General features: G+C 35.7%; 1 protein-coding gene, 1 long non-coding RNA gene and 1 pseudogene across 2 annotated transcripts; all 3 read right to left on the bottom strand.

Moving 5' to 3' along the window:
- Positions 1 to 12,180: 12,180 nt before the first annotated feature.
- Col5a2 (collagen type V alpha 2 chain) lies at positions 12,181 to 148,271 on the bottom strand. The gene is made up of 54 exons (XM_048345108.1): positions 147,720 to 148,271; positions 81,044 to 81,265; positions 79,430 to 79,443; positions 74,667 to 74,699; positions 73,665 to 73,697; positions 71,625 to 71,678; positions 67,994 to 68,104; positions 66,051 to 66,128; positions 64,457 to 64,501; positions 63,521 to 63,574; positions 63,068 to 63,121; positions 61,132 to 61,185; positions 58,245 to 58,298; positions 56,948 to 57,001; positions 55,958 to 56,002; positions 55,289 to 55,342; positions 53,746 to 53,790; positions 50,520 to 50,573; positions 48,275 to 48,373; positions 47,945 to 47,989; positions 47,754 to 47,852; positions 46,761 to 46,814; positions 46,421 to 46,528; positions 45,246 to 45,299; positions 44,058 to 44,156; positions 43,685 to 43,738; positions 42,448 to 42,546; positions 42,271 to 42,324; positions 42,125 to 42,178; positions 41,151 to 41,204; positions 40,197 to 40,250; positions 36,798 to 36,842; positions 36,425 to 36,523; positions 34,983 to 35,090; positions 34,106 to 34,159; positions 32,423 to 32,476; positions 32,157 to 32,210; positions 31,673 to 31,726; positions 31,194 to 31,301; positions 31,015 to 31,068; positions 30,455 to 30,508; positions 29,649 to 29,810; positions 28,791 to 28,898; positions 27,789 to 27,896; positions 26,679 to 26,732; positions 24,676 to 24,783; positions 23,851 to 23,904; positions 22,199 to 22,306; positions 21,775 to 21,828; positions 20,746 to 20,853; positions 18,080 to 18,371; positions 16,461 to 16,648; positions 14,604 to 14,843; positions 12,181 to 13,881 (listed from the first exon to the last, which is right to left on the bottom strand). Exons 1-54 carry the CDS (start codon positions 147,814 to 147,816, stop codon positions 13,735 to 13,737), a joined length of 4,497 nt encoding a protein of 1,498 aa, XP_048201065.1. The 5' UTR covers positions 147,817 to 148,271; the 3' UTR covers positions 12,181 to 13,734.
- On the bottom strand, positions 85,955 to 95,231 carry LOC125350478. Its single transcript, XR_007210751.1, has 3 exons — positions 95,104 to 95,231; positions 93,670 to 93,671; positions 85,955 to 85,980 (listed from the first exon to the last, which is right to left on the bottom strand). It is a non-coding gene; the product is annotated as an uncharacterized LOC125350478 (long non-coding RNA).
- A 5,594-nt stretch (positions 148,272 to 153,865) lies between the features above and the next one.
- LOC125350938 lies at positions 153,866 to 154,052 on the bottom strand (annotated as a pseudogene).
- Positions 154,053 to 254,172: the final 100,120 nt, after the last annotated feature.

The following is a 254,172-nucleotide window of genomic DNA, read 5'->3' as shown; positions in this document are numbered from 1 at the left end:
TAAATCTACCTAATCTTTTAAAAAGATAAAAATGCTGGCAACTCTTAAAATGAATAGAGATAGCAGAAGTTTATCTGTGGAAAGAAAGCCCAAAGCTTATATTATTATCTAAAAGGCCCAGAAACATCTCCTTTTTTTTTTTTTTTTGGCCAGTCCTGGGGCTTGGACTCAGGGCCTGAGCACTGTCCCTGGCTTCTTTTTGCTCAAGGCTAGCACTCTGCCACTTCTGGCACCCCTTCTGGCCATTTTCTATATATGTGGTGCTGGGGAATTGAACCCAGGGCCTCATGTATATGAGGCAAGCACTCTTGCCACTAGGCCATATCCCCAGCCCAACATCTCCATATTTTAAAACAATAGAAAGCACCCTTTTTGGTCACCCAAAACCATTGTCAAATGGTTGGCAGTTGCTAGAGGACATGACCAAATGTATTCTCCCACCTCAAAAGTAAAAGGGCAACAAGTAACAGATCCAATTTTTGAATTCTTTACTCCTACTTCCTTCAAGGAAACCAGGAAGTGTTGTTCTCTCCCTATTGCTCTATGCTTTAGCCCTGTTACACTAAGGCTTTCGAAAAATAAATACCTCCCCCCCCAAACTCTACCTAGTTTATTTCTATTGTCCTAAAAAGCAATATGCCTTCAAGAAATAGGCAATTCTCCTCCTACTTCATACCACAGTTTATTGTCTCTATATTTATAACTACAGTTAGATCTCAGAATGTCTCAGGGGGTAGTAGTTCACAGGCCAAACTCAAAAGAAAGCCTTCAAATGAAAAAAAAAAAGAATAATAATTTATTTTATTATTGTCTAAAATCTGGGAAATATGTGAGGAATTATAAAATACTAAACAATGGTGAATTAACTAAGAAAAATATCAGCATATGAATATAACAGAAATTTTTTATAAACACATTTGACTAATTAAACTTAAGTCTCAAGGGGTATGTATACTAAAGGAATTTGTGTCATTATAACCTTCCTAGCTGTTGAAGAAGATAGAAATTGATAATAGAAATGCTAAGACCAGAAACTATGAAACCATTATAGGAAGGGGTAAGGGAAACACTAGTGCTCCTTGGCACAGCTAAAAGCTGTCTAAGTAAAGATCCAGAAATACAACATATCAAAGAAGACTGGATAAATGGGACTGCAGCAAACTTCAAAGTTTCTGCAAGGCAAAGGACATATCCAAAAATCTAAATAGAAAGCCCATAGAATGGGAGAAGAATTTTGCCAGGTATACATCAGACAGGGGCCTAATATCCAGACTATACTTAGAGAACAAAAATTAAAGCCTCAAAGATTAAGCTTCAAAGAAGTAACAATCCAATTAACAAATGAGCTAATGATTTAAAGAGATAATTCACAGAAGTAAAAATGGCTAGTGGACACATGAAGAAATGCCAACATCTCTGACTGTAAAAGAAATGCAAATCAAAACACTGGGATTGCGCCTCACTCCAATTAGAATGGCCACTGTCATGCAAACAACAACAAATACTGGCTGGAGTGTAACTAAAAAGGAACTAAGTTCTACTGTTTCCACTGTTGGTGGAAATGTAGCTTGTTTAATCACTCTGGAGAGCAGTGTGGTGGTTCTCCTTTAAAAAACTAAATACAGAACCACGCTATGACCCAGAAATCCCACTCATGGACATTTATCCAATAGAAGACAAGGCTGAACTAAAGCTAAAAGCACAACCATGTTCATTGCAGTACTATTCACCACAACCAAGATGTGGAATCAGACCAGATGCTCCTGCATGAATGAATGAATCAAGAAAATGGGGGGATATATACACAATGAAATTTCACTCTTCCATAAGAAAAAGAATGATATTGCACCATTTGTAGAAAATGGAAAGATTTGTAAAAAATTATATTAAATGAAGTAAGCCAGACCCAGAGAAACAAAGGTTTCAAGGATTCCCTCATTTGTGCTAGATTGAATGTACCTAATAAATTTGTAGTAAACATATTGAATGGTATGTAAGTGGTTACAAATGAATTAACTGAAATGTAATAGATTATATAGAGAGCTCAAGCAGTATTATTATTATTATTATTATTATTATTATTATTATTATTATTTTCCTTTTGCCAGTCCTGGGCCTTGGACTCAGGCCTGAGCACTGTCCCTGGCTTCTTTTTGCTCAAAGCTAGCACTCTGCCACTTGAGCCACAGTGCCACTTCTGGCCATTTTCTATATATATGGTGCTAGGGAATCGAACCCAGGGTTTCATGTATAAGAGGCAAGCACTCTTGCCATTAGGCCATATTCCCAGCCCTCAAGCAGTATAATTTCTTTGAAAGACTAAATCAAAGCCAAACAAAATCAGCATCAAGTAATGGGGATATTCAAGTGGGCTTCATCATGAAGCTGGGAAGGGGATACAGATTGCAATTAAGAAGTTATTGTATATACCACAAAACTAAGAAAAGTAAGGGAGGGGTATGTCAAGGCAGGATGAGAATTTTGAAAGGGGTGACTTGACCAAACTGCATTGTATTCATAAACTGCTTTGTTAAATGGCACCTGCTTTGTACAACTACTTAAAGATAATAAAAATAATGTTAAGAAGATAAAAAGAAATGCTGTCGGACTTATATATGATAATCACATATTAAAGTGGTGTTTTTGCAAAAATCATTTCACTTTAATGAAATAAAGTTTATTTCATTAGAGTGCTATAATTTGTATTCTAAATGTCATAAAAGTCTACAGTGTTGAAGATTTGGTGCACAGTGAAACAATATTGAAAGGTGATGCCACTGGACAGTGATCCATCATTAAGGCTTTGACTTCCTAAAAAGATTGAGCCATTTGTGGATCTGTAACTTAATGAGATCTTGGAACTTGGCAGGAACTTGAGCATTTGGATGAGATGGGTCTTTACAAATGGAGTTAAACACAGAGTCTCTTGATTGCTAGGAAAGTGCTCTATCAAGCATCCTTTGAGCTCCTTTAGCTTTAGATTTTTTTTAATAGTCTCACAATTTTTGTGGACTAGCCTCAGACTGCAATCCATGTAAGGTTCACCTCCAGTAGCTGAGACAAATGGTGTGTCTAGGCTCTGGACTGTTATTCTGATCCTTTCTGCTCCTTGTTCATGAATCAAAAGAGTTTGCTTTCAACCCATCCCGCAGCCATATTTCTGCCCATCACAGGTCTATAAGACAATGCTTATGGATTGAAAACTCTGAAGCCAAAATAAATTTTTCTTCCTAGAAGTAGATAATTTCAGGTAATTTGTTACAGCCATAGAAATCTTATTCACAATTTTGGGGATGACCTTTCTATGATCATTATTTATATTTAAAAAAATATAGAAAAGTATCAAGAGGAAAATGTTATCATCTATTTGTTATATCAGTGGATATATTTCCTCCAAACCTCAGATGCCTTATCTGACATAATTGAGGCAGGTTTTATATACTGTTTATTTCTTTACATATGATATTCTTTTTAAATTTATTTATTTCTTTATTGTCAAAGTGATGTACAGAGGAGTTATAGTTTCATACATAAGGCAGTGCATATATTTCTTAACCAATTTGTGTCCGCCTTCCTCATTTTTCCCCTGCCTTCCCCCTACCTATTTGTCTCCCCACCCATGAGTTGTACAGTTAGTTTGCAGCATATAGTTTTGTAAGTATTGCTATATATGGTATTCTTATCCATAAAATTATTTGACTTTAGCATAACTAGGAAAAGTCTAGAAAAGAGCTTATTTCAAAAGAGCAACAGATTAGAAGTTAAAAATTACATCAAAGGGACCTTACTTTTATCAAGTTTATATTAATATCATACTTGTCTGGTTTCTGTCTTAAAGGAATGTTCCTGTTTTTATAACTGTGTCAGAAACTATGAGAAGTATTTTTCTTCTAGACATTTTTCTCCTTTGAATCATAACTCACTAAGATAAATAACGAGGCAATATTCTATATAACCAGGCATACATGAAAATTTTTAAAGATTTTCATGTCCTCAATTCTGCCACACTAAATGATTTCAGAAACCTTATGAAGAATCACTTGAGTCAACATCATAAAAACTATAAAAAACTGTTAGCCATGGCCAATGTTTTCAAAACAAATTCTTCTCTGATGATGCTTTCACTCACTTTTCTTCACATCTCTTAAAACTTTCTTCAAAAACATGTTTCTTTTTAGAGCTAGTGTGTTCTTTCACTAAAATGCACTGACATTTGGCCACATTTGACATGCTACTTATTAAAAAGAGTCAGGCTGTCCTTTATGGTCCATAAATTTCTTTTAAAGAGAATTGCTATATTTTCCACCAATTTAGCAATTATGTGAAAGAAATGGTACACTTTTTAAATCTTGAAAATGAGAGATTTCACATTGAATAAAAAGTTTTTTTAAATATAATCTCAGCTTGGTTTTACTTAGGTTGAATGCCATGGAAACAGACCCTAAAATGATATTTATGTTCATGCAGAGGATTCATTAGGGAATCATCCCAAGAGATGCATCTGCAAAGAAATGAGAAAGACAAGTTTGGACAGAGAAAGTGTGAATGCAATTGACTCTAAAGTTTCAGATGCATTGTAACTGAGATCACCAGTTGGAATTGTCTTGTTCACAGCAAGAGGAATGAGTCTTTGTATCACTATCTTTCTGTGATCTAAAATCTGGAAGTTAGAGAGATAGCTTTATTCAGGCTTCATTTTAATGAGTGAGCACAACTCTCAGGGAGACAGGCTGTCAATACTCAATAAGAAATATTCCAAGTAGCTAGCAGATTAGTGCTTCGACATTGGGGAGGAAATAGGGATGGACAATGCACCATATTGTCTATTATGTCTATTATTTGTCTATTATATGTCTATTATATGTCTATTATTGTCTATTATTTGCTCCAGATATACCACAACCTGGTAAACACTCTGGAGAAATGTAGCACGTGATTGATCCTCCATATAAATGTGTTATCTAGGAGAGATAGATTGAGATCACATGGCATGGTATAAAAGCATTCAAGATGATTAAATACTAAATCTGCTGGAATAATCTTAAAACATTAATATTAGGTCAGAAAAAAATGAAGGGGCCAGTGATAATTATATTGATTGGGACTTCTTTAAAAAGACTTGGAAACCTAATGAACCTAATACTGTAATCATGTTACAGAAATTATGTAATGTTTGTCTTTTAGAGATTTACGCTATTAGAAATAGACAAGGAAAGAACAATATCAACTTGGATGCTCATGAAGTAGGTGGGAGATAAGGCAGACTAGTAATGAAATGTTTTCAGTTAGAAGGAGAAAGGAGGACCTCAGTAAATACTGTAAACAAAGTGGTACAGGGTTAAATTTGGTATTTTAAACTATCCCTGTTTAAGATGGGGTATGGATTTCCCAAGGTGGTATTGTGAAAGATAAGGCTGAATTTATAGTCTAGAACAGAAAAGTTAAGAGTAACAAAGTGATGCTTCTTTTTTTTCCCTTTATGTGGAGCCACACAAAGTTTTGTTTCATTATCTTCTGTTTTATAGTACTGAGAATTGAACTCAAGGCATTGTGTCTATGATGCAAGTGATAACCCACAGAGATAAAGGTTTTAAGTATCATTTGAGACCTGTTTCTTGGGAAGAGTACAAGAAAGGGAAATGTAGAGAGCCATAAGCAGATGTATAACCAGCGGTAAGATATGCTTCAGTCTGTTCACCTGTTGTCAGTAGAACACCACTACAGATTGCAGAGGTTGTTAAAAATTCTTCTATTGGCTCCTGTCTCAAGTTCATACTAGAAGGGATTCATCTGGTGATGGTCTTATTGATGACAGAATCTTGAGGTGTCACAAGGTATTGTGTCAACAGACAGGAGGCAATTCAGAGATGGTAAATCTGGCTTTTTAGAGCAGTTCCAATTTTGACATGAAAGTTACTTCATTAACCCATTGGTCACATAGTTTGAATAACTCATTCATGAGGACAGATCCCTGTTCCCCTCTTAGAGGCTTCATATATAGTCCCATCTCTCAGTATCTCCTAACGGGGATTCAACATGTATTTCAAAGAGACAAAGTGAACTCAGAACCCAGCAAACACTCACTGAAGAAGAACTGTACACAGAACTGCAGCTTAGAGAAAGGAAGACAATAATTTTAACAATATTCAAGTGCATTTCCACAAGAAAGTTTAGAAAGAGTTGCTGGGAAATGAGATGAAAGAGGGAAAATGGGGACAGCTGCAAAGGACAGGCAAAAGTCAGGCAAGAGATCCTTATCCTTGGTAAGAACCAAGTGGAAAGTTACACAACACTAGCCTAGCCTTTCTCACAGTTTGCTACGTGGCAGTTCAACACAATGATTCATTTGGAAGGGTGGTTGAACATGATAAAATGTGTGACTGATTGCAGAGTACTGGGTCAGAGGTGACTCAGTAGATTTGGAAGCTATTCTTGTACAGATGGCCGATGAAATCATCTGGCTCTGAAAAATAAACCCTTAGGGAGAAAATCTTTTCCCAAAAGGGGAAAAGAATAGAGAGCATGGTGTATACACAGTAAGAAAGAGGATGCAGACAAACGTTTACCAAGAGTTTAAGATCATGAGGCCTTTAATAGTTTAAGAAAAGGAGGATTTTAAGATCTGAAAAAGGCCCTGAAGAAGAGAAGAATCTGAACAGAAGGAGGACATCATTGTTGCTATTGCTATCTGGCCCAAATCATTGTCTTGAGTTTTGTCATCAGTTGAGCTAACAAAATGACAGTTTGGAAAAGTGAAGGCAATCCCTGTCTAAAGAACTTATAATGCAGAACATTATGCAAGGAAACATGGCAGATGGCTCAGGGAGGGGTTTGGATTTCAGAATCCTCATGAATCTTTACGGTTCAAATTTTGACTGCAGATGTTTTCAATTTATGTTGCATTTTTCTCATTATACTAGCAATTGTCTATATTCTGTATCTCCAGCTGCCTTTCATTATAACATCTACCTCATAAAGAATTCAACTGCTGGGAAAATAGTTCACATGATCATTGCAATTCTATTTTTCTCTACATATTACAATTTGAATCTCTATTTTTATTTCACATATGTATAAACCAATTCCTTGCAGTGTTGTTGACATTATACCATAATTATTTTATGCATATGTGTTCACTATGCATCCCATAAGTTGTGATAAGGCATATTCGTGGATAATAATAAATATAATCTTTAGGGCTTTTTAAACTATATGATAGTTACATGATAAGGCATTAGGGTGATTTAAGCATCACTTGATATTTTATGTTATCAAGGTAAATCTAATAGAAAATCATAAGCACAAATTATATAGTATTTTGCTAAATTAATATAGCTTTGTATCTATGGTTCATAAAGAGTCTCACCAATGTTCTTGCCTACTTTAATTTCAGCCAGAATTTACATCATCCACTGTATTTCCTCCTGCTGGCTTTTTTGATTCAATTATGAAACTATGAAATTGAGAAAGTGTGTTACACATCAGAGGACTTCAGGCTTTAATTTCCAAAGTTCACATAGGTTTAGCAATGGAGGTTTTAGGATTTTGTAACCTAAAGATAACATTTCTACTCTTTATAAAGCTTTCCTCAATTTCCCTAAACACCACCATCCCAGTGATCTCTTCTTGACTCAGTGTTCTCCATTTACAGCCTTCATAAGGATTCCATTCACATCCAAAGCCAATGAAACTTCTCTAACTAATCTTTGTCTTCAGTCTCAATCAGATGAAGTTTTCTTTCGAAGTATCACTGCTAAACCTTTTTAATATCCAGCAACAAACTGTGCCTTGCTTAAAACAATTGAATATGTTGTACTAAAAGTTCTATTGATATTTTTTGGTGGCTCAGATTTTCTTCCACGGGATTGGCTTGCATGCATGATTTTCAACACCCTAGGCCCATTCACAAAACAAATAAAATATTCACCAATGTCAGCCATAAACATCTTTCTCTCGTTTTTTGAGACCCCCCTCTAGAAAGTATAGCTCCACTTTCAGCTAAAAACCAATTTCCTAAGAACATCTTTAGAATTATTTTCTACCTTGTTACTTCACACACCACTGCCTTTATGATAGTATTTTCTACTTCTTCAGCTGTATATCATACTAAACTCCTAGTCTAGGCTTACCAAGTAAGCAAGTCTTATAATACCCTTACACTTTTTGTTCTTGTTATGTGTGGCATAATTCCTTCATTGGAAACATATTTTCTTCACTGTCATTATGCCTCAAGATTGCTTAAGGAAACGTATTTTCTTAGTAGCTCATTGTCTTCTCTCCATATCCAAACCACTTTATAGCTCTATGTTCTATGTGCGCCTTCTCCAACTCCTCCCATTAATAGCTGTTAACATCATATTTTTATACAGTCTAGGTGGTATGTTAAATGGTTTTACCCACTAAATTGTAGAAACCATATAGAAAGTATCATCTAGCCAACAAATCATACTGTATTCCAAAGCAAAGAAAACCACAAAACATCAATATCTGGCATGAAATCTATATGGAAAATATGTACCTGTAACGGCTAGGCTACAGTCTAAATCAATTTGCCACTATTGTGAAATTGTTTCTGTCATGTTATTACTCTTTCTTTTTAACTTATATTAGGTTTTTCATAAATAATGATGTTACTTGAAATCAGGTAAAGTTGATTGCCTTAGGGGAAACCCTGATGACTTGTTAACTTATTCTTCCCACCTCTCCATGTCTTCTGAATTCTTATAACTATGAATAGACCAATTAGAGAAAATGACATTGTGCTTTCCACAATTAAATGGGATGAGAAAAAAATACATTTTCCTACATCTAGAATCAAGGGTACTTATATGATCAAATGTTAATATTTATCAGATAATGTTCAACAGAATTTAGTGTTTTATGTCTATTCCATTTTTATATCTTATGATATTAAATGTTTTCCACAGGTTTGACATCATAGTTACTATGACTAATTAATTACCTATAAAGGGCTTTGTATATTTGGGGAAGTTTTACAGTAACTTTTTTTGTTTTTCCAAATAAATTGCATTCAGGCTTTCCTAATGGCAATTATTTTTCCAGTTTGAAGATGTTGTATGCATACTTATTGAGAGTTCACTTAAAACGCCTTTTGAAAGCTAAAATCTTTTAGTAATTTATTAGTACATATTTGTCTTTATTTTCATTTCAAGATAAACTGACCATAACTTTTATGCTAATATATTTGGAGCTTTAAAAATGGAAAAATTCAATCCATTTGGAAACTTTTGATGAAAGATTAATATGACATATCCTTTCAAATGAATAATGTTTATCAGTATACTATAATAGCAAAGTATAATTCTGGACTGGAATCAAATCAGAGGGAGACATAGATTCATTTCCATAGATTCTTTTTCCTCCAGGATCAGAGGGATTTTAAAAATTACTTTTTAGTATCTAGTAGAGTCAATGTCTCACTGCAGTCACCATTTCTATTTCAGAGAAAGACTCCTTAACACTTTTCTTCTAATGAGTTTTGAAATGATTTTCTCAGATTTCATGTGAATAAGATTTTAAAGGGTTTAAGATGGGAACATTCATATCTATTAATTTAAGAAAACAAATTCCTTTCTGAAAATTGAGCTTCTATTTAAATAATAAGGCAAGTTTATCATTAATTTTACTTTACATGTCTTACTATAGAATCAACTTATTCAAATTTCTTTTATGTTGCTATTATTTTGGGGTAAAAATATTTCTTTTATTGTATTTTGTCTGAGGTTGCTAATAGAAACTATTAACAGTATAACAGTAATAATAATATATGCTCTGCATTAGGGCAAAACCCAAGTATGAATACATGCACTCTAAGTGTACTTTATTTAGATGTGTGTATATATACAGTATAGTATATATAAACAGAATATGTATGGTTTACATTGTTTACATAAAATATGTCATATACAATTAAATATATAATATATATTATAATTATATAATCAATTTATAATCTAAATTATATATGATATAGATTACATATGTATATACAATCTATATTATATATTGTATATATGCCTTCACATTCAATGAATGTATGTTGTATTGTAAAGATGACTAGTTTTAGGTCCTGTGTAAACAGTTCTTGCCTTAAAAGAATACAAGAAATATGAAGTACACTTACCAATACAATAGTAACAATCATACAGAATGATAACTTGTGCTATGAAGTAAAACCACAGAATGATGAGCAAATTCATCTGAAGAAAACTTAGCTAGGTTGCAGTAAGGAGGAAAGGGCTAGGAAGGATCTGGTAAGGATGTGGTGCTGAGCTGAGCTCTGAAAGATGAGAACAAGTGGACTGGGTAAAGAAAATATGTGTAAAAATGGCCTTTGAGAGTACTAAGAATAGAGTGCTTTTGAAGAATGGAAGCTTGAAAAATGTTTGAAAAAGCTATCATAAAAACATCCAGGTGAGAAAATAATTCTATGCTTTAAGATAGTTGTTATGGAAGTGGAAATAAGGGCTTAATATGAGTTACTTTGTAAGTTGCTAAATATTTCTTACAAAAAACTGGGGAGGAGGACTGAAAATCTTTAGCAGTGCCCTGACTCTGGCAATAATGAGAGAGGAAACACTAACAAGAGTAACTGGTTTCCAGCTATATAAATACAGTGGTGATGAGGCTATTGTTTACTGAGCTAGAGAACCCAGAAATTTCATTTAGATAGAAGTATCATGAATTTGTTTCAGAGGTATACATATTTCTAAAACCCAAACATCGTTAGAGGTTTAAAAGTTAAATGTTTCTCCAGCTTCAAGAGGAAGTTGGGGGTGGTCGCATGCATGTGAAGCTGTTGCTACAAAGTGATGGCCATTAGTAAAGGCAGGTGATGACAGTGTATTGAGTTTCAAAGTGAAGAGAATAATGTCGACCCTTAGGAATACCAACCCTTATAGACTGGTGAATGTGTTAACAAAGGGGATAGAAAGTTACTTTTGAAGGACCCAACCATTTTGGCAAGAAGAAAAATTTTTAAACCTTACCTTATTGGCATTCCCCATTCTCCTCTAAGTTTTTGGCTTATTTCTTACTGAATAATGGCTCTGTTTGCCACTATTGGACATGGAACTAAAGTAACAGTTAAGGGTTATTCTTAGTGACTCCTGAAATCTTCAAAATTTCAGAGATTAAAGCATGTCATGTGACACTCTTATTCACCGTGGGATGAAGAGTTGGACTGTGATAGTTCTGTTCATTGTTTTATCCACATCTTTGCAGGGCTTTCTGAAATAAACATTTTTGAGAGCACAGAACCATTTTTTTTCGTTTACAAGCAGTATCTTTTATAATTTCCTGGAATTTACTTTTAAGTTTGTAACAGATATTGAGCCTGACCTGTAATGCATCTTTATTTGCACTTTCTTTGCTATTGTTTCTTTGACTTCATGTATGTAACTATGGTCCTTTTTTGTGTGTTTTAATTAATAATAAATTATCACCTCTATTCTCCCTAATTGTAGACTAATTCACTTTCAATCATGTTGGGTTTGACATACTTTGGGGACACAGAAAAACAAATTCACTGGTTTGATGAGATCCATAGATGTGGCATGGAGGCTTGATATCTGAAGACTTTGGAATGGTGTAATCTTTGATGTAATGCATTTCAATGTTACATATTAAAAGTAACAATTGATATTTCTATATATCAAAATTATTAGCATTTTTACTTTAGAATCACACATATTTTGGCTTACCTATCTGAAAATATAATAAAACTCACAAATATCTTCAGCTACATAAAGAGTTAAATTCAAGATGTAGAACTTAAGTAATCAAGTTGGAACAAATAATGTTATAAAATGAACATTGGAAGTAAACTGAAAATATTTAGGCTAAACTCATATGTGATATGTTTAAGACATACTTTATTAACAGTTTATTCAATCATAGAAAATCCACGTCTTTTACTTTTTATCAATAATGCTACTCTGATATTTTAAAGGCTTGGATAGGACAATCTTGTCTTATTGTCCTTGTGAGTAATCCCATTGAATAATATTCATTTGTAAGCCACTATGTACATGATGTAAGGTATTTGCTCCTTGTCTGAAAAATATGTTGAACAAAATCTACCAAAGCAAATTACCTTTCTGTATTGGTAATTGAATAGACCCTAATAAGTTCAAAGGAATTCCACAAAACAAAAGCAACTGACATGAGAAAAGCGTGAATTTAATTTTATGCTTTGCTGAGATACATGACCAAAATTGTGTGCATGGCTTGTCCTTGGAGGTGGCTCCAGCTGTTTATTTTTAAATAAAAAAAAACCAATGGAGCCCACAAATGCAAGTCAGAATAAAAAGTCTCTTGAGACATGAGGGGCCCTACAAGGTCTTGTTTAAGAACATGCAGTTTTACAAGGCATTGCAGATACAGTATGACAGGAGGGCAGTGGAAAGGCACTGGAACAATGTACTTTCCTTCAGAAATGGGAAATCTAACAGCTAAGTTTTCACAAAATGGTATGGATGAACAATCTTTATTTTTATAGACTTTTATAGAGAAATTTTTAGCACCATCATTAAAGGTAAAATAAAAATACTTGTTAGCCCTGCCTATCTCCAGTCTTGGAATAATTACAGAAGCATAGCACCTTTCAATATCTAAAATATAAACAAGAATAGAAAGTCCATCCCAGCTTCCAGAGATGAGGTAGCTCATGCTAAGAAATGTTGGGTCATTTTTCCTATAAAAGTTCCAAGGCCAAAGAGACTAATTCCAATAATCACATTTGATTAGTCAGCTCGACAATGTTTCTCTGGATCTTTTCTTCATTATAGGCTTCAATATAATGATTCTGTACAGATGGAAGTCTCAACTTGGGTTCTAGACCTTTGCTTATAAAGATGACTGTGTCAATTAATTTGTATTCAATATCCTCTTATATAAGAAAATAAAAACGTCTAAAATGGTGTTTTGTGTAACTTCTATCCATTTTGATAGGCTATCAAAAGGGATAAAAGAATATTAAATTTGGATGAAAAATAAATTTGAACATATCAGCCCTTAATAAAATTTCAGAATATGAAGAAATTTCACTGTTTCTAAAGTTACATTTGTCTATATATTATTTTTGAATGAGTTAAAATGTGTACCAATTTAAGATAATGACAAACTGACATTTTTACAGATTTTTTGAAGAATTTCTGTAATAGAAATGTAGTATAAAGACATGTATGTGGGTTTTTATCACAAGATTAAATTACATCGAGTTAATTTTTCATTGATAATTTGGGTATGAGAGGACACAAAAGGGCCCTGCTTGCTATTTTCTTCAAGCTACAGCCAAGCAACATTAACGTGTGTCATGGTTTTTGTATACCCCACTCATTAAGCTACCTGCCAGGAAGGAGAATTTCCTCATAAATACTAAGATATCTTTCATTGCATTGAAATAAATTGAAGAAAAGAGACATTTATTTAATCAGTTTACTTTTCTTTTCAGGTTGTCATTGTCATTGATCAGCTTAAACCTAAACTGCTGTATTGAAAAATACTTTAAGTCAATTAAAACTTGAGGATTGCAAGTAAAATAAATATTCTGAAGGAAAAGGAGGCCAGGCACTTCAGACCATATGTACAATGCTGATGAGGGGTCAGCCATTACTTCAAGAGTCTCAGGATCAACTTCTAATGGTCAGTTTTTGTAAAAGGTGATGGTCGTCATTGATTGTGGTGCTCATTGTTGGTGTTTCTGGGCTTGTGTTACATGAAACAAACTGGCCCAATTTCAACTCCAAATTCCTGGTCTGTGCTGCCAATATCCACGGGGGCAAGATCTATAATGGGCAAACGTGCCACATTTTGTGTTCTGTATTCAAAGACCGTCTTGCCCACATTTCCATTTCGCTTCTGGAATTAAATATTGCAATTGGTTAATAGTATATACAACTTTTCCCCTCAAAATTTTCCATTTTAGACTGAAACTTCCCCCAGATAACTTGTAGAATGTAAAAGCAAATTATTTTACAACACTAAATATCAGACCACTCACTGGTCATGTAAATTGAGGAGCTAGCTTACATGGCAGACCTTTCTGCTTTGAGTAAATTCATGTCTTTTTCTTTTGTGGTTTCCACCAAATCAGTAACAAAATAAATTATAAGAAGCTTCTTTTGGTTATTCACAAAAGAATCTGTAACTCATCATTCAACATACATATATGCATATGTATATACACACAAATGTATGCATGTATATACACATATGTATATATACATGTATGCATATATATCATATTTGTGGGAAAAGGTAGAAATCAGTGACTGGTCACACACTTTAGAATCACAGTTTTGTATATTTGGAACTGAGATACTGCAGAAGAACCAAACAGAGTTGAGGAATATGTGAATGAAATCCTAGGAGTCCAGTTCTTCCTTTACTGTTTTGTATTAATACTTCTTACATTTTGTGTGCTAATAGACATTCAAGTTCACCCTAAAAACCAGCTATGAAAAATGCAGATGTGCTTTTATAAAGGGTGAAATTGCCCATACTTCAACTGCCATGAGAGTAATTTTAATAGAAGTGAATTTTTTCTTCAACTGGATCAATGTAGTTCAAATAGTACTTACAGAGCAAGTATCATGAAGAACTGTATATCTAAATCTAATGTTCCCTTCTCCTTTGATTTCCAAGTCATTTGACCCTTTAAGGACTACAGCTTTCTTGAGGCTTTTGGTTTGATCATCCATGTATCCTATACTGTTTTTGCAGATGTAAGTAATGTTCTGGGAGGCTTCTTTTGATAAAAGGCGCAAGAAGGTCATCTGAGTAATTGCTGTGTTCAGTGACTGATAGTCTCCATAAGTAAACTAAAAAACAAACAAAACAACAAAGTGTTAATACAATCTGAAAGGTTTCACATTCCTCACTGTTATGTGACACATAAATTGAATTTAGCCAAATCAATTATTGAGAGTATGACTTTGTTGTTATAGAATAAACTATTCTTACTATACATATAACACATATAAAAATATCTGAAATGTCAATAATTTTCACAAGTAAGAGCCTCTCCTTACTCCCTCAAATGAGTTGTTAAAACCAATAACAGTGATCATTTTTACATAGAAAAACTAAATGATTTAAAACACTGCTTCAATCATGTATTATTTCATATCTCATTTACCACCAATCTGAGTTAGAATTAGAAATTAATGGTTATGATAAAATATTGTGACATAACTGTTATATACTCATAAAAATATGAATTAAATTTCTGGTTAGCTCAAGCAAATTATCAATAATTTCCTATAAACTTTTTCATTTTCAACTCTAAGCTTTGTTTTCAACATTCTCAACTGAATTTTCCACACAAAATAATCATTCTAATTAAATTTTGTTTCCAGTACTTATAGTTGAGTTTTCATATTCTTTGCTCATTAACTAATAGCAGATCCTTTCATGTCTTGTAAAGGCACATATGGTTTCACATAATCTTGTATCTAAGCATGGGTTCTGGTGAAAGGTGAGGAGCAGAGGTAATAAGAACTTTTTAGAGTTAGGCTGCTACCACCAGTTTGATATGAAATACCCATATCGGACTATAAAAGATCAAGGACTGATGAGATTCTGAATACTTCCCCATGATAGAACTCAAAACAACATGAACACTATTCATGTAATTATAAAGTAAGTTTCAATAATGCTACAAAATTTACAGAAGTTTTCAATTTTTGACATGTCATCTAATTCATCACTTACCATGTACTATGCATTATTATGAACACACTGACATAGAGATAGCAAAACTGAAACTCTTGAAAATTGTCGAATTTATAAGGCCCAACGTCAGTAAAAGATTCAACTAACAGTTTTCCAGGCTTCCTGATGACTGCCTTTCAATTCTGTTAAGACCCCTACAGTCATATTACACACACACACACACACACACACACACACACACACACACATACACACACACACAAACACAGAAACTATTTTAATAATTTTCTGTATTCATCAATGGGAAAAATCACAATTCAAAATTGGTGATAGTTAGCCAGGCACCATTGACTCATGCCTATAATCCTAGCTACTCAGGAGGCTGAGATCTCAACATTGTGGTTCTAAGCTAGCCCCAGTAGGAAATTAATGAAACTCTTATCTTCAATAAACTACTCAAAAAAGCCAGAAGCAGCACTGTGGCTCAAATGGTAGAGCACTCACTTTGAGCAAAAGAAGCTCAGGGACAGTGCATAGGCCCTGATTTCAAGCCTCAGGACAGGCAAAAAAAAATGGTGATAATCTCATAGTAAAACTTAATTTATGTAATGTTTCTGTGATTCTAATTAATAAAAATATATCACTTAAACAGAATGAAATACACTTCATCAAAAAGAACAGCATAGCTTTCTTTAACATGCTAAAAGTATACAAAAACTAATATAAAGTACAGAATACAATTGTGAGTAAGCATATTAAATTACCTGAGATCCTCTGTTCATATCAAGACCATACCAAACAGGTTTATTGTCAGGAGATTTGCTTGCCCACCAGGTTTTACGTGGGATACTGGATGGGTTTGCTGAGATACAGGTTTCTCCTGTGTCCATGTTGCAGTAAACTTTGATTGCATCTTCAGCAGAACCCTGGTTAGGATCAATCCAGTATTCACCTATTGTCCAAAATCAAAGTAATGAATAAATTAAGATTACCTTAAACATTAGTAGTCTCCAAAATGAAAATGAGATGTTATTATTATATTTTATCTTACACTATTATAATGGATTTGATTGATACGATATTATATTATAATAAAAATCAGTTATGAACTCACTGATTCAGGGCATATTTTAAAGAGCATCTGATACCCTTAAAGGAAAAAGTAACTGTTAAGAATGGAGGGCCTTTCTATATATTAGATGCTGTTGCAAGACATTTTGCCAAACCATATACTTAAGCTTTCAAACATCAATGTGAAGAAAATGTTATTATCCCAGGAAACAAATAGTATCATCAAGACATTGGTTTTGTCAAAATAAATATGTTCCCATTAAATTTATAAAGCCAACATTAAAAAAATTATTATCATAATAATAAGGCATTATCAAAATTATAAAGTAACTATATGAATTGAACTACAACAAGAAGCTGTGAATCATCTCTAAAGTTAATCTTTTCATATACATGAGATTTTCGAAGCAAGCTATGCCAAGGCATTGCTTGGTATGTGACATACAGTCAAATAAACAAATGTATTTGTTCATATTTGTATGTATATGCTTGTATGCAAATATAGGCAAATATATCAATATTAAATTTTAAATAAAATGAGAATATTGGAAGGCATAGAGACGAGACTAAAACTGTCTTTTCTTCCACAATAACATTTGTTGTCAACGTCATTTCCAAGTTAACTGACACTCCTAAGCATATCACAGTTCTTTCCTATGGTGTAGCATTCCTCTTTTCTAGTTCTCATTAATTATACAAAATGGCCATATTAGGCAAACTGTAAGTACCAATCATGGAACTGTGGTGGAATCACTATTCCTTCCCAAGTGCCTTAGAATCTCATGATAATATCATCCTGCCAGCAAAGAAGCAAATCCTAGATATTTAGACTATATTAAAGGAATTCCATGTCCAAATAAATACAGGTAGTACATATACTTGATTTGGCTCTCAGTAATACAATAGATGTTAACTTGTTAAAACAGAATTCATAAAGATATATATATATACACACACAGATATAATATATACCTATAGTATATTTAGCCATGCTTCAGCAATTCTTTTCAAAGTATATATCAACAGAGAGAGCTGTTACTCTACAGAAATTACCACTATTTTAGAACTTGTAGGTACAGATAAAATTACACAATTAATAGAATGTATCATCCATGCAGAACATGTCATCTGGCTCCATATTTTTTCATGTTAATTGACTCTTTCCACTACTAAATTATAAGCTCTGTGGAAAATTTACTCTTTCTTGTGTCTACAATTAACTATAAAGCCAATAAAATATTTTGGAACACATTTAAAAATAACACAAATAGAAACAATGTAACTTATTCCAGGTCTGTCCAAGGCTACTCACCACTCTGCTTTGTGGAATGGCAAAGCTTTAAATCATCACAAGTCCGTGCTGGGTGCTTCTTGGAGCCATCAGGGCTTCGCATGGTCTCAATCTGACTACTGAGTGACTTCAGGGTGGCATGGACACCTGGATCAGTTTTGTTTGTGTCATCAGGAGCTGCCTGGTCTTCAGTAAACTCTGGAAGTGGATCTGGCATGTTCTCATCATAGTGGCCCATAATGTCACCAAGAGCAGCTGTAAGGTGGCCAGGGGGGCCGGGAGGGCCAGGTGGACCAGGCTCACCAGGAGGACCCTAATTGCAAAGAAATTGAAAAGGCAGTGAATACATTGCTTTATGCAATTGGTTCCTACACTTCTGATATTTGTATATATACAATGGGACGTGACAAATGGAATACAATCAGGATACTGGGGATATTTTTGTAAGAAGATGAAGCTGGCCTATTAAGGCATAGAATTCTAAAGATGGGAAGTGATCCCTGTTCTTCAGGCAATGCATCTGCAAGTCAGCATCTGATTTTTTGTTGTTGTTGATCCTCTTGTATATCCCCTTCCTGTGGTTGTCCCCACGCTATCACTGTATCTTATCTGAATACCCTGGATACTAGAACTAGGGAAGGAAAAGGAAATATCAAAATCAAGAGACAAAGGATAAAATGACAAACGACTCCAAAAGCAATACTTGCAAAACCATTGGGTGTAAACCAACTGAACAACTCATGGGGGAGAGAGAAAGGGGGAGGGGGAGGGGGGAATGAGGGAGGAGGTAACAAATTGTACAGGAAATATACCCACTGCCTTATGTATGAAACTATAACCCCTCTGTATATCACTTTAGCAATTAATAAATAATTATTCAGAAAAAAAGAGTAAAGCACAAAATATTTGTTTTGTGGTCTAAACTGAAAATTCAATATATTTTATGTTAAGGATATGCAGATATATATGTTAATGTCAAAACTATTTGGAGCAGGGTACCATTAAAGTGTTCTAAAAGTAATTATGGATACAAGCTGAACAAGGACTGTAGTGGTGATATGGGTGCTGCTTCTGAACAATACCAAGATAACATCCACAAGAAAATCTCACTTTGGATCTCTAATTCCTAATCAAGGGGAAACAACACAGTCATTTTATTACTCATGATGAACATAAAAATTCTCCATATTAAACAGAATTGAAGGAAGTTCCTTTTAACCCTTTTATTGACTTAAAAAAAGAACTCTCCTGCCAAATGAGAGCTTCTGGAATGAAAGGGAGAAACCAGAAAAAATGTTGCAGAAATGATCAAAATGGTCATACACACAAATGGCCTCTGTGTCTCACAAGAAACCAGCAACAAGCTGGTTGGTGGTGGCTCACACCTGTAATCCTAGCTACTCCAGAGGCTGAGATCTGAGGATCGAAGGTTCAAAGCCAGCCTGAGCAGGAAAGTCCATAAGACTCTAATCTCCAATAAACTACCCTGAAAAAGCCAGAACAGGTGTTGTGGCTCAAGTGGTAGAGCTCTAGCCTTGAGCACATACAAGCTCAGGAACTGCCAGGTCCTGAATACAAGTCCTAGGACTGGAGTGGGCAGTGGCAGGAAGAACCCAGAAACTTGGAAGAACTACATAACAATCTGAAAAAAATGGAGACTCCACATCTCATGAAGCAAGCACAGCCCTGGGATTCAGGAGCTGCAGTGCTAACATTGGCTTGCCTACTTTTTTTCATGGCTACAGATAAGTTGCTTAACTTTTCATGTTAATGATTTCTTATTCTTAAAGGGATATTTTATGTTCAGCTATCTCCTCCTCCTCCTTCTTCTTCCTCCCCTCCCCCCTCTTTCATCATGAGGAATTTATACATTCTTTTACACTAATCTCAAAGGAAACGATTTTTTTAATGCCATTTCTAATGACATTTTTCAAATGCCAGTGAGACATAAAGAGAGACAGAAAAATAAGCTTTCTGTTTTGTTCACACAAAAATAAGTTAGAAGCCTTTTTTAACAACAGGAAACATAAGCTTATTTGACTTCCATAGTAAAGAATAAGGATTTAGTATGATGGAGTTTCTACTGAGGAGCAACAACAAAATAGAAGGTAAATCAGTCCTGAGAGGACACAGAAGCCCATACACAAATGTACACCAAGTGCTTTCTCAGGGGAAAAAACTGGGAGATGTATGCTAGAAGTCAGAGAAGGTACAGACTAATGCAGTTGTTAGCTTTAATACTATTAGAAGTTTTAACTGAAATCTTCTGTGAATACTTACAACAGAGAAAACTTCAATCTCATGTACTTCATTTTTTTCTAGCATTTATGAAGCAATAAGCATCACAGCTATTTAAACATCATCACTGAATGCAAAGCAACATTTGCATAATTATAATTTTAAATATAATCCTAATTTATCATTTGCTCTTCTTGATATAATAAATTAAGGTTTGGGTATCTTTTGTTTCTATTTTATAGACTCTCCTTTACAACTCAACTCTCAATAAATCTTCCTATAGTTATGTTTGAAATAGTTACCTACACAGACTAACTGTGTGACTCTTAGGCTTGTTTCAGAGTCCCCTGAGTGTCTTGTATATCAGGCAACACAGACAGTATTTATTGGTGGGAAGCCAATCCACTGGCATCAATACAATTTCTTACATGCAAACCCTGTGACTTTACCTCTGGTCCTGCTTCTCCTACACTGCCCCGCACACCCGGTGGTCCAATGGGTCCCAGTGGTCCAGGGTTCCCTTCTTTGCCTGAGGGACCAACTGGACCTGGAGGACCCTGAAAGAAAATAAGATTGCATTTTAGGTACTGTGTAGAAAAATTCTGCAATGACTCTCTTCATCAAAAAACTATTTGCATTGTATAGATTTAGTGATTACAATGATATCCTAGATTTCTCAATAACTAATAATGGTCATATAGTAATTCAAAGCATTCACAAATTCATCAAACATGAATCATTCTTCAATCGTGCATGGTAAAAGATCAAGACTTCAAGCACTTACATCATGAACTATAACCACATAATAATAATTGTCTCTACTATTCTCAATGTTATATATGGAATATTATAGTTATAGCAGTATTATTTTACACTAATTCTTATGATTTGTTATAGAATTGTTCCTGTAGTCTAAATGATTACATGTGCCAATTATCGTTTGGCTCTAAATGACTTAGAAGAGGTAGAATAAACATAAGTGAAGCATTTCTAAATACTTGAGGGCTGGGAATATGGCCTAGTGGCAAGAGTGCTTGCCTCTAAATACTTGAAATATGGTTCCATCTTAGGATTTTTCTCCCATACACATTACTTCTGAGAAAATATTATATTTTTAAAGGGAAAAATAAACCCACATCTGAAATCTTTATGAATAGATCCAATTATGTCAACTCAAAGAAGAAAATTTCAAAGAAAATTTAAATTATCGCAAAGTGATTAATTGAATGTCAAATATATATAAGTATTAGGTGGAAGACTTTAATGTGGGCCCATATTATAACATTTAATATGCCATATTTAGGATATTTCTCCTTAAAACTAATTGCTCTCTGGTTTCTCTCACGTATTTGCTGCCACCTCAGAGACTATATATAAATTCCATGTTCAATACGATGCAAATGATATTGAAGAATTTGTATTGTGTTATCAAAGGAACTATTATTTACTTCTGAAACTGATTTATTTTGATTACTTACTCTAGGGCCAAAAGGGCCAGGGATCCCAGCACTGCCTTGCTCACCATTGGGACCCTATATAAAATAAAAGTTTTAAACATTACTAAAATATTAATATCTTGCATTCTTGTGTCAGTTTTTCTAAATATATTTTATTGATTCAACATCATGAACTATTAAGTCATCAATCCTCCATGTCTCCATGTGTTCACCAATGTTAAACATCACTATAGGAACATAAAACTTTTTGCTTAAGTTCTCCCCCTCAAAATATATTCCATATATACAGGCAACTATATTGTGTAACTGGGTATTTATAAAGATAAGGTTGAAATTAAAAGGAGATACAAAAGCATCCATCTACTTAATGTACTGATAAGTGTGTTCCAATAGACCTGAGTGTTTTCCCATGCAAGGAATAACAGCATGTAAAGAAATAACTTACAGGGGGTCCTGGAAGACCCTGAAGACCAGTGAAGCCTCTGTGGCCCTTCTGACCTCGGTCACCCCGATCTCCATTATCTCCTTTGTCCCCTCGAGGTCCTTGTGGTCCCTAAAAATAGAGCAATGGCATAGATAGCAGAGTTCAAGTCACTGAACTTTTAGAGTTGTATTTATTGCAATTTACTTTATTTTACATGGGTGAACATATTTTACTTTGTTTTACACAAATGAACACAATTACTTACTAAATAGCATTAGGTCCAAAAGCTGTGTCTATTTTTTTCATGGAGCAGTAGGTGGTCAGTGAAAAAAGGAGCACATAATATTGCTTTCCTAAAGATTCAGTTTTTGAATATTTATCCAATGTTCATACTAAAATGTGATACTTTTAAGTTTGAGCTAACCTATCATCAGTTAAAAACCTATCACATATTGCTATCATAAATAGACTTTATGGATGAAATCAAGTATAGTCTTAAGTTTTCTTGAAGAAGGAAATGTTTGTGAAATCTATAGAAGTAAATGAACTGATGGAAGGTGACAGCTGGGAAAGGGGAAATTTTTGAGCATATAAAACTGAAATGTCAGTAAACCTCTCTCATTTTTTAAAAAGCAACCCTGTGGGGCCATCATCAGACCTTTGATATCTATATTCCAAACGAGAGCCCATTCCTGAGAAAATACAGAAATAGTCATAATGATGATTGTTATTTTGTTCTACAAGCTGCACCTATAGAAGAGGTGAAAAATCATCTGATAGATCTCAAGTGTTTTTTCATTGTTCCTGATATTGTTTTGTTCTGCTTACTTTTCTTTTTTTTAGCTCCTAGGAAACAAAAACAGCTGCATCGATTCATTAAGTTTCCCTACAACACCAGTTTGTCTCACATTGAAATGGATGGCATTATCAAATCAACTGGCTCTTAGGTCCAAGTTTTCCCCTACTAATTTAAGTTTTATTTTGCTTATTTGTTTTTGATTTGGATTTCTATATTGTCAGATAGTACAGAGCCTTTTTATAATAAAAAACAAAACCAGATTTCATTCACTGTGCAGCAATGTAAAATTAAATACCAAAATTAGTCTGAATCTTTTCAATGGAATAATGTAACAGGGCTTCATTGACATAAATTTAAAGATATAGTTGTTCTTCCTGAATAAGGACATTGATAAATAAGTGTGAGAACTATGATTTACTAATTTGTACATAGGATAGAAACAAAATAGAAAAACATCTGTATAATGATAACTGACCTGAAAGTGATTATAAACATCAAAAAGATCAAAACATAGAGAGGAAAGTCTAACAGAAAATGAAACATAATGTTTGAATAATTCCTTTCAAATTACAAACAGTTCAAATTCATTTTTTATAAGATTTTTATCATAAGTCAGAGAAAAATAGTTATTCCTATTTTGTACTTGGCTTTTTCTTATATTAACACTTAAAATCTGTAATACATTATAACTTGCATAACTTACATATCACAACATGATCTTTGCTTCTATCTCCCTATAACTTAGTACCCATTGATCATTCTTTCCCTGTGCCTCTTATTTTTGACTCCTCAGAAAATACTTTTTCTGTGAGAGTACATTTTAAAAAGAAAACATATTTATCCAAGAAATAAAAAAAAAGAAAACAGTACTTACAGGTAAACCACGTTTCCCAGCTCGGCCAGGTGGTCCTATAGGACCTCGAGAACCCTAGAAAAAATACACACAGATTAGTTTTTTAAAATAGTTATGCATATATTATATAGACACAGGACATTAAAGAATGTGCTTTCAGTGTAATAGTTGTGTGACTTCTGAAATCTGATGAGTGTCCACATGTAAGAATGTGCTAACTCCAAAAATTCTTCCTCTAAAATAATATATAAAGATCACTGGAGTTGACCATGAAAAGGTGTTACTTGCTTAATTTGATTCATTTTTATTACATTTCCTGTAAATTAAATCATCTTTAGTTTTTCAAAATTAAATGCTCTTAAGATGGTAGATTCAAGGGAGACCTCAACTAGTGTAATTCTTCAGAGAGGCAAAATCAAAGTTCAGAAAAATAAAACACCAGGAAGCAGCTACAGGAGCGGGATGGACTGGGCTCAAGGGGGAATGGATAGGCACAGAGGAGAACAGGGGAGAATGCAGACAAGAATCCAATGCAAATCCTACAAAAAACAGTGAGGGAAGGATGAGTAGGGGAGCGATAGATGAGAATGTTGAAAGGGTGACATTGACCAACATGCACTATATTCAAAAACTGCTTTGTTAAATGACAACTCCTTTATACAACTATACAATTAAAAGAAAGAATAAAACTAAACTGGGATGGAAATTTGTAATTACCTGTTTATTATTCTTTGCATGAGTTCATGACCGAGTGCATATGAATGACTGTTTGCAAGCATTTGTTTAACTTACGGTGCAGTATATTTTTGTCCACCATTGTCAGTGTGCAATCAAGCCCCTCCTTACCGGCTCTCCTCTCTGTCCTGCATCTCCTGGTGAACCAACAGGGCCAGGAGTTCCTGGGGCTCCCTGAGAACCGGGCAGACCTGCAGGTCCAGGATCTCCACGGTCACCCTGAAACAGAAGTAAGCTTAAAAATTATTCTTTTTAACAGTTATTCTACCATGAAAATACTCTATATATTAATTCTCTAACCACATTATGAAAAATACCTGTTAAACATTTAACTTATTATTTCACCTAAGAATTTTCCATATACATATTCAGTAATAAATCCAACTGATCATATCCCTTCAGTGGTTCCCATCCCCCCTCCCTTCATTCCACCTTTTGCTCCCACAGTCAAGATTATTAGAGTATAGAAGACCAGCCATTCTCAATCTGGACTGTCTGTAAATTTGTAATACATAAAGTCTTTCCACAAAAAGAGTGAGCAAAAGAAAAAGTTGAAGGAAATACACCTTCCAGATTTTTAATCTGTTTTTTTCAGAAAACTGTTTATATTTCCAGCATCTTTTCCCTCTTTTTCTTTAATAATTGCCCCTTTCACATTTTATGAAAGAAGAACTGACACTGTACCATCTGCTACTTAACTATAGAATGTCTGAAAGAATAAATAGGTCTAGGCACTAAATCAAGTGTTGTTTCTAGAATACAGAGTACACTTGCAATTAAGCTAAGAGAAATTTACGAAGAAATTTGTTTCTTATTTTATCCAGATTATCCCTAGAACAAGGCTCCAAATATTTTCTTCTTAAGAAGTCAGAGGTGAGATAATTGTGATATAAACATGTATAACTATAATTATTTTACTTGAAATGGAGCTATATTTCATTTTCTTGCAGGAATTCACTACTATCTGACTAATTAATTTGGCAATAAGGATAAATTTTGGTAGCTAGGTTAAATAACAAGTACACAATAAATTAAAGAAGCTAAACTGGCAACTCCAAGGTTTGGGAAAAAATACATTTAAAGCCCCCACACATTCACAAATTATCAGGAACTACCTCCATTGTAACTATTTAACTTTGTGATTTAAAACAAACGAGACAGTAAATTAAAAACAGTGCCAGGGACCACATACACTTCCAAAATTATTTCACAGGGTACCTCAAGCAAAACTTTTGATTGTGTAGCTAGTTTCTTAGCAGATCAACTCTCCAAATTAAAAGTTTTTAGCTACAAGTCCTTTTGCTAATTAGGAGCCTTCAATACATTAGAGCCACTCCATCTTAATAGACTTCAGAGTGGCATAGTGTGTAGTGGAAGACAACTGTGCAAAAAGACTGATCTAAAAGGACTGTTAAAAGGACTGAACAGCCAGAGTTGAAAGAATTTTCAGTTCAGCATATGTCTAATTTTAAACACACCAGGAATGCATGGTGTTTAGAAAGCACATGGCTATAAATCATTCACTTTAGTGGGTGGGTAGAGAAATCCATGTCTTATAGTTCTATTTGAACTTTCATACTTTTATGAATAACTTTGCAACTTAGAGAATTCCATATGTAAATATCCTCATACAGAGCTTTTATGTTGTACCAGAAAAGAACACAATTTGCTTCCTGATTTTTCTTACAAGTGTTGTTATAATTTGCCACTTTCTTTAAACACTGTTGATTTAAAATATTTTTAAAACTCATGACTTTACAAAGTTTTGTTATGGGTTGGACATGATGGTTCACACCTGTAACCCTAGCGATTCAGGAGGTGCGCACAGAAGGACTAGTTGAAAGCCAACCAAAACAAAAAAGGCAAAGTTCTCAGAAAATTGGGGATGTGGCTCAAGTGGCAAAGTTCTGCTGTAGGATCTGAGTTCAGTTCCCGGTAAGACACAGAGAAACACACAGTAAGGGGAGGGAAGGGGAGCATTATTAACAGAAGGAAAAACAGAACTGCATTGGAACTATGAGAAGAAAGGTTAGAATTTTTTTTTAATACTAAAATTTTAATGATTTCAGATCTAGGTAGGTCAATATTTCTATAACCAGCGGCATTGCCCTTACACGTTCTCCAACAGCTCCATCCCGTCCTGGTGTCCCATCATTTCCAGCTGGACCCTAGGTAAAAACAGTATTGAAAAATGAATTAAAACTAGGTAAATTTAATAAAAACTCTCATCCCAATTGTCAGGAAAGTAACTACATGCTTTACACTTCTCTTTTTTAAACTTAACACATGGAAATCTCAGCAAAAGAAAGACGTCTCTCATGGTCCTATTATTTTCAACTTCTTATAGAATTAATATATCCTAGCAATCATTTCTGGTTCATATTTTCAAACAAATCCTTAAATACCTTGAAATAAACAGAGCACAATTATGTTATTGCCATTTTGTATTTTGCCTGGCTTTTCAATGAATGGTTACTTTTACATAGTGAGTTTCTCCATTGAATATTCTTACAGTTTTAGAATCAAATAACTGTGTTTGGCTGTACTAAATTATTTTCAGAATGTATGGCCTCCTTTTCTTACTTTAGTTTGATTGATTTTTAACAATGCTTTTATTATTTAATAAATTAGCCCTGAAAACTACTGATTAATTCTTTCAGGAGAGTGTGACTGTGAATCACTCCTTAAAGTACTTCACAGAGGGTATTCACACCTTTAACTTCTCAAATTGCCTGTCAAACACTGATTTCTGCCCAAAAGTGTCTAAAAGAAGATGACATCCATAAAGCTGCTTTATAGTGACACTTAGAAAAAAATGTCCTCTACTTGCTGTTCCCTTTTTACAATCTGTAATAGTCACATTAATCCTATCACCATAAAACTTGGTAATTTTGATAAATATTCCATTGCAAAATGAAATAATAACAAAGGAGATAAATGGGCATGTCCTTCTACCTTCAGAACAATTTGGAAAATGCTAAGTCACCAAGTCACTAATTCTAGACTAGATGAAGGTCAGTTGAAGGACAAATGGCATCAATCAGCCAAATTTCTGGGAAAGTAGAGTATGTCAAATAGCAATATCAAAAAATTCCTTAAGGTCATATATACAACAAATTCTTGAAATTCTAAGTCATTTCTACATGCAAAACAAAACAAAACAACAATATCTATCCTCTTGACACTCAGGTAACAAGTAGAGCTATTTTTGATTAAATACTCACTTCTGGCCCAGGTTCTCCTACAGGACCATTTGACCCAGGGGGTCCTACAGGCCCTGGTGGACCTTTGTCTCCTGTTGCACCAGTTGGTCCTACTTTTCCTGGTGTGCCCTGAAAGTGAAATATTAACAAGTCAACCACTTCTAAGCAAAGTTCAGAGTGCTTGCTCACCAAAAGGCTACCTTTATCCTTTATCAATAATTGTCTACTATCCTACAGAACTCTTGCATTCTGAATTTTTTATTACTTTTCTTGTGGCATATCAGAATAAATGAAAGAAGTTCTGTACCATTGAGAAGTGCAGCCCTTATTACTCTGTTGTTGCTCTTTCTCACTTAACTCCTCATTTGATGGCTTCAGAATTCTACCTAGGGTTCTCCCAGCACTCTCTCTCTTTCTCTCTCTCTCTCCTCTCCATTCAATACAGAATATCATTATTTTCTTCCCTCAAGCATTGTAAACACTTCACTGGTAAAACTTAGTCTCTTAAAAACCAATATTATATCAAGTTATAAAATTTTCACCTATACTCCAAAGAATATAACATTCTTAGACACCCTCAGGAAAAAAGAGATTATCTCCAGAACCCTTCTTTAGAGTTCACCCCATATTCACCTCTAATATTACTTTAGCTCAACCACTACTTCCCTTTGATGGTTTGCTGTGAAAGAGAAGTGTTTATTTTAAAAGATGCCACCTGATGACCCTCATTTCTGGCTTGATGAATCTTTTTTTAAATCCTTGAAGAAAGATTTTAAACTCATCAAAAATCAAAATCCTTATGTGTCTGCTTCTTTAGCCTGAGGGTTAAACAACTCTGTTTTTCTAAGACTTTGCAAGGTGGTTGAGCTTTTGTTATTTAAGATCAAATGTTTTTTAAGATACTCAGAATTTATATCAGATCTTAACAGTTTAATCTATTAAGTAAAAAAAAAAAAATCAAGTCTCTCAGAGCAAATTGTGCCGCACATGTAAGGTGGAGTATTGACCAGTATAGCTACTTACCGCTGGGCCAGGCAGGCCAGGCATGCCTCGTTCTCCACGCTGCCCAGGCATGCCCACAATCCCTCTTTGCCCAGTAGTTCCAGCTGGACCAGGTGGACCATCTGGACCCTAATGTTGATGATAAACTATGGTTACCATTTCTACATAGAAATGCCATATCCATAGATTTAACTGTAGATTGATTATAGTTTAATGGGTATATCAACATTTAAAAATCCTCTTTCACAAAACTTAGATGATAGATAGACAGATAGATAGATACATATATACATACATACATGATACATATATTATAGTTTATGTACATTGACAAACTATATATGTATAATTTATATACATATACATTTCACAAAACTATGATTGCTAGATGTTAGATACATATATATATATGTAATCACAGCTGTAATTCTCAGTCTCTAACATTATTTAAAGTTAAAAACATTTCACCAATTGCAAAGAATTGAGTAAATAATATGAATATTAATTGAAAAATTTGAACTATTCAAAGAAATATTTTCCTCCTAAAAACAGAAATTTAAAGACTTAAATAGTATCTAAATAGATTAATAATGAATATTTGGACATAAAAATGATATATGTCTGATTGTCTTCACATAGTACATTTAATAAATAATATTCTCCATTTCATTTTTTTTCAAAAACTGTGTTCAATACTTTTCTAAAAATACTTACATATAGGCTTAGAATAGATTATTTTAATTTAAAAATCTGTAAGGTACAATTCACCTAATGGATTTTGGAACGTACCGTTAATTTACCAGTTTCTTTGGGACAGTGATTTTCCTTAGGTTTTTCTTTAAAATATGGCAAGTTGAGATGGCATAAAATCAAACTTACAGGCTGTCCATCGTCTCCTGGGTCTCCCTTGTCTCCTGGGCCACCAGGTGGCCCTGCTGGTCCTCTATCTCCCACTCTTCCATGAGAGCCAGGGTCACCACGAAGCCCTGGAGGTCCCTCCTTCCCTGGCTCCCCGATAGGCCCCGCAGGTCCTGGAGCTCCCTAGTTTAACAAAGGAAAGAACATCAAGGAGGGCAAAGTAGTAGTAGAGGGATTGATAACACAGGCCTCCTCTGCCTCTTACACAGATGGCCAAACTTGTAGGTTCATTTTCCCTGCGAGATAATCTGTCACTCATAGACAGAAACAAAACAAATCACAGCTGTGAATCTGTACTCCAGAAGAAAATCTGGGTTTCATTATCAATGAAATTAAATTGAATTTTCAAAAATATAAATAAAGCTCTGCTCTAAATATGGAGATAGAACATTGTTTCTGTGTGACTGGATCTTACAGCAATATTTATTAAGGACAGTTTCAGAGATTTATTGTAATTGAGGGTATGGTCATTAGCACATGATACTATAAAATATTTTCTACTTAAATGAGAGTCAAATATTGGGACTACAGAGAATTTCTAAAATGAGCTCTTGCCCGAAATGTGGGATTCTTAAACATTTTTGATGAACTAACTATGCATAATTATAGAAAAGTTGCAATCAGAACATATTTAAGTAAAACAATAACTCAAATATATATATATATACACATATATATATCTCAAAATGTGTGTGTGTGTGTGTGTGTGTGTGCGCGTGTGTTTCATCATTCCAGGACAAATGGCTTGAATGACTAATTCTACTTACAGCAGGACCTGGAGGTCCAACTCTGCCGGCAGAACCAGGAAATCCTGTAGCACCCTAGGAATATAAAATGTTATGAGCAATTTATAAAAAGAATATTTACTAGTTACACATATTTTCCTAAGACCTTTTCACAGAAGAATTTGGGTCATTAGAGTCTGTGCTACATTGTAACTATATGTTTTACTTTTCCTCTTGCAGTACATGTTTTTGAGAAATAATCTGAGTTGGTTTGTAGGAAGGGCACAATTTTTCTAATTCTACCCTTCTTTACCTTGGACATTCATAAGCATAAATAGTTCCCAGAATCATATAACACAAAAGTTTTCACACTATGCATTTACCCTTTTGCTTAAGTAATACATTATTTATGTTACAAACAAAGCAGGTGGGTATTCCAGATTACAAAACAATCTCCATCGTAAGTATTCTTTTGCTTTACCATATAGGTAATGCATTCAATCCCTGTTAAAATCTCATGAAGAGTAACTTTCATGTGGCAAGGAGGTAATAGATATCCAGAACTTGTTGAGCACAATTCTCACAGTATGAAAACAACTTACTGGTGGACCCTGGGTACCTCGACCCCCTTTCAGTCCAGGAACACCATGAGGACCCTAAATGAAATGAACAAAAACCCATTAGAGACCTAGTGCACAATAGGCCTAATGGACACTCTAACATTGGAAGTAGACTTAAATTATGCCTTTTTGGTTTACTTGGTGTTTTTTCCCTAACTTACATGAGGGCCAGGAGATCCTGCAAGCCCTTGTGGTCCAGGAGACCCAGCATCTCCCTTCTGTCCTGGCTCTCCAGGTTCTCCCTTCACTCCGGGTTGTCCATCAGGGCCCTATGCCCAATCAAAGAGATGACAACTGATTGTAAGATTTATTCACACATTATTTCACAGTAATTACTAGTAATATACCATTTGGTTGCTTATTGTAAAATGATGCTTTGTAATCAGAAGTAAAGCACAGTAGCAGGAAACTAATAAAATCTTTAAAGACCTATACTGGCATAATTTTTATATAACAAATAAGTAAGCTTAAACTCATCATTTGTGTGCTACCTGTGGAAAGTATATTGAAAATGAGAACAATATCTAGAAAAATGTAAACTTTGGAAATTTTAATATAATTTCAAAATGATAACATTTAAACTACTTTATATACAAGAACAGTGTTTATTTGCATATTACAGATATTTGAAAAACTATACCTGGGGTCCCGCAAAACCAACAGCCCCAGTTGGGCCATTTTCACCACGAGAACCCTAAGAGAAAAGAAATATTATTAAACATTCATACATTATTCTAAATAAAAATAATATTTTAAATTATGTTTATAAAATGTTGTGTAATTAAATGCACCTAAAGAGAATTTAAATGTTGCTAGCGACAAATCATTAAAAATGATACTAAGGTATAGGTCAAGGGTCCAAAGGTTCAGGAGTCTCAAAAAGTTTCTTAATTATTTGGCAAGAAAATTACCTACCTAGACTTAATACCACTAAAATATTTTAAAGTATAATTCAAAAAGTAAAAGTTAAAAATCAAGAACCAAACCCAATAGGCATGGAAATTAGATGATGATGATGATAGATGACAAATAGGTCAATAGACAGACATAAAAATAAGCAAATAAATATTGGACTGTTTGGTGTTGCTCATTCTCATAACAAAACCATCGAAAACATTACTTACAGGGTTGCCACGGGATCCAGGTGGGCCAACTAAACCTCGAGGACCAGCTTCACCCTAGGAAGTACATTTTTGGTGGTCATTGTCCCAAGCCATAGCAAAACATAAAACCATTGTACAATACTGGGCACGGTGTGAAGGTAAACAGAGGAGACAGTTCTGAGATGGCCTATCTCAAACCTAGAATTTTCTGAAAGAGGAAAGATTAGGAAAGAACCAGCACCTAGGTTTTCTCATTTTAAGTAGACAAAATAACAGTTGTGGCTTACCTTTTCTCCCGTAGGACCTGCAGGACCTGGAGGACCCAAGGGACCTGGAAGACCCTGTCCATTAAAAGAACACAGTTATAGTGAAAGAGATTATACATATTAAAAAATCTTCATGATTAAGCAAACAAAATGATTATAACTTGCCTGCTTTGTAAATCATTATCTATAATAAGTAACAATCTATAGTTTTTAGAATTTTCTGCTTGGTCCAACACAATTTCTAGATTCTCTCTACAGAATGTTTTACACTCATTCAGCTTAACATGCATACATGATATGTATACACACACACATGACAACAATAGCTATCCTTTGACACTATCTGTTTCTTAGCCTATTTAATTTACTTTCTACTTCAAATTTGAATATATATTATAATATCCCCTTTGAATAGTGATTATTTGAGCATAGATCCTGTTACTTAGTCTGCTAATTTTATTAGTATTTATTTGAAAGTTGAATATATGCTATTGTTTTGTAATCTAGTCTTAAATTATAGAATAAGACATTAACTTTGATTTTAAAATGAAGTCTTGCTAATTTCATTTCTTTCTTCTTTCATTTTTCTTTCCTTTTTTCCCTTCCTCATTTCTTTCTTCCTCTTCATTTCTTCCTCCCTCCTTCTCTTTATTCTTTCATCTCCTTACCTCATCTCTTTCCCTCTTTCTCTTTGTTTCATTCTTTCCATAACCAAACAATAGTCCCATCTGATTTTTTTTTTTTTTTGGCCAGTCCTGGAGCTTGAACTCAGGGCCTGAGCACTGTCGCTGGCTTCTTTTTGCTCAAGGCTACCACTATACCACTTGAGCCACAGTGCCACTTCTGGCTTTTTCCATATATGTGGTGCTGAGGAATCGAACCCAGGGCTTCATGTATACGAGGCAAGCACTCTATCACTCAGTCACATTCCCAGCCCCGCATCTGATTTTTTATATAGAACAATTTATATTTCTAAAGCATTCATTACAACTAACAGCAAACTACATCTCACTGAACAGAAATAGTTCACAAAATATCAGAAACTGTTCCAGAAACGGTATAACTTTGAACCACTGTGACTAATCACACAAATAAGGAATTAAATCATATTTGTAAATATTGTTCATCTAGTCTGATTATCAAGTGTGTGCTAAACAATTATCAAATGTATGTTCATTTTGATGTCTGTTTTAAAGCAGCATATTAAATTTTTAGCATTAACCATCTTTTGGACATTGCAAGTTGTTTAATTTCTTTATTGATTAAAACATTAATAATTACAGTAGAGTAATTCTGATATCTTGTACATTGAAAAACACATCAGAACTTTCATAACTATATAATTCTCTTTGCCTGTATTGGAAGGAGTTCAACACTAACTCATTTTAAATGATCATTGCATATAAACTATTATGATTATAAAGAAAAAAATAGAGTAATCTCATTTATTTAAAGCAACTAATCCAAAGGCCAAATGTGTACACTATTTTGGTGTTGCAACAATTATCTAATCCTGTTTTCTTGGAAATCAAGATTAGAATGATAGCATTTGAGATTTGGTGTGAATCAGACACAGGTACTTATTTTATTTACAATTAATTACAGTAGGACAAAAATAACTTTATTTTGAAAAACTAAGGCAAGTTCATAATATCATTATAAGGTTTTCTAACTTAGCTACAAAAACATGTATATTTCACTTACCCTTGCTCCATCATTTCCAGCTGTTCCTTCAGCACCTTTCTCTCCTATGCCTCCCTGGAAAAACACAAGAAATATCATTTATTACTTTGTTCCCTACATGTATGAAAAATCTTCATGAGGAGAAGAGCTTAAATGCTGTCATCATAGTTGTTTCTTGAATTTCCAATCATATCTGTGCATTTTCTCAATAAATATGTTAGGAGAATAAATGTACAAGCTGGAAATCACTGAGAGCTAGTTGATAAACGTAAAGGTTTGCCCCAGGAATCATTGTCATTAGAAAGACTAAAGAATGAATTAGAAAGTCTTCCCATAGTCACCACATTCTTGATCGCAAGAAGTTAATTTGCCAAACAGATCCCTCATAACCTAACACATTTAAGTGTGTGTGTGTGTGTGTGTGTGTGTGTGTGTGTGTGTGTGTGTGTGTGTGACAGAGGTGGGGGAGACTTGAACTCCAGGCTTCTCACTCTTGATCAATTTTTTCTGGGGCTCATGCTCTCAGCTTTTCTGCTGAAGGCTGGTATTCTACCACTTGAGCCACATCTCTACTTCTAGCTTTATGCTGGTTAAATGCAGTTAATCCCATGAGTTTGTCTGGCCTGGCTGGCTTTGAACTTTCTCAGGTTTCAGCTTCCTGAGTAGCAAGGATTATAGGTGTGACCTACTGACACGCAGCAAGCCTGTAAATCTTAGTCTGCTTTAGAGCACACGAATGGCAGGGAATACTTTTCATGTTAGCAACATGGAGAAAAACGTCATAGAATCTATGGGTGTAGATAAAATCATATTGTTTAATAATATCAAATAGAAAATAAAAGACTATTGACATAAAAATAGTAAAGAATGAATTAGAAGATAATTAAAATAGACTTACTCTGTCACCCTTGGGCCCAGGGGTTCCGGCAATTCCTCTTTCTCCAGGCATACCCTGAAGACCTGGTGGGCCTGTATCGCCCATGGTCCCGGATGGACCTGGGCTGCCCTGAAGTGAACAAGTAATAAGTGACAACTTCAGTATGTTAAGACTGGACTGTGTAAAATTGATGATTTGGCAGATAAAAAGTGTTTGGATGTCAGCAATCACACATAATTTGTCTTAGTATTTAAACTTTGCCTTTTAGAATGCAAAGTTGAAGCTGAAGTTTTAAGATTTTAAAAAATCAATTGTTTTTTGCTTTTCGGTTTGTTTCTATTTTTTTGTGAGAGAAAATGGAACACAAATTCAAAGTTAAATAAGCAGTAATGTAATTTGTTTTTTCCTTTGTTCACCATATCATAACCATACTAATAAAGAAGGGAAATATTATTTATTTAGTGGGTGTGGGTATGTGTGTTTACTAGACTTGAGGCTTAAACTCAGGGACTGAGCACTGTACCTGAAGGGTTTTTTTCTTTTTCCTTTTTCTACTTTTTGTTTGTTTGTCTTTTTTGCTAAAGGCTAGAGCTCTTCAATTGAGCCAGAGCTCCACTTCCAGCCTTTTGGTGCTGAATTACAAATAAGAGTCTCACAGATTTTCCTGCCCAGGCTGGATTCTCAAACCATGATGTTCAGGTCTCAGCCTTTTAAGTAGGGAGGAGCTACTAGTTTCTGGATGCAAAGGGAGATCTTATATTTGAATAAAACTTTTTTTTCTTTAGGAGGCCTGCAGTATTTAGTTAGTGATTAAATTATAACAGTGATTAAATTTAATTTATCCTTATTCAATTACTCGGGACTCTAAAGATACTAAGGGCTCTCATGTTATATTATCACAAGAAAAATCTATTTCAGTTATGCATACTAAAGTTACTTGGACTCTCTTCTGTCTAGTCATGAAATGGTACTTTAGAGGAAAAGATACTGATTTTGTCTTATGATGTATTATATTTTCAGACTCAAAAACTACACATTTATATATGTGGAAAGTAGAATTGTGAAACCAACCACAAGGAAAATGGAACGTGTGATTAGGAATACCTCCTAATAAATTATGTATTTTTTCTCTTTGTTGTCTCTGCTTATTCATGGGGGCCCTTCACAAAGTTAATAGCCCTTGTAAGCATTAAGAATATGTTTGTATAAGGGACTGTGCTGTTATGTGCCCAATACCATGAAAGTCATCCCAGAAGATATTTTTAAAGCTCTCTTTTTCTAAAGCTCTCTTCAGTTGCCAGGAAAAGTTCTAGTTAGGCACTCATTAAAAATTTGTGGAAAGAGAAAGTGATAAAATCGAGACTTCTTGTAAAACCAATAAAAATACATTCTAATACCATCCAATGTTTGTTTTAGGAAAGTGTGCTAGGAATTTACAATGTTCAGATCATTGTTCTACTTACTTTTGGACCATCGGGGCCATGTCCCCCAGCCATGCCTTTCTCTCCGGGGAGTCCAGTTATCCCAGGTTCTCCTCTTTCTCCAGGATTGCCTCGCTCACCCTAGTAGAATATCACAAAGTTTAAATGATCACAATTCTGTATATAATGGAGAAAAATTAGACATGGCTCATTAATAAGTTCTATTTTACTCTTTTAGTGCTAAAACACAAATTTAAAGAGTATAGTAGTTTCATGAGACAAAATATTTCTCACAAGATGACTTTCATCAAGCCTACAAATAAAATGCTCAAATTAAAACTCCTTTTAAGATAAAAGATGCCTTTTAAGTTGAAGTTAAGGGGAAACAATATGAATTATGAAACAAAATACTTACTCTAGGTCCTAATGGGCCAACTGCTCCAGGGTCTCCAGGAACACCCTATAAATTCAATTTTTTTTAACGAGAGAAAAAAAAAGCTTTGAGCTAGTTTTTAGTTATTTATTAGGAATATTTCCAGATTATGCACTCAACTGTTATTACTGTACTATTAGAAGGCTAAATAAGTCCATAATAGAAAAGAATGAATATATGTACACTTTCCTAAGTGAGGCAACATTGCATATAATAAATAGAAGCATATTCAAAAATATATTTATATTATACTTGAATGTTTGACTTTTAGAAAGGTAAAATTATTCTCTCAAAACGATGGAACATTACATTTGTTTTGTTTTAGATACAATAGAACATATTCTAAGTAATTTTATTTCCCAATGGAATATGAAAAAGTTTAAACAGAGGGAGGTAATAGAAAAAGCAAAGACCAGTGGTCATTCAAAATAGAACCAATTTAATTATACTTAATTTAGTAAACATTTCTCAAGCATATAATGTTTACAAAGCCACAGCTCTCCCAGGAATTGTGGACTTCAACTAGCACACTCAGAAAAGTCTAAAATAAAGGTGTGTGTGTGTGTGTGTGTGTGTGTGTGTGTGTGTGTGTGTTGGGGGGGTCATTTGTAGATTGAACTCAGGGCCTGGGTGTTGTTTCTGAGGTGTTCTTTTTCCTCAGCGATAGTACTATACCACTCTGAACCACAGCTCCACTTCTGGCTTTTAGGCTGTTAATTGGAGATATGAACCTCACAACCTTTCCTGCCTGGGCTGGTTTGGAACTGCCTGAGTTGCTAGGATTATAGGCATTAGCCACCAGTGCCTGGCTTAAAATAAAAATTTAATGTGAATTATTCACTAAAAGAAAGTTTGTCATTCAAAATTTCCCCTCTTGATAAAGAAGTTAACTTCATCAAATAGACCCCCATTCTTATCTTCTGACATGTTTTGTCCCTACAATTTAATGGCTGTCCTAAAATCCAAATTGTATAGTGTTACTCCCTATGAAAACCCCTTTCATCATTTTTCCATTACTCTAAAAATGACAAACAAATAGAAACCTGAAATCTGGTCCTTGATTCACAACTTTGGTCTCATATTTACTCTCTTCAAGGCCACACATTCTTTCCTGACTTATTGAAATTTTTCATTGACTGAAATGAATCAGCAAACTTTCATACTTGCTATTCTCATTTCCTAAAGTACTATATTATTTCTTATACTAATTCATATTTCCCATCATTCAAAATTCACATTTCATAAGAGAGATTACTTTGAGAAAACTTCCCCAAACTCTCAATTCTGATTTAAATGAATCTTTCATGTTTCCACATATATAGAACCTCATTTACAATTGTCTTTAAAACATGTTGCTATTGTATCTGTCTCCCCATATTCTCTATGAAAGCATAGGTCCTGGCCATCCCAGAGGACCATGCGGAGATAATCACAGACAGGGGAAGAAGATTCATAAGGAGGTTTATTAGTGGAGCCATAGTTCCCACGGGAGAGGGAGCTACATGGTGTCTGCACCTTATCCAGGTGGCAGCTTCTCTCTCTCTGGGGGTAAAGGGGAAGTAAGTAAGGTAGTGTGTAGGAGAGGCTCATTAGGTATGGGTGGATCTGGGGGCTAGTGGGAGGAGCTGAGGACCTGAGGCTAGGGAAATGCTAACATTCCCCCATTTGTTGTTTAGTACCAGGCCATTCTATCACAGGCAGGCAGGCAGAGTTTAGAGAGGCAGAAAGAGAGAGAGAGAGGGAGAGAGAGAGAGAGAGAGAGAGAGAGAGAGAGAGAGAGAACTCCATCTGCCCAAGCGCTCATAAAAGTTATGTAAGTCCTGTAAAATATTCCAAATTTGTAAGATTGGGCTCAAACTTGAGCAGCTTTCCTGAAGCATTTTAGACTGTTCCCCACTTGATGAGTGACCAACAGAGCTGAAATAGAGATCAGTTGACTCCCAACACCCACAATTGCTGATTCCCTTGACCTAGCCCAGTGGCTAAAGGTCAGCAGCCCAGTGGCCTTCCCTGGGAGTGGGGCTCGGAACTTGGAGCCAAGATTTACAGTGGCCCAGTGGCCTTATGGAAAATCGAAGCTCCCGGCTAATGGTCACTCACCCTGGTTGGAGTTTCAAATCTGTTGTGGTTGATGATTGTGCCCCTCCCACGGTAAGTGATTAGTGGAGCTGAGGAGTTAAATACCAAGTGTCCTCGGTATTACTCTGGTCAGCTGAAATGTAGGAGACAATCAGCAATGCGGTAGTCACCCCTGTGTCCCAGACCGAGCGCGAGTGTGGCCCTGAAGCCACGGCCCTGTGGCCCTATGCTACAGTCGCCTGGAGTGGGACTCGGAACTTGGCGCCAAGATTTTTAGTGTGGCCCTGAAGCCATGGCCCTGGGGCCCTAAGGTAAATCGGAAAATCGGATCTGAGCCCTGGGTTAGATTATCACTTACCCTGGGGGATGTGAGGGCAAATTTGTAGATTGTCGTGGTGGATGGAAGTAGAGCACTCGGTCAGGAGAAGTTACCTCAGTGGTCCTCTGGGTGGGCTTAGGACAGCAGAATAGGTTCCGGGGGGCAGCTTGGATCCCCCCAGAAATGGGGGAGCAAATCCACCAGGGAACCTATCCCGGGTTCAGCACCAATGAAAGCATAGGTCCTGGCCATCCCAAAGGACCATGCAGAGATAATCACAGGCAGGAGAAGAAGGTTCATAAGGAGGTTTATTAGTGGGGCCATAGTTCCCACGGGAGAAGGAGCTACATGGCATCTGCACCTTATCCAGGTGGCAGTTTCTTTCTTTCTAGGGGTAAAGGGGAAGTAGTTAGGTAGTAGGAGTGGCTCATTAGGTATGGGTGGATCTGGGGGCTAGTGGGAGGAGCTGAGGACCTGAGGCTAGGGAAATGCTAACACTATATCTTACTGTTTTATAATTTAGGGTAAGGTTTTTATCCAGATTGAGAAAAATATGGTACTTAGTAAAGCCAAACCCATATAATGGGCTTGATGAATAGTAACAAAGGAATTATTCAAAGGAAATAAATTTATGTATCAATAAAATTATAGAAATTAGCAGCTATATCGGTTCCTAACTGTACTGTCATGTAGTACAACTGTAATTATGATATAATAAATGGGAAAAGCAGATGCCTTTGGTTCAAATCATATCAAGTGTATTACTTTAGGAAAGTTATCAAACATCTATGTTCCTCATTTTTCTTGAGTATAAAGTACAAATAATAATATAACACAGAACTATGATTGTTTTGAGGATCTGAAGAGATACAATACACAAAGAAAACAGAGCTTCAATTTAAACATTCTTATGTTGTGCCAGCCATTTATAGTTTTGATATTAGTATTATTATTACTGTGGTGATTATTATCTAAAATTTTACCTGATCACCAGGCTTCCCCCCTTCACCAGGAGGCCCTGGAGGTCCAGGAAGTCCCTAAAGCAAAAAAAGCAAAATTTTGACATTGTGAAAGTTTCATAGATTACCAATGTCAACAGTTTACCTTTTATAATTTATACAGACTACATTTCAAAAAAATACTTTTCATACACATTAAAAAATAAGACCTAGGAAAATGCAGGAACTAATTCTAATTGATTTATAGGGTAAGATTTTACTTGAGCTCACAAACAATTTGGCCAAAAAAAAACCCACCAACAACCCACCTATAACATTAGGTTACGTTTGTTTGTAATGCTTTACAGATCTAAAAACAGTATTTGAGCCTACAAGAATATATTGCAAGTCAGTTCTGAATTTTTTTTCACAAATTATGACTATGCTATTAGATAATTAGTATGTATAGGACATGTAACAAATCATGATAATTTGTCAAAAATTTTGGTGACTATACCAGTAAAACTAGATAAAGACCTTGTAATAACTTAGTAAGAATGACTCAGATATTATGGACATTCTATTACTTTTCAATTTGTTAATCATTTGGGGTTTGGTCAGTTTTCAAATAAAGTCAGTTTGTCATATTTGCATAGCAATGTTTACCCAGTGTTTGGTCTTTATTCTGGAGTGTGGGTGATTTGAAGAGTTGAGAAATTTCATATAACTTGATCTTACTTTTTTATTAATTTATTTATTGTCAAAGTGGTGTACAGAGGGATTACAATATCATATGTAAGGCAGTGAGTACATTTCTTATCAAACTTGTTACCTCATCCCTCATTTTCTCCCATCTTACTTTTTTTATATTAGAAACCTTACATATGTAACTGTGAATCTCTGTACATCACCTTGACAATAAAATTAAATTAAAAACAAGACAGTCAAAACTCATTTAACCCAAGGGAATAAAAGAAAGAAATCAGAGTTAGTGTGTACCTGGAAGCCAGTGGGGCCTGGAGGACCCTGTTCTCCTCTTTCTCCTGCTAGACCCTAAGTCAGGAATAACAAAAACCATGCGTATTGTCAGATATGAATGCATGCTTCTTTTCTATGTGAATATCAGAAGTGTTATTGATCTCTTCTTTACCTCTCAACCATGTTTCCTAAGTTCACTAGATAATAAATAATTATCAAGAATCATCAAATGTTATTCTCTGAAGTCCCTGTTAGTGAAAAAAAATCCTCTATAACCAAGGAGAGTCTGATGATACATATTCACTTTTTATGTAAAATCTAAAATGTTATATTCCAATTGTAAATATGGGGAAATTAGAATTGGAAAAGCCTTTGTTGATATACATATATATTCTAAAAGGGTAATATTTTTCATTGCTTATTCTAAGAATTATTAATCATGATTTCAAAACTAGAATGACCAAAGAATATTTTAGAAAGATATTTAAATAGCTCCACCCAAAACAAATATGCCAAAATATTTCTGACAAACATTTTAAAATCCTAAAATTAAAACCTAACCTCATAGGATTAATATTATTGCATTTTACACTTTCAAAACCAGCCTGTTTAAATAATTTTAATATGCTATGCTATTGGAAGGGTCTAGGTATAATCTCATGTTTAATCATTTTAAATAAAATACATTATAATATAATACATAAAATAATATATTATAAAAACATATTTTACTTAGTATATTCTTCAACTATGACTTATGATGAAATATCCTTTGCCATTATTAGACTTTTAAAAAAATGTTTTAAATGAGACCTATAATTTTACTAGAAAAGCAGATAACAGAACACAGGGAACCAAATGAAATGCTATAATTAAAATTCACCATCAAATTCACTCATTCCCATCCCTCAATACATATTCATAAGTAATATATTTGAACAAGAATAATTAAAAAGATGAAACATATCAATAGTGCCACTTAAAAGGTCACATACCGGGGGGCCCACAGGACCAGAAGGTCCAACTTCACCATCTTTGCCAGGAGCACCCTAGTAACACAGAGAGACAATTGGTAACATGAGGCAGAGAGCATTTGTGTAGATTTCTGCCTTTGTTATTCTTTAGAAGAAAATAGAGTTACCCTCTGCCCAGGAACACCAGCATTTCCTGCTTCTCCAGGCTTTCCATGGTCACCCTAAGTAATAAATTGAAATTATTCAAAATAATTCAATCAATTCATTGAACTTGCTAAAAAAATATACCTTGATCTCCAAATGAGGATTCTGATGAGATGGTTAACATTTTACATCATACTTACACTGCTACCTTTGGGTCCTGGAAGACCCATACTCCCTGGTTGCCCTCTGATCCCTATGGAACCTGGAGGACCTGGTCGGCCATCTTCCCCTGAAGCACCCTACAGCATTAACAAGAAACAGATAAGTGATAGTTTTAAAATTCTCACCAGATTTATCACCATATACAAAATATCACTTGTATTTACTTACTATACAAATTATATATGTACATATATGTGCAATTTCTTTTTACTAGTCTATAGTCACTGCACAAAGTAAAAGGTTTCATTAGGAGATTGTATTCATGCACATAATGCATTTTTTAATCATATTCACCCACTGTATTCCTTTTCCCTTCTTATTCAGTAATCTCCCCATGGCTTTCATTAACTTATTTCTTATGTTTTCCATGCTCAAATTGAACAATGAGAATATACATATTTGTCTTCATAAAACAGGCTTATTTCACTCATATAAATTAGAAATCTGTCTGTTTTTAATTCAGTGAACCACGGCTGGGGATATGGCCTAGTGGCTAGAGAGCTTGCCTCGTTTACATGAAGCCCTAGGTTCAATTCCCCAGCACCACATATACAGAAAATGGCCAGAAGTGGCGCTGTGGCTAGCCTTGAGCAAAGGAAGCCAGGGACAGTGCTCAGGCCCTGAGTCCAAGGCCCAGGACTGGCCAAAAAAAAAAAAAAAATTTAATTCAGTGAACCAGAACTGTTGAATGTTGTTTGCTTATTAGAGAATCACTTAAGTACTTGGAGTATTTATAACAGAGGATGAAAATGATTTTTATGGTACACCAAAGTCTCATCTTCACATTTCTTAACATTCTCACAATAACAGAAGTTAATTACTTCTTTCATGTACTCTGTGGTAATGAATGTTTAGGATTCTAGTTCACACAGTTTATTAAAAGATAAGGTCTCAGAATATGCAAGCTGCCTGCATTCATATCTACTTAATGTTTTCAACATGAAAAATTGGAAATATGCCAGAACATACTAGAATAATTTTGCCAATGTTGAAATATATTATTTCAACTCTTTCACTGGAGAAATTTCAGACTTAAGCATTCAATTCAAATTGTATCTTTATATTTTAAATTTAAAATACACAGATATGAAGAATTTGCTACTAATGAGGACTTAAATATATAAACTTACAATACACAAACATGACCAATATCTTCATGATCAAATAAATTTACATTTTGTGTCTGGTAAAGAGGCTTTTATTTAAGTCATTTACCAATGGTCCAAGTTTTCCTTCAGGACCTTGCACACCAGGATTTCCTGTCAGACCCTAAAAGTGAAAAGCAATTGTCAATTTGTTGATGAATGAATTGAAGTACAGACTCTAACCAGAAAGTTACAGGCTTTCCCTCATCAAGTGGTAAAGCTATTAACACATATCCCCTTGAGAAAGGAGTAGAAATGACTGTACTTTGTACACATGACCCAACTAACAAACCAATATTTAGATTTAAAAACATTAAAACAGATGTTTCCAGGTAGTAAAAAGCAAACTAATTTTTTGTAATCCTAGAAAACTACACATTTCAATGCTCATGAGGATTTCTTCCTGGGGCAGATGATGGGGCAAATACCAGCAGCATACTCACTCGAGCACCCGGAAGTCCAGGTTCACCTGGACGCCCTGGGTCCCCCTGTCCCCCTTTAGGTCCTGAAGAACCCACTGGGCCGCGTTCTCCTTGAGCACCCTATTACAAAGCAAAGTGGACAAGGTAGAATTTTTAAAAAGAGGAATACAGAGCACAAAAGCAAGTAGAAGATAAAATATACAGTCAAATAATTTTCACTTGGGGCTGGGGATATGGCCTAGTGGCAAGAGTGCTTGCCTCGTATACATGAGGCCCTGGGTTCAATTCCCCAGCACCACATATACAGAAAATGGCCAGAAGTGGCGCTGTGGCTCAAGTGGCAGAGTGCTAGCCTTGAGCAAAAAGAAGCCAGGGACAGTGCTCAGGCCCTGAGTCCAAGCCCCAGGACTGGCCAAATAATAATAATAGTAATATTCACTGTGCTTTTTGTTATAACTTTTATTCCTTGTAACACAATGATTTTTTCCCTCACTACCTAATGAAAGCTGGTTAAAGAGAGTTTTATTGAGAGAGTTAACTGGGAGTTTTCCTTAAAAATTAGTACTTTGAAAGAGTACAATTTTAACTAAAGGATATATGATATTTCCTCCTCGGAATTTCTTTTTTTTTTATTGTCAAGGTAATGTACAGAGGGGTTACAGTTACATACAAAAGTAGTGAGTACATTTATTATCAAACTTGTTACCCTCCTCCCTCATTCCCTCTCTTCTTTCCTCGCCTAGTTACATGGTTGGTTTATAACTTATTGTCTTGTAAGTATTGCTGTTGCATTGGTTCATCTTTTACCCTGTGTCTCACTATTTTGATGTTCCCTTCCCTTCTCTAACTCAGACAAACACATATACAATGCCGAGGGTACCAAGATCAAATACAGTAACAACAGGGGCTAAACCATAGGGAAGAAAAACAAAAGAAAAAAGAAATAATTTCACACAGTGTGTTAAAACAACAATGATAAACCTCTTGTTTTCATTACTATATGATCCCATTTTCTTCTAATAATTATCGTTCTCTAGGACTCCTAATGAAAAAAAATTACAAAAGCATGTAGTTAGGCAAGACCTCTGCTTCCACATTCTTTATAGACCTAAATTCAAGTGTCCTAGTTCCATATCATCCACACTGATAGATGGAAACTTGTGGAACATCATCCACACTAGTATTAGCAATAGTGGAGGGGAATCTCACCTTTGGTCCAGGTAAGCCATCAGAACCTGGAAAACCACGATTGCCAGGAGCACCCTACAAAGTATCAAGATGAGATTCTTAATTATTGTTGGAAGCTCTGTAATGAATGAGTTGCTTTTTAACTTTTAATTCTTAAGTTTTAGTAGCTGTAACTAAACCAACACAACAGATAAGTATAAGGAAAAAGTATTTGATAGAGAACATTTAAATTTTGAAGGATATGTTAGTGCTAAACTAAGTATTTCTTCATCTCAAGAACCATGGGTGCTCTATCAATTAACCCCTAGCCCTGCTTTTCGCTAGATTTTTTGGCGATGCAGCTCACAGATTTTTCTGCCCACACTGGATTTGAGTTAATATCCTCTGGAACTTAACCTTTCGAGTAGCTAGGGTGACAGGCTTGAGCCACTGGTGCATGGTTGAAATCAAGAAATATTCTTCATAATTCATTGTAAAATAAGCACACAAAAAAGCTAATATGAAATGTGAGTTCAAATCAACACCTATAGCTATTTACATGTATTAGTATTGTCTTATATTAGAAGCCACTGATTTCTCTGAAATGCTATACAAATATGAAATTATTGTTGTTTTTTTTCAGACTTGTTTCCTTACATGCCAGTCATAGCAAACTCATTTAATCTTCAAAAGTATCAAATCCTATTCTTCCCTACCCACTCCCCCCACCCCCCCAGCTCAGTAGTTACCACTTTTCACTGCTAAGAAAGTGGTTTCTTCCAAGTTCTTTTGCAGGCTCATCTTGTTCATGTTTCAACCAAAGTACTGTCTTCTGGGAGGACTTTATTTCCCAACCATCTAGCAATATAACATCACTTTACTGTCCTCCAATTGCAATTACTCTACATAATGTTACCCCATCATTTAACAAATGTATAGAACGCCTATTACTATTATTATCAATTTGCTGATTTGTTGTTTGTCTTTACCAAAATAAACTCATTACTAGTCCCCACTAAAGGCTCCATGAATGTATCCTAAAGGGAAGATTGGCAGGCATTGAACCAATATTAGCTGAACAAATCATGAGTAGACAGTTGAGACACAGAAAACCATACTATATACCCTTCAAGACACCTGTATCATTTCTCTTAACTGCTTTTTCTCTATTATTCAAAATGCACTGCTGTTCATTCACAATGTGTTGTTTTATTTACCCTTTCTCCCATTGGACCTGGAGGACCAACTGTTCCTGGATCGCCTCGAGGACCTCTTTTACCTTCTTCACCTGGGGGGCCTATTGGACCCTGAATACCATGTGGCCCCTGTTAAAACAGAAATACAGTTGCTAGGAAAAAGAACTATTTGACAAATGAGCTGTTGTTGCAAGACTTATTTAATGAACTCACTAACAATGTTTAAATTGTTAAATGATTTCATAAACTATTTCATCCCAAGGTATTATACATTCTATTTTTATTTTAAACCTTGAGAATATTGAGTTGTATACTTCTAAACAATATTGATAGTCATATCATTAACCAAACCAAGGCTTACAGGTTCTCCTTTGGGGCCAGCTTCTCCTTTGAAACCCGGAACTCCTGGATCACCCTAAAATAATAAATAACAGTTTTAAGAACTAGGGGCATTGAGCCAGTCCAACTAGCTCTAGGTAATTAAAATAAACTTTAATTTCCAACAGTTGAATATGCTCTAAATTACTAGTATAATGAAATCATTTTATACTTTGCAAATCTAGAAGGATGTATGAATTTTCACAAAATCTGGTATGATCTGGTAACCATTTATTTCATAGTGATCTTCAAGGGAGCCATTTTTCAAACACTTTGCTTTTTCATGAATGCTACAATAATTAGAATTATTCAGTTATTCAAATCTGATAGTCAAACTTAGGTCAAAGACATAGATTTACCTAGCATTTATTATATGGCATAGCAGTATTTACTCAACAACAAAGTAAATTTGTATTCTATTTCTTCAGAATATGGCAATTCAAATAGTATATGTCACTTTTAGAATATTCTAGGCTTTTGTGAATTTGTCTCTTTAAATAGTGATGGTAGTTTCAGTTGCAGGAACCTGATAATCAAATGGTAAAATCAAATGTGACATATCAGAAACACTCAAATTTTAACAGCTGCATCATTACCATTTAAAAGCATTTATCAGTATGATCAAATATACTTGAAAGAGAGTCTAAAATACCTGTTTAAAGTAGTACTGGAAAAGAAAATATTTTTACTATCAGCCTAAAAGTTCCATAAGCACAAGTTCTCAATGTGTTGTGTGTATGTTCTTCAATGTTAAAATATTAAAATTTAATACATTTTAAAGATGTTCAACTTAGAATTTAACCATCTAAATTACGCATTAACATTTGACATTCGCTGTACAATCCTTTCAAGTCAGTTCCCCCATCAGAGTAATTCAGGTTATCTAGGATGCATTGTATCACTTCACAAGAAATTTCTCTGGGTACTCTTCATTGGGTTCTACTGAAGAATTACAGTTCTTTGCAAAAGACATTACCGGCTGTCCTCGAATTCCCTGAGGTCCAGTGCTGCCCTGAGGGCCAGGGGATCCCGGAGGCCCTGACAAGCCAGGAGGACCCGAGGTCCCTGCGGAGCCCTGTTAGACAGCAAGCATGACGTAATGATAAGATTGTAAGCCATGGTCAGTATCCAAAGGATCATTTCCCTCTGAGCTAAGCAGTTACTTACCGTAGGTCCTTTGGCACCTGGTGTACCATCAGTTCCCATTGCACCCTAAAAGGTAAACAAAAAGCTTTTGAAGTCCTAACCTATGGGGATAGGATGGGGAGATTTCGGCTGTATTCATGAGCTCCTTTCTCTCTCAAGAGCAGGAATAAATGTAGTGAAAAAAAATAGATAAAACATGTGGAATAAACATGGGAAATTTTTTTCCTTGTGAGTTTTAACCACTCATTCGGAATTCTAAAAAGAAACCATAGGAAGATAAACTGCATTTGTCTGATGTTATAAGTAATGTCTGCCATTCTGGGCTAATCCTTAGATGTTTGAGGAACTTACAGGAAGACCTTGAGAGCCTGCGGGTCCTGGAGGCCCTGTTTCACCTCTCTGTCCCTGGGGACCTTCAGGACCCCGTGCCCCAGTGGGACCTGCTTCTCCCTAAAGGAGGCAAAGGAAAGGTTAATGTAAGAAACATATGAGTGTTATAGTAATAAATTGATTTCCTCCAGAGTAAAAAGGCTTTTGTTTCTTTTTGTTCTGGGTTGTACTGAGGATTGAATCCAGCTTGCTAGACTCAAGTTGTACCACTTAAGCTGCACCTATGGCAGAACTTTACAGGAAAAACAGAATTATGGGTAAAAAAAAAACACACCCAGGAATATTATGGTGTTGGGAAGGGTGGAGGAAAGAGATAAGGAAGCAGACAGAAAAATAATTTCTGGAAGAGATCATTTTGTTACCTGTTTGAGTTTTACTGAACAACATTTAGTATTCCAGAACTAGTCTTACACTGTCTAGTCGTATAGAGTAGAAGCTATAGCCACGGGCTGTATAAGCAGTGTTTGCCAAAAAATGTAATTAGTAGTTTGAAACTCTTACATACTAAGAGCAGAAACTACTTCCTGTTAACTAATAAGCCTAGGCTTAAGTATTTATTGTGTCCTTATTTTCCTCCCAGAGCGATTTGTGGAAACTGTCTTAGGAAAGATGAAGGAATTATGCATATTTGTGTAAGCATATATTTGGTGGTTGGGCAAAGAAGCAGTGTTGTGAAGATCTGTAGCTTAGGGCTAGGGCTATAATTCACTGGCAGGGGTCACACTTAGCATGTGGGAGGCACCAGGTGTGATCTCAAGGAAGGGGGGGGGAAAGGAAAAGAAAAAGAAGGAAAGAGGGGAGGGAGAAAAGAAGAGTAGAAAGAGGTAGAACACAGGAAGAGAAAGGGAAATAGAAGAAAGAGGTGGGGTCTTCAACTTCAGGGAACAGATCAAAGAAGGAAGTAAAAGGATTCTTCATGAAAGCAGGGATTGACCACAGAGATGCCATCTTATAGTAACTAACCCCTTCCTTGTGGCACAGAGTTTAAAGATAGCATTTAAGACAGTATATAATAATCTGAGCGGATGGTTCTCATATTTCAAGGAATATTGGAAATGCCCATTTCTTTTCATTTCTAAGTCCAAACTCAATTTAGGTAGCATGAGTAATAAAAAGACTGAGGGCTGGGGATATGGCCTAGTGGCAAGAGTGCCTGCCTCAAATACACGAGGCCCTGGGTTCGATTCCCCAGCACCACATATAAAGAAAATGGCCAGAAGTGGCACTGTGGCTCAAGTGGCAGAGTGCTAGCCTTGAGCAAAAAGAAGCCAGGGACAGTGCTCAGGCCCTGAGTCCAAGCCCCAGGACTGGCCAAAAATAAATAAATAAATAAATAAATAAATAAATAAATAAATAAATAAATAATAAGATGAAATAAATAAATAAATAAAAAGACTGAATACATACTTAGCATACCCTATGCATTATGTACTATGCTACAGATTTACATAGATGACGTCACATAGCGTTTCACAGAATTCCATGAGAAGACAAGGCATAGGGGGGCCAGATGACTGCCATGGCCACACTTTTCTAAATCTAAATCTGACAAGGAAACCCATTCTTTAGGATGAACGGACACAGAAGGTGAAAGTCAACCAAACTTTGTTGTTTAAAAGCTGAAATTCTTGTTCAGAATTTATTCTCTGCCTTATCTGAAGTACTATCTTCCTACTGTGATCTTGTAATTTTTTCCCCAACGTATGAGAAAAAGAACCAATAGTGACTGGAAAAGTGCAATGGAAGCAGAATAACTCATTCCCACAGGGAAAACCAAATCTCCTCCTGACTCACCCTACTGGCTGCAAAGGGAATGACAAAGGAATGGCCTGCATCCTGTGAAAGAACAGCCTCTTTCACTCTCATTTCAACCTCCTACTGTTTACTACATTCGGCTGTTAATTACTGGCTGACACCCTCTCACAGAACATTGTTCCAGCTTGGTTTAAAACTTTTATTTCTGATAGTAGTTTCAATTGTCTGGCTGTAGAGTCCAGATAAGTTCTTTGGTTTTTATAACCTTTGACTATGAGTACTTTTGCTATAACTACAGATTATGGTTTTCCCCACTATCATCACATGTAAGGCAACTACTATTCTAAGGTGTTTCTTTATGGAAGTATAACTTTCAGACTTTTCAACTAATAAAATACCAATGTATTTGGGGACAGGCAATAAAGTGTCACTAAATATGTCACCAAGTTACCTTCATTCCAGGATTTCCTGGAAAGCCTGAAGAGCCAGGTATCCCAAGAGGACCCTATAAATAAAAAACAAAGAGTAATCAGACATGTATTTAACCCATATTTTATTAAGTCCTTCCCCCATCCTCTGGCAACAATCTATATTTTGACACATAGGAATAATCTGTTTAGTCCTTTAACCACAAAGACAATTTAATATTATTTTGATTATCTTCCAATGTTTAATCTAATAAAGTAGTGTTCAAAGATACGCAATAGTAGTGAACATAATAATTGGGTTTCCTAATTATACCAAATAAAGTTAATTCAGTTACAATAATAAATTGGCCTAAACATATGGCTCTCGAGAAAAGTACTTCCTGTATATGAATCAGGTAAGAAGAAAGTAAGAAGTTTATAGAAAACTATATTTTGTACAAAACTTAATATATTGTTTTTATAAAAGTGATTTCTAAGAAACATCCAGATATTTTTTCAAGCAGTAACAAATGGATATGTATCACTGTACTATATTTGAAAAGGCAAATAAATAGTTCATAGTATTTAAATAATTGATTTCTAAGCTTGATTTAAAGGAAATAATTTTAGGATCCTATTCTAAGTACCTTTAGTTCTTCTTTGAGGACTGTTTTTGAAAACAATCAGTTTTGAACTAATAAAAGTTCTTTCAGTGTTTAAGATTTATCTTTGTTATGTATTTTATTTGATTTTTATAAGTACTGATGGAAAAACAATCTTCATGACAAATAATGACAATATCTACTTTCCGTATATAGAAAAATGAAATTTTAATGTTTTTTCTTTGATAACTTCTCAGTATTATGCATGTTTTGTTCTGAATTATCTTTCTCCAGATCTATGTCTCTCCTTTCTCTCTTTCACTCTTTCCCCTCTACTTCTTTCTCTGCTTTTCCTTCACTCTGTGCTGTCTCTCTCTTCTGTTTTCCTTAGCACGTTTTGTCTTGTGTAGCTTGATTCAACTTTTCCTGTTTGAGCAAGATAAACTGTTCCATTGACTATGTAGTCAGTATATCTACACTATTAGTTAATTAGCAAACACTCTCAATCACATATGGTATTATGTCTTCTAGATGTCATTTTATCTTCCTTTTCAAAACCAGAGTGCTACTATAAAAATCCTTTAATTTTATGTGGGAAAACATATATGTGAATCAACTATTACATAGAAGGATCATTGAATTGTTAGGCTACTTAAAACCATTTACTCAGCTTTGCTTTCCTAGTAGCATGATAATTCAAGTGTCTTTGAAGAATGAAAGAAGGTATTTTGATTCCCCACTGTATTTCCATAGGTTTCTCTTTTCTTCTTGTCAAGATGATACACAAAAAGTTGCACTTACATAAGTTAGGTAATGAGTACATTTCTTTGTGAGCAGTATTACCTCTTACTTTGTTTTCTCCCAATTTTTCCCTCTTGATACCACAGATTGTTCATTGAGTATCATTGCTGAATTAGTTCACCCTTTGTCCCACTATCCATAAGTTTCTTAAGATCATTTATACCAGTGCTACAGTAGTTAGTAAACAACTGACGCTGTGCATCCAACTATTTCAAGAAAGAGACAGGCTAAAAAGCAATAGATGTGTCAGAAACTTGGCGAGTTATATTGTTTTGCTTTTTGATAACTTACTATTAATTGCTTAATATATGTTCCAATTTTTATTGTTAGTCCTGCGGCTTGAACTTAGGGCCTGGGCACTGTCCCTTAACATCTTTGTGCTCAAGGCACTCTACCACTTGAGCCACAGCACCAAGCACCACCTCTGGCTTGTTATAAGTACTTTATTGGAGATAAGAACCTCACATACTTTCATGCCCAGCAGGCTTCAAACCACAGTCCTCAGATCTCAGCCTTCTGAGTAGCTAGGCATGAGCCACCAGTGCCCAGCTCAGACTTTTTATTTTTTTTATTTATTTTTTTTTTTGGCCAGTCCTGGGCCTTGGACTCAGGGCCTGAGCACTGTTCCCTGGCTTCCTTTTGCTCAAGGCTAGCACTCTGCCACTTGAGCCACAGCGCCACTTCTGGCCGTTTTCTGTATATGTGGTGCTGGGGAATCGAACCCAGGGCCTCATGTATACGAGGCAGGCTCTCTTGCCACTAGGCCATATCCCCAGCCCCGGCAGCTCAGACTTTTTAAAGCATGAATGTTAACATTAGAATTTTAGAAGTCTCTTTCAAAGTAGTTCAGGAATAAATGGAACAAAATGTAGGCGTATTGTTGATGCTGAAATAAAAAGCAGAGTGCAGTGAATATTAGCACTCCTTGAAACCTCATTGTTTCTCATCTCATATTATACTTCTATCCCAATAGCTTTATTTATTGCCTATATACTATCAATACCAAGTCTACTTCAAATCTCCACTCTGAGTTCTACACTGGAATGTCCAATAAAAAAATGAACTGATTTCTTCCACCTTAAACCCAGATTCACACATTATAGTCTTCGTCTTTCTGTATTCCCCATCTTAGATAAACTAGATCATCCACCAAACTCCTTAAACCAGAAAATTAATACACTATGGCTTTAGACATCCTTAGCAAGCTGCTTCCATTACCACTGCAATCATTTTAGCTCATATCCTTCTATTTTTCATTTAGGCTTCTCCTTACAATATTCACATTCTGTTTTAGGTATCTTTTATAATAGTAGAAGGTTACTAGCAGACAGTCTATCTGGTCATGACATTTCTATGATTATTACCCCAGAATGATCTCTCAATAACCACTATAAGAATAAAGTGAAAAACTCTTTAACACAGTAAGTATGGCTCTTCACCATCTAGCCAGCTCCTGTCTCCCATTCCCATTACATCCCCCTAGCTTTTTGCTCAGCATGCCATGTTTTTATTCACCTATCTTCCTGTCATGGATGAAAGAATGCACTGGTCCATTTTATGTGTTATCTTTTCAAGATTTGACTTGAAATGCACTCATTCTGTCTTCCTTTATATCCTTCTCATTTGCAGATTTAGGCATTCCCTCCTGCATTTTTATACTTCATCTGTATTCTACATTATGGCAATTAGTAATAGAATAATACAATGATATTAATTAGAATATCCAATGTTCAGAGAGAAGAATTTTGGTTATTATGTTCTTTACTCCAAATATCTAAAACACAGGGGTTGCTTGGTAATCTCTTGTTAATGTAGAAATGAAAGAATAAATCAAATAGTGAATGCATATCAAAGCAATATAACTCACCATTGGCCCTGGTTTTCCTGGCATACCGTGAGCACCTCGTTGTCCCTAATGAAAAAAGAAAAAAAGACAAGGTGACAAGGTAAGACTATACTGACAACATTTTCTCATAATTTGTTTGCTATATAGATAATTACTGCATTGAGAAACTGAAGACTAAATAAGTACTGATAAAAACTATTATTGAGATAACAGCAATGAAATCGAGCATTACACAAAGCTGTTAATGCAGTAATAAACATATCTCTCCTAATAGTAATAAGAAATAAAAATCAAGATTGAGAAAACGAAACTGGTAAGTTTTTTTTGTTAATATATCAGCTGTGATCAAGTGAGCTTAGAGATGAGACTTCGAATATCTTGGACTTCTTAATTACTAGATTAATGAAAGGAGGAACATTCTCATATAAACAAACAAAGCTAAAACCCACGCACAAACAGAATTCCTTAGGTTTCATCCAGATCCTATTCAGAACTAAAGCATTCATTCTTCAGCTGGAAGTGCTAGTTGCTGAGGACCCACAGTTAAAACTCTTGCAGGAACTCTTCCAGTTAAAACAAGCTAGTTTCCTTAAATCCTTCCTTAGGATGGATGACATAGTACAAAAGATTGACTTCTGTCCAAGGCAAATCTGAAGAATTCCATAATCCCTCTGCGATTCATGGAGGGATTTGCTACAACTGAAACCCATTTCAGTGTCTTCCCTCTGCCCCTGCTATTTAATTCATTCTTTCAAAAATAGAATCTCTAACACTACTTCCTGTCAATTTTGTGGATTGTAGTAACTGACTTAAATTCCTTGCCTAGGAAAACTGATGTAAGACCCAATGATCAATGGTGCCAGAGCTGACACCCAGAAAAAGCAGATTTTAAATTTGATTTATTTTGCCAGTCCTGGTGATTGAGCTCAGGGCCTGAGCACTGTCTCTGGCTGCTTTTTTGCTCAAGGCTAGCAATCTAAAACTTGAGCCAAAGTGCCACTTCTGGATTTTTCTATATATGTTGTGCTGAGGAATCAAACCCAGGGTTTCATGTGTGTGAGGCAAGCACTCTACCACTAGGCCATATTCCCAGCCCAAATTTGATTTTTTAATCTGGATTCCTCACTGATCAACCAGTGATCAGTGGAATAGGAAGTCACTTTGGCACATGGTAGTAATGCAATGGTAAATACTATCTCTAAAGATGAACTGAAATGGAACACAAGCATAAGGAAATGGACTGGGGGTATTATAACTCAGGCACTTGATAAGATTTAGGGAAACAGTACTTGTATATGTGATAGAATTTCATGAGCCTTGAGTATATCCATTGGAAAAAAATATTTAGGAGGATGACAATGACTGAAGTTGGGTAAGGGATAGTGTATACTAATTCTCTTCCTAGGTCTCAGAATTTCAGGCTATAATGGCTAATAATTTACACTTATACTTTTTTCCAAAAGAAAAAGAGGTGATATATGTTAAAGGCACATCCTCATTTAAAATGCAAAATTGAAGGAGGTGAACTCCACTTTCCAGCATACAAAGCAGCAGGCATACTTACAGGAGCACCTTGGGGTCCAAGTCTCCCCCTCTCTCCTGGCATTCCTCTCGGGCCCTGTGAATGGCAGAGGAGAAAGAACATCTCTTGAACTTGAATTCTTGGCTGGTTTGACTGCACTATTCCATCCAACTGAAATAATATGATTAGCTACCAAACAACAACCTGTCTAGCAGCAATTTGAGGTTTGCAAAGTTGTGAAGATACCTACCTTACCACTCTTATATAACTAATTTCATTTCATTTGAACACAGCCGAATATACAAAGCTACTGATGTGATCACTGTGCATGCAAAAATAATGGTATTCTATAGTTAAGAATAACTGTGAATACAGGCCTTCCTCTTTCATTCTAAGGGCTCAATTCTCTTGGTTCACAGTTGGTAATCAAGATTATTTCCATAGTTAACATATATTATCTATGCCTTTTAGTGTTTTTTACTGCAGCATTCTGTTCATGTAAAAATCAAAGAAAATTAAAACCAAAGAAATAAATATATGCCTGTATGTATCACAATAAAACTTTTTGTATAGTTAATTTATGCTAATAAAAGTACTGAAAGAAAAGAAATATAGGATGTGTCTATCTGAAAGTTTGGAATCACAAATGTGTTAGGTTATGATTTGAAGCTTAAAATCTCATTTCCAAAAGAAAAGGAAATTGAAACTTACCAGAGGACCCATAGCACCCATGGGACCAGTAGGTCCAGCTTCACCCTAAAGTAAAATTGAGATTTAATTCAGTTTGAGAGTTTAAAGTTGATATTAACATCACATTGCTTTGTATACATTATAATTTTGAAGGCATATTTTCGAATATTAAAAAGGTTCTTCAAATGAAAGATCTAATTATGTTGTCAGTTATTATTATTATCAACTTTTCTTGAAATTAAATGAGCTTAGGGACCAGTTATGTGAGATAGAAATCAAGTGGATCATGGTTCAAGACCAGCTCAAAGGAAAAACTTAACAAGACCATGTCACCCAGGAAGCTGAGCATATTAGGGTATATGTAATGTCTCAGCTAATAGGAGGACTAAGTAGCAGTGCAATCAGCAGCAAGTCCCCAAGCAAAAGCACAAGATCCTTAAATTAAGGACATGACTCAAGTGGTAATTCTCTTGTATAGCAAGCACAAGGTCTGATTTTAACCCCTAGTACATTAAATAAGTAAATATTTATACATTTAAATAATTAAATTGTATAGAAATAAGTCTAAAATAAATCTATGAATAGAGTATAAACAAGATTAATGGAAACTAATATACCTAGCCAGGAAAGGAACCATAGGCCTATGTCTGATATAGTTCAAGTAAAATACTACAAAGCTAAAAGTTTACTGTAATTTTATCTTAAAATCTACTATAGGAAACCTAGAAATAAAATACTTTGCCACATATGAAATCCACGCTGTTTCCCAGTATAACTCCATTTTCACTCCTTTGATAATTCCTATCCTTAGAGGAATAAATCAATTTTGGGAAGACATATGACTCAAAGTTCCCAGAATTAAAAGGATAGTACAATATAGAGCAAATTTTCTTCTATTTATTTATACTCCCTTTCCTCAAAAATTATTTAAAGTACTTCTGAAAAGCATGCAGGCTCATGAAACAGAATTGAAGTGTCTTGTGAGGTCAAGTTTAGGTTTTCCACATTTACCTTGGAACCAGTTGCTCCAATTTCACCTTTGGGGCCTTCAAGACCTTTATGACCCTGAAAAGAAATTGGTTAGTATAGAAACGATTTAATTCTGCAAGTAAACACTTAAATTTACTTTAGAGCTAACACATAGGTAGAAGGTTCATATAATTAGAAAATATGAGCTACAACTTCTATATCCATGAATAATTAGCAAGAAATTGAATTTTTTTTTTTTTTTGGCCAGTCCTGGGCCTTGGACTCAGGGCCTGAGCACTGTCCCTGGCTTCCTTTTTGCTCAAGGCTAGCACTCTGCCACTTGAGCCACAGCGCCACTTCTGACCGTTTTTTTTTTCTGTATATGTGGTGCTGGGGAATCGAATCCAGGACCTCATGTATACGAGGCAAGCTCTCTCGCCACTAGGCCATATCCCCAGCCCCAGAAATTGAATTTTTTAAAGAAAAAGTGAATTTTTTTAATGTGATGTACTCTCTAGTTAGACCTATGATGTACTAAAAATGTTTACTAAAGTACTACAGAATTTTTTCTACTTATTGTTCTCTAAACAGTGCAGTGTAACAGCTATTTACTTAACACTAACCTTACAGTTTGGATTCAAGGTAGACTAGAAGTAACTATAAATACATGACAATATTTTCGTAATTTATACACAAATACTGTGGCACTATATGTAAGGACTGGAACACCTGGTGGATTTGGAGGTTCCTGTTGGGGAGGAGATCCTAGAACCAATTCCTCTGGACATGGAGGAGCAGCTGCATTTTGTAACTAGAACAACAGTAAACATTCTGATCTACAGCTCATCTATTCAAAATGCAGACATATCAATGAATATTAATTGAATGTCAGAATTGCTTTCAGAGAAACAGGTAAACTAGAGACAGAGAGAGGGATTTAATATGTTTACTCAATATATGCTAGCTACATATTAAATATTCTGATTTATAACTGAAGTGCTCTGTTGCCTTCCAAGTCTGTGTTAACTGGGCATGTTCCATGACCTTGTACACACTACTCGAATCATGTCACATGACACATAGCCAAAGCAACAGGCTAAGCTTTTCTCACTCATGTATTCTCCTTTGTAGCACAGTATCCAGTACATAGTAAGAGCTCAAATTATTTTTCTATGACCCTACAGCACATTCTCTAAAGAATCAAAGAAATTAAAAACAAATGTAGAAGATCATTGTGATTTCAACTGACAAAGGGGTCATTAAGACTGCAAAAGATCCCTCATCAGACCCAGCTCAGTAAACCACAGAACCCGAGAGGCTTACAAGGGATTCAACTTACTCGGTGACCCTTCAGGCCTGGAAGACCCGGAGCCCCAGGAAAGCCTCGAGCTCCCTGGAGACAAGGAAAAATGCATAAGACATTTTAGAGTAATTATTATGAAAAGGAAATAACATACCATTTCCTAAAAATTATCTGATACACAGCTTTTCACCAATAAACTATAGAAAAAAAAAGAGTAGTATGTTCCATCTGTCAAAATATCTAGAAGATCAAAATTTTGCAAAGCAAAACACTGTTAAAAATGGAAATATGATTACATAACAGAACTGTGACTTACAAAAAGATATAGATTAATAGTAGCTAGTGATCTGATACTACTGATTTTCAAATCAGTTAAAATTTTTAAATGGTATAATTGCTATTATTATGAGTTAGAAACAACTAAAACAAGAAAACTAAATCCATGTAAAGGTTTAAGGAAACAATTCAGAAAGAAGTTTAAGTGAAAATATACTTTCTTTCCTTTATATTATGCTTCATGTTAGATTCATGCTTTTGTACAAAGCCAATATTTTTCATTTCTTCTTTTTTTTATTACTTCTGATATTGGCAGGAGATTATGATAGCATAGTGTTATTCAGATTTTTTAAATGAAATGTTCACAACAGCCTACGCAGATTTAAAATCATCCAACAAACAAAACAAAAAAAATAAAATATCCAACAGAAAGCAAGGTCAGGGAATATATTATTAATTTGGTTGATTTGGTTTCTTGATTAAGTAATTACTAAATTTTTCCTAATCCTTTGTATTTGTTACCAAATTATATTAAATTAAAAAACATAGAAATACACTAGAAAATCAAATTCAGTGATATGATTATTTCAAAATGGTCCTTGAATTTTTTCTTTGTACTTTTTTAAAACTAATAATGACCCATTGACTTACATGCTCTTTCTCATTGACTACATTAATTTGGCTTTCTATTGAATTGCTATTACTACTGCCACCAGTAAAACTTGTACCTTTATTGCACAGATTTGAAGTATCAACTATTGTAAGTTTTCAATAATTTTATTACCCTTTATATCTTCCACTCTTAGATTTATATTTGATGAGTGATTTTGAAAGGATAATCATTGGATAAACATTTGAATGAAGAAATGTCTTCATACTCCACATGCATGCAGCTATAAGACCTGAACCTTTCCAAAGAAACTTCTAGCACAATCTCTCACATATGAGAAAATAATTTAACTCCATACATCATAGCTTTCACTCACTGTTTTCTGTATAATGAATTAGCAACTGAATAAATGAAACTCATAAAATAAGATCAAAGCAATAATTCCCCTTTGAATTCTTGCAGGGAAAATAATGCTTTGAAAGTAACCCAGTAAAGGTACATCAAATCATGATGTTTGAACAAATAAAGTTCTGCTAATTCTGTTTATGTAACCATGTTTAAGAATTCTTTCAAGTTAAGAAATTCCTTTAAGTTTTTTTTATTGCATTCCTATTTTACTGAGATTATTCTCCCTACCCCCCTAAAAAGATAAATCGGTGCACACCCATCTAAGCTTATAGGGGAATTAGTGAGCTATGTTGTTCAGTTTTTAATGTTCTGTGAGGAAAATTCTCTCGTGATTACACATCCTTCGCATAACAAGAGAATGATCCAGATGCACTAATGCTCATAAAGAACTCGCATTCTGCTGACCCAGGACTGTCATCACACACAATCACATCCTGCTGCACTGAGCTCGCAGAGAGCATCTGCACTGTGCTGGCTAGGCACCTTTTCTCCCTGTGGAGGGCCGCACTGTGAGTGAGCGCAAAAGTACAACCAGCCACAGGAGGCTCAGGCCAAGAGCTGTTGAAAAGCACATCTGTGCTAATGGTTACACTTCATCCCTTTGCCTGACTTTTTGTCCCAGGCTGATGGGGTGAGAAAGAGAGGGAAGTGGGATGGAGGAACTGGCTTTCTATGTCAAACAAAGTAATCCATAGAACTATGTAAATCCCTTTTAAAGATGAGCATTCATTTTAAAAAATATATTCTTGATGTGAACCTCACCAGTTTTCAAAAAGTAAACTGAAAGTAATGTAGTACAACAGATAATTATGCATCGTAGTAGAAACATTAGGAAACTATAGGAATATGAAGTTTGGACCAGCTTAGAGACCCAAAGCATAATAAAGCAATAGGAAAAGCTGCAAGAAGATTTTTGCTTGTGTATCATGCTCTAATTTTCCCCTATCCCAGTGTGGCACACCCGCAAGAGGGCTTAGTGAGAGAAGATGGACAAATCAGTTCAGAGAATGTTTCCAGTGGCTTTGGTCCTGTTGTCCCAGAACTATTCCTATAGTAAGGTCAAGGAGAAAGAGAACAGCTGTTAGGAAGCCTGGCAATCAGTGAACTTTCATAAAAAGATTTCGTGGCCCAGAATATTAATCAAAAATTTCAGTCAACATTAGGGTTTGGAAAGCAAACAGGCATCCTGTCTACAAATTCTTGTCCCTAGCTGATTTTTTTTAAAAGCCAACAAATTCTTTCACACTATTGTTTTATACTTGTGGGATAATATAAAATAAAAACAAGCATGAATAAGGCTTGGGTGCTATGAATTTTAAATAGGCTGATGACTTCTAAACAAAATCTTATTTTATACAAATTTGATATGTGGTTTAGAGAGTGTCCATGTTTGGTGAATATATAATATTAATTATATAGTGCCACTAAAGAGCAGGGGATTGGAATTAGCTATAAATCTGGCAAAATGTCCTACCATACTTTACATTTTGACAAAAGAGAACACTACATGGTTGTCACATGTACTTAATGTCTAATCACACATGCACATGATGAATGCAGAGTGAATTCCTATGCTCTCCACTTTTTGAAGTTTGCTTTGTATCATTGTATAGATGAAGATACACTTACCGGTGATCCTGAAAATCCCACTTCACCGGTATTCCCATTTCTTCCAGGTTCACCCTGTATGGGAAAAAAAAAATGAGGGGATTGAGTATAGAAAAAGTAACTGTTTGTCTCCAAGTCAAGGTGACAAATAAGTTACATGAAGACAAAAAAGGAGTTTTCTATACAAAGGCTATGTGTAGTTAAGAGTGTTTGTGTATGTCTGTAATTGCTGCTATTTATGAGGTAAAAGCAGGAGGAGTATGAGTTCAAGCCTAGCCCAGGCAAAGTTAGAGAGTCATTATTCAAAAAGAAAATGCAAAGGCAGAAGACAACTCAAAAGGTAGAGTGCTTGAATAACATGCTTGAGGCACTGGACACAATCTTCATCATTGAAAAAAATCATGTGTGTTGCTCCTATTTGTGAGAAAAGGAAGGAAGAAAGGAAGGAAGAAAGGAAGGAAGGAAGGAAGGAAGGAAGGAAGGAAGGAAGGAAGGAAGGAAGGAAGGAAGGAAGGAAGGAAGGAAGAAAGGAAGGAAGGAAGGGAGAAAAGAGAGAAAGAAACAAGGAAGGAGGGAAGGAAAGAAATAAGCAAAGAAAGAAGGAAGGAAGGAAGGAGGGAGGGAAGGAAAGAGGGAGGGAAGGAGGGAAGGAAGGAAGGGAGAAAAGAGAGAAAGAATGAAGGAAAGAAGGAAGGATGGAGAGAAGGAAGGAGAGAAGGAAAGAAATAAGGAAGGAAGGAAGGAAGGAAGGAAGGAAGGAAGGAAGGAAGGAAGGAAGGAAGGAAGGAAGGAAGGAAGGAAGGAAGGAAGGAAGGAGAAAAAAGAAAGAGAGAGAGGGAAGAAGGAAGGAAAGAAGGAAGGGAGGAAAGAATAAAGGAAGGAAAGAAGGAAGGAAGGAAGGAAGGAAGGAAGGAAGGAAGGAAGGAAGGAAGGAAAGAAGGAAGGAAGGAAGGAGAAAGAGAAAACGTATGCCAATAACAGCTTGAACTCGGGACCTTGAGCTCTCACTTACTTTCTGGCTCATAGCTGAAGCTCTACCATATATATTTATGCTTCCACTCTAGAATGTGGATGGTTAATCTGAGATAGAAGCTAACAGACTCTTCTGACATGGCTAGCTTTGAACTCTGATTCTCCAATACTTTTCTGAGGATGGCTAGGATTACAGATGTGTGAGCCAGTGATGCTAGCTTGTTGTTAGACATTAATCTTTAATTACATATTATTAAAGTAAAATCTATAGTTGAATCTTAACCTTAATTAAAAATTAGTAAATTACTTTTTTCAACATTTGAGAACCATATTGGCACTGTATTACTAAGACAGCCTTAGAATTCCATTTAGTCCATGACTGTGTAAAAATGTATTGCCATCAGAACTGAACATTTTTTTTTCAGTTCTAGTGATGTAAAAGATGTTGCAGCTAATGTAAAAATTCTATTATCTCAACAAGAATTTTTTTTTAATTTTTGGTGCTGGTTCTGGGACTTAAGCTCAGGGCCAAGGCACTGTCCTTGAGCTTTTGTGCTCACGGATAATGCTCTACCACTTGAACCACAGTTCTAATTCAGGATTTTTGATGGTTAATTGGTGATAAGAGTCTCACAAACTTTCCTTCCCAAGCTGGCTTTGAACCATAATCCTCAGATCACAGCTTCCTGAGTACCAAAATTACAGACATTAGCCATTGGCTCCTAGCTTCAACAAGAAATTCTCATGAAAATCTTGGGGAATGCAGGAGAGAGAGACAACCTAAAGATTTAATGTAACCAAAAGGAAGAGCCTTTTTAGACTTTCATGAAGTTTTATTTTTAGGTCTCCAGTTGAGATACACTTTACTCAAAGACAAAAAGGATAGGATATTGAAAGGAGAGTTAATGCAGAACATTCATTTAACACTGCAGCCCCTCCTTAGTTTCTTCAAAATTCCAAAGCAAATTGAAACAAAGAAGCTTACATCTTCACCAGGCTTCCCAGGAGGGCCTTCCGGTCCACGTGCACCAATTGGACCCTGGTAATAAAATAAAACAGGCACAGGTACATTTTATCTCTTTCTGTCTATAATATAAAATATAAGTGAGACAATAAAACACATCAGAGAACAGTCTTGTTATTCATTTGAATTTTTGCTGTATCCCTCAGATCATGTGCTCATGTGCTCAACAGCAGTAAAACATGTATATTAGCCCACAACATAACTTTCTACTGTCTACTGGCCAAAAATACTTTGAATTTAAATATTCTGTCTGACATAAGCAAGTGATAGCTAAGCACAGTCCATAAGATAGCAATCCCAAGGTGTATATTCATTTTTTTCTACATTACAAAGGACCTGGGAAAGTAAGACCGGTGATGTCAGTATAAGAGTGGGCCTATATTGAACCGTGTGTACATGCTTACTTGACATTACCATTGGTCCAGGTTCGCCAGGTTCACCAGGAGGACCTGCTGGTCCTGTGCCTCCCTGAAATTGAAGACATGTGACATGTGAAAACCAAAGAAAAGCAAATGCCAAATCTTTTACCTTCTGTGCCCTCTGTCATATATAATATGGAGTCTAGTCTTTCCTGATGTATGACTTTTAGTCAGTTTATAATTCACTTCCCTAACCTGTAAAGGACAATCACAAGTTCGTTAGATTGTTGAGGTAATTAGTATATATTTAAAACAGTATAGTACTAGCAGAGTGAATGTAGCATCAGTCATCATCATTACTCCCATATCACATATTTCACCATCTTCAATAAGCTTCAATAAATTCTACAATGTCTTGAGTAAAATACTCCAAATATGATGACAAGATAACCTTTCCTGGGAACAATTACTTGATAGTGCCTGTTAAATGACTATAAGTAGTAAAAGAATTCTGTCACAAGTTTACTGCTATTTGATAGGCATAGAAAGAAAGTGTACAATATTATATTTTTTCAAATATAATATGGAATGATATGTATTATTACAGATAAAACTCAGGGTAGTCATTCTACCTGGAGATGGCCGCTTATGTTTTAATTGCTTACATTTATTATTAAATTATGAGGTTTTTTATACTGGCAGAAAACTATGAACTGTTCATTCAAAAGCAAGAGGCACATTTTTAGGAATTGGAGGTAACTCATATAAAGAAATCAAATGATAAAAATGTAGCACCATGAAGAAACTTTGATGTGAATACTGTATATATGAATGAGTAAAAATGATTTAATACAGCCCAATCAAATTGGGTGTTACAATTATATAATTCTAAAGGCAAGCCCCAAACAATCATATTACATGGATCTTACTTATACTTTTAGTTTTCTTGACTACAGTATATAATCTTGTTACTTCAACCAAACAAACTTACTTGTTGCCCTTGTAAACCTTGAGGTCCTCTTGGGCCAATAGGACCCTTAAAAACAAATGAGAAGAAAAGTTGTGTGGCATTCACAACAATTAATAAATTTAAAATATAGTATCAGCTTTAGAATCTGGAAGAGCAAAGCTTCAAAAGACAAACTTGATGACATTCTATCTCTGAACTCATCTGGAAAGCAGATAAATGCTAAGAGATTAAAGCTCAAATAACATCTGGGAAAACTTATACATACTCTTAGTGTCATAAAGAGAAATAAACAAGATGCCTGTATACACCCTATCTCTTTAAGAAAAAAACACTCTCATGTGTATAGTGCAGTTCTTTTAAACAAGAACATCTGAAGAGAGGAAAATTTTGGCATGAGTAAGGCAGTTATCAAAAATCCTGGGTAATGTTGCAGCTTTACAGCAGATTCGTATCAAGGAACCCACTTAAATGTAAAGTTTATGAAACCAACAATAGTGATTGGATTATTTTCAGTACTGGTTTAAAATGATCTAGGGCACTGAGTTTCCTAGATTATTTTTTTCTTGTACATAGAGTGTCTGTTAGAAATTTTAGCAGAGGCTTTCCTCATTTAAACAGTAAATGGTTAAATGGAGCTATAATAAAAGAAAGGAAAGGAAACAAAAAGGCTTAAAAATATTCAGTACTACATATGACTACAACTTTTTAATTGTCAGGCTTTGTAAAGTAAACATGATGTAAATCAAGTTTATGTCATAAGAAAAACAATTTTATTTTGAATTGATCAGGTATTTTGTCTAGAATAAGTTAAACCTTTTAAAATATGCAATATGTAAATGAAACTTCAAATAGATAAAAAAATCAGCAATCTCAGAAAAACATGACTTATAAGCGCCAAATTACCACATTCATAGGAATTTTAAAAAATATATAGATAAACAATGTTTAAGGTATTCTGGCCTTAATTATGAATGAGAGCTATGCATGAGGTCTGACTTTATTTTTTAAGGCCTGAAATTTCATTAATCTGTAATGATATAAGGGAAAGAATATGGAAGACTCAGTTTTAAAAGTGTTAATTCATTCACTGAGATTACAGTCTTCCAAATACTCAGGTATTTGCCTCCGCTCCCCCCCCTCCAATGAGCTAAGTGTTCAAAAATGATGAAGAGGTCCTCTTCTAGAGAACCTCACAGCTGCTGAGGTAAGACATCCAGAGAATATTGAGACATATAAAAATAACAAAATTGTAGTGTTAAAATAGCACTCATTTCAAATCTTTGTCAAAATAACATTTCCATAACATTGTAAGACTGGATCTCTAATTTATTAAAGAAAAATTTTTGTGTGTGTGGTGGTAACAGTTATATGCCTTAGAATCATATCTTTTTCAAGAATTAAATAAAATACACATAAAGACCTTCATTAATGTCTGTGTATGCTTTGCACAGCTGATTCAAACTACACTGGGATTTTAAATGAATACATAGTAACCACTGATAAGCTGGATGGATGCATGTATGCATGCATGTGTGCATGGGTCTATTATTTCTTTACAGTAACTCAAGTTTCTTTTTCTGTCCTTTATAACCAGTGCTGTTTACAGTATGCTTACCACAGATCCAGGCATGAGTCCGACTTGACTCCCAAGTCCAGATTTTTCATCTAACCCAGCCATTTGAGCTGAAAATGGCTGTGAAAGCAAAGTGTTGACATTATTTCCACAGTAAAAGATGTAAGTCAACATTCTTTTTAAATTGCAAAATGCATACTTTATGTAATCCTTATAGAATGATTCTCCTAAGAATCATTTTAAATATTTCACTTTGAAGCATGATGAAAGATTCAAGCTATTTTTTAAGTTGTATGCTTTATTTTTTAGATTTAAAAAATTTTATTGTAAAGGTGATGTGCAGAGGGGTTACAGTTACATAAGTTAGTCAGGTAATGAGTACATTTCCTTTTGAACAGTGTCACCCGTTCCCTCATCCTCTCCCAGTTTTTCAACTCCTGACTCCCCCCACCCCAAGTTGTATAGCTCCCTTCCAACTTAGTGTCTTGTAGATTTCATTGTATGCTTTTGATGGGCTATTCTTCCTTAGAGCACTTTTTGAAGCATGAAATTTCAAAACAGCTGCAATGGAACAAAGATCTGACACCTAATAAAAGCATGGGTCATGCCAGCTAGTACTCAGTCTAATAAATTTCCAGTTTAAACCTCTTTATCTGATTGTCCTCCATGATTAGAGTACACCAAACACTAAAATGAAGCCTAAAAGATGCCTTTAAACATTTGTCCTAAAGATGCTAGATTTCATATATAACTATTGGAGTCTATGCTTCTTTCTTTGTTAAAGGAGTTTTACCTATTTTTTCACATTAAAAAAAAAACCCCTTTGGCAAACAAACTGGCCTAAACTGTTGACTTACAATCCAGTAGACATATAAATTTCCAGATTATATTTGTATGGACTGGGTGTATTTTTTTCAAGAAATTAGGCAGTTTCTTCCACAATCAATTGAGAAACATAGTTATTTTTTGTAAAACAAAAAATGATAATCAGATATTATAAGGTCCCTTGTTATACTATGCAATGTAAGACAAAACGCTTTATACTTATTACACTAAGAATTCAAATGGGACCACTGAAATATTTTATTATACTTCAGGTAGGAAACTAAAATTTAAGACATAATAAGGTAGCATTCTTAATGTTGATATGCCTTAGTTATACAATACTCCTCTGAAAGGCTCATATGTTAAATGCTAGATCCTCAGTGCGGAGTTCAAAGGTAGCCCTTTCAGGAAATGATTGGACAGGTCTATTCTTTCATCAATGAAGTCATATGATAGTAGATTCATTACTTGATGTCATTATTGGGATGCAGTGGAAATTTTCAGGGGAGTAGAGGCTAGTGGTGGAAGTCAGTTATTGGGAAAATGTGTTCTTGAGGATCTATATTTTGTCCCTAGCCCTGTCTTTTGCACTTTCTGCTTCGTGGCCACCATAGCTTTGTTCTACCATGTCTTTTGCTCTCATGTTCTCAGAAACAATGGGACCAGTGTTCCTGGATTGAAACCTCTGAAACCACAAGCTAAAATAGTGTTTGTCATAATGTCAAATCATCTAAAACTAATTTCTCATACAATGGTCCTCTCATACTCATCAGTGCAGATGTGTCATTCTCTCGGTTAGAAAGTACGATGCTGATTTTGTCAGCATTATGAGACTGGGTTATGAGAGAAGCTTAGAGTCATATCTCTCCTTTAGTTCACTCAGCAAACAATGTTGGCTGGTCCATTAAAATCCATACAATGAACAAAATTCACAGAGTCCACAAATGACATAGAGAGAGAAATTTTGAAAAAAAATTGAGAAATTTTGAGAAAATGCCATTTTCCAACATTTCTCTCTACATCCTTTCATTATATTTCATAGTAGGGTAGTACCCGATTCACATTTCAGTTTCTGAACTGACTTAATAAAAAATCATAATGACAAACTTATAACTGAATACATTATCCACATGGGCCATTTGGCAGTGCACACAACTCACCCGGCTCATGCCATCTGGTCCGGGGTGGGAGGGATGTCCTGGAGGCCCTGGAGCACCGGGTTGACCTGGAACACCTGGTTCACCATCTATTCCCTGAGGACCACGGGGGCCCTAGAAAAACAAACCCAGGGAAATCAAAACCCATTATCAAGTATGTATTTAGCAGAAAGCTAAACTCACATACTTCTTAAAGGCAATTTTGATCATCAGCTACATCAACACTGTTGATTTTGCACTGATCAGACTTTTCATTATAGGGCATAGTCTAGGTAAGCATTATACTTCATGTGGTAAATCACCAGACATCACTTTTCTTAGAATAGTTTAAAAGTTGTATTCAATTTAGCAGCAGTCTGAGCCTTCTTGTTTGTTTTTTTTTGTTGCTCAAAGGTATTTAGAAACAAATTCTAAATTTACCACCTGTCTTTGATTACAGTTAACTATGAATCTGCATGTTTAACCACCCCCTCTCCCCAATTGAGGTCATCTTGATTGAAGCTGTGTGTTGAGTTTATATTTATTTCTAATTGCTTGATGCTTTGCATACTTGGTACATACTAGACATTCATTACATGTGTATTGTGTTTTCCCATTTCAATCTTTTTACTTTTAGTCTGGCACATATTATCCATTCCCACTCTGAAAAGTAGACAAGACCAATGAAAAATGAGAAGTAAAGGCAAAAAAAAAAAAAAAAAAGAATCCAGCCAAGTCTAGTTCTCAGAAAAGTGAGCAATGAATTCTAGTTGCCAAACTCCACCCTTCCAGCCCACATTCTCAAGGCAGTTTGGGGAATAGCCACATCCTCAATTCTAGTAAAGCTCAGTCCCCTAGCCTCACCATTCCCACAAGTCTTCTCAATATGTGCTGGGTTGTTAATGTTAAAAGAAATCTTAACAAGATTCAAAGAGAAAGGAGCAAAATGTTAATAGCACAATATTCTTTTTATCAGTAAGAGTGGGAATTGAGAGTAATCATGAATTAGTAATTAATAGGAAAAGAATGTCATGAGTCTTAATCAAAAGAGTGGCTACTGACCATGCACCAGTTCAAATATGATCTGATAATGCAGGTAGTCCAGGGCATATTGATACAGTAGAGAATGCAGTTTCCATATAATGGTATAATAGTTTGGGAAGAGTAGCATAGCAGTTATAACATCTGATTTTTTAGAAAATTATTTTATCAAAATCAAGCTCCATTCAATGCTGATGGCTTGAGCTTTTAACCCTAGCTTCTGAAAGACTGAGATCTGAAGGTCAGTTTGAAGCCAGCTTAGGCAGGAAAAAACCATAAGACTTTTATCTCTGATTAACCATCAAAAAAGCAGAAAGGGAGCTGCGGCACAAATGTGAGGAAAAAAAGAAGGAAAAAAAAAAAAAACAGCTCAGGGATATTGCTTACTCCCTGAGTTCAAGCCCCCGGATTGGCATGCACACATGTGTGCGCATGCACCCATACACACACACACACACACACACACACACCAGTTTTTGAGTCTTAAACCATAATTTGCTACACTTTCCCATTTTTACAAACTAGAGGTTAATTTTGATTGCTAGCAAGAATTTCTAGGTTATATTATATGGTGGTGGATATTCATGGAAATGCATGTCTTCCGTGCTAGCAAAGACAAACAATTAATCTGGCTTACTCATAGAGTCTTGTATGAAAAACATTTAATATGTTTTATAATATTCAACTGGTAAATGATAATTATCTAATATCACATACAAAAAATTGAGCTAAACATAATCTGAGATCCCAATGACATTTCTAAAAAATGTGGAAATATCTTTACCGTCTGGATAGGTGGACAATATTTTGAGTGATTGTAGTCATAAAGCTACAGTTCTCTAATTTCTCTAATATGTGATTAATGAAATAATAATCATATTTCTGTCTGATCTGGAGATAATCCACAATTTCTCTGACTTCAGGATCTGTATCTTCCCAGAATTGTCCTTACATAATTGGTACAATATTGTAGTCTTACACAAAATGAAGTTAAAAATAAAAAGAAGTTATGAAAATTTTCCATAATTATATGAACATAACCAAGACTACTGGAGATAAGAACAATTATAATACTGAGATTATAATTTTATAACATTAAATATTTAAAATAAATTATATTTTTTAAATACATTAACATACATTTTCGCATATTTTTCTATTTGCAAATGATCATAGTAAGGTAAAAAGTTCTATTTATTATCATTCCCTTCTATCCTTCAGCATGTCGGTCTGCAATCTACAATAACAAATAATTGTTGTTGACCACTAGGTGGCAACCTTTAAACATCCACAAGTACCAAAGAGTCATTACAGAATTGGAAACAACTTTCAGGTTCTGGGCTGACCAGCATTAAAACATACACACACACACACACACACACACACACACACACACACACACACACTCATCATAGGGCTTAAGTGACATGTGTAATCAGATCTCCTTGACTATCTCCTTATAGATTTTCAGTTACTATTGTAACCTAGACAATGTATTGAAGCCTGAAGGAGTGTAATGAAAAACAGCCCATTATGCTTATTGGCTGGTACTGAGAGCTTCACAAGATATTTCTATTTTAATTTCAATTTCAATTTTGCCTGAATTTGGAAATGCTGAGATTATCAGTTGTCACAATCTGAGAGGTGATGAAAGCATCTAGTAGGTAGAGATATATACAATATCTTACAATGTAAAAGAAATTATCTAAGAAACTGTGTTGTATATTATGACACTGATGCTCTGTTTGACAACACTGGAAGTAGGAAGAGGAAAGTCCTATCTATGATTCTAACACTACACTACATCTTGACAGCAATGGCATTAGTAGAGTCCTTACAGAAGGATTAAGAGCTGAAAGTAAGACCTCTTTTTTTTTTTTTTTTTTGCCAGTCCTGGGGCTTGGACTGGGGCCTGGGCACTGTTCCCAGTTTTTGTTTGCTCAAGGCTAGCATTCTACCTCTTGAGCCACAGAGCCACTACTGGCTTTGTCTGTTTATATGGTGCTGAGGAATCGAACCCAGGGATTTGTGCATGCTAGGCAAGCACTTTACCGCTAAGCCACATTCCTGGCCCGAAGACCTCTTCTATAGGTATTCTGTGATACAGGGCTGTAGGCTAGGAATCAGCCAGGATAGGAATGTTAACTTACCAAGAAAATCATCAATCACTACAATTCAAAAACAAATAACAACTTTTGAAAAGAAATACAGTGGTTAAGCCCTTGCTGTCACAACACTACTTGCTAGTATTAACAGAGGGACATATATATGTCCTAGATGGGATCTGCCAAGAGTTGTCTTACCACTCTTCACACATGCACACACACACACACACACACACACACACACGCATGCAGGCATGCATGCATGCATACCCAATTCACATTCTCTGCCTTGGTTCTAAACAAGATTAGCAAGTAAATTGCATCACACACTATATCAAGATAATAACAAAGTCATTTCCTCTAAATCAGGAAAGCCAATTACTCATGAGGAGAATTCTTTGTGCATTTAATGTAGGTGAGAGGTGGCTCCTTGATGCCTTCTGGGAACAGCATTCACACTGGCTTTCTTGGGACCCAGTGATAAAAATGAACCCTTGCCATCTACTTACAGGTCTTCCTTTGGGGCCTCGATCTCCTCTTGGTCCTTGAGACCCCGGAGGGCCCTGAAACAGTAAATGATGGTTATTTCTAGAAACATTTACATTTTGGGTGCTTTTATTTAAAATATTTGTTTGAAACAATAAAATTTAGGAATAGAAATATTACATATCTAATTCAACACAGTTAAACACTATGGGGGAACAAAGATATGCCCATACGAAGGTATGTGCCCATAGGAGGGTGTTCTTTTTAACAGAGAAAGTCAGAGCCTGCAAAGAATTATAGCCTCACAAATTTCAATTAGGTAAGTATGTTAATTTGACTAATAATCACACCTTTTAAGGGTGTTTATAGCTATCTTATGAGTATAAAAACTTGAGAGTATAAAAAGCTCCCTAAATGTACAGACCTCAAATGATCAATTATCTGGGAAATGTATGAATTCACATTGGCAGATGATAGCATAGAATAGTCATCAAGTTTCAAATCCTGATTAAAGCAGTGGAAAGAAAAGCCTTGTAGTCCATGACAGCTGTGCATTTAATCATAATATTTTACTTGACTTAAAGTATATATTATTTCCACTGTATATTTAAGACCAACTTAAATTTTCAAATCATAGTTTCTATTATTCATTCCTCAAAAGGGAAAACAACAGCTCCTTTGCTAACATGGTGTTCCTATGAAGATATCTTGAAATGGCTTTTCCCCCACTGGGAAATGATGTTTCTGGGGTACGGTGAGTGGTTATTACTCTTCAAAGAGATTTTGTTGTTGTTATACTGTCCAGGTTGGCCTCAAATTCCTGGGCTTGAGAAATTAACTTTTCTTAGCCTATTGAGTAGCTGGAAATCTAAGAATACATGCAAATGTTTTTCAACAACATTGTTTAAAAGCAAAAGCATCTCAAGAATTAATGTAGGCAGGTTCAAGCTGTATTATTATTTTACTTAAGTTGATTTTGTGTATTTTAGTTTTTACATAAGGGTAAGGCAGGATGATACATATCTGTAATCTAACTACTAGAGAGACAGAGATGAGAACCAGGTAAAAATTTAGTGAGAGGGCTGAGACTGTAGCTTACTGGTAGAGTGCTTGCCTAGAATGAATGAAGCCCTGAGTTCTATCAGTACCATATAAACAGAAAAATCTGGAAGTGGTGCTGTGCCTCAAGTGGTAGAGTGCTAACCTTGAGCAAAAGAAGCTCAGGCACAGTGGCTAGGCCCAGAGCATAGTCCCCAGGACTGGCAACAACAACAACAAAAAATACACACACACACACACACACACACACACACACACACACACACAGTGAGGCTTGATCAACAAACAAGCTGATACAATGGTAGATAGTATCATGCCTATAATCCAGCTATATAGGAGGCAGAGGCAGGAGTCTATCCCCAAGCAAAAATGTGAGAGCCTATCCACAAAAAACAAAAACAAAAACAAAAATGAGTGGGTTATGAAGAGCTGGCCTACCAGTAAAGTCCTAAATTCATACTTCAGTACCCCCAATACATAAATATATTAGTAAATTACTGAATAAGATATGCACAAAGTATGTGTTGGTGGTATTGATTGTATTGTCTATGCATGTATTGTCCACCTACATACCTATATATTCTGCAAATAATCCAAACTGGAAAAAAAAAAGTTATCTAAATCTAAAAATCACCACTTCTGTATGTAACTTCTCAACTTTTACCGCAACATGTGATTTATACAAATCATAGTAATCCTCCCTTCATCACAGTCAGATAACAAATATGTCCTAATTTTAATAAATAAGGTCAACAAATGGCATGGTTTTTCATAAAACCAGTAGCAAAACTAAACAGATGAGGAAATTTCAGTCAATTTCTGTATGAATAATAATTTATTACTGCAAAGAAATGCCCAAACTAGAAGATGATTCAAGACAAAATGGTTTAAAAACAAGGTTTTTTTTCATGTATTCGGTTTTTATTTTTGATACCACAGCAATGAGGATCTGCAGTATCCTAATGAACACAATGGCAATGTGAATTGCAAGCAAAAATACTTACTGCTGGGCCTGGACGACCGCGGATGCCTGTTACCTAAACAACAGCAAAATGTAATTGTAAAGATAAAGTCTCCACAGATATTCAGAAATGTCAGTGGTCAAACAAATAAGTACAATTACAAAATCACAAAAAAACACCATTTAAAAAAAAATAATGGATGTTATTCATTGATACCATTTCTTTTGTGAATTACAGGTTATAATATTGTCTAATTTAAACTCTACTACAGAGAAGGAAAAGCAATAGAATGATTAAGTGCAGCAATGCTGGAGCCAAGAGCCCATCCAAGTCCTGACAAGAACTGAGGGCTTGTTTTTTTCCTGTGCTTTTTGTTTCCTTGAAGGCAAACTTAAAGGTAAAATGGTGATTCTGATAATGCAATAATCTCCCTCATAGAATTGCATAGACAAATAAATGTAAAACATTGGCACTTATGATGTAATAAATTCCTGTAAGTGCCTTTACAGAAAGAAAAACAAAATGAGTGATTTAAACGGTAGATATTCTTTGTGAAAAAAAAAGCAGATTTAAAGGTGAAACAAAAATGTAAATACTGCCAAATAAAATTTACATTTTGCACCTATAGACTGATAACTCCTTTGAAACATATAACAAAGGTGATTGAAAACCTTTATCATATTTTATAAATAGTTTCAGATCATCTACAACTCTATAAACTTTTAAAAATTGTGAGGTAACATGCAGTATTCACAAGGACCAAAAGATGACTTATTTCCCAGACATTGAACATAAAATTGCTATACTATTCCTTATATTACTCTCCCTATTTGTGAAACCACCATTGTGTACCCTTAGTCGTGTGAACCATTAAAGTTAGACTTATAGAACATTGTAGTACTAAGTACTTAAAACTATTTTTCTTTGCTTATGTTATAATAAAGCTTTGTGTATAAAATAATTAATTTTCTTCTTAATAGAGTAAAAATAACAAAAAAGTGCATTATACTTATGTTTTAAAGCACTTTATTTACATGTACTTACAACAGGCACTAATCCTGGTTCTCCTTTTTGTCCCTATGAAGAAGAAATTTGGTTAATAATAGTAACCCATGTAAACACTAGGAAATTCTATTAAGTATAAAAAAAATGAGAAAAAGTTAATGATCAATTGTTAGGATACAGAGTCATTTGTCATTCATGAAAAAAAAATCACTCATTTGATATACAAGACCTAAAGTTAATCAATCTAACATAAAACATGTTAAATTGTTAAACCAGTTTTTACAGGAAAAAAAAAGATAGAGGAATAGTTGTAATTAAGTATTTTGTCTTTATAGAAAAATTACCTTTGAAAAAAATCCAAAGATATAAAATGCAAGAAAATGTGCAAGACATTAGATATATTTGGAATTCATACTTTTATTATATGACACAACATTTTTAGCCACTTGAGATGCCATTCTTCAGGTATTGTCTTGTTTCTTATAAGCTTATAGAAAAACAGAAGAGAGAAAGCAGGCAACTTTTGTCTCTCTGGGCATGACTTACATCACTTAACATAATTTTCCAGGTCTTTCAATTTCTTTTAAAAAAGGCACAATATAATTCTTTCTAACAGATGAATACAAATCCTTTGTGTACATATACCATATTTTTTAATCTATTTGTCTACGGAGGGGCATCTGGGCTTAATCTATATCATGGCTATGGTGAATAGCGTACTATGTTGGTGGCTTTACTGTACCATGCTTTGTATTCCTTTGGATAAATGCTCAGGAATGGAGTTGCAGGTCAAAGGGAAGCTCTATGTTTAGTCTTTTGAGGAACTCCATACTACTTTCTAGAGTGGTTGAACAAGAGTATCAGGGTTACCTTTAGATCATATTCTCACCAGCATCTGTTATTATTTGTGTTCTTGATAGTTTATAAACTTTTATATAAAAACGTTGCGTGGTATGTAAGTGTATACAAATGTATTAACTAAAATATAGTAGATTCAAGGGAGAACTCAAACTGTAATTCCTTAGAAAGGCAAAGGCAAAGTTCAACAACATAAACACCAAGAAAATAGTACTTAAAGGGGTTAAAATGAGGTAAAAAGGAGAGGGGTAGACAATGAAGAGGAAAAAGGTGGAGGAAATGCAGTCAATAATGCAATTTATAGCCTCCAAAATTAAGAAATGTAAAAGAACGGGTGGGTTGGAAGAGATGGGGGAAAATGCTGAAAGGAGTGACATTGATCAAGATATATTATATTCATAAACTATTTTGTTAAATGACAGTTCCTGTGTACAACTACTCAAAGATAATTTTACAAAGGGGAGGAGCAAAAGGAGGGGAAAGAGGAAGAAGAAGAAGAAAAAGGAGAAATAACTATTTTAGAGTGAAATAATTATAATTTTGTAATTCTCAAAAATCTAAGAAAGATGTTGAAAAACAATCAAATAGGAAATAAAAAACAACTATGTACAAATAGTTAATAACAAAGTATAAATAGAAATAACAAAGAAACGTTAACAAATAAAGCAGATATAATAGGTGCTGATGGAATTTGACTGTTAGAACCTCAATTTTGGTATTTTCATTGCCTGATATCTAGCACATAGTCTAAATAACATTGGATGATTTATACCTTTATATACTTGTCTCTCTCTTTTTTAGATATCAATTTGTGTTGTTTTTGCATTTTGCCTTCAGTAGGTTTTGTACTCAGCAAGGCCATCATTGTGTCATGGGCTTCTTTGCTTTCTCATTGTAGCTCAGAGAAGTTCATAGTAAATTCTTCCTGAGTTTAACAAGTTCCAATAACATATTGTGGAACAATGTTTTTTATTAGCCAATTGAGAAAATGGGCATGAATTCAACAATCACACCCAAACCATGAGGAAGTAAGAGGAATTAGCTCTACTTTATTTAATTTCTCCTTTCACATATATTATACCCTCATCTGATTATAAAATCATGTGTTTTCATAGTAGAACATTATGAAAGTTGAGGAACATGCAAAAAAATCTAAATATCCTATTCAACACATGAGGTATAATCACTGCTCACAGTCATACAATCAGTTTTCCATGTGTCCATTCATTCTGGTTTGAATAATCAATACTACATTATTTAACCTTTAGGCTTTGCTTTCACTTATGCATTTGAAAAGCATTACAGTGAGTATCTTTGTCTGAGTTTATCTCTAATGCCAGAAGATATGTTTCTAGAATTTAAACATATGCTTAAAGAATATATATACATATATTATATATATATATATATATATGCGCTTTGGATCTGTCACCAGATTATATTCCTGGAAAGCACAATTTAATAATACATTTCAAATAGTATCTTATATCTCAAAATGTTTTATAAAGAAAAAACTTAATGATGTCATACTCTTGTTAATAGTAGGTTCAGTGTGAGAATATAAGTGACCTGATGGAAGCTGCTGATCTTAAGGTTGAGAGAAGTTGCCCTCCATAAGTAATAAATGTGAATTCAAAAGAGAGGAACAGCCCTATGAAAGTAGTTCCTGGGGAAAGGCAGGGAAAATTGAGGGAGAAGGTAACAAGTTGGATGTACTCACTGCCTCACGTATGTAACTGTAATCCCTCTGTAATTACTTTGACAATAAAAATAAATAAATATTTTTTAAAAAGTTAAGTTGAAATTAGCAACACAAGATACTGAAAGATAACCAATACAAGACAATATGAGGAAAAGTCAATCAAGGTAAATGGGCTTCAAAATAAAACAGGCTTATTTCTGCATTTCAGCATCTAATTTCTGGACTATTTTCCCTTTAAAAACAAAATAGAATAAAATTTATCCTTGTAAAAGATGTGTGTGTGTATGAGGGGAGGGAGTGGAAAGGGATTTATGAAGACACTATTGAAAAATTCTGAAATAATGCTAGCAAACAAGAGAGAAATTATTTTACCTGAAATGAGAAAAAAACTGCCCGCTAAAAGTACTATAAAAATTTTCCATCTTAAGAGACTCACAAGGAAAATGCAGATTTTATTGTTTCTATTTACGGGAACTGAATTCTCTAATATCTTTTTAAATTAAATTGTAATTTGTTGTTAATTCATATTATCTGTAAGAGATTGCATACCTAATTATCAATTTGGTATATTGAAAATAACTTTCAATAATTCTGTGATAGATCTTATCTTGGATATAAGCCACAGATATCAATATTTCTTTTAGCTGCTTTTATCAATACGGGTTTTTCATAAGTTAATTTATGTGAAAATGGGTATATCCAAAACTTTAATATACTTACTTAATTTTCATATTCACTGAAAAACATGTTCATGTGCTCAGATTTCAAATGTAATTTCTGAGGATTACACAAATTTATCAAAATATGCCAGGTGGATTTGCCATAGAGGCAGCCACACTGTTTCTCCTGTCTTCACAACATCTGTGCCACTGACAAAATGCAAATATTTTAAAGAAGGTGCCTACTAATTATTTGGGGATTAATATGCATAATGAAATAACTTTAGTTGATTGAAATCAATGTAATTATAAATTAAGAACAAAATGAATGATGACACTGCTCTGCTCTTAGATTTCAGAAGATACTTTGTAAAAATTGAAAATATGTAAAGCATGGTAAATTAGCAAGATTACTACCTTGAGTACAAGCCTCTCCCAGCTCTCATTCACTATCTTTAGAAAATAGAAGTCAATGACACAGCCTAGCAATTGCCTCTTTGGAAGTCATGCAAGCACTATCTGAAGGAAAGTTATTATTTCAGAGACAATTTAATTGTATTTATGTTCTTATTTTGTCTAGCTTTCATTTAGTTTTCATCCATGTAGGTTTCCTAAAACCAATCTGAAACTTGTAATTTTTTTTTCTTGCTTGGATATATAAGTTGTGACATAACATTGTGAGTCCTATTATTTTGACTTATACCTAAATCTAAATTGTTTACTTAAGTTTCTAAAAATTAGACACATTTCTGGTATTCCACAGTGAGCCAAAATGTGATGAACTAACCAGGACCTCTTCTTTATAACTTTTTTCTTCTGTTTCTCTTGAAGGTATAGCATTGTTTTATCTCATTACGTGAAAAATCTCTTTATTGAAGTTCTATTATGAGCAAATGTATGGAAAATTTAAATTAGTTGTCCACATGTCTCATGTATGCATATAGACAAAGAAGTAAATGCAATAGTTGTTTAACCAGGAAACTAAGACAATGGTAAGGAGAAAGAATTTATTCACTTAGTAGGAATACCATATCCAATTGACATGTGACCTAGCTTGGTAAGTATTCTAGGGTCATAGGACTAGAATATTATTGTCCTCATAAATGTAAACTTGTTTCCAGGATGTAATTCAAGTTACATAAAGGCAGAGAAAGAAATCCTATGTTTTAGAAGAAATTTAAATTTATTCTGAATCTTTTCTTCTCAATCAATGTAAGAGGTATTACAAATGTGAATTGGCATTGTTTAGTTCCTTCCTTTCTTCTTTTCTTCCTCCATATAAAGTGTATATTACCCACAGTGATAAGTGAAACACATACCAAAGTTAGTAAGACATATTTTCAGTCCCAATAGCATGCACAGCTTTCCAGTAGAAATGAGAATTTCAACAAAGTTGAGCATAAGCTGAATAGAAGTATTATGATGAACATAGCTGAATAGAAATAGTATCAAGTAGCAACTGTGTTTTATATGGTACTATGGACTTTTTAAAGGGTTGTAATTATTTTATTGCTCAGATCTATGCCAATAGCATTAGACAGGATTCTGATCATGAAAAAGAAGCTCTGCAAAATCAAACTTACCTTTCTTCCTCTACCTGCAAAAAAGAAAACACATGTGTTATTTTATGAATAAAGGATTATGAAAACTTATACAAGGTATTTACTTACAATCATATTTTTTTTGAGTAGCCAGAACTTAACAAATTATCATACCAAGAGGAGGCGGAACTGAAAAGTTGTTATGGATCAATGGTTCTGTGGAAAGCAAAGTACTGCATTTCTTTTGGAAACCCAGTCTGGGTGCTGTCCCTGAACTTTTGTGCTCAAGGCTATTATTGCTCTACGGCTTTGAGCTACAGCTCCACTTCTGGCATTTTTTTCTTTTCTTTCTTTTCTTTCTTTTTTCTTTTGGAGTTAATTGAAGAGTCTCATAGGCATTATTGCTTGGGCTGGCTTCAAATCACGATCTTCAGATTCCAGCCTACTGAGTAGCTAGGATTACAGGTATGAGCCAATGGTGCCTGGCTCATTAGCCCTCTTAATGAGTGGCACTCTTCCAACTATTTAGAGGAAACTGTATATTTTACGGTATTTTCAGGTATTTGCCACCAATGCTTCCAAATTGCTTTGTGCATAAGCATACAGACTTCTTTGATGACATGGTAGGCAGCTATAACATGTCTTATTTTTAGTTCTTCTTGTTAAAGTGGTAAGTTACTGTCATAGGTTTCCATACTCACAGACATATTATTGAATATTATATTTGTTGTTATTTGCAATGGGACTTTTTTCAACATAATGTCTTCATATTATCTTGATGATGATGTGTTTCATAAGCATTCAGGACTTCTCAAATAATCTAAAGTTTATTATTAAGCTCATGTATTTAACTGAGATACACAAATATGAGCATGCTTTCATACATACAAGCCTCTTTAGCATAGGTTACCTACCAAAATTTAGTAATATCTCTTGTTTACATTGTTCATGTAAATTATTTTATTGACTTACATAGCTAACATCTTAAGTGATCTGCATTTATAGAACAATATAGTAGAAGGTGCTTTGGCACTAAATTACATTTGAGCTGGGCAACGCTGGCTCATCCCTGTCATCCTAGCCTACTCAGAAGGCTGAGGATCCGCTGGGGATGGTAGCCAGCCCATGCAGGAAAGTCCATTAGACTATTAACCACCAGAAAACTGGAAGTGGAGCTGTGATGCAAAGTGGTAGAACACTCACCTTGAGCAGAAAAGCTCAAGGACAGTTTCCAGGCCCTAAATTCAAGCCCCAAGACTGACAAAAATAAAAAAAAACACCTTTTGGTACTTTAGAAAACAAATGTATTTTCTACATCTCTTTAGCATTAAATGACTTCACAGAAAATCTAAATCTATGTTCAAGGAACCAATCATGAATGTGTCAAGTAACAAATATTTTCAGAGGTATGAAATATTCCTAACTCACATGTAATGACTCAAAAGTGAATGAAAACAATTGGTATTTAAGAAAATAGGAATTTGTTGCCTGCTTCTATATAATGGTAGATTAAGGAATAGAGCAAAATCATGAACACCAGAAGTCATAAAAACAATTGCTCTAATTACCCATTCAACTGCTGAACCCTGTGAGCAAAGTCTCCATATTATAAAGGTATCACTGGCTCAGTTCTGAGCTAGCCCTTAGCATTCTTACCAAAATTATTTCCATCTCCACTTGTTCCTGGACACGTGGGGCAGCATTCATCAGGGGGTGTCACAGGGTTGGCACAGTTGGGCACTTCACGGCACTCTATATTGTCACAGAGGATGGCTCCATTGTCACAGACACAGATTTGGCAGGGGGAAGGTTTCCATATGTCCCTGTTTAAGTACATCTGGCCATTCTGTGTGCAGGCTATTTCTTCACCATATCCATCTAAAAACAGATGCCAACAAGAAGAAGTTAGTACTCTGAAATGCTGGAAAATGGAAAATATTTAAAACAACAAATTTTCCGTGGGTTCACAAATATTCTAGGCTTTATGTTAGGGGTACTCTAATAGAAAAAAAAATCTAGACTAAAAATTTTTAAAAAGTCCTTCTGAACAGACAAACAGATGAGCTTATTACATTTTTTTATTTACAAAATGATATGGAATTCATTATGAAATAATTATAATATTGAGATCATCCCCCCTAGTGGAGGAAGAAGAAAGTGATAGAAAAGAGACACGGGCTGTCTACAGCCATACCACCCTGAACGCAACCGATCTCGTTGGAAGCTAAGCAGGGTCGGGCCTGGTTAGTACTTGGATGGGAGAAGAGAGGCATGGGCATATTTTTAAACCAGAGTGATTCTTGTAAAATTTATTTATTGTTGTGCCAGTACTGGGTTGAATCCATTGTGTGGGTGCTTTCCCTTACATTTTTTGCTCATGGCTGGCATTCTATCACCTGAGACCCCGTTCCAATTCCAGGTCTTTGCTGGTTAATTGGAGGTCTGAGTCTTATGGATGTTTCTCCAGGGCCGGCTTCCAACCATGATTTTCAGATCTCAGTCTCCTGGTGGCATAGGCCACTAGTGCCCAATTAAGATTTTATTTTGAAGCTACAATTGCTCAAATGTGATATTAGTAAGGAGGAATAAAAATAACCAATTTTAAAAGGAAGAGTAAAAGAATAGTCCCAAAGAGAATACATAATCTTAGTATTTAGTTAAACTGACATGATCTTCAGGTAATTAAAATTTTAAATTAGTAATTTCTACATCAAGATGCAGAATACACTTGTGTATACTAAATACAATTTCACAAGAAAGATGTATGGAAATATGAAAATTATTTAAAATTTATTTCAGAAATAAAGTGAAAAAACATTTTTTATTCCATGGAAGAGATTTAAAATAGCTGTTAAACTAAAAGCATTTAATAAACTATAACAAACAAAAAAATTCACAGAAATGAGGTAATTATCTTTGTATCAAAGTTCATTAGAACTTACAACAAAACAATATTGCATATGATACCTGCCAACCACTTTTATTATATTTATATAAAAGTTTAAGAAAGATTGGGAAAATATTCACACACATATGCATACACAGTAGTAATAGTTGTAGTTCACATTAATATTTAGATTCATGCATTCTATGTTTAGTTGCAACTATTATGAGAAACATAATGACAGTATGCTCCAACACCAAGTAGATCACAACAGCCTTGCTTAAATGCTTCAGGCATTTCACAATTAGATTCACAATTCTTTTTCATCAAGGCTAAAAGTTTTGCTTTCCAATCCTTACACCAGTTGGTCCTGTTTTCTCATTCTTTTCTCTGCTCTATAGCAAGTACTTGCAGCTGACTCTTGTGGCTTATACAATTGTCATCTCTCTTCCAGTCATCACTGCCCTCCCTAAGTTAGGCTTCCTTCACTTAAATTATACCATCTCATTAAAGAAGACCCTCACATTCAACCATTCATTCGTTGCTACCATGTGTGATATGTAACAAATATGAAGAGCTACTGAAATGTGAACCAGACAAAATTCACTAATAATTAATGAAATATGTGTAATATTATCTATTCATTTTTATTTTTATCTCCTCTATGAGTCAACAAACTCCACAAAGTTAAGGACTGTAGGGGATGGCTATCCTGGCTGCTGGCCACTCCCATCTCCTTCTGGGTTCTACTGGAAGAGATGCCAAACCAGCCCCGCCTCTCTTCTAAGAGCACATGTGCCACCATGGCGCTGGCTGAGCCAAGAGGTCAGGCCTCTGTGGGAAGTTCCGTGACATCACCGTGATGGACAGTTCATTAGCTGATCATTAATACCCAGTTAGTCCCTCCTCTTCCTGCCGCCATTACTGTTATATAAACCCCTCCCTTGAATAAAACCCTTTGGAAGCCCGTTGACCATAGGACGGCTCCCCCGGAATCTCCGTGTCCAGTGTCTTCCCTTAAACGTAAGGGGGGCTGGGGATGTGCGGGGTTTCAGTAGCCCTATCCCAGCTCAGCTTAGCCCGACTGGGACACGCTCTGCCCTCCCGCCGGTGGGAGCAGCGCGCAGAGCTGAGTGTCCCTCACAATTAAAGGCTTGGCGTCTCCCCAGGGGAGACGTGGAAATTAAGCCCCACAAAGGACAACATGTATTTTGCTTAGTATTGCATTTCTGGTGTTTGACTCTTCATAGACTTTCCACTGAAGAAATACTTGTTGAATCAACAAGAAGATGGTAAGAAAAATAAAAGAAAAAGAAGAGGAAAGTGATGTTGGAAAAATCTAAATTATGGTTCACTAAATTGCATAGCATTAACTTTATACTTTATAAAATACAGTATTTTAAAGTATATTTAGAATCTATTTTAGAATGAGATAATTTGGTGTATATGTCTAATCAAATGGCAATGTGGAATTATAGATAAATATGATTCTAGTTTAAACAATATTAACTCAAGAATTAAACATACAATTTTTATTTACAGATTACATTAGAGTAAAACTACAAAACACTTTCAAACTGATTTCTATGTATTTGTGCTTCATATATTTAGTCTTTAATCACAAGAATTTGGTAAATAGAAATTTTCTTTCAAACACTATATTCATTTGTTCTATATACTAATTGATAAGGATAACATTAAGTTTGCTACTTGTTTTGTCAAAAGAATACATAGTAAATACTAATCATAATATTGGTTTTCTGTATGAAGTGCTACTATAGACAAAACAACAGGAAAATAAGTTTTATATTTTCATATGGTTTCTGGTATGGATATTTTGAAAACATAATCAGGTATATAGACATTGAATAAATAGCATGAGATTAGATGACATTTAATTAAATTAAAACAATGTAGTTCTGTGAAGAAAATGTCCCAAGTCAGTTTAAAACAAGGGTGTTTAATAATAAAAATTTCTTATTCATGGTCTTTGCAACCATGGTCCTTTGAACAATTACATTAAGAAACTAAATTAAATACAACTGTGCTCATTAAGTTTCATAATTAAGAAGGCAACTTTTTCTAAAAATTAGATATGCCAGCTTGGTTGGCTCTGTTTCTCTCTCAACTTGGACAGTAGCTGCTATGGGAGAGGTTACTGTTAAAAATATTTATAAGATGGTTAAACGAGTATGTACTCTGTGTAAAATCTTAGAAGCATATATACTGTGTTCTTTAAAATGAATATTTTCATTGTGAAGAATCATATAGATGATGTTCCATACATATAACCTTTATTTATGCAATAAAATAATCAACTATGCAAAATTGTATATACTGTACATTAAACACAATATTTAATTTTCTAATGTACATATTCTATTATGCTAACAAAAAGTACAATAGTGCAATAAAGTCTATTACCATTAATATGTTCTATTTTATGTAAATATGTCCTATTTCTGATAAAAATAGATATTACACAGTAGAAAGAAGATATGAAAAACAAAAACAAAATGGCATATGATAAAAGTTGTCATCTTGATGTCATTAAATTGTGGAAGAAACTCAGAAGATAACTTAATCTTGTTACCATTGTGAGGGGAAAAGTCACACTGTCCTGGTCCATTATTAACACATAAAAGAAACACTTTCTTCCTGAGGGTTTAATAACACTCATGACTTCAATGCAAGGGGCAAAGAAGTAGGTCAGTGAATTGCTTTCTTTAAATGATAATGTTGAAGGCTAGTTTTATCCTCTGATTCATCACTGGTCTCTTTCTCCTGAGAATATATCATTAAATTTAAAATGCTATGGAAATGAAGTTGGAATGCTTTTAAATGGAAAAGAAAAAGGAAAGCACATTCACGGTTAATCCTTTCTTCCCTTCAACTGTACAGCATCCACTTACATCATGGAGGGCACACTCAGTGATGGTCTGCATGTCTGGGTCTTTTTGTTTGTTTGTTTGTTTGTTTTGCCAGTCCTGGGGCTTGGAGTCAGGGCCAGAGCACTGTCCCTGGCTTCCTTGTGCTCAAGGCTAGCACACTGCCACTTGAGCCACAGAGCCACTTCTGGCCTTTTCTATATATGTGGAATCCAACCTAGGGCTTCATGTACATGAAGCAAGCACTCTTGCCACTAGGCCATATTCCCAGCCCTGGTCTGCATGTATTAAACTACATGTTGTGGTTGTGATTTAAAGGATTTGTTTAAGAAATATTTTGTACTACCTGAACAAAAAGCTCTAAAACCGTTTTACTGAGCTACTTACATTTTCTTTTCTTTTTCATTTGCTACTAATGTTTATCTTTCCTACAGTTTAAGAGAGCTGGAAGAACTAACAATATTTTTCACTCTTTTGCACTTGTGTGATGTTGTAATTTGCCTAAGTTTTGTCTGTCAAGCTACAGAATTTGTTGCCCTTTAACAAATGTTTCAACAAATTGAATCCAGTATGAAGTCATCCCCACAAAAATCCTGGCATGGATATCTTAGGAAGAGAAGACATATTTTGGCTAACCACATTTTACTTGAAATCAATTCAAATATCCTGTGCATCTCATATTTTTAATTAATTAATTTATTTTTTGCCGAAGTGATATAGAGAGGGGTAACAGTTTCATACGTAAGGCAGTGTGTACATTTCTTATCAAACTTGTTACCTCTTCCCTCATTTTTGTCCCACCTTCCTCCCTCCCCAATTCCCTTTCCCCTGCTCCACCTGCGCAAGTTATACAGTTGGTTTACAGCATATTGTAAGTATTGCTGTTGCACTGGTTCACCTTTTACCCTTTGTCTCTCCATTTTGATGTTCCCCTTTCCTCCCCTAGCTCCTATAAAAGAATATACACTATCCGGGGTATCAAAATCAGTTGCAGTGACATCAGGGATAAAACTCTGGAGAATAAATACAAAAGTAAATTACATATTTATAGTAAATTATAGTGAATGAGTAATTATTACCAGTGAGGGAAACCATAGAGTCTATGTTTCTTTGGGTCTGGCTCACTTCACTTAGTATGAATTTTTCCAAGTTTTCTCATATGATTTTATAGATTTGTCTTCTCATAAATCTTCTCTTTTTAAATTTCATCATCAAAATGCAGTTTGTACTCACTAGATGGCAGACCAAGCCAGCCACCTTATTAAAATAAACAATTGGATACCAAGTTCTCAGAAGTACTGTTTGCCAACTGTGGGCCACACCCTACATTTCCATTTGTTCATACACAGCTTTTATACATGGGCAGAGAATTCTGAATAGAAATGGCCAAATTGAAACCATCTGACTGACCCAGAGATAGTTGGTACTACATCAAATAACTGAAGTGATTATTCTTTTTTCTAGAAAACTAAGGAAATATGTATACATCTATGTGTATGGAAAAATTATGCATTCTAACTAAATTGTGAAAATAAGACAAGTGCCATCAAAGGGTCAATATAGAATGTTCATGAGTTATGATCCTTGTAAATCTCTTACTCAGGCAAGTGTTTTTCAGATAATTTTTTCCACTTTATTCTGGGGCTCCAAAACAGTGTTTATCTCAGTCACATTTCACCTAAGGTCAGACAATCACTCCTGCATAAACGTGTTGATAGCAGGGGTAAGTGCATAAGTGAGTGTAGAAAGAAATTAGTTCATTGAAATGCTTATTACATTTTCCACAGAAGATATGTAATTTAGGCAGCCCTGTTTCAAATGAAAATTAAATGGATCCCGTGGTAGTTCTTTTCTAATATATCTCAAGTACGGTCCTCTGTATAAAAAAGGAAGAGGAGTGTGTCTGTCACAACTCATAGTTTAGAACAATTGCCTTCCTGACTCAGCTGACCTAGTCCCTGCTACAGTGATGAAGGTCCAGGCTGCCATTCTGCAAAGTTTTCCAGTTGGTAGAAATCTCAGAAGGACTGTAACCCATGACAATCTCCTCTCACCGAACCATAGAAGCAGCAACAAAGTAGCTTGTATGTCTCTCTGGACCAAGCTACTGATGCAACCTGGGCACATAGCCCTAGGTGATGAACTGAATTCAAAAAACTTTTCTCTTTACTTCTATTCTGGAGTACTTTTTACCATTATAAAGGAAAGAGGAAGAAACCCCTGATGAGTGCATGCTAATGACCTCAGACTTACAATTTCTCTCTTTATATCCAGTCCTCAAAGTGTTAAAAAAAAGAAAGAAAGAAACACAAAGCTATGAGGGATAGTTGACAGGGAGTTGTAACACAGTTGTATGCTTATTTTTTTCAACCTAAACCTGGAGCTTTGTCTATGGAATAGTGGGTGAGTACCAGGCTGTAGGGGTTTGTATTTTTTTCAAGCTACTGTACAAGTTTTACATTCCATAAGATCCTAAATTGAAACCTGGTTTTAATATGTTTATTCAAATTGTTACTTTTTTTCTACCCTCTTTTCTTTCATTGTATAAGCTGGCATTGGTTATGTCTTGAATATGAAGTGTATCCTCGAAAAAGCTTTTGTGCCACTTTTTGATCCCCAGATGGTGGCCATTAGGATTAACTTTATCAATGGATTAATCCATTGTTGAATTCATAGCTAAATGGGCTAGTCAGAGGTTGAGCCTATTTGGAAAGTAGGACACTGTTGTGTGTCTTTGTCTTGTTCAATGATGTCTTATTCAAAGATTATTTGAAATGAATTAAAATTCTAGTCCATTAAGGATAATTTCATTTTCTATTCGCTAACAATTAATTTTTAAGTATTTTCTTGAATCTAAGAAGATAGAGGAAAGCACCTAACACACATCCAAATAAAACAAATATTGTAAATTAGCTATCTGTAGTATCTGCAATTCCCCCATTAAATGTTTTCCAATTTTATTTACAATGGCTTTTCACTTAACTAGAAAGTCTGGTTTTACTTTACTTAAAATGGAAAAAAAAAGAAATATCCTCATATTCAGTACTACTTACATTTCTTTCCATGTGTCATTGGGAAATATAAATGATTGCAGCCAAGCTGTGAAACTAAAACTACATGCACATGAAATGCTCATCTACAATTCTGTCTGGAAGAGCAACTTTCAGACTTCACATGTATTTTGTCTTCTTTCTTCCCTTCTCCCCTCCCAAAATATCCCACATGGCTCAACCCCTTAACCGCTGCAAAAATATCATGGATATCATGGAGAGAATTGTGTCAAACTTACATTCTATACACTCAAAATTTCTGTGGTAATTTCTATGGCAAACCATAGTCATGTGGTTAAAATTTATCCTAGTGATTAAGTTACATACAGGTGATGTGCTAAAAGACTCTGTCTCCCTGATTACATGAACGATTTTGGATTATTTTGAAGTGTTCAACTACTTAATCATAGAATTACTTGAAATAAAGAGAACAGGACTGGCCAAAAAAAAAAAAAAAAAGGAGGAGAACTGAAAATCTTTCAGTGTGCATATGTCTTTGATGGAGTGTGGAAATAACTCCAGTATTGTATAGTATTCAGCTTCCAGATTTATTTCCTGAAATCTCAGGAGAAATGTAAGCTTAAACATGAAACTTACATCTTATAAAAAATTAAAATCGGGGCTGGGGATATAGCCTAGTGGCAAGAGTGCCTGCCTCGGATACACGAGGCCCTAGGTTCGATTCCCCAGCACCACATATACAGAAAACGACCAGAAGCGGCGCTGTGGCTCAAGTGGCAGAGTGCTAGCCTTGAGCGGGAAGAAGCCAGGGACAGTGCTCAGGCCCTGAGTCCAAGGCCCAGGACTGGCCAAAAAAAAAAAAAAAAAAAAAAAATTAAAATCATCATACAGCTCATGACACTTAGCTCACACCTATTTTTTTCTTTTCAAGCTTCATATGCTCTTATATCAGTATCCTGAGTATAGAACTTATTTGCATGCAGCACCATATATGGTATCTCTCTTTAATATCTCTTCTCCCATCTTAATGTATCAATTTTCACATTCAAGTTTCAATCTTATTTGAATTTTTGTATTTATTATCTCATTATAATCAAACTATAACTATATAATGACAGATATTATTTATTCTAATACTTTTCATTAATATATTCAGAAATCCTAAAATAATGTCAAGATCATAGTAGGTGCTCAATATATATTTGTTGAATTGATTTGGTTGATACTATTAGCTTAAGGCTTCGGACACTATAAGTAGTAGAGTCATTTTGAAACCCTCTCACTTATAAAAAGGAGCTCTTCTTTTGAAATTGTAAAAATACTAAAGAAGGTATCTAGACCTTACTGAATGCAAAATTATTTGCTTCAGTCCTGGCCTATTGCATAGTTTATATAGGAAATCACTTTTTTTTTTTTTTTTTTTTTTTTGCAGATGCTAGGGCTTAAATCTGGTCCTGGGCACTATCTCTGAGCTCATTTTGCTCATGGATAGCTCTCTACCACTTGAGCCACAGCACCACTTCTGGTTATTTCTATGATTAATTGGAGATAAGCATAACATTCTTGCCAGTGTTAGTTTCAAACCATGGTACTCAGATCTCAGCCTCCTGAGTAGCTATGATTACAGGCATGAGCCACCAGTGCCCAAGCTGGAAATCTTTACTCATACCTGGGCCATAACTACGAGAGCAAAACATACTTGAGCATGTGGGAATATTTATTCACTAATATTATCATTCCAGATAGGTCATTCATTTTACTTTTTTAAAATAAACTATTTTCATATTTCAAGAGAATTATGTATAAGATGGGCATAAAATTAAATATGAAAGACATTTTTAGAATCAACTCTATATCTTACAATCTACAAGGATGTAGTTGTGTTTTACATTCTTTGCCATCCTTCTCTAATACAAAACATACATACACACACACACAAACACACACTCACACATTGAATAACTAAAGAAAAAGTCCAGATATCAAAGTTAATGTACTGATTTGAATTCAACTATTCTTTTTTCACTGTTCTTTTCCAGAACAAGCTATATACACTTTATAGTTGTTCATTTGTTCCCATTCATTTAATTACCATGGCTTTTTAGTACTTGGAAGGGTTTCTGAGGGAATTTAAAGGTTTGCCATTTTCTGCCCCATTATTTCTGGAACTCAGTTCTGGAGACTAAGAGCAAAGGGAGTGGGGAAACAGCCCTGGGTCTCTCAGCATGAAGACATGATTTCTGATTTTCCCCACTTGAGTATATATCTAGGTATCTGAACTAATAATCTTGTTTGATCTACACATATTTTAATTTACATCAGTTATTTAGCTAGGGAAAAATAGAGACTTTACTGAGAAAAGCAGAAATAAAAACAGGTTTTACCCTTTCTGTTATTTCCATCCAAGTCACTTTCACAGCAGGAAATGGGCTCTAAATAAAACAGTAAATATTATCCCAGAACCTAAACCCATTGCTTAGTCTCAGATTCAGTTTATCCTTTGGGTGTACTCATTATTATGTAAAAGACAACTCAGTTATTGTAGGTTTAAGGTCAAGACTCAATGTGAACTGAATCTCAAAATCCACACTGAGCAAAGACTTTGGAAAAGCATTTGGAAAGTTATACTAATAAGTTCCTAGAAGCACAGCAAGATTCTTCATTGGGAAATTTCTGTGTTTGTGTGTTTGTAGAGAGAAAATGACAATAAAAGCAAGGAAAGAGGGAAGGGAAAAAAAGACGTTAAGAGGACCAAAAATAAAGGCAATTATATTTTCCCTTTAACTTTACAAACTCAAGATGATTTACAAATTCCTTTAGTAAACAACAAAAAGTTACTTCCTTATCCTGTGATTAGGGAAAATGGCAAAAGCATTCAAATTTTTAACCTTAAATCCTTATGTTTCTTTGGAGAAACTGTTTTGCTTAACAAGTAAACAAATATAGACCACATTAAAATTCTGACATAGAGGATATTTTAGAGTTTTGAAAGCTTTAGATAATTAATAATGCTGTTCCTTTTAGTCTTCTTTAAATTCTGGATTTAATCATTGTTTAATTTATGTTTTAATTTCTTCAAATATGATGATTATGCAGAAAGTATATGAGACTTGAACACTTTTGTTATTTTCTTTAAGTTTCCATGGGAAGATTTCGAGTTTTCAAAAAATTTTAACTTCTTTTTAATTAAATGGCTATGGAATACTTTTTTGCTAATGCAATTTTGTACCTATATGTGTCTCAGTAGTATATTATGAAAATTTTATACTCACATTGATATTCATAAGGTCAATTCATTCTCTCATTACTTCATATGTCTTTGGAGCCCTTTTGAATGACTCGTCTTTATCCCATTTATCTTTTCTAAATTCTAAGAGGTCTTTTGCTATTCTTTATTTGCATTAATCATAACTAAATCATAAAAAACCCTGAAAATTTCCAACAAGCCAAAATAAAAGCAACTTTCAATCACTTTGAAATTATTTGGAAATACTGCTATAAAAACAGACTTCAAATAAACTAGGATCAAAAGAAATATAGAACTCAAAATAAAATTATGTTATCCTAAAACCCATGTGACATTTACCAGTCCTTAAATGTCCTATTTGATAATAGAACAGGTTTTAAATCCTATGGTAGAAGCAAAGTCTGTGTACATAGTAGAGAGAGAGTAGAAACCTCAAAACATAGGATCCAATGACCCTGACTAAGATTGTAATTTTGAGATGCCCTTTGTGAGTTGTGTCTTCCTTGGCTATTTTAACTTTCCAATAACTTTGATATAAAAATATTTACACATCAAAAGATAAATGCTGACTCATTACCTAAATTTTAAGCAAACCTAACAATAACACAACACTTTTATTTTGATAATGTATTTATTGTTATTTTGCCAAGGACTCTGAATACCAAGCTAAGGTAATAAAGTTCTTTTTTTTTTTCAACTTTTAAAAATTGTATTGTTATTTTAAAGGTGACTCACGGAGGGGTTACAATTACACAATTCAAGTAATGAGTACATTTCTTTTTTAATTTTTATTTATTTATTATCAAAGTGATATACAGAGGGGTTACAGTTTCATAGAAAGGCAGTGAGTACATTTCTTATCAAACTTGTTACCTCCCCCCTCTAAAGTAAAGTTCTTAAGGACATCAAAAGCCTACACGCTACTGAGGGAACTAGCAGCAATTGACCACATCGTTTTTAAAATTCTCTTGATGCAAACTCAGATTGTTAGGGGATACTTGACAGGAGCAATTCAATTAGTCTGGGGAGATAGAAATGAAGAGTTCTGTGACTTGAGTTACATAGTTTCCTTGTTTCTTATTCTTCTTCTTCTTATTATTATTCGTGGAGTTACTTTTTTCAGACAAGAAGATTAAAATCTGAATTGAGGTCCACCGGAAATTCACTTTCAAGCTATGTAAGAATGTTACTCCTGGCTTGTTGTTGGTGACTGGCAACAGACATCTATCTGCCAAATGGCCAGAGTAGATGTGCAGAAATTCTTGTACTTCCTCAAAATCATTGCTCCTATTTTAACGTCTTTACCATTTTCCCCCTTGGTGGAGGGTGCAGCAATGGCACTCTTATTTCTGAGCCAGCTGGTTCGTGCACAGTAGGTGCCTTGGAAGATTCAACAGTCCATGAGCCCTCCAGTCAACCAGAAGCCAGGCCAGCGATCTGCAGTAACACCGGAAGGGACTGCTTGTTGCCAATGACTAGCTCTGGCAAACACCAAGATAAACTATAAACGTGTTTTTCCACGTCCAATTCCACAGCTATTTTTCAAATTTAGACTCTAAATTCTGGATTGTACTGTCTTGACATTTTAAGTAGTCAGAAAAAAAAAAACATTGTATTTTAGAATGGCTAGGTTAAAAGATGCAAAATTTAATCTAGTAAACACTGTGAAGAAATACATCAAATATCTATGCTTAAGGTTCATGCTTAGTTTATACTTGAAAAAAAATTACCCAGACCTAGTTTTAGATCACTTAAATACTTAAAAGTTTATTTACTATATGTTTCATTTGATTCCCCCCCCCACACACACAGAAATACACAGAAATAAAAGTAATTGACATACAAGCTACTGTAGAAGAGATTTTGGTTCAGAAAACAAAAAAAATTATAAAATTACATTTTAAACAAATATTTGTTAATTTTCTAAATTAAGTAAATTAAGTTGAGTTCAGGTACTCAATGCAACAATTTTTTTGTTGTTGTTGTTGCTTATAAAATACAGGTTTCAGGAATTAAGTGGAAGAAATATGAGAAGATTTGGCCACTGTAAGCTGAAATTATCCAAGAATGGATAAATATATGTTCTTAAGCAAGCCTTTAAAAATGTAAGGAATTTCTGGTGGTAGAGGTCAGGAATACTGCCTGGACAAAAAAAGATAGATATTTGTTGATAAGGAAAACATGTGAAGTAGCTAGGATCAGGAGGGAATGATTTTTTTAAAGAGGGTAGAAATTCTTACTAAAAGTAATACTTCTTTCTCCATGAAGGTTTTCTAGGATTTGATCACATAGAATTTCACAGTGCCCTGCTCTCACTTTTGTCCGTACACCTAACAAAGTGCCTACAACGTGCTGTTATAATAACTTGTTTACAAGTAAAACTTACTTGGTTGCATGTTTCTTGAAGATAAAAAATTTCCTTTTCTCTATACTATGAGTGCCGACCAATACCTAGTCTGTGGGGAACATTCAGTAAGTTATTTTTTATTAAAATTAGTAAATTGAACACTGAATATGTGATTTTCAAGAATATAATCTGACAAGAGAATTAAAGCCAGTGGAAGCAAATGAGACCAAATAACAGAAGTTAAAATGTTATAGTGAAATTAGGAAAAATAATAATTTCTGCAATAAAGAGAAGTAGTAAACCACAGGTAACTAATAAACTATAGGCAGGCCATATGCAGACTTTGACTAAATGCAGTTTTTAAAAGAATTGAACATGACTGGAGTTTCAGGAATTAATGGGGGAAGTAACACCTAGTAGGTAGTATATGGGCTGAATTTGATCCCTAAAGTGAATTTCTACCATCCAGAACCTCAGATTATGGCATCACTTGGAAATAAAGTCACTGAAGAGATAATTACTTAGGATGTGGTTATGATGGTGTGTGGTGGACCCTAATTCTTCTCATGAAGAGAAGAAAGAAGAAAAGACACAGAGACCTGATGTACATTTCTGCCTTTCTAAGAAACTCTTTTCATTATGGGTAAATTTGTTGTAGAAAAGCACTAGAAAATGAATACAGGTACTTATAGAAAATAAATACAGTGTAGCTATTAAATAAATTACATGTTTTAGAAATATAAATGCATTGGACTAAACAATTGCAACTCTAAAGCATATTAGTAGAAATAGTAACACCTTCTCGTTGTTTCTTTTTTTAGAGGTATGCTAACAGCCTCATGAAAATTGTCTACTAAGTCCTATCAACCTATCAAAATCCAGAGACAGTGTGGCACAGTCAGTATTTGAACAACCATGCCTTCTTACTCATTATACTCTGTTAGATGACTAGTCTTCAGTTGCAAGAGAAAAAAAAGGGCAAATAGTTCTTAGATAAAACTTTTAATTCACATTCTAAACATGGATTTCAAATAAGTGAAAATGATAAAAATGACTAGTAAATTCCATAAGTAGGAAGGAAAAGAAGTAGATCCAGATTAATTTGAAAGATCTTTTTAAAGTTTGTAATGCTCAGTTTGCTATAGAGATAATAAAAGGAAAAGATTATGATGAGTTTTTTTTTATTTTTGTTTTTTATTTATTTACTTATTTATTGTCAAAGTAATGTACAGAGGGGTTACAGTTTCATAAGTAAGGCAGTGAGTACATTTCTTATCAAACTGGTTACTTCCTCCTTTGTTTTTCTCCCCCCTTCCCCCTTCCCCAGTTCCCTCCCAACCCTTGCCTGAGTTGTACAATTGATTTACAGCTACTGTCTTGTAAGTATTGCTGTTGAATTGGTTCACCTTTTACCCTTTGTCTCTCCATTTTGGTGTTCCCCTTCCCTAGTTCTGATAAACATACATACACTACCCATTGTGCCAAATGATGAGTCTTTAAAAAATAAATTCATCCTCAAAGGAAAGCAAAGAAAACACCATTAGAATGTTAGCTCTGTTCTTTCTAGTCTGCTCTGGACTTTTAATGGTCCGTATTGCTTTTGTAGCCACTTTTCCTGCAGACTCTCCAAATGTCCTCATCCTAATTTCTGGTGTATTTTCTCTGAGCCTTCCCCAGGATATTGATTGGAAAACTGATCTTCATGGCTTATGGATAATCCATTTCCATGAGACAAATAAGCCTCAAGCATTTGGATGAGTATATGTTTAGTAAATGGTTACATATCAACTTCTATTTTGTTCTTTGTTAGATTAGTTTATAGGTCATAGGAAATGAAATTTCTCCCAGAATTCAGTCAGTGTACATTTAATAAACATGACTTCCTTTATATAAAAAAATACATCATGCGCTCTATTTTATTTAAAATAAGAAGGTAATGCTGAAGTACCACTGAAGGGAACTCAACATAACTCACTACTGAAAAATACAATTTAAACAAAATTATTAACTATTGTTTAAAATATTCATCTGTATATTCTTACATTCTTTGGTGTTTGAATCTTTCTTTTTAGAAATTCTTAACTTTTATTGTTTTTAGTTTATTTTTTTCAAAGGATTTGAATACAGAAACTGCTTTACAAGATCTAATTCAAACTTCCATTTTTTTCATGTTTGGTAATTGTCATATCACTTAAAGTAGATCCTTTGAATTGTTACAAGTATTATAAATAAAATAATGAAATAAACATGCTTGTATATTTTATTTTACAATATTATACAAGATCATGTTATATAATATGAAACATGATCATTTGACTAAAGATATAATGAAAAACAATTGAGAGAATTTAAATATTTTGTAGAATTAATGAAACAGCCATAACTAAGAATTATTCTCTGAAAATTTTCTAAGTACATTAACTATAAAGACTAATGGAATTTATCATGACATCAGCCATATTCTTTATGAACGGACTATATTATCCATGAGGTCACAAGATGTATTGGCAACAGAAAAAAACTACATGTATGTCTCCTTATACACTATATACCTTTCTGTTGTAGAGATTCAATCCTAGGAAATAAAGCCATTGAAGCATCTGGATTTATGGAATAGAACAATAACTTTTCTGAGGATTAAGAATTCTACAAACACACAAAACTATTCTCTGTGACTGTGCCAAATTTCCTACTCAAGCTTCTACCACAAATCCTAAATTGCAGAGAAAGTTGTTTATGGATTATGGATTCTGGCATTTGGAATTCTTGAAATTCATGATGACTGTGTGAACTTAAACTAGAAATGAAAGGACTATGTAACATGCACTGAGAACCCTTTGCCAACTTGACTATATGCCAGGCTATGGATGACAAAGTACCAAAACCATTATTTTCAGTCTTCTATAGTTAGATATCTTTAAGTTTTTAATAGGAATTACACTGTACCTTACATTATTAGGAACTGTTGGGGTTTTTTTACCCTCATTGCCTAAGAGTAAAAATGATTAGAAAATGAGCAAGTGAACATAGCATAGCAAAACACATATTATCTAACTTCTAAATATGTTGACTTTTACAGTAATATTATTTTGTGTAATTGTAAGAGATTATGAGTAATGCCCTTTACTTATGATTAAAAGAAATAAACTTATTATCTTCAAGTAGTTGCACAAATGAGTTGCTATTTAACAAAACAGTTCATGAATACAATGTTCTTTATAAGTGTCACTCCTTTCAACATTCTCTCCAGCCCCTCCAACCCACCTCTTCCCTTACTTTTCTACTACTTTTGTAGTATTCTACATTATATTCTTGGCTGTATTCTTTCCTTCTTCTCTTCATTTATCTACCCATCTCCCCTTGGTCCCATCTCACCCTCTTGCAAGTACCCTTCCTGGGGTTTAATGTTGTTGGGCTTTGTGCCTTTCTAAGGAATTACACTATTTAAGTTCTCCCTTGAATCTATCATATTTAATACATTTGCAACCATTCACATGCCACCACACATGTTTACCTGTAGATTTATAGGCTAATTCTAGCTACCATATATGAGGAAAACTATGCAATCTTTGTCTCTGTAGGCCTGACTTAGGTCACTTAGTATATTGTTTCTACATCTTTTCATCTCCTTACAAATGATACAATATCGTTCTTTATAACGGATGCATGAAATTATATTGCGTATGTAAACCACATTTTCTTGATCTATTTGTCCATTCAGGCACATCTGAGTTGATTTGGTGTCTTCATTATGGTTAATAGTGTTGTAATTGAACATGGTTGTGGTGGTGGCTTTACTATAAGCTTGTTGTTGATCTCTTGGATAAATGCCCAGGAGTGGAATTACTGGGTCATAAGGTACTTCTATCTTTAGTTCTTTATTTATTTCTTTGGGGACCTCTGTACTGCTTTTCTGAGTAGTTGAACAAGCTTACAATTACAACCAACTGGGTACTAGAGTTCCTTTTTGGCCACACCCTCACCAGCATCTATTATTGTTAGTTTTCTTGATAATGACCATTCTAACTGGGTGTGGTGGAATCTCAGTGTTGTTTTTGATGTATTTCTTTCACAGCCAGAGATGTTGAATATTACTTCATGTGTCTATTGGCCATTTTTATTTCTGTTAAAATTGTTCATATCTGCTGGGATGTAGCTCAGTGGCAAAGGGCATGCCTAGCAAGTGCAACGTCCTGGGTTCGGTCCCCAGTACCAAAAAAGAAAAAGACAAAAAAAGTTGTTCATATCTTATTTTATTATAATTATTCCTATTTCTTAAAATATAAAAATATGAAGCTACATTTTGTTGAGTGTTGCTAAGCAAGAGTGGATTTCAAGAAAATGAGATAGCAATTAAAGCATATTGATTGAAACATCCTATAGAGCATCTTAAGAGAAAAAATAAAATCATCTATTTGACTTCTGAAACTCAAAACTAATTTACTTCCTAGAAAAGCATGTAAATAAAACAATGGAAGTTATATCTAACATTCCTGAAGGAGATAGCATTAAAATAAACTTGACAACTAAGAGTCTAAGTAAAAGCAACATAATTAAAATGGAGGCCTTGAAAAGTTCTTGACAGAATTCAGAAACAGATTAGGGTTTCCAAAGCACTATCTTCAGAAATACTCCATGGAATGATAAGGCTTTTAAGGCTTTTAGTAGAAAGAATAGATGTTCTTTATTCATACAATAAATGTTGATTACCACTAGCTACTTGAAGAAAGCCAAACAAAACAAAACAGAAAAGCAAAACACAATTCTAACTCCAAGAAGCTCTAGCCAAATGATAAAAATAAAAAAAAAACATGAAATAATTAAGCTACAAGTTTCTTAAAACAAGTCAAACCAGTTTAATATGGGGTCATATTTTAAAGCATTTTTTAAAAAATATTGGCTTATTCTTTCTATTGTAAGTGTTATTTCCAGAAATAACATGTTAATTTATTAAATTTGAAAGAAGATGTGGAAAGAGAAGTTGAGTGGTGGGGGAAGGACAGGAATAGGAAGAGTGGCAGCTTGAGGAGTGTGGAAGAATGGTGTCTGATGAACTTCACTTTGCTGCCTTTCATTTCTTTGGCCCATGCTCATGATGAGGAGGACTGCACACAAACAAGAAAGGAGTGTGATTTTCGTCAATAATCTCAGCTATTCCACAGCTTGAGATCTTAGAATCTTGGTTTTGAACCTGCTGGAGTGGACAAATCCTCAACACTCTTACCTGTAATTACCCGGCAAAAGCCAGGAAGTAGTATAGCCCTAGCCAAGAGCAGAAAAGGCCCATAGGAACATGAGAGGGAGGGCAAATTTGCACCTCAAACAAATATACCGGTAGGATATATTTGGACTCTTAAGGTACTCATTGGGAAATAGTAATAGGTAATGGAAATTGAGTAGCTTAAGCACCTTAAACTTTTTGAGTTCTGCTTTTTCACCCTGGCACTGAATGCTTTGTCACCACTAGCAAATAACAGTTTTGGTACTCACATTTATCATCCTAAAAACATAGTAGGATTCTATCTCCCAAGATTATTCTGAACATCAAATAGGTGTGAAAGTGCTAGGTGAATTTCCTTTGGCATATGCCACGTGGCTACTGTATATGATTTTGGTACACTGGGTATTGTATATATGCCAACCTGATCTAGGGAAGGGAAAGAAAATACAGGGTGTAAGATATCACAACAAATGTACTCACTGCCCTATTATGTAGCTGTACCCCTTTTGCACAACACCTTGTCAACAAAATTTAATTAATAAAAAAAAGTAAAAAAAAAAAAAAAAAAGAGAGAGTGATACAAAAAGTCAGTGCACATCGTTCAAATTCAAACCAATTGCTACCAGGCACAGAAATACCCAGACTTCTCTTGGCCCATTTACATTTTTGTATATCAGTATAGTTTCAGACTCACCTTTCTACCCCACACTGGTCTTTCAGAGTGTGTAGTGGGGTGAGGAAAGAGAGAACATACATAATGGTATAGTAACAGAAACACATTCAACTAGGGCTAATCTCAGTAGAGGAATTCTGAATCTTCCAAAGAAAACTGTGAGTTCAATATGTCTTAAATACTATCACAAACAAAAGCTCACTCCAATTTTTAAGAACAGTGGTGATAAAGGTTGGGAATAAGATAACCCTGGTTTTTGTAGGGCAAAATGATATTTCAAAATTATAGGGTACTAGACAATCCCATTTGTAGCAATTAATTGTGCTTGCTACTACTGCACTATATTTGCCCAAAGCAACAAAAGTATGCTTCACTTAATTATAAATAGGAATTTTTAAAAATCAATTACATGGTATCTTAAAGAAAAATTTAAGCCACATAAATCCCAGTATTATCTTTTAGAGCCATTTAATGTTTCAGTTTACTTTTAAGTCCTATATTCAAAACCTTCCAGTTCTTTAATTTGTAGATTTTACCCAAAAGTAATCCTATAAAAAGCATGGGTTTGGTGAGTTTTTAAAAAATACTGTATATCCCTCAAATTGAGGGTTTTAAATTTTGTTTTAAACTTCACCCTTGATTTTAAGTTGGTGTTTCTTAAACCTAGTTTTGCATCAGACTCACTTAGAGTCCTTATTGCTTAAAATACTGATACCTAGAGATATCTCCAGAGGTTCTTATTTTGCTTTGAAACTGAAAATCTGTATTTCTTAGAAGCTCCCATGGCAGTTTTTCCCCAGATTTGTAAATAATTACTGTTGTTCTTACACTCAGCACTTCCAATGATGTACTTTCCTTAAATGGAAGAGCAAGAAAGCTGCCATTCCTTATTTTGATCAGTCTTATTCAGTGATGATCCTGCATCCACTTGGAGAGGAATAGCTCAGTGCCAATCTCCTCCATAGGAAAATTTACCACTGAAGGCTCTGCCAAACCTGGAATCTCTTTCAATAACCATCCATTGTTCAGGTGTCAGCTCCCTTAAGATCACTTTCATCAACAGAACAATTGATATTTTAGCGTTAGTATTTTGGGGAAATGCTCTAATTCACATCATTTCAATGAGATTCCAACATGAATGTAACACTTTCCCAGAAATCCATGTGTGCCTTTATAGTCCCATGGTGAGTTCCATCACTGGGAAGAATTCACAAAGCAAAAAAGAAATTGCAAGAAAAACATTTCACACCAAGAATTTAACAAGAAAAAAAAACACCCCCATCTTATAGAAAACAGATGGTTAGAGTCTGAAGCTGAAAGGCAGTCAGCTAGGTCTTCAGCTGTGTTCTAAGCTTTTATAACTTAGAAAAAAACAAAAAGACCCAATAACAACTCCCTTATATCTCACCAAAAAGGGTAGAGCCTTAGTCTGATTTTCTGAAGAAATACAAAAATTCATGTTTTAAGTATGAAATATGTAAGATGGTTGAAGAATGTTTTTTTAGTTCTTTTTGGGTAAGTATTCTGACAAATTGCTTAAATTGTACATGAATAAAAATAATATGGTGAAGATAAACTACTAGTTTTAACCAGATGTGGTTCGTATGTCTTTTCAAGAGGCCAAAGTTTCAAATTCAAGAATCTTAAGCTGCTAGCAAGCCTCTGTCTCAAATAATAATATTAACAGTTTCATATAAAATTTAATTGTTTTAGAATTCAAAAGTGTCTTACTTTATACACAGAAACACTAGGTTATAAGTGATGTCTATTTTATAAACATTCTAGAGCATATTGTTTCAACATGGATCAGTTATAGTACATTGTCTAGGAAAATATTTTCAAGTTAGAAATGAAAGAATAAACTCTAATATTTTTTTTTAAGAATTTAGCTCAAAAGTAGAATCAAGGTTCTAACCCCAACAAGGCAAGGAAATAAATTTCACTTATATTAAGATTTTAAAGAAAGAGGTTGGGATATAAGCCTATTATTTATCTAAAATATATATTATTAGTATTATTATAAGAAATTTTATCTTTATTGCTATGGTAATAAGTGATTTCAAGTTCTTTCTGAGGATGTAGGAAATGCCGACTATGAGTAGGTTATAAAATGGGGCCATGAGAAAATAAAACACTACAAAACATAACAGTATTCTTTTTTGCTCTTAAGCCACTTAAGTCTTTTATTTTAATTCACAAAAATATGACATTTAGGTGAGGAAATTTTAATTTTCCCTAATGAATTTTCAGCTGGAAAAAAAACACCTTTGAGATTAATTAGCTCATGTTAGACATAAAGGTATTATTAGCAAACATTACAAATGATTTAGGGTCAATGGCTGGCCTCCAGTCCACTTGGATATGGAGCCCAATTTAATGCGGAGAAGGATTTCGGTTTGTAAAACTCCTCAAGAATGTTTGGAACTTAAGAAGACAAACTATTGGTACTCAATGGAAGGAAAATATATGATTCCTTGTACAATTAGACTCCAGGAAATATTCTAGTAGTGTCTACTTTATCTGAAAAAAATCAAAATCCAAACACTTGATCATGCATGAAAGAATTGTTAGCAAGATACTCAAGTTTATTTTACCCATTTTATACGATCCTTCCAAGGAAACTTCTTCATTCATACAAATGTCACTTTCTAAATTTCACCTCTAATACTTGATAAAATAAATTAGAAAATAAGAGATTTAATACATAAATCTATAATTACATTTCTCATGATATCCATGTGATATAATAGTTAAATATTCTAAGTCATTAATTGTAAAAATAAATATGAACATTAAATTTTAAACTTTGGATTAAAACAGAGAACAATAAATTTTGATCGAAAGCTATTCATTCATTCCTTGAGGTTCACATTTTGATTGACATATAAAAGTGTCTATTATTTCGAAAAATGAGTCCAGGAGTAAGACATATGACTAAAGATGCTCACAAAAAAGTTATCTGAACTCAAAAGGCCAGAATAGCCATGTTTTACATCTATTTTTATGATATATAATGTTTGATATATAATGGTTTCTAGAGACTTAAGTAGAATTTCATACCACATCAACATTCCAGAATAGCATTATCATTTGGTACAAAAAAGAGAAAAAGAAACTTGTTTATAGAAAGATTTCACCTAGTGAAACTTTGTTATCCAAGAAAGTAATTTTTTTCATTCAAAGGATCTAAAAGAAACCAAATTCACATTAGCTATGGCTTCAATATGAAGTAAAACTACCTTAAAGTTCTATTCTCTCTCTCTCTTTTTTTTTCTCTCTCTCTCTGTGTGTGTGTGTGTGTGTGTGTGTGTGTGTGTGTGTGTGTGTGTGTGTGTCTGCCTGTCTGCCTGCCTGCCTGCCTGCCTGTCCTGGGGCTTGAACTCAGAGCCTGGATGCTGTCATTGAGCTTTTTCGCCCTTCCACTTGAGCCACAGCTCCACTTCTGACTTTTTGATGGTTAATTGGAAATGGAGTCTCAAGGACTTTCCTACCCAGGCTGGCATTGAACCACAATCCTCAAATCTCAGTCTTTGAATAACTTGAATTACAGGCACATGCCACCAGTGCGTGGAAACTTTTTAAATAATTTATTGTACTTCTATTTAATCAACCTGTCAACCTGTTCTAATATTTTCAGTAAACGATTTTAAGATTGAAAAACAATCAGTGAAACTCAAATAAGCAAAGTATGTATTAATAAAAATGCGTGTCATATTATTTTAACTATGCATCTGAATTTTTAACTATCAGAATCAATAAAACAATATTAACTGAGTGTTAACTGAATATGAATACTTTGATAGATGTTTTAAAAACAATAGTCAGGGGGGCTGGGAATATGGCCTAGTGGCAAGAGTGCTTGCCTCCTACACATGAATCAGCTCTTGGTTCGATTCCCCAGCACGACATATATGGAAAACGGCCAGAAGGGGCGCTGTGGCTCAGGTGGCAGAGTGCTAGCCTTGAGCGGGATGAAGCCAGGGATGGTGCTCAGGCCCTGAGTCCAAGGCCCAGGACTGGCCAAAAAAAAAAAAAAAAAAAAAAAAAAAAAAAACAATAGTCAGGGATAAAGAAGCAAAAGATGTACTTATTTGAGTAGCAGTATGGGCTTGTTCTGTTTCATGTTGAGGAGTCTACTTAGGCAAAGTAAAAGAAATCCAAAAAGTATTGCTACCTCCAATCACAGAAACCCAGAGCATTGTCTAATAGTATGGTATTGAACTTTATAGGACCGATTCAGAGTTTTTACTGCTTTGTGTACACAGCTAAGTGGAAAGATGGAAGACAGAATATCCTGGGACTCTAGAAGAGACCGAATCAGAGAGATGGAAATGGATTGTATAGCAAACCAAATGGGTGGCCCAGTGTGAACTAAGTTGGCTCCAGCCGCAGGACAGAGGAGAAGAAATGGGAAATAGAGTAACTATGTCTTCTGTCACATGGTGGTGACAGAATTAGAGAAGTTCACAAATTATGCTCCATCCAAGAAACAGACTTTGGGAACACCTTGGCCTATCACCTTGAAGAGTAAAGAACTTTCAAGTGTCTTTCTGAGCAAAGGACTCCAGGACAGTTGACAACATAGACAAGTATTTCCACTTTGCTATGCTTCACTAAAGTACAACATTTTTAACTGGTTCTTATAAAGCGAATTTATACTTAGTGATTGAAGTAAAAAATAAACAAAACATCTTTATAAAATTTTGTGTTACCAAACACAAAGCCAAGGGCAAATGCCAGGAAAATGATGCAAATACAAACATTTGGATCAAGTTCTAAGTGTACCTCTTAAGGATGGTATAAAAAGGGAAGATGGCTTCTATAATCAGTTTTAAGACACAAAAAGTAATCCTCTCAACCACTAATCCTCTATTAGCAACTACACTAGCTCTTGCATTCCTTACCATCAATACAAGTTAGAAGTCTTCTTGTTATATATTTCTACTTTTCATTTCAAATTACAATCAATAAATTTGTTATTCATTTATATCCCTAAGATAAAATTATAAAGACTGATCATTTAAAGCAGCAGAGTGCTTTAAAAAAAAGCGATTGACTATGGGTTTTAGATTTTTAAATTATTTATTATTATTCACATTTTACATAAGATAGCATGAAATTTGTGAAAATAACATACTATTTTTATATGACAGATATCTTCATATAGTATTTGGCATATTCCCCAAGGCCACATCAAAATCCAAATTTTAAATGGGTTCATAATACCTAATGAAGTCACTGGTAAAATAAAAGGAAGGCAGAATTATGACCACTGGAGAGCCAGGTTTAGGAAGTACACATTTAGTGGATGGGTTTATTTTTCACTGAAACATAAACTAGTATTATTTTGGTACAGTCATACTTTCTGTATCAAATAAGGGATATTTTCACTTACACAGTAAAAATGACTCCCCTAATTTTCCAAGTTTGTTAACCACGACTCTAGAAACATTTTCTTTTCTTCCCTACTAGGGTCAAAACAACAGCCTGTGTAGAATGGACCCTCGCTCAGTTCACTCCCCATGTCCAGGATCAGTGAAGCCTCAGTAGGGATGAGTAGATATGGTTTGCTTCACTATAGAGGGGAAAGAAATCAGTGCTTAAATGCCATAGATTCAATTTCTTGGAACTCAAAAATTTTAAACAGAATCTATAATCAATATTTGTACTTGAATTCTTTTTAGTTTTCCATGTTAGTGATGCAATTGAGATAGTTTCCAAAATATTCTGTGAGCCAAAAGAAATATAGTTGAAGGACTAATTCATAACCTAAAGACTTCACATAGGGATATCAGGCTGAGTGTGTGTGTGTGTGTGTGTGTGTGTGTGTGTGTGTGTGTGTGTGTGTGTGTGTGTAACTGCTGGAATTTGAACTTAGGACTTTGTGCTGTTTGCTTTTTCCATGCAAGACTGATATTTGACCAGTTGAGTCAAATCATGCCCAACTTTTTGGCTTTTTTTCAGGTTCTCTGGAGATAAGAATTTCATGGATTTGGGCTTTAAATTATGATTCACAAATTTAAGCTTCCTGAGTAGCTAGGATTAAACCTGGACCCTAAGTGTGTATTTTTGAGATAGAAATGTCAACTTCTAGCTGTGCCCTTATCCTAGTCAGTAATATGTTTTGATTTAATTAGTTTATATATCTCATACATAAGGACAGCATGGGAAGAAATGCCCTAAAACCTAAAGTTTATCTAGTGGACCTACTCTCCCAATGATCACAAATAATAAGTCATTAAATATTCATAGATATGTGAATACACACCTATTAGTACACATGCATATTCTTCCTTGCTCTGTCAGTCCTAGACAGTGGTTTCTTATTTCATTCACCAAGGAAAGGACAGTACCCTTTGGGCAAATATGATGATTCCTCTGAGAAATCTAGAGGCCAAAGGACACAGGTAACAATTCAAAGAGCTTCCAGAAGTAGACATGAAAAACTCCATCAATAAAGTAGTATTGCATTTATAATAAAAAATTAAAATCTGTAGTTCCATCTTGTTACATATCTTTTATTCATAATTATAAGTAATTCATGCATAAAATCCAGACTCAAGGAGATAGAAGATAATTTCCCACTCTTTACCAAACTTTACTCCAAGAGTTTAGTAACCAAAGAGATAGAAATAATAAATTTCAATGATGATTCTGACAGACACTACAATTGCCAGATGATCAAATTTAGTATTACTAATAGTAAGTTATCATAAATGGTGATTTAACTCTTAAGTTCTTCCATAGCACCCATAACATCCATAATACCCATGTCAATCTGACAACAACAACAACAATAATAATAATAATGTGGATATTCTACAAATACCTGGCCAGGGATCTTCAAAACTCTAACATTAATAAAATACAAGGAAAGTTTAGGAACATGCTACCAATAAGAGGAGCCAAAGCAGACATACCAAATAAACATAATAAGGTTTTATGGGTTGCCTGCTGGAGCAGAAATACATCCCTGATTAAAGCCAATGAAATCAGAATGAACCATGGGCTCATTGTAAGTTGTCAACACTGTTTCATTAGTTGTAAGGGTAAGATAGTAAGAAGAGGCTGTGAAGTACCAGGGAATTAATCTTTATATTTTTTATATAAATGCAAAAATTTTTAAATAAAAAATCATTTATTTTAAGAACAGAAGGTCTTATAACATAATCAAAGCACAATTCTAGCAACTCAGAAACTGTCTATTTAGAAAAAAGCAAGAATAAAAAATAAGGAAGAAGATTAAAAATTGATTATCACCAAAATAATCTCAAAATAACTGACTAAATACCACAGAGAACAAAGGAGGAAAAATCAAAACAACATTGAGATTCCATCTCACCCCAGCAAGAATGTCATATATCAAGAAAACTAATAATAACAACTGTGGAGAGGATGTGGCCAAAAGGGAACCCTACTTCATTGTTGTTTGAAATGTAAACTGGTTCAGCCACTCTGGCAAGCAGTATGGAGATTCCCCAGAAGGCTCAATATAGAACTCCCCTATGACCCAGCAGCCCCACTTTTGGGTATCTATCCAAAAGACCACAAACAAAATCACAGTAATGCCACCAGCACAACAATGTTCATCGCAGCACAATTTGTCATAGCGAGAATCTGGAACCAACCCAGATGCCCCTCCATAGACGAATGGATCAGGAAAATGTGGTACATATACACAATGGAATTTTATGCCTCTATCAGAAAGAATGACATTGTTCCATTTGTAAGGAAATGGAAGGACTTGGAAAATGTTATACTAAGTGAAGTGAGCCAGACCCAAAGAAACATGGACTCTATGGCCTCCCTTATTGGGAATAATTAGTACAGGTTTAGGCAAGCCATAGCAGAGCATCACAAGGCCCAATAGCTATACCCTTATGAACACATAAGATGATGCCAAGTTAAATGAACTCCATGTTATGGAAACAATTGTTATATCACAGTTGTAACTACTTTCAACGTCCTATGTGTATGTGTAGTTTCTATTATTGATGATGTTCTTGTATCACCTTCCTGTGGTTGTACCTACACTATCTCTGTAATCTTATCTGAGTATATTGGAAACCGTGTTTACTGGTATTGGAAGTAGGAAATTCAAAGGAATACCAAATTTGAGAGACACAGGGTAAAAAAAGAGAAACAACTACAAAAGCAATACTTGCAAAACTGTTTGGTGTAAGTGAACTGAACACCTGAGGGGGGGGAGGGAAAGGGGGGGGAGGGAGGGGCATGAGGGACAAGGTAACAAACAGTACAAGAAATGTATCCAATGCCTAACGTATGAAACTGTAACCTCTCTGTACATCAGTTTGATAATAAAAATTTGGAAAAAAAAAAAAAAGAACAAATGAGGAAAAAAAAAAGGTCTCCGTACTTTTCAATGCAAAGAACATGGCCAAGCCTGCAGAAATGAAGCGAGTATTCTGATTCCCACTCCAGAGTATTTTCCCGGAAGCATTGGCTGTACATTTTTCATTTATCTTAAACAGATTAGAGAACTGTTTTGAAGCTTAACATATTTTACGCCTCAATGAATATTTGGCACTTTATTATGAAATAAAGATTTGTTTATAGAACAGAACACTAAACATAGAGATTCCACTATGCTTCAAACTAAAGATAAGAATGTAGCATGCTTATGCAAACATGATATGCTGTATGTGAACATGTATAAGAGAAAGAGAAAACAGGAAGTTTATTTTGCTCATACTTTATATGCTCTGCGCAGCATGTTAATTTTCCAACTTCCTTTAAAAGTGTTGGTCTTTACTTCCTCCCCTATTAATTTTTTATTATCAGTCTCATTGTAGATTTTTAATATATACAAGGAAAAACAGTTTCTGGCACCAGATGACTCAGCACTGTTTTATTGTCAAGGTGATGCACAGAAGGGTTCCAGTTACATATGTAAGGTAGTGAATATATTTCTTGTCATACTTCTTACTCACTCCATCATTTTTCTTCCACTGTCCCTCCTCCCCAATCCCCCCCACCAAGTTGTACAGGCAATTTCCAACATATTGTCTTCTAAGTATCGCTGTTGCGGGCCGGGAATATGGCCTACTGGCAAGAGTGCTTGCCTCGTATACATGAAGCCCTAGGTTCTATTCCTCAGCACCACATATATAGAAAATGTCCAGAAGTGGTGCTGTGGCCCAAGTGATAGAGTGCTAGCCTTGAGCAAAAGGAATCCAGGGACAGTGCTCAGTCCTGAGTTCAAGGCCCAGGACTGGCAAAAAAAGTATCGCTGTTGCCTTGGTTTATCCTTTATCCTTTGTGTCACCATTTTGATGTTCCCCTTCCACTCCCTAATTTAGATAAACATGTATACAATACCCAGAGTGCCAAAATCAAATACAGTGACAACAGAGGATAAAACATAGTACATTAAAAATAGCAATGAAAGGGCTGGGGATATAGCCTAGTGGCAAGAGTGCCTGCCTCGGATACACGAGGCCCTAGGTTCGATTCCCCAGCACCACATATACAGAAAACGGCCAGAAGCGGCGCTGTGGCTCAAGTGGCAGAGTGCTAGCCTTGAGCGGGAAGAAGCCAGGGACAGTGCTCAGGCCCTGAGTCCAAGGCCCAGGACTGGCCAAAAAAAAAAAAAAAAAAAAAGCAATGAAAAACCTCTTGTTTCCATACCTTGGAGTTCATTTTGTTTAGCATCATCTTATATGATTATATGTATATAGCTACTGAGATATTGTGATCCTCTGCTAGGACTATCCTAGACATATACTAATTATTACCAATGAAGGAACCATAGAATCTATGTTTGTTTGGGTCTGTCTCAGTTCACTTAACAGGATGTTCTCCAAGTCTTTGCATTTCCTTACAAATGAGGAAGTATCATTCTCTCTGAGGGGCACCTGGGTTAAATCCATATCTTAGCTACAGGGAAAGAAAAAGTAAAACTCTCCCTCTTTGCAGATGTCATGATTCTGTATTTAAAGAACCCCACAGACTCCTCTCCCAAGTTACTTGACTTGATCTGAAACTTTGGCAAAGTAGCAGGATATAAAATTAACCCACAAAAAAATCAATAGCTTTTCTATATGCCAACAATGAGAGAGTGAGGCTGGAATCAGGAAAGAACATCTTTTATAATAGCCTAAAAAATAAAACCCTAGGAATTAACTTAACCAACGATGTGAAGAACTTCTATGATGAAAAATTTAAAAACCTGAAAAAGGAAATTAAAGCAGATTTAAGGAAGTGGAAAAACCTACCACGCTCCTGGATTGGGGGATTAACATCATAAAAATGGAAATATTGTCCAAAGCTATCTTTATTTATTTTTATTGTAAATGTGATGCAAAAATGGGTTACAGGTAGGTAAGTCAGATAATTAGTACACTTCTTTTTGAACAGTGTCATCTTTTCTTTCATCTCTTCTTTTCTCCCAGGTTTTCCCTCCTGGCCCCCTAGCCCACACGTTGCATAGTTCATTTTCAATATAGTCTAGTGAGATTCACTGCTACATTGGTTCATCCTTTGTCCTACCTCTTCCCTGCATCAAATAGATAAACTTACATGCAAGACAAAAGATACAGAAATCAAAAATAGTAACAAAAGAAGAAAAAATTAAAATGTCAAAAACCTCTTGCTTCCATTTCTTGGAGTTTATTTTGATAAACATAATTTTATATGATCATATGCACTTAGCCTAGCTAATGTTTTTGCCAGGCTGGATTTGAACCACAATCCTTCAGTCTCAATCTCCTGAGTAGTTATATGTACAGGTGTGAGCAACTAGAGGCAGTGCTGTTTGTTTGTTTGCTTTCTAGGCTCTCTCTATATTTATAATTTTGTGTGGAGATTTCTTCTTCACATATTTTAATAGTGTCAATTATTAGTTGAACACAAGAATTCAACTTTAATGTGTCCATATATACATACAATCTATATAGATCAGACTTTCTCTGTTACTCTTCTTCATTCTCCTTCCTCCTTCCCAAACCAATCTTAATAAGCTTCATTATTCTATTTACATGCATGAGAATAACGTATTTGGGCTATATTTACTTGCTTCACTCTCTCATTTTTATTCTCCATCCCTCTAGTACATGGACATACAGCATTTTAATCTGATTGACCGTTCAGCTACTTTAATATGATTGATCCATAAACTCCTATTATTCTTCATCTTTCAGCGAGATTCTTTGATTATCTTAGGTATTGTCAAACTCTTTTCTGGAGTCTCTTCCATTAGTACTAACAGTATATAGGGAAATAATTATTTGTTAGTTGCAAACACAGAGTGGGCTTGTTAAGCTATCATCTTAGTATATATAAGCTAAGCTGAAATATTCAAGGTAAAACTACATGTCTGCTTTTATGACTGAAAAATGATTTTAAACAGATATTCCTTTAAATACTAAAGTCGTTTCTAGTATGAAAGTTTACCCATCAAAATAGATATATTTAAACATCTAAAATCCCCCTTTTTGCTTTTAATGAAAAACTGCTTAGCATTTACATCTACAGATACTATAAATTTCCAACACTGTAGTCAACTAACTCAAAATTATTGAGAATTTTATATACATCAATATCACATTGCATTATGTGTATTTTTTCATTAAAATTATTTTAAATAGATTTGGTTAACTCTTAATGGCAAATCAACTCAATTTCGTAAACTACATAAATTTTTCTAATACAAATACAAAAATATTCCCACAAAACACATGCTCCCTAGAATTATCTCAAATACTACAATTTTCTTATATTGTGCAAGATACTTTCATAAACTTTAAAATTGCAGAATGGTATAAGTTTAAAATTCACTTATATCGTAGAAACTTGAGTAATTTACTAATCAGAGAGATCAAATAATCATATTATAATTAATATTTTCAAGTAATATTGAGAAAATGTTTTAATATTTCTTGCTTAAATTATAAGCAATTATAAATTATATACTATATACAATTATAAGCAATTATAAATTACATACTATATAGAGATTTAATAATAGAGTATAGTTATTGGGCATTAAATATATTGTAGTTTTAACTGTTCACTACTAATAATTGTATTATTGATTATCCATGAAAGAATAGTAATTTATAAAATGACTTTTTCCCACTCGTCTTCCAGAAGAGTTCCCATATTTTATAACCACAAAGATTTAACCAGGATTCCTTGGCACATTTTTCCTTCATTTCTCCTTTATTTTCATTACCACAGGAATCCAGATTTCTTTTTATAATTACTGGCATGCAATCTATTTTAAATTTAGCTACTAAAACTAGTTTCTTAAGTGGCATTTCAACCATCTCCTTCCTCAAACCTCAGCAATTTCTCTCAAGTGCATTCTGTCCTAGTAACAATTCATCTTTGCTTCCAGATCTATGCCATTTACTTCATCCTGGTTGTTATTTATACTTTACAAGCTTTGACTACCATTCCTTTACATACTTGCCCATTCCCTTGTCTACTTGTGCTCTCTCTCTCTCTCTCTCTCTCTCTGTGTGTGTGTGTGTGTGTGTGTGTGTGTGTGTGTGTGTGTGTGTGTGTGTGTGTACAATCCTGGGGCTTGAACTTAGGGCCTGGACACTGTCCTTGGGCTTTCATGCTTATGGTTAGTTCTCTATCACTTGAGCTATAGCTTCACTTCCATCTTTTTTATGTATATTTGTAGATTGTAGTCTTGGAAACTTTCCTTTCCAGGCTGGCTTCAAATTATGATCCTCAGATCTCAGCCACCTGTGTAGCTAGGTTTATAAGAATGAGCGAGTGTTGCTGGGCTCTATTTCAGATTGTTTCCTTGTAGCAATTCAGAATCTTTGTTAACCTCATCCACATCTACTTACATGTTATCTCCAATGTGTAACACAGTATTCCTGGTGCTTAGTCTCTAACATCACGCCATAAACCCTGTAAGATATTACCAGCCTCTTTAAACCATTAAGCTGCCCTTACATGCATTATGTTTATCACTATTTGAAGGCTCCAGTGTATAGTGTTTGCAGCTTGTGTATTTCTCAAAAGCTTCTACTGCAAGTTCAGATGGTGCTCACATTTAATGCAAGTTCTCATCTTGCCATGCTGTAAGCCCTAGCTTGGGGCTTCACTATGCAAGGAGGATATGCCTTTCTTTTTCCCCAAGCGTTCTGCCTGTCCATGTATCTAAGGTCATCAAGGTAGTACTGTTTCCTAAGTCTTGTCTCATAATTGAGATGCTTATTTCCCATTGTAGGCTTTTCCTAACATATTATCATCTTAATATAGTCATTCCTACAATATTTTTAGAGTAAGACTTCTGTAACAACAGCATTAATTTGCTATTCATTCAATAGCTAATGAGTGAACATTCATTGTGTCCCTTATATTGTGACTGTTATGGGCCAACTTCCACTGTGACTGTAGAAATAAGTATATATGGGAAACACTAAAACCAGTATGCATCCTGATGAAGTATTAAGGCAAGTACTATAGAGACTCATACAAATGAGACTAATAGAAGAAACATCACAGAGGAACAGGATATGAAGAATCCTGAAGGCAAGAATGAAGACATCATAGCAGCATACAAGCAGTGTGTCAGGGCATACTGTGTGTTCATTCTTTAAAGAACAAATAGCTGAAGAACTGAGTTCTTAAAAACATGACAGAGTAATGAAGATTAATTTGTTAAGGATCACTAGTGTAGAATTTCAAGACCAATCTGTTTCCCAGGCCTTTAGGGAGCAAAGAAACAATGTAATGCTCTATTTATTATCTGCAAACCAGATGGCTATGAATAGGGGTGTGGATACTCAAAGTACTTGAGAGTTTTCCTAACAACTCAAGAAATCAAAAGATAAAAGAAAGAAAAGAAATAATTTGATATATAATAAGAATCTTAATATCAGGAAGTCACTATACACTAGGGAGCATTAATTTTACAAAGTTAGGAAAGCAAATTTTGTTTTTGATTAAGACTCTTCTCAGTGAAAAGGGTGGACAAATGAGTTGTCCTTTGTCACTGTAAACTTTCATTTAGAGAACCGGACTGTGGTTCTATAGTGATATACTTTAGCTTCTTAAGATGCAATACATTTTTAACAATATAATACTCAGAGAAAATGTACACATATGTACATTTTATATTTTATATGTGTGCTGTATATTTTTAAGTTTCAAATAGTCTAGTAAGGGTCTGGGAATGTAGCCTAGCATGCGCAAAGTCCTGGGTTCAATTCCTCAGTACCACATAAACTGAGGAAGCCAGAAGTGGCACTGTGGCTCAAGAGTTAGAGTGATAACTATGAGCCAAAAGAAGCCAGGAACAGTGCTCAGGCCCAGAGTTCAAGCCCCAGGACTGGCAAAAAAATAGTCTAGGAATAAAATCCTCTATATTGTTTGTATCATAAGTTTTTATCAGAATGATTTGGCAAAGAGTAGGTACTTAAGCTTCTAGCAAATGAAACCCCAATATAACAATTGTGTGTAAGAATATCCTAAGCAAAAGGCAGAATTTGAGTCCTTCATAGGCTCCACATGCTCATGTAATGTTGTGGAATTATCCATTTGGTTCTGAGTAGGAACAGATGCCTCATATATTTCAAAAAGGAAATTATATTCTACAGAAAAGGAACTCAGCACTGCCAAAGTAATAAGATAAGATATTTCATCATCTCTCAGAATATATTGGCAAATATTTTTCTCTTAGTACAATAGCCTTTCTTAAGCTAGCCCTTCTTTGAGTTTGGGACCTCATGAAATACTGACTACACCCTGTCCATAACAATTGCCCTCAAAGCACTGTGAGTTCCATTCTCAGTCCCTACAAGTATGTAGCAGTGGAGGTTTTAAGTGTTTGCATGATCTCATAAAGGCTTCTTTAGCTTAGACTCTTTATAAATGAGATAGAACATGATGAATGATTGTTGACTTCAGGTATGAGTCATCCTCTAAAACTGCAAATATAAAATCCAGTATAAAGTTTGGGAAATTCACCTATCTAACCCTGTATAATATCTATCCCTGTATAATATCCCTTGAGCATCTATAACTTTTAAATCTCAAAGCCAAAAGGCTCAGAAGCCAGGCTTACTTATGTTTTCACATGGGTTGAAGGCAATGCTGATTCTATTTTCTATATTTTAATGGTAATATATAGTGATACTAATAGACAGTAGCTCACAAAAATAATTCAACTAATCTGAAAATAAACACATTCATCCACACCAAGTCCATTGTCTGTTGAATATCTATTACTGTGACATATACTATGTCCAAATACAGCACAACTCCATAAACCAGAAAGGAAAAGAAGACATGTTCTCTCTTTTTTAGACTTTACAGACTAGCAGAGACAACACCAAAGAATAAGTTAAATAATGGATGTTCACGAACAGAAATAGGAGTAAATAATGGAACGTAAGTCAGCAATGGTATCTAAATGAAGCTAATTAGAATATTGTTTGTAAGAAAGTATGTGTAAGTGATAAGATTAGACTTCAAAAGTACATGAGGCAATGAAAGAATTTATTTCCTCAGAGATGGAGGAAAAGGGAGAGAGATGGAAAAGAAAAAAGAGGGAGGAAAGGGAGAGAGAGAAAAGAAATTGAGAACTTATTCCTTAATACCATGACCTTTACTTAGAATTTGAAATCTACATTTAAACTATTAAATTCCCTAAAACTTAGAGATCAGTGCACTTTATTGAATGAAGGAATGACATTGATATCTGTATTCACACAGAGAAGGATAGTATAATTTCATACAAGGCCAAAGGACTCTGATCTTAGGGAAAATAATATGCACTTTAACCAAAGAATGGTCTATACCCAGCGTCTTGATGCCAGTGAAGACATCTTTTGACATTGAATGGACAAACACTGAAGAAGCTGTGAAAGTGTGCTGTAGAAAGATCTAGGAGATGCTACAACTGTACAAAAAAATCATTGGTGCAAAACTACACTGTAAGAAAACTTAAAGAAGCAGCTCTGTGGGAAATAAAGATAAGGTAACTTCGAGTCAAAATATGAAAGAGTCAAAGAGTATGAACCTCATTCTGTGTGCTTTAGGGAACCATTTAAAGCAAATTAACTTGAAAAGTGAACAAATATTAAGAAACTGAAAAGTGGGGCTTTGTTGACATCTTATTGACAGAACACACATTCAAATGCAAGAATTAAGACCACAAACATCTGTTTGTTTAAACTGGGTTTTCAGAGTCTAGACATATTTGAGTAGAAATTGATGCACTTTGTGAGTGCCCATTTCTATGTGTTCATTTTTTACAGCAATCAGGCCCACCAATGCCATATAAAATGATTTAATTTTACTAAAAAGAACTTAAGAAAATGTAGCCATTGCTTCTAAAAAGTAAAAAGGAATGGTTTAAAATAAAATACAATAAACCACAAATGATCTGGAATCTATTTTAAATATACCATTAGAAGCCCAAGATATATTTTTGTCATGAATCATAAAAACTAGCCAGATTGCAGGAAAAAAATATTTTCACAACAAACTTACTGTAAAAGCTGCTTTCATGGAAAGAAATAAGATTAAATGAAAAGCATGGCAAATGAATGGAAAAAATAAAAGTTTCCAGAATGTGACAGATCAGATACAACTAGAAATTGGGCAGACCAGAAAACTACTTGTAAAACTATCTTACAAAGAATTTCAAAGCCAGTAATAAGATGTTCCTTTAAAACGTCAAAGAGAAGACGGAATCTGACCACAGTATCCAGAGGAACTCTACATATAAATGGTGTATTTGGAAGATTTTCAAAGAATGGTTAAGTCTTTCTTGTTTTGATATATTCACATGATGCTTTCAATGCTTAAACCATGAACTGTCTTTTGAAGTATACATTTCACAAGTGCTAGACAAAACACAAGTGCTAGGCTCAAAACACATGGTTTTACTTATTAGAAATCCTGACATGATATACCTAAATCACTACAAGCAAGTACACATAAGGTTAGGGAAGAGGACAATTAATCAAGATATGTGAACTGTTGGGAAAAAATTAACCAAGCCAGAAAAGACAAATTCTCAACAGGATCCTCCTCATAAACACCAAATCTAGTAAAAGTGCCAGAAATCTAAAACTTATTTCCATAGGGAAGCTATGGAATCTGTTATAGAAGAAAGAATAATTTTGTACTTAATATAACAGAATTCAGAAAGGAGGCTATAAACTACTACTAGCATTGTCAAGTGGGCATTTGGACAGGTAAAAAATGATGGATCTTTAGATTTTCAAAAAGTATCCGACAAAGATCCTTCCCAAACCACTTAAATATAAGTTACCATAAGATTTAGAAATATATTTGGACTTGCATATGAAGCTAGCTTACAGTCATAAAGTTATTATGTTCCAAAAAGTTAGTTTCTTTAGATACAGAGCTCAAATACTACCCTTTCAAGAACTGGAGTGACAGAACTGCTCCGTACAAATCAATATCCATAGAATTTGATTGACTTTAGATTATATTAGTGACCTTTTTAACTACTGAATCTACCCATGACTTTTGTAATATCCCTGACAGCACAAACAAAGTCCCATTGGTTAGAGGAATAGAAGAGGATATCATGGTGAACAGAGGGAAAAGGAGAAGAGTGGTGGGAGACAGCTTTATCTCCTCTCTGATGCTCTCTGGGACTATACCTTTCAGCACATTGTTGCAAATCCAAATTAATTCTGGATAATCATAAACTCTCTGGAAGATTAAAAAAGCCCAGTTGTAATGATCAAAATTTTCATTTTTGACTTTTAGGCATGAGAGATATACAAATCTCTCATTTTATTTAATTTTTATTGCATCTTAAATTCCAATATGGCTAATACAAAAAGCATGGAAACCGTATACTCAAATCAATTATTGTTGCCATACTAAAGATGTTACCACTGGTTTCCATTTTTTAATTTTTTTTAATTTTTAATTTTTTCTTATTTATTGTCAAAGTGATGTACAGAGAGGTTACAGATTCAAATGTTAGACCTTGGATACATTTCTTGTACTGTTTGTTACCTCCTCCCTCATTCCCCCCTCCTTCCTGGTTTCCATTTTATTTTAGCATGCTGGATATGAATTGAAAAAGCAAGGGGTGATCCAAGATGCCAAGTATAGAAAACTCGATGATGCTCTTAGTAAATAAAGGACTAAGAAACCTCCGTGTGGAAAATATATTTCTATTCATAGAAAAAATATATCTCTATTCATTCAGAAATGGGAAAACTAAATATCACCATAGATGACAAGACAGATTACAAAGGCAGGGAAGGGAAGAAACAATCTTAGAATTTCGCACAATCCTCTTTGAACAGTAATCCAGCAAGGGGCTAGTTTTTAAATTCAACATGTTTGTGAAGATGAAATACATACATAAACACATTAGTTTAGGTTGAAAAGATACATTGAGGTAGAAATATGCAGCAAACGCAAGAACAAAATCAAGAAAGGTAAGGACTCTAGGTGAGTACAGGCAGAAGACATGAGACCCACAGCCTGGGAAAATAACAAAGCCAAGAAAAGTGTAGTCTACCAAAATCTAGGTATCTAGTGAGACTTAAAATATAACTAAGATTAAGAAAAAAAAGAGCATAACAAAATTGGTCTTCAAAAGAAGTTTTCTTTTCAACAAAGTGTCAGAGGTTATTAAATACTACAGTAATGAAAAGCTTGAATTTGAAGTAGTTTAAGTAACTACTTATCCACATATAGTATTGAGTCATAGATTTAAATGACATTTCTTTTTTTCCCCAATTCTGGGGTTTAAACTCTGGGCCTGGTCACTGTCCCTGGGTTTCTTTTGCTCAAGCACTTTATGACTTGAACCACAGCAACAGTTCTAGCTTTTTCTGGATAGTTTATTGAAGATAACAGATTCATGGACTTTTTTGCCCAAGCTGGTTTCAAACTGCATTCCTCAGATCTCAGCCTCCTGACTAGCTAGGATTATAAGGGTGACACTGGGGCCTGGCTGATACTTCATTTTTACAAATTTCACTGCAGAAACTTGATGCCATATGCCACATTAATTCATATAGATTTGATAGTAAAATAAGAGCAGTAAAACTGCTGATAAATAATCCTAGTACTAGGCCTTTCACAATAAAAAATATTTTTTCTAAATATATTCATTATTGGGCCTAAATTGAATTAAATTCTGAAAATCTACAATTATTTTTTAAATTCAGTTTTTAGACACTGTGTTATGGCTTTGCATAAAGGAAAACAATGATCCAGTGCATTACTAATTATTAAATAAATTTAGATTTGAACAATAAAGAAGCTGTCGGTACATTAAAGCATGGTTGATCTTTTCAGTGAGGTGATGTATAAATTCCATATTTATTCTTTTTTATAACCAGTTTAATGGTTCTAAGACAATTTGAAAGCTCAGCATTAGAAAGTCCTACCATCAAACCATCTGCCCCCAGGAATAAAAACATGACCTTTCTCATTGGCATTACTTTTTCTTAACTAAATTTGTCTAAAGAAAAGCTCAATAACAGTGTTCATTAAAATAGAGCTTTTTAGTCAATATTGTTTGTAAAGTCTTAGAAGTTATAATGTACCCTTCAAAAGTGATATATGCTATATGTGGCTAAGTAATTTCAAGCCCATGTCAATGCAAGAGCTTTAAATTTTTATGTTCATTCTCAGTTGCAATAGTTTGCTTTAATTTATGTAATTATGAGGCCAATATGGAAATCTAGCCATCGCTTATTTCTGGTAAGCATTCCTGAACAATGTGTATGCCTTCAGGAACTAAAGTAACTGATTCAGAGTCCATAATAAGGCCAAATGAAAGAAAGCAACTGTTCAGCCACTAAAGAGCTGCAATTCTTTTCTATGTGACAACTGTACATTTCGGAAAGTTTAATAGACAATAAACTATATCCAGAAAGCACTCAGATGAATGACCTAGAACAGGAAGCAATTGGGTCTTATGCTAATTGTCACTTATCAGGGCATAAATACAGCTTCTACTTGTTCATATCCATATAAAGAACCTATGACACACAGCACAGTGCATTAGGAAGGAATTCAGTGACATATTTGGTCAATTAACATTCTTTTGAATATAAAAGATTATTTTCAGAGATAAGTCCTCTAAAATTCTCAATCATTAAAATACTAGTGTGAAAAAATGCCAGTATCTCTGAACCACCGGGTAACTTTTATAGTATAAGAAAATCAGTCCAAATTATATTCATTTAAAAATGATTTTTGTAGGGTTGGTTCCCTTTGGGCCACATCCCTCCAGTATTTGTTATTATGCCTCTATCAGAAAGAACGATACTGCTCCATTCATAAAGAAATGGAAGTACTTGGAAAAAATCATACTAAGTGAAGTGAGCCAGACCCAAAGAAACATCGATGCTATGGTTTCTCTCATAGGGAATAATTAGTACAAGTTTAGGATAGTCATAGCAGAAGATCACAGTAGCCCAATAGCTATGCCCATATGAACACATAGTATGGTGCTAAGTGAAATGAAATCCACGTTATAGAAACAAGTGGTATAATTATTGCTGTAATTATTTTCAACATGCCTTGTGAAACAGTACCTTTTTTTTAGTTTTCTTTTTTTCTCTCTCATATTCCCTTCCTGTAGTTTTACCCCTGCTATCACTGTATCTGATCTTAGTACCCTGGATATACATGTATTAGAACTAGGGAAAGAAAGGGAATACCAAAGTCGAGAGACAAAGGATAAAAAAAACATTCCAAAAGCAATACTTACAAAATCATTTGGTGTAAACAACTGTACAACTTATGGGGGGAGAGGAGAGAGGGAAAGGAAGAGGAAGGGGAAAAATGAGGGAGGAGGTGACAAGTTGGATAAAAAATGTGCTCACTGCCTTATTTATGAAATTGTAACTCCTCTGTACTTTACTTTGACAATAAAGAAAAGAATTGAAAAAAAAGGAAACATAAAAAAATTAAAAACCATTGGATGATAAAATGCTATCTGCATACAACAAACCCGTCCAATCACTGGAATCTCTTTTCGTCTCAGGTATACATATTGAAATGAATATAGACAATTATCATTGGTTCCTGAAACACTAAATTCATATACCCAGAATGTCAGGAGTGATGGAAAAACTACTTGGTCCCATTTCTTCTTCTATAGTATCTATATGTCCATATATGTCCCAGCTATTTTCAGTGGTGGAGAATTCATTACATCAAGAGGTTCCATTCATTTTCAGTTGAGTGAAACTGCTACAAACTTTCACAGAGAATTCCACATGGCCTATTATGTTAGAGTTTCTACGCATGAACACGAGGCAGAGCAGTCTTCACATAATTTAATGAACACAGAATGCATAACCTATCAGCTAAAATCGATCTATCTGTACTTTCTACCACACAGTAATACATTGGCCTTTTGGACTTTGGAAAAATAAATTTCCTTTTTCTTCATTTGTTCATCTCCACTTCTACAAGATATTCCTTTGAAACATTTTAATAACTACTCTGACTTTATTCTTATTTTCTGTGATATGAACTAATTTCTTTCATCACTTCCAATACAGCAGAATTACCATATTCTTTCCTAGACAAACTCCTAAAATGTATTTTTCTTTGAGGTAAAATAATCTATGTCTAACAGTGCTATAGTTGGCCCTAAAATGGTTTTGGGTTTAACATGTAATAAGTACCTGAAGACAAATGAAGTAGATTCCATAAGAACAACATATAGTCAACATTGCAAATTTTGTCAAGAAAATCAATAGCAAAAATTTCACTCATATTTTATTGTCTCCATGGATGAAAATATAAATGTATAGTAAATAATTTATCTACATAATCTACAAAATAAATATCTTTCTTTTTTTATTTTTTGTAGGTCATGGGTCTTGAACGCGGAGCCTGAGCACTATCCCTGAGCTCTTTTGTTCAAGGCTAGCACTCTACCACTTTAAGCCACAGCACCACTTCTGGTTTTCTGGAGGTTAACTGAAGATATGACTTTTCTGCCCATGCTGGCTTTGAACTGCGATCCTCAGCTCTCAGCTTCCTGAGTAGCTAGGATTACATGTGTGAGCCATCAGTGCCTGGCATAGCTTTCTGACATACAGCTACTGCTTCTACAAGACTGCATTTCAGTTAGCTTATTAACTTTCCACATTGAGTTATCAAAATGTATATAATTAAAATATAAGCCACACTATGTGAATAGTTGTCTCTTTTCCTTTTATATATATATTTTTTTATTATCAAACTGAATTGGGAGAGGTTACAGTTTCATATATTTGGCATTGGATACATTTCTTGTACTGTTTGTTACCTAGTCCCTCGTTCCCCCCTCCCCCCCTCCCCTTTCCCCTTCCCCGCCCCCCCCATGAGTTGTTCAGTTCATTTACACCAGTTTTGCAAATATTGCTTTTGTAGTTGTTTGTATTTTTTTACCCTGTGTCTCTCGATTTTGGTATTCCCTTCCAATTTCCTAGTTCTAATACCAGTATATCCGGTTTCCAATATACTCAGATAAGATACAGAGAAAGTGTGGGTACAACCACAGGAAGGTGATACAAGAAGATCATCAATAATAGAGGCTACAATTACATATGGCACGCTGAAAGGACCTGGAAAAAGTTATACTAAGTGAAGTGAGCCAGACCCAAAGAAACATGGACTCTATGGTCTCCCTTATAGGGAATAATTAGCATAGGTTTAGGCAAGTCACAGCAGAGGATCACAGGAGCCCAATAGCTATACCCTTACGAACACATAAGATAATACTAAGTGAAATGAACTCCATGTTATGGAAACGATTGTTGTAACTACTTTCAACGTGTCTCTTTTCTTATCACTTAAATATAAAAATCATGATTATGTTTTTTAATTTGATTCACCCTAATTATTTAATAATTGTCTACACTTAAGAGTCCCAGTACTTGGAAAGCTGATGAAGGAGGGTTGTTTATTGTAGGCAAGCATAGTCTATGAAGTGAAACACTGTCTCAAAATATGACAAGACTAATGAATACATACAACAGACTTAGCAAATTATGGAGTTCACTTCAAGTTGCGTTTTTTAGACTAAGACCCTAGTAGTTACATTAAAAATTTGTGGTGTTTCTTGATTTCTGTTAGAGTCTGTGGGAGGTCAAATAATTACAACAGAATATGAGGAGAATTTTTCCTACTCTCAAGAGTACACCTGAGAAGGGCATCATGTACTCTAATAGTTGAACAAATAAATTCATTCAATCCTCACACACTAACAAGTAGTCCAATTACTCTCATCTTTTACATTTCAATACATTGATCTTGAGGTCTATGCATATAATTTAAAAGCAAGATTATACAATTAAGAACAAAAGAGCTGGTATTAAAGATATAAATTTTCACTCCAAGGGGGAGGGGGGTATGAGGCACAAGGTAACAAACAGTACATGAAATATATCCAATGCCTAACGTGTGAAACTGTAACCTCTCTGTACATCAGTTTTATAATAAAAACTTTAAAAAAATTAAAAAAAAGAATGTAAAAATACAAAAAAAAAAATTTTCACTCCAAGTATAGTACCAGTTAAGGTCAGAACCCTATGACCTTCAGAATTCTAAATTATTTTAAATTGGATTTCTAATATTTAGAAGAATTTGGGGGTTTAGAAAAGCTATTGTGATAAGCTGAAGACTAGCAGAAAATTCAATATATAATGTAGCTAGAATACAAATACAAAATCCACAATCCTCCCTCACAAACACAGTCATGTGCCCAGGTGTGGACTGAGTTGATTCCCCACAGGGATCTCTTCCTATTATCCTGGCTCCTGTTGCTCCACCCTTGGGAAAATAATTGTAGCATGAATTAGGTTTTAGATTCCAACTCATACAAACATTAGCTTTATAGAGATGCCTGGCTTTCCCAGGCCTACAGTGAACCCAAAGACTGGGAGAAAAGGATCTTTTTCATAAAAGCTACCATAAGGAGAGTATTATGAAGGAGAAACAGGGAATCAAACTGGTTTAGAAATCGTAAAAGATCTCACCAAGTTGTGACGGTGAATTAAGAATCTTATTTGCCTTGAACTGCTTATCACTAGTTAACTACTTTGTGGTAATAATTAATTGACTACTTTTTTAAAGCAATTGATAAAAGTAAATAAATTATAGTTTTTATTTTGGTATTTTTCACCTTATGTAAAGCAGTAAAAAGAAAGTATCTGGTTTGTCCTCATACTATTTGTCTATGTGATTCTATTCTAAACCCTTAAGGAAAGTCAATCTAGCTAAAAATGTCTAAAATCTGTGAATATAGTCTTGTAAAAATATAATTTTCCCTTACTGGACAAAATGCAATTTTAATTCTTGGAGGATGCCTGGAAGGAGTAAGACAAAATAAATAAATAATTTACATTATACATCATATACTTTATTTCATTTGACTCTACTAAACCCTTTGGAATTATTATAACCTCTTATAAAAAAAAAAGAAACTAGGCTATTGACAGGCATGATAGTTCATGCCTGCAATCTCCGTTGTTTAGAAGCTGAGACTGAAAGATTGCAAGTTGGAGGTCAGCCTTAGCTACATAGTGCAGCCCAGTGTAAAAAGAAAATCAAGGGTTGGGGATATAGCCTAGCGGCAAGAGTGCCTGCCTCGGATACACGAGGCCCTAGGTTCGATTCCCCAGCACCACATATACAGAAAATGGCCAGAAGCGGCGCTGTGGCTCAAGTGGAAGAGTGCTAGCCTTGAGCGGGAAGAAGCCAGGGACAGTGCTCAGGCCCTGAGTCCAAGGCCCAGGACTGGCCAAAAAAAAAAAAAGAAAAAAAGAAAATCAAACTGTTTCAAACAGGGATCTCAGTCAAATTTTCAAATAGTAGTAAACAATGAACTCAGAATTTGAAAACACTGCTTGATTGTACTTGCATATTAACCATAACCTCTGCTAATTCTAACAACAGAGTTTCTCTCAATCTATTTACATCAACAATTACAGAATAGATTATAAAGAAGACCTAGGAAAGCATAGCTTAGATGCAAAACAGTAACAAGTTTGAGCATAGAAGGGATAGACCTTCTGTCACCACATATAGATTACAAGAACTCCTAATCTTGCTCTCTTGGCTCAACTAGATCCCCTGTACTACACTCACTGCATTCTACTTGCCTTCCTTTCCATGTGCCTAATTCCTTTTGTACTCAGTATTTCATATCCCTTTTGGTTGTTCTGGCAACATGTTTCAGTTTTCTGTAGGAGTTGCCAAAACAAGCATTTCAACATCTGGAAATCATCCTCCATCACTTTCACCGGTGAGATGCATTTGCCCTAGAAGGTGGTTCCCATATAGACCCCCTGAGATTCCACATTAACTTAGAGAAACAGCTTTCCAATATTCCCTGGCTATGGAAAAATGTAACTCACTGACTGCAGACTCTGCCATTTTCCATCACATTAATAATAACGTATTTATGAGTCAATGTTGTAGTACACTGAGCTAATATATTTTTAAAGGAATAGTGTGCATGGGCGTGTGTATGTGTGTGTGTGTGTGTGCTCGCACACAATCTCCACACACACAATCTCCAGATTTCTTAAAGTAAATAACTATAACAAACAATTTTTATGCTCGAAGACATTGACAGAGGAAAATCAATACCATTAATTAAATCATAAAATGCAGTGAAATGAATGTATAGCAGCACCACCAACAACAATTAGGACAAATGCTCAAGTTCAAGGTTTTTTGATGAAGAATTTAATGTTTAAGTAGTTCAGCCAGGCATCAGTGACTCACGTCTATAATCCTAGCTACTCGGGAGGCAGAGATCTGAGGATCGTGTTTCAGCCAGCTGAGGCAGGAAAGTCCATGAGACACTTATCTCCAATTAACCACCAGAAAACTAGAAGTGGAGCTGTGGCTCAAGTGGAGAGCACAAGCCTTCAGCTGAAGAGCTCAGGGACAGCACCCAGGCCCAGAGTTCAACCCCCATGACCGACACACACAAAAAAACACGTAACTCATTTACAAGAGGGACCATATTCATTATTCAGTGCATAGATCTGGAAGTCAGAGGACCCATTTCCCTGGCTAAAATCAAGGATTTTAGCATTAGTTCTTAAAGCTTCAGTGGACAATTCATTTGCTTGGCTTTTTAAGCTTCTAAAAGCAACTTACCTATTCTTTGACTTGTGATTCCATTCTAACTTTATAGACTACAAATCAGGCTATTTGTCTTCTCTAGGCTCTTTCTTCCACTTTGACACTACTATGTTAATATCTTACTGCTGCAGTGATAAACTACTACAAATTTACTTTTCTAAAAACAACAAATTTATTGCTGAAGGCTCTGGAGGTAGAAAGTTAAAATGAATATCACCAGACTGAAATCAAAATCTTGACCTGAATTCATCTCCTCTGCATAATTCATTTCTTGATTTATCCAGATTCTAGAATCCGACAGCATTTCTCTCTTTCTTTTCTTTCCTGCCTCCTTCCTTCCTTTCTTCCTTCCCTTCTCTCCCTCTCCCTCTCCCTCTCCCTCTCCCTCTCCCTCTCCCTCTCCCTCTCCCTCTCCCTCTCCCTCTCCCTCTCCCTCTCCCTCTCCCTCTCCCTCTCCCTCTCCCTCTCCCTCTCCCTCTCCCTCTCCCTCTCCATCTCTCTCTCCTTTTTCTTTCTCTCTGTCTATTGTGGGCTTGAATTCAGGGCCTGGACACCCTTCCTGAGTCTCTTGTGTTCACGGCTAGTGCTCTGTACCACTTAAGCTACAATGCCACTTCCGATTTTTGAGTGGCTGATGAAAGACTTTTCTGTCTGGGCAGGCTTCAAACTCAATCCTCAAATATCAGCCTCCTGAGTAGCTAGGATTATAAACCTGAGCCAAGGTGCCTGGCTCCAAGGCTCCACCTGCGTTTCTTAATCCATTCCCCCTTAATGACTTTCAAAAATATATGCATCACATCTTCAAATGCCTTTCTCTCTCCCTCTCTGGCTCTGATGCCTGCTTTTCTTGTCATCTCTTCTGACTACATCTCTTCTGCTTCCATTCTTTTTAAAAGACACTTGTGATTACCATGGGCCTAGCCACATAATCCAAGTTAATCACTCTATTCTGAACGCAGATGATCAGCAACCACAGTGCCACATCAAAGCACATTCTCCTCTTCTGTATTAGGCAGTATAACTGAGATCAGAACAAGGAAATATTTTTCAATTCACCCCCTGGAATAGAATTCAAGCATAGGCAGACATAGATTTTATCACTTTTACCCAAAGCCATAAATTGTGTCTGTCACATCACCCTTAATGAGTATCAGTTGGATAAATTGATTTTTAGTTTATTCTCTAGAAAATCAAGTTTTGAGTATTCATATTGGGGATCATAGAATTAAAGAAATAATACAAAAGTATAATTCATACTACATTTAGAACCAACCAACATACTAAATTCTTTTTCCACATATCATTCTTAGATTAGGCTTTTCAAAACGTGAAAATTGAAGATATGCTCAGTTTTCTGATGTATATTGATGGACTTGTCCTCATAAATTAAATGAAAAATTTGATATATCTTGCTTTATTGGAGATATTTTCCCTCAACAAGGGCATAAGAATGTGTGTGTTTGTGTGTGTGCGCACGTGTGCCAAATCTTATCAAAAATTGAAGCTTTAATTTTAAAGTTATTTTACACATCTAAAAATAGCAATCTCCCAACTGTGATTTCATGCAGAATATCTTAATAATGTAGTACATTTAACTCACAATATAAAATCACATTATCTTCTAAATATTTCTCTACAGCCCATAATTTGTTATTAGTTCCCATTGGGAGATATAATACAGATGTGCTCTAGTACCAAGTTATTACAATAATTTCCAATGAAATACCTGAAAGGTGACTGAAGATTAGTTGCTAGGGTGACTGAAAAATAATATCTGGTAGCAAAATGAAAAAGTTACCCTTTGCAACTGATAACTATGTAATTGTTCTGTCAACCTGACAATGGAGATGAGGCTATTATCAAAGCAAGTACTACTCTATAAAGTTTAATTAGTCAATTGTTAAATATGCAACTATAACTACAGGTAAAATGTGGAAAATGTCCTAAACAAATCTCATACCACAGATGAAGCTCTAAATACAACTCATTCTAAAGTTATCAGATCAAGACTTGCTAAGAACATTTCAACAAAGGGGTCTAAAAACATCAAGAATTTAAATTAGTCATAAATCTGAAACCATGTTCACACAGATGCCTCTTCTATTTCTACAGGGGGTGATACTTATGCTACTTTACAAACCTGACTGGTCAGAGCAGACTACATGAGATCCGGATCCAAACTCTGTCTATTTCAAAATCCCTTTTCAGACATATCAGACATAGAGAGACAGGAATGCAATGTGCTATGGATGAAAAACAAAAATGAAGGCCATTTTTTCAGTGAAACTAAATATTTTGTGGTATTCTTATTTAAAATAAAACTTTGTCAAATTTTGGTCAAAACGTCCCACTGCCTTTTATATATCCTAGTTTTACAAAGTAACCCAATATTTTCATCATCAATAAAATCACTGGAATAATAAACTCTTTAAATCTGGAATAAATATTTACTATATCTATATATGTATGAATATGTATCTGTATAGCTACTTACATACAATTTAATCTGCATAATATATACATAATTTTTTCATGTATATGTATGTATATATACATGCACATATTATATACATGAATATGTATCTATGTAGATATTTACATATACTTTAATCTACATAATTTTATGCATATAATTTGTTCATGTATTGTATATGCACACACATTATATATATGATAATGAATATATGTATAGGGGCTGGGAATATGGCCTAGTGGCAAGAGTGCTTGAATATATAATTTGTTCCTAAACTGGAAAAATTCTTTCTATGGCCACTAAAGTTTTAAAACATTTTCATTTTATGTGTTTGTTTCTCTGTTGATAGACTATAAATTCAGTAAAGTTAGGAACTGTGAGTAACAATCTGCAGTATCCTTTTAGCCTAGCACAATATCTAGAACACAGTATATGCCCATCATCCCTAATGAATTTTGATTATAAAATAAAGGTTTTCATCTAATAATTCAGTAATTTATAGAAACTGGTATGCTTTTAGGGGAAAAGTAAATTTCATTATCATATATAGGCTAAATATCATTGGCACAATTGTTTTAGCTGTTTTATTTTAAACTCACTGATCACAGTGCCATATATTTGTATAGTACTTTAATACCAGTATTTTTAGTGTTAATACATACTAACACCATGTAAACATCAACTATTCATGCCACTAATATCCAAAGATTCCTTAATTTGAAAAAATAATTTATAACTAAATGAATTAGCTGAGTCATCATATATATGACCAACATGGTCGTGATATGAAATCAGATTAGAATCCAATATATTGGAATATATAAGTGATCTCATCAAACAAATTTTACTGATTTTTTTTGGTTAGGCTTAATTTTCTCTGTTGTATTTCAAAAAAGTATTGTATATACTCAGAAAACCCAAATCTGTGGAAGGACAACATCAAAATTGTGAGACGAAGGATAAAAGGTGAACTAATGCAAAAGTGATACTAACACGACAATATTTTGGAAATTAATTGTACAACTGGGGGTGAGGAGAAGAGGGGAGAAAAATGAGGGAGGGGGTAACAAGTTTGACAAGAAATGTACTCACTACCTTACATATGTAATAGTAACCCCTCTGTACATCACCTTGGCAATAAAATAAAATTAAGAACCAAAACAATATATTGTATTACAAACAATAACAAAAAATCAAGAAGATAGAAAAACACAGGTTTTAGAAATTTTACTGATGTTCTTGTCTTTAGGGACCATAGTTTCACAAAGATCATTAGAAAACCTCAAACTTCCAGATCCATCATCTTTTCCTCACATTTCTGTTGATGGCTTCCATCTCAATATATTTTCCTGCCTGCTTTGTCTCTGAAGAGACTTCAATCACTTTCTAACAACTTTAGCTAATTTTTCCACTTCCTGAGCTGACCAAGGGCTTATTCCCAAAAGTTTAATATCTTTTACTTCAATGCTTTTATTCATCTATTTTTCACTAGTATAACAAAATGCCTGAGGTAAGTTCACCTTGTGAAAAAGGGAACCATGTGTTTATTTCAGGACAGTTTTGAAGCTTGACAGTCTACCACCTTGGCACCGGCCCTTGGCTGTGGCAGACAGCAATGACAGAGGAAAATGTGGTGCTCAGAACAGGAACCCAGAGGAATAATCAAGACCCAGGCTTGTTCTTAAAACAACATTTGCAGGAACTCTCTTTATCCTCTACAACGGTATTTCCTTCAGTAATCTAAGAACTTCCCAATAGACCAGACCTCATAAGGATCCCCTTACCATCCGATCCTGCCATCCTGGGAACCAAGCCTCCAAAACATGAATCTTTGGAGGTTTAACTTAACAAACTATAGCCAGACCATAGCTGTGCTATGGAACCATCCTATTTCTTGACCAGTTCTCAAAGTTAAGAACCCATTGTTCCACTTCTAAATTTGTTAATGGGCATAGATTGAGTACTTTAAAGCTCTTGGCTTAGTGAGCAGCAATTAGACAATAACAATAAGTTATTTGGGGCAGATTGACTGTGAATTGTATTTATACAAGTTGGTAAAATTGACAAGTGGTTATATTTTAACTCATTCATAATTACCTTCATGAAAATTGAACAAATATGTTGGTCCAATATGTCACTATAGCAGGAAGAAAATAATTTCCTTTTAAATAAATAGCTTCATTTGAGTTTATTCTGTGTTTTGCCCTTTGCTGAGGTTGCTCTGCATGGATGATGTTATTTATGCACTCATCATTTCTATCTACAAAAAAATCTACATCTAATGTGTCTGTCATTGTTCATTTGTGTTTTCTCCACTTTCCTCCCAAAGCATCCTATTTCTTGCTAACCAGTTTCTGATCCTTCCACAAGGGAGAGGGAAATTTTCAATCTGGCCTCTGGTTTGCAAGATGGCCTCAGGCGCCCTAGTGATGGAGGGCCACTGAGGTCAACTGGAGATGGAAAAAGACCTAACATTCAGTCAAGTCAGCTCTTTTTAACATATCAGATTATATTCTAATTGCTTAATTGAGAACTAATTTCTGAAAGGATTATAGCTAGAAGTCACAGACCTGTCTGAGTTTTCATCTAACAGCAATATGATTTAAATATATCTTAAACAAAAGTGAAAAAAAAAACTGTGTTGTTGTTTTTTGGACTCAGGGCCTGAGCACTGTCCCTGGCTTCTTTTTGCTCAAGGCTAGCACTCTGCCACTTGAGCCACAGCACCACTTCTGGCTGTTTTCTGTATATGTGGTGCTGGCTGGCTGTTTTCTGTATATGTGGTGCTGGGGAATTGAACCCAGGGCCTCATATATACGAGGCAAGCACTCTTGCCACTAGGCCATATCCCCAGCCCCCTGTGTTCTTATTATTTTAAAAAAATCTATATCTACTTGTGTCAATGTAAACTTCATGTATATGGTATTTAGTACCCAGGAATCCAGGAAGTATTTAAGAAATATTTTGTCAATAACTGGTTCATTAATTTTATAACCAGTAAGCTGTATAAAACTGTGGTGGGAAACTTAGTAGCAGAGTCTTACTGAATAGAAAACATGAATTAATTTTTTCCTTGCAATTATTACTTCTGGCTCTTGCCAGTTGGGAAAGGCCAGCCCACACATAATGTAAAACCCCCATCTCAAGGAACAAGCTGGTGTGATGGCTCACATCTCCAAGTTCACCTATGTAGTAGGGATATAGGAACACTGCTCAAGGACAGCCAAAGGCAAAAATACCAAACTGGAAAATAATCACAGTAAAAAAATGCAAGGGGCGTGGCTCATATGGTAAAGTACATGACAACAAACAAGTGGTAAGCCCTGAGTTCAAACTCCAGAACTGTGCCTCTAAAATGATTTGCTGATGATTTTCACATTGCATTAGAAAAAGCAGTACAATCAGTAGAGCACTTGGTCTTCAAAGTCATCCCACTATACAAAACTTAACATAACTGATACATTAAAATAACTGCGCCAATAAATATAGTGCCTGCCACAAATTATTATACAAATGTATCATCTTCTCTTGAAACAACACCTGCTGTCTGGCCCCTTGGTATTTAGTATCAATGTCATACTTTCCAATACCTTCCTGACATTATCCTTTCCATCTTTACACTTCTTACTATCCTAGTCTGTCCTTATCCTTCTTTCTTTCTGTATCCTAATTTATTGCTCTTCATGGAACTCTTTTCTGAAACCTATAAGCATCCTATTCTGTCATCTAAAACAAAATAGAACAAAATGCTCTACTCAAATCTGTATCTTGTTCCACCTGGTTTTATTAGTTTCTTCTTGCCTTCAAACCTCTGTTTCTTTATAAATAAGGGGGAAAAACTCAAGGTGTGTTGATTATTTCTACTATTATTAAACACTGAGTTCATAATAAATTCCACAAAATTAAGGATCTAATAATAAGTAAGATTGAATCATCATACCTTCTAGTCTATGTTACAAAGCATTGAAATAGTTGGGGTTCCAGTAGACACATGCTAGTGAATGGTTCTCAGAACTTTTCTTGTAAATTAATCATCAGTCAATCCCTATACACAAACTAGAATCACTAAAAATTAAGTGACAGGATGATAAATAGACACCAAATTGCAATTAAGTGAGAGAAAGAAGCTCTTGTATGGTTTTCATAGTAGAGAGACTACAGGAAGCAATTACATACTGTCAACCTCAAAAAACTAGAAAAAATATTTTGAATGATTTTACCGTATAGTGATAAATGTTTGAGGAAACAGATATGTTTAGTCAAAGAACAGCATACATGTATCAAAGCATCTTATGATTCCCCACTAATATGCACAAATTTTGAGGACTTGTGTATCGGGCAAAAATAAATTAGAGGGAATACATGGAGGAGGTTGGTTTGATTGGGGTGGGCATATATTGGATGAATGGATGGATAGATAGAAATGACACTGACAACCCTTTGTATAACTAACACTTAAAATTAAATTTCATTAAAAGCCAAAATAGGAAAGACTTAGAGTCAACTCTCCCACTTGGTAAATTATAGTACTTTGAATTATAAGTTTTAATGCATTAGGTGAAAAGACATCAACTAAAGCAAGCCTACATAAAATATGGAACTATATCTTTAACTTTGTTGCTGAATATATTAAAACTTAAGACAAAATGATAATGTACTTAGGCAATAATCTGACAACAGAAAGGGCATCTGTTTTTGAGCCATGATGACAAAAGAAGGATGTTTGATTTAAAATATCACTGGTGGGTGTTTATTGAAGATCTAGAATATGCATAGTACCGGTTATGGGTCTAATTTTCTGGCTGGAAAATTGGTCTTTACCTTCAAGAATAAGAGGATATAACGAAGACCTAATGATAGTTACGGTGTAATAAGCCCAGCAACAGAAATGGACAATGAATGAAAGAACATGGCATACTATTATACTATAAAAAGAAGACATTTTGTGGTTTAGAAAAAAAGATGAAGCACGCTATTCCAGAAGTCTTCAGAAGGGTGCACATCAGTTTTGACAAAGGATTTCATGTGTAGGAGAGGATGGAATAAAGATAAGGGAAATAATGGAGTTAATACATAAAATGGCTGATTTGATATACTTTGCCGAGACTCTCCTGAACTCCTTTCTAAGCCCCTTACCTCTAAGGCAATATTTGATAGAAAGATTATTATGACTTTCCTAGTATACTGCCCACCTCCATCACAGAACAAATCACAAAAAAATGTCCCTGATTTATTTGATGACTAACTTCTCAGGGGTAAGGGCTAAATGTTTCTGTATCTTCAGAACAGTGCTCAATAAACAGTAAATAATCAGCAGATAGTAATACAATGACTGCATTAATGACATGAACTGTTTCATGGGTTGTGTGGTGGGGATTTTTCCCTCTGTGATAAAAAACATGTCGAAATCTCCTACTTGAGATAAAAAAATAAATAAATTGACTAGGCACTGGTAGCTCACTCGTGTAATCCTATCTACCCAGGAGGCTGATATTTGAGGACTGTGGTACAAGCAGGAACTCTAATCACCAAAACTAGAAGGGAAGCTGTGAATCAAGTGGTAGAACACTAATTTTGAGCAAAAGCTAAAGCTAAGGGACAGTATTCAGGTGCTGAGTTCAAGCCCCAGTACTGGCGCGCACACACACAAACAAACAAACAAACAAAATGATCAACATTTTAAGAATTGCCCAAAGCAAATGGCACATCATTATTTTGTTATGGTTAACTGAAACAGCACTTTAATGGATTCATTATATTGTTGGGAAAACTAAGCCACTTCATTGCAAAGACAAAGCAGTAATCTAGACAATGCTATATGTTGTTAAACTTCAGCACCCAGCCACACCAGAAACTAGTAGAGAACAATTCATCCTGTAATCATAATAGTGTATAATATCATATTTTTGTAATTAGTAGAAATCAAAAGTAACCTAAAAGTCTATAGTTTTTACTTTTTTACAATATGTCCTTTTTACTAAAATATTTTGTTATAGAGCCATTTACTTAAAATTCAGACCAGTTATGAGTTAGATACTGAAGTCTTGAGTAAATCACTGTTGAGATAATTCCAAAACTGTAGAACAAGCTTTAAATCCCCATTTAATGGTACACAAACATATTACCCACAGACCTTATGTATGGTGCCTTTATCTACAAAATGTGTACAATTCACAATCATCACATAACGCAAATCTAACCAATGCAATATAATCATGTGAATGTTCTGTAGGCATAGATTTTTCATTGCTGAAAGTGGCGACGAATAATATATGACAGGTTTTACAAAGGTAAAAGCTGAATTCCAGAGAATTTAAGTCATTTCCACAGAATCACCAAGTAAGTCTATAACACAGCTATAATTAGAAAGCAGATTTGCCGTGTCCAGATTCAGTTTTAATTTAGAAGCTTTTCATTAAAATTATTGCAACAATTCATTCATGAAGGAAAGTAACCACCTATTCGGTTGAATCCTTCATCTCTTTAATGGCATGTTTCTCTCTGCACAACTTGAGAGTCTTAAAATATACCAGAAAGTAGCCAGGCCTGAGAGATGATGGAATTGTACGGGGCTCTGATTGTTAGGGATATCTGTCACCAGCTTAAACTGCTTGCTCCAAGTTACCTTCTGACCCAGAGAAAAGAGATACCAAGCGATGAACAAGCCCCATAGAGTTTAACTTTGATCTTAAGACTGGCTTCCTGGTGTGACATGAATAAAGAAAATACAATGATAGTGGATTCTGGCATCTGCCAGGAAGCTGCATTTTGCTCCTAGAAAGACTGAAGTCTGGTCATATTAGGAAAAAAATCACATTGCTCTTCTCAATCTATTATGTTATCCCCGAGCCAAAGAGCTTCTTACTATTTTTCCTATTTAATTCCTACCTGAGGGCACTGGGAAGCAATCTAAGTGGTTTCTGTAACAGGATATTTACTTTCTTCACTTCAAGGCTTTAACTATTGACAAACTGCTTTCCTTTGTGTCTGTGAAGGTTTATATTCATTTATGTTGTCGATATTATAATTAGGTCAATGAAAAATGTATTTTGCATCAAAATAATTGTCTCATATCAAGATATACTAAACTAAAAATACCATATTTTTATCGTAGGGTTTCACTAATGACAGATTTCCACACATATTATGAACTTGTTTTTTTTTTGAACACAGAAGATAGAAAAATATAGAATATATTTTGTTTATTCTACAAAGAGAATTATATTTCTAAGGGAAGGGAAGAATCAGGATTAAATTCCAGTCCTCTGACTCAGGCTTGTGCTGTTGAACTTCCTGCCACAGTAAGTCAGTGGAGGCTGACTGAGCTCACGCAGCTGTCTCCTCCCTCTCTGTCTCCTCCTCACTCTCTGCCTCCTTCTCATTCTGTCTCCTCCTCATTCTGTCACTCTCTGTCTCCTCTTTATTCTTTCTCCTTATTCTGTCCCTCCTCTTTGTCCCCTCCTCACTCACTGTCTCCTCCTCACTCTCCAAGGGGAAGGAGAAGCTGTCTCACCATGTGTTGCCCCAGGACTGAAATAAGTGTGTTTTGACATCTTAAAATCTCAGGAATGTCAACAGAAGTTAATGAATTAGTTATAGCTCTACTTTTTTTCCCTACAACTTTACCTGAGCCCAAAGTACAAACAGTTGTGAAATCTTTCTATACAAAAAAGAAAAAAAGAATTAAATGTGTATATGTACAACCAAGAATGTGAAATACACCCTAAGGCCAAACATCCTAAAGGATGTTGCTGATTTGCTTTTCCTGAGTTGAATAATTATTAGGTACACATAAGCTGGTGGCCCTCCCCAAATATTAAGAGAAACACAAATTCATTATTACCATTTCAAATACTGCAATTATAGTTGCATCCTCTCTACTCTTTCTAGTTTTGCCTCAGTGCTGAAGACTGTGACTTTTCTACCTATCCTCCTATCAAAACTTGTAATTGGGAAATAAATATCGTATCAGTTCCAGAGTAAATAATCTGTAATTGCCCAACTGGGAATCCATCTTTAATGTATTAATAATATGTATATTTCTTTGGCCATCAAAATTTTAATTTTACTCTTCATTGTGAAGATGAAAGAATCAAGTCTCAAGAAGATCAGTAATTGGCTCAAAGTCACAGTCAATCAATTATGAGTCCAGGTTCAAATGTATGACTCTAAATATTGTTAACTGTTTTGTCAACTGTTCTTTGAAAGTCAGAGTGAAATAAATAATAAATATGAGAACTGTTGGCTGTATTATCTTCAAAATACAGAAAAATGGCAAAGGTTGGAAACTCAGGGAAATTCCCAGACTGGAAAAACAGTCTTACTACTGAATCAATGTCTACATATCTAATTGACAGAATATTAGTTTTTTTACTTCAAAAAATAAATTTAGCTGGGCACTGGTGGCTCACTCCTTTAACCCACGCTACTTTGGAGGCTGAGGTCTGAGGATCATGGTTCAAAGCCAGCCCAGGCAAGAAAGTCCTTGAGATTCTTATCTCCAATTAACCACCAGAAAACTGGAAGTAGAGCTGTGGCTCAAGTGGTAAAGCACTAGCCTTGAGCTGAAGAGCTCAGGGACAGTGCCCAGGCCTAGAGCTCAAGTCCTATGACCAACAACAACAACAAAAACCTAAGTTTATAATATTGAGGCATATTTACTTATTCTAAAATAACTATCTTTTAGGAATATAGAAAAAAGAAAATAGAAGAGACATTCTATGTTCCTTGGTAACACATTGGTATACTCTTAACAAACTTGCAAAGAACCTTACATTTCAATGAGTAAATGTGTTTCGCAGGGGCTGTTTGACTCTCAGTTGGAATCGTTTGACTATGCTTTCCATGTGCTTAATAGTTTTCATATATATATATATATATATATATATATATATATATATATATCCTATCTTTACCATCCTGCTCAATGCATCAGAAGAAGAGGGTTTACTCGAGTATTACTTGAAACTTACTGTTGAGTGTTCTTAGAAGGAAAAGGCAAATATAATTTTTTCAATCACCTAAAGTAGGAAAAGGAAGACATTGCAGTAGGAAGAAGGAAGAAGTAGAATGTACGGTACCCATTCTTAAATGGTTCTAGGGAATTTGTCCTTGGATTAATAGTTCCCTAACAGTCAATTGACTAAGATGGGTCATTGTAAGTATATGTAATTTGGCAGCCTTGAAGAACCTTAAAATTCTAATTTTTATTTTAATAAATTAAAGTTTTTATAATGCCCTGATTGTAGAACCCTTCATGAACAAGGGCAGAGCACTGATGGTATTTGAATTTCATTCTGTAGGTGAGCAGAGTCCATTCAGAGGTTTTCAGTCAACTGTGCCTGACCACAAATACTAAGGAAATGGTCTTAAAATGCGAACCACCATATAGTGATGTATATTACAAAGGAGTCATATAACTTAAATTGTGCAATAGGCCAATAACTATAGACACTTGATGGAGTGCATTAGTTCCTTATGGAATGAAAAATAAGTTGATAATAAATGAGCTAATACTAATAAGAGACCAGGCTTGAAATGTCATACAAAGGGACCTGCAGTATGAGACTCAAGACAGGCAAAAATGGCTTTAATAACTGGGCGCCTTTCCTTCAGACAGAGGGGAAGGGTGACAACACATTTCTCTCAAAAATAAAAGCAAGTTAAAATGTCATGTATTTCACAGTTGTTTTCATAAATCTGGACCTGCTTTTTTTCCTAAGAATTTAGCAATAACAATATTGCTAAACAGTTGGTGGAGATAGGGAACTAGCTAAGGTGAATTGCAAATTTGGGAAGTATATAAGATGTAATTGTTTGTATGCTAAACACATAAATTTTCATAAATCATACCAATTTAGCTTTAGTTTTTCTTTCTTTATATTCCCAACACCAAAATCCACAGTAGAATTCATTCATTGATCTTTCCAGAACACATTCTCTTTCAGTCTGGTCTCATCCTTTGCAGTAAGAATTTGAAGTGATTAATCATTTCCCCACTCTTTTTTTCATTACTAAAGCAAACAGTTCCTATATTCTATGAAATCTTCCTTCCATTTTGAGAATTCAATTGATTCTAGCAGCCATGAGCTCTTTCTAAGCAAAATTCAGATGAGTTGTATAATGGAACAGAAATAAAAGAAACAAACAAAAACATGCCCAATTTAACCAGCAGAGATTAAGATTTAAGGAGCTGTAAGCAAAGACTGCAGAAGGAAGTGAGAGTTTTCCCCAACATCTAGAAAGGCATAACACAATCTTTTTTTTTTTTATGTCTGGACCTCTTGCATGTCTTGGGACAGTCACTGCCCTTCTGACATCTCAAAGAAATTATGGGTTTCTTAATACAATATCAGATCATTTTTATTTACAGCCAAAGACCAAAAAGCTAAGAACTTCTTGCACTTCACAATCCAATGGTAGTCAGCTTCACTTTCCAGTAGTCCACCCCACCAGACATTCTGTGTAAACTATTAGTAGTCATGTGAGAAACATAATGCTCTGAGTTAAAACATTATGTGCCACTTTTGAATATAAATTTCTGGAAAGAATGAGAAGGATGATAGCTTTAAAATACTTTCAGACTATCATGTATGAATCTGATAGGTTCTTCTACTTGTCTCCGTAGCAGATAAGCATGTAACAGCCATTACTCTAAATTAAAACATTAAATCTCTATAAATAAATTGTGTTTGTTCTGGTAACTATCCATATTTTGAGCATTATGTAATGTGAAAATCTAAAGCTAGTGGGCAAAGGACAACCATATTAAATATCAAAGATTTTATTAAAGGATTTTATAGTTCTAAATTCTCTTGTAAAACTGTATCTGTATCTTAAATCTATCTTAACTTAAATCTATTTTTTCTTTTAAGATTTAAAACTAAGAGGAAGGGAAATTGCTACTAAGAAAATTGTAAGTATGAATAATATGCTTCTATCCTACACTGGTTTCTGCTTTCTGGAATCAATTGCACAAGAATCTCCTGGGAATGGAGGAATGAGGTAAATTAGCAGACTTTGGAAAACGAATAGACTTGCTGAAGAATCTGGGGAAAGATGGTCACCCACACCATGGTATCCGAATAGTCCTGGGAGCAGCCTTGTAAATCTCTGTGCAGTGAAGCAATTCCTCTCATTCCAAATGCAACCCAGAACAAGGAAGAGTGGAAAATCAGCTTCCAATTTTTAAGAGACTTTTATGACTATCATATTTTCAGAAAATAAACTCTGAAACAGAGTTGGTAGACAGGAATGAGGTGGTACTGAGACATAGATGGATTGTGCATGGATTGCACAGATACTGCGAAGAGACATGGGAAATAACTATGTGGGGGTGTGAAACCAGAGAGAGGCAGTGATGATCCACAGCAAAAGGTCATTATGAAGTCTAGGACTTTTGTAGCTACTTTTTTTTTTGTCTCTTAGAGTACACTAGAGCCCTCTGTCTGACCAACAAAAATTTTAGATATATTAAAAGATCTTATTAATAAAGTTAATAATAGATTTTGAAAAGTATACAGAAGATAAAATTTACATTTTGGGTTTAACAATATATTTTGATCTCTTTGAAAGCAAACACATTACTTATTTCTTCCATAATATCTAACATCTACATTCTTGAAATCAATCACTACAGCAATTACTTATTATTTTTGCTATTTTTACTTACTAGTAATCTAACATTGACATTCACAACCTTGTGATAAGCTCCTATTATGTACAGGAAGCCATGTTACCATATAAATCATTTACATGTATGAGATTTCTTAAGATGAGGTAATAATATTTCAATTTTATAGATAAGAAACTAAGACTCGATAACATGTAAATTGTCTAAGAATGTATAAATATAAATTGTAAAATCCGAGTTTGCTCAATCATTCCAATGAATAAATGATGTGATATTTTTCAGAGTTTTGCAAATAATTTTCTTGAAAACTTACCAGAATTTAACACTACTACACTTTAAACATTTGAGATCACATACTGAAAGAAAAGGTGCATTCATGAAAGCTAGAATATCCTATTTATCCAAGCTTTTAACATTTTAAATATAATTTTAAAATATCTCTTAAAGGAAAAGTATCAATAGGTAGTAGAACAATGAATGGAAAAAGCACTAGAATGGCTAAATCCTTCCCAAATACATGTTGAGACAGTTAAAACTTAGATCTAATTTTAAAATATCTCTTAAAGGATAAGTATCAATAGGTAGTAGAACAATGAATGGAAAAAGCACTAGAATGGCTAAATCCTTCCCAAATACATGTTGAGACAGTTAAAACTTAGATCTAAGGGGGGGAAAGAGTAAGGGGGAGGGGGGAGAGGGGTCTGAGGGACAAGGTAACAAACAGCACAAGAAATGTATCCAATGCCTAACGTATGAAACTGTAACCTCTCTGTACATCAGTTTGATAATAAAAATTTGAAAAAAAAAAAACAACTTAGTAATCTACCCTGTGAAAGATACACAGTGATCTGATTGGAAAATCAGAATAAATTGTTAAACTGGGGAATGATGTGATGTAAAATGTGTTTTATGAAGGCTAATTGGGAAGAAACCTGTAAAATGTATTCATGTAAAGAAAAAATTTTCAACATAACATGAGTAATATGAAGAAGAGATGAAATGAGTTTTGTGAGATGGTAAAGGACTACTGAGATTAATGAATGTTCAGAGTAGAATTAAAAGATAATGAGAAAATGTATGTGCACACATATATACACACACTTTCACTTAGGGTGGGGACTATAAGCAATTCCAAGTCTGAGTCAGTGAATGACAACAGTTATAACAAAGTCTAGAAGGAGGCCACATGAAGTAGTCTCTTGCATGTCATGCTAAGAAGCTTGAACATTACTTTCTCATCCAACTATGAGATGTAAAGGAAGGATTTAAAGGAGTTAGAAATATGGTAAGATTTTACTTTATATTCACCTCACAGCAGAGGGCCTCTATATATGTTTCAATGGTAAGAAGCAAAGTGATGCGTATAGACAATAATAAAGTAAAACAGGTATTGGCAATGGGGGCTTGAATTGAGGCATGTGTAGTAGGGATGAATAAGAGAATATTTAAGGAATATTTGGTAGAAAAAATAGCAGAACTTTTTAATAAATTGGAACTTTGCTGAAAGAATAAGTGGCTGAATGCTCAAAAAGGGTATGGTTCCATTAAATGACAAAGTACTATAAAAGAAAAATCTGGTCCTGAAAGGAATATAATGACTTTTGGAGAGTTTAAACTTTACACAGTTCTGGATATTTAAATGTGTGTGTGTATGTGTGCGCGCGCATGTGTGCGTGTGTGTGTGTGTGTGTGTTCAGGTAAAAGATCAAAGTTGGAGAGAGAGCTCTGAGAATTACCACTAGGTAGCTGTTAAGCAACACTCCGAGAGTATATGAGATTCCTGAATGGCCTAGAACAAGAATATCCAGAGACAAGCAACGAAATAAATCTTCTGAGAAGAATGAAATGCTAAGAACAAAAATAAAGATGAGAGGGTCAGGTCAAGTAGATGGAGCAGAGCTTTCAGAAATAGAAATTAGGAAACCTAGAGTGGTCAGCAGAGCCTGTTAAGTTGAGGATACAAGGACCTATGAGAGGTGCACCGGGTGAATCCTCTTTTTACTAGACCAGCTTAGGTGAAATGAAAAAGCCAAATACAGGGTACAGCAGGTAAAGTGAAGGTGAAAGGGGCAGTGAAAGAAACTGACTGCTTAGTTCATTTAGTTCATTTACACCAAACAGTTTTTCAAGTATTGCTTTTGTACTCATGAGGGGGAAAGTGAAAGGGGGAGGGAGAGGGGGGAATGAGGGAGGAGGTAACAAACAGTACAAGAAATGTATCCAATGCCTAAGGTATGAAACTGTAACCTCTCTGTACATTAGTCTGACAATAAAAATTAAAAAAAAAGAAAAGAAACTGACTGTTCCTTTAAAGAAGCTGAAATGGAGATAAGATGGAGCTAGCCAAAGACCTTAGAAGAAAGTTGAACTGTATTATACACTAAGTTGAAAGAGCCAAGAGAAGAAAAAGTATGACTGATGCAGCAAGTTCCCTATGGATATGGGTAATAAAAAAAAATCACCTGAGAACTAATACAAAATTATTTCTAAATAATTAAAATATTTACTATTAGGAAAAAAAGAACCTATGAGTAGTGTTTGTGCCTACAGTGACTGGAACATAATATGAAATGACTTCCTGTGCCTCAGTTAAGTATTCCACTTTTTTATTTTTGGTCAGTCCTGGGATTTGAACTTGGGGCCTGAGTACTGTCACTGGCTTCTCTTTGCTCAAGGCTAGCAATCTACCACTTGAGCCACAGCACTTTTTCTAGCTTTTTCTATATATGTGGTACTGAGGAATTGAACCCAGGGCTTCACGTATCCAGGGCAAGCACTCTACTACTAGGCCATTTCCCCAATTTGCCATTATCCTCTTAAAAATTCTATTCTGAATCAAAACACTTTAATCAGTGACTTTTACTCAAAGACCTTACATTTATCTATAAATCAATATTACTTTATGTCTTATTTTAAATGATCCCTCCAAATCCACAGATATTATCATAGCAAATAATAAATCAAACCACAGCATATTTAATTCTAAATTACTTTATATCATCTACACAATCTATCCAAAATTATACATTAATTAAAATTGATAATTATAATCTTTTTATCCATACTATTATTATACCTTTCATATGAAAATATAAATATTTTGGTGCTGCAGTCTCAGAGAAAAGAACATGAGATCGAAATGTTCATGTTCAAATACTTTACTTGGCACGTAAAGGCCAAGTGATGGCACATGAAGTATCATTCCACCCAGAGCCAACTGAGTACTTGGGAAAGATCCCATGTTGTCACCATAGTTTTCATGAGCCCAGTTTTCTAATTCATACCATCTCAGAAATAAAACTTGTTTTCTGGATTTGCCTGCCATCTTGTATCACATGTATGTCCAGAAAGATCAACATAGCCATCTCCAGACTCTATTCAGCAAAATACATTCCAAATATTACCCAAGGAAAAGTTAAATGTCCTATATACTGTCTGGAAGGTTTATATGGTCATAACACTAAATTCTAGCCAAACATAAATAAATTTAAAAATACAAAGACATAAAAGTCTTTTTAAAAATAAAGTATCAAGACGAGGATCATTATGAGGAAGTGACATAGGCTTTGGATCACTTAAGAGAACACTGTCCTGTATAGTAATCACAAGAAAAAGGACTCCGCATAGTAGTTTGAAAAGTTCTCCAAAACCTGAGGTGTCAAAGCCGTTGTCTCTTATTCCAGATGTGTGGAAAGCACATGAAATAGTGGGCCTCCAGCAGTCACCTAAAATTCTAAAATCCTAGCCCCTATTCTAGAGATAGGAGAGTAGAAAAAATTCCAATTGGGTCCTTGATGACTTGCAATATACAAACTTCACTGCCTACTTGAAAACACTTTCATGAGAAAAAAAGTTTCTTTCATGTTTTGTTGTGGTTTTTTTGTTTTGTTTTGTTTTTGCTGGTCCTGGGGCTTGGATTCAGAGCCTAAATATTGTCCCTGGCTTCTTTTTGCTCAAGGTTAGCACTCTACCACTTGAGCGACAGTGCCATTTCTGGCTTTTTCTGTTTATGATGTGCTGAAGAATTGAACCCAGGGCTTCATGCATGCTAAGCAAGCACTATCCCACTAAGCCACATTCCCAGCCCTTATTTCATGATTTTTAACATTTTTCTACATGTATTCTGAATTAAATTAAAATATCCACTGTATAAGTCAAATTGTATGCCAACATGTTCCATAGTATCGACTTCAGTACTGCCAATTTTAAAACAATTTATGGATAAATAAGTGTATTCATATTCTGTGTCTATTTTTAAATGATGACATCCAAGAAGTGCTGAATATTAAGTATCTGAATCTTTAGATATTTATTATTACAATGAGATAGATGACAAATATAATGTCATAAAAATGCAAGAAACCATATTATAGAACGCACTCTGAACCCTTTTTAGTAATCTGAAGTTGCTTGGTACCAGAATATAGTGACACATTGCAATAGGAGTATTACAAAATTATGGTCCATGAGTCAAATGTGTCCCTAAGTATATTTTATGTGGCTCTTGCTATTTATTCTGAAAACATAAGTTTGTATCCAGCAATCTTCAGTTCCCACAAGTCCCATCATTCCCCACTATCAGTAGTACAGATGCTCTCTTCTTTACTTGTTTATGTTTCCTGCCTGACTGCTGGAAACACTGATGTTTATACTGCCTGGATATGAAATCGTTTATGGCTGCATTTTCCCTTCTTTCCATTGTCCATCTGTTGTCAAATACAATTCATACCGAAGATTATTTTCTAGGATTAAGTATACTGATTTCCCCTAACAACTATAATAAAATGTTAGACTTATATTTGTGAGTATAAAAGTTACTGTAAATGGTCAAGTACTTTCTCATATAGCAAACAAAAGTGGGCCCTTTCAAAGCCTTTAAAACACATACACAGAGAGAGAGAGAGAGAGAGAGAGAGAGAGAGAGAGAGAGAGAGAGCCCACAGAAGGAGAGAGAGAGAAAGAGAGGAAAGGAGAGAGAAAGAGAGAAATGCCTTATGATGTGATTATGTCATCTTGAATCCCTGATTTTTTTTCTAGTTTCAACCTCAACCAGACACCATTTCCTTACTTGTTCTTTTCAGTTTCTCATGGAATAAAAACTTAAATAAATAGGTGCTGGGAATATAGTCTAGTGGTAGAGTGCTTGCTTCTCATGCATGAAGTCCTAGGTTCGATTCCTCAACACCACATATAGAGAAAAAAAAGCCAGATGTGGTGCTGTGGCTCAAGAGGTAGAGTCCTAGCCTTGAGCAAAAAGAAGCCAGGGACAGTGCTCAGGCCCTGAGTCCAAGCCCCAGGACTAGAAAGAAAGAAAGAAAGAATACATACATACATAATACATACATACATACATAACAATTACTTCTGAACATTCAGTGGAAAGTAGTGTTGTTTTGGCATCAAATGCCAAAAAGTTCATTTACTTTTATTTTATCATTCACATGTATTTCTATGAGACAGGGACTGAGCTTATGTTTTGCATGTCAGATAAAATCACAGTAAAAAGAGGGAAAAGCTTATGTTTTGCATTACAGATAACATCACAGTTAAAATGAGGAAAATATACATTAAAGTCATAAAAAAGGAAAAGAATAAAAACTTATATATTGCATACAATGACAGGTTTCTACATTGTCAAAGGAACATTTTTGCACACAAAGGAAACATTACAGTATATGAGTTAGTTATAGCTAAAAGCAAAACCTGAAATGTGCTTCCTTGACATTTATGCCTTAATTATTTCTTTAATTTAAAGCATCCATCTAGCTTATTTTTCTCAGATACAAACCCACATGGAATTCTATAGTCTGACACTTTCACTGAGCTTGTGATATGCCAGAGTGGGGATAATAAAATATTCAAAGTTTCCATTCAATATAAAAGTATACCAGAAGTAAGAAAGTAGAATATAATTTAGGCAGCTCTAAATACACTAAATTCTAGAATTCTTTATTGCATTATCCTTAGACCAAAAACTCTTTCTTTGCTATTGAAATTTTATCATTCGCATTCTCTTAGATGGATGAAATAAGTTGAGAAATTTATTATTTCTAAGACTTATATAGGAAATTATCCTGTTAGAAACCTGAAGTTTGGGATCCTGTTTTCTGTGCTGCTTAGTTATCCTGGGGCAGAAGGACTTGTTCAGAGATGGAGAATACAGCATCCTATTCTTGACATTTATACAAATCAGTATCACAGAAAAATAAGCTCTTCTTATTTATCTAGAAATATTTAGAGCATAATAAACCCATTTTTAAAAATCTCAATATATGACCTATCCTACAAATTTTTTGAAATAATTATTTAGCCTACTAACACAATTCAATTATTTCCTTAGTTTAAAATGATTAGTCATCAGTTGTAATATAAATTAAGAAAAAGTGGTATCAAAAGTTTTAAAATTGGTCCTTTGAGGAGGAATGTACACTCTTATCAGATTATCTCTCTCTCTATTATAATTGTCTGAAATTGTTCTCCCTTTTCCTAACTTCTAATTCCTATTCCATTATCTTCCCCACTTTTCAAACAACACATACTTTCCATGCCATAATTAGAAACTTGAGAGACTTTACCTCTTATAAATTGTCTCAGTTTCCAAAAACCAAAAAATTACAAAAAGTTGCAAGATTTTAGAAAGTGCTCCCTCTATGGGACGCCTTAAGACTCTTAAGCATTCATCTCCAGACAATTATTTTCACTCTGAAAGTTTTTAGAAGTTATAGTCTCCAGATTCATCTTATAAATATCTTCAGCAAAAAAAATACAGAGACTGAGTTACATATGTATATACTTATGTATGTATAGATGAAGAAAACAATAAAAATTTAATGAATGTGCTATGCTTTAAAGGCATGGGTTTGATTCAATACTTACTAAAATCGATAATGGTTTATTAGTAAAGATCACGAGTCTGTATTTGAAATTCCAACCCTCAAGAGTAAAGATTTAAGAATCAGTGATATCAATTCAAATAGTTCATCTACAGCAGCTATGCAGTTATATTCATCATAAAACTCACTAAAATATGCAAATTACACAGAATAAAAATTCAGAAACTAGGCAAAATTTGTCTTAAAATGGGGGGGGGGGGGGAGAACCTTGTGACTAAGAGGAAATGCTCATATAAATACTTCATGCCAAAACAGTAACATCCCCCTCCACCCAACCAGGAACCACCACTATCCAGATAATCAAGTCAGCAGGGTGGGAAAATACCAATGTTTAAGAAATCTGGCTTCTATCACCCTCTGTCATGGAGAAATAAACTTGACTCCCTCTCAGTAAGCAAAACATTGCCAAAGAAAACGGTAAAAGAAATAAAAGCTAAACTCTGTGATGAGACAAGAGGACCCAGAGACAAAGAAAAATCAGAACTATCAGAGTTGCTGTAGAAGTTTTGCTAAACAAAGAATTTTATAAAGCAGCTGAAGTTCCCGCACAAGAAAAGACCCCACCCTAACCCAGCTTCTGCAGACTTTTCCTTGCTCTGAAAGCTCCAGCCCACAGAGCAGACCTCATCTAATTAAAAGTGCCTTTAGGGCTCCGTTTTAAGCACTCCTCTTTACTTTTCAAGTTCCCACTCTCACATTCAGGCAAAGTATGGATGTTAGACTTGCCCAGAAAGGAGCTCTCAAGCCCAGATGTAGAATCTCAGGATTTGCAAACATCCCGGTTGTGTTAAGGAGCCATTTCCCAGGTGCAAATCCGGCAGCCCCCTTCTCAAACTTCAAACCAGAACCTCCTTTTCACTCTTCCTGAGACTTAACATTCCACCTAGTTCCCAAACCGTACAATAAACACCAGAATCAAAGCAAAAAAAGAAAAAGAAAAAAAGAAAAGAAAAGAAAAGGCAAACTCACCATCCTCGCCTTCTTCCTGGGCTTTTATTGAGACAGATTGCCCTAATAAAACAGTGAGAATGAGGAGAGGGCTTGCTTCCACCCAGTTTGCCATCATATCTAAATATTAGACATGTGGCTCCTCCTGGGAGTGAAAAGTAGATTCTAAGGTTATTGTAGCACCATGAAGTCAGCTAGGGGCTCCTCTTTCAGCACCAGCCCCAGGGCAGCCTCTGCAAAGCCCCCTTTTCAGCACCAGCTCCACCACAGTCTGCGAAAACTTTTTTCAAGCGATGCAGCTTTAAATAGGAAGAATGCTGCCTCCACTTCTTTTCCTGCCCCTTTCAGCTTGTTCAGGCTCATAACCATCCAGTGTCTGCCAAGCAACGGTCTGATTGATGGTAAACAACCAAATCAGAACACGCGTCTCTGTGCCTTGAACTTTCCCTATGTCATGTATGTTTCAAGCGTAGATAGAACTTAAAAGCAGACACAAACTTTTATTTCACTTTCTTTTCATTTTTTTAAAAAAAGAAATCCGGTTAGAGGGAGAGTCCTATTCTCCCCTCCCTAACCCTTCCCCCAGGCACACACCCCTTAACTTTTCCACCATTCACTTAAAAAAAAAAAAAAAAGACATTAGGGAGGAAATTTAGCCTAGTTTTTGACATTTAGATAATTCAGGACTCTCTTTTCCATCTTGATCCTTTGGAGGGTCACATTTTAACCCTTCCTTTCAATCAAAAAGAGAAAATTCTGGTCCCTACTTCTCAGATTGTTCTTTTGTCCCTACATTGGAGGGAACTTAGGAGAATGGAGACCAGGTAAACTCCAAGTGAGAAAACTACAGTAAGAAAAAGAACTTTAGTAAGAATTCATTTCTTTCCACATCCCTGCTAAGGGACTACTTCCACAAATTCCTCTGGGTCCCAAGAGTTTTATATGTAGAAAAATAATCTCATGAGCTAGTATAGAGGACTAGAAAGCATACTGCATTTGGATGCACAAAGGATCTGTTCAATCCCTAGATCTGCCACTCACCAATTTTGTAAATATACACATAGTGCTTTATCTCTGTGCACTCCAATTTTCTTGTTTTAAAAATGGCCTTGCCCTGACCAGTGTATGGGTTTTGGTGACACTAAAATGAGTAATATACTATTAACTAAGCTCCAAATTGCAAAGAGCTACATAGAAGTAGATTGTGGTGTTATTAACCCTACAGGGGATGTGGAGGTCCCAGTTGTGAATGCCTTTAAGAGAAAGAGTCATGAACTTTATTACATAGTTACACTTGCCAAGCTTTTTAATGAGCTCAGTGCATCCTAAATAACTTGGTATATTGGTTACCTTTTATGCTCTAGACCAAATGGATGTTCTGTCTATTCAGTGAGGGTGACTGGACAGTCCATAATTATTTAGCACTGATCAGGTGCCTTGCATTCCTCTAAGTACTGGAGAGAAAGGATGGCACACACACACAAAAAAAAAAATAAGGTAGGACCATCACCTCTAAAGAATAAATGGAGATGCTGAGAAAATTAATTTATATGACACCAAGAAACATAAACCAGAATATCAAGATCTACTGTGAGTTTAGACAAAAGGAACTTTAAAGTGAGAAATGGTAAGGCATTATTTATCAGAATCAATGACTTTATGTTTTAGTTTTGCAGCTAAAATCATTGGAGAGGTATTCAGGGGTGTCAATATTCCATGTCATTTTTAACTTTCTAGCCCCATATCATAAGCTATATATTGCCACTGAGACATGTTTCATTTCAGTGACTTCTCTTACCACCACACTGATGCTTACAGGGATGCCTTATCACCACTTAATGAACGGGCAGTATCAGGACCAGAAAAAAAAAAAATTGTGCTGATGGTTTGTACACAATCTGCGGAAGGCCAGGACATGAATTCCTTCTTGGTAAATATTTGGAGGGAGTGATGGTAAAATAAATGAATTCAGGAAAACAATAGCTACTTTAGATACTCAACATTACCTCGTACCAAAGGTTTGACGTAAATTTCAAGTATCTTGTGTGGAATCTCTACAGATGCAAAGAGATACCAGACATTAATAGAATCTGCAACTTGGGAACTATTTCCATGCTGAAGATACAGAGAGGATAAGGGAAGACTGAAGATTTGTAGCTCTCAGCATACACAACTCTCAATGCACACTTAGATCAGAGTCTAATAACCTGCTCTTTTAACAGTTACTATGAGTTTATTAATTCAGTCACTCTAAACTTAATTTAAATACAGTTTATCTGGGGAAGATTAAAAATGCAGTGCCACAACACTACTCTTCTAGTTCTCTTCTGCCATGTCTTTCTAATTTATCTAGAGATTGTGTTATGATAAGGCCACAGTAAATGCATGAATGAAATTGTAGGTATTTTAGCATCTTTATTGTCCTTCCTCATTGTGCTTTTGATATCGTTTGCAATCAAGTCAGAAGTAGGAAAATATTTTCCATCTTGGGTTTTTACTCCAAGTTTGATTTTAGGATCCTACATTAAAACTTAGAAAAACTAAAATGTCCACAAGTTTTTGTCATGTGTGCCCATTCAGATATGATTGGCCTAAGATGATGATACTATTTCTTGATCATGGACAAATTGATTCCAGATCTGGACTAGTAAAGGGATCTCGGAAATATATTCCAATAATATTAAGCTATTTTAATTGTTCACAAATTATAATATTTATAACAATGTTGTTTGAGTAGGCAGTATGTTTTTTACCAAATGTCACAACAATCCTGAAAAAATATATAAGAATTATGATTCCATAAAGTTTATTTCTTTACTTTTTCAAGTTTTCTCAGCTAATAAGTCATGAATTTAAGTTTCTAGTTGAGTAATATTTGTCTCCAAAGAGAATATTCTCAATCTGTTAAATCTACTTGATGCTTCTCCTTCCGTGTTAAGAGGAAGATATCTTAGCACACTTAGATCAGTCAGGGTTTGTCTGTCTCTTTCCCTGTGTATTTCTTTCTCTCCCCTTCTCCCTATTCTTCATCTTATCCTTTCCTCTTCTTAAAGGTTAAGTGTTCTCCATTTTACTTTCTATGTGTCTTCTTCCACTAGTATATTTCCTGAAACCCTTAAATTTGTCCCTTAACTACAATTTCTAAACAAAAATAATTGAGAGAAGTGGGGAGAAGGCAGTCATGAAATTCTATGCATGGGGCTGGGAATGTGGCTTAGTGGTAGAGTGCTTGCCTAGCATGCATGAAACACTGGGTTCGATTCTTTAGCACCCCATAAAATAGAAAAGGCCAGAAGTGGTGCTGTGGCTCAAGTGGTAGAGCAAAAAGAATCCATAAACAGTGCTCAGGTCCTGAGTTCAAGTCCCAGGACTGGCAAAAAATTCTATGCATGTTCTGCAAATTAAGGAAATTGAGGAAAGGATTATGGTAGGGAGGGATGGGGGAGAATAACAAAAAGGATGACATTGACCAAGAGGTATTATATTCATAAACTGCCGTTGAATGGCAGCTCTGTACAACTACTTAAAGATAATTTTAAAATTAAAATAATAATAATAATTAGAAGTAGGAAGTTTTCCCTTAATTTCACATCTTCTGCAGTCTCATTATTCTTCTACACCTTTGCCTCCCATTCATCTTTCGCCCTCTGCATCAGGATCCCATCACCTTCCTTGTACTACTATTCCACATCCAGAGGAACCAACAAAGACCTTTCTTTCACCCTCCCTATGGTTTGAGATAATGATACTTATCTTTTTATTTATTTATTTATTTATTGCTAGTCCCGAAACTTGAACTCAAAGCCTGAGCACTGTCCCTGGCTTCTTTTTGCTTAAGGCTAGCTCTGCTGCTTGAGCCACAGTGCCACTTCCTATATTATATGTGGTGCTGGGGAATTGAACCCAGGGCTTCATGTATATGAGTCAAGCACTCTTGCCACTAGGCCATATTCCCAGCCCACCTACTCCATATGGTTTTATATTCTCTTCTCTTTTTCTTACTGAGACCCTTTCATTCCGTGACTTCCCTAGCCCAAATGGCGCTCCATGACCTCAGCCTCACTCATCAAATCCCTTTTGCTAATTCCTTTCAGACAGTTGTATGTGCTTTCTGGTGTCCTGTCTGTCATACCATCTGACTTTCCCCCCATTTTTGCCCATTATTCTGGACTATGTTCACTATTGGATTCCATTTCTTTATTTCTACCTATAGTCTCATGGATTTAGTCAAAATTCCCGGTTTTAACTTGCAGATCTCTATTTTAAAGGGCCTACTTTGAACACCTCCCTTTCACAGGTCCATCAGATTCAGAGTTCAAGCTTGAACCTTATTCTCCAATTGTTCTTTTTATTTCAGCTCTTACTACTATTTTGATGGTCTTCTCTTTTTATCCCCTCATATTTTAAATATTTTATTAATTTCTACTAGTTGTTTCCTTCTGTCATTTTCATACATGCATACAATGTAGACCTGCAACCTTACCCCCTCCTTCACTTTCCCTTATCTTCCATCCTGCTTCTGAAAACAATTTCAATAGATTTCCTTGCCCTATTTTCATATGTACATTCAAGGAACTTCAAATTCCTTTCTGTAATAAGTATCATAGTTGGGTTTTTTTCTTTCTTTCTTTTCCTCCTCCTCCCCCTCCTCTTCCCCCTCCTCTTCCCCTTCATCCTTCTCCTCCTCCTCCCCTTTTACCTCCTCCTCCCTGTCCTCCTCTCCTTCACTTCCTCCTCCTCCTTCTCTTCTTTGTCCTCCTCCTCCTTCTCCTCTTCCTCCTCCTTCTTCTGATCTGCCAGTCTTTGGGCTCAAACTCTGGGTCTGGGCCCTGAACCTAAGCTCCTGTTTGCTCAAGGCTAGCACTCTACCACTTGAGCCACATTAAGGTCTTTCTCTTTTTCTGTGATTAACTAGAGATATGTCTCATGGACTCTGCCTGGGAGGGCTTTGAATCACCCATGACTATCAGATCTCAGCCTCCTGAAATAGCTAGGAGTACAGAGTGAGCCCTTGGCACCTGGTTATTTTTTCCCCTTAGGTACCATCAAACCACTGGACACCAGTGGATCATACCTGTAATCGAAGCTACTTAGAATGCTGAAATCTGAGGATTTCGGTTCAAAGCCAGGCCAGGCAGGAAAGTCTGTGAGGCTCATCTTCAATAAACTACTTAGAAAAAGCCAGAAGTGTCGCTGGGGCTCAAGTGATAGAGTGCTAGCTTTGAACAAAAGCAGCTCAGAGACAGCACCCAGTCCCAGCGTTCAAGCCCCAGGACCAAAAAAAAAAAAAAAAAAAAAAAAAAAAAAAAAAAAAGAAAAAGAAAAAGAGAAAAAAATGCTGGAAGAGCTCAAGGGGTAGAGTGTCAGTCCAGAGTGAAAAAGCCCAGGGACCGTGTCCAGACCCTAAGGTCACACCCCAGGATCGACACAAAAAATCCCAACAACAAAACCACCACCAAACTGAAGGAGTCAAAGGATCTGAGGGCTTTTAAGGCACCTCTAGAAACCCTTGACCGCTGTCCCAGGGCTATCCACCATAGGTCGAGATCTCCGGAGAATTGGATCGGAAAGCCTGACAAAGGGAGAGAAGAAGAGGGTTGGGGAGATGGGAAGAGGGAGAGGGTGAAAACAGAGACATAGGGAAAGGAAAGGAGAGAGCAGAGCAGCAGGTAGATCTAACATTGAAGAAAAAAATACCAGTAGGACAAAAGGAAAACGTCACTAGCAACTTGTCCTTCCTAGTTTGCGTCACTCACCACCGAGCACCAGTCGGCAGCATAATGTTTTTATGTTGCTTTGTGCTGCCCAAGACATGTATGCATGTGTAAATAGCTGAGAAATTGTAGTTCTGGCAAATACGAGTGTATGTCGAGTCACTTTTAGGGCTAGGATCTAGTCCAACAATACTTCTAAAAACCTATCTTGGTAAATGTGTAAGACTCAGGAAGCAATTGGGATTCATGGGACAAAGTTACTCCTTGTAGTAAGTCTATTGACTCCTTCTTAGCAAACTTTCACTGAAAGAACACCTGAGATTGTACTAATAAGGCGTACAAACGTTAATTCATGAAAGCTTGCAAATTGTACTGAAGCTGTAACATGCACATCAAAGTATGCAACCCCACAAGAGAGGGAAGACCCATTCTAATATTTAATAACCCAAATACTAGGGGAGAGCATGCACGCAGTCTCCCAGTATCACAAATTATGAAGCTGAGTTTCTCCTATGTGGAGAAATCGCAGAAGTCAGAGCACCCCAAGTGCAATGGACAAGCCTCACCCTGCCCTGGGAAAACCACCTGCCCTGGGAAAACCACCTGCATGATTGTGGTACTTCCCCTGCTGGGTAAGCATCTCTCCCATTGTTCTTTATGCCAATTACTACTAACATGAGGCTCCTAGTCTCTAGTTGTTCCTCATGGAAAACATGAGAAGAGACTCCTTCTCTCTCTACCCACATTTAGTTAGTCACAACTCAATTACTATACTTTCCTTAACAAATAAAAATTTAAAAATACGAGGCTGGGAATGTGTCTTAGCAGTAGAGTGCTTGCCTAGCATGCAGAAGGACATGGGTTCTATTCCTCAGCACCACATAAACAGAAAAAGCCAGAGTAGGGAAGTGGCACTGTGGCACAAGAGGTAGAGTACTAGCCTTGAGCAAAAATAAGCCAGGGACAGTGCTCAGGCCCTGAGTCCAAGCCCCAGGACTAGCAAAAAAACGAAAAGAAGGAAAGGAAGGAAGGAAGGAAGGAAGGAAGGAAGGAAGGAAGGAAGGAAGGAAGGAAGGAAGGAAGGAAGGAAGGAAGGAAGGAAGGAAGGAAGGAAGGAAGAAAAGAAGGAAGGAAGGAAGGAAGGAAGGAAGGAAGGAAGGAAGGAAGGAAGGAAGGATTAAAAAATAGATTTCAAATACTTGCTAGTGGATGATTATATGGGCTGGGAGTGGAGATACAGCTGAGTAGCAGAGCATTTTCTGGCTTAGTATGAGGTATAGGTGAGAGTCCCAGTGATCCAATTAACAAAAAATATACAATATGATATATTTTAATAATAGATGCCTACTATTTGACTCCCATCCCATTTGTCTTTCCTCTATAGAGAACAGATCTTTCCCCCAGCTTCACAGTTTTACTCAAACTGGTTCCTTTGTCTGAAATGACCACCTCCCTAGTCTAACTCATTTCCTCACATAATATCTTCTGTGTTTTTACCTTCTCTCTCTCTCTCTAGGGTACTAAAGATCCCTGTGGCTGACACAGACAAGTTTCCTGATAAAAATGGAGTTTAAAACCTTGAGTAGATAAGCAGCAATAAATAAACAAGCATACAAAAATGGAAACTTCAAAATGAAGAAAACAAGTAATCTGTTGCTTTCAAGTTGCACAGGAGTAGGTGGCAGGAGAAATGATGCAGATAAGGCCATGGGGAAACGCTCATTTAAAGAAGTAACAGTAATGCTGATAGATAAACTTGAGAGAAGATTTATCACTGAAGAACTGGGGAAAAAAAGATGCCTTCCTAGCACAAGAAGCAATAAATGTGAATGGCCAGGAGTGATGTATTCAGTTTTCTCTTGCTGTCATAAAAATTACTACTGACTTTGTGGCTTAAAACAAAATGTTTTATCTCATAGTTCTGTACATCAGAAATCTGGCATGGGTTTTACCAAGTGAAAACCTGTGTCATCAGGCCTTTGAAAAATCCCTAAGGAGAGAATTTGCTTCCTTGGTTTGAGCTTTTACAGGTCCTCTCTGCTCGCTGACTCATGGTCTCTTCCTCTTCATGCTAGCAACATGGTATTTCTCTTACATGGATTTTCTTGCCATATTCTGATCTGACCACAGCCTGAAAGGAAAGATTTTCTTCTTTGAGGATGCACATGGCTATACTGATTCCTCCTAAATAATCCCAGATCTTGTTTTTCATCATAAGGCCTTTAAAAACATCTGAAAAGGTAGAAAGAAAGCAATTATAGCTAGCATGGTATAAGACTGAACAGAGGACTTATTAAATCCTTATCCTTGGATAAATCCTTGGATTTTTTTCTAATTGCAATGAAAACCAAAACAGAGATTTAAAAAGAGAAACCAGGGCTGGGGATATAGCCTAGTGGCAAGAGTGCCTGCCTCGGATACACGAGGCCCTAGGTTCGATTCCCCAGCACCACATATACAGAAAACGGCCAGAAGCGGCGCTGTGGCTCAAGTGGCAGAGTGCTAGCCTTGAGCGGGAAGAAGCCAGGGACAGTGCTCAGGCCCTGAGTCCAAGGCCCAGGACTGGCCAAAAAAAAAAAAAAAAAAAAGAGAAACCACGTATCCTGATTTATTGACTTCATAAAATTCTGGGTGATATTTGAGAGATGAATTATAAAATAAAACAGCAAAAGAGAGAAGGGGAAATACTAGCTAATTAGCATTTTAGTTCAATAAGAGATTATTATGGCACACTAGAGGAAGCACAGTAGAAAAGGAGGTAGTGGGAGCAAGGATATATATTATGAAAATAAAATTGCAGATGGACTAAGAATGCTATAAAAAGGAAGAAAACGACGAAAATCATCTCTTCCAACTAAGTGGATAACACTGCCTCCCTGACAAACTCTTTCTCCTGAGTAAAAATGATTGCCAAGTCCGCAAATCTCTCTAGCATAACACCATATGTCCACATGTATTCCTCCTACCTTCTTGAAAACTCCATACATTTAAAATAGTGTTTCAATATTATGACCAGTAGTTGTTTGTAGAATACATATTTTTGACAAAGATTAAAAAAAAACATGCTAACATGAAAGATGCAGCAGTGAGCATAACCCTGAGGATGAGGAAAATGATAGTCGTGGTGAAAGAAATATCTACCTAAGGAAGATAACCTAGTAATAGAGCAGGAGGCGACCATGTAACCGATTAGGTGGATCTCTGCATGTAGATCTATGCTACTATCTGCTTAATAGATGTGGATGCTGTCAGAAGAGACTGAAAAACTCACATTGTTTCACATCAAGAATGAACTAGATCCAGGTCTTTTTTCCTGACAGTGGTTGATATTCAGTGTACTACATAACACTTATTGGCTTAAATATTTTCATTTATTTTTAAACAATTGGAAATAAAACAGAATTGTACATAATACCATTAGCATAGGTTTTTAAAATATATTTTATTGTTATTGTAGAGATGATGTACAAAAGGGTTACAGTTACATAAGTAAGATAACGAGTACATGTTGTTTTGTACCATGTAATCTCTTCCTTTGCTCTCTCCTGGTTTTTCCCTCCCATTCCATCCCACAAGGTGTACAGTTTATTTTCCATATAGTGTCTAATGAGTAACACTGCAATATTGGTTCACCCTTTGTTACACCTTTTCTGTGCCCCCTTACCCTATCAAAAACAAATAAGTGGTCTCACTGTTATTGTCATTTTATGTTGTTATTCAGAGATACAGACTTGTTAGAGATCATACAATGCAAAGAATGGTTATGAATGTTGTCAAGTCCTACCTCTTTCTCTCTCTACTGTGCTTGATCATTAAAATATAACCTAAATTTTACTAAGAAGGTAGATAGAAAAAAGACTCCATAAATAAACTGGTTATGAACTTGAATCTGGAAGCCTAAGTGACAAAGCCCAAATGCTGGTCCTACCACCTACCAAATGGGTACTCTTAGAAAAGCTACAAGCATTCTCTTTGCTCTGTTTCCTCCTCAGCATTATTATATTATTATATAATATATTATTATCTATATATATATTATTATCTAACTCATTTGATCGTTATAAAGACTAAATGAGTTAATAATTGTAAAAAATATTTAAAAACTTTCTGATACAGAGAAAATAATCATATTAGTACTGATTATATAAAAGTAAGTGTAATGGTGCATTTTTAGAGAATGTAGTTGTTAGCTTAAAATTTCATTATTAAAATCCTAATATCAAAAACTCAGTAACTACAAGTAAGCTCTATTCATTTTTTATTTTTTAATATTATTTTATTGAGTCATGTCTAATAAGCAAAATTTCCCTTTAAGCTGAACAGTCATTTCAGTTTTGATAAATGTATGTGTCAAGGAAGCCATCACAATCTGCAGGAGATTATCTTAACCATAAAGTGGCCCTTCATTTGAGTCAGTCCTTTCCTCTCATCCCAAGCCCTCCTTCATTGGTGTGATTTCTATCTCCACAGTTTTACCATTTCAGGTAAATGCTGGATAAGTGAAGTCATACTTCTTTAGTGTTCTATATCAGATTCCAAGATTTACTCATGCTATCCATGCTATCATAAAAGAGGTTCGTTTTCTTCACTGCTATGTCTGTATGTTTACAATGTATTCCTTTATTCTTAACCTTTACACTACTATTTATTTTTAAGTCTAATAAATCTTGAAACATGAATAATTATTTGTATTGGAATAGACAATTCTCTGTGGCTAAAATGAGAGTGGTGAGTCAGGGCTTCCCCTAAGGGAAGCTATTTAGATGGCAGGATGAGACTCAGGCTACAAAGGGGAAGTTGTTCAGAGCTCACTTACACCAAAAGCCATTCATACCAAATGACGATGCTGTGCTCCAGGTCTTCCTAAAAGAAATTAAAGTTCTAAAAATCTCAAGAGCTTCTTGACAAAATAAGAAGTCATTCAACCCATGAGTTCTTGCATTGTTCGGCTGACAATTACATGGCGGCCAGTGGTCTAGGACTTGTGTTTTATGTTGGTATGGAGAGGGCAAGAAGATGATGTGTGTACTTTGGCTTATTTTTTTAAGCCATTGGGATTGTGTTGGATATTTTAATATGTTCGGGAAAAGTACTTCTCCAGCCCCTTTAGTAACTCCAGTTTGTTGAAAAGCTATGGAATTCTCTGCTTTTGCAAAGAGTTGCAAGAAGTTTCTGAAGTTGACCCTTGAGAAAGAATTATATACAAACTAGCCATTTTAATTACCATTCATATTTTTATTTTGTTTTACATGTTATAGTTATGTCTAGAGTTTGAGTAAAAATAACTAGACAGATCTCAATATGTATGAACCATGCAGTACTCAGCTTCATGGAAACAGTTTTTAGATAATATATGATTAATGAAAAGATTCATCCACTCTTCTCCCTAATGTGGTATATAATAACTAAGGAATGGCCACCTGTAATTGGTAAATATAACAAAATGAAACTTCTCTTTAGTCTTACCCATACTATTTTTCATAAAAATTTTAATAATTATAAGGAAAATAAAATGGTATTCTTGATTTGACACAAAAGAAAATATTAAATTATGATTTTTACTGAAATATCTTCATGTAATCTTCAATTTAGTATAAACATACAAATGTTCATTGAAGTAAGCATAAACCATAGTAATTGAAATCAGAGTTCTATTTTAAAATGTACTCACTATGTAGCCAATTTTTCAATTTCTAAATATAAAAAGGACAATTGTGCAATGGTTATACTGTTTAGAAATGTTCTATACACTTATTCCTAATTAATATTTAACTAAAGAATATACATAAATGAAAAACTACACACATGTTTGACAAAAAATGTACTCACTACCTTATGTATGTAACTGTAACTCCACTGTACATCACCTTGACAATAAAATTAAATTTAAAAAGAACACACAAAAATGATGAAAAAGTAATGCATACTTTTAATTTCAAGTATTATCTTTATAGTACCTACATAAAATTTAGTCATCCCCAAGGATAAAAGTGTCAAATGTACATATGATCACTTACTAAAAATAGATACAGATTATTCCTAACACAGAGTAAATTTCAACACAGGTTTCACTCACCAGCCAGAGAATTTGCTGTTTTAACTTTCTTATGTGAGTGGTATCATCTTTTGGGATGTGGAGGAATTTGTGGATTACATTTTGTGTCTTAAAAGGCTTACTTTTCTTTTCCTTGGAATAATTGCAATGATAGGATATTTTTGGATGAACAAGATTTTATAAATCGCCTTGTCTTTCTTCACCTGTGCAATTTTTGAATGAGACTTAAAAATTACCATTAAAACAGTTCAAATTTCTTTTCCATAAGTAAAAGATAGAACTAAAACAAAGGATTCATAGAACATTTGCCAATTTGTCTTGTTGGTAATAAACTAACGTTATATTTATATACATTTTTTTCAAAATGATAATTTTATTAATTTTTGCATTTTAGTCAGTTCTCTAAGGCCCATCAACTGACTCCCAAACCCATAATACACTAAATTCTCTACATGAATTCTGTTAAATTTTAATAATCTGTTAAAATCTTGTGAAATACTTCAAGTTATATACAAGTGAGTGTAATGAACAGTTCATGAGAGATTAATTTGAATATACAAGCATGTAAATGACAGAGTCCCAGCCTGCTAATTGTTTACTGGGTTTGGTTATAACAAATACAATCATTGTTGTCTTCAAAACACGCAATACATAAAGGAATTTTATAATGGAAGTGCACTGAACCAATGAAAGAATAGACTTGGAAAAAGTACTTGGAGTCACTTGGAATCTGGGAGGAGATGAAGAATGTGTTGGAATTTAAGCAAAGTTTCAGAAAATATATTGAACTCCAGTGAAGACTGGCTGAAGAAATATGAGGAACTTCCAAAGGAAATCATTTGGGTAGCTTGAGGAAACTATTCAGGAAAATGGGGGATTATCCCTAGTAGTTTAAAATCCTAAGGTAAAAGGTAGGGAGAATGATCAGGGAAAATTTCTAAGAGCCAACTTTAGTAAATCCCAACATTAAACATATTTTCATCTTCTTGGCTTTGTTTATGTAAATTCACAGCCATGTCTTTGGTTCTAAAAGAAGACAAAAATTGAGAAAAATGTGGATGAATCAGCAAGCATACATAGATTTGAATTCTGCTTTTCATATCACACCCTCATCCATCTTCCAGGCTCATTCTAACATTGTCATCCTTTTTAGAAGCTTAAGTCACTGTAGCAGAGAGAGGCCCAAACACATAGGTGGTTACTGTCCTATCTAAATATACAATGTTATTAACACTTCAAAATATTTAGAAAAGAGAAATGCAGTTCCAAATTCAAAACACTGAAAAAAACCAGAAAAATATCTGCTACGGGAAAAGTAAAATTAGGTGAAATAATGACATGAAAGCTCATGTCACTAAGAACTTGACATATAAAATCTCACAAATGACCATTCTGCATTGTACTGCCTCTGTCAGTAAGGCCCTTGGGAAATGAGATCTGGCTCTGAGAGAGCTTCTCACTAACCATTATACATGAAGAAAGTACCATAGATCCTTACTGCCCAATTCCTTATTTGAAACTTGGTATATTGGCATAGGACCTATTCAGGAATGAATTTGTAAATGATACACATTAAGAAACTGCAAACTATAACTCTTCTTGTATTGCTAACTTACAAGACAGATAGATATTTTCAGAAGACCCTTATTCAATTGCTTGCGTTCGATTGAATGTGTGAAGTTTCAACATTATTTTTGGCCAGTATCAGTGTACTTCCACTGGGTAAAAGGACAAAGACAGCAAGCAATGAAATGTTTCTTGACTTGGAAGAGTTCCCTTCAAAGTGCCAACACTAAGGAAGAACATCCAAACTGAACATTCATTTGTACCATGATGAGCAAAGTGCAAGAGTTTGGAAGGAAAGTGTAAATAAAGAACAATGAGAAATACCATCTGATACCTTGCTGGAAAAAAGAAAGGAACCAGCCTTTGCATTTTCTTAACAGTAATGCACACAATCAAAAAGTCATTCCTTTACTATTCATGAATGTGACAGATTCAAATATAACAACTCTGTACAGCTCATGCTCAGTATGGCATGGTAGCACACACCCAAAGCAGAAGAATCCCAAGTTTGAGCACGTCTGGGCACAATGTGAGTTTATGGGAAGCCTGAAAAATTATAGGGAAACTGTCTCAAATAAACATTATTTTGATTAAATAGAGAAAAATCTCCAAATGACAGCTGTATCCCACGTATTTGTGTTGAAGCCACAAAGAACACTCACAGTATTCCACTAAATTTTCTCCAATTCTACTTCATTAATTTTAGACCTAATTTTAACATATATTGATATATATATTTTAGTAAATAAAACTATATATGTAAAATGTATGAAATAGTGTGGAAATAGTATAAGAGGGGTAAATGTGCTGGGTTCTTCCTTATCAAAGAAAGAAAGCATTATGAATCAGAGACTCATCTTTAAACAATAACTCCTGTTGGGAGATTTGGCTGGACCATAGGGATGAGGATGTGGGGTCAGGAAAGCAGGATGAAAGACACACAGCAAGAGCGCAATAGCTGTGTGTGTAAGATCATATAAAATGATGCTTACCAAAAGACCTCCAAGAAATGGAAGCAAGAGGGTTATTGTACTGTTTTGAGTTCTTTTTTTATTTTATTTTCCTTCTTTCCTTTTTTCTTTGTTTTATTCCCTTCTGTCATTGTTTGACATTTCTGTACCTATTGTCTTGTATAGAAGTTTATCTGATTTGGGGAGGGGAAGAGGAAGCACAGAAATGGTGAGACAAAGGGTGAACCAATTCAACAATGAAACCCACTAGACACTATGTTGGAGATGAATTATACAACTTGGGGGAAAGGGAGGTCAGGAGTAGAAAAACTGGGAGAGAATGACAGAGGGGTTGGCACTGTTCAAGAGGAAATGTACTCATGCCTGATTTATGTAACTGTAACCTTCACAATAAATTTTTTAAAACTTAAAAAAGGGGAAAAAACTCCTGTACTAACCCATCCTACTTAGTGCCTTTGAACATCTATATTTCACCACCTAATACTTGTACTTACAAATTTTAAATGTGAAATACCTTATGCTTCAAAAGAAGTGTTCTTAAAGAGGTCCAGTTTGCAAAAGCATATCACTATTGCATTTCAAATCCCTCTTCTGCTAAATATTTTTTCTAGAAAACATAGAAACATGTCAAAATGCTAAGAATAAAATTTAAGTCCATTAATTTCTATTAATATAGATAACATTTAAATCTGTCATGGAGATTTTAAAGTTTCTGTTGTTACTGTAAAGATATGTATAGAAGAGTTACAATTACGTAAGTCAGTTAAAGACTATATTTCTTTTTGGACAGTGTCACCCCTTCCCTCACTCTCTCCCAGTTTTTTAAATCAGTTTATTTTCAACATAATGTTTAGTTAGAACCACTACTTCATTTGTTCACCCTCCCTCCAAGACATAAAGAAAAAAAATAGCAACAAAGAAAAAAATCTCGTTTCCATTTCCTGGAGTTCATTTGAATAAATACTATTTTATATGATCAGATGCCCATAGGCCATTAATGTGCTTTTGTGTTCCTCTCCTAAGTGTATCTTCCTTTGGTTTCAGTGTGTGAATGTCTAGAGTCCTGTGTAATTTATCATGTACTGGTGTGTAATGGAGATTTTTAACATAAATTTGGAATCAAGAGAAAGAATGAGTACTTAAAATATACATACAGGTCAAGGACATATGAGGGTACATTATGATCATAATGTAATTGCCTTGCCTTATTTCTTTGCACTCTCCCAAATCTAAAAGTGGCACAGCTTTCAAGTTCTAACCAAAAAGACACAGAATGAACTTAAGTACAATGTAGTCAAGAACCAAACACCAGAACTCTAGCTTATAATCAACACACCCATCCCATAAATACAAGGGAAACTCTGCTGGAGTAGTAGAATTATAGGGAGCAGACCAGTATTTGCTTTGGCAGATGTAAAGTCTGTGCAAGTAGGAACACAGCTGTAGGAGAATATTTTAGAGTTCCTAAAACTGCTGAATTAGACATAAAACAATACCCAACATTGCAATGTATCAGCAAGTTTAAGGAACAGAGTGCCATTTTGATATTTTAAAACAATTTATAGAGTAATCTATCTGTACTAAGAACACTTGTCACTTTGTCGGTTGTAATATAATAATTTAGCTTCAGTATAAGGCCACATATTACATACACAGTTATAGTTCTCTTCCTATTTTGGAATTTTCTTTTCCATAAGTATATCTGAACTCCAGAGAAGCTGGTGACCCGTAGCCTAAAATATAGTTATCTATGAGTTACTAAGTACAGTAATTTCAATAAAACAAAATATCTTACCTTTAAATTTATAAAAAAAGTAATGCTATAAAATTCTTGAGAATTTTCTAAAGATCAAGAATTCTAACACAAAGGTTCAGTTTAGTAAAATATGTTATATACTTAGGTCTTTTGATATTTTAAAAATTAAAGAACCACCATTTCCTCAGAATAGCTGGTTCTTCCCAAAGATGTCTGTTAAATAAATAGTATCCCAGTGTCTTATTCCTCCAGCTCTTATGAACTTTTTAAGATTTTTTTTTTGCGGGGCGGGGGGGAGGTTAATAAACCACAATCTACTTCGGCAAACCCTGTTCCTATATTATAAATTCATGTTTATCTAATGCCCTATTAGTTCAGCATTTTGGAGACACATATGATTCAATAATTGTTAGGTTGATTTAGAGTTATTCAATACTTTAATATTAGCATACTAAATAGCTAAATCAGTTACTTTTAGATTTCTATGCTAAAATTGTTTTTAATGAATTTGTAATCAAAGGCTACATTTCATTCCGTGGACTAACTCTTCACTGATTAATGACTTCCTGAAGCATTATACTTTAGAGAGTATAAAGCCGGAACCAGTGGCTCATGCCTGTAATCCTAGTTACACAGAAAGCTGAAATATGAGGATTATGGTTCATAGCCAGCCGGAAAAGTCCCCATGAGATTCTTTTTCACTATAATTTCTTTTTTAAAATTTATTTTATTTATTTTTTTAAGTATTCTCTTTTTGTTGTTAAATTTTTATTGTCAAACTGAGGTACAGAGAGGTTACACTTTTATACGTTAGGCATTGGATACATTTCTTGTATCCATGTGATTCTTATCTGCAATAAACAATTCAAAAACTGCAACTGGTACTGTGGCTCAAGTGGTAGAGTGCTAGCCTTAAGCACCAAGAGGCTCAAGGACAGTGCCCAGCCCCTGAGTTCAAGCCCCACAACCACCACCAACAACAACAAAAAAGAGTATAAAGAACTTGGAAATATGATTGTACTTGGAAGACTTAGAATTGTAGACTGAAAAATGGTAAGACAATTGCCATTTATATTTTACTCCAGGTCTTGGGAACTGTTGTAAGACCTTAATGCTAATTAAAAGTACCACAAATCTTTCTGTATAAATTGTGTTCATTGGGGTTTTATTATACCTTGAGGTGAAAAGACTATCATGACACTGTTGGCATAACAAAAGTGCCACTACATTCTAACTACTCAATTATTTTATTGATAATAACCCTTACCTCTCAGGTTTAGTTGAAACAACACTAATAAAACAAGGAAACAAAATACTTTTTCACAGAAATCTGTTAGAACCAAGCTTTTGAAGCATACCTTTATCTGTTAGCTGTTTTGTTAACCAAAAGAAAAAAATCTAATTTTAAAGGGAAAACTGTTTAGTTATTGAAATAATGGTGTGTTGTGCCAGTCACTGTACCATGTACTTTATGTAGATTATCTCAATTAGTACTGACATTAACCTTGCAGATGCTTGCATGATCAAGGTTTCTGTGTGGGTGAGCATCTGTAGTAGACAATGGCTATAAACCTAGTAAATCTGGCTCCAGATCCCACACTCGTAAAATAAATAAATTGAATGTAAAATTCAGCAACAGCCGAGTCTGTAATGAACTTTGGGTTTGATTTCTTTGGTTATTTTGAAATGACACTTTGTAAGTCTTTAGCCCACTTGATGAGGGGGCTGTTGGTTCTTCGAGGTTTTGTGTAGGAGAAATTTAACTTTTTGAGTTCTGCATATATTTTAGATATGAGGCCTGTATCCGTTGTATGGCCAGTAAAGATCTTTTCCCAATCTGTGGGCTTTCTGTTTATCTTGTGAGCTATGTCCTTTGCCTTGCAGAAGCTCTGTAGTTTGATGTAGTCCCATTTGTCCAACCTTTCTTTGATTTGTTGCATTTCTGGGCCTTTGTTAAGGAAGTTTCATCCTATGCCAAGGAGTCCAAGTGTTTCTCCTACTCCTTCTTTTAGTGTTTTCAGGGTATCTGTTTTTATTTTGAGGTCTTTGATCCATTTGGAATTGATTTTGGGGTAGGGGAATATATAAGGATCTAGTTTTAATTTGTTGCAGGTGTTGAACCAGTTTTGCCAGCACCATTTGTTAAAGAGGCTATCTTTCTTCCATCCTATTTTTTTAGCTCCTTTATCAAAGATTAAGTAGGCATAGTTCTGCGGGTTCATTTCTGGGTCTTCAGTTCTGTTCCATTGGTCTTCAGGCCTGTTCCTGTGACAATGCCAACCTGTTTTTATTATTATAGCTTTGTAATACAGCTTGAAGTTTAGTATTGTAATTCCTCCAGCACTGTTCTTTCTACTTAGGATTGTTTTGCTATTCAGGGTCTTTTATTGTTCCATATGAATTTCTGGATTGCTCCCTCTATTTCATTAAAAAAATGGTGTTGGTATATTAATGGGTATTGCATTGAATTCGTAAATAGCCTTTGGCAATATTGCTATTTTGACAATATTAATCCTCCCAATCCAGGAGCATAGGATCCTCTTTATATCCTTCCTGTTGTTGTCCCCGCACTATCACTGAATCTCATCTGAGTACTCTAGATATTGTATATACTGGTATTAGAACTAGGGAAGGGAAAGGGAATATCAAAATCGAGAGACAAAGGATAAAAAGACAAACGATCCCGAAAGCAATACTTGCAAAACCATTTGGCGTAAACCAACTGAACAACTCATAGGGGGAAAGGGGAAGGGGGAGGGGGGTGGAAATGAGGTAGGAGATAACAAATTGTACAAGAAATGTACCCACTGCGTTACATATGAAACTGTAACCCCTCTGTACATCACTTTGAAAATAAATAAGTAATAATTAAAAAACCATCTCACTACGAGTCACTTGTTAAAAATTATTACATTTAGGTGTATGAAAGGGGTTTCAATTTAAGGTGTCCATTTATGTGTACAATGCATCATTATCAGTATCATCTTAAAATAAACATATACTTAAAATAAACATATACTGCTTTGTGACCACTTAAAATAAACATATACTGCTTTATATCCATGCTTCATATGACATTTTTTCTTATAGGTAAAGAAACAAGGGTAACAGAGATTTGAAGTAACGGACCTCAGATCACACAAATTGTAACGGCAGAGACAGGATTTTTTTTCTTTTTCAAAAATTCATTTATTGATATTATAAAGGTGCTAAGGTTACATAAGTCAGTTAAAGAGTTCATTTCTTTTTGAACAATGTCACTCCTTTCCTAGCTGCTTCCCAGTTGTTGTTGTTTTCCTCCCATATTTTCAACATAGTGTCTAGCACTGCTGCATTTGTTCACCCTTTGTCCTACCATTTGTTTCTTCCCATACCCTCCCAAAGTCAGATAAACAAACAAAGGATACAAAAGGAAATGAAAACAAAAACTAACAAAGAAAAAAATACCTCGTTTCCATTTCCTTGAGTTCATTTTGCTAAATATTATTTTATATGGTCAGAAGCAAATAGCTGTTGGAATCTCTGTATTAATTAAAAACTTCAGTAGATAAGCTCAAGTCACTCTGAAGTCTGAGATTCTCCGTAGACATTCTATAAAATATCCCACAAAATAATTATATTAAGTGAAGCAAGCCAGGCCCAGAGAAACATAGCTTACATGATTTCCCTCATTTGTGGTAACTAGAATGTGTCTATAAATCTACAGATTAACACACGGGATGCTAAAAGAAAAGGTACACTGGGACATGATAAACAGTATAAGCATTCACACAGTGAGACCAAAGAAGAATATTTTTAGGAGAGGATCTTGTAGGTAAAACAGAGACAGGATTTAAACTCCAGTCTTTTATTTCAACAGTTAGGTGGGAGTTGGATACTTGACAACTTTCTGACAATGGAGCAATAGTGTTTGCGCACTAATTAACAGAAATATTCATGGACAAGAAGTAAAAACACCTTACAGAATCAGTTTGGGTGACTGATGGTATGATGTCTAATGCATGATATATGTGGCATTTCATTATAATGAAAAAGTCTCACATTTGCCTGTCAAGTAGGTAACTAACTGAGCTTCAAATATTTTAAACTTGGGATGTTTAAAGGACATCTGGAGCATGATGTCAGTTGAATTTGAGTTAGATCTTTTATAAAGCTGACATTGGAGATAAAGATTTCACAGCCCTCAAAAAAAAAAAGCCAGATAAAGCCTTGAACACAGATAATAATGCCTGCACTTAGAGGCTAGAGTGAGCAGAGTTTTCAAATTGTAAACTATAAATCTTTGTGGTTCCTTTTTCCTCCATAAAGAATAGCAGTCTTCAGAAGAAATATATATTAAGCAGAGAAATGGGATATGAGGGAGGAGGAATAAAAGGAAATGTATGTGGTATGACACACAAGAAAAGTATGAAACTATTCAAGAGGTTTTTTTTTTTTCTTTCTTTTTGGAAGGAAACTAAAAAGGAGGTGGAAAGCAAAGACAGAGCGTTTAGAACAAAGTGCCTTAGTTCTTCACTGAATGCAGGAGCCCCTGGATTCATTATGCTCCTTAGAACTGTTTGGCCACAGCCTAAGGGTGACATCAACAAACCAATCCCTAGCAGAAGTTAATGAGTCACATTTTCTTCTGTTTTCACTTGGTTAAAGTATTTTACATTTATTGAACTTGAAATGGAGACAGAGGAAGCCATTGAAAGCAGAAAGCTGAATATCCAAATATGGTGAATTTCTGACTCACCACAATTGCAACATCATAGACATTAATAACTTAGATTTAAAGTTTTAAAAAACCCAGCTCAAGAAAGGACTTACCAAAATACATTGTTCTTTTACCAAACAGATTAAGTTCAAAATAAGGTGATCTTCTGTAATATTTTTTCAAATGATAAAATTAAAAATCTTTTCAAGTGTAATAAAACAAAAAGGCAATATTTTAACATAATTTAATATTTATTAATTTGTTCAGATTAGCATAAGATGTGAGTTTGGGAGGTCCAAATTTATTTAAACATTTGTTTCTTTGGTGCAGAGCAGGTTTTTGAGGAATCTCTGCCAAGTAATCTGCCAACAATCTGTTTCTTGGAGAAGGTCTTTAACTGATTTGTCCATGATTATTTTAAACTGAGGCTACTAATGCTGATCTTTAGATCACTCAGCAACAGGAGAGATTTATAATTAGATGATTTCACTTGGAAAAGAATCCAATAGCTGCTGACTTTGAACAGTGATTTTTCCTAAAATATATAAATAATGTAAGACTTAAAATCATGTAAGGACAAGATTTTTTTAAGTGGTGGGACCCTGTGGAAATATTAGTTTTTATTTGTTTATCAGGAGTGAGATATAATCATCATCTACAAACAAAAATAACCCCATTCTCATTTCACAATAAGAAGGCATGATACTATATTTTATAAGATTTTATTATGTTTCATCCTGTAATGACATTAATTAAATGATGTTCATTAGTAAAATTTCACACTCTTCAACAATGAGGCTATAACACCTTTAAACCACATAGGAAAAATATTGAGAAATTCATTAATTAAAAGTTTAAAATTGGGCTGGGGATATGGCAAGAGTTCTTGCCTCCTATACATGAGGCCCTGGGTTCAATTCCTCAGCACCACATATATAGAAAGCGGCACAAAAGTTGTGCTGTGGCTCAAGTGGCAGAGTGCTAGCCTTGAGCAAAAAGAAGCCAGGGAGGGCTGGAGATATGACCTAGTGGCAAGAGAGCTTGCCTCTCATACATGAAACCCTGGATTCGATTCCCCAGCACCATGTATACAGAAAATGGCCAGAAGGGGTGCTGTGGCTCAAGTGGCAGAGTGCTAGCCTTGAGCAAAAAGAAGCCAGGGGCAGTGCTCAGGCCCTGAGTCCAAGCACCAGGACTGGCCAGAAAAAAAAAGTTTAAAATTATTATGTGAAAATTAATGGAGATGATAAATGCATTACATGTGTCATTAGCAAAAAGCACTTAAAAGTCACTCCTTCCTTTTTCGGAGGCAGCACTAAAAAGGAGCAATTCTCAACAGTAAACATGTAAGTTCGTATCAGAGCTTGGAATTTTATGAAAGGTACTTTATGCTATTACATGCATTATGTAAAGAGCTCTTTCAGGTAAATCTCATGCTTCAGTCTCTTTTGTACTTATCCCTACCTATTATTACCAGCTTTAACTAGGAATAGAGCTGGGTATGCTTTCCTGTGTAATTTTATCATAACTCTCAAGTGCTTCCTTTCAGTTAAATACCATTGTCTTTGTTTCAACATTGTGATGAACTGAGGCTGAGAAAAACTATGGGAATTCCTTTTCCTATGTCGATCAGAGATCAGAACCATACCTTCTGTCTCAATCTCAATTGAGACTTTCAAATTATACAAGGGGAGGGGCGGAAATGGCAATATAGCCATACAAATTTCCTGGGGAATTTCCACCTTCACTCACATCAGAGAAACTTCTGAAATTATGACTTGCATTGACATCAAATCAAGAAGTCTCAACTTTTCTTGCTCCTTCCATTCTTCCTTACTTTTTTGTGCTGCTCAATTACTCTAAGCACTTTCCTAGGGAGCAGCACATTAAACATGCTATTAGATTTTGAGAGAATCATTTTCCTCTCATAAAATATTACATTATTCTGGAAAGGAGCCAAGGAAGGGGTGATATTGTCCAAAAACACATGAATTCGTTACCTGACTTATGTAACTATAACCATTTTGCATATCATATACATATGCATATATACATACCTAGTTATTTATTTGTTTATGGTTTTATGCCTTGCAAAATACACTACTTTGAAAACAGTTTCAGAAAATGGAAAAGGGGAGTTAATAATTGTAGTAGCTTCAACATGATGATTTAATTTTTAAAATTATTCTTCCTATAATTTATACAATGTAAATATTGAGCTATACCGGTAACCTCAAGAATTACAGTGAAGTCTTAACATTCCAACTTCCTGGAAATACTTCACCATTTAACCAGAAATTTATATCCTGAAATTCATCCTTTGGATCAAGCCACTAATCTCTATTGGCTACTGTTACATCAATTCAACAGCTCATTACCTCACTCATTCAGTCTTGTTCTCTCTAGGATAGGAGATAAGAATTCAGAGATGAAAAAAATATCTGCTGCCTGTGACCTTGATATCTAGTATGTAAAAAATGCTGTAAGATTAAATAGCACAATAGAAGTTCTGTATGTTAGTAATGTGAATTTATCACACTAAATAGCAACTACCCTGGAAAATAGATGGTACAATTCTTTAAAAATAATAGTAATATAGTCTAATAGTTAAGACCACAAGCTATGTATTGAAACAAATCTATTTCTGTCTGTTATTAGCTTTGTAAAGATGGGTAAAGTATCTGGACTTCTCAGTTTTCATTTCTTCAATTTGGAAAAAGAGTAACATAATGTCAGAATGCTACTGAGGATTAAATAAACTCAGTAATATTCTAAGCCCTTAGTATTTAGTCTATACTAATTTTTTTTCAGTTTTGAGTGGACTTAACAACACCTAACTTTTCTGAAGGGAAAGGCATGAGAAGATGCTGGATACTCCACTGAGCAGTAAAAACCAACACAAACAACAAACAAAATTTGATGAACAGAAGCCCTGAAAGAGAGTTAAAAAGAAGAGTAAAAGTGATAGCTAGCATTTATGTGACTATGTTGCAACCAAATATCTGATTTAATAAAAAAAAACTTCTGAAGAAATGAAGCCGATAGTGTTTGCTTCATTATTTATCAATGAAGATGCATCAGTTAAAGATTATATAAAAGAGCTTCATAGAGACTTTGCAGTCATTTACTCTCTGAAGAAAAACTTCAGCAGCTTGCTATTATAATAAGTGCCAGAATGAAAGTTATAAGGTCCTTAAGTGGACTACAGCTATAATCAGAATTAAAACTGTAATGGGGAGGCCAGATCTGCCCAGTGCCATTAATAGCTGTGGAGGGACTTCAGGTTGACTCCAGCTCAGATTAGAGCAGAAGCCAACTCCATCTCCATTAAGCCCTCCCCCACCCTATTCAGGTAGATTGACTACCTGAGGCCTGGGAGCTTCAAGGGAACCTGTGTCCTCTTTATTATGATAAGTTATGTAGATTAACCACCTGAGGCTTGGGAGCTTCAAGGAAACCAGCTATGAATAGGCATATCCGCCTGCATCATGTGTGCCCCGCCAAATCCATGCGTCAATTCTAACTAGAATGATAGGTTAGTTCAAATAAATATTATGAGACAGACTGTAACTCTATTGGCCACCTGCGTGCGGCCTAGCATGCTCTGTAAGTGTTGTATCTTCATTGGTCACCTGCGTGTGACAAGTTTGTCTGTGATGTTTGCCTTATAACCAGGCTGGAAGGCCACACAGGGGCGGTCCCAGCTCCCGAGTCTGGGCCGCCCAGGTGTGTACAAGCCCAGCTCCCGAGTCTGGGCTCCACACGTGGTCGGCAGTTTCGGCTCCCGAGTCCGGGCTGCGACCAAGGCCGGTCGGTTCACTTTTTGTTCACTTTTTACTTCCCCAATAAAACTGTCTTTTTGTCACCTTGTAGCTGGAGACTGTGTGGTGGACTCTTGGGAGAACCAGGAATCCCTTCCCTTGGGGGTGAACCCTGTTTCATTGTAGCGAACCCCCACTCTACTTCATATTGGTGCATTGGCCGGGAAGAGTCCTTAACCACAATATTTTGTTGGGGAAGACGCCCAGGTGAAGAAAAGGAACCTCCGGAGGAATGAGGTATGTGTAGGGCTGCCTGAGCAGGCCCGTTTTTAGGGCCGCCGAAGTTGGCCCATTCGTAGAGTGCACTGGCTGTAAGGGCCGTCTGCATGAGTGCACTGGCCGTGAAGGCCGTCTGTGGGGCTGCCGAGAGGGCCCGTCTGTAAGTGCACTGGCTGTAAAGGCCGTCTGCATGAGTGCACTGGCCGTGGAGGCCGTCTGTGGGGCTGCTGAGTGGGCCCGTCTGTAAGAGTGCACTGGCTGTAAAGGCCGTCTGCATGAGTGCACTGGCCGTGGAGGCCGTCTGTGGGGCTGCCGAGTGGGCCCGTCTGTAAGTGCACTGGCTGTAAAGGCCGTCTGCATGAGTGCACTGGCCGTGGAGGCCATCTGTGGGGCTGCCGAGTGGGCCCGTCTGTAAGTGCACTGGCTGTAAGGGCCGTCTGCATGAGTGCACTGGCCGTGAAGGCCGTCTGTGGGGCTGCCGAGTGGGCCCGTCTGTAAGTGCACTGGCTGTAAGGGCCGTCTGCATGAGTGCACTGGCCGTGGAGGCCATCTGTGGGGCTGCCGAGTGGGCCCGTCTGTAAGTGCACTGGCTGTAAGGGCCGTCTGCATGAGTGCACTGGCCGTGAAGGCCGTCTGTGGGGCTGCCGAGTGGGCCCATCTGTAAGTGCACTGGCTGTAAAGGCCGTCTGCATGAGTGCACTGGCCGTGGAGGCCGTCTGTGGGGCTGCCGAGTGGGCCCGTCTGTAAGTGCACTGGCTGTAAAGGCCGTCTGCATGAGTGCACTGGCCGTGGAGGCCATCTGTGGGGCTGCCGAGTGGGCCCGTCTGTAAGTGCACTGGCTGTAAGGGCCGTCTGCATGAGTGCACTGGCCGTGAAGGCCGTCTGTGGGGCTGCCGAGTGGGCCCGTCTGTAAGTGCACTGGCTGTAAAGGCCGTCTGCATGAGTGCACTGGCCGTGGAGGCCGTCTGTGGGGCTGCCGAGTGGGCCCGTCTGTAAGTGCACTGGCTGTAAAGGCCGTCTGCATGAGTGCACTGGCCGTGGAGGCCGTCTGTGGGGCTGCCGAGTGGGCCCGTCTGTAAGTGCACTGGCTGTAAGGGCCGTCTGCATGAGTGCACTGGCCGTGAAGGCCGTCTGTGGGGCTGCCGAGTGGGCCCGTCTGAATCTGAAGGTGCACCGTCTGTAGGCCTAAGACAGAGAGAAGCTGGACGCAGCAGAGCTCTCTAAGGCCGGGGTGGTCAAGGGACGCCTTGACTCCCTTCTGGAAGTCCTCATTGGGGAGGACATGTATAAATTTTGTAAAAAAAATCAGCAATTCTGACCTTGTTCCCTGTTCGGCACGTGGTCTTGTCTATCTGTGTTTGTTCACACTCCTACTCCTGTTTGCTAGTGCTATGATTGACTTTCCTCTACAGGGAAGCATGGAACGACCAAAATCCACTGAGGAACTGCTCCTCTACCTGTGTCTGTTCTTGGTTTTGCTTTTGGTAATTGTTGCTATCAGATGTGTTTTACAGGAAAATATGGGACGACAAGTGGCTTCTGCTGAGAAACTCCCCCTAAACCTGATTTTAGAACATTTTAAAGATTTTGAGAAGAGAGCAAAGTTATCTGGTGATTGTGTCTTCCCTGGAAAACTGACTACTTTCTGCCAGCTGGTATGGCCCACCCTCGGTACTGGGTGGCCCCCAGAAGGCACCTTTAATCTCTCACTTGTTTATGAATCCCAGGCAATGATTGTCAGCGACCGAGAATATCTGGACCAGGTTCCCTACATCGTAGCATGGCGCTATTTAATAGAGGAACCTCCAGAGTGGCTGAAACCCCTTTTGCCTCCCGAGAATACCTCCACTGTTTTGGCTTTGAAATCACGGCCGCCGCTGCTTCCTAAACAGCTGAAGGGCATGCTGCCTCTCCCGCCGGAGGAGGAGGAGGAGGAGGATATCTTGCTCACACCCCACTCAATCCCCCCGCGCGTCCGCCATAGGGTGCCTATTGACCTCTCCCTCAGGGAGTCAGATCAAGTCCTCTTGAGTCCATCCCATACTCGCTCTGGCTCTTCATATGGGGAGGCTGGAGGAAGGGACAGGAGAGAGACTCGCCCCTCAGCCCACCAAAGTAGGGATCCCCTTCCTCCCCCTGCTGCACTCCCACTTAGACAGGTGGGACCCCCTGAAGAGGGCCAGGCTCACCCTTATGAGGTTCATGTCCCCTTTGCTTCTAATGATCTATTAAATTGGAAACAACAGAACCCTCCCTTCTCAAAGAAGCCTCAGGCACTAACCTCTTTGTTAGAAACTCTCTTTATGACTCATCGACCCACCTGGGCCGATATCCAGCAACTCCTGGACATCCTCTTCACCACTGAGGAGAAAGACAGGATTCTCCGGGAAGCCAAGAAGCTGGTCCCAGGAAACAACGGCAGGCCATCGGAAGACCCCCTTGAGATAGAGGAAGCCCTGCCCTCCCGGAATCCGGACTGGAACCCGAATTCATCAGCAGGTAGGGAGCGGCTAAAGGTTTATCGCCAGACTATTCTGGGTGGTCTCCGGGCTGCTGGAAAGCGCCCTATGAACTTGTCTAAAGTAGGGGAAGTAAGACAGGGAATGGATGAGTCCCCAGCAGCCTATTTAGAAAGGCTTCTTGATGCTTACCGTACTTATACTCCTATAGACCCAGAGGCTGAGGAAAATAAAAAGGCGATTAATGTAGCATTTGTGGGACAAGCAGCTCCAGACATTAGAAGAAAGATTCAGAAGATTGAAGGGTTTGAAGGAAAAAATTTGTCAGAGTTAGTGGAGATTGCCATCAGAGTTTTTGACAACAGGGATTCTGCAGAAGAGAGACAGGTTAGGAAACTGGCTAAGATTTTTGCTATCTCCCAAGAGGAACAGAAGAGGAAAACAGGCTCTGAGCCCCGTGAGAGAAGACTATGGAGAAGTAGAAGTAAAAGTAGGGAAAGAGCGTGGATGTTAGAGAAGGATCAGTGCAGCTACTGCAAGAGGAAAGGGCATTGGAGAGGAGAATGCTCAGAGAGAAGGGAAACCAAAACACTGGCCTTGGATGATTGACAGAGTCGGGGCTCTCCCCTCCCAGAGCCTAGGGTAACTCTAAAAGTGGAGGGAAAACCGGTCAGATTCTTAGTGGACACTGGAGCAGACATGTCTGTTTTAAAGCAGGCCTTAGGGCCGATGACCAACCAAAGGACAAAAGTAATTTGTTGCGAAGCCCCCCGGACCGGTGGATGTCCAATGCCAGGCTAACACAGTACCAGGCCCTGTTGCTCAATCAGCCTAAAGTGACTTTCTGAGCTTCCACAGCCCTCAACCCTGCTACCCTGCTGCCAGACACTGATCAGACAGTGCTGCACGACTGTGCGGAGGTTGTGGCCCATGTCCACAGCATTCGACCAGACCTCACAGATGTCCCGCTACGCGGAAAAGACCATGTTCACCGATGGGAGCAGCTACGTGATGGACGGAGTAAGGCTAGCGGGAGCAGCGGTCGTGGAAGGGGACCAGGTCATCTGGGCTGAGCCGTTACCAGTGAGCACCTCAGCACAAAAAGCTGAGCTCATTGCCCTAACCCAAGCTCTGACGCTGGGAAAGGACAAGAAGGTCAACATCTATACGAACAGCAGGTATGCATTTGCCACTGTATAAGGAGCGCGGGCTGCTGACAGCAGAAGGCAAAACCATCAAAAACAAAGAACAGATATTAGGCCTACTTCAGGCCATATGGTTGCCAAAGGCAGTTGCTGTAATGCACTGCCAAGGACATCAGAAGGGAAACTCAGAGGAGGCAAAGGGGAACCGGAGAGTGGATGAGGCTGCACGGGAAGTGGCTACAAGAGATAGGGGCCCGATGGCATTAGCCCTTCTCCCAACGCCAGCCCTCCCAGAGGAGCCCCAGTATTCTTCTGAAGATCAAAAGTTTCTCCAGTCTCTTCACAATGTAAGTGAAAGGGGAAACTGGAAACAGACTCACAGTGGAAGAATTATTCTTCCACGAGCATTAGGACAGACTCTCATTAAGCAAATACACCAGGGAACCCATCTAGGAAAGAGCAAGCTAGCGGAATTAATCCGCCGGTTCTACTATATACCTGAAATGGACAAAATGCTAGAGGATATTACCAGCCGGTGTGTGCCATGCCAGAGGACAAATGCTGCTGGTGGAGTAGCTGTCAAAGGAAGGAGGGAAAGAGGAACGGTGCCAGGAGCCTATTGGGAGGTAGACTTTACTGAGGTAAAAACAGGCAAGTATGGATGTAAGTACCTGCTAGTTTTTGTAGACACCTTTTCAGGATGGACAGAAGCTTTCCCAACCAAGTGGGAAACAGCGCAGACTGTAACAAAGAAGCTGCTAGAGGAGATAATTCCCAGGTTTGGACTCCCAGTGGCCATAGGCTCGGACAATGGCCCTGCTTTCATCTCTCAGGTAACCCAGCTTTTGGGTAAGTCATTGGGGATTAATTGGAAATTACATTGTGCCTATCATCCCCAAAGTTCAGGTCAGGTAGAGAGGATGAATAGAACTCTAAAGGAGACCTTAACCAAATTGACCCTTGAGACTGGCGAAAACTGGACGGCCCTCCTCCCATTCGCCCTTCTGCGGGTACGCTGTACACCATACTTTAAGGCCATCACTCCTTATGAGATAATGTTCGGGAGGCCTCCTCCCTTATGCCCTAAGCTTGGTTCTGAAGCCATAGCTGAATTGTCTAACCAACATTTGTTACAGTCCTTACAGGCCCTGCAGAGAATCCAAAATGAACTTTATTCCCAGATCAAGGCCGCTCATGAGAAGCTGCCTAAAGATGCCTTACACCCTTTTGTGCCAGGACAGGTGGTGTGGGTAAGGCGACATAAGACTGAGTCCTTGGAGCCTCGCTGGAAAGGCCCCTACACTGTAGTCCTGACCACTCCGACTGCTGTCAAGGTAGATGGCCTAAAGACCTGGATCCACGCTTCCCACGTCAAAGCAGCTAACCTGACCAAGGAGGACAAGTGGAAGGTGATGCAATCTGGTGATGACCCACTAAAATGGACATTTGTAAAACATTTAAACTAGTAATGTTATTGTGACTTTGATAAAGAGTAAGAATGGGCGAGTTTAAGTTTAAACTCGGAGTTTGAGCATTACCAAATTTTTGGAGGTTTATTACATTGTCAAAAGAGGAACTGAGGAAAAGACTTTGAAATCAAAAATGCATTTCCAGTCTGTCTATAGGCATTTTGTAACAGTTTTCAACAGACCCACACAGGACAGGTGATTCCTTAACAAGTTCCAGGTAAGAGCATACTTAAAAACTATTTCTGTGTGGACCACCTTGTTGCTTTAATTGGAGTAAAGTGGCCTCTTATATGACTCACTGATCTGAAATCTGCGGTTCAAAGCCAGCCCGGGCAGAGAAAGGTCCCTGTGAGAGTCTTCGTCTCTACTCAGCCAGCAGAGTGCTGGGAACAGAGCTGTGAGTTGCTTTGAGGCTCAAAGTGGTAGAGTGCTAGTCTTGAGCTGGAGAGCTGAGGGACAGCACTCAAGCCCTGAGTCCAAGTCCAGTGACGGACCAAGAGAAATGCCAAAGGTGCATTTACCTCTGAGTGGAAAAGTCACTCCTGGGACAAATAAAGCATCCAGAGGCAGCAAGCCACTGCTTGGATGGCAGAGACAGTGTCAGATCTCAGAGTCACCTATGTTTGGCCTTTCAAAAGTTAACTGGAGCCGGGAGGTCCTAAAAAAATGGTTTGTAAGCATGCCTTTCTAAATGCCCATGTCTTTCTACTGGGCAGGAACTTGACAGTCATCTGTGATAGTGGGTAGCAAATCTAAGATACTGGGGAGACATTCTTCCTGTGGTAACCTTCCCACTCCTCTAAGTTAACTGGAGTTGAAAAAAACATGCGTGGCAGGCTACAGAGTCACTCCCAGGAAATGCTTGGAGTGGGAGGTGTATCCAAGTGTATTAGGGTGTCCAGATAAACTAGGGTGCGACCTCAGAGGAGGTATGCCAGTTACCTAGGTAACTGGATGGAGACTTAAAACAGGTGAAAACACCTGTAACTGCCCTGGGGGTGGACCTCATAGATGACCAGGTTCTTTCTGGGTACAAGCCTAAGAACAGCAGTAACATCAGACTGGCTCTTGTATCATGCTTGCTCTCCCCAGAAACCTGTGGATGGAACCATGTTACAGTCCAGGCAAAAAGCTCTTAGAGAAATCAATGATTTGATTTTCATGTACAAGAAAAAAACGGGGGAATGTAATGGGGAGGCCAGATCTGCCCAGTGCCATTAATAGCTGTGGAGGGACTTCAGGTTGACTCCAGCTCAGATTAGAGCAGAAGCCAACTCCATCTCCATTAAGCCCTCCCCCACCCTATTCAGGTAGATTGACTACCTGAGGCCTGGGAGCTTCAAGGGAACCTGTGTCCTCTTTATTATGATAAGTTATGTAGATTAACCACCTGAGGCTTGGGAGCTTCAAGGAAACCAGCTATGAATAGGCATATCCGCCTGCATCATGTGTGCCCCGCCAAATCCATGCGTCAATTCTAACTAGAATGATAGGTTAGTTCAAATAAATATTATGAGACAGACTGTAACTCTATTGGCCACCTGCGTGCGGCCTAGCATGCTCTGTAAGTGTTGTATCTTCATTGGTCACCTGCGTGTGACAAGTTTGTCTGTGATGTTTGCCTTATAACCAGGCTGGAAGGCCACACGGGGGCGGTCCCAGCTCCCGAGTCTGGGCTCCACACGTGGTCGGCAGTTTCGGCTCCCGAGTCCGGGCTGCGACCAAGGCCTGTCGGTTCACTTTTTGTTCACTTTTTACTTCCCCAATAAAACTGTCTTTTTGTCACCTTGTAGCTGGAGACTGTGTGGTGGACTCTTGGGAGAACCAGGAATCCCCTCCCTTGGGGGGAACCCTGTTTCATTGTAGCGAACCCCCACTCTACTTCAAAAACCAAAGCGGATCTAACCTTTGGAGCTCTAGAGCTCTAGACTAGACGTATATGCACATAAAAGTGTCTTTTTAAAATCAGAAGATTAGATTCTTAACTACAATAAATTAATTTCCTCATCACTCCTTTCCTCATAGTGTGGTAGTGTCGAAGTGGCAGCAGAGATGTTGGGGATCCAACTACAATGGTTTACTTATTGAGATTTAATGGGGTGTGTGTGTGTGTGTGTGTGTGTGTGTGTGTGTGTGTGTTGGAAGGAAAGTCACAGCCAATTCATATATAGTTTCATGACTGATAGCAAACTCTAAGGAACATACAGTTTCTAGACATATTTTTACCAATCTACTAACTAATCCAGAATCCTAATACAAAGACTTAACATTCTAATACATATCTTTCATAAGGTAGGCCATTGTAAAATGTATTTCAATTGATGTTGTTTGTGCTTTATTATAGGTTAATTTTGTAAACTTTTCACAATCATTGATTATAGTAAAATTAAACATTAATGAGGATGATATACTCAGAGAAACCAAAAACTAACATACTAAATGACTATGTAAAATATAACTTTTTAATATATTTCCTTGCTATTGTAGATGTGATATACAGAGGGGTTACAGTTACATGAGTCAGGTGATAAGTACAATTCTTTTTGAACCATGTTTGCCTTTTCCTCACTTTCTTCCAGTTTTTCCCTTCCATCCCTATTCACAAGATGCACAGTTCATTTTCCATATAGTGTCTAAGGCATACCACTGCTATAATTGTTCACCTTTTGTGAACATTTTTCTGTGCCCCCTACCCTTCAAAGACAAACAAAGTAACAAACAAGATAAAAGGAAAAGAAAACAAGAAGCAACAACAGCAATTAAAAATAAGTTTCTTGATTCCTTTTTTGGAGAGCACGTGAACATAGTTACTTAGCCTTTGTGATATGCTCCTATGCATATTTTCCTTTGGCCTCGATGTGTAAACCTATATATTTATCATATTGGTGTGTGTGTGTGTGTGTCTGTGTCTGTGTATCTGCACACATGTGTGTATACATATAAATCATTCAGTGTGTTTACTTGTAGATTATAGGCACATTCTAGCTACTACAAATGAGGGAAACCATACAACCTGTTTCTTTGGATCTAGCTTACTTCACTTGACATAATTTTGTATTGTGAAAGCTTTAATTTCTGTATTGTGGAAAAAATAGAAATTGAAGCAGATTTGAGGAAATGGAAAAACCTCCCATGCTCCTGGGTAGGAAGAATTAACATCATACAAATGGCAAATGGCAAACTACACAGAACAATTTACAATTCAATGCAATACCCATCAAAATCCCAACAACTTTCTTCAAAGAAATAGAGAAAGCACTCCTAAAATTCATATGGAACAATAAAAGACCCTGAATATCAAAAATAATCCCTAGCAGAAAGAACAGTGCTGATTCCTTCAATACCAAGCTTCAAACTTTATTACAAATCCATAGTAATTTTATTTTAAAAAAACAAAAACAAAAACAACAAAAAAAAACAGCTTGATAGCAGCACAAGAATAAGTTTGAGGACCATGGAACAGAATAGAAGATACAGAAATAAGCCCATAAACATATAGCCACCTAATATTTAACAAGGGGGCCATACAAACAGTTGGAAGAAAAACAATCTCTTCAAAAAATGGTGTTGGCATATAGCACCATATAGAAAACAGATAGAAAAGTTAAGCTAGATCCTCATATATCACTCTGCACCAGAATCAATTAAAAATGGATCAAAGATATCAATGTAATGCCATATATCATGAAAGTATTACAGAAAGGGGTAAGGGAACTCTAGGAACATACGCATGGGTCAAAACTTTCTACATAAAGATCCAGAATCACAAAAAATCAAAGAAAGATTGGATAAATGGGATTGCATCATATAAAGAGGTTCTGCACGGCAAAGAACATAGATAAATGATATATAGAAAGCCCACAGAATGAGAGAAGATTTTTACCAGCTATCAGACAAGGGTCTCATATCTAAAATAGATTTAGAGCTTAAAAAATTAAAACCCCCAAAAATAAACCCTCAGAAACTCAACAACCCAATCAATAAATGGGCTAAAGAATTAAAGAGAGACTTCTCGAAGGAAGAAGTAAGAATGGCCAATAGATACTAACAAATGCTTAACATGTCTGGCCATAAAGCAAATGCAAATTAAACCAACCTTGAGATTCCACCTCACCAGTTAGAATGGCTATGAACAAGAAAACTAAGACTAGCAAATGCTGGTGGGGATGCTGCCAAAAGGGAACTCTAGTACACTCTACTACACTGTTTGTGGGATGTAAATTTGTTCATCCACTCTGGAAAGTGGTATGGATGTTCCTCAAGAGACTAAACATACAGCTTCCTGATGTCCCAGTAATTCCCCTCCTATAGCACACAAACGATGCCAAACTAAAGCTACCAGCACAATCATGTTCATTGCAGCATTTTTTTTTTTACCATAGCAAGATAGGGAATCAGCCAAGATGTTCCTCAGTGGAAAAATGATTCAAGAAACTGTGGTATATATATGCAATGGAATTCCATTCATTGATCAGAAAGAATGATACTGTACCATTTATAAGGAAATGGAAAGACTTAAAATATAACTTCCTCTAAGTTTATGGTCTTTGTCAAGTTTTTGACATCAATTAATGGTACAAGTTGTTTCATTTGACATGTGTGTACATTTAATAAGTGTACCCTGACCAGATTCACTCCTTCCATTATTGTCTTCCACATACCTCTCTACTTCCCAAAATAATCTCAGAAAGCTTCATTGTTCTATTTGTGCACATATATATATAAAGTATTTTGAACAGAGTAATTCTCCTTTACCCTCTCCATTTTTTTCCCCATCCCATTAGTGCTTTTAGGTTAGAAGGGGGAAATAAAATTCTAAAACATTTGTTCTAACTTGGAATGGTAAAATGGTGATTTATATCAAGTGAAATGTCAAGGTTCTTGGAGCTCTAAGTCAATCTGTAAAACATAACTTCAAGTTTTTAATTAAACTATTTATTTAAAATTTATAATAAATAAGCAACTTGTTTGAAAGAGGACCATAGTACTAGCTTGAACTGCAATGTAAACCTCACAGAGCTTCAACGAAGCATCTGAGGACAAGGGAGCCAGGAGAACTTTGTAGACATTTGACCTATGCAAGTAGAGGCTACATTCTTAGAAATACTTTGTGCTGGGTCAATAACATGTCATCAGATTCTGGAAGTACTTAATAAATTTAGAACAAAAGAGTCTAACTTTTCATTTTACAATAAGCCCTGCAAATTAGATGGCCAGTTCTTAATGTGTGGCCAAGTATATTAACCCTGGTAGGACTTAAGGACCTGAAATGAGGAGCAATTGCCAAAAGAAAAGTTTGATTCTAGGTGAAAAGAGACTGAAGATGAACTCATCTTAAAGAAGGTGATGGTTGTACAACAGATTTTTTTCTCAGAGGCAAAATGAACTGAATATTGCACTCACACACTGGCGTAATGTTCACTCTTTGGGTGTTAAAATCTTGTCAGGGAGCTTTATAAATGATTTTAGTTACTCAATGTTCTCCATCTTCATTATAACATTTTGTAATTTGTTAGTAAGAAAATTCCTTGAAGAACTCAAATGAATATGAAAAAAAAGTTTCTTCAGAATTCTACTTGTATGATCATTTTACTGTTCTGACAAATTTAGTGCATTGAAATGTTGACAAATACTAATTTTTCTTGGATTTGTATATGCTTATCACTCCTGTATTAGCTAATATGAAGAGAAGATGTTCTGTTTGTGTTTCTTTAATCAAATACCATGGGTTATTGGGAAGAAATGATTGGTAAAATATCAAAATTGGTAAAATAGCAATGCAAAATTAGCACTGAAAGCTCAGGTTTGTTATAAAGTCTACAGGTAACATTGCAACTTTTAGACAAAATGTATTTATTCAAGAATGACAGTCTCGTTGAACTTAATTAAAGAAGTAAAAAGAAATAGTTTGAAGCTTAGAAAAAAAGCCATTTGACTCATGAATAGACATTTCTTGCTGTAATTTATCATGCATGTAAGAAAAATTCAATTCCTTTTTTGTGTTTTTCTCTCTTAATCATTCTCTCATAGGTAGTAATGATGTTTAATAGCATATGTTAACAGTATAAAAATTAGGCTAAATTTTAATGCATTAATGACTCTAGAGTCACTGTATTACTTCATTTTTGAAGAATGGAGTCTTTCTCTAGTATTGTTCAATTTAGCACTCAAAGCTCAGAACTTCTATGTTCTGAAAAATGAACATGCCCATGAGACCACTACACCATCACCTAAACTAATCCTGTGACTTGTAAGCCTTGAAACCTTGTACAAGCCCTACAGTATCACTAGAATTATTCACTTAATACATAAATAATCCAGGTGCTGGTGGCTCACACCTGTAATGATAGCTACTAAGTAGGATCATGGATCAAAGTCAGCCCTGGCAGGAAAATTTTTGAGACTCTTACCTCCAATAAACTACACAGAAAAATCCAGAAGTGATGTTGTGGCTCAAGTGCTAAGAGTGCTAGCCTTGACCAAAAGAAGCACCAAGGCCTTGTTCAAGTCCCACATCCAGCATAAGAATAAGAATGTAACAATATAAATAACAATGCACAAGTTTATTTTAATTGATTAAAATAAGAAATTGACATTTTGATACTGAAGTGTCTCTTCCTCTAAAAGGAATGTTAACCAGTATAATGAACTCAGGAAGTTTCAAGTTTAAATCAGATGTTCAAAATGTTTTTTTACATTTGAATTCACCTGAAATAACTGAGAGAAGCAAAAATTGTTGGCCAATATCTCCAAAGATTTAGATTCATCAGAACTAATGAATATAATCTACATATTAAGAAAAATTACAGCACACACAAGTGCATTTCAAGCACTTTGAAATAATGTTTGAAATATTTTCAGAAACATAATTATGTGGCACAGACATGAAATTCTTAATGATAAAATTATTCTCATGTGTGGTTTTCATAATATAGTTTCCAAACCTTTGTAAATCAATGGGATGTATTTTCTGTCTTTTGCTTAGTTATATACTCTTACTCAGGAAAGGTGCCAGTTCAAGTTCACTCTCCTACAAAAAGAAAAGGCTACAGCAAAAGAAACAGCTGTGTACTAATAAATGCCAGAACAGAAATGATTGGGAATTTCCTTCTTAAGCTACCAAAGTCTGATCCTCAAAGAGACTAGTCTAGGCACTTGAAAAACCACTTAAGGGCTTGACTGTGGGCCATCGAACTTTTGCCAAGGCAAACCTGCCTGCTTTCCTCCTCAGAAGGGGCAATCATGTTTGTAGTTTAGAAAAGGAAATAATTTATGCCCACAGAGAGAGCCTCCCAGAATCCCAACAGTACAATTCTGTTACAAGTGGAATGTTGAACCATCACTGAACATGTGAAAAATACATCTCAGGACCAAATAAGTCATCCTCGGTCCTATGAGCTGTTTTTTCATGAAATTGGTACAACCTCCTATGCTTAGAAATTCTTGCCCACCACAAGTATTCTGAGGAATTATGTCTGAGTACATGACAAAATAATTTATTAGTATCTTCTCTAAGACCTATAAATAAGTGCCAAATATCAATTCTAAAGGCCAAGCATCTAAGTTTGCTATGAGTCTACTAAAACCATATTCCTACATAAGTTAATTTTATACTAAAATATCTTATGATCATTGTATCATTGTGTTCATTGTACAACAAAATTTTAATTATTCATGCAGGCTAGGAGCAGTAGCTTTTATTTATAATCCTGTTTTATTTGGGAGGCAGAGGTAAGAAGAAATCCAATTTGAGGCCAGTATGGACAAAAAATTATAGACACCATATTTCAATCAATATACTTAGTACAGTGGTATGTCTGTGATCTCAACTGCATGGGAGGCTGTAGTAGGAAGATCACAGTGTGAGGCCAGCCCTCAGCAAAACATGAGATTCTAACTGAAAAATAACTAAAGCTGGAATGGTAGGAATGTGCCTCAAGTGGCAGATCACTTTCTCAGCAAGTATGGGCCACTGAGTTCAAATCCCAGTACCACAAATAAAAATATAAGCAATAAGTGACTTACAGAAGAAATCTCCACATGAATAACTTTTGAGTAGAGCCAACTGAAAAGTACATCAATTCTATCTAGATTTATAGTTGTCTATTCTTCCAAATCATCTCACATAGATTTAGTACAACATATATCTGAACACTATTTAATGCAAATAACCATTCTGGTCTATGCTTGTCTAATTCACACTTTCTTACTGTTTATCCAAATTCAGATTATTCATTCATTGAGTCTCTGTGAATACTATACCAAGCTGGACCAGGAAATCCAGAAAAAGGTCTTTCATATTTTATGTGTGTATATGTTTTTAAGAAAAATATAGGGCTGGGGATATGGCCTAGTGGCAAGAGTGCCTGCCTCGGATACACGAAGCCCTGGGTTTGATTCCCCAGCACCACATATGCAGAAAACGGCTAGAAGCGGCGCTGTGGCTCAAGTGGCAGAGTGCTAGCCTTGAGCGGGAAGAAGCCAGGGACAGTGCTCAGGCCCTGAGTCCAAGGCCCAGGACTGGCCAAAAAAAAAAAAAATATATATATATATATATAAGAAAAGTCAATGTAGTATGGGAGTGGGGAGCTCAGTTTTTAAAAGCCTATCACATTTTGACACCTTGCTAAGAAACATTTTTAAATTATTAAATAAAATATAGTAGTGAACAGAAGAACAGAGTTACATCAATAAAACAGATGAACTGGGATCTCATACCATCATTCTCCTCACAGAAGCAACAATTTCTTATGGGAACCAGCTCCCCGCCCCCCCAACTTTTTGTTAAAGAGTCTTGCAGCTTGAACTAGGGACCTGAGCACTGTCTCTCAGCTTTTTTGGTTAAGTCTCTATCATTCCACGATTTGAGCCACAGCTCTATTTTTGGCTTTTTGGTGGAAATAAGATTCTCACAGGCTTTCCTCACTGATCCTCAGATCTCAGGTCTCTGAATAGCTAGAATTACAGACATGAGCCACTGGCAATCTGCTCCAATTCTCTTTTTGAGAAATGGAAAACACAGGTAAAAGGCACCTGCAACTCAGGAGATGAAAAATCAGCTACATTGAAATAGGTAATAAAATAAGTGGCATCCTCTCGCCATAATCCTTCTGCCTAGCATGACACTCTTCCAGTTCCTGGCTCCTCCATGGGCAGGGAAAGATAAGACTAGACCTCATGCACAATGTTCTGACTTGACAAGTAGATGTTTGTCTTCTGTCTTGAACCACTGGTAAGGTCTAGTTATACACTAAGTTTCCGTACCTATTGAAAATACAGAAGAGCTAGACAGCATCCTGCTATCCCAAAGATTGGTAGTATAGAAGACAGAGATCAGTACAGCTAGTGGCCACTCCTTTAGAAGGAGAGACGAATATAAATCCAGGAACAAAAGTCCAACGGAACATAAAATCAGGAATTTAAATTCAACAGTCCAACATTTAGAGTACTACCAAGGGACTGATTTCTGTCTTGAATTCCTGTTAGTGCAGATGGGATCCAGCATACTTTTATGTCTAAGAGTCAGCAAAAATAGGAAAGATCTGTGTGTCATGCTGTTGCTCTATACAAACACATGTCAGAGAGAAAACAAGAGTAGTAAACAAGAGCAACATTTTCCAAAATTAAAATGAAGCCAGCAAATACCTCTCATTAAGAATCAACATGTACAAGCACAAAGAAGACAAATGTATCCAAGAAAGAGTTTGAAGGGTCCTCTACAATCTCTACTTGAGGTGATAGGTAATGATTTTTAGCATAATTCATAAAGACTAGGAGAGGTAATTGGTTTTTTTTAAGTATTCAGGCAGAAAAATATAGTTATAAGGAACTTGAAGTCATAAATGGAATAGTCCAAAGTAAAAAAATAAGGCTTCAGCATCAATCCTAATGAAATAAAGCTATATGAGTCACTTGATGTACCATTCAAAATAACCCTTTAATTTGATTGAATTTCACAATTAAAATACATAAAATGATACATGAATTTAAATCCAACTATACATGATGTGAAAAGGGCTCATTTTGGTACATAAAGATTCCATTGATATATGCACTCAAAAATGAAACGAAATATCAGACTGTAGATGTTAAGTTAAAAGTATACAAGAAACAAAAATCATACAATTATGAACATTTCAAATTACTGTAAAGACATAATAACTTCAAACAAATGAAACCCCAAGATTCTGTACATAAAATAGAACACATAATAACTCAATTAATTTCCAGGATGCAAAAATAAGCATACAACAATAGTTTTTCTTTCAATGCATTAGGAATAAACACAGAAAATTAGGAAAATAATCATATTTATAACAGCACCCAAAAGAAAACAGTCTTTAGGATAAATGTAATCGAAAAGGCAAATATTTTACTATAAAATTAAATGTTGAGGAATAAAACTAAACAAACATAAACAAATGGAAAGAAATCCTGTATTCATGGATTGAAATAATACTTTTAAACATTAGTAGTAACTGAAGTTGTGAAAACATTTGATGTAATTTCCACTAAGGTTCCTAAAACTCCCTATGAAAACACCAATGACCCCAAATAGCCCAAATAATCTTGAAACAGAAAAAATGCTGAAGACTTCTCACTATCTGATTTCAAAACATCAAAAATGCTGAAGACTTCTCACTATCTGATTTCAAAACATCTTACAAAGCTACAATCACAAAACAGAACATTGCTGCCAATGGTAGTTACAAAGAGCTCAAATATAAAATCGTAGATATATATGAGCAGTTATCTTTAAGAAGGGCACCAAGAGCACAAAGCATAATAAAGACAGTTCCCTCAAAAAGAAAAAGGTGCTGCTGAATCTGAATATCATATGCCAATGAATGAAATGTGATATTGATAAGACATCATTAACAAAAAGGTAATCAACTAAAGCTGAATTAATACTAAAACATAACCAAGTGTCAGGAACACAAAGTACTAAAATCCCAGCTTGAAAAAGAATAAGAAAAATTTTGTTGTGGTTTATAAATTACTCAGTCTAAGATATTTTGCTTACATTGGCAGAATTGATTGATAGCTTACTTGACATTCAAATAAAGCTGGATGCTCTGTATTTTATCTTACAGAAGAGCCTCTTAAGAAAGAGCTGATCTATAACGGAAGCGTAAATTAAGAACACTGAACTGTGATTCAAATATATGTCTAGCAGCTTAAGGAAGAGGAGTTTTTTTTGTTTGTTTGTTTGGTTTTGGCCAGTCCTGGGCCTTGGACTGAGCCTGGGCCTGAGCACTGTCCCTGGCTTCTTTCTGCTAAAGGCTAGCACTCTGCCACCTGAGCCACAGCGCCCCTTCTGGTTGTTTTCCATATACGTGGTGCTGGGGAATCGAACCAAGAGCTTCATGTATAGGAGGCAAGCACTCTTGCCACTAGGCCATATTCCCAGCCCAGGAAGAGGAGTTTTGACATCTTAAGAGAAGAGGATGCATAAAAGAATGAGTAATCTCCAAATGAAAATACAAGGGGCAGGATTGTAATATCACAGCAAGGCCCCAGGAAATGAAAGACAAAGGTACATTAGTTCTGATAACTTTAGCATGGGTTGGAGATGAAGACAATGGCTTTGGTAGCAGAAGAAATGTGTCATTGAGACATCAGAGCACTTAACATGGACAGCAGCTTGCATGCAGACTACGGCAAAACCAGTAGCAAAGTTTATGATGGGGCCGTAGATGAAGGCATCACTCAACCTAGAAAAGCACCTGTAAACTACTTCTATGGGTATCTATAGCAATCTCCTGAGTGAGCATGAGTGATCAAGTTCTTTGAAAGACATGAAACATTACTACAACTAGGTAAAGCAGGAGAGAAAAGAATAGAATAGCTGTTATCTGGCAGGATATATGAGTACATCCCTACAGTTAAGGAAATATACCTACTGAATAAAGAGAGATAAAGCAAAAGAGGGTAGATTGACATTCCTGAAGAATGGGTGGGAATACACTGCATTCCCCGTATCTGTGTCCTGTATCTGACAAATATTGAGACTTAGTTTAACTTCAAGACTGCTATAGCCTACATAATATATCAATAAAATATGAGAATCTGCACACTCCTAGTACAATGATTTCTATTTCAGACTAGTCTCAAACTACAGCATGAAATTGCCAGTTATGAAACTCAACCTGGTAGCAGCCATAGTCTCAGCAACAAGGATACGTAGAGTTATTATACTAACTATACAAACCAGTAGTTTTCTCTGGAATCTCTACTGTTGTTCTGGTTGCTTTTATTTGGTTACCAGGTTATTACACGCTGTTTCTAGGTAATTAAATTCAGAAAAGGTAAACAATATTTTGAATGCTTCCACTGAAGAATAATTGCTTCCTAAAGTAAAACTACATGCAGCCACACATTGAGACAAACAGTGATAATTTAAAAGTAGATGTTAACATTTATAATCCATATGGCTATTGTTCATGGATATAAACATTTTAAGTAGTTTACCAGAGGCTGAGAACCTAAGTAGCTTAAATGGCATCATTAGAAAAGCATATAGAATTTGATACTAGAGCCAGTATGCACAGCTTTGTTACTGTGGCATTACTTTTATATTTGGAAAATGTGCCTAATTATACTTCTATTCTTAATTTATTTTCTTTTTGCCTGATTATTCTCTTTTAATTTGGTCTATTCAACATTTTCTTATTGTTTGAAGAACTGTATCTAACCTCTTTTCGGCATACTTATTGTTAAGAAAAATCTGTTCTATTTCTGTTTTCTGGATTTTTTTTTTTTTGCCAGTCCTGAGGCTTGAACTCAGGGCCTGAGTATGGTCTCTGGCTTCTTTTTGCTCAAGGTGTTACACTCTACCACTTGAGCCACAGCACCACTTCTGGCTTTTTGTATACATAAACAGTGCTGAAGAATAGAACCCAGGGCTTCATGTACACAAGGCAAGCACTCTACCACCAGGCCATAGTCCCAGCCCCTCTGGCTATTTTTTAAATCTTTTTAATGGTCTAAATTTATATATATATATATATATATGTATATATATATATACATATATACATATATAAACTCTATATTCTATATTTATATATTCTATGTTATGCTTTCAATTTCATTCATACTTAAATTGTCTTTTAATGACATTAAACACATAGTTGTCAATTTATCAAGTTCAGAATTGAGTTATTGCCTTTTTCCTAAGGCAGATGAAGGAATTACTGAAACATACAATGTTCTAACTTAGCCCCATATATCTACATGCCCAGTTTTTACATGTTTGTGTTCTATACTTTTAAGATTACTATTCTATTATTTCATTGCAATTTAAAAAGCAAACCAACTATACAACTCATGGAGGGGAGGGAAATGGGAAGGGAGAAGGCAGGGGACAAATGAGGGTGGAGGTACCAGGTTGAATAAGAAATGTACTCACTGCCTTACATATGAAACTGTAACCCCTCTGTACATCAATTTGGCAATAAAGAAATAAATAATTGTTTTTCAAAAGATAATAACATATTCTTCTTTAAAATTCTACTTGCAATTCAATTCTATGTTTACACAGCTTCAAAGTTTATCATCACTTCAATCAACCAGGAGTCATCATTCAATAATATTTCATTTTATGTCTTTATCTATTGGGTTTACTTGTGGATATATGAACACATTTTAATTATTTAAAATGAGGGAAACAATGTAGTCTCTGTTTCTTTGTATCTGCCTTAATATGATTTTTTCTAAGTCTTTTCATTTCCTTATGAATAGGGTGATGTCAAGCTTTCGGATGGAGTGCAGAATTGCATTGTGTATATATATATATATATACCACATTTTCTTGATCCATTCATCCACTGAGGGGCATCTGGGTTGATTCCATATATTAGCTATGGCAAACAATGCTGCAGTGAACATGGTTGTGCTGATGGCTTCAGTGCAGCATGGTTTGTGGTCATTTGGATAAATGCCCAGGAGTGGGGTTGCTAGGTCATTGGGAAGCTGTATGTTTAATCTTTTGAGGAACCTCCATACACTCTACTGCTTTCCAGAGTGTTTGAGCAAGTTTACATTCCCACCAACACTGTAGTAGCATTCTCTTTGTGCAATGTAGCTGTCAACATCTGTTATTGTTAGTTTCCTTGATAATTGCCATTCTAACTGAGGTGAGGTGGAATCTCAATGTTGTTTTGATTTGCACACCTTTTATGCCCACAGATATTGAACACTTCATATGTCTATTGGCCATTCTTCTTCTGAAAAGTCTCTGAATCTTTAGTCCATTTATTTATTTTGGTCCATAGGGCTTGAACTCTGGGCCCAGGTGCTGTCTCTGAACTCTTCAGAATTTAGCCCATTTCTTAATTTGGTTGTTGTTTCTTTGAAGATTTGTTTTGGGGAATTTAATTTAATTTTATTTTTTTTTATTATTATTTTTTGGGGGGGCCAGTCCTGGGCCTTGGACTCAGGGCCTGAGCACCATCCCTGGCTTCTTCCAGCTCAAGGCTAGCACTCTGCTACCTGAGCCACAGCGCCCCTTCTGGCCGTTTTCCATATATGTGGTGCTGGGGAATCAAATCGAGAGCTTCATGTGTAGGAGGCAAGCACTCTTGCCACTAGGCCATATTCCCAGCCCCGGAATTTAATTTTTTGAACTCTTAAGTATATTTTAGATATGAGGCCATTGCCTGATGCATAACCAATAAAGATCTCCTCCTAGTCTGTGGGCTTTCTATTTATCTTGCTAGCTATGTCCTTTGCCATGCAGAAACTCTTCAGTTTGATGAAATTCCATTTATCTAGTCTTTCTTGGATTTGTTATGATTCTGGATCTTTACTTAGGAGGACTCAACCGGTGCCAAGGAGCCCTTATATTTCCTCTTTCCCTTCCTGTAATATTTTCAGCATATCTGGTCTTACATTGAGGTCTTTGAACCATTTATATGATAAACAAGACTCTAAACAGTCACATAGTGAGACCACAGGAGGATATTCTTGAGAATCACAAGGGCTTAGTAGCTATGATCATATGATCATATAAAAAGATACATATAAAAATGAACTCCAAGAAGTGGAATCAAGAGCCTTTTTAAACTTTACTTTTTACAGTTCTTTTTTTTCTGTTTTCTCCCCTTTTGTCACTGTTTTTGCTTTTTTTTTTTTTTTTTTTTTTTTTTTGGCCAGTCCTGGGCCTTGGGACTCAGGGCCTGAGCACTGTCCCTGGCTTCTTCCCGCTCAAGGCTAGCACTCTGCCACTTGAGCCACAGCGCCGCTTCTGGCCGTTTTCTGCATATGTGGTGCTGGGGAATCAAACCTAGGGCCTCGTGTATCCGAGGCAGGCACTCTTGCCACTAGGCTATATCCCCAGCCCACTGTTTTTGCTTTTTGTACCCTTGGTCTTGTATATCTGATTTGAGGAGGGGAAGAGGAATCACAGCAAAGGGAACAAAGGGTAGGACAAAAGAGGAACTGATTCAACAGCAATACTCACTAGACACTGTTGGAAAGGAACTATACAACTTAGGGGAAAAGAGCATTGGGAGAGGAAAGATTGGGAGAAAATGAGGGAGAGAGTAACACTGGTCAAAAAGAAATATACTCATTACTTATGTAACTGTACTTATGTAACTTATGTAACTGTAACCCCTCTGTATATCACCTTTACAATAAATTTTTCTTCTGTAGATTGAATACTTAAATAGGAATTTAGGTAGAGAAGATACATAAGCATTAAGGTCTCTAGCTCTCTAGATACACAAGAAATTCTTTTTTGTTGAGTTGTGTGGGAATAAGTGCTTGGTTAACACAGAACTGTTGGATAAAACTTACCCACTAAACATCTAACAGATGATGTTTTCCAGTTATATGAAAGTAGAAGGGTAGTAAAAATCTCAGGATGTAAAATTATATATTGTACATGCTTAGTTTTAGCTATGCTAATCATTGTGTATGAAACCTTTACAATTTACATAATATATGTCCTTTTTGTTGTCAAAATCTGAATATTTTTATCTGTAAATGAAATTAATGCTTCTCTGATCTTTGGATTAATGACGTGATCTGTATTCATGCTGAGGAAAATACAAAATGAACCACATAAAAAACATTTTTCTTGTGGTCACAATAAAAGAGCTAAAAAGAAAATTAATTGGTTTAAACAATATATTTTTGTTAATCAATATGTTTTATGATACATGCTATCTCAAAAATATAGAACTAACAAAATACATTATATTCTATGTAATAGGAAAAAGTGTAAGTCAGGCATATATATCTTGTACTTACAGCACATGACACTAGAATGCAGTGATCATATTGACACTTAAAGGGCATCAGTTTGGAACTGCTATTTCTCAAGTGCTCAAGAGGTACTTTATGTTTGCAGTGGCTACTATATGGACTTGCAGAGCTACATGATAACAGTAAGTCAAGATACATGCATAAACATTCACCTACTTGTCCATAATATTATTGCATCATTTTAAAAATATAAAACCATCAGAAAAAATTCTACCTTTCTATACTCTCTGTTCTTTCTACATAACTGTAAATTTACTGTTTCTGACAGAAAAATTTTGTAATCTTCAATGAACTAGAATAGAAAACAAGAAAAACACATTTTGGGGCTGGGGATATGGCCTAGTGGCAAGAGTGCTTGCCTCATATACATGAGGCCCTGGGTTTGATTCCCCAGCACCACATATTCAGAAAATGGCCAGAAGTGGCGCTGTGGCTCAAGTGGCAGAGAGCCTTGAGCAAGAAGAAGCCAGGGACAGTGCTCAGGCCCTGAGTCCAAGCCCCAGGACTGGCCAAAAAAAGAAAAAAAAGAAAAACACATTTTGTACCTTACCCAAAAGATATTTACAAAATGATCATGCACTCAACATTAAAATCTAATCTCCGCAGGTAAGGTTAAGCACTATAGTACTATGATGTTTAATCTTGTCTGTCTCTAAACTTTGCATGGCATATATATAGGCTCTGATTGACTGACATGTCATTAAGCAGCATATGACTGAAAATCCAGTTAGGAAATTGTAAACAAAAAGTTTCAGTTTTTCAGTATAATAGACTCAGTTGTTGTCCACAGACATGCCTGTACCTACTGCTTCCTAGACTGACATATGAGAGCTTGCTTGAATTTTCTAACTGGCAAAAATGGCCTATGACTATTGTACTCAAATAATTTATAAAAATGTTTTGTACTGCATACCAACTTTTCTTATGGATTCTGGAATTTTAATTCACACCAAATAGAAGCTACATACTTGACCATCACCCAATAAAAACTCTGAATCTCTAGCGAGTTTCCCTATTGGACAGCACCTCACTTGTGTTGTAACAAGTTGGTGCTGGGGGAATGAAGTATGCCCTGTGTGATTCTATTAGTGAGTGTGGCAAGCACAGGTAATAGAAGAATTACCTTCACACAACCAGGGCTCTGGACAGGACATTCTCCTGTATCTGCCAAGATACAGCCAAGAGAATAATATCATAGATGGTGCAAAAAGTAAAGAGCAGAGAGACAAATAACTTCTCAAGAAGCAATACAAAAGTCAAGGTACAGAGGGCTATGGAGTAAATTAAAAAAGAAATAGGAAATGAATCTACTTTGGCAAGGTTCAAAAGAGCAAGATAAAAAGACAAAGCATTATTTGAACTCTGAGGGCAATTATACAAATCAGTATAAATATATCCACATTAATATACACTTTTGTTAGCATATATACCAAATACTGTGTGCTAAAAGCAAGCTCGATGTTTACACTTATTTGTGAAGCATGCACCCATCCATTTCCTTTAAGATTCCTATAATATACACAATGCATATTAGACTCTGTAAATGACCAAAGTGGAGAAGCCCAACAAAAATACTTTTATTTGCCTATGAAACACTTTCACTTTGAACATATCCTTGTCATACAGATGAACAGACCAAATAACATGTCAGTTTAAAAAGACTTCTTCCAGATTTTTTTCATTTTTATATTATCACTTCATTATAGTACTTCAATATATTGAGCCATGATGTGATCTGAAGAAATGTTTTACATTTGAGCTTTAAAATCAATACACACTGTACTTTGCCTAGAAATAGAATTATTAAATTGGAAAATTTGCACTATATAGGATATGCTAAACACTAACTTACTCATATTTATTTTTATTTTGAATATATATCTAAAATATATAAATATTAATAGACCATGCATAAGAATTGAGGCACATATGTTTAAATCAGGTTAAATATTTTTAAATATATCTACCTTATCAAACATTTATAACATTCTTCGGGATAAAAATTCAAACTCCTCTAGGTTTTTGAAATGAAAATGATTATTACCTATAACTACTATATTGGGCAATCGTACCCCAAAGCTTCTTGTTTCTATATAACTGCATTTTAGTACTCAACTCAGTCCTCAACCCTAGTGCCAACTCTAGTAACAACTATTCTCTCTCAAATTCTTTTGTCTTATTTTTTATTTATTTTTGGTCTCAAGTTCTATGAGATCAATCATTTTAGATTCCACATTAAGTATAATTACATTGTGTCTCTCTTTCTGTGTCTAAACTACTTCACTTATCATATTCTCTAGTTCCAAACATGTTGACGCAAAAGATAGGACTTTGTTCTTTTTGTGGCTAAAAATATTAATACATAACATTTATGTGCCATATTTTATTGTTCCATTCTTCATGTGACGCACATTTAATGGTCCATTTTTTTACTCTTTTGTGAATCATGCTGCAATGGATAAGGAACTGTAGAAATGTCTTTGACATACTGATATTATTTCCCTTGTATATACACCACTTCGAAGATTGATGAGTTGTATTTTTAATTTTTAAAAGATTCTCCATATTTTATTCTAATGGCTGCTTAATTTAGATTCTCTCAGTGTTCATGAGCTCCCTTTCCTCTGTATCCTAATCAGAAGGTTCCAGTGTTAGTCTTTTAGTGGAAGCTATCTTTACGAAAGTGAAGTAACATCTCCTTATGATTTTTGATTTGCATATCCCTGATTTTTAGTGATGCTAAACATTTCTTATGACATTTGGCTACTTGAAAATCCTTTTATGAGAAATGTGTACCTTTCAATCTGATTTTTGTAGGAATTGCTATTGAATTTTTGTAAGGATTTCTTACAAAAGGATTGAATGTTTTGGAGTCCTTGGGCTATTCTTTTAGAAACATATTTCTTGCTACTAAATCTAAAATGTTAATAAAAGGTGTAGTACATTTTCAATACAAAATGTCACAGTATCATAACAGCAAGTTCATTTTTCAATGTTAGAAATAATTCATTTTCCTCTTGAGGACAGATAGATAGATAGACAAATAGTTTGAAAGGTAGGTAAAAAGAAAGGAAGAAAGTTATATTTGTACAACAAAGTCTGGCACTTCAGAGGAATTTTCCTTCTCTATATCTATTTCCATGTTTTAAAAAACTAGAGAAGAAGGTAAAGAACCACATGGTTATATCACTCGATTCAGAGAAAGCGTTTGATAAAATCCAGCACCCATTTATGATAAAATCCCTGGAAAAATTGGAATTCCAGGGAGCATTCCTGAATATAATCAAGGCAGTTTATGACAAACCAACAGCAAGCATAACTCTAAATGGTGAAAAACTAAAGCCATTCCCTTTAAAATCAGAAACAAGACAGGGATGTCCACTCTCACCCCTTCTCTTCAACATAGTACTAGAATTCCTAGCCAGAGCAATTAGGCAAGAAGAAAATATAAAGGGGATCCAAATAGGAAAAGATGTAGTTAAACTTTCTCTCTTTGCAGATGACATCATCCTATACCTAAAGAACCCCATAGACTCTACCCCCAAGCTACTAGAGCTGATCCAAAACTTTGGCAAAGTTGCAGGATATAAAATGAACCCTCAAAAATCAATGGCCTTTCTCTATGCTAACGACCCAAAGTCCGAGGCTAAAACCAGGAAAACAACTCCTTTTGCAATAGCCTCAAAAAACATAAAGTACCAAGGAATAAACTTAACCAAAGAAGTGAAAGACCTCTACAATGAGAACTTTAAAATCATGAAAAACTAAATTAAGACAGAACTAAGAAAATGGAAAAACCTCCCATGCTCCTGGATTGGGAGGAATAATATAATCAAAATGGCAATATTGCCAAAGGTTATCTACAAATTCAATGCAATACCCATTAATATCCCAACACCATTCTTTATAGAAATAGAGGAAGCAATCCAGAAATTCATATGGAATAATAAAAGACCTAGAAGAGCAAAAACAATCCTAAGCAGAAAGAACAGTGCTGGAGGAATTACAATACCCAACTTCAAGCTGTATTATTATAAAGCTATAGTAATAAAAACAGCTTGGTATTGGCACCGGAACAGGCCTGAAGACCAATGGAACAGAATTGAAGACCCAGAAATGAACCCACAGAACTATGCCTACTTAACCTTTGATAAAGGAGCTAAAACAATAGTCTGGAAGAAGATAGCCTCTTTAACAAGTGGTGCTGACAAAGTTGGTTCAACACATGCAACAAACTAAAACTAGATCCTTATATATCACCCTGCACCAAAATCAATTCCAAATGGATCAAATACCTAGAAATCAAAACAGACACCCTGAAAACACTAAACGAAGGAGTAGGAGAAACACTTGGGCTCCTTGGCACAGGATGGAACTTTCTTAACAAAGACCCAGAAAGGCTACAAATCAAAGAAAGGTTAGACAAGGGACTGCATCAAACTGCAGAGCTTCTGCAGGGCAAAGGACATAGTTCGCAAGATAATCAGAAAGCCCACAGATTGGCAGAAGATCTTTACTGGCCATTCAATGGACAAAGGCCTCATATCTAAAACATATGAGGAACTGAAAAAATTACCTTCCTCCAAAACAAAACCTCAAAGAACCAATAGCCCCCTCATCAAGTGTGCTAGAGACTTAAAAAGAGACTTCTCTGATGATGAAATGAGAATGGCCAAGAGACATATGAAAAAGTGCTCTACATCACTGGCCATAAAAGAAATGCAAATCAAAACAACATTGAGATTCCATCTCACCCCAGTAAGAATGTCCTATATCAAGAAAACTAACAATAACAACTGTTGGAGGGGATGTGACCAAAAGGGAACCCTACTTCATTGTTGGTGGGAATGTAAACTGGTTCAGCCACTCTGGCAAGCAGTATGGAGATTCCTCAGAAGGCTAAACATAGAACTCCCCTATGACCCAGCAGCCCCACTTTTGGGTATCTATACAAAAAACCACAAAGAAAATCACAGTAAAGCCACCAGCACAACAATGTTCACCGCAGCACAATTTGTCATAGCTAGAATCTGGAACCAACCCAGATGCCCCTCAGTAGAAGAATGGATCAGGAAAATGTAGTACATACACACAATGGAATTTTATGCCTCTATTAGAAATAATGACATTGCCCATTTGTAAGGAAATGGAAGGACCTGGAAAAAGTTATACTAAGTGAAGTGAGCCAGACCCAAAGAAACATGGACTCCATGGTCTCCCTTATAGGGAATAATTAGCACAGGTTTAGGCAAGTCACAGCAGAGGATCACAGGAGCCCAATAGCTATACCCTTAAGAACACATAAGATAATACTAAGTGAAATGAACTCCATGCTATGGAAACGATTGTTGTAACTACTTTCAACGTGTCATATGTAATTGTAGCCTCTATTATTGATGATCTTCTTGTATCACCTTCCTGTGGTTGTACCTACACTTTCTCTGTATCTTAGCTGAGTATACTGGAAACTGGGTATACTGGTATTAGAACTAGGAAATTGGAAGGGAATACCAAAATCGAGAGACACAGGGTAAAAAAAGACAAACAACTACAAAAGCAATACTTGCAAAACTGTTTGGTGTAAATGAACTGAACAACTCATGGCGGGGGGGGGGGAAGGGGGAATGAGGGAGGAGGTAACAAACAGTACAAGAAATGTATCCAATGCCTAATGTATGAAACTGTAACCTCTCTGTAATTCAGTTTGATAATATATATATATATATATATATATATATATATATATATATAAAACTAGAAAAGAAACAGATGTTGAGGGGGGCATGAGGGACAAGGCAACTAAGAGTATAAGAAATGTATCCAATGCCCAACGTATGATACTGTAACCTCTCTGTACATCAGTTTGATAATAAAAATTTGAGGAAAAAAAAAAAAGAAACAGATGTTGAATGGTAAAATATATTTTAAACTACTTCAGCGATATTTGGCAGTAACTACAGGAGTGTTAGTGTAAGAACTTCTCTAACAATTTCACTCTATTTTGCATGCACTTTCTTGAAATATAAATGATTTAAAATGAGACAAAAGAATATTACTGAATATGCATTATGTAACCATTTATTAATATGGAAAAGTTCTTAGTGGTTCCATCATGATTTTGCATCTCTGCAAAACTTTCTAAAGCATCTACTTACATATTAATGTTGAAAAGTATTTAAGTTCCTTTTCCTCCTATAATCTGACTTTCTAAATTAACCCTAATGATGATATCATTTTTCTTACCTTTTAATGTCAGTTATAGCTTTCCAACTTTTACATTATGAAATAGATTTGTGATCTATTCTTTTACAATATTCTTCAATAGTTTCTGGAAAATTCTTGTAATTTAAATATTAATGTAAGTTTCTAGGCATATCTGCACATTTTATATTATATTCATTTTATTTCTGGGCAACTGTGTTTCTAGATCATTAAAATAATTTAAAGCATGCCTGCAGCAATTTTGGTGGATAGATTAAAAGATGGTTTCAATAAAACAGGAGGTTATGATAATATTCCAAAGAAGTTGGAAAAAATCACTGGTTGGCTTAAATTAAAATTGTACTGACATTTTTTAACCATCTGTAGTAAGAATAGCCAATTTTGTAGTTTTCTTTGGCAAGCTAAAAAAGGTTTTATTAAAACAAACTTTCAGGAAATGAAGTTAGCAATATGTAGAAAATAGGCATATACTATCTTAGGATTATTTTTACTTTTGATAATATTCAATGAATACTGGAATTTAAACTAGTAATTATTACTATTTTCAAACACAAGTCTAACTTAGTAGCCTACATATTACCAAAATTCTTGTAATCTACATGTCACATTGAAAGATTTAATAGGATTCAAGCAAGGAGCCTATCATTAATGAAAAGATTAAATTGTCTCTCCAGTTAGCCTTGAAGTGTAGCACTTAATGTATGTGTTATGGCCAAACTCCAACAACTGACTAATTTATAAGAAATTAATTGATTAGTTATAGTTTTCTATGGTAATTTAGGATCTCAAATTTTTTTATTCAAGAAAAAAATTGAGCATATTTGAGGTACAATAAGTTTTCTTTGTCACTTTATTCCAAAGTTCCAAATTAAGAATTTAAAACTACTTACTGTATCTGTTTCCATGATTAGTTGAGCACACTTGCACTATTATTTTAAATAATTAATTAATTAAATAATTGAAGCACTACTATTTGATCACACTCTGTAAATTGAATTAAAGCCAGCATTGTCATTCATTTAGTATTTTTTGTTAAATATTCATTAAACACGTGAGCAAAATGAAGATACTGATATTTCTTTGAACACAATATAATTACTAGAGCTTTGGATCTATTAACTCATTTAATTTTCGACACAAACTTGATGTGGGTATACTATAGTACAGAATGATTAGATGAAGACTAAACACTAAGAAGGTGACTAACCATTCAAGGTGATGAAATGGTTAAATGAAAGAGCCATGAAAGCTTAAACATTTTGGCTTCATACATGATGCCAAAGTATCAAGTTTAGAAGGTTATTTTGTGTTTCTAGAGAAACACGGACCAATGTCCCAATTAGCAGCAATCAGACAATTGGAGAGACTTGAGCTAGAAATGGAAAGAGCAGTTTAAATTACTAACAAGATCTTCTATACACTCTTCCCTCCACTTACATGCCATGTGAAACCATAGCTTCTTTTTGTTGGTTATCCTCTTGTATCCCCTTCCTGTGGTTGTCGTCGGGCTACCACTGTGTCTCATCTGAGTACCCTGGATACTGTATATACTGGTGTTAGAACTAGGGAAGGGGAAGGGAATATCAAAACCGAGAGTCAAAGGATAAAAAGACAAACAACTCCAAAAGCAATACTTTCAAAACCATTTGGTGTAAACCAACTGAACAACTCATGGGGGAAGAGGGAAAGGGGGATTGAGGAGGGGGAAATGAGGGAGGAGGTAACAAATTGTACAAGAAATGTACCCACTGAGTTGCGTATGAAACTGTAACCCCTCTGTACATCACTTTGACAATAAATAAATAATTATTCAGAAAGAAAAAAACTTGAACATCTACTTATTTTTTCCCCTTTCTTTCTTCAGTAGGGTGTAAGATTCCCTTCTTCCTTTCTAAGTGTAACAAAAGCTCTCCCTTAGTAGATCTCAGTTTCCTACCAGATCCTTTAAGTGACCTTGATTCATAACTAGCCTCACATTTTTGCAGAAGATTTATTCCTCTATCCAAGTATTTGTATCTCTTCCTCCTTTATGAAATAAATCTGTCCACAACCCTGATCCTCTTTAGACCTATTATTGCACCTTCTTTATCCACACTAGTTTTGTGTGACCAAATAAGCAATCAAATTTTAATCAGAGATTAAAATATCTTCACATGAATTTCTACCAATCAGTATGTTTTAATGAGAATGCGATGCTGGAGCTAGAAGTCTATCCTGTTTCACGGTGTGAATTGTGGTCACTAATCATGTGCAAAATGGAAATAATGACACCTACTGGGAATGGTTCTTGTAAAGATGAAACGTGATCAAATTTAGAGATACTCCAAATTGAGTTTAACCAAATAACCAAATAACAGTGATACATTTCTGGAACAGAAATCATGATGATTACAATATGAAAAAAATTCCAATTAATAATCCACAAGGAATGATCAGAATGAATGAAAAACTAAGAGTGCAGTGTGTGAAGAAGAGAATCAAGTCAAAATGTAGAGAATGATGTGATGAAAGCATTTACCCCTGAGATATTCTAGAATTTATTCATTCACTAAGTATTTATACATTGCCAGTGTTCTTGGCACCTGGGATAATTCATAATGAACTGAGCAGACAGAATTTGAATTGGATCACTGCCACAATCCTTTCAAAAAGCTATCATGATGGAGGAATTTCCATACTTAAAAGTAGTTAATAGTTCTTTATTGTCTATTTAATAAATTTCAAGCTCCCTCACCTACAATTCATATTTTAAATAGTTTTTAACTTCAATCATTTTTAGGCTATTTCCTTGCTATTTTAACTCTTACTCTATCAGAATTCTCAAGAGGGATAAAAAAATACCACTCTTAAAGGGACTCTTGAACTCCTCCAGAGATTTTTGAAGCAATCATATTTGAGTGTACATAGGGCATTTATGAGGCTTCAAAAGATGGAGATGCAGGAGACATGCTGTGATGAAAGGACTCAAGTCTGATAATCAAGGAGAGTATAGGATACAGTGAGAAGACTAGGTTCATTCTTAAAGATAGTGGATCACTGTTTTACAGACACTGATCAATGTTTTACAGTGATATGGACAGTTAACTTTTGTTTTTGAAAGGTTATTCTCAGAGCAGTATTAGGGTGAATTTAATGACAAGAAGCTAAGAGAGTATCACCAGAATGATGAGATATGGCAATAAGCTAAATGAATAATATGGAATGAACTGATACATTCATTAAAAGATCTTAGTCCTAGGAAATAGCATTATCAGCACCAAGGCAGAAACAATTTAACAAAACAATGTAATAGCTATGTGGCTCTGAAATCCACTGCTACTGCCCCAGCTGCAAGTGGCTTTCCCAATTAGCAGATGATGACTTTGTTATCTTACTTTCTTTAGATTAATTTTTCTCATTTTTAGTGACATAACTGCCATACTTTCCATGAAAGCTGTGGTAAGAACTAAAGTTAATAATCCTAACAAGTTCTTGTCATCTATTCTGGTTTATGGAGTATTCTGTAAATGTAGCCTTAAAATGTGGAGTTAGGTATTTATTCAAACAATAAATATCCTTCAGGTATATTATGTGTGACTGATCATGTATAAATAACTACATTTTTACTTCTACTGATGCACTCATTCTTCATTTCTTCTATTCTTATTTCAACTGGCCAAAGCCCAGTAAAACACCAAAGTACATATTTTAATAATAGTTTACATTGTAATGGAAGTTTATCAAAAGTCTCTAAAAAACTCACCAAACATATTTCCCTATGTCCAAAGTTTCATGGGACCTCTTTCTGTCTGTCTCTGTCTCTCTCTCTCTCTCTCTCTCTCACACACACACACACACACACACACACACACACACATATGCATAAATTTTGCAAGAGTTTTCATGTGATATATGCATATAATGTACTTTGGTCAAGTTTATCCCCTCTATTACTTTCTCATCTCCTCTCGCCCTCTTTTAAGACAATTTTAACAACTTACATTACTCTATTTTTATGAAGATTTATAAAGTACTTGGTTCATTTTCTTTATTCCCTCCCCCTCCTGAAAGGACTTCCTTTTTTTTTTTTTTTTTTTTTTTTGGCCAGTCCTGGGCCTTGGACTCAGGGCCTGAGCACTGTCCCTGGCTTCTTCCCGCTCAAGGCTAGCACTCTGCCACTTGAGCCACAGTGCCACTTCTGGCCGTTTTCCGTATATGTGGTGCTGGGGAATCGAACCTAGGGCCTCGTGTATCCGAGGCAGGCACTCTTGCCACTAGGCTATATCCCCAGCCCAGGACTTCCTTTTTTAATCATTCTTGACACTTACACATACATTCTCACATCTGAAGACTTGGTGTACGTAATCACTTTTCACATTTTTCTCCATGGTCTTCCTCATCAAGGAAATGCTTCTGGTGCTTTATACAGGACCAGATTTGTATCTGTAAAGAATAAATTCAATATATAGCATTTGGAAACTCATTCTCCTAGTGGAAAATTATTCAAAGAAAAGCCATCAATTCTATTTTAAACTCTTTACTTCCAAAAAACAACTGAATTTGTCAATGTTTCTTGAAGTAGTCCGAGTGGTACACATTAACTCACCTTGAGTCCATACAATTTGATGTATTAGTGTTGAACATTTTATTATTCTCATAAAATCTTCCCAAAATGTAAAGCTCAAATATTTTCAGTTAACTTAATCATAACTTTCAAGAACATGCCCTGCTATAATTTTACAGAGAGGATGGTTGTTTATTCTGTTTGTCCTGCATTACATTTCATTGTGTGGGGAAGGCATCTGAATGTTTCCAAAACAGCAGTTATGAAGGGTATAAATATTGGTTGGCTTAACTTAGTTTAGAAATTCAAGGCAGCTTGGTCAATGATCTAAACCAGCAACACTTCCACTAAAAGTACTTGGGCAGGGCCTTAAAATGTCCTCATAGGGCAGCCAGCCAAATGCCTGTACATCCAGATTTCCAATGTGGAGGGAGTGTAATAGGTGAAACCAGTCTGAGCATGCTCAGGGCTGATAGCTGCACTATGGCCACCTCTGAATTCCATTGTGATATTCTAGACTGCTGGCAGCTCCCTCATCTTAATCCTGACTGTGTCAGTCCAGGTTCTGTAGCACTGAGAATTTCCTTTGACATTAAACCAGAAACAGACTGCCTCTGCCTGTCACTACGAGCCAAGAGACAGGATCCCACTGCAGACAGATGCCAGGAAAACTGTAAACCTGGTGCCAATTTGAGAAGTAAACCACCTCACATATTCTTGCTCAACCTAGGAACAAAACTCTTATCTTTTGAAAGCATTAGTAAACACCCTTTTGTCTTCCAAAAATTCAATAATCTCACAGTCTTCTATCTTTACTCTTGATACTTATAGAAAGTTGCTGTTTTTATTCACCAAAAACACAAAAAAAAGTATCTAAAACCCCATCCTTCATTCCTTGCCCAGGGGTATGGATGTTGGGATATAGAACAGAAGTGAAGCGTGACTTCTCCTTGCATCAACCAGAAAATAGTCTAGCTCAATTCTTACTCATGTGTTAAAAAGATGTGCATCTGATCCAAAGCTTGTGGTATCTAAGCATCAGTTCCAGACGTTGATTAACAGAATGAATAAGTTAATTTTTAAAAGATAAAATCCAAACCTATTAAAAGACTAATTCAAATGCAATTTTTCATGAAAATCAAGTTTCATTCCTCCAATTAATTATTTAAGAGTAAAATGTGCATAGTTACTTAACATTCTTTCCAAAATATAATAAAATTTATAGACTAATTTTAATACCATGTGTACTGTTTCTCTTTTCTACCCATCTGGTCACATTTCTTCCCCAACCTCAACATTCAAAATCTATTAGATGTTGGGTTGTTGGGTTTTTTTGGAACCTGATATTATTTGGGCAACTCTGAAAATGCTGATACTTTTATAAAGCACACTAAATTATATTAATTTACATTAATCATGATAAAATATTTTGTGCCAAAAAATTCATTGCCATCTAAAATAATTTTTAAAATTTGGGTATGATTTGCTAGACACCTATTAATTCTTACTATTTTCAGTGTGTTATTGTGGTATCCCAGACCCTTTAGTACCAAGGACTCAATGGGAAAGTGATGAGTTTTGCTTTTCCATCTAAAATGTCCAGAAATTGAATTAACCAACTAAATTTACCACTAGGAACATGGGGTATCTATGCTCTTTTCTTCAGTCTATCAAAATGACCACCACTAACAATACTACACATAGTTTCTGTTAATAAAATGCAACAGATGGCTACTGGTGGCTCAACTTGTAATCCTAGCTTCTCAAGAGGCTGAGATTTGAGAACTACATTTCAAATCCAGCCTGAATGAGAAGTCTGTGAAACTTTTACCACCAATTAAGCACAAAAAGCCAGAGTGGAGCTGTGGCTCAAGAGGTAGAATGTTAACCTTGATTACAAAAGCTCACAGAGAGCACCCAAACCCAGAGCTCAACACTAGGACCTGCAAAAGAAAAAGAAAAACAGTGCCTAATCCATTTGTCTGAAAAATAAGTGTATTTAAATATATTGTAACAAGCTGTGTGCTAGTGGAGTAATTTCTATATTGAAAATTAATTTTCATCGGTGTAAATTATAAACTAGGGTGATTGTGTGTCTCATATTTTGTCCCGCAGGACCATAAAACTCACATATTTAAGCTGGTACTTAGCCCACAATGTCTCAGTTTGAGTCAAAAATAATTTATTTGTTTTTTTTTTCTTGTCTTGGGGCTGAACTCAGGGGCCTGAGCACTGTCCCTGGCTTCTTTTTGCTCAAGCACTCTACCATTAGGCCATATTCCCACCCCTTTATTTGTATTTTAATCTTACGTAAATACACCAGATTAGTTCATTAGTAGGTAAGAGTAGATGATAACTGATTCAAAGAAATTGAAAGTATCCATATTTGTTTAAATAATATTTCTTGTCACAAGACTGCTAAGAGATACACGTTTTTATAACCAAATATGAAAGATTATGAGAAAGGTGACATATGGTTGTGTCTGTATGTAAAAAGAAGATTTGTAATTCTAAATTATTTTGTCATGTATGCTTGAGACTTTATTCCTCTTTTGTCGGGAAAAGAAAGAACAGGGAATGGCAGCTGTTCGGAAAATAGCCAAGTGGGCAAGAAGCAGTATGATGAAACAAGAATAACTTGGATCCAGGATGAAGAAAACTGGGTGCCAACCTGAGCTCTGACAGCCAGCTGACCAGCGCATACAACCTGACAATCCTTGACCAGTTCCTTCAGCTGGAAAGCTTGACCATAAGGTCTCTGGTTGGTAACAGAACTGTTCAGATATCCCAATGATCAAAGGGAGGCCCATCTATCTAGAAATGGGGGCATTATTAGTAGAATCAGCTTCCTAACAGTACTGAGGCTATTACCACATTCTGAGTGTTCTGTTTAATAGGTAATTTAGTCCTTAATATTGTGATATAAAAATGGCTCTGCTCTTCAGAGTTGACTGGATGAAGGTCCAACAGTGACGTAAATAAGGAGGCTGGGGTAAAGAAAGAATCCACTGCTTTGTGCACTATGTCCTGAAACACAGACAAAAATAAGCAGGACTTTGTTGAGGGTCAGACTTGAATAGTAATGGTCAGAGAGAAGGGTTCTGGTAATAACATTTGGCAAAAGGTAAAAGAAAGAAAGATGGTGAACAGATGTTCTTTACTTAGAATCTTAAAAGAGGAAATTACATTACAGTAGTAGGAATTCAGGGTATATAAAAGGAAAATCTTCCATCCAATGAACTTTGTAAAGCATGAGAACTAGTTACTGATGGACATTTTTATTCTCTTTCCATGAAATACTTAAAAATAGAAGATATGTTTGTGTTTTCAGGGCTTGGGTATAAATTTGACAGAAAGAATTCTAGCTATATATCTATATATGCAATGCATTTCATTATAATAATTTTATAATTATTTTTTAAATCTTTTGACTTTCTATAATCTGACTCTACAAACTTTTGTATACAAAATTCACTGAGAATAATTTGAAATCATTATAATGACCAAGAATCCATTATGTATCTTATAAACTATTAATTTATAATTAATTGATAGTAAGAAATAATGGTAAAAAAGTAAGCTGTCACACTAAAATTACATATGTCTGCTAAAATTATACTTTAAAATAAAATGATAGAAGCCACTATATACATAATAAAAAGTATCTTAATAAAGTATATTGTGGAAAGTAGAGAAAAACAGCAACAGTAAATACAAATGTAGTTTCAGAAAGACTGTCAGAAAAGTAATGAGATTTACAGATCAATTTAATAAAACCAACAAACCCTCCAACGGATATTTGACATTTGGTCAGTCATAAGGAAAAACTTGGCAGTTGGTCAGGAGAAAATATGAGTAATAAGCTCTCTCTTCTCCAGCATACAATGCATATGAATCAGATGTCTATGATCTGGGTCTTGGTCTCAAATTCAAGTGAATACTGCTTTATATATTTGGCTTCATGAACCAGTTTACATTTCTTTTCTTTTCAACTTGTTTAAAGAGTAGTGCACACTCATACACTTTGGAAAACAAAACTGTAACCATCCTCTCATCCATTCACAGCGTTCTTTACTTTGGCCACTTGCTGGGATAAAACTGCCATGTCTATCACTCTAGACTCCTAGCCAAGCATTAGGAATACAGTAGTGACTGCCATAGTAACAGACTAAACAGACTACCTAAAAGGCAGCTTTAGAAGGAAAGGTAAGCAGTTCCAAATAGAAGGAGGTATAAAAGGGGGGAAAAAAGCACTCAAACAAAACCACAAGACACAGAAAGGCAAGTAACCTACAAAAAATGTTGTTTACAAAATAAAGACTGTCCAAAGAAAATTCAGAACTTATCTAAATTATATAAAATAGAAGGTGAAAGACCAAAAGTAGGCATAGAAAATTGATTATTTGCTGTGTTAATCACTGGCACTGGATTACAGACCATTCTAATGCAATGTGAACTCATCTTAACTATATTTTCAAAAAATTCTCTATTTCATTAAGAGGTCACATTGAAATGTCTCAAGGGTTAAACTTGAGCAAATAATTTTAGAGGACACAATTCAAGTCACAATCATCTCATTTGATATTTTCCTAAAGGAAATATACAAATAACTAAAATACATACATTTTTTTAAATGTTCCCTATCCTTAGCTATAAGGAAATTAGTCCATATGTAATACTACTTCATGTGCAATACCATGGCAAGGATCAGAGGACAATTGTTTGTGGGAAAGTGGAAAAACTAGAAGTCTCATGCTAGTGGCAGAGAAAATAATGGGCCACTTGCAGTCTCAGTCTTTTGGGATTTTCAAATGGTTAAATACAGAATAACATCTGACCCAACTAGTTAAGTATTATAAGAATTGAAAACACATGTACATATAAGAAAATTGTACATTAATGTTCATACTACCAAGGAACAGGATAGTCCCAATGTAAGCCAGGCACAAATGGTGTCAACCTATAATAATAACCACTAGGAGGCTGAATTTCAAAATCAGAATTTGAAGCCGGCAGAAAACTACTCATGACTCTATTTCCAAAATAATCTCTGAAAAGTAGGGCTGAAGGCAAGAAGCAAGCTAAGCAGTGCAAGATCCTGTGATTAAACCCCTGGTACCAGAAAAAAGAATCAAAAGGTGAAAAGTAAAATGTCCATCTGATGAATGGGAAATTTTCATGCTATATATCTGTACAACAGAACATTATGGAGGCAATCAGTGTGTCACATATTTAGTAAAAATAGGTACACAAAAATAATCATTTTTCCAAAAATATATGGCAAGTTAAGAGATAGACATACAAGGACATAAGGTAGGTAAGATAATAGGATCAACACAGAAAAGAACAAAAGAAAGGGTAATTAATTTCCATGTAGTTTACTGATCATTTATAAAGAACAATAAAATAAATATACTAAAAAACTGGGTACAAGAATCTAAAATGTTGAGCAAGATGGTGTTGATACTGTAGTCTTGATTGTTTTATATGCTCTTAAAACCATGATTTACATTGGTGGGCTGACTCCATTTAATAGACTAGAGATAGTTGAAATAGAGACAATGCATGTTTTATGCTAAATTTTTATTTAGAGAATATAATTTTTCATTAACATAAAAATAAGGGATTACTAAAAGTCATTTGGCCAAGTATGACAAGTACTTTTTCAAATCAGGTTGGCCAACCAAACCCATCATCACAGAATTGCCATTGTATACATTTCATTACCATTTTTAAAATTTTATTTATTTATTGTCAAAGTGATGTACAGAGGGATTACAGTTTCATACACAAGGCAGTGAGTACATTTTTTATCAAACTTGTTAGCTATTCCCACATTTTTCTTCCACCCTACCCCTCCCCAATTCCCTCTTACCCCCACCGAGTTGTACAGTTGGTTTACAGTAAATTGTCTTGTAAATATTAATCAATCTATCCTTTTAAAAATACCTTTCTGCCTATGTTTCCTTCCCTTTTATTGACTACTTGGTGCACAATGTATCTTCATATGTTAGGGCTTTATTTCTCCCTACCCAAAACTGACATTAAAATCCCATCACCACTATTTTTTGGAAGGAATCACTTCATTGCTGTTGTCTTTTTCTTTAGTCAGAATTATAATCATCAAACAGGGTTCTAAGAAAAATGGCATTATTTTCACAAGAAAATGGTACTTTATTTCTAAGATATCCTATCCTTTTTTCCTATGGATCAAACTTCATTTTGTTGCCTAAAATTGTCCGTAGTTCCAGCACCAGTAAATTCTCTCGCTTAAGAAATATGTGGTAGAGGTTTAAATTGTTTCCAGACCTCATGCTATTTTTACATTAGTCATCAGACTAAATTCTGTTCAGCATACTCTTCACTTAAAAACATTTTCTAAGTCAAATATTGTACCTCTGAGAAGAAACAATAAGAGTTGGCATGCCAGTGGTTCCAAGAAAACTCATTTATTTGACAATTTTTAAATAAATGAACTTAAGTTTAAGAAAATAATGTACTCTTTCTGGAAACAAACTGTAATAAATACACAAAAACATTTTACTAGTGGGAAAGATGAATAACCTCTTTTTGACAACAAAAATATTTAGTGGGAAATGCCATTTTTTGGTGGCTTCTGTATAAACACAATTTTTCATTGAAACACATGTCCATATTTGACAAAATTGAGAAATTTTGTAGCTTTTGGTCATGATTTTATATAAATCAGATTCAGCTAGTATATCTAGATTTACTATTCAGCAGTTCAGTTCAAGGAACTTGAAAAGCCTTTGTAATGTAAGCATATTAAATAAGATGTTTTTCATATCTCAAAAAACTTTGTTCTGCTCTGAAACTAATGTTTAGCCTTAACTTGATGGAATACAATAGGAGATTCCATAAATTTGGTTGACTACCAATTCCAATACCTATTTCCATAGTAAAGAAATTCTTGGCTAACCTACATCTTAAGTACTCCAATTTTTTTTTCTATAATGTGGCTAGAAAGCAGATGATTACTTTCCCTTGGATGGAAAACAATTATTTCCATACTTGAACTGAGCTAATAAATCACACCTCACAGTTTCTCCACTAGATTGAAGATCCAAAAGATTGTCTTTAAAAATTCAAATTTCAACAATTTACCCATATAATGGCTTTCCCTGTGACATCGTTCCAAATTTTCTAGATTTTTAACCCAAGATTTTAAATAAGATTTTTGAAACAAAATCAAGGAAGTATTCAGGGAGAGTTAAGTGTTCTCTACCAATCTGAGCACATGGGCAAATAGCATAGATATTTCAGGAACTAAAACAATCTATACTCCTTGTATATCATGACCAACAATTTTGTGAAATGATTATAACTTTCTCTATGCCCAGAATGTCATTTTAAATGACTGGGTGGTTCTCTTCTGCCATCCACAAACCCAAAGAATACACAAATAACTCTTCTTTTTAGTATTCCAAGGAAAGTTAGGTTTCAAAGGTGGATCAAAACACTGTGTTGTGATTTTGTACATAGCAATGTAAATATATGTTTTTGTGCCTAAAGCAGTCAAGAAATCTAACTGATACAATGGAAGTCATTACAATGACAGAAAGCATAGAACATTTAGTGATCTGATTCAAATTTTATCACTTATGACTACTTGACAAGCTATGTGCTTTCCATGAGTTAGTAATTTTTCTAGACATTAGTTTTCCCAAAAGTTATTACAAATAATGAACTGTCAACTTACACCTATTGTAAAATCCATTATCCACAAGACAAAAGGTAGCAAGTATTATTAAGCACGTGTGGCAAAGAAAGCCCTAGTACACTACCAGTGAGAATTTAAATCAGTTCTTCTTTTATGGAAAAAAATGCAAAATATAAAAATTTAAAAAAATGAGCCATGATACATCCAGAAATGTGATGTTGAAGAAGCATCACTCCATATTGATTACGACAGTATTCACGTTAGCCAAGATGGAAACACTTTAAGGACCCATCAATGGATAAATAACATGTGGCATATATCAGAATGTAAGAAATTCTGTCATTGGTGATATGACAGTTTGCAAGTTTGCTATTTGAAAATATTAATGGTCATTAGAAGTAGAGTGTTAGAGATATCATATTTTGTTATGTACTTTTTTGTTTTTGATGTTCTGATTTTGTACCATTTATTTTGAGTATTTTAACATATTTTATTGTTATTATGAAGGTGATATACAGAGGATTTACATTACATAAATCAAGTAGTGATCATATAAAAAGATGTTTATTGGAAAAAAGATATTTATTGAAAAGGAACTGAGAATTTTTTTGTTATTTTGGTTTTTGTCTTTTGGTTTGGTGTTATTTTTCCTCCTTTGTACTAGTTATTTTTAAATTTCTGTACCTTTTTCTAATGTAAAGTTGTCTTATGTAAATGTATCTATTTGGGAGAGGGAAAGGGGAGCACAGAAATAGTGGGACACTTTTTGAAAGTGATAGTTTAGTTATGGGGAATAACATTATACATCAATACCAAAAGGAACTATAGAAATTAGGAACTATAGAACTATAGAAGAATAATTATTCTTTTCAGTGATCAGTGTGAATCATTCAAGAACTGGGGAAGAAATTTAAAATTTCTGGGATCAAATTATTCTTGACTTAACTGGTTAGCAATTTATAGATATTTCAAATGACCTTTCTTTTTTCTTTCTTTTTCTTCTTTTTTATATTTTATTTCACTTTTTTTAAGGGTGATGTACAGAGGGGTTACTGTTAGATAATTAAGGTACTGAGTACAATTCTTGTCAACATTGTTACTCCCTCCCTCATTTTCTCCCACTCCCCCCCACCATCCCATCTCCCGCTCAAGTTGTAAAGTTCATTTTCTTTTTATTTTTAATTTAATTTTATTGTCAAGATGATGTACAGAGGAGTTAGGTTACAGTTACATACTTGTATATGTAAGGTAGTGAAAATATTTCTTGTCAAACATTGTTACCCATTCCCTTGTTTTTTCCCACTTTCCTACCCCCAACCCATTCCCCCCCAAGTTGTAAAATTCATTTCTAACATATCTTCTTGTGAGTATCACTGTTGCATTGGTTCACCCTTTGTCCTTTGTCTCACAATTCTGTTGTTCCCCTAATTCAGATAAACATATATACAATAAACAGGGTACCAAAATCAAATACAGTGGCAACAGGGGATAAACCACAGGGGGGGAAAACAATGAAAGAAGGAAGAAATAACCTGACACAGTACGTTAAAAATAACAACAAAGAAAATCCTCTTTTTTCCAAATCTTGGAGTTCCTTTTGCTTAGCATCATCTTATATGGTCATATGTTCATAGCCATTAAGCTACTGTGACCCTCTTCTAGGACTATCCTTGACATAAACTAAATGTGTCAAATGAGGGAAACCATGGAGCCTATGTTTCTTTGGGTCTGGCTAACTTCACTTAATATGATTTTTTTCCAAGTCTTTCCACTCATGAATGGGGTGATGTCATTCTTTCTGATGAAGCATAGAATTTCATTATGTATATATACCACATTTTCTTGATTTATTTATCTGCTGCGGGCATCTGGGTTGGTTCCACATCTTAGCCATGGTCAGTTATACTGAAATGAACATGGTTGTGTTGATAGCTTTAATGTGGCCTTGTTTGTCAAAGCATCTTTTGTACACCATAAATATACACAAGTATTTTTGTCAACAAAACTATGGAATTATTGTGAAATTCTAATAAAATAGTTAAAGTTTATCCCAAATGTACATTACTCTCTTATCCATTCACTAGATTAATAGAAAATTAGACTCGATGTAAGAGGGCATGATGGATGTCTTTCTACTTTTGACTGAAAATGACGAGTCAATATAACAGAAGACAGAATTTATTCAAAAATGAGAGAGAAAGAGTAGTAGGAAGCATGAAAGATACCAAGCTAGCTAACAAAACAACTCCAACATATCCTTTAAGTCACATCATTTCTTTATTCAACATGTACTATTTTTACTCTTTTGGTTGAAGTCTATATTCCTGGAAAAATTAACCCTGAGTTGTGCAAGCTATCCTAAGATTTTAATACTTTTAGCAATAGTAAATCAAGTATTTGCCATAAAGAAGTAAACCTCACTGGCACTCTAAACAGAAAATAATCTTTGATTTACCATTTTTTATTACATGTTGCTTTACTATTTTTCTATTACTATTTTCTATGTCTTTTCCATAGGTTTAAAATTTTACATTTCCTAGGCAAATAATTTTAAATGAGTGAAATATTATTCGTTTTAAATTATTTCCATAAAAGGTAAATACTGCTTTTTAAATATATGAAGCATCATTTCCTAACTTGACATATTAAGACACATGTTAAATATTACTATTTATGTAGCAAATTTAAACATAGCTAGATAGATATAGGTATAGATAGGATATAGTAATTAAAACTAGCGCATACCCTTGATTATGTTTTTAACTAAAAAAGGAATATGTACTTTTAAAAATCCAATCTCTTTATGTTAATGCCACTTTCTGTAATTTCAAGGCAAATGTTATATATTAACAATAATCTGTTTTGCACTTTAAATCTTTTTCTCAAAACACTATCACCTAATATTCACTAACTGAAGATACATCAAAATATAGGGACTACTTTATCCCTATGTAACAATATTCTTTTTTAATTGTTTATAACAGGCCAACATGACAGAACAATTAATTTAGTGCTTGCACTAGTTAGACATTATAAAATTTATTATTTATAGGTCAAAACTGGTGGAATACAAGCAATTTCAAATATTACACACTAATAATTATCTCTCTATCCCTAAAGGAAAATACTAATACAAATTCCTTCCTATCAGCTACTAATAAAGCTGCTAGGGATTGGGATGATGTGTGTCATACACATACCCAGATCTCTTAGAATCTTGCTTTTTTAGGAAAGACAACCCTTGTATATTTTTTTCTCCAAATTAGGCAGTCTCTATCCTGAGGAAAAATTTGGGGTTGGGTGAGTGTTGGGACTTTTATTCAGTGTGTGTAATAACCACCACATGCTATTTACTGGATTGCGTGGCTAGTTAGATGTCTTACCTCCTGTAGCTTAGTTATGGTAAATTGCCTCCTATGTGGTTAAGGACGGAGAACTCGGGAATTTTTCGCTGATTTGGTGAACGACATCAGATTTCTGAATGACATCAGATTTCTAAATGACTGCTAAATGTGTGACTGTCATTCTAAAGTGCACTCTTGCATACAATTATTATCTGATTGCCACATGAATTTTTTCCTTAGGAATTGCTCATTTATGATTCAGGTTACACAAATTTCACCTACTTAAGGCTGTAGCATTTTAGAAAATTACTTTAAAATGTATTTAAACAGGGCTGGGGATATAGCCTAGTGGCAAGAGTGCCTGCCTCGGATACACGAGGCCCTAGGTTCGATTCCCCAGCACCACATATACAGAAAACGGCCAGAAGCGGCGCTGTGGCTCAAGTGGCAGAGTGCCAGCCTTGAGCGGGAAGAAGCCAGGGACAGTGCTCAGGCCCTGAGTCCAAGGCCCAGGACTGGCCAAAAAAAAAAAAAAAAAAAAAAAAAAAAAAAAAAAAAAAAATTGTATTTAAACAGAAGATAGCATGTTATCATACAATTTCTGAAAAATTGAACCAATACTTAGATTAAATGCATGTTTAAAATAAGTGTTTTTTCCCACAACATATATTCTTTTTCATGCTTACTGGTGCTTTCATACTTCTTGACTCTATTTCTATTCCATCCATTACTTAAATTTTCTGTTCAGTTGTCACAGAGTATGCATAGAAATTAAATTCTTGACCTATTATATTTCAATTTTTTCTAATATTTGGTGTGTAGAATACATTTACCATGAGTGTTCATTGTTATATTTTCACTTATTAGATAAATTAGACACAAATTTGAATCTCAGCTTTGCCATTCACCAACTCTAAAATTTCAGTGACAGTTTCGACTTTACTCTGATTTTCCATTTTTAAGATGGTAGTATAAGACATATGTAGAAATAAAATCAAATAAAAATATAAGATACATAATTAAATGATAGTAATATATGAATAAAAGTATTAAATATTAATAACATTCATTTAATAAACCAAGCTGAAAAGCCTTCTAATCAAAAATAATTCATCTAAAATATTTCTATATATGTAAGTACATCATAAAAATGCTCTCAGTATGACCCTAGATTCACTGAAGCACATCACAAAATTAAGATAAATCAAGTAAGAAAGAACAAGTATGACTTATTTAGCTGAATAACAGGTTGAAAACACAAGAGCTTGGTTAATTATTGCCTCTAGATTCAGGTCAATCAAAATAAATCCTTACCACTGTCTACATCTCTGAAAAGCACAAAAATCTCAGACATTACAAAAGTCTCTTTAACCATCTTTTCTAGGCTTCCGAATGTTAGGAAACTTCACAGGCCATAGCTCAGTATGACATTAGGTTTCAGAAATAAAAAGAACTTTGAGAGCCACAAAGTCTGGACTCATTCTATCAAACATGATATATTTTTAAAAATAAAAGTAAAATGTACTGTGTTGTCACCACCATAGAAATCCTCATAGACTCATTATCTTTTTTAGAAAAGTGTTTATTTAAAACATACTTAATAGCCAGTTGACGGTGTTTCTAAATATGCATTGATTAAATACATGACAAAAAACTGACAATCTGGCAGTTGGTAAATAGGGTTCTCTTTTCCCTCCGGGGGAAAACATAGAATCTGCTCGGGTTTCAAAAGTAGGGTCGCCCTCAGAAACATGAACATGAAATCTCAGTTTCACTAACGAGCCTGGAGAAATTGTTATAATAAGAAGGTTATAATGGGACTTCAGCTCCAAAAGAAGGAAGAGATCACTGGTCAAAGGTGACCAGATCCTGCCCCAATACAGGGAGAGCCAAGCATTTATTGATTTGCTAAGGTACGCTAACATCTGATAGGTTTCCATTGGAAACAGACACAATTTCAAAAGATATTTTATGACATGCATGCAAACATCCTTGTCTCATTGTTGGCTGGCTAACAGACCATCAGATTATTCCAGGAATTGCTTAATTTCTCTTTCACCCCCCATCAACATCATCATTCACAGCTTTCTGGCCTTGTGGTTCTGTCTGGATCTTATGATAAGGATGGAAGGTTTGAGGTGCTGTTATAGCTTCTGAAAGAACATAACAGCAAGATAGAGTAAACACATACTGTACTTTTAACAATCAGGTCTACATGCAAAGTTAAATAGAATCTGGACCAGTACAAAGACAAAGTATGTAAAAAAGAGATGCCAAGTGTTTGTACCCTGTTCTGTTCATCCAGTAGACATCTCTAGGCCCAGAAATGTTTGTGTTTTCAGCAAAAGTGGGCTTCAGGTCCCAGACTGGTAACCTAGGCAACTGTTAACATAATTTGTGTCAGATGTGCTATTTACGGCAAGTCTAGTGGGATACAATTAGTTTATTGTCTAAATTTATTACCTACAGAATTAATGATCATTAAGTCCACTAACCAAGTAAGGCTACAGGCTTGATTGGTGTTTGCCTCAATAACAGACGATCTAGCCATAATGACAATAAATAGGATAGGCTAATATATGAAGCTTCCCTGATCAGGTTCAACTTTAATCAGTGTATTCATAATGGTCTACATGAAAAAATGGACTATGGGAAAGATAAGGGAATTGAATCTGGGGTGTGGCATTAAAGGATGATCTCCTGGAAAAATAGGATATTGAATTTCTATTTTAGTGTTCTAAACAAAGAAGATATTCAATACTGATGATCTATGAGAATACAAGAAAATTGATTGGCCCAAAGCTAATGTTTCTGCTACACCATTGCAGGGGAGCAAACAAAACCTTAGTCTGAAATTAGATTGTTTGAAAGTAAATTGCTTACTTAAAGCTATGTGCAAGAATCTGAGAAACCATGCAACCAGCCTTGGCTTGAAATTTCTCAGAAGATCCAGATGATTCAAGAGTAAGAAATAAACAAAAGTTTATTTTGGACCTTGATTTTAGATAGTAATATCTAAACGTATACAAATTTTAGGAAAATTACAGTATGTAGAATCATATTTATATCTATGTTAATGTTGGACAGAATTCACCTCAAATATTTCACCAGCTTTCCTTGGCTTCAATTCAATGTATCTGTCAGCCTTTGAAACCTACCAATCCACAGTTTCTTATAAACAGATTTAATCAAGAATTGCTCCACAAATAAGCTTTGTAGGGCAGGATCCAGAAATGTGATTTGAACACTTGACTTAGGGTGTTGAGAGCAACATAAGAGTTGAATGTATGTATGTCAAAATAATCATTGTATTTCAACAAAATTTATACTGAGTAAATACAAAACAATTTTAGAATTATTTGCACATTTCATTAAAACCACAAGTGACATTTTTTTTTTACTTCAGTCCTCTTCTTTGTAGGGTGAACTGGGTACTTTACATCTAATAAGATATTAGAGCAGTAGTAGCTAGATTTATAAAAATTCAATACTTATAAAACTTTTTAAATTTCTGGAGTATTGATAGTGAAGCCATTTTTCAGCAACAATACAGTTTTTCCATCTGGAAAGTTTTGTATTTTAGAAAAGTTTGACAAAAGATGACAGATAGCTTCTGAACTCATTAGTATAGACACTAGAGGCATTCGGTTTATCCACCCAGTCAGGGTAATAATACCAAAATCAAGTTATAACTTTTTCATTACTCAAAAATGAAAGTCCAAGACAGATGGCACATGCCTGTAATGCCAGGTACATGTAAAAATGATGCTGAAGCCAGTCTAGGCAAAAATAGAATTTATCTCAGGAAGAACTTATCTCAGGAACAAAATAAAAAGTAAAGGAGTAGTGCAGTAGAGCAATTTCATAGCAAAGTTGAGGGCTTGGATGCATATTTTCCAGGACTAAAAGGAAAAAAATATATAATATCATATATTAACATAATCAATATAATCATATAATAAATAATTGTCACCCTATTTCTATTATTGTTAGGCCACTTGTCTTTGATGCTGTATCCTACCTCCCAACTCCAGGGAATACTATATCTATATATAGACATTTTATATATTCCCTCTGTGTAACTCAGCCACAAACACTTTTAAAATAGACATCATAAACTAATTTAAGAACTAATACAAAAAATTTAAAATTTAAGGGTTTATTATTTTTTAATTAGTGTATTATAAGACTATTTTTAAGTTTACACTTGAATGAGTTTGTAGCTCAATGGTAAAAATAAGTAAAAGAAAGGAAAGAAGGAATGGGCAAGGGAGGGAGGAAGGGAGGGAAGAAAGTAATAAAAAAGTAAGAAACTTGTGCAGCATGTACAAAGTCCTGGGATTGACCCTCAGCACTGCAAAACAAAATAAAAACTGTAAGCATGCATACCTCAAATATGGCTTTCTTGTTTCAGAGTGTTTTTATAATTCATTATAGTTTCAAAAGAAACATCTCAAGACAATGTTTTTCCAATCTCATCTAATTTTATTTTAGAAAAGAGTATATACAGTGTATATTTTGGTAAATACAATATTCCTATATTTAATAGGAATTAAATTAGGAAATTAGATTTAAAGAACCCAAAACTCATAGACTTGAAGACTTCCATATATCTGAGGAATAAAACTCAAGTAGTTTCACAGGAAGAATACTGTTACCAGTCAGGAAGAAGCAAGAAATACACTTGAGATCTACCTGTATCCACCTATTTATGATCCCCCATACCACTCTGAGACTCGAGAAGTTTATTCTAAGGAAAATACAAGTTATATTCACAGGAGACAAACTAGAATCCTCGAGTTACTCAAGAACTTATGAATGGATCTGCTCACTTGAATAAGATACTTGATTTTGCCAAATATTCAAGATCTCAGACTGCACATAGTGACTGAAGAAAGATTTTTTAAAAAGGGCAGTTGTCATAATTAGTCTTTAAGATGACTTCACAATGAAAAGAATGTCAGACTTATATTCAGTTTTAATTCACAATTGCGGTTCCTGTAACAGAAGTATTGTCTGTGAAAATGGACATTTCAACTGTCTAGAAATAATTCAGCCATTTGACAAGGATTGTCTGAGTTTGTGCTACCTACAATCCTTTGGGAATAAGTAATTGTGGATAAAATAAAGTCCTTAATTTTAGGTACTTTCTCCTCTGAAAGCAAGAAAGGGAAAAAAAAACTGGTAATTAGGTAGGTGCTAGCAAGAAGAATAAAGATCAAATATAGAGAGAAAGTCTGATAATTTGACAGAGATGATTTGAACAGAGAATCTACAGCTGATCCCACAGCTCTGAGAGAGGCATATACTTGGCAGATAAGGCAAGGCTGAGCAAGTAGAGGACAAAAACTGGACAGAGTAGAATATTTGAAAAAAATCTAAGTAAGAAAGTTTTATGAATGCCCAAAGGATCAAAATGGAACAGGTCTAAAAAGTTCACAGCAGATCTTAAAGAGACTGTAGTCAAGGCACAAAATTTTAAAACAGGTAATCGGAAGTTTCCACTCCATCCTTGAATTTCAATATTCAAATTTCATCCACACACCACCTGCCAAATTTCAAGAGGTTCCAGAGTACAGAATGTCCACTGCCCTGATTTTTACCACCAGTAGGATGTGTCTATGATTCATAAATTTGGATCTATTCTCAAAATCCAATTGGAGTGACATGGAAAAATGTATTTGTCTTGCTTTTGCTTTCAGATTTGCAGTCTTGTACAACTACACAGCATCATCTTTATCTCCCACTGCTTCAGGTCAAGAAAAGGCTATCCCACATCTAGCTCCCCATGCCAAGACAGAAAAATTTTCCCCAAACCCTGAGTTGAACCCGCATAAAATGCTATTATTACTCATTGATATTTCTCAGTGGCTAGACATGATTAGCCCCGAAGATTCAGAAAGTTCATCATCTCTCAAAGAAACGGAAATACTAGGAAAAAACTTAAGTATGAGTAAGTCAGGCCCAGGGAGATAAAGGAGCCAGGCTTTCCTTTATATGTGGAAGTTAGACATTGTTTATAAACTCATAAGTAAATACTTTGGGTGGTATGCAAGTATATACAAATATATTGGCTGAAATATGGTAGATTCAAGGGAAATTCCAAATACTGTAATTCCTTAGAAAGGCAAAAATCAAAGTTCAGCAAAATAAATACCAGAAAGCCAGTAGGCAAAATGGGTGGGGTAGGGTCAATGTGAAAGGGGTAGATGAATGAAGAGGAAAAGATGGGGGAAATGCAGACAGGAATCCAATGTATTCTTCCTACAAAATTAAGAGTGAGAGGTGGGGAGGGGAGGGACAGTGAGAATGTTGCACAAGACATATTGCAATCATAAAGTGTTTTGTTAAATGGTAAACCCTTTGTATAACTACTTAAAGATAATAATGAAAAAATTAAATTAAATCAGAAGCATTGAAGATTGTGATGAAAATGATTATCACTCTAAAACAGTTCATCAGCAACAATCACTAGTGATTATGGTGTTCTTTCAAGTAAGAGTTTTTTTTCTACAACAAAAACAGAAATTCACCCTATACACTATGAAACACTGTCATCAACAGGGATTATTATATGTTACATAAACTCACAAATGAATTCCTGGAACAGAAAAAAAATCTGGGGTAACTTGGAAGGAAATTTGAATAAATTAAGGCCTTGTCTTAATTTTAGCAAATCAATTTCAGTTTCTTCATGTGACAATTGTGCCAGGCTAATGTAAAAACATTAAACAATACAGAAAATTATGTGTAGTATACATGAAACACCTCTATATTAGTTTTATAATTTTCTGTTATTAAATAATTATGAAGTTTAATTTTTAAACAGTACTAAAATTCATTCTACTATAGGCACAGGAATCTAGAGTTGATTGCTAATCTAAACTACATTTACCATTAATCTAAATAAGTGTTAAAACTGCATGTTAACAAAGAATAATGCTAATTAATTAGAACCAGAATCAAGGTTCTTATAATATATGACTCTCTTCCAGTTCCCTGAAGATACATATCATTGGCTAGTGGACTGATATTTTCTTATCAGCTCCTTCATGAGTAGAAGACTGAAGTAGTCTCCTACACAACACAAGGTATGGGTAGATATTAATCTGTATATACTTGTTTTGTATACTTGATATTCATTTTTATATACTTCACATTAATCTGAACATTGAGAATTGTGAACTTTTTAAAAAGTAAAACATGGCCTCTGGAGTCAGAGATAGCACCAAATACATACTGTCAGGAAATTGCTTATATTTTCTCAATTAATTACTTGGAAACTGAGAACAAATCATTTAAAACAGGTTTTGATATATAATTAGCTCTCAAATATCAGCCAGATCTGTAATTCCTGCTAAATATGTTGTCACTTGTAGTCAATTAGAATAATTGTATTTGGTAAAATACTTCTGACTCTACTCACTTCCATTCCAAGTATATGATAAACTTGATTTTCTGGTGCCCTTTGGGTAGGTAGGAAGTATGACTTACGCTGGCTCAAAGTGATACATGTCACTTCCATACTAATACAAGTTCATACAGTATCCTTCACTCTGGGAAGAGAATCACATATGCTCAGGAAGATAGCTGTCCACAGTACCAGTTTTCAGTCCCTGAGTGGCACTAATGAGCAAGGCTCCAATGTTGACTAACAGTGAAAACAGCATATGTAAAACAATAAGTATTTTCAGTACTAAGCCTTCAGATTTAGTAAGCATAGACTAGCTTATCCTACATGACACACTCGAGTTCTCAAACTTAAGAGCAATTATAATATTTGAGCTCTCCATAGAATCTATTATACTTCATTCATTTGTAATCACATGCATGCCACCAAAGGGTTCACTTACAGATTTATAGGTACATACTATCCACTGGGTCTGGCTTACTTCACTTAATATAACTTTTTCCAAATCTTTCTCCATTTCCTTACTAATAGTACAATGTTCTTTTAATAGATGAGTAAAATTCCATTGTGTATATATACCACATTTTCTTGATTCATTCCTCCATTGAGGGATATCTGGGCTGATTTCATATCTTGGCTAAGGTAAACAGTGCTGCAACGAGCATGGTTGTACTGGGAGATTTACCATAGCTTTGTTTGTGCTCTATTGGAGAAATGCCCAGGAGTGTAATTGCTGCTCCATACTGCTTTCACACACACACACACACACACACACACACACACACACACACACACACATACACACACTAAAGTAAGGGAAGGAATGGGTAGAAAGGGGGTGAGAATATTGAAGCAAGTGATGTGGATTGATATGCATTGTATTCCTAAACTGCTTTATTAAATGACATCTCTTTCATACAATTACTTAAAGGTAATAAAAAATACTTAAACAAAAATAACCACAGACCCATCATTATCATCTAGTTTTTCTAGATTAAAAAAAAAGGCAAGAGGGCTGGGGATATAGCCTAGTGGCAAGAGTGCCTGCCTCGGATACACGAGGCCCTAGGTTCGATTCCCCAGCACCACATATACAGAAAACGGCCAGAAGCGGCGCTGTGGCTCAAGTGGCAGAGTGCTAGCCTTGAGCGGGAAGAAGCCAGGGACAGTGCTCAGGCCCTGAGTTCAAGGCCCAGGACTGGCCAAAAAAAAAAAAAAGGCAAGAGAAAAAAAGAAAATCAAGTTTATGAACTACCTTAAAGGAATATTTATTTATTAATAGGCATCAAACCCCCAATTATGAAAAACAATAGATGTTAGGAAACAATCTAGGTAATATAGAACACAGCATAGATATACTTTATTATCCAAGCTTCCCCCAAATCTCCATTTTTAGAAATTTTGATGGATTTCATTATTCTACATTCATACCTGTAAAGAATCTACATCATCCTTTCCCTTTTAATTTCCCTCCTCAAAAATAGTCCCTATTTTGTGTTCATGTATTTATTTTGACTATAGATTTTCCAGTTTGATTCATTTAACTACAAATGACATGCTTTTGTTCTTATAGCTAAATACTCCATTACATACAAAAAAATTTATTTTAGTTACCATTTCCTCATTGATTGGCTCCTAAACTGATTCTATATCTGGGATATTGTAAATAGTGCTACAATATACATGAAAATGCAGGTCCCACTATCTGAAAAGGGAACAATTCTAACACAATTCAAGTTGATTTACTATGATGAAGTAGGCTTTCATGAAGACATGCTTATGTTAACAGAAGAGCAAAAGTGTTTAGTTAAAGCTCAAGAGAAGCTGGTGCCGGTGACTCTCATCTGTTATCCAAGGGGCTCAGATCTAAGGATAATGATTCAAAGCCAGTCCAGGCAGGAAAGTCCGTGATTCTCTTATGTCCAATTAACCACTGAAAAGCCAGGTGGTGGAATAGCTCTACTCATAGAGCACTCTTCTGAGCCAATCAGCTTGACAGTGCCTAGGCCTTGAGTTCAAGCCGAGTACTGGAATTTTTAAAAATTACAACATAGAGTAAGGAATTATTTGTTTGATAGAAGAATTTTAAAACTCATCAACCAATACAAAAGAAAGAAAAAATAATTATGTAATACTTTCCAAGCTATGTCATAGTTTTCTTCTTCCCCAAATAACCCTGCTTTGATATCTATAATTTTTCAAATCATAATAATATGTTATTTGGAATATATCAACCTTTGAATCAATTTTTAATACTTGAATATTTCATATTTTGGTTCAGTATGGAAACCAAACATATCTAATTATTCCAAGCCCAATTATTAACCAGAACATAAGTTATGCTTAGATATGAAGAACTTACAAGGCTTGTTAGTACAAGTGTTTTAAGGCAGAATGAACTTGCTGCTATTGTTATTCTAGGATGTGAACATCTGTCATCTGAGACCAGTGACCATGATAAAAACTGGACCTATTCGCTTAATGCCAGATCATATCCCTACAACTTGAAAATTGACAGCTCTTTTTTATTTAGAAGTCCTTGGTCCCTAATTAGTATTAATAGTCCAAAATTCCAAACTCTGTGTCTTCAGAGGAAGCTAAAATGTCCCATGAGTTCTGACAAATAATAACTAGTACCTCAGGGACAATTTCTTATGCAGGTCACTTTGATGCTCTGAGAGTTGCTTATATAGAGCAACCTCTGAAGTTGAGAAGAATTAATGGATTTCCAGAATGTCACATACCACAACTACCAATGCAATGCTAGTAAGATCCTGAGTCATCTCCTGAATGTCACAGACACAGTTTCTGACTTACTGGTAAAGTGGAATGTTAAGAAGTGGCATTTTTTTAAAGATGTGCATCCTTAATGAAATGTCTAATAAAATTCAATGTTCCCTAGAGTTCTGTTTTACTGTCCTCTATAAGCTTTTGTTTATTTCTCCTATGTATTATAAACAGATATTTTTCCATGAAACAAGTGAATGATAACCTATACTAGGAACCATTGTGGTTGCATAGATTACTTAATTAGAATATTACCTATCTCAAGTTATCCCAGTGAACCCAATTTAATAAAAATTTCAGATATTCCCTTATTCTGCTGGGCAACCACTTAATTGTATTTTGAAATTAAATATCTAGATTCTTGGGTTGCCTCAGCAAAAGCTCACAAAAGGAAAAGCAAATGATTGAAGACAAAGAGAGCACTCACTGGCACAAATTAGTCTCACATTCAGAAAATTATAGCCAAAGAGCTTATGGTTGTATCCTAACTGCCCATTTTCAGATTATTCTTCTGCCAAACACCATATCTCTAGGGCTATATTAAACTTTGAAACTATATGTCTTGTTTATCTTCAGATTTTCAGCTGAAAAACATGAAAAGCATTTTTGAGGAATAAGATGAAGAAATAACTTACAGTGAATGGAAAATGTTAGGAAAGCAGGGCTAGACAATTCTGTGAGTCACTTCTGAGACAGCTAATGGGATAGGGATTCCAGTCCACTCACTAAAGTGTGGGTTGAAATGTTGCCTTATTTTTCAAGAATTTCCATGGGAGGCACTTGGAGGGAAAAACAGGAGGTAGTCATAGTTGACTACAGCCAGAAAAGGCCTATCAAGAACAGTGAGCTACTGGCACAGAATGAAAACAGAAATGATGAAGTTTCCAGGCTTCAGTGATTTTTTAGAAGATTTTATGGGCCTATTTCTAAAGTGAATCAAATCTTTAAATATGTATATCCTAAATGAACAAATGTATTTTTATTACTTTTAATTTACTTCTGGATTCCTTAATGCAAAATAGAGTAATATGTGTCTAAGATTTAAAAATCTTGAATACCTATATCCAGCAATGGAGAGAAATATTAAACAGGGAATAATTTTCTTTGGGCCAGCTGCAGAAAATCATTTCAATTAATCTTACTGTATTTCAAAACACCATGTTCTACTAGTCTGACTGAAAAATACATAAAATTTTATTGTGGGTCATACTGATTCAGCTACCTATTTTTTCACAAACTCATTAACTTAAACATGAAACTCACTAACATCGAGATTTATCTATTGGAATTTTAAACATAATATTTCTGTGAGAATTTATCACACAAAATTATTTGAGTCCAAACTATTCAAAAAATTCCAAAACTGGGTACTGCATGTGTGCAAGAGACAATGAGCAACAGCAGCACTAGGAAAATCAACCCACGTCCAGAACATGTTCACAGACAAGAAGATGAGAAAAGAACGGATGCCCTCTGCTGTCTGTTAAATGAACATAGGTTCAAGAGTAATTCTGAATACATGAGTCATAAACTGGAGAAGGAGGCTTTGAGAAACGATTCTCTCTAGTTTCCTAGCCCTGAATCCAGTGTTTATGACTATGTGTCTATAAATGAAGTTATTGCAGACAAATCTAGTTTTGTCCTTGCCCTGTGTACATTATAAAGGTATGAGATTGTCTCTATTTTCTCTTTGAAACAATTGAGGGTAAAAGATAATGTGTGCTCATAAATATGATTGTGAAGTTATTATAAAGTATAAAATAAAAGTAATAAAAGTAAGTCAATCATAGGATGGCCTAGGGGAAGAATTCTGTGAAGGATTTCCATTCTTCTTTCTTATAATTCTAAAATGTCACAAATATTTTAATCTATTGTTAAGTCATTTTAACTCTTACTGATTTGGAGTACACTTATCAGAAATAGCATTGCATAGTATAATGAGCCCATACTCCAATCCAAGACTGCCTGGTCTCAAGTCTTTTCAGAACTTCTGATTAAATGTGTTATCATGAAGTTGTTGTTCAATGTTTACATTTGTGGTTCCTTACCCCCCAAACCGGGATAGTACCTCACTGCAAGCCAAATACTATTGTGCACACAATAGTAATGAAGAATATACACTGTATATTTATTTTAAAATATTATACAGCAAACCATGGCCACAGATTCCACATGCAAAATTCAACCAACTATGAACCAAAAATTTTGGTTAGTCAAATTTGACTAACCAATGTTAGTCAAATAATTGCATCTACACTGAATATGTTTAGATTTTTCTTGTAGCAAAATATTGAAACTGTATAGTACAATGAAATTTATATGGTTTCCCCAGGGCATGGGGTATAATAAGTAATTTAAAGATGATTTAAAGTGTAAAGAGGATTACCCACATTATGTGTTCTTACTATATCATTATATAAGAAAAAACATTCATGGATTTTTTTATGTCTGTGCGAGATGCTAACACGAGTAATCCACAGTTACCAATGGAATTTTCATAATGTTGATGCAGTGATACAGATAAGTAAACCTTAGAATTAGGATGAAACATATCACATATTAAGGAAGGTGAAATGAGAACTACTGTAAGATCCAGCAATCCCACTAGTGAATATATGCTGAAGGAGTTTATCAGCAGACTAGTGTTCATTACAGCATTATTTACAATAGCAAGACATGGAATCAGCATACGAAAAATAACAATGAAATATATAATCTAATAAACACTTCTGGCAAATTACCAGGCTGCAAAGCCAACAAACAAAATAACAGTAGCTTTTCTATATGCCAATAAAGAATATGCTAAAGAAGATCTAGGAACCAGTGTAGGTCACGGTAATATTTTATAAAGCCCTAGAAATAAACTTATTGTAAAAAGAAAAAATGAAGAGCCGGGTGCCTGTGGGTCAAGCCTGTAAACCTAGCTACTCAGGAGGCTGAGATTTGAGGATCATGGTTCAATTCCAGCCTGGGCAGGAAAGTCCATGAGACTATTTTCCCCAATTAACCACCAGAAAACCGGAAGTAGGGCTGTGGCTCAAGTGGAGAACGTTAGCCTTGAACTGAACAGTTGAAGGACAGCGCCCAGGCCCAGAGTTCAAGGCCCCATGACCAAAAACAAAACAAAACAAAACAAAAAAACCAAAAAACAGGAAATGCAGAACAACATTGTATAAATGGCTAGACTACAGGTTCCTAAACAATCTACCAAAACAATGCAGTCCTCACTAAAATCACAATGACATTCTTCATAGCAAAAAGAACTATGCATAAATATTAGGATTATCATATATATTAGGATTTTAGTTTCTTTATATATATATATATATATAGATATATATATATAGATATATATCACCAAAGCAATTCTAAACAAAAGAACAATGTTGGAGAAAACACAATACCTAAGTACAAATTGTAATACAGAGCAATAGTAACAAAAAACATGGTGACATATAAACAGCCACCTACATTAATGGACTAGAGCAAGAACCCCCAAATAAATTTTGATGACTACAGTCATCTGATTCCTCCCAAAGATGCCAAAAATGTATTTTATAGGAACCAGGCATATTCACATGTCTTTCAACCAATATAAAAATTAATATGAAATTGATCAAAGATATTAATATAAGACCCACAATTTTCAAATGAAACAGAGGAAATGCATCAATATATGACCATAGGCAGTAACTTTCTGAAGAGTACCACAACATATCAGGAAATAACAGCAAAAATTGACAAATGTGATTGTATATTATTAAGCTTCTTCATAGTAAAGGAAGTAGTTACCAGAGCCTACAAAATGCATGAAAATCTTTACCAGCTATTCATCTGTAAAGAGATTCAAATCAATAACATATTTTAAAAAACACCAAAACTATAAAACAAAAGAAGAAATAATCAAATCAATAATTGGCAAATTAATCTGTTTTCAAAAGAATTACAAATTTCCAATTAATTCATGAAAGAAAATGATCATCATCACTAGCCATAGAGGAAATGTAGTTCAAAACAATATTAAGATTCCATCTGTTCCCCAGTCAAAATAGCTACCAAGAAACCAAACACCAAAAAAAATGCTGGCAGAAATGTGGGGAAAATGCAACATCATGAACTATTGATAAGAACGTTAACCAGGGCAGCTAATATGGAAATCATTCAATGGAGGTTCCTCAAAAAAACTAAAAAGAGAATTCTTGTTATGCTACTGCTATCCCACTCCTGGGAATACTCTTTTTAAAAAAAAATGTAAAGGTGATGTACAGAAGGGTTACAGTTACATAAGTGTTGGGGATTCATCTTGGCCTTAAGGGGGGAAGGGCGAGGAGAGCGCTCCCAAGATGCCGCCCTTCCCCCAGCCCTAGGGCAGTGTGGAAGTGAGCCACACCTATCTCCTTCTGAGTCCTGAACCAGAAGAGATAGCTTTGAGACCATCCCCCACCTTGCGCCAGCGAGCACGTGTGCGCACCTTTCGCGGGCTTTGCCCAGAGGGCGGTACTATGGGAAGTGACGTTAGCCCATGAGGGAGGTCCTTGGGAGCTGCTCTTGGATGGACAAGATTGCCAGCCTATCGCCAGCTCATGCTCAATCCTTGTCATCACTACTATATGTGAGCCCCTCCCAATTAAATTGGATTGCTCTCTGAAGCATCTCCGAGATCTGTCTGCGCCTGGCTTCCTTGGTGGGTAAGGAGGGAGGAAAAGGGGATCTCGTTCGGCCATGTGCAACTTAGGCTAGCCCGTGTCTCTTTGCTCCACCTTGGCTGCCTGCTGGTCAGGTGCCCAGGGGAGAGGGTGAAAAGGGGAGCACTGATAAAGGAGTAAGCTTAGCATCCCCACACCAGGGGAGGTAAATCTAGCCTGGCAATTGGCAGCCCGAACGTGGAGCTCGAGCCTGAGGGAGGGAGTCCGGCAGCTGCCGGCAAGCCCTAAGGAAATTGGAGCAGTCTCCGGGACACGTGGTTCTCCCATCAGGTCAGCAAAGAAGATGAGACAGAACCAGAGTAGGTGGAATAATTCGCCTCTTAAAATCCTGAGGTTCACCCTCCAAAACGCGGGGATGAGTATTTCGGAACCCCGTGCTATACGAACTTGGGAGGAGTTGACCCATAGGGTCCCGTGGTTCGCTGGAGCCAACCCATTCTCCTGGGAAACTTGGGATCGATTAGGGCAAGAATTGGAAGGCAAGGAAGTGGAGTTGGGAGAGGAGCTTCCCCTCGCAACCTTCCAAGCTATTAAGACTCTTAAAGCCTGCTTTTCCCCAGACCCAGGGGAGAGTCCCTGGACTCTGGAGAGGGTGACACCCCACTCTGAGGGGCCCAGGGACAAGCGTGAGCCTGATCTCCAGGACCCTGGACTAGCTGCTATGGCCCCGAGGCACGTGGCAGGAGAACAATGTGCTCAGGGGCCCCTTCCGGCTCGATACCCCTCCCCCACCGGAGGCCCGGCTCCGCTCCACACATATGCAGGTTTAAGGAGCCCGACTGAGCGGCAGCAGCAGCCCAGTGGCTGCAGCAGCATGCATTCACTGAGCTCAGACGACTCAGCAAATCTCAACCTCGTAGCCATCTCAGCCTTGTGGCGGCCCCAGGAGATACAAGATTTCAGAAAATTCAGGAGAATAGTCCTCGAGGGAGGGGGACCGAATACCCACTGGGGGGAGAGCCTACTTGAGGGTGTGGCCCACCGGTTTTCTACTGCTCAGGAGTGGAGAAACCTGGCCCGGTCACTGCTTGATAGAACAATGTATGAGGAATGGTGTTCCCTTTTCAGATATGAGTGCTATGCTCAGGCGGAGAGAAATCAGACCACCGATCCGCCAATCCCCATAACCTTTGGCATGCAGTTTGGATCCACCCGCTCCCAACAGGCTGCCTTCCCTGCCCCCTACCGGGAGCAGATACAGGCTGTGGGACTGGCCTCATGGCATGGCTTGGGAGAGGGGTCCCTAGAGACCCTGGCAGTAAAAGCTACCCAAGGGACCAATGAGAGTCTTGCTGCCTTCGTTGGCTGAGTGAGGGACAATCTCCACTGACAGTTTCCTGGGTCCCAGGTAAATCAATTTCTAAGGACCCTGGTGTGGGAAGGGATGACATCAGAATGCAGATTGGTTTGTGCAGGAGTAAAGGAGAGATCTGTGGACAGCTGGATTTATGCTTGTCAGGGCATCAGCACGCAAGCCCGCCAGGCGCAGCTGCTGACCACTCTGCTTACTAAGCAGCCTGCGCCTGCCCCCACCAGTGAGGTAAGCAGGGAGCGCTGTTACCAATGTGGTGGCCGGGGCCACTTCAAGAGGGAGTGTCCTTCTGGTCTTGTAAGATCTGGTGCCTCAAGAGGACAGCCCTCTGGCTGGGCCAAGGAGCTACCCACAAAACCTTGCCCCCGCTGCAAAAAGGGATTTCATTGGCGAAAGGATTGTAAGTCCAGATTTGATGCTAAGGGGAGGCCTTTAAACTAGTAGTGGGGCGCCCTCCAGCCCCATCACCCAAAGGAGGCAATCAATTTAGTGATCAGCCCAGTGATGGGCCTAAGGACCAGCCTGAGGCCCTCTGGGCAGTCCCAATAGTCCCGGAAATGAGGCCAAAAACAGAAATTATTATATCTGGAAAAAGGTTCCGAGTCTTAATCGATACAGGAGCAGATCAAACTATGTTAAAGAAGGAGGGGGATGCCTCCGTGGTGGGACTTAATCCCCAGACCCCAGACCTTGGGGGTGGGAGGCATAGCTGAGAGTGAGACAACCAGGGACTGGCTTCCCTGGGATGACATGAACGGTGGTAAGGGAATAGTGTGTCCCCTGATAATGACAGGCTTACCAGATAACCTGCTAGGACGGGATATCTTGGGAAAAGTTGAGGCCTGGATCATCACAGGCCAGGGCCTGTCAGGTGGCCCTAGTGGCTGCCAGAGAGCGCCTCCCTCCAAGGCCTCGGGGCAGAAGGCTCCTGTTTCTTCTACAGGGCCTCACCTCCAATTCTAAGGGCCACTGTTCCTACCGTCCCTGCCATTCGATGGCTTTCGGGTCCCCCAGTGTGGATGGAACAGTGGCCACTTCCCTCAAACAAGCTAGAAAGATTAAAGGAAATAATATCAGAACAACTGTCCCTCAGGCATATTAGACCTTCTCTGAGCCCTTGGAACAGTCTTGTATTTGTTGTACAAAAGGCCTCAGGTAAATGGAGGCTAGTACAGGACCTAAGAAAAATTAATGAGCAGATAATCCCCGCCGGCACCCCTTTACAGGGGCTGCCATGGATCCCCTCCATTTCTTGGGATCGGAATTCATTATAATTGACATCAAGGACTGTTTCATTTCCATTCCCCTTGACCCCCAAGACTGTGAAAAGTTTGCTTTCTCCATGCCCTCGGCTAACTACCAGGGGCCAGACCAGAGGTATGAGTGGGTAGTCTTACCTCAGGGCATGGCTAATAGTCCTGCTTTCTGCCAACATTATGTGTCACAAGTTCTTCAACCTCTTAGGAGCCAGTCAGATATTATTTTATATGTCTATATGGATGACATCATTATTGGAGCAGCAGATATCCAAGTGCTAGATGCTGCCTATAGCAAGCTACAAACACTCCTACAAAGAGGAGGACTGTGTATAGCCAGTGACAAGGTTCAGAAAGTATACCCCTTTAAGATCTTGGGGGCAGAACTTAAACTAGACGCTCTGTGCCCCCTTAAGCCCCAGTTATCCTTCCAGTCATCTTATACTCTGGTGGAGATGCAAAGACTATTGGGTGAGATTAACTGGTCAAGACCCTGGCTTCACCTGCCTACAGAGGAGCTGCTTCCGCTCCATGACTCCTTAAAGAACAAAGCGCCCACTGATGTTATCACAATAACTCCATCACTCCAAGCAATATTCCAGAAAATCCAAATGGCCCTAAATATGGCACGGTTGGCCCGCTACAAGCCTGAGTGCCTACTTTGCCTTTGGATCCTCCCCGGGTCTGAGCTTTCCTCAGCCGCTATTACTCAGTCAGACCAGCCTCTCCAATGGGTGCACGCATCAGTGGGAGGAGCTCCCAGGGTTTATTCCCAGCTAGACCAGCTAGCTGACTTGATAATCAAGGGAAGGGATACTTCCCTGAGACATTATGGGCGAGATCCCGATGTGCTAACCATTCCCTACCGGCTGTCAGATTTTGAATGGGTCAAAAGGAATAATGAACGGGTGTCCAGTGCCCTGGAGGGTTTTATGGGAAAGGTAGATTGCCATTATGGCACCTCAAGGTGGGTGACCTCATTCTCCAGGCTACAATGGACCCCTCCTGTACTTTTCGCTACCAGGCCTCTTGTCAAGGCTGCAAATGTTTTTACAGATGGGGGAAAAGCAGGGTCTGCCGTGGTGGTACACTCTGCCTCCCCACCTGCCGATAGGAAAGGAAACACCCATTACTTTGAGGCAGTTACTGGATCTACACAGTTTAAGGAACTGTATGCAGTCGCCCTGGCACTAACCCATGTCAAACAGCCGATAAACCTGTTTTCTGACAGTTTGTATGTGGTTAATTTGCTACCAAACCTGGTGTCCTCATAAATTAAATTAGAGGAAAACCCAATCACCCCTCTGATGATCCAAGTCAGGCCTCTGTTAAAAGAGCGGCTGAGCCTATATTCTTACAGCACCTTTGCGGAGACCAAGGACTGCCTGGGGACCTGACACAAGGTAATCATATGGCCGACCAGCTGGCCACTAATGGGACTATTGTAGCTATGGTTATTGTGCAACCTCAAAACCTTCAAATGGCCCAAAGACTCCATGAGCATACACACTTAAACTGGAGAGGGTTACATTAGAGATTTCCTTCAATTCCTATAAAAGACTTAAAAAAGATTATTAGGACTTACAAGTCATGTATGCCCTATCTGCAAGTCCCTCCTCTGCAATCTCCTGGGGTCAACCAAAGAGGCCTAAAGCCTAATGTTATCTGGCAAACTGATGTAACCCACTATGCTCCTTTTGGAAGGTTAAAATATATATTTATGTCCATAGATACACATTCTCATGCCTGCTGGGCCACGGCCCATTCCGGGGAAAGAGCACGGCATGCTGAGAGCCACTTTCTACAATGTTTTGCTATCCTAGGGCTCCCATTACAGGTAAAGACAAATAATGGACCTTGTTTCATCAGCAAGCCTTTACAGGCCTTTTTCCAAAAGTGGAATATTAAACATACCACTGGAATACCATACAACCCAAAGGGTCAGGCCATAATTGAGAGGCATAATAAGACCCTGAAGGATCAATTATTAAAACAAAAAGGGGGGGGGGGAAGCCCCCATGACTAGCTGAGGACAGCGATGTTTACACTGAATATTTTAAACTTTTCTAAGGACCAACCTCTGTCAGCTTTCCAGAGACATTGGTCAAGCCAAACACTCTACTTAAAGGTGGAAGTCCGTTGGAAGGACCCCCTTACAGGAGCATGGCGAGGCCTGGACCCACTTATCAGTGTGGGAAGGGGCTTCGCATGCGTTTTCCCAACTGGGGAACTGAATCCAATCTGGATACCAGCTAGAGATTTAAAATATTGTTCATCTGAATGACCACCCAAGGGCACCTGCCCTTGAGGGATGTCTCTCCTTGCTTTCTCTTCAGGAAAACAAAGACTGTGGTGGATTTTTCCATGGAGAAAGGGGAAAGCTTGCCTGTACCAGCGATGGACCCAGTGTCATCCTTGTTTCTTCCCCGGACCTTGCCTGGTGCCTTTTGGCGTAAAGTTTGCTGTGGCAGTGTGGCCCCCAGCGTTGCACAAGATCTAAAGGGAAATTTTGCACACTGTTGTTCCTTCCTTTGTCCTCCCCTTGCTGCTTATCTTAGCGGCCCCCATTGGAGGGAAATAGGAGCTAAAAGATTTTGACATCTTAATGTTTTATGATAAATGTTTACAATAAACAAGGGATTGGTACCTTGCTGCAATGTTTTCTATAAAGTGTTTACTAACTTCAATTGTTAAGTTACCAGCACCCTGGCTGCCAAATCGCCAGGACCTGAATCTGCCTCTACCTCACCATCGAGGGAAGGGAGAGCCATCTGCACTACCTTGAGTGACACCAAAATGGACCAGGACTGCTCTGTCTCCTATGGACTGAGCCAGATAAGAAACCCTCCATTGCATTGTGCCTGTGTTATAATTGCTCATGTGTTACAGTTGCTCATGATGCATTTGCCTTGTGTTACAATTGCTTATGCTCATGTTTGCTTGATGTTTCCATTTGTATTATGTTTAGATTGCCCTGTGCTAGACAAATTGGTCTCTTATATTGTGAGCGAAAAGCCAGAGCTGTCCAGACAACAAGTGGCCTTTGGCCTTTAGCCATTTAGGAACCCCATGAGGTTGATCACACGCCCATTAGGACCTGCTGCTCACTGAGGTCTGCTGGCATGAGAAAAGATTAACAGGGCTTTCTTTCAAGTGCCAATCCCACTCTCCCCAAGTCCCCTCATCGGGCTGGCCGGCCTGGCAGGCAGGTTGGCCTGAAGTGCTAGTGCATTAGCTGAAGATGGGTAAGATCCCCCATGGGGGGGGGGGGCAACCTAAGACATGGTGTGCCCTCAAGTAAGGCGCCTCCTGCTATTCAAAAAGAAAAAAAAATAAAAGGGGCAGAATTGCCGGGCTAGATTTACCTCCCCTGGTGTGGGGATGCTAAGCTTACTCCCTTATCAGTGCTCCCCTTTTCACCCTCTCCCCTAGGCACCCAACCAGCAGGCAGCCAAGGTGGAGCAAAGGGACACGGGCTAGCCTAAGGTGCACATGGCCGAACGAGATCCCCTTTTCCTCCCTCCTTACCCACCAAGGAAGCCAGGTGCAGACGGATCTCGGAGACGCTTCGGAGAGCAATCCAATTTAATCGGGAGGGGCTCACAGTAATATAGTAGTAATGACGAGGATTGAGCATGAGCTGGCGATAGGCTGGCAATCTTGTCCATCCAAGATCAGCTCCCAAGGACCTCCCTCATGGGCTAACGTCACTTCCCATAGTACCGCCCTCTGGGCAAAGCCCGCGAAAGGTGCGCACACGTGCTCGCTGGCGCAAGGTGGGGGATGGTCTCAAAGCTATCTCTTCTGGTTCAGGACCCAGAAGGAGATAGGTGTGGCTCACTTCCACACTGCCCCAGGGCTGGGAGAAGGGCGGCGTCTTGAGAGCGCTCTCCTCGCCCTTCCCCCCTTAAGGCCAAGATGAATCCCCAACAAGTAAGGTAATAAGTACATTTCTTTTTGAACAATGTTACCCTCTCCCTCATCTTCTCCTGTTTTGCCTTCTCAATTCCCCTTCCCTTCAAGTTGTAAAGTTTATTTACAACATAGTTTCTAGTGAGTATCACTGTTGTATTGGTTCACCCTTTGTCCCATCATTTCTGTGATTATCCTTCCCTTCCCCAAATCAGATAAACATATACAAGACATATCACAAGTTTTCCTGACATGGATAGCATGTAAATTTCAATTAAAAATAGAAGGGTACTACTGGGAACAGGTTTAAGCAGGGAATGAGAAAGGGAAAGATTGTTACGGAAGTCATGTTTGAAGAACATAGTATACAAGTATGAAAATGAAATAATGGAACCCATTATTTTTGACAGTCACTATTTTGCTAATTCTTACATCTTTTTTTCTATGATGTTCAAAAAGGATATCAAATGTAACCTAGGCTTCACAGTACAATGCTGTCAAAGAAAAGAAAGAAAGGGGTGAGGAGGGGAGGGGAGGGGAACGGAGGGGGAGGAAAGAAAAATAAAAATAAAGACAAAGAGAAAAGAAACACAAAAGGGAAAGGGAGTCAAATATATCCATTTAATGTTAACACGTATACCAAACTGGGTATATTTACTTATTCAGCATTAACCCTATAATTAATGACTTTCAGCTTAATCCTATTTGTCCCTCTCTGTGTTCATTCTATGAATAAGTAGCTGTGTGCTCTTGAATAAATCATTTACTCTAAGTCTTAATTTCCTCACCATTTCAATAAAAAGGCTTGGCTAATTCAAATACTCATTTTTAGTTCTAAATTATGCCTTAGTAGTAATAAAACCTATTGATAACATAATAAAAAGCTTTTCCCTAATTAAAATAATTTCATAAAAAGAAACCTCTAAAATATTTTACTGGGAGCTAGGCACAGGTGGATAGTCCCTGTAATATTAGCTACTTAGGAAACAACAATCTGAAGACAGCCCAAGCAAAAAAGTCTGTGAGACTAATTTTCAATTAAGCATAAAAAAAACCAACACACCTGTGACTCAAATTGTAGTGTACTATCCTTAAGCAAAAAAAAAAAAAGAGACAGTGCCTAGATCCTGAGTTTAAGTCTGAGTACCAATACAAAAAAATATTACTATGCAGAATTTTATTAAAGTAAAAATAGCTGGCAAGCTGGGCGTTGGTGGCCCACACCTGTAATCCTAGCTACTCAGGAGGTTGAGATCTGAGGATTAAGGTTCAAAGCAAGCCTGGGCAGGAAAGTCCTTGAGACTCTTATCTCCAATTAACCACCTGAAAACTGAAAGTGGAAGTGTAGCTCAAGTGGTAGAGTGCTAGCTCTAAGCTGGAGACCTAGGGGACAATGCCCAGGAGCAGAGTTCAAGCCCCATGGCTGACAAAAAAAAAAAAAATAGCTGACAGATGCAAACTAATTGTGAGAAACTATTTTATGCTTTAAATTATGCATATATTAAAATAGACATAGGTAGGGTGAACTATTGAAATATACATACATACATATATAGTTTCTATATGCATATATGTGTATATATGCACACAAATGTGTATGTACATATATATGAATGGTATATATTATGTATATATAAAATATATGTATATGTGAAATGTATATAATTTCTTCTATTTTGGCATACTGGTATTTAATTTTCACTCTTTCTAGGTGGGTTCTCTGTCATTGAATCACACCACTAGCCCATGTTTTACAGTGCATATGTTTGGGGATAGGGTATTGCTTTCTTCTCCCGTGTTCACATGGACTACCAACGACCCTTTTATGCTTTTCATGAAGCGAGGATTATGGTCACATACAACCACATCTATTTAAAAATTCAGAAGAGAACTCTCAAGCTTTTTGCCTGGCTGGCCTCCAACAACTGAGGTTTCTATCTCAGTTCCCAATTAGCTACACAGTAATTATAGTCATGAGCCAGTGGTGCTTGGCATAAACCCAATACTTCTTAATATATACACCTGTAAAATCCTATCTCAATTAAGTATTTAAAACTTTTTCATCATTTATAAAATTTCCATCAGCTTGTGATGCTCATGAATATGGTTTCATTAATGAAGTATCTGTCCTTAAAAGCTCCTGGGCTGCCTGAATATAGGTTACAGACATTATATAAATGAAATTTGAGCATAAAGCAGAAAATAAACATTTCTAATTTCATTCTCATGCACCTCTCTTCCTGGGAACCTTTACTGCCTTTACTTCAGGCTGCTTGAAAATGTCTCCTAAGTTATTGAAGCTCAGTGTTTTGGCCTTTAAGAAGATGGAAGCCATATGCAAGTGTGATTTTCAGATTAAGACACCCTACTTATCTAGGAGCCAGAGGCTCATGACTATAAATCTTTGCTACTCATTAAGCTGAAATCTGAGGATCATGGTTCAATGCTAGCCCATATTTGAAAGTCTATGAGACTCTTATGTCAGAATGATCTTATGTCAGTAGTGGATCTATGGCTCAGGTGGTTGAGAATTAGCCATGAGCACAAATGTGAAGGGAAGGCACTCAGGCTCAAATTATAGTTATTGTTTACTATAGGTGAGTTTTTTCCCTCAAAATCTCTACCATTTGAGGAAGTTTTAAATTTCAGATAATTTTTATTCTAAAATTTATATTTGTCTGTCTTCAAAAGTTACCAAACTTCCCATAAGTTGCTTCACCCATAACTCATTAGATTCATTGTTGTGTGTTGACTCTATTACGTAGGGATTCTGATGATCATTTTTAATTGTTCTACTACTGAAACATTTGGGTTGATTGGTCAATCTCAGGTGATTGATTTTTCTGTTAATCCCAGGTCACTGTTGCTGTTTCTTAACTTGTCTGGTTAGTCTAGATTTCTTTCTTTTTTTTTTTTTTTTTTGATGTTTGCAATACTTTTTTATTTTTATTGTCAAACTGATGTACAGAGGTTACAGTTTCATACATTAGGCATTGGGTACATATCTTGTACTGTTTGTTACCTCCTCCCTCATTCCCCCCTCCCCCCTCCCCTTTCCCCTTTCCCCATGAGTTTTTCAGTTGATTTACACCAAACAGTTTTGCAAGTATTGCTTTTGTAGTCGTTTGCCTTTTTACCCTATTTTTCGTGATTTTGGTATTCCCTTTCAGTTTCCTAGTTCTAGTACCAGTATACACGGTTTCCAATGTACACAGATAAGATACAGAGATAGTGCAGGTACAACCACAGGAAGGGGATACAAGAGGATCATCAATAATAGAAGCTACGGTTTCACAGCACATGTTGAAAGTAATTACAACAGTGATACAACAGTCGTTTCCATAACATGGAGTTCATTTCACTTAACATCTTCTTATGTATTCATAAGGGTATAGCTATTGGGCTCTTGTGATCCTCTGCTGTGAGTAGCCTAAAGCTGTGCTAATTATTCCCTATGAGGGAGACCATAAAGTCCATGTTTCTTTGGGTCTGGCTCACTTCACTTAGTATAATTTTTTCCAAGTCCTTCCATTTCCTTACGAATGGGGTAATATCATTCTTTCTGATAGAGGCATAAAATTCAATTGTGTACATGTACCACAACTGGTTCAGCCACTCTGGAAAGCAGTATGGAGATTTCTCAGAAAGCTAAACATAGAGATACCTATGACCCAGCAGCCCCACTTTTGGGCATCTTCCCAAAAGACCAGAAACAATAACACACTGAAGCCACCAGCACAACAATGTTCATTGCAGCACAATTTGTCATAGCTAGAATATGGAACCAACCCAGATGTCCCTCAGTAGATGAATGGATTAGATTTCTAATCAGACAATTCTGATCAGAAATTGTAGTCCCTTTTTTTATTATACCAGCCTTCTTTGAAGGGAATTAAGTTTGGTTCTAGCAAGAGTAAAATTATATTGTGAGAATGGTTTTTGCCTTCATTTAAATATGAATTCCTTAGCCTTGATTATAAGTTTTTGTAAAGGAATCGTTCTTATATTTCAGTGAAAGTCTTGAAGAATTTACCAAAACCTATCATCTAATACTACCAGAAATCTGATCTCTGTCTCCCTAGGAAACCGTTGTTGAAATAGTCACTCATCTTTTTTTAAGCCTCTAGATGTTATTTTTCTCCTTGGGGTGTTTGTTGAGATGCCCATGTATGTGTAATTCTGAGATCAGCTGAATATTTGAGGAAAGTAGCATATAAGGTGATTTTATAAAGATTTTCCTGTATTTTAAATTCAAAGATTTTGTCATCAACTTAAACCAATCACATCATCATCTGTTTCTTAAACCAATAATAGTGTGACTCTAATTGCTTCTATAATCTCTGTTCCACATCTTGAAAATTCCTGCAGTGAAAAAACCATATAAAGCATGGATTAAAAATCACACTACTTACCATCGTTCATAATATATTTAATTTTATCTGCTTTTAACTGACTTCTAATAAATTTAAAGATTTTAGAGAATATTTTTTCAAGTGTAAAGTTATTTACAGTAGACCAATTACCTCAAGGCATATAAAACTCTACAATTTAGCCTTCTTAACACAGCCACATTTCATTGGCATTTTCACTCAGTTCTCATTGGCTCAGTTTCTATTTAAAACACTGCCTTTTCTTTTTCTCAGTTATCAGTACTTGCGGGCTGCCTTCTCTTTTGATAAAAATGTTATGCTTTCATAATGATGGCTTTCAGATGCCAGAAAGAAAAGATGGCATGATTGATAGGGAAAGGTTAGTGAATGGATACCAAACTGCGGTTACATGTAAGCAGGAATTTCTATTGTGTTATTGCATAATAGGGTGCCCATAGATAACAATGAAGTATGATATATTTCAAAACATACAAGAAAAGATTTTTGAAGGCTTTCACCTCAATAAAGGGCCAGTGTTTGAGATGAAAAATATGTTTAACCCAATAAAACTTTATGTAATATATGCATAGGTCAAAAAAATTACATGGTATCCAACTAATATGCATCATGTAGCAAGACTTTATCTAAGAAAATACTATCTGAATTTGCTTATTCCATGATTTTCCAAACATCAGCAAGCAAAGCTGATCAATTTCTTCAATATAACACCAGGCACATATGCAGATTTCAGAGATTTGATGAGACAAGTGTGTCACATAGCACTTTCAAAGGACATTTGTCCTTTAGTGATTAGAAAAATGCATGAAGATTCATAAATAAATAAACATATTGCATTCTAGGATGGTATATGCATGCCCTCCAAATTATACTTAATAAGTTAGTATAACATTAGAGAGATCTAGTTGAAGAATAAATTAAGACAATACATGTTACTATAAGGAAAAAGATACATGACAAAAAACTTACTGAAATAAGAAGGAAATAAAGCAGAAACATTAAGAAAGATGTTAAAAAAATCCAGTAGAAATATATGAATGATGAACTTAAGAGCAAAGATGAACAGGAAACTATACCCAAAAGATATTCTTCAGGAGGAAGCAGCAGCAGCTGCAGAGGTGGGGATTTATGGCCAAAAGAAGGGAGAAGAAAAACATCTGGGACACTAAATTTGCAATTAATCTATGCAGTGGGCCCACAAAGCAATGATGTCTCACAAAGTTATTGTGTTTTTTAAAATGAAGCTTATTTTATTTCCCCTAAATCTAAGAAATGCTACTCTGAGGCCCCAAAGTGCCAAATGCAGAAATACAATTTCATCCTTTAAGGTAAACTCAAGTCTGATGAATGATATTCAATGACTTCCATTTAACATGTAATCATATTATCCTTGCCTTCATTCCTCTTTCCTTGGGATTGATGCCAACCTCCAGGAATGCATATAAAATTTACTGTAGGTTGTCTGGTATCCTTGACTTTTAACATCGTTGTCCCCAGAGCTTGTTGTGATGGCCATAAATTGTGATGGAGTCAGATAATGGTTTCTTCCACCATTCTTGAGTATTCTCATTGCTTAAATTATCTATATTTCTCCACACACTTACATAATGCTCATGGCATAGGAAAGACATGGTATTTTCTTGTGTTTTTCACAAGGCTCTGGATATTTAGGAATGAGTGTTAGTTATGCCCTTGACTCTTTCTTGATGCTGCTTAGTCAGAGACCAGGAGTGGGTAAGTCTCCTATTCTTCCATCTCTGAACCTCGGTAAGCAAATGCACTTTAGTGCCTCCTCTCTGATTCATCCTCTTTACGTCTAAAATCTTTTTTACCCTTGAGACAGATATTTTTTTCTGGCCCAAGTGTACATTACGGTGGCAGACAGAATGTGCACAGTTCATCTGCAGGTTGGCATTACCGTACAAATTAACTCTTCACAAATGAATATGCAGGTAGGAAAATAGGGTATCTTTAAAGTTCTTCCATTTCTAAAATCAACATTTCCTTCCTTCCTCTTGACCAATATTTTACTTTTCAAAAACAGTTAAAGAATGTGGGTGGAACTTTGGGCAAAAATTCCTAGGCACACAATCAAAAGCAAGTTTAGTTAGCATACAGCAGAGAAACATGCATAGGCATGTTTATTAAATTGCTCTTCCCAACCACTAATTTATGGATTAGGCCTAGGTGTCCATCAAAACATGAATGGATAAAGGAAATGTGGCATGTATGAACAAAGAATTTTTGAGCCATCAGGAATAGTAGAATTATATATTTTTCAAGACTATGAATGAAACTGGAAGTCATCATAAGCCCAGGAAGAAATTTAATATCCTTTCATGAATAAAGCCTTGGTCAAATTAGAAATACATTATGCAACTCAACATGTTAAATGCTAGGTATGATAAACATAAAGACAACACAAATGAGGACAACTTGAAACTATTTCTTCTAAATTCAGTAAACAATGGTGTCTAGTTTTTCTACTCTTGATTTAGTGCTAGAACTCAGAGCAATAAGATAAGAGAATGAAAGCAAAGAGATAAAAATATAAAAGGAAGTCAAATAATCCTTCTTTACTGAAAATATTATTCTATGACTACAAAATCCTTAGGATTTCATGTACATACATGTAAAAGTGGCAAAAAATAGTAGCATTTCTATATACCAATAATGAATGAGAGAAGAAGAAATCAGGAAAACAATTCCATTCATAATAACCTCAAAAAAAAAGTTAAGCACACAGAAATGAACTAAGGAAGTGAAAGACCTCTAATTTAAAATTATTAAACACTGAAAAAAGATATTGCAAAAAAACTTGCAAAAGATACTGCTTCAGAAAGCAACTGAAGATCTGAGCAATCTCCATACAAATTCAAATGACATTTTTACAAAAAATAGAAAAATCAATCCTAAATTTCATTTAAATCATAAAAGATGAGGGATAGCCAAAGTACTTTTGAGAAAAAAGCAATGCTGAAGGTATTGCAAAACCTGACAAGAAAATACCTGTTTTTTTTTCTAATACCTGTGCAATACCTGTGGTAAGAAAAACAGCATGGTATTGGCACAAAAAGAGATAGACAGACAAATGAAATAGGAGATCCGGAAAAATGACCTTACAACTCCATTCACCTGATACCTGACATAAATGCCAAAAGTCTATGTGCAGAAAGATTCTACAACAAATGATGTTAATGTAGAAGAAACTCACTTTGTAGAAAAATCCATTCCAACAGATCAAAGACCTCAATGTAATACCAGAAATTTTTAAACTGTTAGAAGTCAACATAGAGACACTGGTGAGACTTTTCTGAGAAAAATACTAGTTGCTCAGATAATAACAAAAATTGAAAAAATGGGTTTATATCAAAACTAAAAGTTTTGCACAGCATAGGAAAAATATACAAAATGGGAGAAAATATTTGCTAGTCATTTATTAATCATTTATCCAGGGGATTCTTATCTAGAATATATAAAAATCTTGAAATATTAAATTCCAGAATAATAAATTGTTGAATTAACAAACTGAAAAAATGAATTGAACATACTGTTCTCAAAAGCAATACAAATGGCTAATAGATATATGAAAAATGTTCAACACCATGGACATGAAAGAAATGCAAATCAAAACATCATTCAGTTTCTATGTCATTCCAGTCAGAATGGCCATTGTTAAGAAAACAATAAGTTCTGGTAAAGATACAGAAGGAAATAAGCCTTTATACAACGTTGGGCAAATGCTAGTGTAGCCACTGTGGAAATCATATGATTCTGCTACAGCACTTCTGGGGCATATACTCAAAGGAATACATCAACATCGTCAAGATACCGGCACATTCGTGTTTATAGCAGCATCATTAGAAATCACCAAATGTGGCATATGCTAGATGTCCACAAACTGATTAAAGGATACAGAAAATGTAGTAAATATATACTATGGAGTAGTATTTAGTGATAAATAAGAATGGAATTTGTCATTAGCAAAAAATGGATAGGAGAGATTACCAGACTAAATAAGCCTAATGTCCTATTTCCTTCCTCACACACAGAATCTAGTCCTTACTAGTGAAGGACATGAATGTAAGGTGTATTCTTTCTGAACATATGTTTAAGAAGTGGATTATGAGGAAATGAAAGTGATTGTGAGGGTAGGAGAAATATGATCAAATAATTTACAAACATTTATGAAAAACGAGGAATGAAATTTATTGAAATTGTCTTGGGAAGTGGGGCAAAATCATGAGGGGGACTGATAAACAAGGTGATAAATTTGATTTTGGTAAATTGTATGCATGTGTGCCAATATTACAATTAAATTTCTTTATACAACTAAATATATGACAAGATAAAAGAAAAATGCAAGTAAAAAACAGCTGTAAAATGACAAACAATAAAATATTGAGAAAAGTGTAGGGGTACCAAAGAGACAATGAATCTAAAAGAGAAATCCTAATACTAATTAAAGATTATCGGGAAGCTAAAACCACTGTTCTCTGGAGAGAGTGGGGTGGGGGACAGATGAACGGAGAGAAAAGGGGTGGACAATATTCGATGTACATATGTCAAGATGGAACTAGGTAATAAGGGGAGGTGAGAGATGGAAGAAACAATGGAAGGAATGACATGAATCAAGATTCATTGCACTCATAAATTAATACATTGAATGGAAACTTCTTTGCACAACTACTTAAAAATAATTATTAAAAGTTAAATTATTATTGCTCACTTGAGAATGTCTTGAGGCTCAATGAACTTCAGGATAAAGTCCAACTGGACCTCTCAACAACCATGCATTCCAACAATTAGTTTAGTAATTGAATTTTTCATCAAAGATATGAGGTTTTTTCTATTCTCCGTTGTTCTATCCTTTATTTTCTCATACTGGTGCACTAGTGGTTATTGTATACACTATCATAAAAGAGGATAAAAGAAGGAATGTCTCTTCCTGCAGCATAAACGAACATCTCCCAAAGACCCCAACAAATCTTTTCAACATTCCCCAACTTGTATAAGAAAAATTATTTTAACTTCTGGTGTGACATCATTTTTTTTGAGCTAAGACAATTGGGAGTCCAATGTTCACAGCAGTGTCATGCCCAAAGTTTAGACTCAATCATACCAGTGGAAAGAGAGCAAAAGAGACTCTCCCACCTCTCAGCTGTAGAAACTAGGACCTAAACTCAGTAACGGATGCAAATATTTTGGTTCACCCTGTCTCTCCTTTTTCTTCTCTCACATCTCTTAATTCAACTTCTTTCAGTTCACATTTCCAAACCTATACATATCCCTGTCTTCAAACTACCTCATCATCACTCATATGGCATTTTCACTTTATGTGCATTCTTTTTTTAATATTCCTGCAACTATTTGACATCCTTCCTAATAATACTTAGTACTATTCCTCCTTTACACAAGAAGAAACTACTAAAAGGTTAAGTAAGCATCATTAACAAAGCCACAAAACTTGAGCAGCTCTTAAGGTCAAGAAACAGTATACAATCCGGACTGAAATATCCTTCCTGAAAATTTTTTGTACAATATACCAAAGTTGTAGTTAGTTTATTACATCGCAACAAAAATTGTAAATTTTAAAAGACACTCTTGTAAACAATGTTCAGTTTATTTTTTTCACAACAAAAATGAACATTTGCTTAACTTATATATATAGAGAGAGATTATTTAAAGCACATAGTTTTGCCATGGATTTTTATTCTGGGATATATTTTGAGCTTCCAATGGAAATATAATATTTCATCTGAAAGTATTCAAGTCATTTCTTGTTAGATTCATAATTGGAAAGAGATTTGTGTTTTATCTTGGTTCTTATAACATGATGTTCCAGAGAAGAAAATCTCAGTATGCTCTAATCGTATAAGATTATTGTATGTTACTGAGTGTGGAAAAATACCTTAAAAACATATGGGAAACACATGTACTTTTATAATAAAGTGGAAAATCATTAATCATATTAGATGTCATTTCTTTAGAAACAGCTGTCTCTGGCTCTCCAGGTAGCTCAAGTTTCTCAGAGACTGCACAATTTTCTATTCACATTTCTTTAGAATAATTATCCAACTTTCATCTTCCATCTATGTCCATTTCAAAAACTAATTTGCAATGATCAAGTTTTGTGCTCAGAAAGCTCACAACTGATTAATTAGTGAAAGGAAAATAAATGCTTTTCACGTTGGATGAGATTTTGTTTTTAGTCTTCTTGCTTAGAAGTATAAAACCAGACTCCCTCAAAAAATGTTCTTGATTGTAACTAAATACTAAAGTTTTGAATGTTCAGCATTACATTTTCTAGAAAATGAAGTTGAGATGGACCATCAATACACATTTTTCTCATCAGTTCTGCACTCTGATTGCCAAATCAAAAAAAGGCATTTGTCAAAGGTATTTTCAAATAGCTGTAATATGATCATGATATGATAATTTTAATCACTGTTTTTTTTTCTTGTTATTTTGTTTTTTTGGCCAGTCCTGGGGCCTGAGCACTGTCCCTGGCTTCTTTTTGCTTAAGGCTAGCACTCTGCCACTTGAGTCACAGCGTCACTTCTGGCCGTTTTCTGTATATGTGATGCTGGGGAATCGAACCCAGGGCCTCATGTATACGAGGTGAGCACTCTTGCCACTAGGCCATATCCCCAGCCCTTAATCACTGTTTTTAATAGAGCTTTGTAAAAAAAAATTGTAATGCCATGTTTGGTAGGTTCCATAATTTTTCTAGTCAACTTTGTTTATTAAAATTCAGACCATTATGAAATTTCAAATTCAAACTCCATCTAAAGCACATCAGCCAAAGCATGAGGACAAACCTTGGAGGCTATAAGCAAAGGCCAGGAATCCATTGGGGGCCAGTGGAGGGCAGTCTGAATGTCTGTGCTGTTCTTCCTTTGCACACGTTCTCTTTAATCCCTCGCCCCTTCATGTGTTTTCACTGGGAATAAGAGTTCATTTAACTGGTTTATCTAATACACTTTTGTATTCTTAAACTATCTGTTTGTCTTCTTACACTATCTGTTTACACTATCTTGTACACTGTGCAATGTACAAGTCAGCAAGCTAAACCCTTACTTTCTTGTGGGAGCTGTACGAGTACTAGGAGATTTCATGAGTTCCTTTTTAGAATGGATCTCTGCTAAGACGGACAAAGCTCCAAGAAAACCACATTCTCTAACCCCAAACCCTTCCCTAGAGGTCCATCTTCTACCCCTTCTTTTTAGGAATACTTTGCTCAGCCATAAGATCTGTGGGATGGGCAAGCAGGCCCACCTATTTTAGAATAGTTAGCTGATTTCATTTTTTGCCCCACCAGATGAAGTGTTGAGTCCCTCCACGCTACTAATAAGTTATGATTATGTTTTCCTTTGTTGAAATGGGCCAAGAGGGAAGCTAGCATGTTTACTGCTTACACACTATACCTGGTATTTTTTCCTCCATGTAGGAAACTTCAATCTTTGTGAGTAGGCCTTCTGGAGTCCCTTTTGTTCCTAATTTGGTGTGAGAAAAGAAAACCCCATTCTTTGTGGAAGAAAGGGATAATGGACACTTCTAACACAGTGAGTACATCCATGCTAATTCACATTCCTGACTGTATATATGGTTATTTCTTGCTAAAGGCGGTGAGGAAGTTACGGATGCAGAAGGTTTGGTTCTGATACTTACTATTTCCAAGGAAAGTGGTACTAATTCTCTATTTGGAAAGTTCTTTTCCCTGAATTTAAAAATAAAATAACATGCTGGGGATATGGCCTAGTGGCAAGAGTGCCTGCCTCATATACATGAGGCCCTGGGTTCAATTCCCCAGCACCACATATACAGAAAATGGCCAGAAGTGGCACTGTGGCTCAAGTGGCAGAGTGCTGGCCTTGAGCAAAAAGAAGCCAGGGACAGTGCTCAGGCCCAGAGCCCAAGCCCCAGGACTGGCCAAAAAAAATAAAATAAAATAACATTTATTGTCAGAAAATATAGAAAGACAAAATTATTGTGTTTAGAGTACCAAGAAATAAAGAAGTCGACTGTATCCCCCCTATTCAGTATTGGAAAGATAAGTAACTCAAAGAATAAAGTGAGACCCTCATCAGGGAAGAGAGGTAGGGAAGTCCTCAGAGATCCATAGCAAGAGAAGAGGAAAATCGTACTTCAAACCCTAAGATCAAATAGCTGCCAACAAAGATTATTGTACCGAACAAAGTTTTCTTTTAAATTGAATGAGAAACAAGGATCTTTCAAGATAAGAAAGAACTATTTTAAAAAAATCATGACTACTAGCTCATCTTTGTGGAAGACCTCCAGGAATCTTACAAGAGACAAAGATAAATGATACACAATAAAAGAGACCTCATGAAAGAATAATATTTAAAGCAAGGCTCACTCAGTCAGCAAATTCCTAAGATAAGGGAAAAAGAGAAGAGCAAAGAGTACTTGATTCAGTCATGGAGGAAAGAGATTACAGAAATCAGTAAACTCATCTAAATAATAGTAATAAGCGTAAATGATCTTAATTCTCCCTTTAAAAGAGGCAAACTGTCCTATAACATTGTTAAAAGATCCAATTGCTTTTTTTCAGCAAGAAATACCCTTTATTAGCAAAGATGCACATAGACTAAAATTGAAAGGACAGAAAATAATATTCCCAGTGAATGGAAATATGAAACAAACAAGGGTATCTATAATTATATCTGATAACTAACCCTCAAGCCAAAATGAGGCAGAAGAGATAAAAATTGCATATTTTTTAAAAAAGAACAATCCAAGAAGTACATATATTTATTATAAATGTAAATGCATTGAAGTTTAATATACATCACTTCATAAAATGAACTATTGAGCATAAAGTTAGAGAAGCTTAGATACAATAGTACTAGGTGTTTTCAATACCTCACTACCATTATGATATATATCATCCAGAAAAAAAGCATAAAAATATTAGGCTTGAACTAAATATATATTTAATAAACATAACAGAAACTACAAACTATCAATAAATTTCACAGACCACATAATCTAATCAGAAGCCTAGAGAACTTTCTCCAAAATAGTTCTAATTTTAAGACATAAAGCAAACCTTAACAAACAAAATAATTGAAATGTTTCTTTATTTTATCCAATTAAAATGGAATTGAAATCATTAGCAAAATTTTAACCATAGAAACTATGAAAATACATGGATATTAAACTATTAATTTATTTCTAAATCTAAAAATTCCTGTAATCAAATGAAAATTAAAGAAAAACCTACCAGAATCTATTGGGTATAGAAAAATGATTTACAAGATAGAGAAAAAAATTTGAACTGCAAAGAGACAGATGTTGGCAAAGATGTGAAAAACTTGGAGCCTTTATACACTACTCATATAGATAAGACAAGTGTTGGAAGTAGTACCCCAAAACTTAAGTTTTGACAGAAAGAAAGAAAGAAAGAAAGAAAGAAAGAAAGAAAGAAAGAAAGAAAGAAAGAAAGAAAGAAGAAGAAAGAAAGGAAGGAAGGAAGGAAGGAAGGAAGGAAGGAAGGAAGGAAGGAAGGAAGGAAGGAAGGAAAAGAGAGAGAGAAAGAGAGAGAAAGGAAGGAAAGAAGGAAGGAAGGAAGGAAGGAAGGAAGGAAGGAAGGAAGGAAGGAAGGAAGGAAGGAAGGAAGGAAGGAAGGAAAGATTTTTCTGTCTGAAATAAACTATAGCTCCATTTAACAAAAATAAGACCAGAAATATCTGAACAGTAAATCAATCTAGAAGTCAGTCAGGTCCTCTCTGATACCAAAAAGTTCAGTTTATACATAAAGGATGAGGTATTATTTAATCTGACTTACCTGGTTTCACTTTTTGTTTTTTATCCAGTGTATAATCCTAGTAAATTAGTTATTATCACCATGTCATTTACATTTAATGTATCTTTACATACATTTGCTATCAATTATCAATTTATGCTCTAATCTAATTTTTTCTTGCAAACTATAAATTCTTACACACATTTTACTGCATTTAAGACTATTCTTTGCTCAGTTCAACTCCTGATATTTATATTTTATTAAATGGGCCACACATTTTCAGAAATACCTCTGTCTGTATTATGAAATGCTTCTTGACATCTTTTTTTAATGAAATGACAGCATATGTTTTCAATTTCTATAAGTTTTTGGAATTGTGGGAGTATCCAAACTGCTCCATTCAAAGACAACTGGATTAAATATACATATGGTAGAATCACAACCTAGAATCCTATAATATAACATAAGAGCAGAATTGGTAGCAATTCTGTCATTATAGAAGTCTTCTGCTCCAATATTTCAAAAACTTGATAATCCAAGGCCAGGAAGAAATTATAAGAACTAAAGTAAACAATATGCTTCATAGCCATTACAGGCTGCCAATAGATTAGAACTCTTCATCCTAGCAAGAAAATGACTTTAGAAAGCTCTCTACATTTTATGACTCACAGAAGTTCCCTAAAGATTCCTTTTCCCATTCTGCAATATTTGAAAAGAGACGTGCAGTTCTTGTCAACTGTTGTTCTTAAACAACTTGTCCAAAAGATCTGTTTAAAAACATGTGTTGGGAAGATGATATGTTTGGATATTTTGATTATTTTAATCAAAATTTCAGACCTTTAAAATTTTGTCTAACTCTTAACTGAACACTTGTTATAAGAGCAGCTTAAGAATCTGTCATGTATATTTTATATGTAAAATGTATCATATATGTTATATAATATATAGAGATATTACAAGTTTAGCAACTTTCTCATTTGAAAACTCCCAAATCAGGGAGTGTATATTCCTGGCATAGTCCTTTACCTTTTGTTTATCTTAACAAGCTGCCAATGAGGCCCAGGCTCTGCTCAATATTTCTGGCTCTAAACTTGGCCACCCAGTTCAGTATCTCACCTTGGCTTTTCTTTTGACCAGCACTGCCAAGTCACCTCCCATCCCACAAGGATTTGATTCCTGGATAATCTCCACTTACATCTAACCCCAGCTCTCTAGTGCCAAGTATTGAATAATATTTCTGAGCTATATTTTCCCATACTATTCATCTAGCTTAATCTATTCTACTTTCCAGTTTGCAAATTTCACTTCCAAAGTTTCTTCTCTATTCTGAGTTAACTCCCTTATTCTATATATGATCATTTTGTTTGCTTGAGAATTATACAGATAGGGGCATGAGAGAAATCATAATGTTATGAAATATGTTATCTAAGAAAATGTAATGAAGGAAGCTTGATCCCTTTCCTGACTTCCTGAGTGACTCATGGCTACCCTCCTCTCTCTGTTTATCCTCCATATTTCTCATTTTTGCCAGTCCCTTCACATAGGCTATTTTTGCTGAGACAACCTCAGTAGAATTTGGAATTTATAGCTCTTTACAGAGATCCTAAAAACATGTTTAAAAAAGAGCTAAAAGTGTTTCGCCTGTGTCTTAGAGGAATTTCAGACTGCTGACATAGAGGTCAGTTATATATATATATATATATATATATATATATATATATATATTTTTTTTTTTTTTTTGGCCAGTCCTGGGGCTTAGACTCAGGGCCTGAGCACTGTCTCTGGCTTCTTCTTGCTCAAGGCTAGCACTCTACCACTTGAGCCACAGCGCCACTTCTAGCCATTTTCTGTACATGTGGTGCTGGGGAATCGAACCCAGGGCCTCATGTATACGAGGCAAGCACTCTTGCCACTAGGCCATATCCCCAGCCCGAGGTCAGTTATATTTGTTTCACCTTGAAAAGTAAACTCAAATGATTTTGTAACAAAGCTGTCTTGTTCTCCTCAAATATTCAACCCAGTTCTACCCTTCATTCAATGTTAGGAAAATCACTATTAACCCTCATCTGACCACTTATTTCTTCTCCCATTTGGCTTGTTCTCCCATTATGTTTTTAATATAAGATGAGAATTGCAAAACCACTTTGGAAATAAGAGTATAAGGGTATTTTTAAGGTGTCACCTATAGAAGAACTTTAAATTGTGGGTGTGATTTATAGTTATTATTACATATTGATTGTATAACATCAGAAGTTTCATTGTGATTTTTCCTTTAGGCCTATGATACACTCTGATCATATTCACTCCGATATTTATTCTTTCTTATCCCTCATCTACTTTTAAAATCTAACCATTTTAGAGTTTCTTTGTGACTTTTTATGCTTCATCATGCCTTTTTATATGTGTCCAATGCACTTCAATTATATTCCCCCTTTACTCTCCTTTCTCACACTTATCAGTGTTCCCCAATAGTCCCACTCTTAAGTGTATGTCCATAGTGATTTTAATAAATATAATTCCTACTTTTGATAGCAAATTTTTTGTAAGATCCAATACCAGAATATTATATTGCATATATTCTACCACTGACCCTTAGATTGGGAAGATCAAAGCAATAATCAGGTAAAATTTAACATGCAAACCAGGCACTGGTGGCTCACACCTATAATTCTAGCTATTTAGGAGGCTAGTTTTTGAGGACCATGCTTTAAATCCAGCCCAGGTAGGAAAGTCCATGAGACACTTATCTCCAATTAACCACCAAAAAGCCAGAAGTGGATCTGTGGCTCAAATGGTAGAGTGCTAGCTTTGAGAAGAAGAAGAAGAAAAAAAAAAAAAAAGAACTCAGGGACAATTCCCAGGCTCTAAAGTTCAAACCTCAGGATCATCATTTTCAAAACACTTAACATGCTTTGAAGACCAATGCAATTATTAAATAATAGATTATATTCATTTTCAGGATTTTAACCTCAGTCCTTAGAGGAAGGTAAGAACACT

The sequence above is a fragment of the Perognathus longimembris genome, chromosome 4 (genome assembly GCF_023159225.1).
Source record: "Perognathus longimembris pacificus isolate PPM17 chromosome 4, ASM2315922v1, whole genome shotgun sequence".
Lineage (NCBI taxonomy): Eukaryota > Metazoa > Chordata > Mammalia > Rodentia > Heteromyidae > Perognathus > Perognathus longimembris.
The sequence above is the reverse complement of the archived record's forward strand: the minus strand, read 5'-3'. Positions and strand labels throughout refer to the sequence as shown.

Excerpts from the sequence above, each read along its gene's own strand:
- Col5a2 (XM_048345108.1), bottom strand. The coding sequence starts at position 147,816 with ATGATGGCAAACTGGGTGGAAGCAAGCCCTCTCCTCATTCTCACTGTT. Across the intron at positions 63,122-63,520 it reads CTGGCGAACCTGGACCAATG|GGTCCAATTGGTGCACGTGG; the intron begins GTAATGTCAAGT and ends TTTTATTACCAG. Across the intron at positions 40,251-41,150 it reads CAGGCCCCACTGGCTTCCAG|GGACTTCCTGGACCTCCAGG; the intron begins GTACACACTAAC and ends TTTTTGCTTTAG.